We start from the raw sequence: 212,617 nt of genomic DNA on the forward strand, positions 1-212,617 counted from the left end.
ACAAACAAACAATTGATATAGTATAATTCTGGGTAGACACTACATTTTTGATGCTGCAGTTGTTAACTCACCAAGGAAAAAGGTGTTTTACCTTAAAAAAAAGATGGGTTAAATCTTTATAAAAATAACCCCAACCACATATATAATTTAATATTAAAAAGCAAATGGTGAAACAGAGAGTAACGTTACTGGTTTCTTTTGTTTAGTTTTCATTTTTTCGTGAAACCTGTGCCACACCGACCTAAACAGTACAGCTAATATGGTATTATAGCAGGAAATATCATGGAAATCAATGAGTAGATATAGACATATTCATCTTTCGAAAGAATGTAGAATTTAGTGAGACACAAACATGAAGTAAGAGTCCTCAAAAGAAACCAAAGGTGGCACAGAACCAGGATTTTGGGAGGCTGTTTATTCATTCAATTTTGCACTCTGTTGTGTCATTCCCTAGTATGACATCATCGGTGTACTAAGCATAAGCAATAAATTCATTATTAACATGCGTAACCTTAGTCTATATACTGCTTTCATGTAGCTTGCTGTAGAAGTTTGGGGAAAAGTCAAAAAGAAAACCAAGGTTGGCGACACAAGGACCTTCCACCCTGGCCTGAATAACCTTGCTCCCAACAAAAGTCAAATGATTATCAATGTCTGTAAGCTATTCTCTCCTGGAGTTTTGATCTGTTCATTGTGTTGTGCTAGTAATTGGGGGTCCTGCTGCTGCAGTATGATTCTTGAGTATCATCTTTTTTTTTTAAATTCCAAAATCATACTTGATCTTCAGAATCAATTATCTTCTGCTTTGTACCTCAAAGTGATGTGAAACGTGATCATAGCTTTTGCTGTGTTTGATGAAAAGATGTGGACTGTGTCACTTTTGTTGTTGGAAAAAGTGTTAATAAAATACTCTATTTATCATTTTATATATATAGATATAATATATATATCTAAAGAGAAGACAGTGTTTCTTGCTCTATATTGGTTGGCAAACAGGAACCTTTATATTTGCTTCAGGTAAGTCGCAGTTAACTAGGTGGGCCCTGCACCTACTTCCCTGGGTCGTTTTCTTTCGTGCAAAGTATATCTTATGCTGCCTTTCATATTATTATCATCATTCTTTCATGCTACTATTATATCTAGAATTTAGCATTCTTTTGCTTACTTAATATTTTATCAAACTATGTTTTATAAAAAAAAAAAAAGTAAATATGCAGAGGGCCATGCTAGGCCACATTACAACTGCTACAATTTGTGTACAAATACATTGCAGCAGCAGCAGAGATATTTAAATTGAAGCAACAGAAAACCAGCTGTTGCATAACAGGAACTAGCCCGGACAAATGGGCTTTTCCTCTTCCTTCATGCATAGCTTGCATAACCTTTGCTATTGCACCCTGCTTGTGAACAAACGCTGAGAATTTACAAATTCCCATTTTACCAGGCATGACCATATCCCTTAAAAGAACAGAAATAACGGGTCTCCAGGTGGAGCACGTCCTTTCCCTTTTTTTTCGAAATGCTAGATTCATTGGTTAACTACCCCAGAGATATTCTGATGAAGGTAAGATGATATGTTCCTCCATGCATGGTACTGAATTGATAAAACATGACAGGGAGTGTGTTAAAGGTTACAGTATTCCACGTGGGGCTGGAAAAATCCCCAATCACTCCTGCCATGCTGGATCCAGATTTGAAAATATGAATCAGGGTTTTAAACGTACACGCTCTGGGGTTTTCTGTGTATAAAATATACTTATTTATTTTATTTATTTATGAAACTTTTAATATACCGACATTCATAGGGCATATCATGCCGGTTTACAAATAACTGAAGCAGGTAGAAAATACAAAGAACAGGGTGGGGGAGAGGGGAGCAGGCAAGAAAGTGGTGAGAGGTGGGCAGGGGAAGAGCAGCAAGGAAGGATAGGGCAGAAGGAAAGAGAGGAACAATCAACTTGATAAATATAATAATAAGAGGAACATAATTGTAACTGTTTTAAAATTATAAGTTAAGGCGAATACTTGTGAATGATTATAAAATAGGTAGAGAATATGATTATAAAATCGGTAGAGAAAGTGCATGTTTTCAATGCATTGCAAATATTTGCATGGACTGGGCCGGATTTTAAAAGGGTTACGCGCACCGGGCCTATTTTAAAAAGGCCCGGTGACGCGCCTAAAGCCCCGGGACACGTGTAAGTCCCGGGACTTGCAAAAAGGGGCGGGAGGGGGCAGGGAATGGGTGAGGCATGAGCAGGTTGGGGCGGTGCGGGGTGGGGGCGGGGTCAGGCTCCCGGCACAGCGGCCATATTTGCCGCTTGGCCGGCGCGTGCAACTTACTTCGGCTCCAGGGCTGAAGTAAATTTTGAAATAAAAAAAAGCAGGTATGGGGGAAAGGAGGGGGAGGTAGGGGAAGGGAAGGTGGGGTAGGGGGGGAGGGAACAGGGAAGGCAGCGTGGCTCGGCGCACGCAAGGTGCACAATTGTGCATGCGCGCGCAAGTTATAAAACCCGGCGTACATGTGTGCGCACCGGTTAACGCGCGCACATGTACGCCATGTGCGCTCCTTTTAAAATCTACCCCACTGAAACACACAGGTGTATTTTTAGAGCTCACCTATGCTGTATTTTGAAAACTGTGCAGCAACCTGCCAAACAGTTTATAAAATGCCAGGATAAATCTCCACACATCTACTTATGTATAGAAATCTAGTTGCAGAAATAGGGGTACATTTTAAAAGACAGCGCACGCGCGAACAAAAGTACGCTGGATTTTATAAGATACGTGCGTATCTTATAAAATCCGGGGTCGGCGCACGCAAGGGGTGCACATTTGTGCAACTTGCGCGCGCCGAGCCCTGCGCGCGTTGCCCGTTCCCTCCAAGGCCGCTCCGAAATTGGAGCAGCCTCAGAGGGAACTTTTCTTCCACCCCCCCCCCCCCCCCCGCACCTTCCCCTCTCTTCTCCTATCTAATCCACCCCCCCCGGCCCTATCTAGACCCCCCCCCCCCACCTTTATCCAAAAAGTTACTACTGCCTCCGGGCAGTAGTAACTTACGCGCGCCGGCGCGGCAGGCCCGACACAGGCCGCTGTGTCGGGGCACTCGGCCATGCCCCCGGACCACCCACACGCCCCCGAACACGCCCCCGATCCAAAACCATGCCCCCGGACCACCCACACGCCCCCGAACACGCCCCCTATCCGACACCACACCCCCTGGCCACGATCCCGACTACCCCTTTTTGCGCGTCCCGGGGCTTGCGCGCGCCGCCGAGCCTATGCAAAATAGGCTCGGTGCACGCAGGGTTTTTTTTTTAAAAGGGTTACGCGCGTACCTTATGCGCGTAACCCTTTTAAACTCCAGCCCATAGGTTTGAAAGTTTATCCTCATAGATTTGAAAATGCAAAACTACGCAGGTTGTTCTCTCCCACAGTCTAACCCTGCCCTGAGAATGCCTCTACGAAAATGTTGGTGAAATATATATGTGCTTTTTGAACAATGCACACACTTTCATCTGCATACAGAGTGGGCAATTTTCAAAAAAAACCCTTTCACCTGGTTAAATGATATTTGAAAATAACTTTGCCCACATTGTGCATATTTAATTTGCCTCTGTACTGAGCACATTCCCTATGCATCATGGCTGCTGCACACCATAAGCAATATCATGGCTGGCTAAGAGAAATGGATATTTCCTGCCTAGTAATGTCATGGTCGATACGATTACAGAATTCCTGCCCTCACATTCTGTTCCCCCCACCCCCAGTTAAGCATACTGCGGCATATGAAGCTGAGGATGGACCTGCTTGCAACCCTATGAAGTATAAGAAATCATCTCAGGCTTGCTCCACTTATTCAGTCTTGGCAGATAAAAAGAAAAGCTTTTTCTTGGAATAGGATGGAATAACCCCGAAGAGCACCTAGCCCTGGAGGTAAAAAGTCAGCAGAGAGGGTAATGAACCGCCTGCGGAAAGCCAACAAGACTGGCAGCCTGAGAGATGGGTCCACGTGACCTCAGATTAAGTATGCATCTTGGAACACCAGTGGGGGGGGGGGGGGGGGGTGGAATGGTGGAGGCCAGCACCCTTAGGGAGCAATTTTGAAAATTGCACGCAACGGCGCCAAGTCTGCAGGTACTTTTACCTGTGGGCCATTGCACCCAATTTCCCTTTGAAAGCTACCCCCAGGAAAAAGTGCCCACAGACATTTTGTGCCCGTAGGGACCTTTCCCCTGGAAAATAAAACATGCAGTTCTGAAAATGTAACCTAGGAGCGTTGTTTCCTCCTTCTCCCTAAACGCATTGACTTCTGTGTATACTTTTAATCCAGTAAAGGCTCGGCAATTTCCAGGGTGAATGGCTTATGAAAATTGACCTGTGCGGAGTGGCGGCTGCGACCCACACTGAAGGAGGGAGGTTACATCAGGGCACAAAGAAGCATGGGGGTTGCCCATGAGAAGTTGCAGTTACAGCCTAGGACAGCGCTGGGGTGCCGTCCGCGGCCCTAAGGCTCCAGTGATGTGACCTCATTAGGGAGGGCATCAAGAGGCCAGGGGTGTGGTGGCTGGGGATGCGCTTGCCCATGCTTGGGACAGAACGGCTGGGTGGGCTGGGAACCTACAGGAGGAATTGGCGATGGGTTGCCTTCCCGCATTTTGAGTGCGTGTCTTCTGGGGGAGGATGGGTCTCGGCTGGGCAAAGCGGATGAGCCATTTTGGTCTTTATCTGCCATCATCTAATATGTTAGTTTGAAACTTTCCTTTCATCTTACCCCAGGCAGGGGCACCCAGTAACAGCTACAACGCAGAGCCGATCACTCTTTCTTATTCCAATTGTTGCATGTCACTTCATTCAATACATTTTATCTTCCCGTTACCCAGATGAATTGAATGAAGGGAAAAGACTGAAAGCAGATTCAGTGCTTCAGAAGCATTCATGCACCGTAACAGTACAAATTCCAGGAAGTCCCTTTCATCTGTGCAAAAAAAAAAAAAAAGTCAAGGCAAAAAGCTGAATAATAGACAGAAAGGAGAATGCGAATCTAATAGAATATCTCCTTCAGTCTGAAGGGATGGGTGCAAACTATTGTTCCAGAGCAGAAGAGGCCCTGCAGAGCAAGGTCGTGGTATTGTTCTGCATATGCTAGTCCTGTCCAAGGCTTCTATTTCATCTAAAAAATAGAGAGAGAGAGCTATATATATTTATTTTTCATGTATTGATGTTGTACGGCAATTATGGTCTAAGAGGATTCATTTTGTAAGACTTTTTTTTTCCAAAGACACAGAATGGGGGGGGGGGGGGGGAGGGGAAGCTTTTGTAAATCAGACCTTAAATCTGTATCTCTGCTACCAGAAAAACTACTTAAAGAGAACGTGTAATCTCAGAGTTCTGCATCTGTGATTTCTAATTTTTGAAAAGTAGGTTGAGATACTGTGGATTCTCTCTTTCGAAATCCCACGTGGGATCTGCTGTTTAGACATCTGATGAAGGCAGGATTGTTTCAACAAGCTTTACATCATGAATTATAGGTACAAACTCTGGGCCCCATGTACTAAGTATTTTTTCTATAGACAGAAAATGGGAAAGGTCCTTTAGGGGTCGATTTTAAGAGCCGCGCGCACATGGACGCGCCGGGAAAAGCTAAACCTAATTTTCAGGGCAAATGGTTCATGAAAAGTGCCTCCCCATAGAATTTAAACATGCTTTGGACAGATAGAAGGAAGAGTGGTGGGAAGAGGGTTGAAAGATTCTGTAAAAGATAGGAGGTAGTGTTGGGATAAGTATGGGGATTTATCATTTATGTGATCTTCCTACCATTTCAGTGGATGATTTAAAGCTGGTTGTTGCTACCACTTCGACAATGCTAACTAGAGCGCCCTGGGCTACATTAAATTGTGGGCACTTTACTTATTATGCGGTAATGATCAAGATGGCATTGGTTAAATGATGGCTGCCTCCAGTCCACAGTTCATCTCTACTTCTACTCTTGCAGACTAAAGTCTTGAATATAAGCATTGGTCAGTACACACTGTCCAGTGTGAAAATTATGAACGTAGAGGGTAGGGGAGGTTTCAGCAAAGCGCTTGCACATGACGCAACTCTTCCCAGCATGCCCTTTCATGTCTTCGCCTCTCTTTTCCCCGCAGTGAACATCTTACCCTTAACCATAACCCCCTCCCCCCCCTGTTAAAAAAACTAGAACCATGTAAACTGTGGAACTTGATGCTTACCATCCTGCGTGATCAGACGTGTGATGCACAAGCCGAGGAATGTACAAGGACTCTTAATGTTGTGACATGTACTTGGTATGATGGCTGCAATGTTTGCTTAACTGCCCCACTGTTTGCAGGCATCGGGTTTCTGTTTTGCTAATTTTTCTCTTTTTTCTTTTTTTTTATTTGAATTGTAATTCTGTATTATCACGTTAATAGGTAATAGCTTCAGGGCATTGATATCTCGCAGAATAGCATGCTAATAATTTTCAGACTGACTGAGCAGAACTAGGTAAGATGCTGACTGATTTTACAGGTTTTATAACTTTAATTCCTCCTCCTTTCAAACTTTTTATAAGTGTCATTGCTGTGACCAGTTCAGTAGCTCTATTATTCACAAAGGGGAAAACTGCTAACTGTATTTTAGACACAATACAATATACACAGAAAAAAAGTCTTTGATATGCACCACCCACTCTTCATAAAAACATTTTATTACCCAGATAATGATAAAATGTAATACAATTTTTTATTAGCTCCTGTTTTATTTCTTCTGCGGTTGTTCTAATTCATCAAATGCATTGATTTTTTTGTTACTTAGTTTGGAGGACTATGAATTCCTAAGGCAATACAATCTATGGTACATAACGAGAAATTGCTTAGAAAAACTTGATAGGGCATTTTGCTAATTGTAGATAACTCATGACTAACTATATAAAATGCTTATGATTGCTCTTGTCAGTTTGCTTCTATGATTTGCACCTGATGATGGCAAGCATTGAGTGATGTCATGAATCTACCACAAGAAAGCCTACATCATTCCGACAAGTAGTGACACTCACTTTTATCAAATATATACTTTTTTAGTTATTTATTTTTTTAAGTTTTTAAAGCAATTCTTCTCAACTTCATTCAAATTCTGGGAACAGTCACATTAGCACCAGTCACATCCCCCTGCCCCTGACTGCTTCTTATTATCTCTCATGTCAGAGTCCTAGTAGCCGTAGTGGTCCAGGAGAAAGATTATTTACCAGTTTGTGATACCTTTTATTGGCCCAACCTAAGAAATATGCAGAGACTGTGTTGGACATGAGCTTTTCAGCTGACATAGGTTGGTTCACTTAACTTGTAGAGAGGGTGAGGGAGTTTGCAGACCTGTGGGCACTTTGCACTCTCAAGCCTGCAAATCAATTTTTAAAAGGAAGCTCCTCATGGAGTTTCTTTTCAAAAATCCTTGGCAGCCGGTGCCACGTGGCGTCATTACTATGAATACCCTTCAGGCGCAATGCATGAGGTGGGAAGCAGGCATGGGGAGTTCAAAATGAATTCCCCGGGCTAACGTCCTCTAGCCCTGCACTTTTGCCAATGTGGAAACACATGGATGTTGTCGGCAGCAAGCACAGAGGGAGAAGGGTGGCCATTTTGAAAGGGGTCTTCTAATCTTCACAGGTAAATACGTCTTTGCCCTCAAACTCTTTGAACATTTCCCTCTAAGGATCTCACAATCTGCAAAGAATCTATCTTGCCACAATGATCTCACAATCTGCAAGGAATCTAGCTATCATGCCACAATGATCTCACAATCTGCAAGGAATCTAGCTATCATATTACAATAATCACACAATCTGCATGGAATCTAGCTATCATGCCACAATGATCTCACAATCTGCAAGGAATCTAGCTATCATGCCACAATGATCTTACAATCATGCCACAATGGAATCTTGTCATTTACATTTCTATCTCATTCCATCCCAGGTGAGAGAGTTTTGAATTGGAAGAATATGGCTGCTTCCAGGAATTCAGGGGAATTGTAGATGACTTAATGGCTACATTTTTAACAGCTGCTTTTTACCATTTGTACTCTTAAGATATGGCACAGTCTACAACAGGATTAATTGTACTTTTTGAGTAGCAAAGTTAATATAAAAACAAATTCAGACGCTTTCTTTTTTCTACAAAAGTCTAGTTCTGTGTTTGAAATTTAAATCAGGTTATATTCTAGTGCTTCTTCCTTTAAAAATGATGTTAATGCTCACAGATTACTGGATGCACAATGGGAGGACTCAGCAAGTTAATTAAGATCTGAGGGTGCTCTGGGCAAGCAGGGGCAGTAAAGCTAAGGGAAAGGGATGAAAGCTGAGCTACCCAGCAGAGAATATCGATTCCATTAGTAAACAAAGGCCACGTTTTTTAAGAATGTGCAGGTGGAGCTTTTATAATTTGCGCTTATGCTTCTTATAACTCTACTGAAGTGGTCAGCCTTGGGAACATTAGTAGTAAAATCTTTCCCCCTTCCTAGCTTTTTTATGCAGGCTTCCTTTAAATGATTTTGCATTTCACATGCTTCTCGTTAAAATCAAGAAGAGTTTTTATTTTTCCATTTTTTTTGTCTGATGAATAGTCATGTTGATGGCTAATGTCTTAACACCGGGTACTACTTAGCCTTTCCTGCAGAAGAATATAGAATCTCTCCCTCGTACAGAATGCATTTTTGGAAGAGTCTGCTTCAACACCCCACTTTACTCAAGTATCTGCTCTTGTTTCTGCACTACTGGTTAAGTCTCTGCTCTCTGAAGTTCAGGGGTGTCCTCTCTTTGATGTGAAAGCAGAGAGTAAAATTTTAGAGCCATAGAAATGGCAGCCTCAGAGATGGGAAATTTAGCATACCATATGTTTAAATTTTGTGAACACCAAGTACAAGGGCAGCCTCCAGAAGCAGAGTATCAAATGGGCAGGCGTGAATTTGGCCTGTATGTGCACATGCATGTTTGTGATGATAGGAGGAGGGAAAAGCTTATCTATACAAACATGACCTTTTTACATCTTTCTCTGCCCTCCCTGCTCAGAGATGATGGTTTAAATGTTCCCAGTTATTTCTTCAACTTCATTGAATCAGATGGACCGCAGCCTGAGCCAATACATTTTCCAAACAAAAGCATTGCAGAAAACAGTTTGAAAAAATTATGAACTTTGTGAAAAACACCAAAAATCGATGATTTCAGAATTACTAATCATTGGTAGGTTGTGAGAACTTTACTGGAGCAACAAATTCATTGAGTGATGAAACTATATAGAAACTTTAGAGATAATATATTTTGAATTTGTATTTTTAGATTTAATTACTCAACTTTTCCAAATCCAAGTTCAAGGCAAGTTACAATTCTGGCTACTCCCTAACTGCCTTGTGCTGCTCCAACCTTTGTGTTTTGAATTGTATAAGGCTCTGTGGTATCAAGGTTAAGTCACGAGATGGCTGGAGTGACACCAAGTCATTGAGTAGCAGTCAGAGATCCCCTTATAAGTTAGTGCAAAACATTGTCCCGAACCTTGCCACCATCCACTTCCATACTGGTAAGAGGACCTTCTCTTATCTCCCACCGGCTCCAGCAGTGACTGTCACATGAAGCTGGTAGGTGTTATGTTATATTTACGTACCATGACAAGGAACTTACCTATTTTACCAAATAGTTCACCACTTTTCCCAGTCCTTCTCCAGGTCATTGAGACCCTCCTGGTTCTTCAGCCTGAATTCCCCCAAGATCACCAAGACCTTCCACCTAGACAGTACCTCACAAGGAACACATTTAATATCACTTATGCCAGGTAATTAGCTTGTGTAAAAATACACAATTTGCCAAATCTGGATGCGTGCCTTTTAAAATAGCAGCTTATATGTGTCAATGTTTGTCCCAACCTGAAACACCCTAGGTCGGTCTCCCCTTTTTTACACGTGTATATGTGTAAAATGAAAATATGCACGTATTTTGGACTTTTATAAAACTTGAGATATGTGAGTAGGGGCTACTTACGCCCCTTCCTCACATGGCCTGTGAATTGATGCATAGCTCTTATTGGAGTAATGCTCATTCTTATTCTGATGCATAATGTATATTGTTAACACTCACTTTGTAACATAGCCTTCCTGGTGCTACAAATGAGTTTTGCACACTTAATTTCACTTTTTTCTCCATAAGGACTGAAGAGTTAAGATCAATATGTTGCAGAACCCTTCAAACAGGTGCTCACAGCAGCCTGGCTTTGATTACATGGAGTAGCTGGATAGCAAATTCTCATTGAAGGACCTGTATAAGCTTCAGAGAATGAGATTACATTCCATTTCCTGTTGGTGCCTGCCCTGGGGTGAATGGCTAAAATGATATGGTAGCTCGCTAGACACCGAGTCTCCAGTGTTAATATTATCTCATTACAAAACAAGAACTATATTTCAGTTTCTAATCCTCTTGGTGCCAGAGACTAGAAAAAAAAAGTGATGAAAAAGATAAAAACAGTAATCTTGTTTTTGGATTAAAATGCTTCGTTTTAATCAAACTTTGTGAAAGATCACTAATTTGATTGCATCATTTTAAAAAAACGTGTTTTGCATGATAAGACTACTTACATTATGTCACAGGAATACTGACTACCTATGATAAGAACAAGAACATTTAATAGCAACTCCTATTCATGCATTTACCACCTATGATACACGAAACTTTCACGGTAGGGAGACTCGCCTCCTGCGATATGGATATTTGGCACCTATGTGATAGCTGTTTAGCACATAAATAGTTACCATTCACATAATAGATAATTACACTCAACACTATTCATTTATGACATCAGTAGCCGAATTGTAACTGAACTTGAGCTTGAGTTTAAAAAAGACAAATAATTAAATCTAAAATCCAAACTATTTACCACCTAGGAGAAGAAAACCAAACACCTATGATAATGATATAGATGAGCTAGCAATCAGACACTCCATCTATAATCGGGTCCTGTGCGATTTAATGGATCACACTCAAAGCTGAGTCTTTGTTATAAATTTCCCTAAACTTTTTATTTAGCATCTTTTAAACCTAAATTTGCAGCCCATTAAATCCCACCCAACAGCAAATACTTGGATTACGGATGGGATTTACAATCATGCTCATGATCCCTCCCCTCATCTTTTGCAGCTATCGGAATAAAGCTCGATAAGCCATGTGAAAGTCTATCTTAAAATTTCGAGCTGCGCTATTAGGCCCAATAAGGACAAATACCGGCGGTCACAGTATTATATCATTTGCACCTCCTGTAAGGGTGTGCAGCCCAAAATTGTGGTTTTGTTTCATTTTGGGGGATTGTTTTCATTGCATTTTGTTTTAGCGTGTGCAAAATTTTATTTATTTATTTATTTTTTAGAAAGCACCAAATTCCATTTAGGGGCCACTACTTTGATTTAGCATGCACTAATCCAATATTGTACAGTAATCAAAACAAAGAGCAGCACGTGCCCAGTGTCCTTCCATACTCCACGGAGGCCTCTCCGGTCCAGCCAAGATCTCCATCTTCACCCCTCCTTTGCCGGCTTCGGCGACATAAAAAGAAGAGGAAAGAAAGCATTGTCTTGTGGGGGGTCAATTTACAGTAGGTGCACATGAACTGTCCATCCAATACGTGCATGAGACACCAGTTTTCAAGGCGGAAGCATCCATGTGCTTTCCCTGTCAAAAGGATGCCACCAAAATAACCTGCTCGCACTCACATCTGCTGATTTGCGTGTTATCTGAGGGGAGGGGAATTTACAAGCATAGGTTTGAAAATACGAAAGCATGCATGGAAGTACAAACCCGCTTCACCGACCCCCTTCCCCAGGAATGCCTCTGCTCAGTGTGGGTAAATGTATGCACATGCAGGCCACACCTGCATACATGTGCCCGCTGTCGGGCAGGCAGTTTTATAATGGGCTGTTTCGATGGGTGAAGCACTGTTTTACCTGTGGAATTGCCCCTTTGAAACTTATTGTCCCAGATCATGAGCAGTCCGTGGCTGGCTGGAGGACAGATTCACAGTCTGGACTCTTGCACAACTTTATTCTTTATGCACGAAACAGAATTCAAGACTGCTTACCTTGCAGTAGGTCAGCAAAACACATCAGGTCAGTTATGACTAAGGAGCTGCTTTCTCCTTCTCCCCAGGGTCCTCTCCTGCTCTCCTCTGAGCCTACGCTTTATTCCTCCTCAGAGGAGACACCCTGTACCCAGAATGCCCTGTGTTAAGGTGGACCCGGCCCAGATCGCTGGGACCGCTCTATTAAAGTGTTCTGAGGGTTTCTATAGAGTACTCTGTCACACTTAGCCCACACTACAGAATGCGTGCCCAAATGAAAGAAAAGAGTTGAGGACTACCAGACTTTGGGAAATCAGTTAAGACAGCGTTGTTTCTCATCTTGGTTAGGTAAATAACCTTACAGGTAGCACTTTATCCAAGGGCTGTTGAGCTTCAAGGCTGTCATATTTTATGGTTTTGCTTGTTATTGCATTGTCTGGTGCTAATTTTATGGCTCTTTAATATGTGAACCTTGCAATGTTTATTTTGTGTTGATTTATTTTATTTAGTATAATTGCTGTTATTTGATTGTTTTACTGATGTTGGACTTTATTTCATAAATTACTCTCTGACTGTGCTGGCTTACACTGCGTTTATTGTGAGTGTATTACTTCCTTCATGCTATATAATCTTCCTTGGGCATTTTTTAGGTTGGTGAGGAAGGCATTCAACCAATCACACCTTAGTTTACAGTCTTGCATGGTTTTCGAGCATTCAGTCATCCATGTCACTGGGATGTGCCTGCTGCGGGGAAGGTTTTGCTTGCTTGTAAGACAACAGGGAAGGGTGGCAGCTTAATAACATTTCTAAAAACAGTAAAGATTATATAATTTTCCAGCCGATCAGATATGGAATCTTGAATACAGGGCTAGAAATTGCACCAGGTCCTTAGCTATCTTTGCAAAACCTCCTCACCACCTACGGTAACAAAATAAAGCAAACAAGTCTTCACCAAGGAGAAAAATTCTGGTCTGAGACAGCAGGACCTCCTGTCCTCCTAGGAATACAAAGCCAGTAAGTTTTACACTTGGAAGGTAGATCGCTGGGAAAGGCTACATAAAAATTCGAATTTTCTCTTCTTGAGTTTACAGACTGTGCACGATAGAGATTCAATGGAAAGAACAAGTCGTTTCCGTGAAGTACAGCACGTGAGGTGTGTGTGTGTGAGGGGTTTAAAATTCTGTCTTTCTATTCTGCTGTTCAATACAAAAAGCAGGGTTGCCATAGCGACGACTGCATCCCATGGTACCTCGGCTAATGCTGTATTTCAGAGCTTTCTCTCTCTCCCCCAAGGCTCGCACACTAGGGCATGTCACACGATAGCAACCTCTTCCAGCTCTTGACGCATTCTTGGAGGAAATGCATTGTGCGCTGTTCAGGTTAAAACAATGATCATTTTCCACCACATCCCTTTCCCTCTGCAAAAACATCTGCAGAGCAAGTCATCCAAATATGGGTTTTCTGAAAGAGGTGGGGCTTGAGCTGTGATCTGGGGCCTGCAGTGTAGGGTGGGGGTTAGAGCACCGAGGCTGCAAACCCTGGGGGAGGAGGGGGAGAAAGAGTTCTATTATGCACCTTCTGGCCTTGTGCAAGTCCCTTAATCTCCAAGGGCTTGGACTGTAAACCCTTTGCAACTGGAACTTGTTACTCATGTAGATTATCTTGTTCAGAGGTTGGTACATTTTTTGACCACGCTCCACATAAACATGGATTACTATTATTACCGGCGTGTTATCTTGGCAAAGTTGTTCTGTGCTCGAATATGGCTGCGAGGCAAAGTGAGGCAGGAGTTCGATAAAAAGGTGATACGCAGACAGATGCGCATCCATTATTTAAGCCAAAATGTATAAATGCAATGTGCACGTTAAAATCCCTTTCTGTGGTTTCAGTATCTTCAAATCTGTTTTAAGGAAAACACGGTGTTTCAATTTCTCCCACCCCCAGCTCATTCAACCTGAGAGGCCAATGTGTGCTAGCATCGGTCATTAATGCTTGTAATTGGTTTTCATTAATAGTTCATGCTAAATGACATGCACATGTTTTGCATTAATTTGATAGCATTAAAGTTATCGCATTAATGCGGATGTGATAGGAAAAACATAGCTACACTTCCTTGAGGTGCAGTTTGTGTTGCGTTAATGAGCCTGTATTCACCTGTGCGAGTTTCAACATGTGTCGTTTTCTCCTGCACTAATATTTAATGCGCCATTTTGCATCTCATTACCTCACTGGTGCAGATTTTTACGTTAAACCTGCCATTAACCTACATAAAGTAGATTGCATGTGCTATCAGTGCTTTTGACGTGTGTTAATGCTTGCACAAGCACTAACGCACTTTGGTATTTAAACCTCTTAAGGGGCTTCAAGCAATCCATAGAATGTTGTTGATTGTTCGGCGCTGCCTGCTCCAGCTCAGGGCCTGATTCATCAAGGCATTTTCTCATAGACAAAGAATGGGAAAAATGCCTTAGTGAATCGGGCCCTTAGAGACGGAAGGAGGTGGTTAAACCCTTGTTAACTTGCTAAAATACTTTTAGTACCTGCCTGATAATACCAATGGGTGGCTCCTTTATATAAATATCTATATGCAATTATTATTATTTTTTTTTTTTGCTGGAAGCAACTCTGCACTGGCAGTTGAACGTACTGGTGAATGGGGATGGTTTCTACAGCTACACTTTGTTGATTGTGTGGAAAAATGTAAGCTGAGGCAAACCAGAATTTGTCATTGGTGTCCGGCTTCCTGCCGGTCCAATCCTAGCATTCAGAAACCCCTGGCACCTCCATCTGATCACAGGTGCACTACAGAGCACGCAGCATACTTTACAGTCTTTTTTTTTTGCAGTTATTTCCACACAAGGCCAAAATTTAAAAGAAAGAAGACTGTTCAAGTGTGTTCTGATGTATTTTCTCTGCAGCCTTGAAAGAGAAGCATTGGCTCCCGGACCCCACAGGGGACCTGCACAGAGGCATAAGAGGATGTCACCCGCAGACTAAAACTCGTAGTAGAAGGAAAAGCATCTGTTTCCATCTCTGCTACGCCATCACTGGAGCCCCCTGGCATAGCATTGGGTTTTGATAAAATACTGCCCCAATGTCCCCCAGTTTCTGCCTTCAGGTTACTTTTCTGCCAGCCCCCATGCATTCATGCTCATGAATTATTACCAGCAAGTACTTTCAACTAAAAGCCTGAGCTGCAAACCTCCCTCCCCGCCTCAAACAGCAGACCCTCTCCCCCACCACCACACACACACAGGATCTTCATTCCCAGAATAATAGTCGTTTATGTGTAAATATAAATAAGCTAGATAAAATTAACTCTAAATTTTAAATCAATATTTCTTTTTGAGATACAACACCAGCAGGTCTTTCTTCAAAATACAAAAAATACATTTCATGAATCTTTAAAAAAATGTAAAAAAAAAAGAGGTCTAAAAGAGAAAACAGAATAAAATAAAATCAGAGCTTTGCTCAAAGCTGATGTGAACACTAGGTCTAGTTTCCACTCTTAGATATTGTGTCATTCCTAAGGCCAGCATCTAATTAAGGTCCCTAGTCTTTAATCATGAGTTTTTGTATAGCTTGAGAAGATAAAAGATTCCCAGACCCTGCAAAATTGACTGTCTACTAAGTCACAAAAGTCTCGAGGTGTGTAACTGTTCTAAAACACATGTGAATTTTGTTTTATTTTATTGTACACTGTGAATGTGCTTATTTATGGTTGGCTAATTAGCCTTGGAGAGTTGTTTATAAGCGTTTTAAAATAAATTAAATACAACATTCCATACACATTAACAACAATATACACATTAAGAGGGGTTTTTTTTTTGTTTTTTTTAATTGTCCATCCTCTATGCAGGTGAAAGTAAGTACCTTGTTCCACAGTGCACACACACACCCACATTTTCTTGGTGGTGTTCCCAGGACAGGAAACAACAAAGCACACAGTTTGGGATTTTCAAAACTACAAGCACTGATTTGGTCAGGAAGAATATACCTAGAAAAATCAGCCTCAAAATCTCTGCTGGTACTTTTTTTTTCCTTTGAGTGATTTTCAAAGGGATATTACGCATATACTTTTTTTTTTTTTTTTTTAATTGCTGCAAAATCCACAGTTTAAAATACCTGCAGGCTTTTTAATCAGTCGGCCACCTTGAAAAGTTCCCAGCCCATCCCTCCCATCATACCATTCAGGCATGCAATATACAGGAAGACTGCAAATCTGGGTCAAAATGGCTGCGCTGCAGTATTTCTGCATTCTGGGTATCTACAGCTTACTTAAAAGCTGCATGTCTGTGTAACCCAATAGATGGCCACAGAGATGATTATTTCCTGACTCCGTCCATGCATTCTTACTTTAAATGATCTGATGCATTAAAGAAACAAGTATTTTAGTACCCAGAGAAGATGCGGTCTAACGAGATCCTACTGGGCTGAGCGGACCTGACTTGTGGCTTGGACTGTGTTCAGACGTAACACCAAACACCCATCAACATCCAGCATGATGCTCTGCTACCCACTTTACAGATGTCAGAGGCATCCCTTCCAGGCTCTGACAGGCAGGGAGAGGCACCTTAATGCCAGTTTTCCCAAAATGTAGTATTATAGTATATTTTTTTAGGCGCCAAAAATAAATCAGAATGAAACTGCTGAGATTGGAACATTTAAAGTTAAAGAAATGGAAATGATGGCGCATTGAAGGAACAGCCTAGGGCAGGGAGGGTCTTAAAAGAAATCGCTGTGCCCTTGATAGCTACATAAAGCCCTTAACTCTTTGGGGTTTTCCTCCATGCAGCCTAAGCTAAGCACAAAACAAGGAGTGGGAGGGGGGTATTTTCCAAAGCCCGCTGTTCTCCACCCGGCCCGACCCACCTCCAGTTTAATCAGGGTGACGACCATCAGAGCCGCGCTGAGCAGCCCCCACCCAGCCCTAATGTAGCGCTCCCGAGCCGGACGGCCATCTTAGCGTCGCTCCCACCCCTTCTGGGGGACGGGGAGGCTGCAGTGCTGCAGAGGAGGGGCTTGGCAGGAGGGAGAGAGAGAGAAAGAAGCAGAAGGAATAGCAAACGATGCCTTGCAGAATAAGGATGCATCGGCAGGCGTTATAGCAAACGATGCCTTGCACAATAAGGATGCATTGGAAGGCGTTATAGCAAACGATGCCTTGCAGAATAAGGATGCATTGGAAGGCGTTATGTCAATGGAATGGAAACTTCCCAGACTATAAAATGTGTACGATGAAGCAAAAAAAAAAAAAGTGAGAGAAGATATTTTTTTTCTACCAGAGTAATGACTGCCAGCTCTGCAATCATTGCATCCTGCTGGCATTACCTTCATTTAAACCTGAGAAACATACGGTTGTTTTTTTGTTTTTCTTTAAGCTGGCACAAATTAATAAGATTTTCTCATGGCTTTACTAAAATGCATCAGCAGAATTACATCCCAAATCTTGTCATTCTAGGATATACTGAAATATAATAGTGTCAGAGTCACCTGCTCCATGTCCACCGATTAACTGAAGTTAATTGTAGCTTAAACAAAAAACAAGCAGGTAGTGAGAGAAAAACGATCCATGCAGTCCAGAAAGATAGTAAACAAGCTTGCTCATCAAACTGCTTCCATAAACATTGGTTTAAGGAAGGCAAACATTGATATGTTTATATAATAGACAGCCTGGTTCTCCAAAACCAAGCCTGCCTGCTGCAGCTCAGCACCTGCAAGTTAACACTTCAGCAAAGTGAAATGTCAGGGAAGAGCTTCCATTCCGGTGAAAGTGTTGACTAATGAATGGCTTGTTGTGCACGGATCGCATGCGGTTATACATCGCACGCAGCACTACAGCTCTTTCCCCTCCGCCACACAGCGCGCGCCAGACTCTCTGCATTCATGACATTTATAGCTCAGCGACATCAGAAGGCGATTTCTCGCCTGTTCCAGATCCCCATCGGGCTCTTTGCATCCCTCGTGGCTCATTCGGCATTCGCTGGGCTTGCTTTGCTTTGCTCTGCCGCCTCCCTTCTGCCGGGCTCTCATGAATCCTTAATTCCAGCCCAAGTGCCAGCGTCACTTTTCATCAGCTGAATTTTGCAGCCTCTGCTACATAAAGCAGGAATTGGAGACCGGTTTCTTCCTTCCTCCCAACCCTGGATTCTGTGAGCCCGTGACAGACAACAGACCCAAACCTGAAGGTCGGATCAGTAGGGCAGGTCCAGTGATTTGCAGTATTTATATGCATAAAAATCTCTATTTTCTCAACCTCTGAAACTGATTTACAGATCTAAATAATTATTCAGCAGATGCTACACAAAAGAGACATTTAAAAAATGAAATCTCATAATATATATTATATAGAAAGAGAGAGATCTGGTCATGATAATATTTTGTCATTTGGATATATATGAATTAATTTTAACAGATCCCATGGCTCATAAAGTATTACCATTTGTATTATCTTATGCAATACTGTAACAAGTAAGTCATTTACGGGATAAAATATCTGTTTAACAAAAGTCATGAAGGTAGAGCTGGTAAAGAGGGAATTATCTATCTGCTAGTACTTACATAATCCCTATGTTAAGACTTGCAAGCAGTTCAGACTTTATAGTGCATAGCATAGACATCACACATATGTGCAGAAAAGCCAAGCCATTTCTCAATCAATCCAGGCTCCCTTCTACCAGTGGCAGGTCGGAGAGGGTGAGCGATTTCAATCAATATGAGTTGTTAGGATAACAGCCGTGTCTGTTCTGGGTGGCTGAGTGGGTGAAAACATGTTTGTTCTAGTTAATGTGACACAGTCCTGCCAAATTAACAGCCAGGACGGCAGAAGTGGGCTTGCTTAATGGGTGGAAACCAGTCCCACTGGGAATTTATAATCAACACTCAACCAAATAAATCAAAACCTCATCACTAAGGTATATTTGCTGATAATAACTAAAAAGTGCACCTTGTACTACAGAAGGCTTTATCCTCTTTTAAGGACAGAGGATGCTGTTTTTCTTTATTAACCAGATACTCTTTGAACTGGTGTAAATAAACCTGGATTCTGTGAGAGCAGTCAGCAATAGGCAACTCACATTCTTGGGATTCATTTCTGGATAGCAAGTGTGAAGAACTCTTCAGCAAGTGTCAATTTTCTGAAAATAGTACCAGTTCTAAGGCAGCTATACAAATATGTGACACTAAAGACAGATTAACTTGTCATAAAAATGGAATAATGTTATTTTATAAATAATTAAGAATGCAAGTTGCATGGTATCCAGGCACCAAACTAGTGGGAAGGTATAAAAATGTGAAGGTATTAGAGAAAAAAAAATAAAGAGACAACAAACACTGGATGAAGGAACAACTAGGAAGTGGTACATTTCTCTGTAGTACAAAACGCTGAGAAAGAAAAGGTGCACAACAGGTAAAGTACTAAACAGATTATGGAGGTTTGGCTTCAGATTTCTATGGCAATCTGTCCCAGAACTCCTAGACAAAATTTGCATTCTTTCATCCCTTTTTTTCCTTGAGGATATTGGATTTCCATTCTTCGATGGTGATTTGCCATAAAGGCTTTTTTCATCATGCCATGCCCGTAAAGACGTTTCTAGGTCACCCATTTATACACTCAGCAAGTGAATCAGAGGAAATGAGAAATCTGCCATGAACTAGTTCTTACCATTTCAATGGTTTTCAAGAGGTAGCGAAGAGGACGTTAGTTGAGATGGTGTTTACAACAACAAAAATAACAGAAGGGAGTAATTAAGGTATAGTGATTGAGAGGAAAGGTACTTTTTGGTAATTCATACTTTGGTGGAGAGTAAGTAAAGACCTAGGGTGAAGCCAAGGAACTGTAAGCCATAAAGGCATTAACATTGTCAATGTTCCCTTTCTTCTGCATTGAAGTGGCGTCTTCTTGCACTAGAGTTACATGGTTTTCGTTATAAATTCCATTAGTACGGCAGAGAAGGCGTGCCACGTAATCCAGGCCTCTCTGGATAGTGAAGAGGAACTGGGCAAGTGTGATTGGTGCTTGTCTATCCAATGCTAAGAAGTTGTTATAATCCCCCTTTCCAAAATAAGTCAACATAACTTTTATTTTTCTATTGGTCTTAATTTTATCCCAGAGGTTCAGTAACAACTGAAAACCAGGACAGGATGTAAGAAAAATAATATCCTGGTGCTTGGAGAGTCACGTGCTCATCCTTAGGGCTCATAGCTCCAATCCTTTCTCTATATTTTTGTGCAGAAAGCATCATAGGAGGAATGAATAAAGGCAGACCTTTAGAAAGTCAGTTCTGATTATGCAGTGTAAGCCTACTAGCAAAGCATTAACTGTCTGTGAACATTCCAGCTGTGGCCAGAGGCAACCTTCAGCTAATGAACTGCGAGATAATGTTGTGACCACTAGTAATTACTGTGCAGTTATAATGTAAGCGAATATTGAAGCTTTTCTACTAATTCTGATGCTTATCCTGCACACAATGGGAATGTGACTCACAATGATGTGACTCCTGCACACAATGGGAATGTGACTCACAATGATGTGACTCCTGCACACAATGGGAATGTGTTATGAGATGAAGGGAGGCACAGGCCTTAGGATGTTGTCAGAAGTAAGACATCTTTATGGAGAAATTTGTTGCCTCAGACTGGAAATGATGGATGGCTGTACAGAGGATTAATTTCACTGGAGCTGTAAAATTTGTTCTCATCAGGCAGGTGGGCTGTTCCGAGGTCACCTCAGATCATCCCTTCAAAGATTACACAGATGAAATATTTCTTAGTCTTTGGTCATGTAAAAAAAAATAAAAATGCCCGCTTACATGTAAATTTTTGCTATTGCTCCTTTCAGCAACATGCTTCTGTTTGTAAATTTAATCTAACCAATGATATTGATTTCAAAAGGTGAAACTGATGTGTTCTTTGGGAGGGACAGAATGAGGCACTGTAAGATGAAGGAAAGGGAAGGATAAGGGGGAAAGGCTTTTCATTTAAACCCATAAGGCCTCTTTAGAGCTTTCAGTTCAGAAGGACCCTAATTTGTGATTATTGTTAAAATGCAGACTGAATAGATAGCGTTGATACATTTGCACTCATTTGTAAATGCCATGGAGTGATCAAAGAAATATCATCCAAAAGCAAGACTGCAGAAAAAAGACCTAGGAAAATTCACCCAATGTAAGAACATTTACATCCCAGGAGTGGGACAATTGTCACCAGAAGTTATATTGTTATCAAATGTTGACAAATGGGACATATTTAATTCATTGTATTTGCCAATATAGAGATTTGAATCTTGCTCTACATTAAGTGGTTAGTGATTGGGGTGTCAGCACAAGCTTAGCTTCAAACTATATTTATCTGTTTGTATTCATTTGATATTTCCCCTTATCCTATACTAAATCACTAGGCAGATTATAATAAAATGATACAAAATGCACTAACCACAGGATGGGGCAAGATACATTTCAACCAAAAATGAACAAGTCCAAGAGAGGAGTACAACACTGTAAATAAAAATGAATGTAAAACACTCCTAAGCATAATACAACACTTTGAAAGCTGCTGTAATGGTAGACCATCAGAAAAACTATCCCACTAATTCTTAACAATAGAACATAAGGGCTGCTATATTTCAATAATCAATCCAAAATATTCAAAGTCCACTGAATAATTAATCAATCTCAAACACGATTTTTTCAAAAAACTTTGTTTCATATAAAAACACTGATCTTGAAAGCAGAGAAGAAAACCAAGCATGGACCAAGACCAAGACATCTAGACACTGGCCGTATTTCGCTGTTACTGCATCAGGGGAGTCCTCTCCAGCATAGAATTCTAGCAAAAATAGGCAGCCATCTTCACTTTAAAATGCAATTCTTTCTGCAAGATACATTTAGCAATATGAAAGACGTAAAAGATCAAGTAATACAAGCAAATTCAAAGAAGAACTACAAATTACACTTACAGGAAAGAGACAAGATACATTAAGCAATAACAGAGAATGAACAATCAAGAAATTCTTGCAAACAAACTCTAAATTACAACAGTTGGGAACAAGTGTGGCAGTAACAGAGGGGTGAAACCTCTGTTACAGTGACTTAGAGAAAGCCTAGCTGAATTGACTTTCTTGCAGAAGGTAAGGTGAGACGTTTCCATGTGTTGCTCATGTGGAATTTTGTTCCATAATTTGGGTGAAAAGCAGTTGAATACATGTAGCTTCAAGCAAGTTAGTTGCCCTGATGACAATGATGGGAAGGCCAGGAGGGACTGTTGGGAGGACCAAAGTTTTCTTGATAGAGCATGGGTAATTGGGAAAGGTACTTTGGGATCAGTTATTTCAAGTATTTGAACATGAAGCACAATGATTTGAATTTTGGCCCAACGTTTTAGCAAAAGCCATAGTTTTTGGTTTTGCATGGTCAAAAGATTTAGTCTCCACCAGTAGTCTTGCTCCAGTGTTTTGTAGAAGCTGGAGATGCTTAAGACTGTGTTGAGAAATTGTGGAATAAGAGGTTGTAGTAGTCTGTATGACTGATCAATGAATGCATTTTTTGAAGGAATTGTGCAATTGATGAACCTGGTATAAAATGAAGTCCAGTCTACAGCTGAGATTTGGATTTCCACTAAACAATGGTGGTCGTTTCACTCTTTGACTGTACACTGAATCTTTGTGTTGTAGCAGAGTACCAGATAAGAATAATAGAATAGATAGGAATTGCCTTTGTCAGCCTAACTAAAGGAGTTTGGTTTTGATAGAGTTAAGCTTGAGTTTAAATTTGTTGAGCCAATGGATTACTGCTGCAAGACATTTGTACAGATTTGAAATGCTTATACCTTGGTCATATTTTAATGCATAATTAGATGTCATCTGCAAATAGATGGCATTCAATGTTGAAGGACTAGGAGATTTACAGATTGGGCAGATGTAGATATTGAAAAGGATGTGAGAAAGCACTGAGCCTTGATGAACTCCATGAATGATTTATTTGCCCATGAGACAGATTGGGATCTGTCTGTCAAGAATGATTTGAGCCATTTGTGAACAAAGTCCTTGATTCCTATAGTTTCCAAGCAACTGTAATAGGTACAAGTCAACTATCAAATGCAGTTGACAGGTCTAGTAGGATAAGGATGGAGTTGTCACCTTGGTCCACTTTGGTGGGTCCCTAAGGCAGTGAGGATAACTAAAGTCCAAAGGCACACTGGGATCAGGACAGGCAACAGACTAATGGAGTCAGGGACAGGCCAAGGTCAGAGCAGGCAGTTAGCAAGAGTGGTCAGGTCCATGCAGCAGGCAATCATGGTCAGGTCCAAGCAAGAGGGCAGGATCAGAACAGTCAAGCCAAAGGTGGATGAGGATACACTGAAAACACAGGTGAGGCTGGAAGAGATGAGCTGGATGAGGGAAGTTGGAGAAGAAAAGGATGGACAGGGCAAGGCTGGAAGGCAAAGTGGGATGAGGCAAGACTGGAAGACAAGGTACATGAACCAGGAACGCAGACAGGAATCAGGAACCACTGCACAGGAGCAACACACACTACTTCAGGAGCAGGAGATCCATCCCTGAGACATCTGCTGCTCCACAGAAGGAGCCTTTTATTTGGAGGAACTGGTTGTGTCATCAAGGGTCACCCAGGATGCTTTCCTACCCTGGGCCCTTTAAATATCTGTGTGTCAGGCACATGCATGCCTAAGAGAAGCCAGGAATGGGGCAGCATGGTGGCATCCCATACCGTTATGGAGGCAGTCAGCATTGGCAATGACCAGCCGTGAAGAGCTGGCAGTGCAGCTAGTGTCAGCACGGTGGCATTGGGGATAAGTGCTGCAGCTGGTGGGGCCAACCCGCGAGCCATGAATCTTTACATACTAGCTATATGATGCAAGGTAATATTAGATGCAGTCATATCAGAAAGCACTGATGGAAGAGAAAGAGAGGGAATGGTTATAAAGAATGATTGAGGTTCCGATCTTTGACAGTCATCAACCAAAGGACCATTTAAGGTAAATGCAATGGGACAGGGATTCAGATTTGGTAAGTTTCCTTAATATCTGGGTGACTTCTTTGTTAGTTAAAGTTGTTTGTAAAATATTCTTTTTTTTTTTTTGCCAGCTGAATTTGTATTTCTTTGCCTCTTCCATACAGATGAGTAGATTGGCATTGGTATTATGTTTCTGCCATTTTCATTCAAGTTGGCAAGACTGTGGCTTAAGCAGTAGACCTTTGTGGAAACAAGCGAAGGTTTTGAGTAGTCTAATTGGATCAGAATTATTTGGGGTTAGTAACTCTTTATTTTATTGTGGATGAGCTGTTCAGCAGTTTCTTAAGTGACAGCTGACTGGGGAAACTTGATAATCTCCAGTACTGTCACTGGTGATGTTAGCCATAATTTGGCTGAAGTATTTGGAGGATGGTGTCATATTTCTATGGTTAAAAGTGTAGCCTTCATCAAGTAGCAGCCTGACCAGGTGAGAGGGCCGGCTGATAGCTTATTACAAACTGGCTAATTTTAAAAGGAATGCATGTGTGCCCATAAACACACATATTGGCATGCAAATAGAGATATGCTTAATTTTATATTGTGCACAAGCACACACATATTATTTAAAGTATCCCTGCCTTGTGTAGCCTTTACGTGCATATTTTAATAATGTGCTTGCACAAGTGACCATAGGAGAGGGAGAGGAGGAGAAAGAGAGAGAGAAAGATTGAGACTACGCCTCTGTAAGAAAGAAAATCTGACACTCTACAGACCCTTGCGCCCTAGGCAGACCACTGTAACATCACTCTCCCAAAACCCACTCTAAGTTGAAAGTGCCCCTCTTACCGTGGGAGATATATAGCATCATATTGTCTCTCTCTCTCTACCTCTCCCGCCCTCTCTCTCTCTCCATGTACGTCTTGGGAACGCCCATGTTCCACCTCCTTATTCTTGACATACACACAAGTATGAACATGCATACTTCCCAGCTTCTTAAATCTCGCACTTATATGTAACATTTTTGCGCAAGAAATGCTTTTGAAATCTACCTTTAAGATGACACTATTAGAATAATAAGTCTAGGGAATGATCTTGTCTGAGGGTAGGTATCTTGAATAGTTGGGAGACAGCAGATCCTCGTTGTTGGACTGGAATTTGTAGGTTCTACCTTTCACTTGGGCTTCGACATAAAAGTTAAAGTTACCCAATACTGCATGCATTTTGGCTGAAGTAGAAAGTTTGCATAAGAATTTGAAAAGACAAAGGAAGATGTCTGACTGGTTATCAGATGGGCAAGTGGGTAATAATATGGGCATTTCTAAGTGCATCATCTCTTTGAAATTTCAGGAAAAGATAGCATGAGTAGCCAACCATTGTCTTGGACTAGGTCCAGAGCCAGGGATTGGTAGAAGATAGTCGCTACCCCCATCCCTTTAAACATATCAATTCAAATCTTTTTTTTTTCAGAATAAAAATAATAAATTGGTTCTCATTCTTTCAAACATTGCTAAAGGTATTCAAAGAACATGTTATACTTCCAGACTTAATCTAGCTGTTATTACAGATTTCAAAGCTACTACATCAAGGATTCCTCAGAGATTTTGTGTAAAGAAGATCATGAAAGTAAAGGTTATATAGTAGCTTACTGAAATATTCTTCTCACTAAAAGAGCATATGGAACTTTGTTCTCTTTGACTTTCTAATGATTGGGAAATAAATAATAATCTGCTGAGAATGGCTTGGCAACAATTACTGCAGAGATAGCTCCAGACAACACACCTATGGTACATCTTTAAGAACATGATACCCATGTCATTAGAAGTCTTGTAAATTGTGTAGAATGATCAAAATCCTTCAGATGCACTAAAATCGTAGAAACTTTATCTTTCCTACTGGTCAGGCATGTATTGGGATAGAAGAAGGGTTTGTCTTGTTTAGAAAGCTGAACAAGAACTAGTGAACCTGGTCTGTCTTATTTTGGGGCTTCTTGAAGTTCTTGACCAAATTTTAAAATGAGAGGTCATTAGCCAAAAGAGCAGAAAAGAAGGGAAATAAAAATCAAATAACAAGGGAGAATCAAGCTATTTAGAAGATGGTGAAGTGTGGTAAGCACCTAAGAAGAAAAGCAAATGGATGCTTGGGATGTAGACAGTGAAGAAAGAAAAGAAAAGGTGTGAGGAATAGGATAGAACATGTAAGAAACATCAGGGTAAACTTTCAGCTGCTAAGCGCTAGTTAAGTTAGCTGGATACCCATATCTGGCTAACTTAACTGGGATATTCAGCGGCGCAGCCTCCGGGTAAGTCACAGTTAGCCAGATATGTGGTATCCGGCTAACTTTAGACGTGCCCTATGGCAGGTCTAGAGTTAGCCGGTTAAGTTATCAGAGATAGCCAGTTAACATAAACGGCTAACTCAGCTCCTTCCTGGAACACCCCCAACTTATCCAACTAAGGGGGTCATTTTCTATCCCTATCTCACGCGATAGCTAGATGGGGAGGAGTCGGGGCTGACGCGGCAGAAACTTTGCTGGCGGCGATAAGGTAAGACCTGTTATCGCTGCCAGTAGCACGCCCAATAGCGCCACCTTTCACGGTGGCGCTATTGGGTGCGAAAGCTGGCAGCGATAACACCGCGGTGGTGCGATCGCTGCCGGCTTTCGCAGGCCTGCCCCTCGCTTCGCCCCCCCCCTGCCCCCCATTACCAAGGGATTCAATAAGAGGTGCGGCATTAGAAAATCCAGGCCTAAATGGCTTTTGAACATGTACTCCATTGTTACTTGATACAGCATTTGCAAGGGAATTTAAAAAAAATTGAGCTCCCAACTGCAATACCCTGGGATCAGTGCTGATGCAAGAGTCTGTAGCGTCTTAGGCAGATCAATGTAACACCTCCCCCCTCCCCCAAACCCACCTTCTCACAGTGATAAATATATAGAGTTATAGTCATCCTCTCACAGTTCTCTGTCTCTCTCTCACCTAGCGAGTGCTTCGTAACTCTCGCCCCTTCTTTCACATTTTTTTAAAATGGTGTCCTCGCGTAGCCTGGTGGCACCCCGCCCACTCACGCCAGTCTAGGTGGCCCCCCTGTCCCTCCTAATGCTCGCACCAGCCATCCCTGGGATGCATTAAAAGAATTTGTTTATGCCTCCTCTACATCCAAAATGACATAGAGGAGACATAATCAAAATTTTCTTCATTGCTAATCTTGCAATGAAGAAAATTTTCATTCTGATGTCTAAAGAACAGCTTTGATAGCCAATCTCTATCCAGTTCTAGTGCAACAGTCACAATCAATATAGAAGGTTTGGCTAAGGCAGCATCTGATGATTCTAATAGTGCTCTTAAATCCAGACTATCTTCCAATATCATAGTCCCTTCTTTTTTAGAACAGCCTAATTCTTTATTCTTGGATACCGATAGAAAATTCTTGAGATCGACAAAACTGATTGTTCTGATACTTGAAATACCTCATCTAAACACCTCTTAAATATATCTTTATTTTTGGAAAATTGCTAAACTGTAAAGTCCTCCATTTTGCCACATTCTTTAGCATCTCCATCTTTATGGATATATAGGTATTATCTTTGATCAAGGTTTGCTCTAACACAATTATTTGCTCTACTTTAGATCTAAACTCAGTCAAATATTACTCAGCAGAATCTTGAAACTCTTCCAACTCTTGCACCTTTTTCTTCAATACTACATTCCCCTTCAGAGCAGGAATTAGTGGGGCTGTAATCCCCTTACTCAGGTCTTCCATAGCTTCCCAGATAGATTACAAGATGAATATAGAGAGTTTATTTAAATAAAATCTTGAAGCATGAAACCCTGCTGGACTTGGGGGAGAGGGAATTCCTTCTGTTGGGCTGAATGAACAACGCAAACCAAGGAGATATGGGGGACAAGCCTCCAGTACCTGAACCCCCCCCCCCCCCCCCCCACCAGTGGCTGACCTCCAGTAGCCATCAATACAGTCGCCACAAAAGAGTCAATGGGTCCTGAAGCTATCGGTGTAATGAGGGCACCAGGGTAAGCTGTGGGATGATCTTTTCCTTTTCCTCATCATCTCAATATGTAAACATTCAGAGGTAATAAGACTCTGAGAGGTCACTAACTTGGAACACCAGATTCTTGTTTTATTTAACAAATGTATTCAAACATCATGGGAAATTTGGTTAAAGATTTCCTGTTTCATTTCAAGTGAATACATATTCCCAGTACAAAGATAAGAGAATTGGCAGCTTTTACTCAAGGACTGGGTGATGCTTGTGCATGGGACCTTTGTGGCATACAGGCATAGCCAGCTTTGTTTGGTATGGATATAGTACTCTTTGATTAAAAATAAAGATTCAGGCAATGTATCTTTTCATAGCTGCCAAGCAATACTATGATATGTTTGGCCCCTGAGGAAGAGCATAATATATATATATGTGTGTGTGTGTGTGTGTGTCTGTGTCTGTGTCTGTGTGGAGATATATATATATATATATTCATATTGAAAGGTTTTCAATCTTAGCATTTTAGATTGATTACTTTAAATAATTAATCATGTTCCTGGCACAGATGTCATCCTGTACATGCATTTTGATAGAAAACATTTTCTTAAAAGAGTTATGCTTCACTGGGTGTTTAAAGTCCAGAAGTATGCATCATTCTAAAATTGAAATGTCACATTTCCATGCATGTGAAGTTAGGGTATGCTCTTCTCAGAGTCAAAGTACATGTCTTCACCTAGAAACCGACTTTGGTTTTGCTTGTAGACTCTTGGTTTACCATGCTGCATCATAGTCTACATGACCTCCCAGCTCAGATTTCAGGCATTCTGGATGTGTGTTTAATTTCCTGTGGGTCCAATTAGCTCTCGGTGAGTTCTTTCATAGAAGAGCTTAAAGGACTCGTGTGATCCAAGGATTATTCAGTTCATCAGCAAATTTGTGCCGATTTCCTTGTTAGAGTTACAAAGTGTGATTTTTAGAAATGAGTGATACTGCAGAAATAATACAAATCAGTTTTCCATGCCCCAATTTTTCTGACTCTCTAGTCCTGTGATCCCATTGGCATGCCACCATCTAATGAAAATACCTCACTGCTCTCTCCAGAGTCCAGGATGAGAGTCACCCAGGCCAGAGGCTCCCTTCCAAATGGCCTTCAGCTGCACCACCAGTCTGTACCAACTAGGTCTGACCAGTCCAACCAGCAGCAGTGGGGCTTGGAAACCGGACCTAAATTCTTCTGTCACATTAGACTATTGGATGGTCCATTAGTTCTATGGTTGCAAATAAAAAATAACACGATAAGCGATAACCTTCCCTTCCTCTAACATGGTATACAGACAAAGCTACATTCAGATTGGTTTTGGCAGAATGATTTCATGTTTCTAGTGCTAGGTTTTTTTTTTTATAGTATTTATTTCACTTCATAAGGTGTAATATATAACACTGTAAAATTAAAATGCTCTTCCTCTACTTTTCTTTCTTCTTCCTCCCTTTGCATGTCACATAGCAAGCCTCTTTACAAAATCTCATGAGATTCCAGGTCACGGGGATCAGTCGCATGCATTACAATCAGTTCTGGAGCCAGAGCTCACCCTGCCCCATGATCCAGATCAGAAACTGAACCAGGAGCAAAATGGACTTGCCCCCCTTCCTGTGGCTGATGCCCCCTTGAAATGTTCAGCCATGTCTGACACAAGTGTCTTGCATTAAGTAGCAGCATGAGGGCGAGGACCATGAAAAAGGTGGCATTTTGAAAAGCTAATGAAAACATGTTTTTAAAGAAAAAAGGTTTTCATTGGAAACCGGCTTTCTGAATTTTAATTACATCACTGCTTATTTGCTTAGTGCATGATAGGCGGCATTGCATCTGGGTAATCTCTAATTAAGGGCAACTTACTATGGAAATGTAAAATGCTAACAAATGTCCTCACATTAGTAAACACGACACAGCTGCTAATTAATAAAATATGAGGTTTCTGGCAGGCTTTATGGCATCTCTCGTAGAATGAACAAAAGATGAATTCTAATCACGTTTGTGAGCTGAGCCTCATTAAGCAGCCATAAATGCAGAGCTACAGAGAATGTACTTACATGATATTATGAGATAAAATCTATATTGCCGATGCTTCCTTGTGTAGAAAACTTGAAATCCTTTAAACTGCCCTCCCAACACAAGTTTATAAGCTTTTGCATTTGAAACAACTTTCCAAAAATACTGACTTTTGAAAACTAATTGTTATTTTATAGCATCATCAGTTAGAAGCTATTTGCTTCCTTTTGTAACCCGAACATTTGGATTATCCTTGCATCCTGCATCAGATAAATACCGAGTGATACGCTCCTTCCACAGGCAGAAGGACAGCATGGTTTGTTCTTGCACAGTTAGAGTCCTAAAACTCTGAAGATTCATCGTGAGGTCATTAAATCTTGGTAGCGGGAAGAATGGATGATGAAACAGGCCATTTATTCATATGCCACACAGTACTAAAACCCAAACAAATCCCGCAAAAGCGATGCATCTGCTTCCTTTAATGTGAATCATCCTGAGGAAACCAGAGTTTCATGTACCCACACAGTGCTCCACTCTGCCAAAGTCTGGAGGTGCACAAGCAGGTTAATTTCGAGAGAGATTTTCCCTTTGGACGTGTGGTCTGCTACAGCAATGAATTACGTATGTAAAATATTGGAAAGATGTTACAGTACTAAGCTTAAAATAAAATCTAAGCTGACAAAAAAAAAATAGATTTTGACTTCAGCTTGGCAGCAAAAGTTTTGTGTTGCAAAGTTGGAGCAGTAGATGATGGCAGAAAGCAAACTGGCCCATCCACACTTCCAAAGATATACAGTATATCCCAGCTGCCAGTCATAGGGTGTGACTGCCTGTAGGATATCACTCCTTATCCGAGAGTAATTTTGGCAATAATCCAAACAGCTATCAGCACCGGGGTGGCAGTTGGTCCAAGCACCAGGCCTTCGTGGATGATACATTGACACCCATTAACATTGCCAGACTGACACAGCGGGTGCCGGGCACAGACCTGGTTATGTGGGGTCTGCATTTCCCCTAGCACTTCTAGATATTATTGTCCTTGCAGCCAGCCAGATGGACCCAGCTGATAGTTCTATCATTGCAGCTCTTCAGGCAGACCCGGCTGCACAACTGCCTGCCTTTCTGCTAGGACATCCCTACTGGCAGCCCCAACACTCATTATTGAATCATTCAAATAAGGCACTTTTACAGATGTGCTGCCAAGTCATGCTTCCGCCATGTCTTCACTTTTTTGTAATGAAGGATTCTGTGTGCTTACCCCATGCCTTCTTGGCATCCGGTACTATCTTAGCCTGTGTCTTCAGTTTCACGAAGGTGGCTCCATGCATCCACCAACCTTCTCTGTGAAAAGAAATGATTGCCGGCATTGCTCCTGAGTCTAATTCTTTGGAGTCTGCTATCATTGCCCCTTCTTCTAGGACTTCCTTTACATTCAAAAAGGTTTTCTTTTTGTGCATTAATATCTTTCGGATATTTGAATGTCTCTAACATGTCGCCCCTGTCTCTCTTCTTCTCTAGTCTCAGCTCATAGGGCTTCGGGTACAGACTCCCACACTATTTTGGTAGCCCTTCTCTAGCTGTGGGATGGTTTACATTGTAGACCCTTGTTTTCAAAGCTGTAAACCGTTGTAAAAAAATAAAACCTGGATGGTTGGCTTGGGGAAAGAGATGATGATTCCAGCTGTCCTTCCAGCTGTTATAGTTGTTAAAGTGTATTTGGTTGTGCAATGAAAATTACCCTCCCTGTGTCTAATGTGCATAACTCAGCCCATACATAAGTAAAGATACCTAGTTACATCCGTATTTTATTAACTGTGCAGCGGGAACCACGTCATGTATCCCTGCCCCAAAAGTCCACGCGGATGTACATCTACATTTTTTTTTAATGCAGAAAGCTGCACAGTTTATATACCTACCTTATAAAAGTGCATGCATATATTTCACTTGTTAACTAATTGTAAGACGTGCCTATAATAGCCTTCATTTTGAGGATCATTTTCAAAAGGATTTACACATGCAAATGTAACTACTATTGTAGCAATTTTCAAAAGCCATTTACCCACATAAAGTGTATTCAGCATGGGTAAGGCCTATTGACAATTCAATGACAGTTTTTATAGCAGTTTTCAGAAGCCCACTTATACACAGGTAAAATACATTTACACATGTAACACCCAGTTTTAAGCAGGTAAATGCTTTTGAAAATCAGGCCCTTTCTGCGCAGCAGGAGTGTGCATGGCAGCCACAGTGTGCACAAACTCCTGCCCTTCTGAATATCCACTTTCTCTGTCCAGAAGTAGTTACATATGCACAACCCCTGTGTAAGTCTTTGAAAATTAACCCCACAAATCATTTGGGGATTGGTGAAAAAAGGTGATGGACAGAAGAAGCCTTAATTATGGTATCTAGAAAGAGTACCAACAAACCAGCCTCCTGAAATATTTAAAAAAGAATCAGATGTAGTCGACTATGAAAAATAGATCTTCCCTTCTTAAAAACATGAACATATTCAAAATTATTTTACTGCAAAGGGTCTGGCGTAAGGATGATTAAATAATTAACAGCCGGGCCTCCTTCGCATTTGAAACCCCTCAGAAAGCTTTATAATTCTGTCTTAAGCAATCTTCAATTACATCATAACCCCAAATAATAAAGCAGCTCAGTGTAATGGTAATAGACTGGAGGTGCAAACCTAGCCGTGGGCTGAATGAGCTTGTCATATTTCATCCCCTCATTTTAAATCATCGCTAATCCAAGCATGAAGATGTTTACACTTCTGCCTGAGCTTTAATTCCTTAAATTTATGTGGAATCAGGCACAGATGCACTGGAAACCAGCCTGGAAAAGCCTGGCATTTTAATTGTTCCCAGAGCCCCTCTGCCTCACAATTCCTGCCACCAGGCCCCAGAGATGCAAAGCACCGTTGCCTGCAGCCAAGTCAATCACGGGAAAGAAATTCAGGAAAGCAGTTACCAGTCAAGTTTTCCTCTGACTGCCCGTACCAGCATTGGTGAATCAGAAGATTGCAAAGTACCGCGTGTATTTTTTTTTAAATTTAATACAGATTTATGTTATGGCTTTTCACTGCCAGCTGAAGGAGAGTTACATTTGAAGATGTGGGGGGTGGGGTAACCAGCATGGAGTAGCAGTTACCACCCTTAAAAAAAAAAAAAAATTTTAAATAGTTGCTGGGCAGACTGGATGGACCACTTGGATCTTTTTCGGCCCACATTTACTAAGCTTCTAGGTACAGTGGGTCCCTGTCCATGGAGGACTTACAATCTAAGTAGTGAATTTTCAAAACATTATACGCATAAGTAGCACCTACTCTCGTATTCCACGTTTTACAAAAGTAAAAACTACACATGTATTTTCACTTTTGCACACACACATATATGTACTTGCACATATACATTCCTGGCCAGCATCAACACTTATGTGCATAAGATGCTGATTTAAAAGACACTTATGTGCATACATTTGCCATCTTACTTATTTTTTCACCTGCTAATTGTCTGCTTATCATATAGTACTGAGTGGGTGGGAGGTGTGAATGAACTAAGGGAGTTCAGGCCGAAGAACCGGCAGGCCTTGATGACCTGGTGAAGGACTGGGTGAACTGGTGGAGTAATTGGTAAACTGGTTAATTTCATTTCTGTGTGCAAGTTTTAAAATGCACTGACTTAAGCGAGTAAGTCCTACTTTACTTCCAAGTGTAAAATATATGCGTGTATATTTTTAAAATAGGTAGGAAAACTATGCATGTACAAATGTGTATAGAAACATGCATAAGTAGTGCCTACTCGCATATTCTGTCTCAAGACAAATGGATTTCCCCAGCAGATCTTGGGGGAAATCTGAAAATTCCATCAGACCTGAGCCAGGCTGAGTGAGAACCCAACAGATTTGAGTTTGACCTCAAATTGTTCTCATGCCTTTTCTCCTTGGTTCAAGATCGGACTCCTCATGGACTCTTTAACCTTGTGAATGCCACTTCATCTTCTCCTTCCAGAGCTCTGATATTAGAATTCACAATGATATGATTCTTCTCCTGTTTGGAAGCATTCACACAACGTCTAGGAGCATCCACAGAAGAAGTGACTGTGTGCAGGTTTCTGGAAAGCTCTTGAAATGGAATATAAATGCAATATGCTGAACATCTAGATGGCTTTTGTTTGCTATTGGTTGGTACTGATCATTCACAGCACAGGGAGGGTTATTTTATAGTTGCCCATGCAAGGGCAACGTCAACGTGTAGAAAGTGCAGACTTCAGCCGAATATTCAAAGAGGACGTGCAAACATGATAGGGATATGCATGTGTTTAAAATGAATGGCACATCCAAACTGAAAAATCCCATTTTCAGTTCATTCCAATGGAACAAGTTGGAAAAAGCCTTGGCCAAAAATACCCCAAAATATTTTGGTATTTTTGCTTCATTTCAATACATTTTTTAAAGTGACGTCACTGGGCCTCCCAGACTCACACTGCTGCTTCCCAAAGTCTCCCTGGGACTCTCTGATCCCCCGACACCCCCAGTAATAAGCCAAAGTCCAGTCTACCCATCTGGGCTGAGCCAAGCTCAAACTGGGCTCCATTAATTCCACTTACTACTTTTGTGGAAGGTTTGCAAGAAGACAAGGTCAAGAGCAATCATCACTTGCTCCTGCCCTGCCATTTCTCTTAAAAATGGCACCAGCTGGCCCTGAGATAGCTGTACAAACATACAGATGAGAATGGCACCATTTTGACTTCACTTTGGCGCTGCTGCCATTTTTAAAGAGTTGCAGCAGGGCAGGAGCGAGTGGAATTACTCCTGCCCCTTTCTTCTTGCATAATTTCCACTGAAGAGGTAAGTAGGGATCAGGGAAATCCATGGCCCATTTCTGGAGGGTCAAAGGGGAGGTTGGAGTGGCCCATAGGGGGCTCGGTTTGGCTTGGCTGAGTTCAGCCAAGCAGGCCCAGGCCAGGACTTATTGGCAGGAAGTGAGGAGGTCAGGGGGAAATGACTCCCTGTATCTTCCAATAGTTCTATAAGTTCTACTTATTTGCAAGTGAGTGAAGTAAGTTATAAACCTCATATAATACTGACAGGACATACAGCCCCTTTTCTGATTCTTCAGCTTCTCAGTTCAACTTCTCACTACTCTGGTTTTCATATAACTCATCAGTCTTTCATTTTTAATTTGCACTGGTTAGCGAGTAGCATTTTATTTTAATTTTTGCTTTTAAACAATCTGTAGCACAATTCGGCCTTTACCCTTAAGCAGGTACAAATCAGAGCAATATGTAATGTTCAAAAGCAGCTTGGCAGTTCTCTTCTTATCACTGAAAACATCCGGGTACTCAAGTGACTCCGGCTCGTTCTTCATAACCCTAATGGAAACACCACTCTGAACTCATAAACATTCAGAAATCTCTCATCCTTACCTTTTCAAGTTATACAGGCCTTTCTCTCCTGCATTATTCTGTACCGCGCACACATTCTTTCTTCGAGCAAAGCAGCATGGAAACAAGCAGTATGAAATATTTCAAATGGGCACTCTAAAACAAACCCAGAAAAGGCTTTTAGTCTTTGTCCCAGCCTCCTGAAGCAGACAACAGTGCTTCCATGGAGACAGATTGCCCCTTGGAAGAGTGAGGTTTTTCTATGTATGTAACTCATGAAAGTTTGGGGATTTTTCTTTATCTGAGAAGGCAACGTACACACTGCAATGTGGTTGTACCAGTTGCAAGCGAGTATTCTGTACTACATATGGAAAGAGAGAGGATGTCATCAAGCACCAAGGGATGCAATAAGAGACCAAGCAAATGTGCAGAAAAATACAGAAATAGTCACAATTGTCTGGCGCGACACTGCTTTGAATAAAAAGAATTTCCAAGCACACTTTGAATTTATTCCTGTTTATATTACATCCTATGAGCTCCAGAAAAAACCCTCTGTGGTACAATGGAAGTAAACGAGAGATGGAGATCACACTTAACATAGCCTAGCTTATAAGAGTAGTTCATTCCTGTCGTGGTATGGCCAAAGGAAGCAATGTATTCTTGAGAAAATTTGGAAAATACAGGGGGTATCAGGTACCACTTTTTGCTGTTAGTTAAGTAGAGGAGAGAACATAGGTAAAAGAAAGTAAGGCTAACACTCAGTGCTGGGAGTGTTTTGGTTCTGTATTGGAAACAATCCAGCTGCCTTTCAAACTGGAATGAAAAGGGGCAAAATGTGGATTTGTTCTAATGACAGAATAAGAAATTATTAGTAAATCCGCTCTCAAGAAATAGAGAGATAGAGGTTAGTCCTGGCTGCCATACTGCAATGATGAGATCATCAATTCTACCTCCACCTCTCCCCCATAAGGTTAAATTCCCAGGTCATATTATCCAAGAAAAATGTGGCTACTGCCATGACTTAAGTCTACGCCAGGAGTGAATGGTCAGCACTCAGCCTCACTACAATCACAGGAGTGGGGTGGGGTGGGGAATCAGAGGAGGAACCGCAGAGGGGAAACGAAAGCTCAATCACCCTCATCACGTCCCTGTCCAGCACCTTTCTGTTAGGTTTGAACAATGGGAGGAGGAGGACTGTAGTGAGTTGCATGCTCAGAAAAGCAAAATTCCCTGCAAGGTGGAATCCAATTGCATACGAAAGGAATCCAGTTGCTTCATCTGGGAAGTTTTCCATATTCTCTTATCTTTTTTAAGGAATGTGAAATAGCCAGCCAGGTCTGCAGGCTAAGGGATATCTGTGTGTTGTCCCGTCACCCAAATATTGTACAACCATCTGGGTAAGTAAGTGGAATGTATTCATTTTACTACAGCATATAAATCGTGCTCTGTTATAGTGAATTTTCTGATTTAAATGACCATTTCAGAAGATTTCTTTCTTTCCAGTGCAGTTCAATGGTACAAAATCTCTGCAAAGGTAACACAATATCTCTGCAAGTCAAGTTATTCAATAGATTACCTTTAAAGGACACCTCCATGTCTATTCTATGTCTATTATTTACACAGTTACAGTAAGTGATTTCCTCATATGTGAAAGATTACACATAGAGAGCCCCTATTATAGGCCTTCAAGCATATCAACAAATCCAAATACTGAGAAACTCCTGAAGTATGAAAATGAATGTGCAGACCCAGCTTCCATCCTTAGGCTTCAACAATCATTCCGATGAGTAAATGGAAATGCTGAGAATCAACCAGCATGCACATTTGGGGAAAGAGGCAACAGAATTTGCAAATCAACGAATAAACTCTTCTGAGTTGGATCTGCGAACATGGAAAAGCAATTGGCTGAAGCACCAATACAGTGGGGAAATATAGAGAGATATTCCTGCAGCCACAAGTAGATTGAAACCCAACAGAGGGATGGCTTGGAAGGGTGAGTGACAAAGCATCTGCCTTTGTAGTACCAGCATTTATGTTGTGTGATGGGGATAAAATGAACAAATTTAGATATGCCGGCTTTTCACTTTATTGCTTTTTATTCTGTTTGGCATGCTCAAGAGACATATTTATTCCCCTTTATTGATGTTCCTGTATCTCAATAAAAAGGTTATATATAAATATGAAAAAAAAATACCCCTAAAGATAAGCAATTGATAATTAGAGCACAAGGCAGTGAATTAAGGACAAAATGGTTCACAGCCAGCATAGAACCCCACCCCTCCCCCCAGTATAACAGACCATTTGCAGATTCTGTAAAACAGAACTGGAGGTGGTTACACATCGGGTCACTGGATGTGAAGTTCTGATGTCATGAGGCCTGTATATGGGAAGACAAAATAAGGTTGCATGGAATGGATCATCCACAGGAAACTGTACCTGAAAAACACTGCGATGATGGCTCGGAAAGGACTGTAGAGAATGAAGAAGTTTTGATCGCCTGGGACATTCCCATTCCAACTGATAAAATGCTCGATGAAAGCAAACCGGACATCGTGGAAAAGGAAGAAAACACAAGAACGGCATTGCTAAGAGGTCAGTTCCAGGCAACTATTCTGTACCAATTAAGGAGAGAAAGAAAATCATTAAGTACCAAAAGATGCAATCGTAGACCAAGAAAATGTGGCAGAAAGATACAGAAATGGTCCCAATCGTATGGAGAGCCTGATCAAAAAGAACGTCCAAGAGCACCTTGACATGTTGCCTGTACATTTGGCTCAATACATTTCGTGAATGCTAGCAGTAAATTTGAGCAACATACCCTGGCTTCTAAGTGAGATTTGTACCAGTCATGGTGCATGCATTTGAAGACCCTTCTCTGAAAGAATATAAAATGCACTGAGCTACAGAAGATCGGTTCAATAAAATTATTGAGAGGTCAGGTTCTGGTTCCAAAATGAAGCAAAGTATATGTTTCAGCATTGGGCCAACTTGTGTACTTTTTGGCCAAGTGCCCAATGATTATTTTTTTTAAATTGGTTTACAGTTTTATTAGTGCATATGTCTGACTTTTGAAATTAAGCGCACAGGTGGCTACTATGGGGCACACTTCAAAAGCAGTGTGGGCAGGCGCAAAGCCCGCAGGTACTTCCCATCTATAGATTTTGGTCCAGTTCTCAAAGAAAAGCATTCACAGTCTTTCCGTTTTCGAAAACCGCCCCAGGAAAACGTACTGGCAGAGATTTACACCTGATCTTCTGCAGATACTTCTTCCTGTGCACATTGTTGCCTCCCTCGGTGTAACCCCGCCCCATGAAAATGTGGGTACACGCGACGTGACCCAGCGAGCCTCATTTTACCCTCATACAGCGTGGGCAATCTTCAAATAGCCATTTACAAGCTAAATGACTTTTTAAAAATTGCCTTCCATGAGTGCACAACTCAGCCGCATGCTCAAACCTGTTTTACTTCTGAGCCTTTTCCCTACTGATACAGAAAGGGAAAAAAGCCTTAGTGGATCATGGTCATGCTGTTTTCCATGTAGCTTGTCTCATGTTTTATTTTTGTTCTTGTACTTGTGGGCCCGCAAGAACTGTAAGCAGTATAAAAAGTGCCCTATAAGTGATTACTAGAAATTATTTGTCATCCCTGTACCTCAACAAGATTGTAAGGTCCATGAAGCAGGGGCTGACTCTGTTTCGTGTATTTGTACAATGCTGTGTATATCTAGTAGCACTATAGAAATGTTATGTAGTAATGGCAATAAATATATATCTATATATACACACCACACACACACACATACTTTAAAATTGAAACATACTGAAAATGATAAATAACTTTGGGAGAAAAAGCACAGAATCAAGAAAAAGGAAATTCTGTAGAATACGCAATCTTCTGGTAAAACCAGATTTGCACAACGGGAGCCCTCTTTGTGAGGGCAAATTGCCAGGAGTGCTGGACGGCAGTGTGGAGTCAGAAATCTGGGGTTGGGGGTAAATCACAGGGGTGATGAGGTGACAGTCTCTGAGGTTGGAAAGCTGTCATTCTGAGAGGTTTTCACAGGAGGTGCTGGTTGGGTTGTGGGTAAAAAAAACATTTCTGCTCCTTCCTGTGAAGTCTTTCAGTTCCCTCTCCCTGGATGGTCGCATCCTTCTGCTGACTTACTGAAAGGCTAAAATCAGCTGCACTTTTAGTACAATGTTCCTTTTATTTTTTTTTTGTGCTAAACATGCGAAACGCTTCCAAAGATCAATGACCTTAATTAATCCTAGACTCTAAAGCTGTAAAGGCAGAAGAGCTAGCATGGCCTCTTACGAGGATAAGCTCTTCCATTGAAAGGATGCTGCATCCGGACGTTCAAACCATTAGGGCTGAAGTGTTGCAGTTAGAGAAAACAAAACAATTTGGATTATAATTTGTGGCCTATCACTTTAGATTTACTCTCCTTTCCATTACATCCAGAGGCAGGAGACAATCCTCAACCCTCCCCCCCCCCCCCCCTCCTTAGTCCAATCCCATTATTTCCCCCCCCCCCCCCTAAGGAAACCTCCATTCCTCTTTGTCCATGTTAAAATGTCATTCATCTCCTGCCAATCTGCGTGTGCCGGCAGGATGGGGAAATCGCGGAGCGTGCTTCCATCTTTTGTGCATTTGCAGGCTTTTCCCAAGCTGACGGTGTAGTCCCAGAGGCAGGTCACACTTCTTCTACCAGACATTTGCTTTGAAATCCTCAGAGGCACCGGCCATATGCTCAGCTCACAGTTTCACCACCTGTTTAGATTTAACCCCTTAAACTCTCTCAGCATAAATATATATTCCAGGACAACACAATTTCAGAAATAAATTTAGAAATACGATAGATGTGCCATTCTACCAACAATATGTAGAACTGATGTAATAATAGAATAATAATTCCTGTAAAAAAAAAATAAAGGTAATAAAAACACGGTAGAGAAATACTCTATTGCATGCTTCCATCTCATTTATAATATTTATTATACATTCCATGACCACCGTAGGTTTGGGTTTGTGTGTGTATTTGAATAGAAACCTAAAGATGCATTGACGATGTCATTCGTACGGAAGGCGGTTTCTCAGCAATGTCATAGATTGCTATTACAATTTGATTAGAACTGGTGATAACTCAAGTTCCTTTGAAAATATGTTGTTACATATTTCGGAATCACACTACTGCATCAATGATCTTGTTACCAAGATAATCAAAAGAAAATCCAAAACAGTGCCGGATCACAAGACTTTTGAAGTTAAAATGATCAGATACTTTGGAATTGACAAAAAAAAAAAAGACTCAGCAAAGACCTAGGTTTCCTATTTCATTATGAGCCATAAAATGTCACTGCCTGTCACCTTCTGATCATCCATCGACCCCCTTTCCCCCCTATCATTGGAAAGCCTTTTGTGATTCACTTATATTTCCTGGCAATGTCATTTTTTGCTCATTCGATTCTAACCTGAAGAAGAAAGAGCTCTCGAAAGCTAGTCGAGAAATGCCTGTAAATTAGTTGAATGGAAAGGTGTCACCTTATTCATATGTTTTTTTTATTTGTTAACCTATATTTCTTTGCAGATTCAGTGACTCGCCCTCCCCTTCCACTGCAGTTGTAGGCTCAGGAGTTTCCCCTGGCTCCATTTCTTTTTTCCCGTGATGAAACTTGCTTTCCCATTGGCTGATACCCTACTGATTCCTGGCTCTTCCCACATATAATTGGCTGATGGGAGTAGTTACATCATCAGAGGGAAGCAAAATAGGTGGTGTCCTGCAAAAGCACACATTCAGATTCTTTCCCGTTTCCATACATGCTTAGTTACTAGGGAACCAGATAGAAATTTAAAAGTCGCTAAATCTAGCCACAAAATCATTGCCCCTCAAAGGATGCCCATGGCATACTATTTGAAAATAATGTGCGCTATTTTCCAAAAATATTTGGGGGTTTTAGGGCCATTATTGATTCCTTTGAGATTTAACAAAATGAACCAAAAATGGTCTGATTTGGGAAACACATTTGTTTAAAACAAATGCACGTCCATTATAAAGAGCTTTATTTATTTATTTATTTGGACAACATCTACTGTGTGGTTTTTGGGGGATTTTTTTTGCTGTTTTTTGTCTTGCTGGTCTGGTTTGTAGATGAGTTTCCTAAAAGTTTTGAAGGATTAACTCTCTCCTTCCCTGCTCCATGCAGGAAAAACCTCCATGCTTGTCAATGACCTCCCTAGGGAGCCCGTGTGCCCAGCTAGAAGTTGGGCAGGAGTTACGCAAATAGCATCAATATTGTTGTAAGTGTGTGAAAGGTAGGGTAAATGTTGACGTTTTGCATCTCGTTTGAACATTTGTAGTAGTCTGGAAATCAAGAACCAGAAGTTTGTCCGTGTGTAAATGGAACGGCAATAAATGCTTTATTTGTAGGCCAATATTGATGTCTAGTGGTAGAACACTGACTATAGTGAAACAGATTGTCATTCCTGAAACACAGTATTATTAATAAAAATCCTGTGTTTCTGAGCAGCAGCAGCAGTGTGGCATGACATCAAGCACTGAGGCAGACAATGATTCATAGCTTTCACATTGGAAACAGGCCTGGATTTCTCAAAAGACACACAAGGCCTGTGCCTAGTGTAGCAAAATTCTGTGGACAGCAGACTGGACGAAGATCTGATGCCTTCCAGCTGTCCTGAATCTCATTTAGCAGAGCATTGCTTCCTGATCCAGTCCCTCTGCTTCCCTCCCAGGCAACATGCAATGAACAGGGGGGCAGTGGGTCAGCCTGGAGCAGACATAGCAGAGTAAAAAAAAGAGCTACTCTGCTACCTAATTCAGCCCCTCCCCTCCTGACATTCAGGGACAGTAGGGGAAGGGGTGAGCCTGGAGCGGACAGTGATCATTTTGGGAAGTTAGGAGGGACTAAGTGGGAGATCATTGGGGGGTGAGGAAAGAGGCTGGGGGATGAGGGGGAACAGCTGGGGGGCATGTGTCTGTGTTTGAGAGGAAAACAGTGGGAGGAGGCAGTGTTTGTGCGTGTGTGAGAGAAGGGATTGATACCAGTTGTGTGTGTGTGTGTGTGTGTGTATGTGTGTGAGTGTGTGTGTGAGCATGTGTGTGTGTGTGTGTGTGTGCGTGTGCACTAGGGATGCATGCAATAAACATTTTTGTTTTGGTTTGTTAATTCATTTTATTTTTCTCCATAATTTGTTTTGTTCATTTCAAATTAAACCTTATTTTTTTGTTTATTTGTGTCATTCATTCATTTGTTTTTTCATTAAAGTCAATGAGAGAAGCAATGTATCCTTGTTTGGGCTCCAAAATCAGACTTTTCTATTCAAATTTAGTGAAACTTGCAGGTAGACATCATCAGCAGAGGGAAGAGCATGCCAAAATACCAAGACTAGGGCAAAGAAGATACCAAGAGTGACATAAATAGTCCAAGACACCATGACAGGGTTAAGTAGCCTAAACAGAGACATCAACAACCCCCAAGGCACCATGATAGGAGCAATGTATACCAAAAGTGGCAAGAATATCCAAGACTCCAAAAGACAAGCAAGCAGCACCAACAATGGCATGAACAGACCAAGGCACAAAAAGAAGGAGAAAAAAGCAGCAAATATGGCAGGAAATATCTCATGCACCGCCAGAGAGTCAAAGCAGCACGAAGAATGAAGACTCCAAAGCAACATGAGAGGAGCAAAGCAGTCATGTTCAGTGTAAAACAACTCCCCAAGGCTCCAAATGAGGTGCAAAGAGATCCAATACAATTGGTATGAAGATCTCAAGGCAGCCTGAGAGGAATGTTAGGGCATTCTGGCTGTAGCGTCTGTCACCCCATTGATCACTAAGATTGATTCAGCTGATCTGGCTGGGTAGCTGGGAAAGTGGGTGGCCCTTTATTCCTTACCACTCCATACTTGTCCCTCTGGAAGCTGTTCACTTGGTCTAAAAGGAAGGCCTGCTCTGACAGAAGAAATATCTTTCTTCAGTCCGTGTTATATGAGTACCTGTACTCCCCTTTTAGGATTCCAAATCACCACGAGAGGGGAACATCATCATCAAACCATGATCTGAAGCCAAAGAAAGCTCTGGCGAAGGTTTGTAACAGTCATGATGTGCAAATCAGACCTCAGACCTGCCTGCATATAAGGCTAAAGACTAATCAAAACATCTAGAAGCTGGAAGATGGTGAACTTACCATCATCCCTGGGCAGAGAACAGCTAAGGAAAATATCTGGAGGAGGCCTGTGGCAGTCTTGATGTGCAAATCAGCTGCAGACCTGTGGCAAAAAGTTAATCAAACTATCCAGAAGCTAGAAGAGGGGGAGTTTACTATCCTTGGGCAGGGAGAAGCCAGAAGAAATCTTTGAAGGAAGCCTGATATAGTTTCCCTATGTTATAATTTGCAGAAGAGGCTGGGATTTCAGGCTTGGAGATGGCCTTACGCCTTCCTGTGGTATAATCCATCAAAAGCTAAAAATCAGACGCAACCGCTAGTAAGAACCATAAGGGAAAAGAGCTTGGAAAAAAAACAAAAGTACAAGAGAGCATGAAACTGTCAAAGGTTACTGAGTAATGTCCATATAACGCATAGGACTGGCATGGCGAGACCAATAAACAACACACACTGTAAGGGAATATGAACAGCAGGAGCACTGGCGTTCAAAACCACAAAACAACAGGTACACAGCAACGCAGGAAGCGGGAAACGTAGCCGGGACACCCAAACCTGTGGTGGTGATTCTAGATTCCCTGAGGGCATCTCATGGGACTCTCATAGCTGATTGCTCCCCAAAAACCGCTTCTTTGTCTCAAAAACTTGGTGTTAATTTTCAAAATCATGGGGAGCAATCAAATGCACACGACAACAGAATTGTTAAACTGGAAAGTGAGTTGAGGGCCTTCAGAACCTCAGTGGGGCAAGACCAGGAGTCTCTTTCTGGGCACATCAAATACTTGGAAAACTGTGAGAGCAATCTTAACTTGAGTCTGCTTCATTTTTTCTAGGGGGGTTGCTGAGCCTCCTGGTTTGACACTTACAGGTAAGTTGTAAAAGCCAAGTGCGGGCGTCCATATCCCCAGTTCCCTCGCAGCCCGCTCCAATAAGGGACTAGATTTAAAATACGGTCCACAAGTCGGAGAGAGAGACTGCGGGATTTCCTATAACTTGATATCAAGGGGGACCCCTCTGGTGGTTCTACTCCACCGCATGCAGGGAGATGCCGGCCTGTTCCTCTTATAGGAATCAATTGAGAAAACTTGAATGACATCTCCAGGCATGCAATGGGCTAAAACCAGAACTGTCCGTCTCAGCTTTCCCCCCTCCACATGCAGTTATAATAGTCACTCTGCCTCTAAATCCATAATGATACCCAGCTTAGGGGATGTCATCATTTCTTATCCAATTGTCCACTCCTAGAGATTTATATATTCTGTAGGATGAGACACACGACAGCTTGCATCTCTCTTTCTCTCTCCTGTTTTTCACTCGGCCTACCCTGTTTCTTTTCTGGTGCCTGAGTGTGTAGTTTCTATAATATGGCAGCAAACTGGAATTATTAATACTGATGTTGCAAATGGGCTGCCAGAGCTGAAATGTTTGGGTTTTTTTTAATTATCCGAAATCATTAAAGTCGGATCCATCTTAGGCCATTAAAAGCTAACAAAACACTGCCTGTGTGAAGGATCTGTAAACCCAGGCTGCTAGAAAACTGTTGAGATGTTTCTTGGTCTTGCTTTCGTTGTTCCTCTCCTTAATGCTTTGTTTCTGCCGGTGCAATGGTGGACCTCAGAGATACTTCACAGTAATAAGGCTTTGTACATCTAAATCCATCCAAAAATAAGAGCCTGGAAGGAAATGATTTCCAAGGGATTATTAATCCTGCTTTCTCATTTTGTCACCCAAAAACAGGAGCACACAATCCTTCCGAGTTTCAGCACATAGAGCTCTGACTAGCAAAATTATATTACGGCAGGATCTGGCCATTTTCTCTGTGACTTAGTACTGCAACCAATGAGTCGGCTTTTTTTTAACTGACAATGGGCTATGCAGACATAGCTAGAGGGCATTTCTTTTTTTTTTTTTTTACTATCATCATGCACAAGTAGAACATGGTAAAACTCAACAAGACATCAGGAAACCCACAATAAGAAAACGGATCACGGAGGCAGGCCTGAGATAGATAAGCCAAACCTAATGGGATGCTCTCAGTGCTTCAGGGTTTGAACTTAAAATCGCATACAAAATATTTACACTATTCCCATGCCTTTTGTCTTTTACCCTGTTGGATCTTGAGATTTTGCATCAGAAATGTATTTTTAATACATAGCTCATATGAATTTGATCCTGTCGGTGATCTGCTACAGTCAAAGAGAGAGAGAGAGTGTGCACGCTAAGTCCTACGAGGGTTTCTCCTCTGTTTCCACCTAAGAATAGGACAGACCAAGCTCTGTGAACATTGCTTTCAAGAGCCAGACTATGGCTGGCATGAACCATTAGCCTAGAGCAGTCTCCAAGGGGGGGGGGGGGGGGGGGGGGCTCCCAGATCCCTGCGGACCAGCACTGCAGAGGAATAATTGCTTAGCAATCACATGCAGTTCATCACTTCCAAATTAGATTTTAGGTATCAGACGCTTTATTTTCAGGGTAATCTCATTATTGCTGTGGACTAGCTCTTTCTTTTATGTGCTGTAGATTCATTGTGCCACATGATTTCAACACAGACCCAAATATGTGATCTGAGGTTTAACCTAATGGGATTTGAGGCACAAAAGAGCCACCTGCACCTGCCCTCATTAAGCCGGTATTAAAAAAAATCCTCTCCTAGATTTATTTCATAGCGGTTAGTATGTGGTAGATTTTAAGACCGACCACAGAGTAGAACAAGCAGAATCCTCAGGTATTTTTTTTTTTTTTACCAGGATGTTTTCCAAGTACGTATATTTTTATTCCTGCTGGAAAATCTGATTTGCAGATTCCTAGTTGGAAGACTTGCTGAATAATCTGTCTCCAGCAGCAAAGACGTATGTACCTGATGTTATGGATTGCTTAGATACTACACTAATTATTAAGATAGGGGGGAGGGGGTTATCTCCAGGAGTCTGGATGGGATAAGCTAGGGGAAGTGTGGTGGGAAAAACGGAACAGAGAAATTTGTAAGGGTGACAAAACCTTTGGGTTGGAAGGTAAATAAAAGGTAAAAAGCTAGGAGAAGATGTAAATGTAGTCGAGTCAGTGTAGGTGCTAAAGGAAGAAAACATAGCTAATATGGTAAAAGAGTGTAACAAGACTTTTTTTTTTTAATAGTGACAAGGAGAAAGCGGAATTGCTTAACAAGTATTTCTGGGTCAGTGTTCACCCTGGAAGAGCTTGGAATAGAACCACAGATAATTTGCCACAAATGGAAATGGAAGGGAGGCGAACCTCAATCAATTTTCACGAGGAGCTTAGCAAAACTAGAAGCAGAAAAAGCAATAGAGCTGGATGGGATACATTTCAGAGTATTAGGCAAGTTTTGGCAGCTCCGCTCTCCTACCCTTTTCAATGCTTCTTTTGAGTCAGGCGTGGTCCCAATGGACTGGAGACAGGCGGACGTGGTTCCTTTTCACAAAAGTGACTGTAAGGAGGAGGCTGGTTAGTCTGACCTCAATGCTGAGCCACTTCGTGGAATTGCTGCTACAATAGAATACAGTGCAGTTCCTGGAATCCAATGGATACAGGATCTGAAGCAGAATGGGTTGGGTTTTTTTTTTTTTACCAGAGACAGGTCTCGTGAGACAAATCTAATCAATTTCTTTGTCTGGGGGGACCAGAGAGTTGGATCAGGAGTGAGCGCTCTCTGTAATATACTTGGATTTCAGCAAGATCTTTGGCACGGTTCCACACAGGTGACTTCTAAACAAACTAAGGGGGTCATTTTCTATAGCTTTTGCACGAGAAAAGTCCCTTTTCGCGTGTGATAGCTAGATTGGGGCGGAGTCGGGGCGGAGTCGACACCGGAAGGGGAGGAGTCAGGGCGGCACCGGGGCGGACGCGGTGAAGACATCGCTGACGGCAAAAAAGGTAAGGCCCCTTATCGCCGCCAGTAACGCACCCAATAGCACCACCTTTCACGGTGGCGCCATTGGTTTGCGAAAGCTCCCCGCTTCGCTCCCCCGGTACCGCGCGATTCACTAAGGCCTGCGATTTTAGAAAACCCAGGCCTAAGTGCCCTAGGTATGGCCCTAAAGTGACTGTGTTAGAAATGGGTTGAATGAGAGACAACAAAGAATAATGGTAAACATTTCATTCAGGTAATCTTCAACATTTTTGTCAGCAATATTGCAGAAGAGTGGTTTGCCTTTTGCTGGATAACAGATATGTGTGAAACCCAAACCTATCGGTTCGGGCTTCGGTTTCAGCCCACCATGGGAAATTTCGTTTTTCCCGCGGTTCAGGCTTTTTTTTTCGTGGAACCCAAAATTTCGGGTTAGCGTGTGCTAACCCAAAAAACAAATTTTTCCGAAATTTCGGAAAAATTTAGTTCGTTTTTCAGGTTTCCCGAAACAGGACGAATTAGGCAATTTTGTTGAAATTGCCTAATTCGTACAAAACGAACGCACATCCCTACTGGATTATTTATTTATTTATTGCTTTTATATACCGACATTCGTTTTCACATCACATCGGTTTACAGTGTAACAGGCGGAAACTGAAAAGAAATTACATCTGAAAATGTTTTGTTTCTTTTTAAATACCAAAACCTTCAACAGAGTGCATACCCTGGAAAGTGTGGAACGCATGAGAGTGGATCTAGTGAAGCTTGAGGAAAAGTGTAGATTTTTGGCAACTGAAATTTAATGCAATAAAATGCAAACATGCATTTGGGTTGCAAAAACCCCAGGGAGCAGTACAGTACAGAGGTTGAACTAGATCTGTGCAGAAAACAAGAGAGGGATGTGGAGGACTATCATCAGCAGGAATGGCTGAAAGCTGACTGGCGCCCTGTGCAAATTGGCACCCTTCGGCAAGTAGAGGCAAATAAAGTTCTGTTGACTAAGAACTAAATCTCCAGTCCAGAAACAGAGAATTGGGAATCTTCTTCATTATACAGGTATTATGTTTTACTAGTAATTTAATACTACCAGGAGCCAGCACTACATGGCATATATTTTATATATTGCGACAGTACACAGAGAGATTAGACATACAAAGGCTTTACAATAACAACCTTGCTCACAACAATCTTGAACATAAAAAAAATGGCAGCCATATTGCCTATTTTGTTAATCTTTTCCTTCTGCTAAACCCTCTTGATAATAGAATTCCCTGGACCTTCTCCCTCCTATTCCTGTCCGTGAGGTGTCTCAGTCTATTCCCAGGTAATTTTTTTTTCCAGTCTGCTATATTCTTTCTACACTTCTGCTTCCCTAGGTGCTCAATTTGGTCATTTTAAAAAGAGTTTGATACCTAATGTGCTTTTTTACTGTGCAATATTCACAGGTTCCTGTGCCAGTGTGGGGATGTTGGAACAAGATCAAGAGAACTAGACAAAAAGGCGGAACGGTGTCATAGAGGAGAGAAGATGCCAAGCAGAATCCCACTGAAAAACAAAATTCACCACTGGGCAAAAATAATTAAACTTAAAAAAAAAAAAACAAAAAAAAACAACAAATGATGGAGGTAAACCAACTATTAAAAACTGAGCCCATCAAACACTAATAATGAAGTGAGAGAAATAAAGAGACTTCATAAAACGCACAGTTGAGCAAATTCAGAAAAATAATTAAAACCTCCAATGTGCCAGGATGCTGTCATACACAGAAGTTCGAGAATATCAGCAATAAGATTAAATTATGCCAAAAACGAACTTCTGTTTGACAGATTCTCACAAAATAATAGTAGCTTAATTCATTGCGTCAGTGGCATTTCCAATAAGCATCCAGCACAGAATGCTCCATTTTTCTGGCTATGGAAAAAACAAGCCCTGTGTGTCTGTTAGCAATGCACAGAACAAGTCACCAGAAAGAAAGCAATTGAGCAATATCTTCTTCCCAATGCAATAAATGGGCTCTGACCGACGGCCCGCAAATGCGCCAAATGCGGGCGCAAATGCGCGACAGCACGTCTGTCAGAGCGGAGCCGGGAGGAAATGGAGCTTAACGGGACTCTGGGGTGGGCATCTTGCGCACTGCAATCACAGGCGCTGCGACTTCTTTGTTATCCCAGATAAGCCTTCGAGCAATATCGTAGTTTGCAAACTTCCAACCCCCCAGCCCCTCCCCTGAGAACCACACGTGAACGGCAAGTACAGTCACCTATTTCCCGCAGCTTGAGTCCCTCCCTCCACCGCTGGGGAGGGACGTCATCCCATTCCCGCCATTCGGTGCAGCTGGGAAAGCATTGCAGCCCAGGACGTGCCTGTAAAATAAGGAAAATGACCCTGGTCCCTGGCCTGGCATGGCAATGTATTAACTTGCAGCCTGACATAAACATCCACGCCAGGTTCTGGTGAGCTGACATCCTTCGCTGTTTAAAAGGCTTCCGATGAGAACCTGCAAACCCATTCAGCCCGTAAAAAAAAAAAAAAGGCAACCCGACAGCTCTGTTTTTATAGGAAGAGAATAGCTGTGATAACATAGAAAGTAATTCCTGCCTGTACATGAAGCGTGCCCGTCATAACAGACGAAAAAAAAACCACAGAAACCCCTCTATAACAGCAGCAGCAGGGTATTATTTTAATTTTAACTGAAATGGCCCGGATAGCTCTTTCACGTCCAGAACTGAGACAGTTTCTTTTCTACTCGTTGCACGCTCTCAGCTCATCAATCATAACACTCCTGGCACAGCGACTGCAACAAATATAGATGCTTTTTTTTTTTTGGTCCTTTCAAAAGAACGATCTTACTATGATTAGCATTTTTTTTTTTTTACTAATCTCTCTAAAGAAATTCCAGCAGGTGAGCTTTCGAGAAGCATAGGGGACACTTCTTCAGACGTTGTGCCGGTGTGTGGTTTCGGCTGTATGTGTCAGTGCCGGCTGTATTGCGACTAAAACAACTAAAACAAGTGATTGGGCCGGGGCAAAGGTGAGGCTATGTATTCAGGTCAAAGGGCAACGTGCAAAATGCTGCTAAAATGCTTCTTTCGGGGCCAACTTTGGATTATTTGCAATGTGTGTGTGTGTGTGTGGATGCTTTTAATGTGGGCGCGGTGCAGTCAGCTTCAAAAAGGAAGCCATCCCTGTTGTTTCCCTTTTAAAATTTAGCAAGCATCAAGTAATCCTGCTAAAAGTGCCCGAACACTTTATAGCTGATATTTACGGGGATGACCCAGGGGAAAGAGGTGAGCAAAACAGTGCAGGTGCACAGGCCCCCAGCTAAACACCCCTCTTTCCTCCCAACCAAAGGTAAGCGCCAGGTGGCCGCTCTTCTCCAGTCTGAGCAGGGCACCTTTCACAATGGCCAAATTCACCCGGGCAAATCACTGTTTATCCAAGCAAATGGCTTTCAAAAAGGCCCACTTGAAAAAGGAATTTATTTTTTAAAAAGAACCCCAAAAACTTTCAGGACTTTCCATTTTGTTTAAAGTTAATTTGAACCGCAAGTTCTTGCAGGCACATCTGAGGCCGGATGGAGCTGGCTGAACTCAAGAGTTTCTTGGCTGAAAGAGGCGCAGTCCTCTCTCCTTGGACAGCATCGAAGGAAGAAAACCATCTCCTACAAGTTATCAACCACTGTTGTCATGGGATTATAAACCTGCCGCCATCTTCTGAAATTGCTATTTATTTATCTATTTAAAGAGTCTTTTATACCGATATTCGTAGAGACATCCTATCGGTTTACAGTGAAACTATGCACTGTGGGGCAGATTTTCAAAGCCTACACTCGTAAATCCAGGAGGATTGCATAGGCCCAGTGATGCGCGCAAGCCCCGGGACGCGTGTAAGTCCCAGGGCTTGAAAAAATGGGCGGGGCATGGGTGGGGAGGTCTGGGGGTGGGGTGTGGGCGTGGTCAGAGGCCTCTCCACTGCCGCTGGGGCTGGCAGGTGCAACTAACAAAATAAAGGTATGGGGGGGTTTAGGTAGGGCTGGGGGGTGAGTTAGGTGGTGGAAGGGAGGAGACGGTGGGGGGGGTCGAAGGAAAGTTCCCTCCGAGGAATTTCGGATCGGCCTCGGAGGGAACGGGGAAAGCCATCAGGGCTCCCCTAGGGCTCGATGCGCGCAAGGTGCACAAGTGTGCACCCCCTACAGCGCGCCGACCCCGGATTTTATAACAAGAGTGCGGCAGCGCGCGCATGTTATAAAATCGGGCGTAGATTTGTGCACAAATGTACGCCCGCACGTACATCTTAAAATCCAGCCCTGTATGCATTGCACCCAGTCTACTGTATGGAATCCATCCCACTAAGCCAATGCATTTCAAAGTTGTCTGAAAATCACTTCATTGTGGCAAAGCTGATTTTAAATTGTTCACAAAACCTCCAACCCCTTCCAGCCCCTTCACCCACAAAATAAAGGAAGTTGCAGAATTAAATCTGACTTGAAGAAACTGAACAAGTAATGAAGGAGTTGCAACCTGTGCTTTTTGTTTAAATAATTTGGTGCCCTCTAGTGGTAAAGAGAGAAAGCTGAGAAATGAAGCAAGGATCATTTGTATTTTTGGGATTAAGCAAGTTCTGATTCACATATGTGAATGCATGGTGCATTGACTCCAGAAGAAAATGTAAAAACATTCCTTTCTCCTAGTTTTACTTTTGCTTTTTCACTTTTGTCAATACAAAACATAAATGAATTGACACACTACAGTCCACATTTAACTTTCTTGCAATGCATTTAAAACCGGATTCAAAACAGTTTGAAATGCTTTCCAAGTTGCTGTTGAAAATGGATGTGAAGTAATTGCTTGGAAATCACACAGTGCTTTCAGATTAGATTTATTGGGTTCATATTCAGCTGCTGAGCGGCTAGTTAAGTTAGCCGGATACAATGCCACTGAATACACCTGGATATCTTAAAGTTAGCCGCATAGGTGTATCCAGCTAACTTTAGACCAGCCCTATGGCACAGCTAGAGTTAGCCAGTTAGGTTAACCAGATGACTTTGAATATTGGAGTTATCCAGTTAACCTAACCAGCTGACTCCGCTTCTCCCGGGAACACCTATCGCCCACTCCTGGAACGCTCCCAACTTAACCGGTTATATTCTAGCTGGTAAAGCTTTTTAAAATAGCAGCTTAGCCATTTAGCTAGATAACTTTTTAGTTATCCATCTAAATGGCTTTTGAATATCTACCCCTAGGTATCTAGCTAAATTCACCTGGGAAAGCATTAACTGAGCACTTTACTGCAATCAGAATTATATTCATCAGCCTTCATATGATGGCAAAGATCATTTTGACTCATTACAGCCATTATGGCTGAAGGAAAAACATATACTGTCACATTAGATGTTCTTATATCGAGGAATATCCTTTCATCACATAGGGAAATCTAAGATCATGAAGAGATGCTTTCTTTTAACCCCTTTGATAAACCTTAGCATCAATTTGTCCTTTTATAATTGTTAGTGACATGCCTTGAAAATATTTGTATCATATTCAGTACTTAAATATGAAATAAAGAATATAGTTCTCCTTATGGGATAAAATATATAAGATATTACATGGGAAGCATATTTCAGATGAACCTCTGAAATGTTAAGTCTGTGAATTTTCAAAAATGTATATATGGAAAAATGAGCATATATGTGCATTTGTGAAGCATCCAAGCATATTCCATATTTTATAAAGGGGCCATATAAGCATGCATATACAGTGTGCATTTTCACTAGTAAAAATAGGCATGAAAAAGTGGACATGTCATGGCATGGCTTACATCTACTCATGTAAGTTGCTATTTTAAAAGCAATGTATATGTGTAGATTTGGTAACTTGCTAGCAAACTTTTACATCTGCTAATTATCTTGCAGAAGCAATCTCAAACTTATTTATTGCCTACTATCTGCTGGTTTGAAGGTGTGGGTGAACTAGGGGGATTTCAGGCTGAAGAACCAGGAGAGTGTCAATGACCTGGAAAAGGACTGGGTGAACTGGTGGAGGAATCTCAAAATAGTGGATTTCAATTACACGTACATGTTTGAAAATATACTGACATACATGTATAACTGGGGGGGGGGGGGGGGGAATACCACACAGAAGTCGAGTTTTTTTTTGCATATAAAATAAACACACATATATTGTTAAAATCAATAATAAACATATATGCTTATGCTATATCTCATGCATATTGGTTCAATATATGCATGTGTAGCCACTAATGTAGTGGTATACATCTACATTTTCTGCAGAAGTATACTATAAATGGAAGAGCAGCAGGCTCCATGTCTTCAGGGACTTTCTGATCTGGTCCAGTGTTTATCCCTATAGCTTTTAAAATGTGAGTAACACCTGGACCAGACCTGCCTGTTCCTGATGACATGGAGTCTGCAGCTATCCCACATCCAGAAGGGACATCTTGGGTGTGAGAAAAGCAAGGAATGTGTGGATGATAAAGTGAATGTTTTATCTTTCAACCTGCATTTGTGTTGATCACCTAGAGATGGTTGTGGCGCTTGGATGGTGCCACTGGGCTTCTCTTCCCTACTCCTCCCAAACAATGAATGTGGATTCAATCTTCCTTGAGGACACAGATGGCCCTATGGTTCCCCTTGAGTGAAAGACACTACTTGTTTTAGATATTATTCAAAAACTGAGTCCCTGGGTAGTAGAAAAACCAAAATCAAAGGCAGGAAGGGTGGAAAAATGTCTTCCTCAACAACAAAATAATTTCCATAAACTATGGGAAAACCAGTGAAGACCCCCTGTCTTCTATACTTCACCCAGATCTCAATTGCAGAGATCCAAGGGCCCTTCCCTGAAAAAATAACCAAAATGAAACACTCTGTCCTTAGGAAGGTGAATTTAAGACTCTACTTTAAATGGTGGCAGGGGTTTATAAAGGCTGGAGGAAGGTATCATTAAGGCTCAACACCTGCCTAACCCAGAAGAAGCTGGAAGTTATATGACCTGTGTCCTGAAGTTCCCAGGGCAAAAAAAGAGAAAAGGCCCTACAAGGAAGGGGAGAGGGATGCTGTTGCTTCAGCAAAGAGGGGACCAGCTGCTATGTCACCACAGGGTCCACCATGACTGCTGCTAGTGGTGGTGGGTACTGATACCCTGTAGCAGACACAAATCCTGCAGCTGCAGGAGGAGCTTGGGGCTCATCCTTTTCCTCAGATGAGCTGATGATGTCTGTGAAGAGAGCAAACACTGTGTATCAATATATCTCATGTGCTCCATGGTGTGATGTGCATGATCCTACAAGCACTTAGAGGACATTGCATTAGTGAAAGAGGTGGAGACAATGGTAAGTACTCCTAGCGGTGGAACACCCATGTCCTATAGGGGATGGCAAGGCTATATATAGGTTCTTCTCAGAGATATGGAAGTTTCTGTAAAGCTGTCTTTTAATACATGATGGAAAGGTAGTGTTTGTGGGTCAGTGGTAGGCTCAATGTCTGTTTGTTAGGTTGTGCCCTAGATAGCAAGACATCAAGGGTGCATTCTGCCAATAGGCAAGCATGAGGTTGCTTGAAGCAGAAGGCAGAGACAGGGTCATGTAAAGTAGCAAATCAATAGTGGGACCAGTGGTGTAAGCATGAAATAAAAAAAAAAAATTGTAGATATTTCCCTGATGGCAAATGTATGAACTTACTGCTGTGTCCCTCCTGCCAGGCACACACCTAGTATAACTACTCCCTTTCTTCAGGGCTCCCGGGCCTTATTTATTTTATTTATTTATTTATTTATTTATTTATTTAACATGATTTGTATACCGTCATTCGGTTTTGCCATCACAATGGTTTACAGGAAAAATATATGACGACAAAGTAACATTAGGATTTTAACAGAGAGTATCATAGCTGAAAAAGTTAGGTAACATTGGTGGAAGTAATAGTAGGGTTAGTTATTATATATAGGAAAAGGCTTTTATTAATCGCCTAACAAATCACATCTTCCTAAGTGATTTACAACATAAATTCAAACAATTTAAAATGCATTTTCCAGAATAAAAGAAAAATTTTAAAGAGTCGGCTCAGACAACCCTGGTAAACAAGTCTATGATAGTCTCAGGGTGACAGATTTGGAGAAAATTATTGGGTGGTTTTTTTATGTCTGCTGTTTTGAAATATTTTATCGGTTTAGGAAATTTTAAAATTTATATATGGGTTGGGGGTCCCAAAGGAAGTATCTGCCCTAGGCACCAAATACTTTAGGTACGCCACTGCCCTTCTATTCTCCCCCCCCCCCATCTCCATTTTATATCCCCTGCAATCATTGCGGTCAATAGTCTTTGCCCGAGGAACATGCACCAGGATTCCTTCCAGAACCCTGCAATCGTTGACCCCTAAATCCAGCCACTAGGTCCAGTCACATCTGTGTGATGACAAGGACCTCCCTTCCCCACAGAGGCTGTGAATGCTGCCTCCACGACATTTCCACCCCCAGCCGACCCAGGGAGTTGAAGACCCGTGGCGAGGATTTGAACCTAGTCCCTCCGCATTGCAGTTGACCCTGATACTTCTCCTCTAGATGTATGCCAGCCCTTTTCACTTTTAATGAGATATGGAATGATGTATTTTTTCCAGGAATGGACAGGGAACTATTTTCTTAGGCCCTGTTTCTACTTCTCTGGCATTTTTCACAAGGGCACTTTGTTTGAAGGTAGATGCTTTAGAACCGTTGCTGCTCCTTGAGTCAGATGTTCTTAGTCATAACACCTTTCTTTTCCATTTATGTTTTGTCCAATTATTTTTACGATGTTTAAATTTTAAATTTTCTATCCTAATCTACCTAATCCTTCCACACCTGATTCTTTATAGTTTCTGTTTTCCCAAGGCACAGATCCTTACATCTGTGCTTAATCACATTGGCTTCACTTACATTTCTGGAGAACTAATTTTCTTCTGTAATACTTTTAAGATCCCAGGAATCAAGAAAGTGCCCCACAGTTGAAAATTATTGCAATAAATTTCTAACCACAACCAGTGACATGTCTAAATAGAATATTATATTAAACACTAAAAATGACATGAACATATGTTTTATCGTTGACCTGGCCTGGTAACAGCATGGAGCACTATGACACTTGAGACTTAGGTTCTGGAAAAACTTTGGATATCTTTTCTCAAGCAGCAGGAATCCAGACACATCACGCTAATGTTGTGACTGGGGATTCCAGGAGAATTAACACATCCATTCGGAGCTCAAATTAATCAATCCTTTTGCAAATGGCTCCAAGATCCAGACACACACTTTAAAATGTTGTTTATTTGCAAAAGATAATATAAAAGTTGATTAATCATTAAATGCAAAAATGTCATGCAGTATTCAGAGCCATATTCAGATTAAGTGAACCAAACAAAGAGGTAATTTTATAGAGGGTTAAAGATTTCTGGTTGTTTTAAATCATGTTGTCATGTTGACGTACACCCGCAGTTTCCACCTATAAAACATCATTGGAGGAACTGAACGCTGCCATCCCATCATACTAATCTTCTGGTGACTGTTCTTCCCTGTACAACAAAGATACTTTAAAAATTAGTTTACAATCACTACAGTGACCATTGTAAAACTGTTACTGCACGACAGATTGTGAAACACTAAATCTCACAATATCACTGCAATAAAGCGTCAGTTTCTCTTCTTTCTGTCCTGCAAAGTGGTGATGGTTGAGATGGACTCATGAGCAGGACTCTACATGTATTGTACATTTTCAAAAAATCATTCATGCACTGGCAACGTTTTATGAAAACAAGGCACGTTCAATAGTAGCTTTTCAAAGAATAACATAGTAAAGGTTATTGGTTAGCATGTAGTAGCCATCTGGCCCCACCATTCTGCCCAGTTGCTCCAGTCTACACTACTTTAGATCTTGTCATTGCCTTTCCTTGCCTTTACCTCCATCCTCCCATAAGGAGATCTCATGACTGTCAGCCATAGAAGCTTGACCGCCTTCAGGAGGTCCCTGCTTATTCTGTTTACCCATTAGGTAGGGGCTGTAGCCATTAAGCCATCTATGCTAAGTGTCTTGCCACCTCCCTCCAGTTATGCCCAATCATTTTCAAATTCAAAACTGAACTCTATGCTGGTCAACCTCACAATATCTCCTTGAAAACTACCATTCCAGGCACATGGGCATAAAGTGCACTTTTTAATTTGTAGGCAACATCTGTGAAATGCTATTTGTAGTACTGGGCAGGAGGCTACCTACCTGGTGATTTTTAGCAAAGTCCTTAAAACACATCTTTTAACCACTGTATTTAATTCTTGAGGTAGATTGATGATCTAAGAATTTGTATTTTAGGCTTCCTGCACTTTAATATTTCTCTTTGTATATTTATTTATTATGGGGCAGATTTTAAAAGGGTTACGCGCGTAACCCTTTTAAACCCGATCCTGCGCGCGCCGAGCCTATTTTGCATAGGCCCGGCGACACGTGCAAGCTCCGGGACGCGCGTATGTCCCGGGGCTTGAAAAAAGGGGCGGGACTGAGGCTTCTGGCACAGCGGCTGTGCTGGCGCGCGCAGCCTACACCTGCCCAGAGGCAGGCGTAAATAAGAAAACAAAGGTGGGGGGGGGTTTAGGTAGGGCTGGGGGGCGGGTTAGCTAGGGGAAGGAAGGGGACGGTGCAGGGGGGCAGAAGGAAAGTTCCCTCCGAGGCCGCTCCAATTTCGTGTTATAAAATCGGGCGTAGATTTGTGCGCGCCGGGTCGTGCGCACAAATCTACGCCCGCGCGTATCTATTAAAATCCGGCCCTATGGTTGTATTAAGGTGTTTTTATTATGCCCTGTTTTGCTGTTGTCAGTCTACTGTATTTTTTGTATTTGTATATTTCTTCTCTGCTGTTATTCACCTTGTGCGATACTACTGGAAATGCAGAATATAAATGAATTGAAAAGGAAATGAAATATATTTCCATACATAAAACAGAATTCAGTCCTTTCCTCATTTCATTACCCTACCTTTTCTCTTCCAATACTTTCTGTATCTGCCCCAAACAAGCTTCAATTGTGCCATGGTTTCGGAGGCTAGCATCCACCAACCTCTCAGTAAAACATTAGTCTCTCATTCCTCTGGATCAGTCCATCCTGAAAACATGGAGCCAGTTGGCAACCCTAATCATACTATCATTTCTTTTCTTTCCTCCAGAGCATATTTTGAGTTCATTAAGACTATGTAAGACATGTGTTGCACACCTCCATGTGGTAACCTTCCTTTGACTGCTTCCATCTTTTCAATGACCTTGAAATGCTGTGGCCTACAGAAGTAAACATAGTACTTAGTAGAAACAGAACATGATGGTAAAGAAGAACTGCAAGATCCAATGTAATTTATGGTGCAATGTCATAGACCAATTATACTCCATGCAAAGTTTTACCAGTGAACAATGCAAGGACAAAGCTACCTCCCTTTTTCTACTGGTTATGTCTGTCCATATGTATAGCACAGTGTCAGGGCGTAGACCAGTCACTTACCCTTCAGGTTGAGCCCTTAGGTTCTGGTGGCAGGCAGGACTTAACAGGAGGTGCACTCAAGAACAGATACAAAAGGACACTCACTAAGGCACAACATGACTACGGGAACAGAGAGACAAAAGGTTCTCCACAAAACAAACGCAGAGCAGAGTGTGTACCACAAGATGTAGGACAGGCAAGCAAACAGGAAAAAGATGACAAATAACAATCAAGAACACGACCAGATTAAATGCAAGAATACCACAGACTTGGCCAAAACACACCAGGCTAGAGCAAGAACTAGGCCAGAACAAGGATCAGGCCTGACTCCAAGCTGAGGCACAGAGAGGCAGGCTTCTAAGCTGTGGCAGTGCAGGAACATGGCCTCTATCACAACCTTCAAGCCATAGCAATTGGAGTACTGAGCAGAAGGTAACATGGCCCACTGAGGGCCCCTGCTGGTGGGAGGGAAGTACTACACATGTCTCTTCATAGCCTGAATTACTGCTTCATCACTAACTGGCAACTAGGTCCCTTTCTTGTTTGGTAGCTACCAGTTCTTGTCCTCCTAATTAATACATAGCCAGTGAGATTTTGCATCCGAAGTGTATGATTTAACTTTTATTTACACTGGTTTCCAACCATTCACCAGTCTTTCAAGTTTTAATGGATTAAGATAGCTATCAAAAGCTGTATCATTTCATTTTTGCAACAGATTAACTAAATTATCAAGTTGTCACATCACAGTAAACATAAAGCTGCATGCTGGTTTTATACCCTACAAATACTCTAATAAGAAGACTAGCAGACTGGTTACTGGCCTGAGAAGTATTGGTAGACCAGACTAACTGGTTGGCAAACAGTATGCTTTGTGTGAGTTTTTGCACAGCTACAAGATTTTATCTTTCATGGACTTCTAATCACACAGTTCCAAAACTGAACAAGTTCCATTTCTATCAAACCACAAGCGTACAGCTTATGACTGCTGGCAAAATTATTACCTAATGTCCAAAAGTGATAATAAATCAGTCTTTTGCCATTACAGGCCATTAGCCAACAAAGAAAACTAACTGAACAAATGGTAATTGGCGCAACTACATTTTAATGAATCTTGTTTTATGTAGTACACAAACATGTTGCATGTAAACATTTTTCTCTTTGTTTCCATGCATTTGGGAAGTTATATCACAATAATCTGAACATTTCTTAACAAACCACCAGCTGCATGAGTAGTTAGTATACCATGTTTTTAAGACTTCAATCCAAGAGAACAAAGTTTAGAAGTGTTTTCATTCTTTGGTACAATAAAACAGAATCCTGGTTGCTTAGGAAGGTGCTTTGAAGGATTGAATTACTTAATGCCATTTACACACACACACACTCACACTCACACACACTCACACACACACACACACACACACACTCTCTCATACACACACACACACACACACACACAAAAACTGTTTTATTTTAAGAAAATCAACCAGGGACACAATGCGCAAAACCTAGTTTCATGCATACTTTGTGCATGACTGCAAGAGACGTTACGGGAGGTGGAGTTGTGGCTGGGACAGGATTTATAGTCATACGTTTTGTAATTAAAATTATGCACATAAGTCTACACGCAGAAAATACAGTTTCTCAGAAATAGGTGTAACCATGTGCGTTTATGTCCACAAGCGTTCTGGCGAACCCGTGAATTTTCAAAGTGGACTTATTTGCATAATTCCACTTAGAAATATCAGGATAAAGTCTGTGGGTAAATAGTCCTACAATGGTTAGCTATAAAATTACCCTCCCTATGTTTCATTTATTTCAGCTGTCCTCATCTACACTATTCATGGAAATATCTTTCGCTCATGTTGATTTCAAAAAGGAAGCTTGTTGAATTCTGACAAACATTAGTGCATGGTATCAAAGTTTATGCTGACAGGGCTTGTTCTGCTGGATCCTGTGGTATTTTTTCTCTCATTTTAGTGTCCGATGCAGCTGCCACGTATATGGTTGCCCAGCTTCAGAGCAGCATGCACATATGCATAATTCATTATTCTATCTGGATCGTGCTTTTAAGGATGTCTTCTTTACAAGTAATCCTCAAGGGCTCTCTAATATAAATGGCGGTACACAAGCCGTACAGGTGAGGTCATCTGAGTCGGTTTCCGCCCCTCTTGTTTAGGTCGTAGATCAATCCAGTGCTTTCTGTGACATTAAAACTCTCACAGAGTCATCAGCTTGGGTGAATGTGCCTGCAATATTGCACTTAGAATGGAAAGTCTCCGAGAAAGATGGTAAAACCATAACAGAGAAGGGGAGGAAAAAAATTCACAATGTAAAACCATTAGCGAGCGTAAAACAGATGGCAGCTCGTTCTTAGCCACAGGCAAAATGCCAAATGACATGACTAAATAGAGAGGAAAAAAAAAATTCTCCCTCGTATTTCAATTTTTTTTGTTGCTATTAAGCGTTGAGATGGAGTGGCAGGAACATGTTAATAACCTTTCCTTGACAAGCTTAGAGCCTTTGTGATAATGAAACCTGCCTTACGTCTAGTGGCGGGGGACAAGGCCTCCCGGGAAAACTCCATGGCCGCGTTCCCCCTTCCAGCACAATGCGTTACATAGCAGAGCCACATAAATACTCACGTTCCTGTTCAAATAAAGACCTCACAAAAAAAACCAAAACCACGTAGGTCCAGATAGATGGACTAAGACCTTGTCCCATTGTCACAAAATGCAAAACTCCTCCAGCACATCTGTCCCACACTTTGCGTAAATCAAGCAGGAGACCAAAAGTCATTTTCAAGGTGAAAGTCTTCCCCACTTTAAAGCTGGGTATTTCTTGAATCTCATAAGACCTAGGAATCTTTTTTTTTTTTTTTTTTTTTAAAGTATAGTCAAGAAAGTTAAAAAAAAAAAAAAAAAAAGTCAGATTGCATTTCAGTATTCATTTTAACAAAAGGTAAACCAAAGTCTATTTTTTTCATTTATCGGGGATTGCAGCATAAGAAATGCAAATCAAATATAATCAAATGATTTACTGTGCCAATATTTTCTCGCAGTGTAAAATGTATTTCCTGCGGAAAGGCAATGTGACACCAGACAGACTGCGTCTCTCTCTTTTTTTTTTTTTTGCAGGAAGTGGTTACCGGAGGTACAGAAGATGATTTCGCAGTCTTCCTTAATTTCCGTGGAGAACATTAACAACAGAAAAATGTGTCTAATAAATTAAATTTGTTGTGCAAAATATGAAGCTGGTGAGAGCACTTGTAGCCACACACACACACACACACACACACACACACACACACACACATTGTTTTCCCCTGGGTGAAGAGCTTCATCTTGCCTCAGCTGTTTCATTTGCTCCCCATCATCCTGTAGTCTCTGCTATAATAGGTCTCAGCTCTCCAGGTCTCCTCCATCTTCATAAGGACACATGGGCTCCCTTTCCTATGTCGCTTTCAGGCTACAATTTAACCCTTCCTCTGCACATGAAGGAGGAATTATCAGAACGTTCATTGTTTGTTACAAGGGGGTGGTGGGATGGTCCTCATGTGAGTCAGATGAACGAGTTAAGAGAATCAGACTGAGACTTATAAGTGTTTATGTGCACATTTTCTTTTGAATCAAGATTATTTTACAGTTGTTTTCACTAATAACATTTTAAACTACTAGAGTAAATTTAAAACAAAAACATAAAAAAAAAAAACCCCTCCCCTGCAGCACAGTCCCTGGAACAAAGGACATGTAAGCCTTTATCTTCGAAGCAGCTCTCGTAAAACAGGGCATCTGTTAAGGGTACCTTTTTATACACAGACCTTACACACATGCTTTCCCTTCGAAAATTATCCTAGGAAAATTCTCCACACACATTTAAATCTGCTAAGTTGCGCAGGAAATTTTTCTGTGAAAAATTACATGCATACATTTGAAAATTCAAAAGTATGGGGGTTAATTTTCAAAATAGCCACTGCTATTACTGGCATCAGTAGCATTGGATATGCTTAGTTTTCGGGTACTTGCTAGGTAATTGTAGCTTGCATTGGCGACTATTGGAAATAGGATGCTGGGCTTGATGGACCCTTGGTCTCACCCAGTATGGCAACTTCTTATGTTCTTATGTAAAGGAATTGTGTGTGTAAAAGTAGCAATTTTCAAAAGCCCATATTTTTTTTTTTTTTTGCGTATACATTTTAAGCACATAAATCCTTGTCAAAATGACCCCTATCAAGGGAATTTTCCAAGGAATTATGCATGTAAATGTAATATATTATTGTAGCAATTTTCAAAAGCCATTTACCCCCATTAAGGGCACATAATGTGGGAAAAACCTATTGACAATTCAATGGCATACATTGTAGCAATTTTCAAACGCCCACTTACACAGTAATGAACATTCACATGTGTAAAACCCATTTTTAAGTTTAGAAATGCTTTTGAACATGAGTGCTTGCTGTGCCAAAGCAAATAGTCTTTCTCATAACTCAGCTGAGTGATCAGACTGTAGCCAATACTCTTTGCATGCGTAAAATTTGTATTTTTGCACCCCGCACCGGCCATATGCCAGAATACTTTAGCAGAGCATTGGCTGTCAGCACAGGATAACATGGCTGATCTTCGCTTTTTGGTCACTGAATTGTGTAAACCTTTCTCCCATGGAGATGACTTTACTCAACCCTCTTTTCAGCGGAAACAATGCTGGATCTTTGAACTGGACACCTTGTGGCCGTTGGGCTTGACTCAGACAATCAAATGGCCTGCATTCCTTTACATACTATTGCATCACGTGCTCTGTTTACATGTGGGCATTTTGGCACCATTTGGCACACAAATTGCTGTTAGGTTTAGGTCGGACAAGTTTATGTGTAATCTTTGAACCATTGGTAAGTTTCTTTGTTTAAATGTTGTACTTTTGCTCCATGTGTGGAGAATTTGTATTTGTATATTAGTTCATATTTATATGTTAGTTTATAATATGGTGAATTTAATCTTAGTTACATTTTTATTCATCTATGATTTGATGAGTAAATAAGTATTTGGTAATATGTTGGTTGCAACTTATTTCTAATATTTCTCTGATGTTCATCTGTATATGAATTGGTTGCCTTTATTTGATTTCTCCTTTGTTTATATTTTTAGACATTTATCCTGTTAGGATCCAGCCTGCTATGCGGCCTCCCTGCCACCAGAGGACCCCATGGAGCTCTTGCTCCAGCCACAATCTCCATGGGCTCATGTCTTAGCAGGGCTTGGCCTATTTAACCCTGCCTCTTACAATACCTGATGCCTTGTCATTGAGTCTACTTGGCTCCTTGCTTGGCCCTACCTTGGTTCTGAGGCCTCTGGGCCTTCCAGTTCTGTCTTTCCTAATCCTGTGGCTTCTGGGCCTTCCAGCCTTGCCTTGCCTAGTCCAGTGGCCTCTGGACCTTCTAGCTCTGTCTTGCATAGTCCTGTGGCTTCTGATCTTCCAGCTCTGCCTTGCCTAGCCTGCCTCCTCTGGGCCTCCTAGCATCTCCTGTCAAGCCTCTGTCTCCAAGTTTCAGCCTGCACCTTGATTCCTAAGTCTTGCCGGCCGCCAGAACCCAAGGGTTCAACCTGCAGGAGAGGTAGCTGGCATCTTATGCAAAACACGGTCCACATGGTGGGACACAGCACTTGTATTTAAAGCTTCCTATAAGGCCTGCACCATTATTAAACTAAGTTTCTGGACATTATTACAACTTGTAGGTTTTCACTGGACAATCACATTTTTTCTATACCCTCTTGACTTTTGGATTGTATCTGATGGAGTGGTTCACATTCAGGGGTTGCCAGCTTTAGTCCTAAAGAGCCAGAGCAGACCAGGTCTTCAGGACATCCACAATGAATATGCATGAGGTAGATTTGCATGCACCACCTCCACTGTATGCACACCTATCTCATGCATATTCATTGTGGATATCCCAAAAACCTTGTACGGTCCATGGCTGTCAAGAATTGGGTTGGCCACCCCTGACAAAAACCCTAAGCCATTATTAAATTAAGTTTGTGGACTTTATTACAATTTGGAGGTTTTCACTGGCCAGTCAAACATTTTTTCCATAACCTTTTGCCTTTTGAATTCTTTACACATAACGGGTAACGATGACAGCCGCAAAAGGTCATAGCCTCCATACAAGGGTGACACAAGGCCAGTCATTTTAAAAAGTTTTTCCCTAAAAAAAAGAAATGAGCACAGCCTGTACTGATTGCTAGAAAAAGAAAGAGTGGGCATGCTGCTTAGCAACATCCGAGCAGCTGCTTATACCTAGTGAGTACGGCAGGGGAGAAGAGAGGCGAGAATGAGCAAGTTCCACCACTTCACAGCATTATCGGAGAGACAATAAAAGAGACACGCAGAGATAGATAGAAAGGACATAATGCACCAGAGAATGAAACACCTGGGGTACAAAATTCGTCTCCATGGAGGGAGGAAGAGGATATTGTTTCTTAAGGCCTTGATCTTTTTTGTATATTATAAAATGGCTGCATCCTTGCGCGCCGGTATGACGGCTGACCATCCCTGCGTCACACGAAAGTGGAACGTATTTGTGTTAGCTATGCGCATCCGTTTTATTTTAAAGAAAAAGAAAATTAAATGTACCGACGTTGTTTTCTATCATGCCTCTGAAATGCCCTCCAAAACGTATCTTTTTAATGGGGCTAAAAGGACACATGTGCTTTTGGCATGCTAATACAGTCGATGTCGGCAGAAAAAGGCCCAAGAGGTCCATCCAGTTTGCTTAGTAATCTTGTTTTCTTTTTTTTTTTATTCTTAGGGCAACTGTTATTCTGTGCCTTTTATCCCAGTCAACACGGGTTACCCTTTTCTTCATCTCCATTATTTAGTTTCTAGGATTCAGTCCTCTGTGTTTATCCCATGCTCTTTTGAAGTCCCTTTACCATTCTCGTCCTCACTTTACTTTCATCTGACGAGACTTAAAATACACACATAGATATAACTTTAAAACGAACGCATGGGTGCTTATATGCTGGAATTTGAAATCATGCATGCAAGTATGTGCGTATGATGTAAAATACATCTACTGCACATATATGTGCGCCTAAATTTAAGCAGTTACTTGAGCAAACATATTTTGCGTATCTTCTTTAGGACATTGTTGGCTTTAACGCAGACAGGTAAGTGACTTTTAAACATACTCTCAGGGAAAGGACATTCCCAGTTTTGTCAATTTTCAAGTCTGCCCAGTGAGTCTTGAGGTCATTAAGAGCCCCCTCTGGTTCTTCAGCCTGCACTCCACCCAGACCCAGACCCAGACCCATCACCCAGCCAATTTAGGCCTAAATAGAGATTTATGCAGATTTACACCTCATTGAGGTCAGAAGTAAACATGCGCAGCGAACAGCCCGCCACTCACTGCAGCCGCTGGATTTAGAAAACGGATTTGCGTGCGTAACTCTTGGCCTCACCCCAGAATGCCCCTGACACCTCTCAGCTCTGCTCCTTTCTTTTTATCTCATGCATACGCCTGCATAATTTGTGGCTTTAAAAATACGCATTGTTTACTCGCATATATGGGCCTTTTAACGTGAGCAACGCTTTAAAATTGTACCCCTTACTTTTTATCTGCATAGCAAACCAACCCATACCCAAACTGTGTGGGTTCTTTAGGTTTGAATATCAAGTTGGGCTGAAAAGTACATACGTATATTACCACTTAGGCACCTAATCGAAAATGTGTCTCTTTATGTGCATTTAATAAGTATGTTTCATTATGTGCTGCAGTTAACAGATGGCAAAGAACTCGTATGTGGCACGCTACTGAAGTGGATCTGGGGTTCTGCAGAGGTTGGGTAACTTATCATGTTTGATCAAGCTGAAAGGGTAGCATGGTGGCAGAATCATGATGCTACTGGGGAACCTCCCTACCATAGCCACGATTAGCATTCCACCTACTGCAAATTCTTACAAAGAAGAGGACTAAGAACATAGAACATAAACTGCCATACTAGGTCAGACCAAGGGTCCATCAAGCCCAGCATCCTGTTTCCAACAGTGGCCAATCCAGGCTACAAGAACCTGGCAAGCACCCAAACAATAAGCAGATCCCAAGCTACTGATGCCAGTAATAGCAGTGGCTATTCCCTAAATAAACTTTATTAATAGCCGTTAATGGACTTCTCCTCCAAGAACTTATCCAAATCATTTTTAAATCCAGCTACACTTAACTGGACTAACCACATCCTCTGGCAACAAATTCCAGAGTTTAATTGTGCATTGAGTGAAAAAGAATTTTCTCTGAATAGTCTTAAATGTGATACTTGCTAACTTCATGGAGTGCCCCCTAGTCCCTCTATTATCCAAAAGAGTAAATAACTGATTTCACATCTACTCGTTCAAGACCTCTCATGATCTTAAAGACCTCTATCATATCCCCCCTCAGCTGTCTCTTCTCCAAGCTGAACAGCCCTAACCTCTTCAGCCTTTCCTCATAGGGGAGCTATTTCATCCCCTTTATCATTTTGGTCATCCTTCTCTCTAACTTCTCCAGTGCAACTATATCTTTTTTGAGATGCGGTAACCAGAATTGTACACAGTCTCACCATGGAGCAATACAGAGCAATACAGGGATATAGTTATTACTGCTGCCTAGTTTTTCATTATATAGAAATATCATGGGATTTTCTACTGAAAAAGCACCATCTCAGTGCACAGATTACATGCTCTCTCTCTCTCTCTCACACATACCCAAGCAGGCTCCCATTCACACAAACACACAGAGGCAGGCTCCCATTCACTCACACACAAACACGGCAGGCTCCCCATTGGGAGCAGAAGGGAGAGCCTGTTCTGCTGCTGCTCTTCATGTTCTGCCTCTTGGTATCCAAAACTCGTGGGGCTAGCACTTCCTCTATGCTGATCTTGCAAGGCATGAGATCAGCATAGAGTACCTATTGGCTGCACTTGTTTTGAATGCCACAGGGCTGGCACATTTAAAGCAGGTGAGGATAATTTTTTCTTCAACTGCCAGTGAGATGGGGCACACAGACGGCCTTCCAGGCCTGCTCCTCTTCTCGGCCACCGGTGGGATGAGGTCCATTGATGGCTTCTGGGCCTGCTCCTATTCTCAGCTGCCGATGGGATGGGTTCCACCGGCAGCCTCCCGGGCCTGCTCCTCTTCTCAGCGACTGGTGGGATGGGATCTACCAGCCACCTCTTGGACCTTTTCCATTTCTCAGCCGCTGATGAGTGTTGCGGTCTGCACCGCTTTCTCTCCCTTGTGCCTGACCAGTGCCTACCTTCGCGGCTGGAGACGCCACGCTCCGCGACCCCAGGATCCCAAGACGCCGATGGCTCCACGTGGCGTCCGCCATTTCCTGCATGGTAAGTAGAACTGTATGTCATCGGCATATAGGTAGAAGGCGATTCCTAGATCAGATAGTAATTTGCAAACAGGAAGCATGTAGATGTTGAATAGAATTGCAGATAGTGCTGAACCCTGGGGGACACATGCATCAATCGGGAAGATGTCAGACATAGAGTTGCCCAGTTTGACTTTGATTGTCCTTTTTGATAGGAAGGAGGTGAACCACTTGATTGCATCGCCGTCAATTCTGATTTTTCTCAGCTGATGGCAAAGAAGGGTATGGTCAACAGTGTCAAAGGCTGCAGTTAGGTCAATTAGCACTAGGATATAGGATTTATCTTTGTTAAATCCCCGTAATAAGAGTCCATTAAGGATACGAGTAAAGTCTCAGTCGAGCGATTTTTCCTGAATCCAAATTGATATGGATGTAGAATGTGGTGGTCATCTAGATAGTCTTCTAGTTGTGATAATTTGGCTTTTTCAAAAATTTTAGCTAGAAAGGGCAGGTTGGATATAGGTCGATAGTTTTCCCAGTTGTCAGTATTGCTAGTTTTATTTTTTAGAATAGGTTTTATCACTGCTTGTTTCGCCCTTTCTGGGACTAGACCTTCTGAGAGAGATTGATTGATTAGGGATGTGATTGTTGGAGTGATAGTGCTATGCATAAGTTTTAAGGAGCTAGCTGGAATGGGGTCAAGTGGGTGATTTGCGGGTTTTACTTTGCTAACTATTTGCTTGATTTGTAATTTAGATACTCTGTCAAAAGTGGTCCATTTAGCTGGTTCATGATTTGCATCTTGTTCTCTGACTGGTGGTTCATGTTTTTCTTCTTGTTCTCTGGTTGGTGTACAAGCAGAGAATAGAGCTCTTAGTCTAGTTATTTTTTCTAACAAATGATTGGCATAGTTGTTGCAAACATTCTTAGAGAAACAGTTGTTGCTCAAGATAGAGTCAGTTGTCATCCACATTTAGCCCGGAACCCAAAGGAAAATGTTGCTGCTGACCCTGGCCAAGGGGATGTTTGGAGGAGAGGTTGTTTGAAAGGAGGGATCAGATGCAGGAAAGATTTGAGAACTGGATCAGTGGGAGATAGATTGGCTGTGGAAGGTGAGAGGGGGAATGACAAAAGATCCCGGGGGATGCAAGAGAGGATCTGGGGTAAGAGGTGTCAACCTGGGGAGAGAAAGGGGAGGAGGGGAAGCAGAGAGGTGAGAGAGGGGATGAGGGGATGAGGTGATAAGGAAAGGATAACAAAGAATCAGTTGGGGGTTATAAATATGACTTGAAGTTGTGAGAGGTTCAACTGAGCTAGAGGAGGTGAGAGAGAGAGAGAATGGACTGGGAAGGTGAGAGTTGCTGGGGGATGTAAGAAAGGATCAGCTGGAGGGGCAGAGGTTGAGAAAGGAGGTCCTCTGGTGAGGGAGGTTGAAAGAGGATTGATTCAAGAGGATGGGGGTTGAGCAAGGGGATCAGTTGGTGTACAGGAAGGGTGAGAATGAAGTGATTGTTGAAGGAAACCCACACCTTGTCCAGATTGATTTGCTTGTTCTTCTGGGGGTCATATGAATTTTCAAGTGCTAAAATGGGGTCACATTGGCTAAAAGGTTGAGGAGCCCTGGTATAATGTGCAGAGTAGTACATGGAAAGGATGCAATAATATATGCTAGGATTAACACCTGTAGTTGGTCAGGCAACCATTAACATGTCAATCAGCATAGTTAAGTAAATTAATACTTATAGCTGACCTTGAAAATCATTGCCCCTACTCAGGCCCAAGGAGATTGGATAGCTTCTTAATAAAGCTAGAGGAAAATTTTCTTCTAAAAAATCATTTTGTTTATTGAACAGGTTCCTAGCTTGGACAGGGCATGATGTTGATTCCAAGAAATAATTACAGGTAACCCATCTAAAAAAATAATGTGCTCCTTATAATTACATTTTTTACTTTGTTGGGCAGGTTGGTTTTCTTTGAAGAGCTTACACTTGCTACAACCACAGGGCCTATTCTACAGTAAAAACCACTAGAAAAAAAAAACACTCTCTGTTGCACCCTTGTGCTTAGCTATCTCCAGAGGTGCCCTGATGGGCTCGATAGCATTTACTGCAGCCATCATCCATCTACACATTTCTCCCTGCCTGAGGTCTGTGAGTAGCCAAACTGTACGGTTTAATTTTAACAATTAAACCCAGTGTAAATGCAACCTTTAAGGTTCTAGAGAGCTTTTGTGGAAAAGCTTCTGCAAATGCCAAATCTGAAAGCAAAACGCCTTTTACACATTTAAGAAACTCTTAAGGAAATTGAGATCGTGCCACACAGCTGTCAGTTCAAAAATATCTATTATGTGAGAACAAGAGGAAGATGCAGTCAACAACATTACAAAGTACACTTTTAGTGTCTTGCAAGTCAGCAACCAGCATGGCAAAATATGGGGTCAGACGGAGAAAGGTCAACGTGAGAATGATCCATTCTCTAATTTGCACATTCCACAGAAGAGCATATCCAGATGTGGAAGCATCATAATGCAGCTATGAACGCAGAATGAATATTTAGCTTGCATAGATGGCTTAAATATACCTCATGATGGATGGTTTCGGATATAGGCATTTGAAACATTTTCAGGAGCATTTATAAAACTGCCAGAAATGTGCATTTTCTACTGTAGTTTACAGATAACCCACCGAGCAGCCATGTTTTATCTGGGTAGTTTGTTAACAGCTTATTTATGTCAGCAGATTTCCTTTAATGCTGGAAAAAGACAGTGGCAATCCACGGTTTCTTTTCTGCAGCGACCCGTGGCCTGCATGTGTCGGAAAACCGAGCAGAGCTAGTGGGACTATCTCAAGCGGGCTAAGGCATTGAAATATATATTTGCTTATTGTTCCAGCGATGTCACATCCTACCACCTGCCAAACTATTTACCAGGAGGAGGGGGCGACGTATGAGTCATGAGTTGGCATCCAAAACATCAAGAAAATTTCTCCCATTGTGTTTCATGTATCACACTCCCACTGGAATACACAGATTCTGCTGGTGGCAAAAGAAGGCTTCCTGGAAAGGCTTAAAAATATAGCCCTCTTTCACGTCATTGCTACCCTGAGCCCTTCCTGCTCATCCTTTCCCTTAAAAGGAAGACCAAAGCTCGTACACGGGAGAGAGAGAGAAACTGTTTAATAAAAAGCCGTTATTAGCACATGCTAAAGGTATTGCCAGGAGCCACGGATCATATCCTGAACCTGGTGTTTGTAATGCCGTGTCACAGTTACTCTTGGCTCTGGCCTCTATTCAAAGCTGTTTCCTGTTTCGCTTTTTCAAATGGTACAATAGCGGGGAAGACTTCCCCCAGTCATCTAAAATATTAGAATCTTTATTTAGGTTTTTTTGAGCAGCTTTAACAGCTCCCCATTTTGTTATCACCAACTGAATCATTGTGAAATGATGTGTTTTATGCTGTATTTAAATTCTGTAATATTTTATTGCTGTAAACCGATGTGATTGATCCAGAACACCGGTATATAAAACCAAATAAATAAACAAACAATGTAATATTGTTTCATGGAGCTGTTGCAAAACCAAGCCATTATTTTAAGGGTCATGCAGTGAAATGCAGTGTGTGCAAAGACTGCAATATTCATACAAATGATATTGTACATATTGGGACAACAATTAAAACTATGTCAGTGGGTTAAAAAGTATTTTGCCCCTAGAAAAGGGCTGCTTGATTACTGCTCACCCTTTACATGGGTGTAAGTTCCCGCATGTGTCAACAACATGTCTGCGTTTACCCATGTAGGTGTTTCTGGGGGCAGGGCTAGGTCGGACAAGGCAACAGCAAGCATAGTTTCGGATACTGAAAATCGTGTGCATTGTTTCGCTTAATAAGGTAGCCACATAAAAAAAGCTGATGCAAATTTGTGTGGGATAAATTTGAGGGGAGAATAATTAAAGCAAAATTACAAGTGTAGCTTTGAATATTTGTGCAAACCCCCACAGGTCTGAGTTTGCCCCACACCCCGTTACATCTGCTATCACATAGCAATCAGACTCTGGGAGTTACAGTCGTATTGTATGGATCAGGAGCAATGAGGAGACACGTGAACAATGCCTTAATATTTTGAGAAGACAGGCAATCATTAGGCTCTGCTGCACCTTCTTGGCAGATGAGACACGGACATTATTAGTCTGCTCCTGCAGGGCAGGTCACACTTAGGGCTCACCACTGCAAAGATGTGCTGGTTCCCAACACTTTGAGACTCTTGTACATTTAAGCATTTGATTGCGGTTGAAAGGCTAATTTTTTCCTCTCGGTTTATAAGACGTTAATTAATTTTCATCATATTTGTGCAAAAGAACCCGTTCTTACAGCAATTAATGTTTGCCACCTGCATGCATAATTATCAATAATTGTACAGGCTAGGACTTGTCTATTATTTTATTCCTCTTGAATATTAAAGACAGCAAATATATTCACTAGTCTCTGCAATTCTCTGCCCAGAAGAAAGACACATTTAGGGGTGAAAAAGATATGGTAAGGAGTGTTCTTTTTCTAAAGTGCGGCACCGTATGATTGCATGCTCAGATATTTTACATAAAACAGCCCCAGGAGTACAACAGGGCTGGTGCTGAATGGGCCATAAGGGTCATCTCTCCCCCCTACTCCCACCAGGCAAACATCACCTTCACATTCCCATGACTGAGATGAAGATCACTGGTGAGATTTCTTGCATGCCTGCATTTCTGCATAGGTGATCCAAAGCTGACCATGCCAGAATGTGCAAAGATGTTATGCATTTTTTTGAGCAAGACGGCCACATTAAGGCAAAGAACTTCTTTTCAGTTGGATCTCAAGGGAAAGGGCTCGAGTAGTAGAGTACATGGAACATGGTAGAACAGCAAAGCGCCTGCATGATGTCATCAATTACATGAATAGGCAATCAAAACATTTGCAAATATGTTTAGCAGCAATCAATGACTACAGCACAGCATTGCAGATGATATATGTGCACCACATCATGCCAAAAAGAAGTAAAATATCATGAATTTCGATCTTTCTTCTTTAAACCCATGATGCCCACTTACTTTTTGGGTACTTTCTGATTCAGAACAACAAACAAAACGTTGGTCCTGTAAGAACTATCGCTTATAATTCTACAGCAAATGTTTCTCCACTAGGGTGATCTAAATGAGGATCTAGACTATAAAAATGGATTATAAATAGCAAATGCCGTAATCTGTCCAGATATCCTATCTCAGCTAGAGACAGTAATGAGCGCAGTGAAATAACCCTTATACCTCAGGGACCAATTTGCTGGTCCAATGCTCGAGGTCCAGTGTGTTTCTGATGAAATTACAGCATGGCGCATGCTCCCTTACTTTCGGTTGCCATAGTAACCCTAGAGGCAGCCATATGTCTTCCAACTAGCAAAGTGTAGCATGTTCGGCCTGTAAATTGCTCTCGTTAGTCACTTATAATTTATCTTATGTTCCCAACCTTGGTTTCTACACAATGGCATGTTAGGGTTATTTATGGAAAAGCAAAAAAAATCTTATTCTTACTGTAAAATTAAACTGCACTCCAGTAATCTATAAAAAGAATTTAGTTAGTTATTTATTAAAACTGTCTAACCCAGCTTGAAATAGCTTTATTGCAGTATTCTCATTAATTAATGGCATAACTGTTCACTGGTGCTGTTTATTAGCTCAGAGCTAACCACATTTATTATCCAGTGTTGTGACCTAAGTCTAAATGTCACATAATTTTAGTCCGAGATGTTGACTTTTGTTAAAAGTAGCATTATCACAGTACACGTTGGTCTTGATGCATTTGACATTGCTGTCCGTACTAATGTTTCCTGTATGCTGTCTTATTCTATTTTATTTTTTTGCAAAGCCACCGAACTCAGTGGGTAAATAAATAAAACCAAAGAATATAAGATACAAGATAAAAGAGCTTAAGCCTCAAATTCTATTTCCTTTTTTAAATATTTCTCAAATATGTAACAATTTTCAGATTAAAATTAGCATTTATAAGGGGAAGGCAGGATTTGGTTTGATGGAATTACAATGTGGGAAAGGCCCCATGTCCACCACACAAGCACCCAACCTCTCCTAGATAGTGAAGTCGCATGATGTGCCTTACACAGCTCAAATGACTGGGTTCCTCCTTGAGTATTGGATCATATTAAGACAGTGAGATGGTGGACTCAGCTTCAATGGCCGCTATATCCATTTGAGAGTGTCAGAAGAGGTTGGGTTGTACATCTAACTTCTTATAATACAAGATGTTTTCAGTGAGGTAAGATGTTGATATTTGTCAGGTGCTGCTGTGTACTCAAATGGGGATTGGCCAACTTTAAGGACGTTTAGGCCAAATGGTCATTGTCATTGTTTTGTACAAAATTTCCATTCTGTATCTAATGTTTTAGTTAGAAGTGATAATGTATGCTGCATCCATGATTTTCCGCTAAAGAACATCAAAATATCTGTGTGTCGTAGTCTTTTGAGAGGGGGCAGGTGGTAAAAGAGGCTTGGGTGCCAACTATGCACTTGAAATTGCTGTGGAAGGATAGAGAGCCTGAAGTCTATTTAATGACTGATGTTTACTAATTCAGTAGTAGATAAGAAATAGAAATTCCCAAGAACTTCCCAAGATAAGAGCACATGTCCAAGCCAAGTACAGCACACTTTGGGTGCCATCTTGATTTTTATAGCTATTGCATTATTTATGATATTGTTACATTGTAATGTTTTTTACAGAGTCTTTTATTCACAGGTTTTTTTTCAAAATAATATATGAGCAGATGTACACTGTAAAACAGGCAATTGGCAAGATTGATGTCAATGTCAAAACTAAGTGAATTAACCGAACTAGCTGTAAGAAAATTGAATATATCGTGCCAAAGTTAGGCCTTTTGTTCAGTTTCATGGCTTACTGGAGTCAGTCGAAGCAGTTCAGTTTCTTGTCACTCACCTCCTGTAAATAAATGTGGTTCTTTGTATTATTCTGGGTCAACTTTAATGATTTAACATGCACCACACAAAATATGTAGAACTGCCTGAGATGAATACCTTTCTTGTGATGTGTATACTGCTGCACAAAGATCCTTCTTGAAACAACAACGACCACAGTTCGCAAAGAAACTTCAAAGCAGTTTGCTGGTACATTCCCAAAAATCCACTGCCAGCCCAAGACTTAAAATGGCTCGCAGAAAATAGCTGCCAAAAGAAACTATGGCAAGAAGCAGACTTTCAGAATTTCTGCCCAGTCCTTAATCTTGATTCTGAATTGTTCATCTAATGCTTTTCTTGAATAAGCTAAAAGACACCATTCAGTGCATACAGTCCTATCTTATTTGCCACTACCAACTTATTTTGGGGATAATTTTCAAAGGCACCTCTGTATATAAAACAGTTTTATGCACAGATTGCCCGCCTGATATGTGGGTAAACTTACATGCATATGTTGTGTCCGCACTAATTCGTCTGGACTGAGCAGAGATGCTCCTTGGAGGCAGAGCTGGAACAGGATTTGGACTTTCATGCATACTTTGTAAAATTTGACTGTATGAGAGTAAAATTTCAGGAAAAGTTTGCATGCACCAAATAGCAGGTGTATGGGGTAGATTGGGTGGGATAAAACTCAAAGCAGACTCAAATGTGCATAAGTTCGCTTTGAAAATTGCTGTAACTCACAGTTATGCGGGATATTTGAAAATTACTCTTCCTGTACTTGGTATTCCTTGTTCCACTCTACTTATGCAACTTCAGTGCAGTGATGGCTGAAAGTGAAAGTGAGGCACGGCTTCCTTCACGTCGGCAGCTATTCAATCTCCCAAAGATGTTAAGCTTGACGATATTTAACTAGTACAACATCAATGGTGTAAGGTGTGAGATTCTTTTATAGGCCAACTAAGATGAAATTTATCTTTCCAGTAAGTGATTTAAGGGAATATACTGCTGCTGTGCATTGCAATCAGTCACTCTTCTCAGGGGATGTTATTAGCACTCATAACACATGCAAGACATGAGTTGCAAGACTACAGCACGTCACCATCATGGCCTATTGCTAAACCAATACAGAAAATCTTTTTTGGTTTACCACTGGGCTGAAGCCCAAATTAATTTTATTGGTGAGCAGTATATGTCTGCTTCTTCCAGGCAAAGGTCTATACTAATCTTTATGGAAATTTCCTTTATGTAAAATTCTCCTACACAATCAAGTGATACGTCATGCATATCAAATAGGTATGTCACTGGTTTCCTCTCTGTTCATTAATTTAGAATAAGGATGCTGCTGAACAGTGTCTACATTGAAAAAAAAAAAACCCAAGACTTTTAACATTTATACAAAGTCTTAATATAACCGTATATTGTGGCACAGCAAGGTTTTTAAAAGCCCTTTTGACCTCAGTCGCCTTTACCTCAATATTAAGAATAATGAGCCCAGGAGACAAGAGAGCGCGTATTAATTGTCAACAATATAATGATTTAAACCCCTTTCTCCCAGGGTGCTCCATTTTTCACCTGCTGAAAGGACAAGCCTAGCCTGATGTGACATTAAGTATCTGATGAATGACCTTGCTGCCAACCCACTGATACACTGATTGATCATGCCCAATTAATTCCTAGGAGAAATCAATGACTCCTACCGTACCCATTTACATTAATTAATACTAAAAAATCTATGAATGAATTTCTTCTGTATGCATCTTGAGAGGGTGACAGCATCTTTTTTTTTTTAAAACCAGGTTGCAGTAATTGTGCTTTGTTTCACTAGGGCCCAATACAAGTCATTTCAGGCTGTCAGATCGCTATAGAGCCTACAGTTTCTTTCTGCATCAGGCATGTCATTATGAAAATATGAACAGGATTGCTTAATGTTGATAAGAGGTTCTGGAGATTATGGGCTTCCAAATATTTGCCCATAAGAACAGTGTACTTGGTTGTAAAGCCTTTTGAAATGACGATTCTGGGAATTTTTTCAAATAGAAGGAATTAGGAATAGTGTGAACAATTCAAAGGCAATCTAAGACAGGTTCAAGTCTGGCAAATATTTCAGACGTTCCCCAGAACTGCCAGGAGAAAACAGATTGGGTGTGGGGGTGCCTTCCATTATATTTGTGAAAAATCCAAAATATCCATAGTAGATGGGGGGGGGGGGGGGGGGGGGGGGGGGGGGGGGGGAAATGGGCTGGAAATCCATTGATCTGACACAATCTGCTTCAGATCCAACAAAAATCTGAAACAGATTATAACTCCATTTTACTTAAAAAAACAAAAAAAAAATGTTTGGCCAGCCAATTTAAAGAGCCTTCAAAAAATGTTTCCATACATAGGGGTAGATTTTCAAAGGGTTACGCGTGTGACCCTTTAAAACCCCCTCCTGCGTGCGCCGAGCCTTTTTTGCATAGGCTCGGCGGCGCACGTATGTCCCGGAGCTTTGAAAAAGGGGCGGGAAGGGGGCGGGTTGGGGGCGGAACCGAGGCCTCCGGCACAGTGGCTGTGCCGGGGGATGGCGCACCGGCAGCTGGCCGGCGCGCGCAAGATACGCCTGCCACAGGCAGGTGTAAAAAATGAAATAAGGTAGGGGGGATTTAGGTAGGGCTGGGGAGTGGGCCTCCGAGGGAACGGGGAAAGCCATCGGGGCTCCCCTAGGGCTCGGCGCACGCAAGGTGCACAAGTGTGCACCCCCTTGCGCGCGCTGACCATGGATTTTATAACATGCGCGCGGCAGTGCGCGCATGTTATAAAATCGGGTATACATTTGTGTGCGCCGGGTAGAGCGCACAAATGTATCCCGCGCGCACTGCTTTCAAAATCTGCCCCTTACTGTTTTTGTCTTCGCCACCTCCTCCAGAAGGGCATTCCAGGCCTCTACCACTCTCTCTCTCTGTGAAGAAATATTTCCTGATGTTGGTTTTGAGTCACCCCCCCTTGAAGTTTCATTTCGTGACCCCCCTAGTTCTACTGTTTGCTTTCCTCCGGAAATGGTCCGAGGAACATACATCATTAAATCCTTTCAGGTATCTGAAGGGCTGTATCATATCTCCCCTGCACCTCCTCTCTTCCAGGGGATAAATATTCAGATCCTCCAGCCTCTCCTCATAAGTCTTCTGGTACAGACCATCACATTATTTGCTGAACAAAGGGGGCAATTTGTACCAATGACTTTATCTACTTTTAATGACATCCACTGAATAATTAGTTTACCAATATATTTCACTAATCACCTTGTAGATAGTAATGACATTTGTTCGCACTACAAACCTAAACCACACATTCCAGTCCTCACATTCTAGTTTGCAGTTTCTGTCAATGCAATGGCAGGTAAAAGAGTAAACCATAATCTCAATATGTTGTATAAATGTATTGTATCAAATGTATTTGAAAATGTTGCTGTAAGCCACTCTGGGTGAACCATTGATTCAATAAAGAAGGGTATATAAATACAATAGAACATAGACCATATCACATCTATTGTACTAAACTGAGAGTAAAACTGTGAACAAAGATATGAGAGTCACAGGCTTAGGGTGACTATGACAACATAGTTGGCTTTAATGTTTAAGGTTTTTCATATCACAGAAAACCATGATAATCTCAAAACCTTGACATTTATGGATGCCCATCTACTGCTGTGTCACTTTTTATATTTACAGAACTAGTGCACTCATTTGTTTTAGAATATCTCAGACCTTCCCAGTACACAAAGTAAGTGTACTTATTGCTTTTAGATTGCTTGCCAAAAAGTGAACTACAATCTCCCCCCTCCTCCTGCCATTAATACAGCAGCCAGAAAAACTCACTCAACAAGCAAGAATAATAAACTTTTTTCAGTTATCTCTGCAAAGCAACCTTTTTAACATTAACCTGGATTCTTTATACAGTACGTTAAAGCTCATAAAAATCTGTGGTAATCGGAAAGGACAGATTTGTAGAATCCGGTTGTTGACTATCTAATTCTCTCAGTTACCAGCAGACTTCAGGGAAAGGTTTGGCTAGGGGCATTTCCACCCAGGCTGCCATACCCGGAAAATAAGACCTCTTGCAGATAAAAGTCATGACCTTATGACTTTTATCTGGAAGGAAGCCTTAATGGACAGAAGCTAACTGCTGCCTCCAAACTGCTAAAAGCATTGGGGTAGATTTTAAAAGCCTACGCGCGACTGGAGCCAGCGCGTGCCATGTGCCCGGGGTGTGAGCGGAGTCTGCACAGAGTCTGAGTGGGACATGGGCGATTTGGGTCCATAACCAAAAATGTGCGCGTCAGGGTCCCCTACCGCGTAACTTTACTTCTGCTATGGAGGGGGTGTAAGGAGGAAAAAAAACAAAACCCTAGGCTACTCAGCAGGTTTTTAAGGGTCGAGGCAGGTATGGTAAAAGAAAAACTAGTTAGCTAGGGGGTAAGGAAGTCCTACACTTTAACTGGGAGTGGACTGGGCAAATGGGTAATGTATTGTCATGTGTATCTTACAAAATCCCCCCCATTTACGCGGTAGATGCGGCATTTATGTGCACATGCGCACGTCATATAAAATTGTGTGCACATGTACGTGCATCCTGCCGATTTTATAACATGTGCGCATATACGCTTGTATGTTATAAAATGGAAGCATCCATGTGCGTGAGCCAGCAAACAACATGCACACATGTGCGCCGGCGCACCAGAATGAAAGTTACTGTCCCTGCTATTAATCATTGATTTATTATATATTCAATATGTCAAGCAGGGGTATCCTCATTCCTTATTGATGACAAAAGTTCGAAATTGTACATTCTTGACATTCTATTTTATTTTTGTTTATTTAAATTCCGGTTATTACAAAAGCAAAGCAGTAGGTATCTCAGTAGGAAATGTACAGTGAAAGGACAATTTTCAAAACCATTTATGTAGGTAGAAAGGTGCTTTACCCTTATAAGTGGCCTTTTCTAAAATTACCCATCCAGCATGCATGTAAATTTACCTGCATACATGGCTCGTGCGCGTGCATTTATCCACACATCAGGAGAGGCATTCTAGGGGCAGAGTGTGGACAGAGTTGGCACTTATGCACAAACTTTTTATTTTATAATGTATGCATGTAAATCTTGCCGGCAAAACTCCCTACACAAAGTAGCAGGTGTAATTATGAGTGGGGAGTTTCGGTGGGGTAATTTTCATAACAGATTTAAGCACATAAATCCACCTTGAAAACTGGTGTAAGTTATGCATGCAACAGCCCACAAATTTAGGGGGGAAGGGGGGCGTTACAAAATTAGTAAGGGTGCACACTATACATTTTTTCGTTTCATTTTGTTTCTTCGTTTTGGTTTATTTTTTTTGTTTGTTTCATTTCATTTATTTAAAACAAAAGAAAGAAAAGAAAAAGAAAAAAAGAAACATAAAAACAAAGCGAAATATAAAACAGTATCGATTCTAGAGTTTGGGCCCTTTCCCCCACCAATAAAAATATAAATATTACAGCATGTCAGTGCCTACTTTAGGTCACTGGCGCCATTCTGAAAAACAGCAGCGGCCAGCAGAAATGACTGGGGACTGCTCCTGCCCCATATGGAGCCGGCAGACAGGGTAACATACTGAGGAGGGAGGGTCCAAAGGGAGTAAGAGGGGGTGGGAAAGAGGTGGAGAGGAGCCCAGAATTTATTTTTAACAAAATGAAAAGAAAATAAACAAAATTTCATTTGGTTTTCTGTCGTTTCATTTTCAAAACAAAAAGAAACAAAAAAAAAGAGAAATTTAGTTGAAATTTCTAGTTTCATTTCGAGTGGCAGCAAATCCCTTAAAAAGTATCCCCCAAGTGGCATCTCTACGAGTAAAAGCCCTTCTTCTGAGAAGATATAAATCAGGAACAAGAAGCAAACCTTTTACAGAAGAAAGTATGCTCTAGAACAAGAGGGAATGGTGTGAAGTTCCAGGGGATTTAGTCAGGTGCAAAATATTCAGTCAGGAAATATTTCTTCACAGAAAGTGCGGGAGATGCATGGAACAGCCTCCCAATGGAGGTGTTGGACAGAAAAAGAGTATAGGAATGAAAGAAAGCATGGGATAAGCACAGAGCATCCCTGGGGGTAAGGAACTGAGGGAGAGGCAAGGGATTAGGTGGGGTCTGGAGTTGTACCGGGAAGGAGATGGGGGCAGCTTGAACGGCCCTAAGAGACCCTGACCGCTGACATATTCTATAACAGAAGTAGGAACATGGTTGGAAGGTTGAAGTACTGTAAACAGACCTCCCTTCGCTTTCTTACAAGCAGAAGATAAGAATGAAAAAAAAGGCAGTATAAAGGAAGCACAATCAAGTGATATGGCGGGCCGTGGAGTAGCCAGGTTGGTATCAGCAGGCTACAATGCCCCAAAAGTCAACTGAGGTCATAGCTGGGTAATGTTCAGCAAGGTAAGGGGGAACCTAGGAGGCTGTAAGTTTGGGCACTGGGTCCTGGTTTAGGCATGAGACCGTCTATGTGCACCTATCTGGGAAAGGAGGGGATAGAGAACCAAAGAATAATAATAATAATAAAAAAACTGACTGGATATAATGACGGCAAATGGAATATATCCAGGCCTGAATTTATGCACATGCTTGCTACTAGGCAAACGTTTTGGTGTGGCAAAGTTCCTGCCCCCTTACTCCCTACTCCTGCCATGCACCTCGGGCGCTCTTCTCCATCATCAGACTGCAGTGCATGTGGAGACCAAGTCAGCCTGCACTCTCAGGCCCTGCCCCTCCTTGTGGAAGCCTGAAGGGAGTTCGACCACTGTAGGGCCTGTGATCACGGGCTGACCTAACTTTCCACGTTCTCTACAGCCTGACGATATCATCACTAGAGCAGAACCCCTGAGGTTTGGGCTCGGAGGGACTGCACGAGCATGGAGGATTGGGAGGAGGGAAAAGAAGGTTCTGGAGGACTCTCTGGGAGGGGAGAGAATGTGGTGAGGCACTGGCACTGACAGTGCCAAGGTGCAGCATTATCTGAAATCCTTCATTGGATATTTATTTATTTGCCAGGTTTTCTAGACCGTCGCTTAGTAAAAACTTTCACGACGGTTTACATGATTAAGAAAATTAGTACATCTTTGAATATAAAATACATTTAAGAATAAATAAAGTGCAATAAAACAAGTTTCACCATAGAATAATTAATTAAAATCAAAGATAAAATGTAAATAAAAACAGCATAAGAAGATAAGATTAGTAAAATGCATCAATCAGCCATGCTATAAGCTCTCTTAAATAACCAGGTTTTCAGATTTCTTTTAAAAACTCTAAAATTTGATTGCATTCTTAATTCAGGTGGCATTTCATCTCCAATGCTTTGGGCCTGCTAGTGAGATTGCTCTGTCTCGTACTAACGTTAGTCTAGCCGTGTTAACAGAAGGTACCGTCAGAAGGCCTTCTTTATTTGTTGATCTGAGGTTTCTTTGTGGGATGTGTAATCGCATCGTGGCTTTCATCCAGTCATTATGGTCGCCAAAAATTACTTTATGTAGAGTACATAACATTTTAAAAAGGATGTGCGAATCAATTGGTAGCCAATGTAGAGCCATTAGGGTCGGTGTTATATGCTCATTTTTCTTTTTTCCCATTAGTATTCTTGCGGTTGTAATGGCCTAATTGTTGATGTTGGTAGGCCCAAGAAGAGGGTGTTGCAGTAGTCGGTGCTTGCAAAGATTAATGCCTGCATTATTGTTCTGAAATCATTTTGTTTTAGAAGCGGTTTTAATCGCCTTAATGTCATTAATTTTAAATACCCTTCCTTAACTTTTTTTGATATATGTTTTTTGAAACTTAAATCAGATTCAATTATTATTCCAAGATCACGTACCTTGTCAGAAGGTGATATTTTGGAATTGTCATTTAATACTAATGGTAGGAGTATCTCTAGTGTGTGTTTTCTATCTAGTAGGATAATTTCTGTTTTATTTATATTTAAAATCAGCTTCATCTGTATTAATGGTTGATTAACTATTGATAAGTACATGGCAATTAATTTATATGTACTAAAATTATGTTAGGTGAGTTATCAGTGAGATTTTCCTTGTAGTGTAAAAAGGATTAACTGGGCAGACTGCATAGGTCTGATGTTCATTTTCTGCCATTTCCTACTAGCTGCCGGCATTGACTTCCATCTGTTGTTGGTAGGTACAGCAGTGCAGGGGTTTCCAATTAATCTGCACCTAAACAGGAGCAGCAAGTTGGTCCTGCCATTTCTGAAGATGTGTGAACGATATGAGGTCAAACTCGAAGCAGGCAGATTTTACTCTGGTTAGAGCTTGATGCCAAGTTTTGTATTTTCCCCAGATTCACGGGTATTTTCAGAGCAAAACTGGAGATAACATGAAATAATTTTAAATGTATATATATGAAGCCAATTCACAATCCAAGAAATCTGCTTTGAATTTTTGAAAGCAAAATATTTTGCCCTTCAGAATTCTTCTTAAGGGTTTGTCAACCCAATTCAATGGACAATCTCCTGACTCCAGTTTGCAACACATATCCTCATGCCAGCTGGACATGTTAATATTGTTATTGTCATTCATATCACAACAAAAATGCTCCAAAAGAGATTTGGCTGATAAAACCTCCCTCAGTAGTAGCAATGGTCGGTTCTGTTGCACACACAGAGGTATGTGGCACACAAGAGGTTAATGCATTTTCCTCCCTATTACTAGCCAAACAATGAGTGGAAATGCACCTTGTTTACATAAGCTCCAGTAGCCTACCCAAGCACTGAAACCAGGAAGGGAATTACTGCTTGCTTAACTCAATGTGTATTAGCAACTGCTAGCCCAGAAATTCTTTCGGTTTAGTTAAACATTTTTATTTCCTTTCTGAAGTAGGCTAGCCAAGCAAAGGTCATGTATAATATATGCAGGTCTAAATTTTGGATCACGCTGAGTGAGCTTTCATTTCTTTCAGCTAGTCTACCAAGCAATTCTTGCTAGATTTCATTTGGTAGTGGAGAAAGGTGAAACAGAAGAATGGTGAGTTTGATGCTATATTGTCACTGAATTCCTTTCTCCACTAGAAAGTCTTCTGGTTAATTGAAAATGTTTAATTCTTCAGTAATGCAAGGTGGTGATTGGGCTCCTTATAAATGTGCTGTTTAATTAGATTTAATGCAGATATGCTCTTTTCCAATCATCTGAAAGCAATAGTAGAATAACTCATTAAAAACAGTCCAGTACCTGAAGAGCAGAGGGTGGCCAACGTAATGCCAGGGTGATCTAGGAACCAATGAGCCTGACGTTATAGTGCTGGGCAAAATGGTAGAAGCTATTCTTAAAACCAAAAGTGCTGGCCATATAGGTATTAATGATGCACAAACATCAAACTTTTTCTGTTAGAAAGGAAACTGTAGAACTAGGTGACAATATGAAACTCAATAGGGGATAACTCAGAGCCAGCATCAGAGGGTGGTGGATGCCTGGAATGCACCACTCGAAGAGGTGGTGACGATGAGAACAGTAATGGAATTCAAAAGGTGCATGGGATAAACCCTCCAGATCCCTAGAAACTAGGGGCTGGCGATGAAGAAATGGGGCAACCTATGGGTGTACCCTATGGGTGTAACATTTCTGTATGGGGGTAACCTGCAGAATGGATCAGTTACTGACCGCCCTTAACAGAAGGCATGGGGGCAACATTCACGAAGCTGCATTTACTACTGAAAGCAACTTACTGGGAAGACTGGATGGACCATTTATTTGGTCTTTATCTGCCATCATTTACTATGGTATTCGGTTACATGGCTTAGCTGGGGAAAGCCAATATGGTTTTGCAAAGGAAAGTCGTGCCATATCAATCTGTCAGATTTTTTTGAGGGTGTAAATAAGCATGTGGATAAAGATGAGCTGGTTAAAATAGTGTAGCTGGATTTCCAGAGGGCACTTGAGAAGTCCCTCATAAGAGACTCCACAGGAAATTATGAAGTCACGGGCTAGGAGGCAATGCCCTGTTGTGGACTGGTAACTGGTTAAAAGACAGGAAACAGAGGGTAGGACTAAATGATCAGTTTTCCAAATGGAGAAAGGTCCATATTAGAGAGCCCCAGGGATCTGTACTGCTGCTTAACATATTCATTAATGATCTGGAAAAGGGAACAATTAATGCGTTGATTGAATTTGCAGATGTCACAAAATGATTGAAAGTTGTTAAAACAGATTGCAGAAGAGACTGAGTGTCTGAATGGCAGATGAACTTTAATGTGGTAAAGTGCAAAGTGACGCATATAGGGAAATGTAATCCCAACCGCAGGTACAAATGCACGCATTTTAAAATGTAATTATAACATACGACCATATCCGAGACTTAATTATTCCATTTCATTGGATTGCTTCTATTTGATGGCAATTCAGGGCTCGTTGAACCTCAACACGAAATACCCGGATTAAGGGTGCAGTTTTGGATTATAACCCAGAGTCAGGGGGAGCTTGGCCAGCCCCCAATTTGGGGCCTGTGTGTACAGGTCTCCTAATTTCAAGACTACATCCTTGTAAGAGGTGACTCACAATGTCGAATTACACCGGAAAGTTGTGCACTTTAACAAGGGACAGTCGAAAGAGCAGAGACAAAAGTGGCGGAAGCTGCATAGTGAGGTATCCAAGTAAAGTAATACTTTGTTCAGCTAATTGAAGAGAAGGGGTAGCCCTGTTACTCTGACTGCATTACTGACTTGCAGTAATACAGTATATGGTAGTGGAATAGTCACATCTACATTCAGGAAAGGATCGTAGTCAATGAGGAATTCAAAACGAGCACATGGGAAAGCGTTCCTGATGATGTTGGGAGACTAGGTTGGTTCTCAGAGGTAAACTGGAATTTTGGAGGGGGAGGGTGTCAAAAATACTGCACATATGGATGTCATTAGTTACTGTTTCCTGATGCGGCAGAACAGGAGGGGACAAGCAGGGCTGCGGAACAAAAGCTGAGGCTGCAGGTTTGATGGAGGCAATGAGAGCAGTTGGTTTTTTTTTAAGGCAAATTCAGAACAGATAATTCATGCGCACTGCTTGCAGCATAAATACAAACAAAAGCTTCTGGAGATATTTCAGGTATAATAAGCCCCACGGTAGACAGATCCAGTCTCTCCCTCCCCAACCCTTTATGTGAATTCCTGCCAGCTAAGATGAGTCAAAGCAGTCAGAGTAATAGGGCTATCCCTTCTCTTCAATTAGCTGAACAAAAAGTATTACTTGGATACCTCATTAACACAACTCATTCTCTTTTGAAAGGTGTAATACTTTAATTTTTAATTAAAAAAACAAACAAACCTTATAGAATGGAAGCTCCAAGGAGGGGTTAGACTTCAGGAAATATTTCCGCATGGAAAAGGGTGGTGAATGCATGGAATGCCCTCCTGGCACGGATAATAAAGACAAGAATGGTCATGGAATTAAAAAAGATGTGGTAGGCTCAGAGGATTGAAATGAAGGAAAGGGGTAACCTGTGTTAAATGGGGCAGCCTGCACCGAGCAGCAGCTACTGTCCTGCTGGGCAGACTGGATGGACCACTTAGGTCTTTATCTGCCATCCCTTACTATGTTACTTTGTAATATATATTTAAAAAGACTTTTATCTAAACATGTCACAAGTACCCGAAAAAACCACCAAACCCCTAGAATGTCTATAATAAATTGCCCCATACAACAATATTTTCTTCGAATAGAAACTTTCAAAAAATAAATTCAATCTCCCCACAGGGTATCTTGTAGGAATTGTTTTCAATACATCTTTTTTGAAATATATTTTGAAAAAGAAAAAACATTTTCTAGCTGTAGAGGAAGGTTTCATACCAAGCTTTTATCGCCAACCGGGTGATATCTCTTATGTCGTAATCATGAACCAACGGATGTGATTGTGGGCTCCCACGATGAACGTGGTGACGTTTGGATCATAGCTCCTGATGATTGGTTGGAGTATGAGCATGATGGTGATTTAAAAGTGGTGTCAACAATTGGACTTTTGGACCTGATGCGGTGGAAACAGATGGCTGTGCCGCCTTGAAATAAATTCTTGGAATTGAAGCAAGCTGCTGTAGGAGTTGATTTTTGGTTCTGGATAAACAAAATTCCGACTTTGTGTGAAGAGATATCGATACCCCCCTGAGGAAAGATCCTGTTGAGGATCTGAAACACGGCTACATTGGGAATTGGAATGTTGGTGCAGATAAGTCGGCATACGTTTTAAATATATCCACTAGTCAGAAGGATTGGACATCCGTGTTGTTCACAAGTTAATTCTTGAAAGCAAATAATTTGAACATGGCAGTTTTTTAATTCACGTACACATATATATATAAAAAAAAAATTTCACATAAAAAAACCACACATTGGCTGGTGGAGGTTCGTTCATGATTACGACATAACAGATATCACCCGGTTGGTGATAAAAGCTTGGTATGAAACTTTCCTCTACAGCTAAAAAAATCTTTTCTTTTTCAAGATATATTTCAAAAAAGATGTATTGAAAACAATTCCTACAGAGATACTCTGTGGGGAGATTGAATTTATTTTTTGAAAGTTTCTATTCGAAGAAAATATTGCTGTATGAGGTGATTTGCTGGCGTAAATAGTTGGTCTAATTGTGGAATCCCTCTATAATATGTAAGAATTGAAGTGTTTGGAGTGTGGTATAATAAATTGCCAACACAAGTGCATGTTATACCTGGCAGAAATGTACAAACCTTTTTTTTAATAAACTATAGATAACCTTTTTTTTTTTTTACCAGGAGTTTAAAATGCATGCAATGAAGTAGGACATAGCTGCCTTTTATTTGCATCACATGAGCTCTCCTGAAACCTGAGGCACTGCATAGTTTTCATTGTAAATATGCTTAGCTGGGAGGAGGGACAGATGTGTCTTGCAGGCTAGGAAGGCTGCTTGCCTGGGTAGTACACTGCTTTTAGTTCTCACTAACCCAGCAATGGTTTCAGAGAAATATTCAGTGCTGGGTATGGAAGAAAAGGAAGGCAGCCATCTTCCTGCTACTCATTTTAAATGACCATATGGCTAGGTATTTATTTATATTTTTAAACCACCTATCCGACCTTAAGCTTCAAGCAGCATACAATAGAAACAGAGAAGAGAAAACATATTACTAAATGCTGCACAGTTCCTAATTCCAGGCTGGTTATGTTTTTCACTACATTTTTTATTATTTTAAAGGTGTTTGTCCCTCAAACAACAGAAAAATATATATATATACCCTCAAAAATTAGAAAACCTATTATTGATAAACATGTCAAAAAGAATCATTAGGGTAGAAAATATTCTTGGTGTGAGTAGCTTTAGTGTATCACAATTCACTATTGGAGCATTTAATGGTGCTTGCATAGGTCCTGAGCACTGTGGGTTTCTATTGGTTTTACTCAGAGGCATCAAGCAGACTCTGGTCATTGGTTGAAATGTGACTTTGCTGTCAACTAAATCCAATTTGTTGTTCCCCTAATTCTAGTTCAATCATCAAAGAAACCCCCCCAAACTGGAAGAGCTGAAAAAGCTTTCAGGAAAGTCAGCCATGTTACTAAAGCAGGAAGGCCGGGCCAACAGCTTCCAGGGCGACTTAAAGAAGTCTCACTAATTACACCCAAATCAATTTCATGAGCACTAGGTGTGTAAAATCAAGAGACTGGCCTCTCCGCCCCACCCCTTAAAATCGCCTCACTTCTCCTAAATACCCTTCGCCTGTTCATTTTGATCTGATAAAGCGAGCCTAACTTCCAAAAGGTGGTCAAGAAATGCACCGTTAGGCCTTGGAGAAAAAAAAAAAAAGTATTTCCATTAATTCTTCTAAAGAATCTCAGTGCTAGGTTATGAGGTTAGGGGATCACAAGAAGAAAGGGGGGGCGGAGGCCTTTGGAGGGAAGGGAGTAGGATTGCAGGGGGGGTGAGTGCCTGAGCTGAGTTGAGTTTCTGTTGTGAAGCGTCTCTGCACCCAGAATGAATGAGGGAAGGAGGGGGATCCTCTCCCCCCACCCAAACCCCAGACTGCTCAAGCCACTTAGGCCTCCCCATGTGCCATGAGCACTAGTGCTGCTCATCGCTTCTAAACTGAACTGCAAGCTAGCGCCCGAAACCTCTCATTTCAGTGGATTATCCACAGAGAAAATGGTTTTTAAAATGAAATCTGATTAGAGAAGCTGCAACAGTTTGTGTATTTCTAAAAAGACAAATAGCAGACGCTAATGCTCGGGGGGGATACATAGTAACATTAAAAAAAAAAGAAAAAACAAAACTTTTTTTTTTAAGTAATCCATTTAGAAAAAAAGGACTGGCTCAGAGTAATACAAAACCCACACACACACAGAGAAAAAAACGTAGGGGGCCCAGGATCTGTAATACAATCTCTCAACCTTTCAAGGGCAAAGCCACTGTCAGATGCATTTTTACTTTCTGCTTGAGAAGAAAAAAAATAGTAACTGCTTTAACGTCCCTTCCTGCAGGGTGGACGGCTGAGATGTAGGAAATCTGTTCCTCTCACTCTCCCTCCCTAAAAGAAAAAAAAAAAAAAAAGTTTGCAAAAAGACCAAGAATTGGAGCAATCAAAAAGCGATGAGGACTGGCAGAGCAGCTGCGGGCGATCCGAGCAGAGCAGGAGCAGAGGTCCCGGAGGAAAGAGTAAGTGAAGGGGGAGGAAGAAGGAGCTCCCCAGGATGCATCCAGGGAGCGCTTTCTTGCTACTTCATGTAATTTGGAGGGGAGGAAATAGCAACGGCTCCAGGTAAAGCATTTCTTGGCTTTAGGGGGCGTGGGGGTAATTTTGCATTCCTGGTCTCTCCTTCTGCCCCTTGTTGGCAATAAATACTCCACCCAGGCAGATTTAGCAGCTCGGAGATTCATCCTCCACTGCCGCAGTGAAAGCGGCCGGGCGATAATAATAATAATAATAATAATAATCGAAGGTAACTTGCAGACGCCTATCCCCTATGCAGGCTGCAACGTTGGACGGCCAAGTGCAGAGTTTGCAGATGTGGATGGTAAGAAAGCCCTGCCACGATCTCCCGGCATCCCAGCGTGAGTCGTGCAGAAAACGAGGGGGTTTGCATGAATGTTTTCATTGTGTTTTTTTCTCTCTCTCAGAGCATCATGAGCAATGCTTGGAAACTTTAAAGGCAAACTCAGGAACGGAATTTTTGCTTCTGCAGGCCCTCTGGCTGCTTAAAGGGGGAGTCGATACAATGGCGGTTTAATGAGCTACTCTTAAGTATTTTGCATTTTATTCCAAAACAATATCTGCTATTCAGTCACTGTAGCACACTTTTTTTTTTTACACTAATCTATTTAATGCTACCGTTATTTATTTATTTTTTCTTCTCCTCTGTACCTTGAGGCAACTTCTCTGTCCCCCCTAAATTCAGAATTTCCCAGGCTGCTTGGTCTCTTAATCCTAAAGGTTCTGCTCTCTGAGGCTGTTCTGCTCCTCCGGCCATGAATTATATCTGAGCTGGGCAGTGTGCACAGCATCCCAGGCTCTTGCCAAGCTTAGTTCAGAGCTCATGGCCTGTGCACGCTCAGTTGTGGGTTGTGTTTTTTTTTTTTTGCCGCCCTGGTGCCCCATGAGATTAACTGGTGGGTGTTTTGTGTTAAAACTTCCACGCATGCCTTTTTAGACGAATGTTCTGTTTTTCTTTTGCCAATTGTTCAGCTCAGTAGCAGAAGAGAAGCTGAATTATGTGGCCTTTGGGGGTTTTTGAATCAGGAATGTTTGCCGCCTTGTCATGGTGGGATTGCGGATAGTCCCTGAATAGTGTGCGCCACTGTGAAAGGTAGGGGCAATGGCAGCTTCTCGCTGTATTAATGTATTGGCGCCCCCTCCCCCAAGCTTATTGGACATGGGGGCGGGCATGCTAAGCTTCTTCTGTGGATCAAGTAGTCAATGGCATTCCTGCTATGGTAAGCGTACAGACCTGGGATGTGGACTAAATGGGAAATTTACTTGTGATTTCTAATTATTTTGTACAATTTGTCTCATCTGCTTAAAATTGTAGGATGTTTGTTTCATCCCATATTATGAATAAGAACTTTTCACCCTTCTCCTCTGGCACTGATGAGACTCCCAACCCCACTGAGCATTTTATTGAATTATTGAATTTTGGTGGATTAGAGTAAAATTTTACTTGTAAATTAGATCATGCCTCTGGTTTTAGGAGAGGGCAGGCTACAATTAGATCCCTGAATAGGCCTGGGCCTAGGTTGACAAATGTCCTGCCACCCCAAAATACTGCCCTAGTCCCCCCAAAGGTGCACCTCCATCTCTGCTTCTCTCAGCCTCGCTGGCTGCTCTGGCGACAATCCTTCCTTGCATGGGGGTACGAGGCCTGGGAGCTCGAACCTGGTCCCCACGCTCCCTGCGCTGAGAGACTCTCCACTGGAGCCAAGGGCAGGGGGGCAGAGCAAAAGCCATCCTGGACAATGAGTGCTAGATATTTCAGTAAAGTTTAGATACTGTATGTTAGTGCAGTATTTTCCAGTGGAGCTCCGTCGTAACAGGTGGTGAGTTTGGGATATCCAGAATCAATGTTGTGCAGTACTGTGTACACTGGGACTATATATCTCCAGTAGAGTCACTGTGGATACCCTGGAAACTGGACCTGTTAGGTGAGGGTCTGTGATGGGAAATGCTAGTGTATCTCATACTCAAAAGCAGAGGTGCCTAAACTGTCCTAGAGGACCCCCAGCCAGTCAGCTTTTCAGGATGTCCACAATGAATATGCATGAGATAAATTTGCATGTATTGGAAGGCCAATACCTTCAGCTTTATTTCGTCCATGATTCATTGTGCACATCCTGAAAACCCAAGTGGCTGCAGAGTCGCCAGGAAACATTTGGGAAGCCCTATCTTGAGGGCACAAACATGGCTAGTCCTGGATATACCTTATTGCATGCATAGGGATATAGCTCAGATTTTTTTTTTTTTTTTTTTAAATATTTCACATTGATTTCTCTAAGTATCCCAGCTCTCTGCATGCAAGGGGGTAAAATCAGGATGACCCAGCCTACTGCAACCCCATTCCCAACGTTGCTCAGGGTGATCGTAGAAGTCTTAAGTGCTCCAGGAGTCCTGGTAGAATGGGAGATCTTTTTAGAGCGCAGGGGTCTCTGCTGTTGACCTTGAGGATCACAAATGGGCCTGGTTTTCACAACAAAGATGAGTCCTGGACACTCTGTGTATCTATACTGTTGGTCCCTTTCAAAAGACGTCGGCCTCCTAAGAAGTCCAGTTCTCGGCAGGAGCAACAAAGCTAGCAGAATAACAATATAATATTCCAAGACGAAAGATTTGTTTGCATCCTAGAGATGCTGGGCTTGATGGACCCTTGGTCTGACCCAGCATGGCAATTTCTTATGATGTTGATCCTATTCCTAGATGCAGTTTTCTTCTGGTCCTAATAGATTTTATTTCTTATATTTAGGACTGCTTAATAAATAATTTGGACATCTATTGTGGCCACATCCCATTTAAAAAAAAAAAAAAAGAATTCTGTCCACTAGTCCAATGCTAAACTATTCGGTTACTGCTATATTCATATTTGATGCAGTATGTTTCCATGTGATGGTTGTATGGGGGGCTCTGATGATGATCAGCTCAGCAGCACCTCAATTGGTTATATTCCTAATAGTGGTAGTGAGCTAATTGGAGGAGTTTTCACAGCCTTTAGGAAATCTCTCTAGACTGAATGAGAAATAAAGCAAAATGACCTAAAACTTCCATCGTCTTAGTCCAGGAATATATGCTCATGGAGATTCTCTGCAAGGATGTTGCACTGGTCACATGTACCATTTCAAAGCTTGTCTACGTGAATTGGCTTCAGAGGTTGTCTTGTCAGCAACTGCTGGAGGTACGACAAACGTGCAAGGGCATCCTAACGGCTGCTGAGTACGCGCATACAGCGTGGAACTTATGCGTGTACATGCTAACCTTATGCGCATACCTGCTGAGCTAGCTCAGAGTGCGTGCATGTATGTTCCACTCGGAGACTCCGGCCGACAAGGGGGGGAGGGAGGGGCTACTGGATTAGAGCGAGCCAAAGTGTTGGGCGGCCAAGAAAAGGCCATAGGATCGGAGGGGGGAATGTGCAAGATTGCTTGGAGGGGTAGGGGAGTGGCAAATATCAGAAACTGCCCCCTCCCATCAGCTCAGAGAGTGTTGAGGGGGAGGACAGATTTGAGGAGGGGGAGGAAAGAGATCTAGGGACAAGAGTACTAGGGCTTAGGTGGGGAGAGGTGGAAGAGTGCTAGGGTCAGCCTGCAGAGAATGAGTGCTCAGCACCTCTAATCTGACACATCCTCCATTGAAATTTCAACTGCTTTCCGCTAGTGTGTATAGATAGATATCTATAATAGGATATTTCCTCTCAACCAAAATTTTATATTAGCCTTATGTCCTCAATGACATTGTTTTTTGTATACAGATACATATATGTATCTTAGGTTAAATGGACCCTCATACACATGGGCTCACTGATATGCCTGTCCAGCTTACAGTGATACTTTGTGTGCTTTTTACCTGGCCCCAGATATATAATCATCTGTCTTCTATTTCAATATTTTTTTAATTTTGCAATAAAAATGGTATTGAGCTGGAACTTAGCCTTGCTTAGCTTCTCAGTGTCAGTGGGTAGTGCCCTCTCATCCAACCGAAGGCTTTCTTCCATGTAGGACCAGTTCACACTATTTACAGGCACATATCTTGAGTACACTTCTTGGTGATATTTCTCAAAAAGGTTGGAATGGTCAACATGTCTGGGCAGTTCATCATTTCCAGTAAATATCACCCATGTGTGCAGTCAGTATGAGGATAGGCAAACACTGTCTGTCAGCCCTTAAGAATTTTTCTCACAGGTGTGAGATGGAAGCACATTTCTTGTATGCATAAGAGGGGCATAGGTTAGTTTGTTGCTTTAGTGTAGCGTCTCCAATGAATGGAGCCTCTACATGAAGCCATATCTTGAGATATTTCATAGCAGCAGCTTTTGCAAATAACTTGCAGAACCGCTGTAGGCTTTCTGTACAGTTACTGTTCCACCATGTGTGAAATGTTTTGATGTTTTTATATCAAAAGAACTGTTTCACTTTCAATACGGCTCTTCAACATGGGAGGCTGCTTTATAAATCTTTCTCTTTGCAGCTTTTCTTTAAAGAACCTCCCTCTGCTCCATCCTCCGGGCTCCAGAACCCAAGAAATCAATAGAAGTGCAGAGAATTGCGCTGTTTACAATGAAGAGCTCATTTTACAGATATCGGCAACCAGTTTAGGTTACCGTGCTGGCACAGTGCAGAACGTGTTCTCTGTGCTGCACTGCAGAAAGTTGGACGGACCCCTGTAAAGCCAGATAAAGCCCTTACTGTTCAGAGTGGAAGGGAGAACTTCACTCCTTGCACTTAGCTGAAACTGTTTGCTCTGTGCCATTAGGTAAGCTGTAAGCTATCCTGAGCTGGATTCCTTACCGTGGCCAGAAGTCCTAAGATTCCAGACTGCCGACTTCTCCTGTTTTTATAAAGGAAAAGATGATTGCATTGGATGACACTTGAGTTGCTGCTACTTAAGAGTTCTTAGGCAGAGTTGCTCTACAGTCTCCCTTCCAAAAAGCTGCAAACGGTTTTTTTTTTTTGTTTGTTTTTTTGTGGAACGAAAAGGCATTACAAAGGTAATTTTTGATTCCTGGGTATTTACTATTCCAAATCTTTGGTGTTTCTCAGGGAAATGATTGCAATAAGTCGTCCAGGTGTGAAAGTGAAGATAGCCAAGCATTGAGGATTTGGTAATGAGGCTAAATTAGAGCAGCCTATCCACATTGGGTGCTGTTTGCAGAGATGTCTTTGCAAAGACGTAGTAGAGTGAACCTGACTTTGCTAATAGTAATGCTGTCAGCATCACATTTTACTTTCATGAGCTTGGTGTTCTGGACTTGGTGATTTTGACATCTTAACTGGCGACTATTCAGCTAAGGAAAGATTTTTTTTTTTTAATGTCTTTGCAATGTGTGTTCTTATATTTAAGTCATGTTTGAGAGCAAACTGTACTGTTAGATTTTTCTGTACTATTAAGCAACTAAATATTTTATCCTGTTTCTTTCAGAAAAAAAGAGTAAAAATCAGATGCACTTTTGTGGAGATTACTGATTCAATTTTCTTTCTAAATTAAAATGTAGTACAGTGGCTTTTGGTTGTATCTTGTAAATTAAATCACTTTTTTTTTTTTTTTTTTTTTTAAATATTACCTAGTAAAGCCATAGACATGCAACTTTACCATCCTTCTCTGATAGGAGATTTCTATTTTATTGCCCTTGTTGTGTTTTCATTACTGTAAACTGTGAAACAAAAACCACAAACTCCAGCTCTTTCATTGCTCCAGTCTATAAAGTCACGAATGAGGGGGGGAAACTAACTTTTCTTTTTCTCTAGGTCTTAAACGCTTATTTTTGTTTATTTTTATATACCGGTGTTCGATTTTACATATCACATCGGTTTACATTCTTGTATTATAGGTTGTGTTTAGGGAGGGATTGAAGCAGATAGGCCACGCCTTCAGAAGCTGCAACTACTGTTACTCGGAGTCATGATCAGATAACTAGAATTAATTATAATTTCTGTTTTTATGCAGGATGCAGACTCTGCAGGAGTGAGCTTTTGTATTCTTGTTGTCCACATGACTGAAAAGTTTCACTTTATGTAATAAAAATACAGATCAAAGTTTTACACTGTTATTTAACTAATACATACCAGATGTAAACAGTGCTGTACAGAGACGCTTGATAGACAGTGTCTACTCCTTATCTTGGATGATGCACTCTTCTGGTACGTCAAATATTTGAATGGACACCTAAAGAACAAAATCCTTCTTAGGAGAAAGTCCTTAGCATTTCTGGTTAGGCAAAATAAAGATTATCTAATGTTTTGTTTTTTTTTATCATCCTGTCCTTATTAGGAAATCCGGCCTCTTCATTTAGAGCATACAGTTATAGTTAGGGATCTTCCTTTTCAGTTTTTATTTTAGTTTGCCTGGGAATTTAAATGTTAGAACAAACAAGAAATCGGTGAGGAAAAATGGCACTTATACAGATTTTTCTCCTGTGTGCTATATCAGTCATTTTCCCACTGACTTTGTTGTTGTTGAAAACGAAAGGTCCCTAGTTATAGCGTACAGTTATAGAGTATTAGATGTAGGTTTCAAAAACGGCCTGTTCTGTTGTTCAGATTTGTAAGCTTTGATGTCAACACTTCAATGCGAAAAACACACTAGCATGAAACTGGAAAACTCTAGGCCGTGTCTTAAAAAGTCTGTTTTCTTGACTTAGATACTACTGGTGGATTAAGTATGTGCTCGGCGCTGAGCCCCAAGGTTCGTGGACCTGGTCTCTCTGATATGCATCAGTACAGCCAGTGGTTGGCCATCAGGCATGAAGCTAACTTGTTTCCGATGAAAGAAGACTTAGCCTTGTGGCTGACAAATCTTTTGGGTAAGAGTGTGTATTTTCTTTCTAATAATAATGATTGAAAATGTCTCCAGTGGTTAAATAAGGACACTCAAACTGTTTACAATATTATTTAGTATTTTTGAAAAAAACCAATTTGGATTTATGTGGCATTTTTTTAATAGAATGGAAATCCACAGTGGTAAAACTGATACAGAGTGAGTTTCTTGAAGACTATCTGACAAGGTGCTACATCTGCCTTCTCACTGCCTGAGTCTCCAAAAATAGATATGTAATAGACATCAATTATAGTTCCCGTTCCAAAAATATATTTCTTGTGATGCACAATATAATATACTGGTGTATAAATTTCACTGGTAATGACTCATGCTAATTTCTTTATGCTCATGGAATTTCCATTTTCCTATGATCTTAAACTGGGTTTATGACTTCTCTTACTCATTGCTGTAAATCATGCACTCTGGGCTGTATCTTCTCAACATCTGAAGAACACCAGCTTATATATGCAATATGCCTTCCTAAAGTAACGAAACATAATCGGCTAGCTTGCAAGATGTTAGCAAATTGGCAGTTCCTTTTCTTCCTGCTGGACCAGTACTTGTGAGATGTCTCCTTCCTTTAGTCACAAAAAAGTGGTGTGGACTGCTCTCCATCAGCCCATTGCTTTTGAATTCAGGGGCATAAAGACGGTGGTTTTGTGCTGAAGTCTTATGTCCCTCTGCCTGAGTCTTGAAAGTAGAGAAACCTCTTGAAAACCTCAAGACTGTGTGCATGAGTTGGTTTTTACAACACAGAACGAGATTGGTGTCTCCCATTATTAGTTGGATCTTGAAACTGACCCCTCCCTCCACCCCCACCTCTGTTTATAGTTTTGTTTTGGGTTTTTTTTTTAGCCTCTGAGGACTCCCTTACACACATTTAATGGAGAGAAGAAACACATTTTAGCTATGAGAGGCAAGCTCATGGAGAACTATAGCAAAGCATTTCAAAGTGCAGAGCAAGATGGCAATTTCCTCTCTGCCCTGGGCTTATTTTATTTAAAACAGAGAAAATGTCAGTAGGCACCGCTGTTATATATTTTTTTTGAATCTTCCTTTGCTCCCTCTCTCTCTCCAATAACCTTTTGCTTCCATAAGCCCCTCCCTCATCCTGTCAAGGCTCCTTTTCTCCTCTTCCCACATGGGTTATGCTATTCTGCCTGTATGCCCCTCTCCTTACAGAAGTCAATAGGTTGGGATCCTCCCTCCTCTAGCCGTGTAGCTTCTCCTCCCTACAGCAATGCTGTGCACGTTGGTATTCACACCAGCCACCTCCCAACTTGCAGCTCCCTCTTCCCTCCCTTCTCTCTCTCTCTCTCTCTCTCTCTCTCTCACCCCCTCCCTCCTTATTTATGCTTGCAAAATTACATGTAGAGTATATCCAAACTTGACACAAACTAATTGTAGATCTTTTGCAAAACACATTTTTAATTCCGCTTCTACCAATCCAGGTTCAGCTCTGATAGAATTCAGGTCCCAGGGCTCATTTCGCTCACTGCTTGTCATTTGTTCTCATTTGGCTGATTACAGAGACTGAAATTAACATCTGTAATTTCCCGCAGCTCTGCATCTACCAGGGATGCATTGTCCTTTTAAGGATCCTTTGGATGGCAATACCATATTTTGTTACAACTTTGTCGTGGGTGCTATGTTTCTTAGAAATAATGCAACCATCTTAAAATTTGTTGCTTTACTTGAAAATTGCTCTGGAGTCATTCAAAATTTTTGAACAGGGGACTGTATTTTACCTTCCTAACACTGCAGCAGACAGGTTGCTCAAAGGATTTGCTCTGATTAGAATGAAAGAATTTTGTGTTTAAAATCTAGCAATGAAATTTTAATTTTCCAGTGTTGTCATTTGAAGGTTCCAAGTACTTTTGCTGTTTAAGGAAATCAATAATGTATATGTGTAGTTTTTTATTCCTTCCCCCTCAGTGTCATCAGAGAAGACTCTGCTGATTAGATTTTGAAAAGCGCATGTGATTTGTCAATACTGTTTTTCTCTGCAGACAGTATTCTTGCATTCCACTCGTTTTACCCATGGGCCGCTGTGGTTTTAATTGCAGCAGCCCGTAATGAATGCTGAAAACTCAAGACTGTTATATTTTACTTTTAATACATGTAGTGCAGTGCCCAAGTGTTGGTGTCGATCATAACGAACTCTGGAGACTGTAGAATGTGACACTTAAGTCTTGTTGGTTGATGCATTGTTATGCTTGTTCTATTGTGCCCCACCTTGTACTGCAAATTTGGTGAGGATACAAATCCCTTTTAAATACAATATGCATGCAATACGGTAGGACCAGACCAGATCAGCCTGACCTGGGAAAAAAAAAGAATCAGTTGATAACACTACTCTTCAAGTATATGTGCAAGATGGATGCATTGTCTTGGTGAACAGTGATTTCATATTTCTAAAAAAAATTGTTCTTTAGTGATTTGCTGTTTCCAATTGCCCATTTTTGGACTAGATAGTCCAGTGTTTAATTATTCTGTACAGCATCTGGTTGGGTGGGATAGACTGGAGAAGGGGGGTCTGGAATGTGGTAAAGGGAGACTAAGACAGGAGATACCAGGGGTGTGAGGGAAAAGAAAATCATGAGAGAACCAAAATGCGACGTGATGGATGCAAGAGACAGAAAAAAAAGAGATGGAGAGAAGTGGCATGGAAGAGAAACCATGCTAGAGATGGAGAAAGGGAATGGTAAAACGAAAACCCAGATAAATTCTAGCAATGCTAAACACCTGTCGCTAATGTGTCCTGTCATTTGGGTGATACGTATTGCGCGCATGCTAACCTCTTCTTTTCTGTCTCTCCGAAGTCCATAATCTAACCTTGGAGGGAAGATGTGGAAGGTGGAGGAAGAGAAGAGCCTATTTGAGGGAAGGAGAGAGAAACATACTGGATGTGTATGAGAGAGAAGGCGCAATGTGGGAGGAGGTGGTTGTGTGTTTTGGGGTTCTGTATATGTTTGAGGCTTTACTTGTGATAACAAAACTGAGTATGTGAGAGGCTGTGGTTGCTGATTGTGAGGATGGCTGCCCTAATCGACAGCATTTTATAAACAAAGTGTAGGGGAAGGGTTGCTTGGGATCCAAGTAATGAGAGAACTGGATTTATTTATTTATTTCCACGATGTCCATTCTACTGATCCACCAATCTCAGCGGATTACGGTCAACATACACAGTAAAACAAAACAAAACCTTACACAACATAAAACATAAATATGCCAAAGCAACATTGATATTCATCTTTTGGGGGGGGGGGGGGAACCAAAACCAAACACAGCTTAACAAGATTGAGCAATACTTGGTCTAGGAAGGCTAGAGAAGAGAGGTCTGCTGTTTTCTTACTGAACTAAGAAAGATCACTCTCTACTCTAACAGCTGCGGGAAGGCTGTTCCACAGAGCAGGGCCTGCAATACAAAAGATCCACTAACAAGATGTTGCTAATCGGGCACAGGAGAGTATTGGAAGCTCAGCCAAATGCTGTGGTGAGGAGCGGAGGCTGCAGGTGAGGTGGTGTCTGCTTATAGAAGACACGATGGCTGGAGGGGCCCAGATCATGGAGAGATTTAAACATCAAAAAGAGGACTTTAAACTTCACCACCCAGTGAAGGCTAGCTAGAGTGGGAGAAATATGACCACGCATCCTGGTACCTGAAACGAGGCATGGCTGCAAAGTTCTGTATAAGTCGGAGTGCCCATGAAAAGGATTGGAGGCTGATATCCTCAGACTCCAGAGAGTAATGCTCCCGCCAGCCTCCCTGGCTCCTCGTTTGGTGGGAGGGTGTTCGGTTACAGTCCATGGGAAAGCTGGCTCCCCCTGCTTAAAAACCCCCCATGGCTGATGGGAATAGAATGGTGATATTCTCATGAAAATAATTTTGGGCATTACGCAGGTCACTGTTGGGCCCTCATAGCGTTCAGATGACTAGGATGCAATGTTTATTTGATGTACGTCCCTCTTCCATCCATTGTTACCAGAGGGTTTTTCCTTGATTTCTCGCAGGTAAGGAAATCACAGCGGAGACGTTTATGGAGCAGTTAGATAACGGTGCTCTTCTGTGTCAGCTGGCAGAGACCCTGCAAGAGAAATTTAAAGACTGTACCATGGAGAACAACCGATTAGGCAAGGTAAGATCTGGACACAATCTCCAGCACATGGGACTGACTTGGTTTTGGACAAATGCAAGAAATTTGAGTTATAGGAGAGGGGTGTGTAGGTATTTTTGGTTACCTGACTACCTCTACAGCTGTTGGGTAGATGGGCAGTAAATGAGACTTTAAAATGAAAAATATCTGGAGATAGGCAAACATAGGTGAGACCTTTTGTAAAACCTATTCCCTAAAAAACCACATGAAATCTATCCTGGTATGCTCTTGCTAAACACGAAGAGGAACATTTTAAGAGGTTTATGTTGGCAAATGTGCATTTACTGGTGTAGACATGGTGTTTGAAATTAACATCCCCTATCCTCGTTAGTGTTTGATACAAATGTGAATGCTGTGAAACGATGTACCTTTTTTTTTTTTTTTTTTTATCAAACCCCACTCCCATTCCTCCGGGGGTAAAAGTACCTGCAGGGATTTCATTTTGAACTCTCTACCCCTCCCCCCCCCCAGGATTTCAGCGCGCACACGCCCGCGCGCGTGCGCACACACGTCATACCTTCTGCAAAGCAGGTGCAAAGTTAAAACGGATACAAAAGGGCCCACATTCCCCCTCACCGACCTTAATTTTCAAAGGGAAGTTTTGGCTTATGCCATAAGCCTGCCAAACCCGTTTGTACAAAGTAACCAATGACCTGCAACCTCCGTGGTTATTTGGAGAATTTCACCCAAAATTTAATGATTTAGAAACTTTCCTATTTAAAAAAATAAATATAAAATAAATAAAGCTACAAGGTGGTTTTACAAACAAATCATTGAAACAGGTATGCTATAGGAAATCTTCAGGTCTTTATTTAATTTCTTAACAAAACAGTTTGTTGACCTTACCGTATTTTTTATTTTCAGTTTTTATCCACGCTTCTCTCATGGAGGTACCTCCCTCACCCACCCAGAGCTGGTGCAAGGGTTTGTAATGCCCTAGGCAGATCAGTGTACCACTACCTCTTCCTACCACCCTGAGCTGAATGTGCCCTCGGACAGTGGTAGATATGTACAGTTCTCTCTCTCTCACCTAGCGAGTGCTCCGTGACTATCGCCCCCCCCCCCCCACCCTTCTTTCACATTTTGAAAATGGCGCCCTCGTGTGCCCCGCAGCCCTGCCCCCACTTTCAGCTTTCCTGAAGTCCCAGGTTCCTCACCTTTTGAATGAGCCACCACTGGCTGTCTTCTCATCCTGAGCCATTACAATGTGGTGATCGGTGGATCCCGGGTGATTCTCCCCCCTCCCCTCCCCCCCCCTGCCTCACACACTTCCGGTACAAACATTCTCGCCGTTTGTAAGCACCAGGTCCCAGTACCAGGCCCCCATCTCGTGTGTTTTGGTTCGGTTACCGTTTTTTTTGCTGGAACAGCTCTTCCTGTAGACAGCTGAGGATGGATGACTCCTGCATCTGGGATGTCCCGATCAACGTCTGGCAGATTTGAAATCACCTAGCGATTAGCACCTCTCCTTTTTGATAGCAATTTTTGTGACTGTCTCCGTTTTCTTCTGTCTGTATATCACATCGGTGTACATGAATGTTCCAGTCCCTCTTTCCGGACCAACCCCCAGTGTCGCCTGCTTACTGTGTAACCCCTGCAGTTCTGTTGCTTTAATGTTGTTGTTTTATGAAGAGATCTGCCTCTCCTCTTTTCTTCCTACCTTGTCCTCCTGAATAGATTATATTCTGATGCAACTATAATGCCTGCCACGGTTCTCTGTGCACCACATCTCTGACCATACCACAAAATGGTAAAGGTCAGGCAGAGTAGGAATAGCTGGGGGATCATTCCTGCTCCCTTTGGCCTTTAAGGACCAACAACAACGGGTTAAGAGGCATCTGGAGGGGAAGGACCAGGGCCTTCCTCCTTCTTTTTTTTTTTTTTTTTTTTTTAGGTGCTTGGTTTTTATTGGTGGGAAGGAGTCTTGATTTTTTTTTATTTCATTTCAAATAAATGAAATGAAAATAATGGAAGTGTACAACCTTAAAGAATGTAATTTTGAAAGGAACGTCTCCAGATAAAACAGTGTTTTACACACAGAAATTGTCTTCTTACAAAGTTGCCTGCCAGTATGTATGTAAGCTTGCGTGTCATGCCCGCATCGATATTTACCCCATCTGAGTGGAGCTCTTCCCAGGGGGAGAGGCTTTTGCGCTTAACGCACGTACTTAAGAAAATCAGGCAGTATGCATGTAAACCAAATAACAGGCACATCTTGTGCGGGGTAGGTTTGGCGGGATTATTTTAAATTGGACTTCTGCACATCTGTAAACGCTACCGTCCACTTTAATTTTTTTGTTCATTTTCAGTAAATATACAAAGACTAAAAAAAATTAATATAACAAATAAATGTAATAACCTATTATTTGCCTGCTCAGTTTTACAGTTCATTAATGAAAGCCAAGACAAACTCTGTATTTGAATTCTTGTAAAAAAAAAAAGATTTATCACCTTGTTCTCGTTTTGTGCAGCGGGGGAGAGACTCTTTTCTGCTTCATGGCAATCAGGGGTTGGTTTTTTTTGTTTGTTTTTTTTAAGAACTCTCATCCCGCTATACCACATGGAGTTACAGAGACAAATGAGTTGGAAAAGAAGCAGCAGAACTTGGTAAAGAGAGAGAAACTAGTTATTTATAGAGCGGGGCGGCAATGATTCACAGCAGACTTGTGACATTGCTTCACTGTCCCACTTATGAATTACACCTCCATTCTCGCCGGAAACTCTCACTTGCTCATTCCGGGCTCTCTTCTTCCGCATTTCGTGTCCTTATGTGTCAGATCAGCACTGTATTTTTGTAAATAACCTGCAGATCGCATTCATCTTCTCTCTCTCTCTTTTATTTATGCATAATAATATAAAATTGCTGCTATCCTTTAGTGCTTAGGTTTTTATTAAAGAGCCCATCTCAATTAAGACTTCTACTATCTGTGCCTCAAAATTATACTTCTGCCTTGTTCTGCTATCGGGCCTGTGGAGCATGACTTAGATCACAGCAGAACATATTTTGTTGTATTTAAGCGATATTAAATAGTTGTAGAGCTGTCATTAACTCTCTAAGGTTCCTTGTATTACAGCTTCTGAATATCCCACTTAAGATTTCATGTGGCCTTGTGTTACACTGTGTTACTTATTAAGCTATATTTTTTATGCTTGGCAAACTCTGCTCTGGCAGTCCATAGATTATTCCTTCTGCTGTGAAGTAGTTCTGGGTAAGTGGCATGCAGGGAAATGTCTGTTTTAGGGGGGTGCATTTATTTGGGACAAGGCTTGATAAACTCCAGTAATCTTTCCCCATTCCGCACATGCACAAGGATTTGCATGGCAAGCTAGAATCCTCTTCCTCTGTGTACTGTATATTTGAAATATGTCATCTAAAATAATGGGGTTCATTAAATACCAGAAACATATATGACCTAAAGGTAGATTTAATTGATAGTGAATTGTATGAATATGAAACTGAGATGTAGCACAAAATACTGAATGAAACCATGAGAAAATACAAAAAGTCAGGATTAGGTCAAGCATGGCCACCAACAGGCCAGATTTTCAGGATATCCACAATGAATATGCATGAGAGAGATTTGCATGCACTACCTCCATTTTGTATGCAATGTAGAGCTGGCCACCCCTGAATTAGTCTGGGAATGGTATTAGTTGGTTTTCTGTTTCTTATGCTTTTGTATCAAATCCAAGCTCACAGAGGAGCGAACTGGCATCTCATCCTAGCTCTTCATGCAAACCTATGTACAGGTTGCTAAGTCGCTGCATGTTTTCTTCAGTCCTGAGATCCAACCACTAAAATCTCTCTACCAGGGGATACTCATACCAGTGCTCAAGACAAACCCAGCCAGTCAGGTTTTCAGGACATCCACAATGGAGGTGCATGAGGTAGGTTTGCATGCAACTCTACTTCCTGCATTTTCATTCTGGATATCCTGAAAACCTGACTGGCTGGCTGAGTGCTGAGGACTGGGTTGAGAACCCCTGCTGTACCAAGTCTTCCAAGCATAGCTGCTCTACTGGTTACATTACCTCCACATCTAAGTTAACCATCTATCTCTTCAAAACAGCAGTATTAGTTAGCATCTTCAAAATATCCTCCTCCTTCCTTGAGTCCATGCTGTATTTATATTTTCTATACATCTGTATGAACCCTGAATTGGGTTCTGATGAAGGTCCCCATAGATCCTTAATGTAATTGGTAAAGCTAGAATTTATTTCTGCAAGCATTCCTTGATAAGTGAAAGGGAAATGGGGAGTTTGCTTAATGATTTTGTTTATGGCCAGCTGAATTAAAGGATCTCTTAAGTGCTCCTGCAGCTAAGAAAGGTAACTTTCAAAACGGCCTGAATTTTGAAAGCGTACATATGTGCCTAAGTCCCACTTTGAAATTTCTCGGGTGTGTGCAGTGCGCATACCATACCTTCATGAAGTCGGGCCTGCTGCTCAGCAGGTGTAACTTTGGGCTTGTAGAGTTATGCACATAGGGGCAGATTTTAAAACCTACGCACGCGGCCTACATTTGTGTGCGTTACCTGGCGCACACAAAATGTAGCCGCTGTGCCGGAGGCCTCAGTCCCGCCCCTTTCATAAAGCCCCGGGACGTACACGCGTCGCAGGACCTATGTAAAATAGGCTCGGCACACGCAGGAGCGGTTTCGCGCATAAATCCTTTAAAAATCCGCTCCATATTTTGGGGGAAAAATCAAAAGCATTCTTGTAAATCATTTCCCTACGTTGATTGCAAGAGGCATTCCGTGGGGTGGTCAATTGTGCATACAAGTGCATTTGTAACTGAGTTGCGGGCATACTTTTTACACCCGCTGGCCTCTGGGTTTTATGTGCAAAAATCCTTTTAAAAATCGAGCCCTAAACGTGGAGTATTGGGATTCCTTCAGAACAAAGGAAAGAGAGGTTCTGACGTTTTTTCTAGAGATCCTTTTGAATGTCACGCTCTAAATGTCCTTTGAGACTGACCAAAAGTAAATTCCTGGGATTTTTATTTATTTTTTTTAATTTTCAGTTTTATTTAATTATGATCAATTTCTAGATCCTTTTATTTTTGAAGAAGTGAAAAAACCCCAAAACGTTTCTATGTGACTTCACAGCACCAGTGAAACTGGCTGAACCTGGAGCTAAGGAACAAATCTGGCAGAATTTTATTTTTTTTTTTCCAGCATTACATCATGCATTTCACTCAAACTTTCACATCCTGCATGAAACCGCATGCATGTTTTAGTGGAGGCTGTAAAAAGGGTGTCGGGGAACCGTTTCCATGATATCTGAGAGCAGGGGCTGTGAGCACTACACTATGTCAACAAGCATCAGCCCTGCCAGATGGAAATCTAATTATTCCTGCATGATCTGCTACAGTACAAATACTTTGGAGAAACTTAAATCCCATATTTAAAAAAAAATAAATTATTTATATATATATATATATATATATATATATATATATATATATATAATTTTTTTATTTTTTTTTTGCCTAATTGATGCAGTAGGTGCCTAAAGTTTTAGTAGTGTTCAGTGTGAAAATGTCATGCGTTCTGAAGGACTTTTAATACTGGTGTGGCGTACGCAAAAACAATCTTTTGGCCTTTGACAGGAATGCTGATAGGAGAGAATTCTTCTAACCAGACACTAGTGATAGGAAACCACCTTCAGATCACCTGCCATGAATTACCAGGCTGTCTGTGAAACTAACATTTTCCATTTGAGAGTTGTCTCTCTTTGGAATTCTAAAGAGAGAGAACCACATAAGTGGGGGAATTTTGGAAGGGATGCGCGACAATGCTATTTGCTATTTTCCCAGTTCACCCAGTTTAGAGAGAGGACTTGCAGATCCCACTAATTTAACGCCCTTCATCTGTTATGTGGAAGCACCTGAAGCAGTACGGATACCAGTGGCTAAGCCGCTCGTCCACCTTCTCCCTCAGCAATCTGGCCATAAAAGAGCCAGGGTTTATTTCTGTGCTCATAAATATTTCGTTTTAGTTTAACAAAAGGACTTTTCCACTTGCACAATTTGAATGCTATCTAACTTGGCCCTGCGTTTCTGCAACTCTCTCCATATGTGCCTAGAACGGCTTGCCTTATGTTGCCTCTCCAAGCTTGAAATCTTCTTACTAAGGGAGGCTTCTCGCTTCAGCCTCTGCCATTTAAGGTGACTGGCGCACCCCTCAGTTGCCCATCGCAACACAGCTTTGGGCGTTTCCCTTAATAAAACCGGACTGTAATCCTGAAAATAATGTATCTTGAAGAATTCCTGTATAAGTATAATTTCTGAAAATTCCTTGCTACCCAAAAGGGACAAGTTAAGCTTCCATGTGCCACCCCTCCCTCCTGCCACGCTGAGATTCAAGGGGAAGAGGAGAATGGGGCTATGATCTGACAGTGTAGCAGAGAGGATGTTGGGCTCCTCTACTTTAGACCCCAGCTTATCTGAGCACAGAAAAAAGTCAATACGGCTATGTCTGAGAAGCAAGTATAATTCCTGCCAGATGGATGTTGCCAAATGTCCCCAAGTCCCAGTGTTCATTAAAAATTGAAGACCCTCCTGATTGGGGTGATTTCCTATCCTTCCCCCCCCCCCCCCCCCTCCCCAGCATGTCTTCTCTTATGAGTCTGCTTCAAACAAGTATTCCAGTCACCCTGTCCAAATCTCTTTTTTAAACCCAGCTACACTTTTACCACATCCTCTGGCACTGAATTCCAGCCTTTAATTGTGCTGAGTAAAAGAATATTTTCTCCTATTTGTCATAAATGTATCCCCTAGTAGTTAACTTCACTGCATGTCCCCTAGCCTTGGTACGTTTTGAAAGAGTAAACAACTGATTTGCGTTTACCTGTTACACTCCACTCTGTAGTTAATAGACTTCTTTCATATACCCCCCCCTTAGCTGTCTCTTCTCCAAGCTAAAAAGCCCTAACTTCTTTAGTCTTTCCTCCGTAGGTGAATCATTCCATCACCTTTATCATTTTTGTCGCCTTTCTCTGTAACCTTTTCTAATTCTGCTACATCCTTTCTTTTTTTGAGTGGTGAACAAAACTGCACACAATACTCAAGGTGCAGTCTCACCATGGAGTGATATGGAGGCATTATGATGATTTATGTTTTATTGCAAATAATTCCTGGTAACTTATTGATGCAAAGTCTATGGATAAAAGTACCCACTCACATGTAGTTTTTAAAAATTTCCCCCCATGGAAAATATTTCTCTCTTCCAAAAGGAGCGAAGTGCATGCTTACACAACTTGGCCTAGTCGTGTACTTTTCTCTGCTGTTTGGGCACTTAAAAGTTACATACGGGCCGATACAGTAAAGTCCATGGGAGAGTGGGCGAACGGTCCACTCTCCTGTGCGCACGATTCAGTATTCAAATTAGGGCTGATGGTAAAAAGAGGCGCAAGGGACACTAGCGCGTCCCTAGCGCCTCTTTTTGGACAGGAGCGGCGGCTGTCGGCGAGTTTGACAGCCGACGCTCAATTTTGCCAGCATCGGTTCTCAAACCCGCTGACAGCCACGGGTTCGGAAACCGGACGCCGGCAAAATTGAGCGTCCGGTTTTCAATCCGCGGGCCGACTTCAAATTTTTTAAAACTTTTTGTAACTTTCGGGACCTCTGACTTAATATTGCCATGATATTAAGTCGGAGGGTGCACAGAAAAGCAGTCTTTACTGCTTTTCTGTGCACTTTCCCGGTGCCTGGAGAAATTGGGCGCTAATTTCTGAAAGTAAAATGTGCGGCTTGGCTGCACATTTTCCCTTCTGAATCGCACGGGAATACCTAATAGGACGCTATTAGGTTTGGGGGGTTTGGACGCGCGTTTTCGACCCCTTACTGAATAAGGGGTAACGCTAGCGCGTCAAACGCGTGTCCAATCGCGGGTGCGCACTGTACTGTATCGGCCTGATAATTAGCAAAATGTATTAGCCTGAGTGCTGGAGTAAATGCAGGAACTGAACTTGTAAACAAGAAATGACTGAGGTGAGTCTCTTGGCCAATTGCTCAGCACAGTTATTTTTGCTCACATTGGAAACGAGTTGAATTTCGTTACTCCTAGATAGATAAACTTGGAGGTTATTTTATTGTTAACGTGAGAAGGTCTTATCCCTACGTTTTCAAAGTTGTTTTTTTTTGAATTGCTTCTTGATCAATGAGTTGCCTGTGAGCAGTCCATTTTGTGTTGCTAACCTCTAGCGTAGTATCATATGTCAGCTGCTCTGAAACCCTGAAGTTATCCCTATAGCCAGTCTCTGGATCAGGTGAAGCCCTCTTAATCTGTGTGATTTGTGTCTCTGAGTTTTATACAATGCTTCCAAGAACCATTTGGCTCTTGGTAGCATTGATATTTTGTAACTGAAAGCACAGTCCAGGCAGGACACTGCAACTCTGGAGAGAACCATTTTCCAGTTTCTCAGCTTTTGGCTTCTATAAAATATTTTAAAACTAACTAGAAGCTCCAGAACAGAAGCAGATACTCTGTAAATCACATTTTTATAGCAAATGTTGCACAATCAAAAGATTTTGCTCTGAATTCCTAATTCATGACATTGGGCTATGGTAATTACTTTTAACATATTGTCTTGGATTTTTTCAATACTTTTAGAGCACATTTGATTAACAAGGATAATATAAAACAGATCATTACCTAGGTGTTTAAAGAAAGCTTTTTATTGTGCGATCATACTACGCGTTTGCTAACACTTGCGTTCTGTGTTTGAAGGACATTCGTTCACTGTGCAGATTTTGGTATATTCTAGCAAGTACTGATTTTGTAATTGTTAATAAGCTGGACTTTTACACATTAATATTTAGCTTAGTGGGCGTTCAGATTTAGTCGTTAACAGTACTCATGCTGTAGTCCCATTAATTACTTTCATGTAAGGAATAAGATCTAGGTTTCTGTTTCAACAGTCTTGAATGCTAACTGGCAACCAATGCACTAGGTATTAATAGACACTTTTTTAATGTATTTTTTAAAAAATTTTTTAAAGCTAACATCTGGTGCATAAAGCGCAGGATACAAATCGCAAAAGTTTCTTAGAGTGCAAGTGACTACATCAGCCCATACAGTTATCTACAAGTTAGAACAGTTTCAGTATGGAAAACATTCCTATTTGTTTTTATATATCTGTGTTCGATTTTTACATAATCACATCGGTTTACAAATAATTTGAAAAGGTGCAGGAAGGAAGTCCTTTCCTTTTGACAGGCACAGTAAATGATTAGAAAAATGTCATAGGAAGTTATAGCAGCAACATGGGTAAAAAAACAGTGCCAAAAGGGAGAGCATAGATAATAATGGAATAACAGTGCCAAAAGAGAGCATAAATAATGGTATAGCAAAAAGGAATAGATAGCATAAATAGTGCTAAATATTAGAGTAACAGGGTAACAGTAATTATCATTAGGTATATTTTGTATCAGAGACGGTAATAGGGATGGGTAGCATAATTAAATAGCATACATAGTACTTTAATGCTAATTAGTCATATTAACGGGTGACTTTATTGGTGTGGTGGTGGTAGGGAGGGAGGGTTGCTCTGAGTGTAGGGTTAGGGTCTGGTTTCGGGTTGGTTCGTGTGCGATGTTGGAAAGACTTTGCGGAATAACCATGTGTTAAGATTTTTCTTGAAAGATTGGGTGGATGGATCTGTCCTTAGTTCTGTGGGGAGTTTGTTCCATAGCGTGGGGCCGGCAAAGGAAAATGTTCGTTCCCTTGTTGATATCCAATGAGTGGCTTTAGGGGGCGATGTTTGAGGAGTGAAGGTTCCGTGTGGGAGTATGGAGGAGAAAGGGGGTGAGCAGCCAGTTGGTTTGGTTGTTGTGGATGATGGTTAGAGTTTTTTGTACTGTATTTGCTGAGGGATTGGAAGCCAGTGTAGGTCTTTGAGGATGGGTGTGATGTGGTCTGATTTCTTGCTGTTTGTGAATGCTCTGGCCGCAGCTTTCTGGAGTAGTTGAAGGGTTTGAGGGTGGAGGCTGGAAGGCCTAGCAGCAGGGCATTGCAGTAGTCAAGTTTTAGAGAAGAGCCTTGTACAGCTGTTCGGAAGTCTTGAGGGTATAGCAGTGGCTTGAGCTTTCTTAGGATTTGGAGTTTGTAAAATCCGTCTATTAGTAGGTTGTTGATGAAGAATTATTGCCCCTAAGTCACCATGGGAGTATATCTGTACAGCACTACATACACCTACTAGTAGGAGTTTTTGGCTCATTCAGTTATTTATTTACATATCTTGTATACTGCGAACTTTCAACACTACTTCATTGTTTACAAAGAAAACATTCATCATAACATTATTCTACATATGCTGCTCTAGCTAAAGATATCTTCTAGCTATTAAACTTTCATGGCTGAACTGCATGCAGAAAATGTCGTCTCTTATCCTTTTTGGTCTTTGGTTGAAATGTGTAGTCCGGTCTGCCCACAGCCCATGCTAGGCAAACTACCACTCTTCCCCCCCCCCCCCCCCCGCATTATCTGAAAAGCCCTGCCTCTATCTCGTTATCTTGCTACCGCCTTTTGACAGCTTGCTGCTGCTGTCCCACCACTCTGTATAGACTGAGAGTTTCTTTACCCTCCCTCCCTCCCACACCACCACCACCACCACTGCTCTGAATGCTGCCTTCTGTATTGGTCCCAAGAATGCTTAAACGCTGCTCTGGTTTTGTTTACTATTTGTCTCCTCCAGGTATCTATCACTCTCATCATAGAAGTATTTCCTCTAAACCTGTCTCCATCCTTTATCCTTGAATTTGTTTTGTGGAAATGCTGCCACCTTGCAGTTTGTTAAAGCTTGGCGCTTTTCTTTACACTTTCGGAGGAACGTGTCCATAATGGTGACTTGGGCTTACATGGGCACACAGACTGGGACTGAAAAACTGGTGTCGGGGATTGATAGGAGAGGCACATCTGTGACATGACAAGCATGCGCTTGGGAGGAGAGTGAAGGAGAGGGGGTAAGGAGTTGGGAGCATTGAGAGCTGCTTTTGCAGAGTTTTTATGTAGGCCGTTTCTAGCACAAAGCCAGAGTACATTTGCATACTATCCAGCAAACAGTAGGTAAATACTGGAGTCTCTCTCTCTCTCTCTCTCTCTCACTCTCTCTCTACAAAAGAGGAGAAAATTCCATATGGGGAATCTTTCTCTTTCTGTCTCTTACTCATGTGCCCCCTGAATGTGTAAGAATGGAGCAGAATGACTGCTAGGCTGGTGTTGGGACGGTCCAGGACAGAATCAGCAGCTCCACCATTTGCAAAACTGAAATGCACGTTTAAAGTATTGGTGCTAGCATTTGTGGGGGCAGGGCCCTCCTCATTTGCGGAATAAGATGTTTTGGAAATGTCTGAGAGTTACTCGCTCAAGATTATGGTGCAACTTCCCCTGGCTAAGAGTTCCCGTCATGTAAGACTCTAAAATCTCTGTCTGTTCCCAAGCTATGGAATAGTCTTCCATTGGACATCAGAGAAGAAATGGAGGTGATGAGATTTCAGCGTAAAATAAAAACACGGTTGATGGCGGAGCTTCCGAATTAAATCTGGGAACGCTCCATAGGTTTAAGGGATTTAGGGATGAGGGCTGAGTAGGCAGGTATGTTTTTGGTGGCTACAGAAAGATGGTAACGTGTTATGTCCATTATAGAAAATGTTATTTTATTTGTATAATTTTATGTGATAGTTAAACATGTACATTGGTTTGGAAATTTTTGTCATTAAAGTTGGAAAGTGATTATTCTCTATTTATTTATAAAATTTATTAATTGGAGAAAATCATTTTCACAGTGGGGTATGGGATAAGGCTAGATGATCCCTAACTCTCATGAAACTTGTTTCTTAAGATTTATTTAAAGAGATGTTGAAATTATACGGTTTAAACGCATGTGAATCACAGTAAATGTCCTTCAAGGTGTCTCTCTGGTCTCCTTTTTTTCAGCCTGATTTAATATATAGGATGGTGGAAGTCAAATGCTTTTGTTGAATTTACAAAGGCAGAGTTCAATGGCAAATTATCAGAGTGCTTAGGAAAATTAGGAAGTAAAATGTGTGAAAAGTCTTTTTTTCTTTTTTATATGTTAGAGAAGTCTCTTCCAAATGTGGCTGTAAATTTTAAGTTGTGCATCCAATTTTCTCATGGCAGTAAGTTTAAGATTTTAGATTTTTTTTTAAGACTTATTGGCACCCAATGCTTCTCGTCTCTCCTACATCTGGTTTCTCTTTGAGGTTTTCAGTCTCACTACTGCTTCTGCAGTAGATTTTGTAATTTACACTTATACTGAGCCCTAATATTAGGGAGAGAGAGTGAGATAGCTAAACTGGTCTATAGTCGGTCGTTATGGAAGCAGCGTAGATGCCACCATTCAGTGTAGCTAGGGGTGCACGTGTCAAAATAAATGACATGAAAATTGTCGTCATTTTATCTGAACTGAAATAAACCCCAAAGCACAAAAAAAAAAGGAGGGGAAGAATGCAAAAGGAAAGAAAGGTGCCAGATTTTCCTCCTTCCCCCCCACCCAAAAAAAAAATCTCCCAACACCACTGAAAGAAAACAATGAAACAACCACCGTCCTCAACACACCTCATGGGGTTCTGATAGTCCAAACGTGGATGCTCCTGCCACGCCGGGCCCCTGGCTGGCTATGAGTCTGGCACAGTTGGGACCCGGCAGGTTTTGCTCCTGCCCCATTTGGAAACCCACAGCTAGGGTAAGCTGAGTTGGAGGCGGGCAAGGGGGGTTCATTGTTTCAGAAGTGACTGTAGACTGAGCTGGGCACCCAGGGTTGCACAACAAAATGGGGAAAACACATTTTGTGTGTGTGGTGGTTTTGGGTGGTTTGGTTTTTTTTCGATTGACACACCGAAGCAGCATTTCATTCCATTTTTTTTTTTTTATTTCTTTGGAAAACGAATGCACGCCCCTGTGAAGAGGGCAGCCATGGGCCCAGCACGGCAGACTGCAGGAGCTTATTGGCCCTTATGTCGTAGTTAATTGCTGGGCTCAGGGCCGGATTTACACATTTCTACGCCCTAGGCCAAAGCACAATTCTGTGCCCCCTCCCCCTCAAAAGTTGATTATTCATTTTCAATTTAATATGTAATAGTTTATTTTTGAAACGTTTTTAAACTTGCGACGAGTGAACCCAGAAGCAAAACAAAACAGACCACCAAAGCAGTAAAAAAAAAAAAAAAAAAAAATTTTCAGCCCGCGGGACCCACATCGCTCCACGGAAGTTCTTCTGTCCGACCCGACCTGAAATATTTTTGACCCGGCCCATGGGTTCCGGTCGGGCCAGCTCGCAAAATGCAGACATCTGCCTATATAACCCATACGAGGTACGACGATTACCTCTTTGGTTAGTTCAAATTATTCACCCAGATGGCGTATTCGATACAAAAAACAGCGAATAAAATTGACATAAAATGCAGAAGATTTACATCGATTCTCATCTGACATTATAGAATTTTATTGAAATGTTTTGAATTTTGTGTCAAACTTACATTACCCCACATTAAATGATGCTGCATAAACGAGCCATAAGTTGTGTGTGTTTCATGTTTTGTAATAAAAATCGCAGCCCCCTTATCTGGCGAACACCCCCGTCAACTTTTTCTGCTTACAGCTTTCAGCCCTCAGCTAACAAAACAGTATATAAAAGTAGTAACGATATATTTTATGTACTTATATCAGTAGATGTGTAGAAGTCAAGCGATATGAGCATAATGAAATCACTATTGTAACGCCAAATCTGGAATTTCCCTTTCACACGTGGTTTACGCTGAGTGTGTGAGAGAGAAATAGCAAATGCTTTTTGCCTGTGACTGAGCAAGACAGCGCAAACTGTAGAGATGGGCAACGTAAATGTACCGCTCAATTTATTTAAAGTATATGGATGTAAATTTAAAAAACAGCATTTTATATGGCCTTTTCAAAATAATACTGAAAAGCTTTTGTAAATGTTTATTTCTGCTGTATAAACGCCCCCCCCTGACTACTGCGCCCTAGACCATGGCCTAGGTTGGCCTTATGGGAAATCCGACCCTGGCTTAGGCTGTGGAAGCCGATTACTGCCAAGGCCTTAGTCTGGAAGGGGACTGATTGAACGCTATTTCCCCTCCGTGGGACGAACAACTCTACAGTCTGACAGAGGAGGCAGCAGGAGTGTGCGGCCTGGATCCACTGCCACATTTTGCCATCCTCTGAGCTTTGCCTAGTTAGACCTCTGCAGAAATCCAGGCCAGCCTCTTGCTTTTTTAGGACCCAACCAGTCACCTCTTATGAGGGCTCATATTCGGGAAGTTACTTTTTGGGCCATAGATAGAGAATGGTAATCTTAAACTTGTTGCAGTGAGCAAGTACCTCACTAGAAAAGTTTGTTAGGTAGCACCTAACTTACCTGCTGGATGACTCCAGGTCACTGGGAAGCTGCTTCTGGTTTTTGTGTGTTTAATGTCTTTTTGTTCCCCTCTACTGAAAAGGTAAAAAGACAGGTATTTTAAAACCACTACTACTCCTACAGATATAGCGTGGCACAATATCTCTCCAATGCAGTTATACACAGACCTAAATCTACATTTTTTTAAAATTTTCTTTGTAGAGCCTACCAGGAAAGAAGATTCCGTGTAGAACCAATGCTCCCTCGGGGTCTTTCTTTGCACGGGACAACACGGCAAACTTCCTAACCTGGTGCAGAGATGTTGGGGTGGGTGATACTTGCCTATTTGAATCGGAAGGTTTAGGTATGTATCGCTTAGTATTTCTAAATTAATTTCTGTAATACTTTCAGATATGTGCAAATAACTATGAAGGTATATCTATATACCTGAGATACCTCCAATATTAAAAAGTAATGGTATGAAAATTACCCCGCCCCCTCATTAAGCATGTTAACATTATTTACTGCAAAACTGTCTGATCCGCTTGTTAAAAATTGTTTTATTTGCAATGGATCAGTTGTTTTTTATCCTTTCTCGTGATGGATGGCCATACAGCGAGTGGTAACAGTGAGAAGCAGAAGGCACCGTAACGGTCCTGTTAAGTATTGTACAGAACGGTAATGGTTACTGCATGGTTAGAGACAGTATATGGGATGGGGATCAGATCCGGAAATGAAATTGCATCGTTCCTTCTCAGGTTGGCCTTTTCTTTTCAGTACTTCTAAGTAGTGATAGCTATAGAGTTCACTACAGTGTTGGCTAGTTTTTAAATTGTTCCATAAATATCAATAGGTAAAACAACAAATAGTATTCTAGCTGGAGAAAATATCTTTATTAATGGTTTTGAGTTTTTGTTTTTCTTTTTAATGACTTCTCTATCTTGACATGCTCCACCTTCCCCCGCCTTCATTGTCCCAGCCTCCCCGGTAGAGTATATTAGGCAGAAAAGGTTAGTAGTTTCATGTTATACTGAAGATTTAGTGCAATAGTACAAGTAAAATCCCTGGCCCTCTGTTTGCTTTTTTTTTCCTTTCTCTCTTTCTTTCTTTTTTTTTTTAACCTATGGTGGCCTGGAATGACCTCTTGGCCAATCACTAATACATTTTTGGCCCAGTGGTAACTGAGCTCCTTCTCGTGTTACTCATTCTCAGCCACTGTACTGCAAAGCAGGATTAGTGAAATTGATTGAAAAGATGGCGGTAATGGGACTTATACAGTTAAAATTTTATGGCATTTCTTGAATGACCTAAATAAGGTATTTTTGTGGAAAACTACTGATGAAAATACCAACTGTTTCCTTGAGAGATGAACTTCAGATAAGCATGAGAAACTGATGAAAGGCGAACCTGTTTGTATGGGGAATAAATGGACCCAGTGTAGTGCTATCAAGAGGCTTCTATTTTCGGCTACTGAAAAGGTCTTTCACTGCCTGGGTGAGGACCTATCTCTGCTGCAACTGATATGTTACCTTCTGTGCTGGCTCTCCTCATTGTGAGCTCTTATTCATGAGAGAGAGAGTTTCTTTTTGCTTCTCTTATCTTATGATGAACTCCCTATTTATACACTGGTCACTGATAAAGCTGTCAAGAACCTTGGGACAAACTGAATAAACAATTTTTTTTTTTTCACTGGTGCCTGGAAATCATAAACTCATTTCTGTACTATTTAGGTCCCTGTAAATTTGTTCTATGCATGATTATTGGACAAATGTCATTGCTAACATATTTTGCAAAAGTATTATGGATAATTGTGGTTGCTAGAACAGTACACAATCCTGAATTATACAGAATATATATTTTTTTAATAAACATTTGTGTCCTGTTTTTTTTTTTTTCTTTTTGCAAATATACAGTGGAATTGGGTATCCCATCCATTCCGAGTATTTCTTCATTGTTTATATATTAAGGTATATGGGAAAGTCTGTTTTCCAACTCAAAACAGGAGTCAACTGGTTAACCACAATAACCAAATCCAAACACAATAATGTGGAACCCAAAACAATATTGAAATATTAGCCTAAGAAGGTGTCAGCCTGACATTGTGTGACTTCGAAACAAGACACCAACCGGTCTTCTAATCATTCACCTTCATCATTCTTTAATGCTTCAAAAAATTTTTTTTGTAATTTTTTAAATTTTCCTTAAAAATAGTCCTGCATCCTCAAAAGGTGTTAAAGGATAGACTCTTTGGGGCGGATTTTCAGAGCCCTGCTCGCGTAAATCCGCCCAAAACCGGGCGGATTTACGCGAGCAGGGCCCTGCGCGCCGGGAAGCCTATTTTACATAGGCCTCCCGGCGCGCGCAGAGCCCCGGGACTCGCGTAAGTCCCGGGGTTCTCCGAGGGGGGCGTGTCGGGGGGCGGGCCCGGTCGTCGCGGCGTTTTGGGGGCGGGTACGGGGGCGTGGCTACGGCCCGGGGGCGTGGCCGTGCCCTCCGTACCCGCCCCCAGGTCGCGGCCCGGCGCGCAGCAGGCCCGCTGGCGCGCGGGGATTTACGTCTCCCTCCGGGAGGCGTAAATCCCCCGACAAAGGTAAGGAGAGGGTGTAGACAGGGCCGGGTGGGTGGGTTAGGTAGGGGAAGGGAGGGTAAGGTGAGGGGAGGGCAAAGGAAAGTTCCCTCCGAGGCCGCTCCGATTTCGGAGCGGCCTTGGAGGGAACGGGGGGAGTCGGCGCGCGCAGGCTATACAAAATCGATAGCCTTGCGCGCGCCGATCCAGGATTTTAGTGGATACGCGCGGCTCCGCGCGTATCTACTAAAATCCAGCGTACTTTTGCTTGAGTCTGATGCGCAAGCAAAAGTAGGCTGATCGCGCTTCTTTTAAAATCTACCCCTTTACGTATAAGCATAACACAGCCCAACACTGCCAGTGTTTTGCTTAATAGCTTCTTCAGGGGCATACGAAAATTGTGAACACAGTGTCTTTAACCATTTAAAGAGGACAATACGTCTCGACGAGCACATCATGGGGGGAAAGTCTGTTTTCCCCCCAGAGTCCAAACTATGAATGGAAAAGACTGACCTGGGCCATGTTTCAATGTTGTTGTTTTTTGTCCTGTCTCTTAAAAATATGTAAAATGGGAAACGGTAGCCTTTGGAATTGAGTGCACTCTCCACATTGCAGTAGTAGCATGCTCCTTTATAATTTCCGGTGCTAAAGGTGGGATAAAGGTGCTTCTACATTGGGCTTTCTTCTTTATCCTTGTCCACCACAGGTTGGGCGACCCTGTCTGTTGCTCCTTCAGCACAGGCACAGTTGCCTGGCACATTTTTCTTCTGTTCTAGTTTTACTTTATTGCTTCCCATGATCTGTTGCATCAGCATCAAAATAAACCTAGTGGGCTGTAGAAAAGCCGACTTATCCTGAGACCTAATTTAAAAAAAAAATCAAAATAAAGGTAAAACTCAAATGAAGAGGAAATTGCATCTGGAATGCTACATTTAATTTTATTTTTTTTTTTAAATTGCATTTCCAAGACATGCTTTATACATATACAACTTTGGTTTTGCTTGTAATTATAGAGGTCCACACTAACTGAAGTATAACTAATACCATCAGTTTTGTTATCCAAATCCCCCTTTTTGAAATGAGAGCCAATGCCTACTAGCCCTTAAAGTTGAGAAAAAACAAAGCAAATCATGTAATATGTGCATAATGATTATTAAACATCAGAAGAGAGAGAGAGAGAGATATCTATATATCACCCCCAGTTCCCCCAGAAGCAAGTTCAGTCAACAGAACTTTAGATAGGCACGGTCGCTGTGCTATCCTGAAGCTAAATCTATAAATGGTCCAGAGGAGCAGAGAACAGAAAATAGTTAAGTGGCTGGTAGAAAAAGGACTGTATGCCTTTGGGACATCACCTGCTGGATTTGTCCAAGAACTGCTTTTTGCTGAGAGAGAGAGAGAGTGTTAAGAATATCAGACTGTTTCAAGGTAAAGCTGCTCATGATGTCAGAAAAATTGGGCTTATGCAGGTGACTTGCATCTGTTCTCTCCAATCTGGGAGTCTGCTTCACCTGCTTTCTTAACTCAAAGGGCAAATAATAATAATAGCCTTCCAATTGGAGGTACAGCCCAACACTTCAAATAGCAGCTGATTTTAGGAATGTTCAGCCTCTCAATATTGAAATACAGATTACGGTTTTGCCAGTTCTATTTTGCTTTTTAGAATCATATGTAGCACTAACGTTTTGCATTCCAAATTTTTGCAATTCAAGATTTTTTTAAATTGAACAATATGATCCTCCAATTTTGTCGTTGTGTGCTTGCAGTTTTAATTTGTATTACTTTTGAAAACATGACAGCATCATCAAAACCCCATGATTATATATTTATCTAAAGACTCCATCATGAGTCGAATAACCTTTAGTTCTTAGACTGCTGGACTGATCTTCCCTTTAACCTCGGCTGCAGATCGATCTCCTGAGATCGTCTTCTGTCTCTGGCACCTTCACTATTTCCAGTCTCACGGGAGTTGCGTGAAGGTAGATGTCAGCAGAACCCACACTCCCAACGCATTATGATTCACGCCTGACCACATCTGAAGTGGCCCTGGCATGGAAGCACTGCAGGTCTTCCCTTTACTACTTATGCTAATTGGGTACAGGGAACCCAAGCTTGTGATTTGGCGATGTCTGTCGGGCGGGGAAGAAACCAGCCCTGCAAGTGACTCACGTGAGCTAGTGCCGCCTCAGATTTTGAACCGTTCCATATCTCTGAAAGTATGAAAAGATTCCAGAAGGGGGGAATCTCTCAACTTCTAAAGAGCAGGCATGGCACATCCCATTTTGACGTCTATACATCTCTAGTTACAGACAAATCTAATGCTTACTTGTATGGTCTTAGGAAAGTTGACGACAAAATTTAAGTTCAGTGATTTTTATTTTTTTTTAAGTCATATATAACATAATTACAAGTTCTCCATCTTAAGGAGCTGTTAATCATTCTGTCTAGACCATTCCTCCACTTGTCTATGGAAGGAGATCTAGTTGTAGCTTTCAGTTAGGAATTTGAAATGAGTTAATCCCTCAGTAGCAAGGCCACAGCAGCACAGATCCTTGCCAGAGTCTACCATTCTCGCTGCCATCTGCAGTAATGGAATATTCTAGGTACAAATGGGTATCCACTGCAGGTTCACCCAAAAGCACCTGGCCAGTTAAGGTTAGGAGCACTTTAATTTAGAAACATATTGTGAGAGGTTCCATCAGATCTCCAGTGGCACTAACCTTATCCTTCTTATAAGAATTGTTCCGGTGACAAAAAAAAACAAAAACCTACCCTTAGAAAAAAAAAAAATTTTCTTTCTAAACTAGAAAATGGATTCTAAAGAACCTTTTGTTCTATGTCTCCCCTTAAACTTCCCATGCCACATGAATAATCATGCCCTACCCCTTTAAACTACAAAGATCATATCCCTGCCTAAGCCCCTCAATGTTTTGAGCTGAAGCAGTTTGCAAGTTATAGGGGAGAGGGGGACACAGACCTGTATGATCTCATAAGCCTTTCTTTAGACAGAAGTAAAAGCCCCTTGGCATCTGGAATCCAGATGCTGGAATTGTAGCTCATTCTATGGATCCTGAAGGTCTGTGCAGGATTTACCTCCTCAGAAGCTGCAGCTGGTCTCAGAAACACAAACGCTGCTATTATAAATATGTTTAATAATGCCAAAAGATTGAGCGATCTGATTTGAAGGAGCATATTTGGGGGTAAGGCGGGATGCATCGCTACCGACAATGTTGTGACACTTGCTCCTTTTTTGTTTCCAATAATTGAGCCCCATAGTGAATAGGATATACTGTGTTTTATACTCTCATTCTGGGAGTCTCTTCTGTATTAGGTGTTATTACTTTGGCTGACTCTTCTAATTATCATATGTACAGTATCTAGTAGGGATGTGTAGGAACACAATTTTCATTTCAGTTTTTTTTTTTTTTTTTGGGGGGGGGGTGAGTTTTAATGTTTGTTTCGGTTCAGTTCATTTGCTGAACCGAAATAAATTGGAATTTTACTGTACCACGCATTAATATTGCTGATGTAAATGTGCAATCAAATGCTAATAAATACATCCCAAAGGAAAAAACACTCCCTACTCATCTGTGGCCTCACCTTCCTCTCACTGCTCTGTAGAGTGCTGGTGCAAGGGTGATTCCTGGTCACTCCTGCCCCATCGGTTCTGCATAGAAAATGGTGCTAGCTGGCCAGAGCCATGGCTTTTGGCTGCAAAGTAATACAGCAATAAAGAAAGCTTGAAGCATGTGTTATTATTATTATTATTATTATTTCTGAGGAAATTGTGCATGCTCTCTGTTGAAATGGAAAAACTGGAAAATTTTGAGGATTTTTCAAAGCCACTAGGGATTGATTTCTTTTGAAACGAATCAAACTGGAAATGGGAGGTTTTCGATTTGGACCGCACATCCCTGTCAAACGAATGCACCCTTAATATCCCCAAGCATTTCTGCAGTTGGAACATTTTGATTTCTGATTTGTTAAATCCAATTGTGTTGCTGAAACTTTGAACAAAATACCACAACAAATTTGCACTTATCCTGTGGCATTACCCTAGGATCCGATCAACAGTAAAAGTGGGAGGTGCTTATGACATTGTCTGCACACCACCTTGGGACAAACCTAATACAGATTCTAGTGAAGAAAGCAAGATTTTTTTTTTTTTTTTTTTAAATGTGTGACTTATTTTGGTTAACTGACTGTCTATATTATAATGTTCTGGATGGTTATAGGGTCTGGAGCCAGCGACCTGTCTAAGCCTGTTTGTCCAGGAAGGAATCTTCTCCTCCTCAAGAAAATGGTTTGCCTTTCTGTATACCAGCATGCCTCTGTGTGGAGTGTCTATGTCGTGCTGTGACCTTTTTGTCTCTGCTGCTATGGTGGGGTGGGGGCCATTGTCCGTCTCGTGATGCTGCATCATGGTGAATGATGCGAGCCTCTCACATGGTCTTATCCTGTTCGGTTGGATGGTACAAATGGAGCCGAGGCGTAAACGGCTGGGCTGTACCCAGAGCTTGCTATCGGCTCTGCTGCGTAATTGTGCCTTCACGGACGGGAGGAATTGCCAATTCGGTTCTTTTTAATTCTCGCCCATTCCCAAATTGTATTGAAACTGCTAATTTATTTTAAAGGTGACTGTATCCGAATAAGACATTTGCACCTGATTTTGAGAGAGGTTTTGGGCCTTTCTGTGCCCAATAGGGAAACCTTTTTAGAAATTTGGGACCATTAATTTGCATCTTGCTAGCGACTAAGCGATTTTAATTTGTCACCTTGAAGACCATAAAAGCATTCTGAATTTATCTAATTAAGCTAACGAGAGATTCTTTAATCTGTACAATTTGTCTACTCTGTGGGTATAAGAAGGGACAGGGCCAGCGTGACCCAGACAACATAGTGGATAGCAAAAAAAAAAAAATGAATCTTAGGCTCTTGACCGTTGTTTCCCATCCTCGGGCTGCAGCTGCTCCAGCCTATGTTGCCACTTAATTCCTCCAACCACCACCTCCTCTGCAAAGCTATAGGGTGGTCCTGGCCCCTATGACTATCTGTGAAATAGCACTAACAGCACGCCATCCCTACGTGGGGTCTGGAAGCCAGCAGCCCTGCCACCTCCTGTGCGGGTTTCCATTCCAACAGCAATCCTGCAGAGAAGGCTGCAAGGCCACGGCTGGGCCTGTGAAGCATGCACTGGCTCCCAGTCCCACACTCCTGGAGGAAATGCTGGTGCCATGCCCTGATGCTAATGGGGTCCAGGGCCACTTTGTTTTTATGGGGGGGGGGGGGCACACATGGTGGGTGGGGATACATTCTGAAGCTGCAAAATTCCTTGTACAACCCTGGAATGATGATGATGATGATGATTAGTGGACCTGAGCAATCAAAGGGGCGAATGCAATAAATCTGCATGGAAAACGGGTGCTCCTTGTTGAGCACCTGCTTTCCTAGTGCGTGCCCAGCCACTTCCCCTGGGCACGCAATTGAACAGTTAAATGAGGGGTCACGCAAAAAAAGGAGGCGCTAGGGAGAAGTGTGTGCCCCCGGTGCCTCCTTGGAGAGGAGAGGTGGCTGTCAGCGGGTTAGGAAAATGGACGCTCGTTAATTGAGCGACCCATATCCAAACCAGACTGAAGGCACACTTTTTTTTTTTTTTTTTTTTATTCAAACATTCTGGTCCTCTTGGTATTTTTTCTGTACACTTTTTGGTATGCTCAGAATTTTAATGCCTGCTCTTGGCAGGTGTTAATTTCTGAGGGTAAAAAATTGTGCACATCAAGCGCACTTTTTTTTTTTTTTTTTTTGAAACGGGAGAATAGCTAATGGCCACATCAATATGCATGTGATGAGCGCTGTTAGCTTCGCAGGGGTTGGACACTCATTTTGGATGTACGAATCCCCTTATAGAATAAGGTGTTGTGGCCACGTGTCCAAAACCTGCGTCCAACCATGGGTTATATAGTGCACTCGGCTGAGCGCACTGCATTGCATCAGCCCAAATGTTAGTAAATATTTGACTTTACAAAGATTTTGCAGTTTGGTGAAGTCACTTGCATGCATAGGTTGAGAGAATCTGTAACCAGAACAGTACAAAATAAGACATCCTGGTATTAGCATCATTCAAGAATATTGCAGTAAACCTAGAAAAAAAGTAAACCAAGAGGTCCACTTAGCCAGATATACTCGCTAAATAAAGATTTGGGCACAGTAGCTGGCTAGTAAGTTGGCTGTCTAGAATTTAGCCAGCTAAGTTAGGGTGTTCTAGGGATGTAATTGGGAGGAGTTGGTAGCTGGCTACATTATCCAGCTGGATAACGTAGGAGAATAACAGCGGCTGCACTATTGAATATACCTCCAAAGTTAGTCGGATAAGTTTAATCAGCTAACTTTGTTATGCAGACAGTAATGGAATATGGACCTCTAAAAGCTTAAAGCAATGTTTTGCTTTGCTTCACTTTATCAAAAACAAAATATCCTACAAAATATTAAAACTGGAAAGTTGGTAAGTGCAGGCCGTATGGACCTATTTTGGTTGTGAGTCGCAGTTTATTTGAAAGACAAATCTTTTTTTGCCATTTTGCTATGAAAAATAATTTTGGCATCATCTAAGGGGGAGGAAGGGACACATTTTTATTCTGGGAAAACACAAGGGGGTAGATTTTCAAAGGGGTACGCATGGGCGCAGATTTATAAAATCTGCCCCAAGGAGCGTAATCTTCAAAAGCCAGTTACGCTGGTAAATAGGCTGTCTGAGAATTAAGTAAGTGTGTGCCGGGATCAGCAGCACATGGACGTTTACCCATGGGGGAAAGTTAGGTACGATCAGAGCGTGAGGCTGAGCGAGGCAACAACACGCACAGTTTTGAAGGGAGAAAGTGTCTGCAAAAGAATAGATGCTGGTCTCTGGGGGTGATTTTTTTTATTTTATTTTTTTTCCTGGGGCACTTTCCAAAAGAAAAATATATGCGTACTTTCCTTTTTGAGATTTTGGGGGGGGGGGGGGGGGGGGGGAAGTACCCGGTGATTTTGCAGTCATCTTTTGAAAATGGTCTCAGAGTTCTTTAAATTCATTGCTTACGACTACATGAACTATCATGCAGTCAAGAGTTACTCTCCCATATTTGAGTTCTCATTCTCTCATCAAGTCAACTTTGTAGTTAAATTCTGAGTTTTTTTAGAAATGCGAACCATGGCTTTCAGATGCAGAATTTTATGGGACTGTGGCTGGTTCTCTTTTTCCGTTAAACTAGTTTTATCATGCACGCTCTTGCTGATATAGTCTTCAGGAATGCTAACCATTGACTGTGAGAAATAGGACCAGGTCCTCTCTTCAGATCGCCAGATGTTTTGGTTTTCTAACCGTCTCTCTCGCCTGAACAGAGTATCTGGCTTGAACAATGGTTCCCCTGTTCTACGTTTTCATCATCAAATGTATTTTGAATATTCTGGATCTGAGCCATTAAGGCTTAATACACTTTTCCACATCTGGAAGTCATTTGAACCCTGCAATTATTGCTTTTTAGCTTTTATTCCAAAAGGAGTTGGTTCTCCCAACTTTGGGACCTGGAAGAATTTCTGAGAGAAAGATATTCATGGAGCTTGGCAAATATTTCTTATGCTGAAATATTGTAGCTTTGTATATGTTGAGAGAAGCAGAATAAACCATACTCTTACACATGTTAAGGGTTTCTTTTTTTTGCTGGCTTCAGCTTTGAGTCATGAAATACATTATCGGCTTCATTAGAATATTCAGGGCCCTTTGTTATGCATTTTCAGATCTATCCTCACCAACATCTAGAATTGGGGGGGGTGGAAGTGCTCTGAGCATGCTCCAGCTTTCATAGCTTGACCAAAGTGCAGGACCTTGGACCCCGGAGCACACTTCACTCACCACACCATTTCATTTAAGTATGTTCAAAGTACTTGTGCATCCCAGTTCCACTGCAATCAATGGGGAAGGGAATGAAAAAACTTCTTGATTTATAAGGAGTTGAGGAAGAACTTCATGTATGCTGACATCTGAATAAAAACAAGTGTGTCTTCACATTGCTACTACTGCTACTTATCACTTATAGCACTAGTTGAATGCACAGCTCTGTACAAAAACATACAAGAGACTGTCCTACTTAATAGAGCGTACAACTGAAACAAGACTAAAATACAGAGCAATAGAGACTTGAATTGCATTTATTAAGAAAATCTGTGCTATAATTGGGAGTTAAGATTTAAAAGCCACCTTAAAAGAGAGGTTTTTAGATTGGATTTGAATAAGGCCAGAGAGGGAGCTTGGTGCACCAACTCAGAAAGTCTCTTCCAAGCCTGTGGTACAGCCAGCAGGAGTGTGGCCTGGAAGGGAATAGATAGGAGTGACTTGCCTTGGGGAGGGTATAGGGAGAGAGGAGAAGGTAGTGAGGCGCTGCAAAGTGAAGACTCTCTCTTGTAAAGTGAGTATGTGGAAACTGATACGAAAGCCACGCAGTGACTTGAGAAGAGGGGTGTTTTTATGGCTGAGGTGGTTCTGGCACAAGCTGAATTCTGAATTAGATTCTATGGCAAGAGGGATTTCGCTGGTAGATGTGAGGAGAAGGTTGCAGGAATCTAAGCAGCAGGCGATGAACATTCTGGTCATTTGTTTGACAAAGAAGGGGGATGGATTTTGGTGGTGATACAGAGAGAGAAACCGGCACCTTCTAGTGGTGTTTTCGATATATCTAGGGAAGGGAGGGGGAGAGGTGCTTTTGACTTGGCAGAATGGACTGCACTCCTCCTGTTTTGTTTTTATTTATAATGTACATTTTATTGTTCCCTGCCCTGAAACCTGGGAAAGAAATGGGTTTCTAAATCTTTTAAATAAAGAAAGAAATGAGAGCATTAAGCACAGATATAGAGAGAGGGAAAAGAGGCAGAGAGCCTGGTGTGTGGTTCACAGAGTGAAAATAGGTTTTCTGAAGGCTGGATATGCACATTTACTGCCCTGGTGGACTATTGTAATACTTTACTGAGCCAGAAGATGGGTGTAAGAGTGTTGTTAACAGCCAAAATCCAAAGGACAACCATTATCACTTACAAACATAGGATAAGGGAAAAATCTAACTCAGTATTAACACTTCCCCAACAGCTCTACATACAAGGACTCTTTCTCATCTGTGCCCACCCAATAAAAGACCATCCCAAGGATAATAACCACTACATATGTATTCATATTGAAGGCTCTGCTTTAATTCATCTGACTTTAGCCTGGTCACACATTCGCTTATTCTTACCTTACTAGATTACTGTAGTTCTCTCGGTTTTGGTCTTCCACAGTCAACTGTGCCAGCTCTACAAGCTATCCAAAATTCAGCAGCTCGTTTTTATCTCTGGAATGCCCCTATATGATCACATTTCTCCAGCTCGAGCCCAGCTATACTGGCTTTCTATATTCTGGCGCATAGGACTTAAAATTCTCACACTAGTCTTCTAAAGCAATTAACGGCCTTGTTCTTAATAGTCTACCCAAGCCAGTCATCTAGTGTCCCTTATATTCACTATCAAAGGACTGAGTAGTCCCTACTGTGTAAAAAAAAAAAATCTTGACCAGTACCATGATAGAATGATCAGCATTGTGGGTTTTCAGTTGTGAAATGAGCTTCATCCCTCAAGGCAGAGAAGGAACTACTATATTTAAGAAAACTCTCTTGAAAATCCACTTGTTCCTTTCTGCATTTCCAGCCTAGCCATTGCACCATTTGCTGTATGTGATGTATCGGGTTTTAATTATTCTGTTTTATGTTTTTTTGTTTTGTCTGTTCTTATTTAGAACTGTTTTTAATTTAAATTGTTTGGTTTACATTTTTGTCACACACTGAGCATGACGGGGCACAGGAAACCTAGCTCCTATACTTGCCACCTGGTGTTCTGTGTGGTAATGTTAAGGAGTGAGGGAGGTGTATGTTAAATTGTGTGCTTGAATAAAGGCTATAGAAGAAATAGCTCATGGGGTAGGCAGCTGCAGTCCTGGAGTAACACAGAGTGGTGTGGTTTATAGGATATCTGCAATAAACATGGATGTAACACATTTGCATACACTGGAGGGAGTGCATGCAGACATACCCCATGCATATTTGTTATGGATATCCTGAAAACCAGACCCATTTGTGGCACTCCAGTGCCAGAGCTACATAAAATGTATTGTATTATATGAGGGAAATAAGGTGAATTTTAAAATGTATTGTTAAATTCACCTTGCTTATGGGCTCCCCCCAACGGTCATATGAATATTGTTGCTTTATTACAAAACTAGAGAAAGTGACCCTATTTTAGCCATTACTCCAATAATCCTAGTTGGAGTTGGCTTATTTTCCACCTAGAAGAGATGTGCTGGCAATTGCTATGACATAAATATTTTTAGAACACTTTTATATGTTGCTCTTTTCCCAGTAGTTCAAGATGGATTACATCGGATGCACAATTAATTAAAACCCAAAGGGCAAAACAATCCCTACATATAAAAACTATATCGGTTGCTGCAGTGCAGAAATGGAGAGAATAAAGATTGTTAAAAAGTCATAGGGATGCCAGTTGGGAGGCTTGATACTACTGGAATCCAAACACATTATTTTGTTGTAAATGTGGATTCAGTTTGATTGCAAATATTCCAATCTATTCAATTTTGAACCAGATTAGGTATGTTCAACATTAAACGATGGCGCTAGAAATAATTCCGGCCTCGCGGCTTTGGTATTCTTTTCCTGGTAGAGTGCATCATAACGGGACAGAAGTTAAATTAGAGAATTGAGAAATAAAAATTTGATATCTCCTTCTATCGCATTATTTAAAGGAAATGAGGATATATAATATTTGTAGTGATTTCCTTATGCTTCACGCCTGATGCAACACGATGAGAGGATTTTCTTTCAGAAATGATGCTGATAAATATTGTATTGGGATGGATCACAACAGTGGCTTTTAGCAAGGTCCTCTACATACCTTGCCAAAAACATTCTCGAACCAATAAGATGCCCATAGAGCAAATATGAATTTTGAAAGTTATTACTTTAATAATTCTGTAATAGCTCTGTAGCCTAATCAAATATAATATCATGATGATCTTCCTTTGACACTCACCCTGAATAATGGTGTTTCATTCCAGTAGAGAGAGATGGTACATTGAAGGCTTCCCACTTGATAATTCTGTGCTAGTCAGTATAAATTTAATTAGGGCTATACGTAAATGGTTTAAGATTGAAATAAGGCAGACAATAAGAAAGATAGGTTGACTTGGAATATGTAGTGATTTCTTACACAGGTGATTCTGTAGAACAAACGTATCCATTACCTGTTTTTGTGGACTTTAAATAAAGAGAATGCGGTTGGCCTGCTGGGGGTCTTTAGGCATGTGTGGCAGCACGCTTAGTTTGATAAGAGAGGTGAGGTTCTATATATTTTCTTGAATTAAATAATTGCTGTGTCTTTTTGAAATGCAGTTCTAGCATGAATCTCTTCCATTTTTCACTTTTTCCAGTTCTTCATAAGCAGCCTAGGGAAGTGTGCCTTTGCTTGTTGGAGCTTGGAAGAATCGCTGCCAGGTCGGTAAAATATTCTTAAGAAATGTTGTCAGTTTTTTTTGACTCCATTAACTATTGCAAGGCTACCTTGCTCAACATGGACCTCTTTATCTCTCATGTTCTCTATCTGCTTGCCTTGACTGAGATGTGACTTTCCCCCAAGGACTTTGCTTCCGTGGTTGCTTTCTGTCATGAAGTTGCTTTTCTTTCAAACGCTTCACATAGTAGGTTGTGGGGGTGTTGGACTGCTGCTGTCCCCCTCCTGTAGGTTTCAACCCCATCTTCCACCTCAGTCCCACTCTTTCTTTTTCCCTTTGAAGCTGACTTACATCCATTTATTCACCCCAATACCTCTTTGGGTAGCTGTCGTTTGTCGCCCCCCCACCCCCTTTCTCACCAACTTTGCTTCCTGGTTTTCCTTATTTCTTGACCTATCTTCCCCTTCCTTTGGTTTTGGTGACTTTAACTTCTATGCTCTGAATCTTATGCCTCCAATTCTACTCTATTGCCCCTACTCATAGGCATGGCCATTGTCTTGATCTAGTCCTTTTCCTTCAACTGCTGTCTCTGACATCTCAGATTGTAATCCTGATAATTTTCCTAACAAACCACTCACCCCCGCTTATCCAGCCTTGTCCAGTCACCTTTAACACCTTCAGGAATTTCCAAGCTATTGACTATTGTGTCCTCTCCAGTATTGTTTCATCTCTCCTTTCTTCATTGTCTGAGTCAGTTGATAAAGCAGCTTCTTCTTACAACTCTCACCCTTTCCCTCCTCTGTCCTGCAAGGTACACCAAACCCCAGCCTTGGCTCACCCCTAGGATTTGCTTCCTGTGTTCCTGTGCCCTCTCTGCAAAATGTCTCTGGCTAAAATGCCATGCCTATGTGGACTTCATACATTTCAAATGTATGCTGACCTCCTGCCAGTCTGCTATTGCACTTGACAAGCAAGACTATTACGTCCATCTAAAAAACTTTATTGCATCCAACCTTCACCGTCTTTGCCACACTTCCATTCATCCTCAAACTGTTTGCTTCCCTCTCACCACTTCACTCTCTTTCCCAACTATGGCTGATTACTTCCATGACAAGATTCACAAAATTGGTATTATTCTCAACCAAGTCACCTCTGCTTCCCTCTCCCCCACTCTCTCCTCCTTTCCTTAAGTCACAGTGGAGGAAACTGCCCATCTTCTTTCCTCCTCCAGACTCACTACTTGTTCCTACTTAGTTCCTCAGCTTTATCTCATACTGCAGTCATCCCTTCCGTTAGTCACAACCTCAATCTATCACTTTCCATTGCTACTGTTCCTCCTGCCTAACTGGAACTCTACCTGCCCTGCTAACTATCATCTCATCTCCCTCCTCTCTTTTGCTTCTACTACTTGAATGTACTGTTCATGTTGCTGTTTTGACTTTCATCTCAAGCCGTTCTTAATCCACTGTAGTCTGGTTTTCACCCTATACATTCCACAGAAATAGCTCTTGCCAAAATCTTCAATGATCTGTTTATGAGGAAAACCAAAGGCCTTTACTCAGTCCTTTTCTTCCTTGACCTGACTGTTGCTCACCTACTCCTTGATACTCTATCCTGTCTTGGTTCTCCTCTTACCTCTCTCCCATTGTGGCTTTTAGTGCTGCTTCTACTGCCATCCCATTATCAATTGGTGTGCCTCAGAGGTTCTGTATATGAATTCCCTTGGTGCTCTGATTTTCCTATCATCTCTGTCAGTACCATCTTTCTGCTGATTCCCAGATTTACCTCTCTACACCAGAAACTTCATTAAGAATCAGTCTCCGATCTCGGCCTGCTTGCCTGATAATGTTGTCTGAATGTCCCACTGCCACCTTAAGCTCAGCATGGTCAAGACAGCTCCTCATCTCCCCCTAGTCCCTTAGCCTTTAGTCATCTTCAACTCTTCGCTCTCCTTCTCTATACATATCCAAAACACTGCTTAAAATGTGCAGTTTCTTTTTCTGTAACATCACCAAAATCCATCCCTTCCTTTTTGAGAACACTACCAGAACCTGTATCCACACTTTCATCACCTCCTGCTTAGACTATTGCAACCTGCTCCTCAAATCTTTCGACTACAATCCATCCTAAATTCAGCTGCATGACTTACCTTTTGCCAAAGTTGCTAACCCATAAAAACCCCCTTCTCAAATCACATTGGCTCCCTATCCACTCCCGCACAGTGTTCAAGCTCCTCTTACTTGCCTACAGGAGCCTTTATTCTGCAACTCTTCCCTAATTGTCCTGTCTTCTCTCTTTACACCCCTCCTCGTACACTTTGCTCATTAGGCAAGTCACTTCTGTCTATTGCCTTCTCCTCTACCGCTAATTCCCGGCTTTCCACTTGGCTGCACCGTGTGCTTGGCATAGACGTCCTCAGCTGGTGTGTCGTGCTCCCTTTCTCAGTTCAAATCCAGTCTAAAATCCCACCTTTTTGGTGCTGCTTTTAAATCTTAACACCTAATTGTCCCGTTTACAGCCTCATTTAACTTTTAACCCTTGTCTTAATAAATGAAGTTCCCAAAGTGTCTTTTGACTCACTATGGCAGTTCTTATGTTTATGTTGTATGTTCTTAATTATGCCCTGCATGTTTGTCTTAGATTGTAAGCTATACTGAGCAGGGACTTTGTCTTATATAATTTGCTTTTTATTTGGACAGTGCTGTGTATGTCAAAGCGCTATTGAAGCATTATGGGGTAGTAGTCATGGCAGTATGGCTTTAATGTTGACATGGCTTTGTATGAAATCAAATGCTAAAATATGATTTATACCAGAACATTTTGTGGACAGTTGTTCAAACAAAACTTTACAGTGCACCTTAATTCTTTAGTGTCTACAAATCAAATGATGCTGTGCTACCTGTGATCTGACAGGAAAGGAACTATGGTGTTTTAACTTCTGAATTATTTTATTTTAGCTTCTTTATAAATGTGTAATATAAATAATTCCCCATTACCTCCCTGTAGTCCTTTACCTAAATACTGCAGCCAGTGATGTTAGAAGTTGGTAACATGTTCCTGCTCCTGACAAATCAATGGAGCCTCATTTTGCTTCAGTAAATATTGTAAAGCTTCTCTAGTTTACAAAAAGCTCGCTTCAGGATTCACTGCAACTGTACAAACTGGAATTACGGGCAGGCCACAGATTTCCCGCACTCCAGCTTTTCCAAGAGAGGTTGCTTCCCGCTGGACCCTGGATCCCACACCACCTGGTGCTGGGAAGTATAAACGCAATTACCTAACAATGTTTGTTCACCAGCTGTTGATATGAGAAACAGGGAAGAATGAAATACGTAAAATCTGGTAGTTTTGTCATTGGATTTTTATGTTAAAAGTGCCTATGTTATGCATCTTCCATCTGCGAACTGCATCTCGGTCCAGGGACCCTGACCCACGGCACAGCTTGGCATGCTCCTCTTCCATTCCAGTTGTATGTGTGCACTCCAGTCACCGAGCTATCAGATAAGTCGTTGCACTTGTTGACTTAACTGTATAAGGTACAAACAGTTGAGTCTTCAGTAAAGCTTAATTATAAATACAAAATTAATAAAACTATGGAAGAAATATTCAAGCAGCACTCCTGTACTTGCTGTACCCCAAGGAGGCAAAATCTAGTCCATGATATTGGCGTAGGGCGGGACTTTCATCCGATCTTTAACAGCAGGGGGGCCACGTGCTTGGAGTTGAAATTGCTGGTAGCAGATTTCATTTTCTTTTAAACCCCAGTTTTAAACTCCTCCTGCCTTTCTTCCATGAAATAACTACTGCCATGTGATTATGGGGTGGATCCCAGATGTGCCTCTCTTTCTCGTGCCTACAGCTTAACTTAACAAAGGCCCTGCAAAGACTATGAGATTTTAAAACCTTAAATTCAAAATACCATTTGTGAAAATATGGCAGCATGGAACGGCTCATTCTCCAGATTTGGATTCCAGAATAACATTTTGATTATCGCACTGTTATACAATGCTAGCTCTGGCATATTCCTCTATGGCACGCACTGTGGTACACACACATGCTTGGTGTCGACGAGCTCCTGCATCCCCTATCTGGAGCTCTTCCAGAGGGAAGTGATTGAATGAAAAACAATACAAAGTAGAATGGCAGAAAGACCAGTTTGACCCATCTTGTCTGCCCAGCTGTTCCTGTCCCACTCTGCAAGGAATATCCCAGTTTATAACATGACTGCCTTGTAAGAGAGATTGCTCCTTATCCAGGCCAGTTTTACAGTATTACATGAAGATTATCCTACTGCCAACCAAATATCACAGAATATCTTTGGTTCTATTTGTTATCTCAAGATATGACTCATTTTCAAAAAAATGTCTTATTTAAAAACCTTTTGGCAAAGAAGACCATTGGTATTAGTTGCTATATTAAAAAAAAACAGAAAAAACCCCCCATAAAAACCCCCTTTTAATTTGGCACAGGAGCACACAAATACGCTCACTCCTTTTCAGCACTAGTTCCTAGAAATTAATTCAGTAGGTAGCAGAGCGCTGAATTAGAGCAGCCTGTATTCATAACACTTTTTTTTTTTTTTTCTATGCTGGGGATGGAGATGGGAGAGGAGCAAATGAACCCAAGGGATGGTATTCCTGAAGAAGGATTTTTGTTTTATTATAAGCACATCTCTTAAAAAAAAAAAAAAAAAAAAAAAAAAATCCTTTAAAAATTGGATGCTTTACCTCTTCGCTAAGAAGGCTTTCTCTGTATTATCGAGGTGGCTTCTGCTATGTTAAAAGCCTAGCATGTGATGATGACGTGTGCCAATAAAATAAAAGTAGTTTAAAAAAAATAAATAAGACACAGTATGAGGGCTGTCTACTGAGCACAAACTGGAATTTTAATGTGCTCATAAACTTTTTTTTTTTAAATCTGGCTCCAGATGTCTTTTTGTTTGAACATTGTACTGGAAGGGCCAGCTTCTGTAAACTTCTGCTTTTGTACTTATCTTTGCTAAGAAAAAAAAGTTAAAAAAAAAAACCTAAAACCCAGTTAAAGGTCTTTATAGATTCTGGTACCATTCTAGCAATGCCATGTGCATTTTGGGAGCTACTGTGTTAGTAAGCACAATTCCCAAGCTGAAGCATAGAAACGTGGCAGAAAAGGTGTAAATGTGTCTAATAATAATAAGAGAATGTTCTTCTGCATGGTGGTTATTCTAAATAATTACCATATTTTTTATTTTGATGCAATTGAATGGAGTACCCTGACTTATAATTAAAATAACTTGAGGTCTACGAAGTAACAACTAAGTAAGAAAGTAGACTGTCTTAAAAAAAAAAATGCAGGACTGACTAAGAATCTGACAGTTTTGGCTTACGATACTGAGAAACCATGAATGTGGAAAAGTGGGGAGGGGGATTTAATGAATACGGCTGGATGCCTGCAGGTGTAGGCGCAAAGCACGGTGGGAGCTTCATGATTTACAGCCTGTTGGCAGCTCCAGACAAGACAGGAAGTAGATGGATTCTATGGAAGTATTTGTTCAAGTTCTGGCGTGCGCGTGTGTGTGTGTGTGTGTGTGTGTGTGTTAAGCAGTCTGCACCAATGATTAGTTAGTGTAAGCATGGACGTTTGATTCATGTCACATTATTTAACACAGAGCATGTGTTCTAATCATCCCAAAAAGTACTGTAGATCATATAGTTCGCCAAAGATGAAAATATTGCTATCTAGTCCTGCAAAGAGTTTTTGACAGTCTAAATGTCATGTTCAAGCCTCGCAGTACTATTTCGTAAGGGTTGGCTTTGTCATGGTTTTTCTTTTAAAATTAAATATGGAAAAAGCATAGAAGGTATTTACCTATGGTAGTTTTGGGTTTTTTTGCTGGAAAATCTGTCAATCCTTAAAGCCTGGTGTATTTAGTGTCAGGAAGGGCTACCTAACATCTCCACCATCCCCCCCCCCCCTCCTCCCTCCCAGACCAAGTATAGAAAGAGATGTTTGGATTGGAGGAAGCCAAAGGTTGAGGAGTGTAGGTAGAGAAGTTGCCTGTTTAATCATAGCTCCATAGTCATGTTGAAAAGGGAGTCAAGGGCGCCAACCTTCTGATTGCCTAGCAATACTGTCTGCATGGTAAAGGCAGGGAAAGGTGAAAAATAACTCTCCATCAATGGAGCATCAACAGGATACAAAGGGCTGAATGGGATATGAAAAGGGGAAGGACTATGAGGGAAAATACTCTTTTCTTGTATCGCAGAGTTGATTGCACGTAACAGGCTCTAAACGCTAGCCGTTCAGTTTACGCTCCTGTAGGTCACTGAGAGATTTATAGAATGAAATTGTAAAAGTGCGATACTCTTAATGCATTGTGGCAAGTCATGCAAACATTCACTTGGAAACTGAATTTAATTTTTTTTTTTTTTTTTTTTTTTAAAGGTTTGGTGTGGAACCTTCTGGTTTAATAAAGCTGGAGAAGGAGATAGAACAGGAAGAAGAAACTGTTTCAGTACCTCCTCCCTCCCCTTCCCCCTCCCCAACCAAATCACCTGGGAAGAGGAGCACAGGAAAGCTGCTGGACGACGCTGTAAGTTGGCTTTGCCAAGCTATCCATTACGAGCTTCAGACACCGAACTCTCTGTGGATCCCCATAGGTTTCCAGACAAAACATTCCGTTATCCAAGAAAGATTTAAATGATTAACTTGATGTAATGCAGAGAGAGAATTCACTCTACAGCAAACCATTGTACCTTTTTATAATCCACAGGGTAAACGCCTCTATTTCTAGAACTTCATTTCAGTGAAAGTGTGTGTGTGTGTGCATCTGCTGCGGCTGAAGGTGCTATAAATATGCTGCTCTATATTTAGAAACTTGCATAGTCTGTAGAGCTGCAAACGTCTTGCCTGTGTAAAACCTGTATTATTGGGAAAAACCACTAAGGAGTTCACCTATCATCTGTCACAAGGGGTATCCTAAGCACTTGTAAACTTCAATTTGAATGGGGGGTGGGGGGGTGGTTTGGGGGTAGGAAAGAGCAAATAATAGCTGTGTTGTTTGTCCTAGTGCCGTTCCTCGAGCTAACAACTCTGATCCCTGTGCTGGTCGAGCCAGAACTTTTGTCATATTAAAGTTCTGAATAATCTCATTTTTCGTGAATTGGCATATTTCTGCATTCTCCTTTAAAAAAAAAAAAAAAAAAGATAATGGTGCATCCATATTTTCTGGTATGGTCGGCAGACTGAAATGGAAGAACTGGACAGAGATCTAGCTGAAGACATACGACAAGTGGGGAAAGAAGGGAGAAGCGGTTCTCATTGAAGATTTGAATCTGCTGGATGTAGACTGGAGAATCCTTTTTGTGGAGTCTACGAGAAGTAGATGGGATGAGTTAAATAAAAAAAAGGGAGGATGGACATCCCCAGATAACTGGAAATGAGGGCTCATGGTGCTATATATCCCCGAAATCGCTGGTTCAGGAAGTCCAAAGCAGCAGCAGGAAAATAGTGGGCCAAAACAAAATGCACAATTTAAAAAAAAAAAATTACCCACTTCTAAAGGACAGCATCCTCAGGAGAATGTGGTTAAGATAACTATCTCCAGTTTTGAAAATGTCACAGTCAATAATTAAATGCGTAACTGCTCATCATTCCATGCTGAGCATGCCCTGCACCTCCCCACCCCTGGTCAGCATGGCTGCAGACTCCCTACTCGATGTCTCTGCTGTGGAGGAACTTCTCGGGTGGGCTAAGGAAACCTGGTCCCATCCACTGCGCGATGTTGAACAAAATATTCAGATCTGGTTCCTATTCAAGATTCTAGTTGCACGAGGCGACCTCCTTCGGTAAACCGCCATGCTCAGACTTAACGTTCCAAGCTTGTAAGAGAGCAAGGTATTGATCGTTTGTAACTGTTTGTTTTTTATTCCTAATTTCCTTTTTTTAACGGGCTCGCACTTTGCTTACACCTTACACGATGATTATTATTAGCTGCGTACACGCCGTTTGGATTTATCACAAAAGAAAGCGTGCGCTAGGATTTGGATATGTGAGCTTTAGGCTTACGTCGACATCTCATCCATTCCCTCAGCTGTCTTTAAATAATTTCCTCTCGTTTTTTGTTCAGGTGCAGCACATTTCAGAGGATCCTCCTTGTAAGTGCCCCAGTAAATTCTGCGTGGAGCGTCTTTCCCAAGGAAGATACAGAGTTGGAGAGAAAATCCTTTTTATTAGGGTAAGAGATTTTCTTTTTTTTCCTTTTTTTTGGGAGCAGATTGGTCTGCCTTTCTTTGCCCCTCTGTACTTTTTAATCTTTTATTGTTCACTGTGGATTGGAGTTGGGACTTCAGCACTCCGTTATGGAAAAGTTTAATCTCAATTTTAATCCCTAGCACAAATCTGGAATTCAGAAGCAGTGCTAACCCACACAATTATTTTCACGGCGAAAATAAGTGATTTGCTTAAACCAGAAATAGATCTGAAGGAAAAGAAATTTGGGCACTTGCACTTCATTTGCTTCAGAAACCCTCTAGTATTGCTAATGAAATTCCTCCTTTTTCCTTTTTTTTTTGGGGGGGGGGGATGATTTCCAATGGAAAATCATCACATTTATACCAATATGAAATCTTGATGGCAAAACCGGCCAGCATATTTTGCAACCATACAGCAATTCGTTCATATATGTTTGCTTAATTTATTGGAAGGAGGAAAACGTTTCCCACAAGAAATGTTCTTAAACTGTAAACATTTTCAAAACCATGAGTAAAAAAAGAAAAGAGGACTTTTGTTTTTTCCATAATTAATAATTACAAATGGAATGAAAAAAGCACCTCCAATGAAATAATGCAAAGCGACCTATTATAATTTAGATGCTGTTTGTCATTGGGAGGTATGCTTGGGCCTTCCTCTCCTGATTTATCTCGTCTGTAGCACACCCCCTCCCCCCCCTAAGTATTTATTTATTTATTTATTTATTTCTCGTATATTCTACTTCTGGGAGTCTGTCTCCACTCCTCTTTCTAGCTAAGCCAGGTGACTCCAAGTGGAAAGGGAACTGGTTCTCCATGGGTTTTTAGTTTCCAAGGCTCCTTAGACCAAGGGAAAACCAAAAAGAATCCTTGTCAAGATGCAATTGACTCTCTTATTTTATTGGATTGCCATAGGTTATTGCAAAATATTTTCTACACAAACTTTAGAACCTACACAGGTCCTCCTTCTTCTTTTATGTTGGATGGAAACCTCACACCCTGCAAGGAATCTGATTTACTGAAGCTCCCCAAGTCCTTTGCAGTTCCAAGTTGGCCAAATTGAGCTCTCTTCATTGAGCTACTGACTCTCTTTTCTCTTTAGGTGTCTGCTTTGTCATTTTCCTACTACTTCTGATGTTTGACAGGGACCTGGCTCGAGTATTTTGCAGGAAATCTAGAGTGCAGCAATTTTAGGGGTGATATCAGAGGTTTTGTTAGACATGAATACACAGGGCTGTGCCTAGATGACTCTTGGCCAGTGTCCCTAATCTCAGGCAGCAAAGAACAGCCCTTTGCTGCCTTCTCCAATCCCTTCCCTCCCAGACACAGTGCATGGAACAGGAGGGGAAGGGGAGAGCCTGGCATAGAGACTAGAGAACAGAGCAAATCCAGGAAGAGCCACTCTGCTCTCTAAGGGAGGGAGTGTGGCTGGAGTGGACAAGAGTTAATTTTTTGCCTGCATATTTCTATATATAATTTGTGGTGGTTTATTCTTTATTTGGTTAGGGATTTTTTTGTGTCCAGGGGGAAGTCTTGCCTCACAAATCTCCTACATATATTTGAAGGGGCGAATAAATGTGGATAAAGGTGAGCCAATAGATGTGGTGTATTTGGATTTTCAGAAGGCGTTCAACAAAGTCCCGCATGAGAGGTTTCTAAGAAAACTAAAAAGTCATGGGATAGGAGGCGGTCCTTTTGTGGATTGCAAGCTGGTAAAAAGACAGGAAACAGAGTAGGATTAAATGGTCAGTTTTCTCAGTGGAATAGGGTAAACAGTGGAGTGCCTCAGGGATCTGTACTTGGACTGGTGCTTTTTAATATATTTTTAAATCGCCTGGAAAGAGGTACAATTAGTGAGGTGATCAAATCAGCGGATGACACAAACTTATGCAGAGTAGTTAAATCACAAGTGGATTGCGATAAATTACAGGAGGACCTTGCAAGACTGGAAGATTGGGCATCCAAATGGCAGATGAAATTTAATGTGAATAAGTTCATGGTGTTGCATACAGGGAAAAATAACCGTTGCTGTAGTTATACGATGTTAGGTTCCATATTAGGAGCTACCACCCAGGAAAAAGATCTAGGCGTCCTAGTGGATAATACTTTAAAATTGTCTGCTCAGTGTGCTGCAGAGGTCAAAAAAGCAAACAGATTGTTAGGAATTATTAGGAAGGGAATGGTTAATAAAACGGAAAATGTCATAATGCCTCTGTATCGCTCCATGGTGAGACCGCACCTTGAATACTGTGTACAATTCTGGTCGCCACATCTCAAAAAAGATATAATTGCGATGGAGAAGGTACAGAGAAGGGCAACCAAAATGATAAAGGGGATGGAACAGCTCCCCTATGAGGAAAGACTAAAGAGGTTAGGGCTGTTCAGCTTGGAGAAGAGACTGCTGAGGGGGGATATGGTAGAGGTCTACAAAATCATGAAAGGACTCGAACAGGTCAATGTAAATCAGTTATTTACTTCTCTGACAATAGAAGGAGCAGGGGGCACTCCATGAAGATGGCAAGTAGCGCATTTAAAACGAATCAAAGAAAATTCTTTCACTCAGCACCACAGTTAAGCTCTGGAATTCATTGCCAGAGGATGTGGTTACAGCAGTTAGTATAACTGTTTAAAAAAAAAAGGTTTGGATAAGTTCCTAGAGAAAAAATGTATAAACTGCTATTAATAAGCAATAGTAGTTTGAGATTTATTTAATGTTTGGGTACTTTCCAGGTACTTGTGACTTGGATTGGTCACTGTTTAGAAACAGGATACTGGGCTGGATGGACTTTGGTCTGACCCAGTATGGCAATTCTTAAGTTCTATGTTCTTATAAAAAGAAAATCTGCGTCCAAACTGGGCACACGTTTTTGAACGCTCGCACATCCACCTCTCCTGGGCACTGGATGCCATAGGCAAATGAGCTGCCGCGTTAAGAAGGACGCGTAATGGATAACTTGAGCGTCCCTAGCGCTCTGCATCGGGCGCCCAAGAGAGAGGTGGCGCTGCTCCCACAAAGGCCTGGCCAGAGCTGTTCCTGATTGCTCCTTTTCACTGACTCTTGTCCGTGAAAGGACCCAATTCCTTTTCAGGACAGGCACTGTAATGAAGTGAATAAATGCATTTTTAAGTGTCTGCACCTTGCCTCCGCAGAGGAGCTGCCTGGGCTAGCGCAGTTGGAGCCTGCTACCCGGGCTGGCCGGAGGGTAGTGCGCTCCTCTGTTTGAGCAGCGGGTGAGCTCTCCACCCCGCAGACACTGTGCCTAGTTTTGTTTTTGAGACTCGCATGATGCTGCTTTCTATGGTCCTCCTACTTAGTATCGCAACCATACTAATAGGAGGAACCTCAGAAAGCAGGATTTTGGGGATTTTTTGTGCTTGAGCCCTTGAGCGCGGCATGCCTGGGAGCTGGCGTTAAATTTGCTGCATTAGAAAGGGTGCATTGGCTGCGCGGGAAATTTTTGAATCATGGGGTAATAGCTTATAGCCTCATCTACGTGGAATTTACGTGTGGTGAGCGCTGTTAGCTATGTGCTAGTTTGGACACTCGTCTTGGACGCGCTAATCCTTGCATTGCATCGAGAGCCATTTTAGCAGGTCCAAAATGCACGTCCAGTCGCGTGTTCAGCATTGCGCTAGCCCGAGCGCTCAGTATTGCATCAGCTTGTAAGGGAATGCTTAAGGCAACAGGAGATAAGGCAAGTCACGCAAGGTCACAAGGAGCATCCGTGGGGAAGGTGTTTTCCCTGGTTCTCAGCCCATGGTGAAATCACTAGGCCACTCCTTATCCCTGCTGGGAAGAACAATAGCGCTGGTCTGGGGTTTCTGTAATATTTGCGTTGGCACCTTTTCATAGGTAGAGTTATTGCTGTTTGAGTTCTGGCAGTTAGTGTTTTGGTATGGCTGGTTTGCTGTGTGAGTTTTATTTATTTGATTCATATTCCGCTGTTAGGCACTTCAGAGTGGATTACATTCAGATACTGTGGGTATTTCCCTGTCCCCAGAGGGCTCACAGTCTTAAGCTTGTACCTATAGTGCAATGGCGGGTGAAGTGACGTGCCCAAGGTTACAAGCAGCAGCAGCGGGATTTCAACCCTGGGTTTCTGCCCACTGCTTTAACCACTAGGCTACTCCTACTTGGAGTGACCTTTTGGTTTTTTGGGGTTTTTTTTTTTTGCAGGGTTCTAAGTCACGGGTACCAGTTTTCAATGAAAAGTATGCGTACGTTTCCTTTGAACCGTGCGTGCTTTCAGATGCTTATAAAATTGTGCAATTTTGGAAAGCCCTTTTACCTGGGTAAATCAGTCACATAATAACTTTTGAAAATTGTTCTGCTATGTCTGGGGTTGCCAGCTGGCTCCATATTTTCAGGACAGGTTGATCCAGTCCTTGTTTCACTCCCCTGCATACAAGTACTTAAAATCTTTTTATTTTCTTGGGGAATGCAATAGGGACATCAGAATAAGTCCCAGCATTCAATGGGATAAAACCAGGACTGGATCAACCTGTCCTGAAAATCTGGATCCAGTTGGCACCCCTAGCTATGTCGAGTTATGGGTGTTTTTTACAGGATTGTTCTGGGCAGGGTGGTAGTGTCATGATTGTTGAATGCAATTATCAAAATCGTGGGAAGGAAGGAATTGGCCTGTGTTCTTGAAACTTAATGGAAATGGGATTTGCAAGACTGAAGGTTCTGTTTGTATTGGCACTGGTTTGACCCCATGGCATCACCCTTCCCTTTGTATGGCCCACAACAAGATTCCAAGTGTTGAAATGACCAAAAAGCAGTTGAACCTGATGCACACATGGCAGTTTGCATTACAGAGGTTTTAAGGTCACACTGGCTTATGAGTTGATCCGTCTGAGATGCTGGCAGTGGTATTGTAAGGCTATGAGGTGGCGTAGCGCCATAGAGTAGCATTCAAATAAGAGAAGAGGTAGAGAAAGGAAACAGGAAGATATACAGGGCAGTTTATACAGCAGTTGCATGGGGACAAAACTGGAGGGGGCATTGCAAATTATACAGAACTGAAGAATCTAGCTAGAGAAAATGGACCACCGTGCAATAGGCAGGAGGGAAGCAGCAAGCAACTGTTTTGAAAACATGGACTACACACTAATTGTCAAGTAGTCCTTGCATTTCTCTTGTGAAAGGGCTGCATAATTTACAGATATTGCATTTGTATGTTAATTATAGATGTGTCATGGTTTTTGATGATGGGGTTGACATGCATAATAGGAATTAATGGCTGGAAGTCATATTTTGGGTCTTGCAAATGCCAAGATATGATGTGTCGCAGTGTAGGTGAAATTGCCACTTTGTGTAATGCAGTCTGGCAGGTAAGTGGCAGGACCCAAAATAAAAATAACACAAATTGACCATATTTTAGGATTTTAACAATGCTTGAGTTATATAAATGACATCATGAATATTTTCAATATCCTGTAGGCAGGTATATAACATACAGAAACACCTCCATGCACAGGTCTTTTGTATTAATTTTTTAGTTCCATGTTTTCCTTCCTGATCTAAATTTCCCCTCCTCCAATGACACGCCCAGGCATTACGGGAGCTTTACTGACCCTGAGGGCCAGAGGGGGGGAGACTTGTCCTTCAGCGACAATCTGTGGCCAGTAAGGTAGAGGGAGCCATCATCCATCTGTCGCCAGAGGTCAAGGGTGCCACATCCAGGGCCACGCCCAAGCTCTGTCATCCCTGCCGGACAGCAGATTCAGATACAACCCAAATGCACCGAGATTTTAGTAATTCAGAGGGTTCAAAATGTTTAGCTATTAATGTACTCTATACATTTGTAGGATGAGGGGCAGATTACACTTTGCATAAAAATATAGAATACTCTGTGGCATATTTAAATTGATAAAAGCACACAGGAAATCGCACAATTAACAATATTGACGGCTGTATTTTTAAATTGTGGCTCCTGTGTGTTCTACCATTTCCGTTCTTTTACCACCACCACCTCCGATTTAGTTTTATTATAGCACTGAACACGACCTCAACATCTAAACGTGAGCGAAGACTTTCTAATCTTGTTGCTATGGAAACGGAGCTAGGACATTTCTTTTGGGACTTACTGTGAATAAGGAGTATCAGCAATGAGCACGGTTTCTTTCTGTGCTTCTCCTAGAAAAATATATTGATCTCTTGTTTAGAACAAAAAGCACAGCACAATAAAACCATCTTATGTGGTACCCAGGGTGAAGAAGTCAGAGTAGGACACTGCTACTATGCCAAATACACACGCCTTTACCATAGTGGTTTATTCAGGGATCAACATTTGACTGGCTCATGAGTCTTACCCACCCTAAAATGTGTGTCCATGGTCTCCATATTTACAGACAATATTGACTTTATGTAGCTCATGTTTAAAGCATCTAACACCTTTCTTGCTGAGTGCATGAAGTTGTCTTTACACTTGTGGTTAACTTATATCCACAAGTAATGGGGAAAAATAGTGTTTTGTGTAATATTGGCGGCCATTTTGATGACACCAAGCCCAAGATGTGATAATGCATGCTGTCAGGCCCTAACATATTGGCACTGAATTTCAGTCCTGGTTCTTAACTTTTGCCCTGGAAACATAGCTATCTGTTCCGAATTTCAGGATAGCACAAAGACTGGCAATTTCGTGTATTCAAATCTGTTCCAAGCACAGTATATGCAAATCTCTCTCATGCATATTTGTTGTGGTTATCCTGAGACAAAAACACTCATTTAATTGTACCTGTAAGAGAGGATTGAGAACAACTGTCTAGACAGTTTGTGTTTTCAAATATCTCCTGTATAGTTTTTGTGATTTCCCTAAAAAAAAAAAAAAAAAAAAAAAGAAATTCAGGTCTGTTTTGGGGCTAGGAGCACTGGTATTGAGAACTGCTGCTGTGACACTGAGGTCCTACCAGCAGATTCCTCTGAATCTTGGAATCCAGTTGTTCACACCACTTCAACTGCAACAGTGTTGAATTTGATCTTATATAAAGGAGCATTTTTATAGAAGAAAAAGCTGAGTGGGGGGGGGGGGGGGGAGGTCATGAAGTGAAGTATTAGGGAGACTTAAAGGAAATATTACTTGGCTAGAACGGTGGTGGATGCTGGCCTATCAGTAGAAGTAATGCAAATAGTGGGGACAGAATTCACCAAGTGGGACAGACACTGAAGGCAGTGATAAGAGCAAAGTAATGAGATGACCAGACACTGGATGAGGCAAAAATTCCCTGTTGCTGACACTAAATCTGTATGGTGGAATTGAATTTCCAGTGCATCGCTCTTGACATAATGGGGGAAATTTTCATAGAGATTACTGCAGGTAACCATCTGTTGAGAACTGCACTCTCCACTCTGTGGAGAAGAGGGCTGCGGCCAGGGTGGACTGGCTGAGCTAGGCACCAGGGGTTTTCATTTTGAAATCTCGATGCGTTCTTTGCCCTGCATGCCTTCTGCCCGCGTGGTACACGGGGCAGGAAAATCCCCGCGGCGCTGACAGCCATGCGATTTTCAACAGAGGAACGCCAGGGGGCACTTTTCCTTCTAAAAATCGGCTCGCATGCCCATGAGTACAAACTAACCACAGCCGCTGAAAACTAATTTCGGTGTGCATCAGCCACTCTAGAACTGGCAGTGCTTTGGATAGAATAGAAGGCCTACTGAAACGCAGGCGCTTGGGCCTGTCTGGCAGACCGCATGGTTTGTCAGTTCCAAGGATGCCACTGTGAATTGCTCCTGCCCTGTGATGAGGGGGTGGAGCTCTGGAAGGGTTTTTGGTTTTTTTTTCTTTTAGTTGGTGGAAATTGAAAACCAACAAAATTGTTTCTTTTTATGTTCTAAAAGTGAATTTCTCATTGTACTTGTTTTAGATGAATGCACATCCCTGCTGAGCAGGCTGACTCTCGGGGCAATGGCTACACTAGTAATGGTGACTATTTAAAATCCATTATAAATTTTTGTGGTTAGTCATGGGAAGGGAGAGGGATTCTGAATAAAGTGGGGGATTTTGTTCGCTCATCTGCCCGAGGTGGTGACTTACAAATGAGAGAGATGACAAAAATTATCCTGGATAAGGACAGAGGTCCTACCAGTAGTCCTGCTGGGATACATCCTTGCAGTGTGGACCAGAAGAACTGGGCAGGCTGGATGAGCTGGATGGTCTTTCTGCTGTCCTCTACTTTGTTACTAAGCATCAGATCACAATCAGATTTTTACTGTATACTTGAAGGCTTCTAAGTCATCTAGATATCTATGTAGATATTTAGTTTTAAGATATAAATAATGAGTTGCTTACTGTCAATGACCCAAGGCAGTTTACAAGGGAACATCATAATTTTGAAGACAAATAGCAAACAAACTTATTCAAAACATGAAATACAGTAAAAAGTAAAAATTAGTCAAGCACAAATACTGAGGCCTGAGAAGCAAGTTACATATAGGCCTGCCTGAACAAAATGTTTTCATAGCTGACTTGAAAGTCTTTGAAGATGGCATGAACTGTAAGCTCTCTCGTAGAGAGTTCCCTAAAATCGGAGCGGCAACCGAGCACGCTCTTTCTCTCATTTCTGTGCAACGTGTCCTCTTAGACGATGGATCATTGAGCAAAGAGCATTGAGTAGGAAGGTGTAGCTGCAAAAGGGCATTTGCCCAAGGAAAACAATCAAGTTTTGGTAAATTATGCACCATAGCTGTGATCTTGTAATGAATCTGGCATCTCCACATGCAGGAGGAGGAATATCTTCTTTGTTCAAGGCCATTAGGGTTTTTGGTTTTTTACCCCCTATCATCTCTGGGGCTGTTCCACATACCAGTCCAAACACAGCCAAAAAACCCCCAATTCGCCACACTATACCTAAAAGCTGTTCAAAAAATGTCCTTACTACTCTGACAGTAAAGAACAAAATGCACAATGTACACTATGGAATTGATGTACTAAATAGTTCAGGAAAATAAGCCCAATAGCAAGAAAAAATAATCTCTTGTCTCTCACAGTAACAAAATAGTGCATACCCTGGCAGGTAAGCTCTCTATGGCAGGAACACTTGGTACCTGTTCTAGATGCAGCTATCCCTCCCTACCTTTGCCTGATTCCTCTTTTTCAGTCAGCGACTCATCTGGACCTTCCCCAGTTGGGCAGTTTGCTCTCTCTGATATCCCACCAAGGTCCATTCCTTTTCCTGAAAGCAAGCACTGTATCTGGACAGTTGAGGAATAGGGAGCTGCACCTCTCTTCCTTAAGACTGCAACTTTTCTAACAGAATGAAGCTTCCCACTCACCTTCCTAGAACAGGCATTGCTTTTTTTTCACATCTCTCCGCTGAGAGGGGGCGCTCCCTTAGTCCTTTCCCTGTGGAGGGAAAGACCACGTGCCAGCATCATTCTGTGGTGGTACCTACAGAGCCCAGATTGACCCTCAAGCCTGGGCACTCTTGTGGGCATGGGAGCTTTATCAAACCTAAGATACCTCCCTCTAGGGAGCATCAAACCTCTTCTAATATTCGAGAGGAGTGTCCGTAAGATCACTCACAGGATCCTACACTAGTAAGGGGCGAAACTGGGATTCCCTTACAAAAGTATTAGGACTGGATTCTGCTGCAATGCGTGTCCTAAGGCAGAAGTTTTTGTAAGGATCTACATCTGGTATGATTTTGGCATGTGACGCACACACAGTGGTAATGTTTCTATGATTAATGCACAGTTAGGATTTTTTTTATTTTATTTTGACAAATCCTCCTTGGGTTCTAACCTTAGAACTGTGAGCCAGCAATTAACACGTTTGACAAACTTTTGCAGGAAAGAAAAGTCGGCATGTTATAAGTCACCGCTGCAAGCGTGGTCTTGACACTTTGAAAGGCAATTTGGTATTATCTTTTTGTCCATTGTTTTAGACAACACTGGAACCTGCCAGGATGCTGTCATCTCTTGCTCCATGTGTAGTGAGGGTTGTATGTTCCCTTTTCTAACTCTGGATCCACCTGTGGATTGGCTTTTGCCTCCAGTGCCTGAAAGGCCATACTTTAGCACAGAGTGGAATAAAATGCATCCTAGTATTTACTTCAAACACTAGCTGTGCATTCAGATTTCTCAGGGCACAAAATAGTTCAATTAATACAATAAGTGTTTATTTTCCAGCCACTGATAGGAAGGAGGAGAAATCTGATGTCCCCTCTCCTTCTGACTTGAAGCTCCCATGAAATTATGCAGTAAATCAGTTATTAAATGTTGTCCTGTCTGTGCAGTGAGGATACTTCTATTTTAACAGTAGGCTGTATAAGTTAATTACAAGTTACTTTGTTTGCAGTGTTGCTAAGCAAAGTTCAAAGAGCTCCTTCAAAGAGAAATCTGATCCTCTTGGAGGTAGAATATGCCACAGACTTTATTATCTCATTCTGTTCTTTGGAACTCTTGACACTCAGGCCAATGCAATAAAAGTGCCTCTAGCCTAGCATGCAGGTTTACGTGTGGTTGGACACGCATTTTGGATGCTCTAAACTAGCATCTGATGCAATAAGGAGACTAGCGCCTCCAGAACACACGCACAAACAAATGCACAGTCGATAGTGCTCATCACGTGTAAATTCCATTACATGTGACTATTAGCTATTACCCCCCCGATGCAGAAAATTGCTGGGCACCCAAAGCACATGTTTTAACCCAGAAAATTTAACTCCATCCCCAGAGGTGTGGTGTTAAGTCAATCCTGAGTCAAGCGCTCGGGAGAAATTTTAAAAAATACTGTCTTGTGAGGTTCTTCCTACTAAGTATCATTGCGAAATTTAAATCTACTGCTTGTGGTGTTTAAGAATAATGATGTAATGCAATGGTTTGATGGGAAAAAAAAACCCCATTCTGGACGCACAGTAGATGCGCTCCAGGCCGATTTCACCCCTTGCTATTATGCATTTATATTGGATGAAACTGACCTGAAATGGGATAAAACAGATGCTCGTATTGAGCGTCCACTGCAGTTGTGAGCGTGCGATGCATTTGGGTGCTGGGGTCGCACAATTCTTCCCTACCGCGTCCTTTGTACCTCAGCAGCTCATTTAACTTATTACATCAGGCGCCCAGGAGGCATGGCTGTGCGCGTGTTAAGAAAACGAGCGATCAATATGAGCCCCCGTTTTAACATGCATAGTAATGCATTGGCCCCACTGTGTTTAAATGGAAGTTCATTATTCAGAATCCATTTGGAATACTTCGTATGTAGATAAGGCGGAACTTGCCCTACAACCTGAATAGCAATGACCTCGAAAGTAGGTATTTGTGAGAGCTCTCGTGGCCTGCAAAAAAAAAAATGCCTCTGAACGTGAAGGATGGGGAGACTCCTACAGATGCTCCATCCTGCCCACAAACTCCTATATTCTGAAAATGCACATGCACCAATTTTTGTTTTCATTTGTAGCAAAACATTTTGAGATCAGTTATCGACATGTGCAGAACGAATGACTTATCCAGCTAAAGCTTTCCAGATAACTTATCCTGGATGTTCAGTAGAATAAACATCCCACTGAATATCCCCAAACTGATCTGGTGACCTTTTTAACCAGCCAGTTCTGAATATTGCCGGTTCGGTTTAGCGTTATCATGCAAATGGAAGCTGGATAACGTTTAGGCTTAACTGGCTATGTTCAGAAATGCTGGAGTGGCAATAGACCCACATGCCACCTTTTTTTTTTTTTTTTAAACTACTATTGCTCCCACCACCCAGCCCCTCCACTGAATGAATCCAAAATCGGGTTGAGCTCCCCCTCAAAGTACTATTTAAAAATAGCACGGGTTGCTCACCAGTCTCGCTCCCACCCAGTAGATATGCAAAGCCCTATCTGCGTCAGGATGATGGGACGCTTGTACCACGATCCTGGCAGCTTGCAGCATTGCTGTCAGTTCTTATGGGTTATCCGACTAAATGTCTTTAAATATCAGACTCTCCACATACAGCTTTTTTTTTTCTACACGGAGAGGTACATGAATGTACTCTTCTGCCGGTAATACGCATGTACTTTAAACTGCATGTTTTAGTTAAAATTTAGCCACAAAAAACATGTTTCCAGAGGTGGTGGTGAATTTAGACGGTATAATTTCACCATGAGTAGGTGGACAACTTCAACAGATGTAATGGAAGAGTCACACAGATCTCTTTGATTAAAGATGTCCCATTTATAGTAGGAATGTATATGAGGAAATATTTTGTTTCTATCCTGTTCGGTTTAAATGAATAATTTCCCACGTAAGTTCCAAAATAAACCATTTGGGTGTTTTTTTTCTTTTCAGAAGTTGCACATATGTATATGCTGGTTTATATGACTAAAACTGAATTGTATGCGTGGAAGCAGAACTTGCCTGCATAAAATCACACTGTGGCCTGGATATCAAAATGCACTAAATATTGCATGCGATAGAAAAAGAGGCGTGTGTTATGGTAATAGGCAGTTTATCGCAATTTGCGCTAATACCTATGCCAGAATTGTGGTATTTCCTACATACAACCACTGGAGGGACCATGTTTACTGTCAGGGCCACTGAGGAGGGAGAGAGAGAAGCCATAATGCCCTCACACTAGATAGGTATTTATATCTGTATGGGAGGCCCACCTAGTAACTCGAGGTGAGGTTTAGGTATTAGTGTAGGGCAGGGGTCAGGAACCTTTTTGGCTGAGAGAGCCATAAACGCCACATATTTTAAAATGTAATTCCATGAGAGCCATACAATATGTTTAAACTAAATACAAGTAAATGTGTGCATTTTATGTAAGATCACACTTTTAAAGTACAATAAGTCTCTGAAAATATTACACCAGGCCTTAAGACACCAATACATCTCCTATTAGGAAAACGGACCAAGTCAGGCTGCTATAGAGTCCTACACAGAAACTACACGCCAGCAGAAAACCTCACCTGAATCACGTGCTGTCCCTCACCTAACATAGAATAAAGAGACCAAAACGCATAACAAGAAGCATGCAGACAAAAACTGAATTGGAAACTGCAACAAGCCAGAGTCTCTGTATGCAGTGTAACAAAGGAAAAAAGAAACATCACACATCCTTATAAAACAAATCAAGAAATATAAAATCATCAGCAGTAAAACTGTACTAACAAAAAGAACATATTTCGAAACAGCTGATGAGTGGAATATCCAATAATTAAAAACTCATATAAAACATTTCCAGATACCAACAAAATATTTCAAAATAGCAGACACAAAGATCCAGTAATGAAAAATAATAAGGATACAAAATTTTTTTGCTCTGCATACCTGGGAACGTTTGATATCCAGGTGTCCTGAGATTGTTCTGAATTAGCAGGAGGTGGGGTGGTTTGCTTGGAACTTTCTCCTCTCTCAGTCACATACCAGCGCTCTCTCTCACACTGGCTCTCAATGACACACCTATACACACATGCTCTCAGTCACTCACATATACAAATGTTTTTTCTCTCTCACTTATATAGGCTCTTAATTACACATTTACACACATGCTGTCTATCTTTTCACGCTTACACACACACAGGCTTTCAATCACATAAATACATGCTGTCTTTTTCTCTCACACACAGACTCTCATTCACATGCTTACAAACATGTCCTCTCTTTCTCTCATTTACACACAGGCTCTCAATCACATACTCACATGCTCCCTCACCTAAATCAGCTCTCAATCACACAGACACACATGGTCTCTCTCTCTCATTGAAACACAGGCTCTCAATCACATACTCACATGCTCCATCACCTAAACCAGCTGTCAATCAGACAGACACACATGATCTCTCTCTTACTTATACACACAGGCTCTTAATCATACATACACATGATCTCTCTCACACACAAAGGATCTCAATCATACACACATACTCTTTCAAACAAACAGGTTTTCAATTACAAACTTACACATACAGGTTCCCAATGGTAAACTTACATTCATGCTCTCTCTTTCACAGGCAGGATCTCAATCACAGACATACTCTCTTTCACATATACAGGCTCTCAATCATTCACATACATGCAATCTCTCTCACACACACAGGATCTCAAACACACATGCTTGCTCGCTCATTCATTCACTCTCTCTCTCCCCCTTCCCCCCCTCCCCCCCCCCGGGAACTCGCGGCAGCAGCAGCCACCTCCCAACGCTAACCTCCTTCATTTTCAGCCCTGGCGAAGGCGGAGTCCCATCGGCCGCGGTTGAAGATTTTCATTTTCCTCCGAGCCGCGCTGCAGTCTTCTTCCCGTCGGACACTAGCGTGCCTGCGCGGGAAGACCCGCGCAGGCACCCGATGACTCTAGCGCTGGCACCCGGCTGACACCCGATGACTCCCGCGCAGGCACCCAGATGACTCCAGTCGGCGTGCTCTCTTCTCCTCCCCCCCGCGGCCCGGAAGAGGAAGTGGTGAGCATCGGGTGCCTGCGCGGAAGAAGAGACCACGCTAGTGTGGTCTCTTCTTCCCGCGCAGGCACCCGATGCTCTCCACTTCCTCTTCCGGGCCGCGGGGGGGGGGGGGAGAAGAGAGCACGCCGGTGCCGCTGACTCCAGCTGTCCTGCCGCGTTCCGCCCGGGCTGACAGCATTTTAAGCCCGGGCGGCGGAGGACCGGGGAGCAGCTGGGTCAGCGGGGAACCGCGAAGTATGGCGACACTTGTCTGCGAGCCAGATGCAGCCCTCAAAAGAGCCATATCTGGCTCGCGAGCCATGGGTTCCCGACCCCTGGTGTAGGGGTTAGGGGCCACTTTGACATTCACAGTGAGACGTACGAACAGAACAGTGCACTCCTCTAATGATTTGATGTCCTTCGGAGTGAGAAAAATCACCCAAAAATGAGATTTGTACAATGTTCTCTCCACCTAGCTTGATGTTACCCAGGTAGAGAGTCCATCAAGCTAGGTGGAGAGAACATTGCACAAATCTCATCTTTGGGTGAGTTTCCTCACTCCAAAGGTCATCAAATCTTCACAAGAAACCACTGTTCTGTTTGTACGTCTCGCTTTGAATGTTACAGTGGCCCCTAACCCCTACACTAATACCTAAACCTTACCTCAAGTTACTAGGTGGGCCTCCCATACAGATATAAATAACCAAGCTCTCGCTCTCTCTCCTGGGTGTAGCTAAAGCTGTGCGATAGGGCTTCGCAAAACGCTAAACCCAGCCCATTCCCGCCGCCATAACTCTATTTGATAAATGAACCCACCCAAAGCGCTGAAAACAAACTAGAACAGAAGCACATCCCTAACTTGTAAAGCAAGTGGAGTAATTAACTGGGAGGAAAGAAAGCAGTGGGGTTGGGTCTTGCACCTCCCTTCTAGTTCCAATTTCCTCGTCATCCATTGGGTTCAGAATTAACGCCACGAGAACCCGTAGATCTCTCCACTCATTCCCGTAACGGCCATTCTGCAATTAAACTTGATGCTTCAGTAGAGAAACCGCGTGACTCAAAGTATAGATCTGCTCATTCGTGGATCAAATCCAGTGAAGGAAGTTGGTCAGCCAAAATGAGAATTGGCATCTGCTAGATTTATAAGCATTGAATTCCTTTTATACAGACCACACATTGCTTGGGAACTGTAAAATGGTTCTCGTTTAGAGAGAGGGAGAGCCAATAGTTTCAGTGCCATCTATATTATTCACTGGGTGGGTGTTTGTTTTATATATATTTAAGCATGAGGACTTTGTATAAGGTAATAAATACATCTTGCTTCATTGCTGCTTCAGGGAAGCTTTGCAAGCAGCTTGAAGTCTTTTATTTTCATTATTATGTCAAAGTAATTTCCTTTCAGATTTTACAGTATATCGCTGACAATGGAGCAGTGCAAGTATTTAAAAAAAACACATTTTAGGTACTTGAAGGCCTACCTTGAGAATATGTTTGAAATGTTTAGGGGACGGGTGGCAGAGCAAAGGATTGTCCTTTTTGATTAAATGCTGGTTTTGATGTACCATTTGCACATTTTATTGATTATGGTTGTGCTAGTAATTCTATCTTTAAAGCTCTTGGACCTTCTCCAGCCTGTCAAAAGTGAGCCAGTAGTTACAGGGTCTTAGCAACAGTTTGCTGTCCGTAAGCAAAGCGTTTTGAAGAAGGGGAAACGGAGGGAAGAAAAGCGGGGCCGAGGATATTCATGCACATGGCAGTGTGCGACTGTGGAAGATATCCCTCGCCAGTGTTTAGCACCACTAGCAAGACGCATCACTGAGAAATCATTAGAACAGCTGGTTCTGCAATGCTCTGGGTCTGTGGGGAAGCTTTCGCCTTGCTGCTGGCAACAGAAGGACCTGATCCTATATTTGTACTCTTGGTGTGTGTGGCTGTATAACAGTTGTTTTTTTTTTGTATGGCTGTAATAAGCTTTGACAATACAATTATAAATAAGAATTTGGCAGAAATTGTGTGTTTAACGTGGGGGAAGACTTGTACAAATGAGTTTGTGTCGAATAGGAATGATATGATTGGCTTATTTAATACAAATTAAAGGCGTTTTAAATGCAGAATGCTGATGAGATTTGGTTCAGTTTCAAGTTATAGGGTTTTACTTAAGATCCGAGCCACCACAAGGTAATTTAAAAAAAAAAAAAAAGAACTTGATTATTGGTATTTTGCAAAGAAGCCTTTTACATTATAGAGAGATACAAAACCTGTCTGGAGTGGCCTGGCTGGAAGGAGGCGCTGGTGGATAATGAATCCTGCCTCTGAATTATTGATGTACCTGCCAAAGGGCAAAAGAGAGAAATGCTAAGAAATATTATTGAATTGCATACAAATTCTGCAGCCACCTCCCAGGGAAAACGAGAGACACTTCTAGCCATACGTTGTTGTCCTATTATTTTACAGATATTAGAAACCATTTCCCTTCTTCTCCTCCTCCATCCCAAAATGGAGTATATTTCATGAGTTAAAGTCAGAGAGAGAGATGACACAGAGCTTGTTGGGAGCAGGAATACTCCCTGCCTAAAATGTATAAAATACTGTTTCAGCCTAAGACTTGCCACGCTGGGTCAGACCCAGGGTCCATCGAGCCCAGAATCCTGTTTCCAAGAGTGGCCAAGCCAGGTCACGAGTACCTGGCAGGATCCCAGAGGGGTCGATAGATCCCAGGCTGCTTATCCTAGAAATAAGCAGTGGATTTCTCTGCAATTCCACCTTAATAATGGTTTATGGACTTTTCCTTCAGGAGCTTGTCCAAACCTTTTATAAATGCAGTTGCATTAACAGCTGGTGCAAGGGTATTTGTGACCCTAGACAAACCTTCAGCCTCCCTCCCCACCCACACTTCACCTGTACATTTTTAGTTCCGTAGGTCGTCCCTCCTACCCCCCAAGACTTTGATAATTAGATGCCCCCCCCTTATAAAATCCTGTAAAATACATATTTGGACATGAGGAGGACAATTATTAAAAGCCGGTTATGTGGGTAAATATTGATTTAGCCAGGTAAAAGGGCTTTTGAAAATTGCTCACCCTAAAAACACCTAAAAGTGCACACAGTTCAAAGAGGAAGTGTAGCGATGCCGTCCTTTTGAGAAGTGGCACCCGTAACCTTGTACCAAAGCACACACATTTTAAACGTTGCCCCTGTGCTTTTAGGGAGCCATATTGAAAGGGTTTGTCTTGTGCTATTCACTCAGGAATTAGGTGGAAAAATGGTTTTGAAAATCCCGCCCGTTTCACTGCCCCCCCCCCCCCCCCCATCCAGCTAAAAACCTTACCGGCTAAGTTAGGGGGTGAGGCGGCAGCATTACGGGCCGGAGCTCTGTTAATCTGCTTGACCTAGCGGCCGATATTCAGCGGAATAACTGGAGGACTCGGATAACACCAGAGTTACCCAGCTACACAACCAGTTAAGAATATTTTAAAAATAACCTTCCGGGCCCTTCAGGCGCGATTTGCCCCCCCCCCCCCCCCCCCCCCGGCAAGAAAATGTGCGACCTAGCACCCCATCCCCCTCTCAAACCCCACTAACCTCCAAAATTAAAAAGAAAAATAAAAGGTAGCTGTACCGTAATGTTCGTAACTCCCCAGGGCCACTTCCAGCGTTGGTCTAATTGCAACGCTTTTTAAAACGAAGCAGGAGACTTCAGCGCCATTTCCTGTTTTTTTTTTGTTTTTCATTTTGGTTTGAAACAGAAGGGAAAAAAAAAACAAAACTTGGTTCATTTTTCTCTTCTTTCGTTTCCTTTCTCCCTCGCCCTCCCACAAGCTGGGAAAAAAAAGCCAGTGCTGTCACAGCAAAACGCTTAAAAAAAAATAAAATTTAAATATAGAATATTTATATAAAAGCCCACTCGCCTAGGCTCATCGTACTGCATCTGTGCGTTTTAAGAAATCCAAATGTGGCAGCCATGATCCCCAGGCTCGCCTGCCTGCTGCTTCGGGCCCAGAGAGTGGTGGCACCGTTTTATTTTAGGGAGGTATCTATTGGTGCTGATGTAGCATTTTATGATGAGGGTAACACGTATGACTTCTGTGTCCGTTGCGCCGCCATCATTAATTCTGATGACACTGCCTGACTCCTAGGAGCCACTTGTCAGGTGCATCGCGCTCCTGTGTAATAATATAGCGCACTCTGGTTTGGCTTTTGAGTTTAGCACTGAAAGGAGCCCTCTCGTATCAGAGCATCTGAATAAAACGACCGTCATACAATCCCTCCATTGCTGCCTGCTATGACCTGCACCGTCAGTGCATGTGTGGTAATGTAATCATTGGTCAGTGGTACAGTTCTCTCTGCCCCTCTTGTTGTAATCTCTCGCGATATGAAAGCAAGACTAGACCTTGACTTGGGCTGCACGGAAAAATGTCCTGAAGTGCACTGCACACGTTGCATTGATGCTGCAAGTTATAGCAGACATGCATTTAGTGATTGTAGGATGAACGTATATGTTCTGATAGGAGAGGAATTTTTAGTGATATATTTTATTTTCCTACCTTTTGAGTTCACCACACAGCAAGTGCAATATAGCTGGAAGATTTGCCAGACATAGCAGTTACCCCATGTAAATAAAACAGGATGCACAGGAAGTGGCTTTAATAGACATTAAAAAAAAAAACCCTCAAAACCTTGGTACAGACTTGTTGGCATAAGAGAATTAGTTGTTTTTCTAAAATTTATAATGGAAAATATATCTTCAAAAGGATGCCAAAGTTTCAGGAAACCTGCATCTCTAAGCCATGCAGATTTACAGCCGGATAAGAGACTGACATAACTTCAAAACAACTATTGATTTAAGGGAGTGATTACCATTAAAAATGATATCCTCCTCTTGATTTATTTTCTGCATTTCCATGTGAAATAGGCTATAAATAAGTAGAATTAAAACTTTGTCTCCCAACATCATCCATTTAAAAAAAAAAAAAATTGCCATGAATAAATGAAAATGAAAATTTTGTAGATCTGATGCATCCTACCCAGGGGTCCTATTCAGTGGAGGCTGACAATGACTGATTGTCTACGGAGCAACCCATGAACATAGAATAGGGATTCATGTTTATGAACGTATTTTGTGCAAAGACTGCACAATTAATGAACTCTGAAGGTCCATATATCAAGGTTTATCCAGGTAAAAATCAGCTTTTCGCTGCATAAATCTGACCCTGTAAGTATACCCCCTCTCCTCTTGTGTCCAGGCAAACTTTGTCTATGGAAGCTTGGTCAGAGCAGGCTAGCGCATTTTAACCGGATAGCGCTATAGCGAACGCTATCTGGCCAGGTTTGCGTGTTGAAGCCGGTCCTCGCGGAATAGCAAGCCTGCGTCACCCGGATGTTGAGTGGGATGCTTATTTGGTTAAGTTCTGCTGAATATCTGTTTAAAGTTATCTGGAGAACATTATCTGCTCGGCTGTTTTTTCAATATGGACTTTTTTTTTTTAGGGTGTATGCTAAGTGGGGTTAAGCTTGTAAAACCCATTGGTGTTTGTCCAGGACATGCACAGTTTGATGCTAAGGACATTAATAATGTTTAGAAAACTGCACACCTGGCTGCAGAATTCTCAGGTACCTTTAGCCGCTGGCTTTGCATCAGTTTTCAGAGAGCGCAAGAATATGTTCTCCTTGAAAATTGCCTTGGGGGGGGGGGGGGGGGCGGAGAAAGTACCTCTGAGATGTCTACCTGGTTTGTGTGTGGGTGGTACTTTTTTTCCATCTAAGATAGTGCGCATTGCCTTGAAAAAATAATCTGCTACGTCCCACCTTTTGACCTAAACACCCTCCCTCCCCCCTGGGAATGCCCCCTCCTTACCCAGCGCGTGTATGCACAGGAAGTCAGCTGCTAACATGCCGAATTTACGCCATCATTTTGAAATGTGTTTAAGCAGGTACTTTACCCTGTGTGTGTTTGGGGCGGGGGAAAGCCCAGTATCCAGATGCAATGCATGTGAGTGTGCTGTCTGAAAATCAGCTTCTTTTGTGCAGGCTTAAAAGGGCGAGGGTGCCTTTTGCAGTTGGGCTGCCTTACTGGAAATAGGACCCTCTAAAGCTGAACGCTAAGAGAAAGTAAAATAAGCATTTGAAGGCGAGAACAAGCATCAAGGAGCAGTAACTAGGACTTTAATACGCTAGCATGCTTTAGCACCCAAAGTCACGTCCTCCTGCTTGACGGGGATGAGTGTTTCCTTCAAGGCTCAGAATTGTTTGCTACAAGAAGACACTGAATCCAAGGTGTATTGAGTCCATTCTCCAATAATTCCTGTTTTTCTGCTATTTCAGCAGGTCACAGTGAGATCACAGCTGTGGTTCAGCTGCACGCCGGCTTCTCTCTTACAGGTTTAATTAAAATTTCCTGCCAGCTCAATCTGTCATTTCTCTATTCAAAATAACTCTCCCTCGGGGGGGAATGCATACGGGCTTCGTGCTCTGCTCGGCTGTATTTGGACACAATTGACCCGGCATGGTTTAAATGTGTACATCTGTGCATGGCTTAAGTTCTCCTGTTATTTCCTGGAGCCTTCTCCCTCACCCTCCCCTCTCTCAGATTAAAATCAGGGGAGGGAATGACCTCACATGGGGGTGGAGGTCCTGCCATTTTTGAGGCGAGAGAGGGGGAAATTGGAGGTCCTCCCCCCCCCCTCCTCCCAAGCCCACAAAATCAATCACCACCACGCTACGTCCACCACCACCCACCCCTCCCTCCCGCCTGCGCAATGCTGATAAATTTGAAAGTGTCCTCTGACAGCCTTGTGTACAGTGCTGTGTGACGGGGGCTTTGCCCGTTGTCACTAATTCAGTCCCCAATAGTTTTCCATCAATAAGCAGTGGGAGAGTGTTTGCAGATTTTTGGCATCCTCCCGTAGCAGTGACCCACACCTTTTTTGGGGGGATAGGCTTCAAGGGAGTATAAAAATGCCTTGGAGCATGCTCGGAGGGTTAGGTGTGGCTGTAGGAGGAAGGAGGTGGGACAGAGTGGGTAAGAGCTGGAGATCACCCCTTGACCTCTGAGCAGGGACGAGATGGAGGAGGATTGTTATTTTGGAGAGATTCATCCAGAGTCTCAACTGAGAAGTATTTGACGCTTGGACATTTGTTGACGTCTTGGATTTGAAGGGAAGGGTTGCCCTCCCCCTCCCCCTCCCCCCATCTCCCTGAAGATCGGGATTTAATATCTTTTTGCCCAACCGACCAGACATGCGAGGGTGAAAAGAGAATCAAGAGCCTCAATGTTAGGACAGTTGGATTACAGTTTAAGGTTTGGGGAATTCTGGAACCCATTTTTAATATTTTTGGATTGGGAACATTTTTCCAAAAGATTGGCTGATGCTGGAAGCCCCACCCCACTGGTGAGGAGGAGGTTCACCAAGGACAAGGAAACCCTGTGTCTTGTTTAATCTGCTGTATACTGATTCTCAATGTGTGGGTTTTGCCTGGACCCTGTTCTTTAATTTGCAGTAAAGGATTTATGTTGAACCCCCACTTCTGGACTCCTTTTGAATTTTTTCCTGCTGATTCCAGTGAAAGGGCTGAATGCATGGACCCTGGGTTGAGCCTCATTTTCTGCCTGTTCTACTCCATTTGTTTCCTAGCTGCTTTTCTGGACCATATTGCACCTTGGTGAGACTTTCTACCTTAGAGTGATTTGCACCCAGGGACCTGGAAGTTACTTCTTCCTCCCTGTCTGGGCTGAAACCCAGATCCGTGGCCAAAGCACCAGATGGGGGGACCTGCTCCACTAGTGCTTCTCCTCTCCTGGTTTCCCTCCTCCTCCTTGTCAGATAATGCTCATTGCTGAAATTACTTATCTTCATCTTGTTCGCTGCTGTATTGCTTCCCACCCTTGCTCATCACTCAGTTTGGCCCAGCCCTCGTTCTCCTTTTCCATGCACTATCCCAGGCTCTCACTGAAATGCAAGAGTTCCATATCCTGGCCCTGCTCTGCTCTCAGCTAATATCCTTCCTGTTCTGATGTGCATTTCCAGATGCCTAACCAGAGCAGACTCTTCCATTCGGCAGCTAGAGCGCAGCAGTTTTTGGGAGTGGCACCAGGAGCTTTGTTGTGCATGAGTGGATAGGGCTCTGCCCAGACAGCTCTACCGGTCAGTGCCCCTAATCTCAGGCAGCAGAGAACAGCCCTCCTGTTTCCCTCTCCAGCTCCTACTCTCCCCTCCTAGATGGGAATGCGTGAGACTGGAGCAGACAGATCACAGAGCAGAGCAAAGAAGAGCCCCTCTGCTCCTTAATCCAGCTCTTTCCCTGCTGCTGCTCCACCCACTTTCACGCAGGGGAACAGGAAGGGAATATGGCTGGCGTGGCATGCACGCACATGTACGCCTCGTGCGCTCCTTTTAAAATCTACCCCTAAGTCTCATATTTAAAAGTATGGAGGGCAATTAACAAACCTAGGCAATTTTCAAATGCTCACCCTGTGTTTCTAGTTTTTACCCAGGTTAATAGTTATTTACACCCATAAAAGGCTTTTGAAGATTGTTCTGTTTATATCCAATTATGTGTTTTTTATGGAGTTATTCATGGTGATGGAGCGGTCATGATTGAGTTAATATTATCAAAACCTCAACTGGGGGAGGGGATTGGCTTATGGATCTGAAAGATAATGGGAGGAAAGGGGGCCCACATACAAAGTTGGTTTGCCCAGGATGCCTCATATCCTTGCACCAGCCCCAAACTCTCCTATCCACTCAGTCTACCTTGTCTCATTAAACTCTGTTCTGCCAATTGACTTTGCTAACTTTTTTTTTTTTTTTTTTTAAGGCACCTTGGGCAGGGCACCATATAAAATCTGAAAGTAGTAATCCAAATAAAGAGGACTTCCTTGCGGCAGAAACAAAAGAACATTTACATTGTGGAGTTCCTAAAAACCTGGCCTGTTTGTGGCGCTCGAGGACTGGAGTTTGCCATCCCTGCTCTAGACCATTCCTTGAGCTTCACTAGATCCCTCCTCGTGTTCTCCAAACCTTTCCTGGCTGGCTGTCTTGTTGCAAATGTTGGTATCGTTTGCAAAGAAGGGAAACCTTTCCAAACAATCCTTCCACAATGTCACTCGTGTCACTATTCCTTGCAGCACATCACTAGTAAGGCCCCTCTCCTTGGAGTGAACTTCAGTTACTGCTCCCCCTCATCTAGTTACTAACCCAGTCAGTATCTTTAAGGCTCATACCAAGGGAGGTCAGTTTATTGAAGTCGCTTATGTAGAAACATGTCAAAGGTTTGACTGAAATCCAAGTACCCAACGTCTAGCATCCTCTGGTCACCCAGTCAAAGAAATTAATTGACAAGACCTTTCTCTGGTAAAACCACGCTGCCTCGGATCATGCAATCCATTGCATTCCAGAAAAATGCACTATTCTCTGGTTTTTAGCAGCAATTTTATTAATTTTCCCATCACAGAGCTCAGACTAACCAGCCTATAATTCCCAGCCTTCTTATTTCCACTTTTTTTGTGAATAGGAAACACATCTGCCTGTCTCCAGTTCTCGAACTACTCCCAACACTAAAGAAGCATTGAAAAAGGTCAGTCAGAGGAGCTGCCAGAAGCTTTTCTAAGTTAGAACATGATATGCCATACTGGATCAGACCAAGGGTCAATCAAGCCCAGCATCCTGTTTCCAACAGTGGCCAATCCAAGTCACAAGTACCTGGCAAGTACCCAAACATTAGACCGATCACAAGCTACTGCTTACTATTCACCACCATAGCAGTTTATGAATTTATCCTCTAGGAACTTACCCAAACCTTTTTTAAACCCAGTTACACTAACTGCTGCAACCACATAAGAACATAAGAAAATGCCATACTGGGTCAGACCAAGGGTCCATCAAGCCCAGCATCCTGTTTCCAACAGTGGCCAATCCAGGCCATAAGAACCTGGCAAGTACCCAAAAACTAAGTCTATTCCATGTAACCATTGCTAATGGCAGTGGCTATTCTCTAAGTGAACTTAATAGCAGGTAATGGACTTCTCCTCCAAGAACTTATCCAATCCTTTTTTAAACACAGCTATACTAACTGCACTAACCACATTCTCTGGCAACAAATTCCAGAGTTTAATTGTGCATTGAGTAAAAAAGAACTTTCTCCGATTAGTTTTAAATGTGCCCCATGCTAACTTCATGGAGTGTCCCCTAGTCTTTCTACTATCCGAAAGAGCAAATAACCGATTCACATCTACCTGTTCTAGACCTCTCATGATTTTAAACACCTCTATCATATCCCCCCTCAGTCGTCTCTTCTCCAAGCTGAAAAGTCCTAACCTCTTTAGTCTTTCCTCATAGGGGAGCTGTTCCATTCCCCTTATCATTTTGGTAGCCCTTCTCTGTACCTTCTCCATCGCAATTATATCTTTTTTGAGATATGGCGACCAGAATTGTACACAGTATTCAAGGTGCGGTCTCACCATGGAGCGATACAGAGGCATTATGACATTTTCCGTTTTATTCACCATTCCCTTCCTAATAATTCCCAACATTCTGTTTGCTTTTTTGACTGCCGCAGCACAGTGAACCGATGATTTCAATGTGTTATCCACTATGACACCTAGATCTCTTTCTTGGGTTGTAGCACCTAATATGGAACCCAACATTGTGAAACTATAGCATGGGTTATTTTTCCCTATATGCATCACCTTGCACTTATCCACATTAAATTTCATCTGCCATTTGGATGCCCAATTTTCCAGTCTCACAAGGTCTTCCTGCAATTTATCACAATCTGCTTGTGATTTAACTACTCTGAACAATTTCTGGCAATGAATTCCAGAGCTTAACTATGCGATGAGTGAAAAAGAATTTAATAACTCTTGGATGTACCACATCTGGCCTCATCACTTTATCAACATCGTGTTTAGCTAGTTCCTCAAGAACGTACTTTTCTGAAAATCGATGTAAGTTTTACCTCACTTCCAATCTTGTTTGTGTTCGTTGTATGTTGTCCTGCTCCAGACCCTTCCACTGAACAGAAATATTTATTAATCAATTTTTATTTTCCCTCTTCAGCCTCTACATATTTTTCCCTTTCACTTCTGAGTCTCACAATGCCAATTTGCACTTCCTTCTACCACAAAAATCTTTTAAAAAAAAATTAATAATTTCCCTGTTTTTACCATATTTGCTATTTTCTCTTTCATTTTCATTTTGCATTCCTGACTACTTTCCCAGCTTCTCTTAGCTTTTCCAGATATTGTTACCTGTCTTCCTCTGTGATCTCTTGTGGTTTATAATCCCTAACCTTTTTTCAGCTATTTCTTTAAAAAACAGCAGCCTATTTACTTTCCTAACAAAAAAAGTAAGTTGCTTTTACAGCATATCTCCTCTTAGTTTTTTTCCACTGCTCTTCTTTTCTTTGATTTTTCCCATCGAGTTAATGATTCCTTGAAGTGCTCTTCCAAAGTTAGTTTCCTGAAATCTAGGGCCTTCACCTTTTGAATGAGGCATCATCATCTGCGCTCTGAATACTGAACCTCACCATCTGGTGATCATGGATCTTAAAAAAAAAATCTGGGTATTTGGATTGACTCATTTCTTTCATTTCGCCAACACACAAGATCAGTAATCAGAACCGGTTTCTTGAAGTTAAGGATCCTTTTTGGTTTATGCAATTTACTTGATGAGTGTGATTTTCGTACTCCAATCACTGTCCTTGGGTCATTGTGCTGGTGCAGCTTTATCAGTCATCTCAGATGTTAAGATCTCAGCAGAGTGGTCTCCTCTATGAACCATCAACTGAGCAACCTAGACCTGTAGAAACACAAGATTGCTCTTTTTCCGTGGTAGCTCAAACCTTCTGGAATTTGCTGCCAGAAAGTTTGCGCCAATCAAACTGTTTGTAGTTGTTTAAGGTGCGGCTTAAAACATTCCTATTTCAGCAAGCTTACTTGTCCACTTAAAGATTGCCCATGTACAGATTTCTAGTTGATTGGTGTCACTTATATTTTTGCCTATGAAGTGTGTGTTTATGTTGGTTTATTTTATATTATGACTGTGGACAGTGGTATAATACTAATGTTTGTTTTCCTGGCAATACACTGCTCCCATTTCATTGTAGCAGTTACTAAACTGGAGGATTTGTTAAAACTGTTTAACTTTATATTCAGAAAAATAAAACCGATCCATGTATAATTTTAGTAAATACATGGTATGATGCCTCCAAGGCACTGTTTCTATCAGCAATAACAGAAGTCGTTTGTCTTTTTTCAAACAGAATAATATTAAAAGAAAAAACGTCAATAGACAGACTAGAGAAAACCTTTCAAAAATGTGCCCTACTGAATTTCATTTCATGACTAGATTTTTTTTTTTTTTTTTTAAATTTTAAGAACAGAGTTAAAGTTTCTGCACTGTTCTTCTAGACTAACCCTGAAATAGAAATCAGTTGAAAAGACATATATCTCCTACTTTTTATTTAAGGTTCAAATTTCCTGTTACCAACATGAGTTCTGTCCTTGATGCAAACCTGCCACCTGCAGGTCACTTGTGTAGTTACAGCTGTGATAGCAATTAACTTCTTTCGTTCCCAACCAGGCTTCAAAGATCAGAGGTTTAGTTAGCCATCTTCCTGTAACTTTTGGCAGAGTTGTTAAATAATGACGTGATGTCTTTCCCCCCACCCAAGTACATTTTTTCCCATCAAGAATATATGGAAGTGAAGAGAAAAAAATTTGACAACTCCTTAGAGGAGTCTTCTTAATGAGCCAGCAAGTACATTGTAGCACTTTGTCATATTCTTGAGATTTCTTTAAAGGGAGCCATTGCAGAGCAAAATGAATGTCCCCTCTCACCCCTCTCCCTCTTCCCTCCCCTCCCTGATTCATAATGTTTTTAAAATAAAGGTAAAATGTGTTGATTTCAAAACATTTCTCTATTTCAATTGTGGCAACCTCTGGCAGTGTTTGTGTTTTTTTAAATATCCTTTTATGAACCAAACAATATATAGAGAAAGTGTTAAATAAAATCATCTTTGTAGATTGTAATATATTTTTAGCCATTAGTTTCCGAAGTAAAGAAAAGTTCACCTGATGGTAGAGTGTTCGTCTACCTGTGACAAAGCAGCAAATGAACTGAGTTGAACCTTAAGACTGGAGACCTGAGGAGTTAAAGAGGTTTAACTATCTGATTCAACTATTTTTTCTCTAGGGATGTGGGACTTGCTTGCGTTTGCTTCCATTCTCCCCCCCTTAGGGTCTGGCGGTATTACTGCATGGTAACTGCCTGCTATGGGTACTAAACAGGTTTTACGCGCTCTTGCTTTTGTCCACATAAAATCTGTTTTTGTAAAGGAAAGTGAGTGAGTTATTCTTACCACACTAAATGTCACTACCACACACACATGTGGACCTGTGGGAGTGTGCAATCCTTACTTGCTGAAAGAACCAACAGAGAAGGATGTTGTAGCACACACGTTTATGAGACCTTGCAGGTCACATCCTTCACAAGGGAGGGGGAGACGCCCAACGCTCTCCGGCTAAATAATGGTTAATAGACCTGCCTTCCTCCCATTTCCTCTGGCTTCTGCTCACTGTTCATGATCTTTTGCCTCTCACAAAGCCTTTGGCTGTTCTTTCCTCTGTGGTACTTTGGGGAAATGATTGCTCTGCTTTACCAGTCCTTGCTGGTGCTGCTGCCTTGCCCCACTGTACGTTGGGTTTTTCATTCTTCCATTTGGGCTACATAAGAACATGCCATACTGGGTCAGACCAAAGATCCATCAAGCCCAGCATCCTGTTTTCCATCAGTGGCCAATCCAGGCCATAAGAACCTGGCAAGTACCCAAAAAATAAGTCTATTCCATGTTATCCACTGCTATTACTAGCAATGGGATTTTTAAAAGTCAACTTAATAGCAGGTAATGGACTTCTCCTCCAAGAACTTATCCAATCCTCTTTTAAACACAGCTACACTAACTGCACTAACCACATCCTCTGGCAACAAATTCCAGAATTTAATTGTGCGTTGAGTAAAAAAGAACTTTCTCCGATTAGTTTTAAACGTGCCACATGCTAACTTCATGGAGTGTCCCCTAGTCTTTCTACTATCCGAAAGAGTAAATAACTGATTCACATTTACCCGTTCTAGACCTCTCATGATCTTAAAGACCTCTATCATATCCCCCCTCAGCCATCTCTTCTCCAAGCTGAAAAGTCCTAACCTCTTTAGTCTTTCCTCATAGGGGAGCTGTTCCATTCCCCTTATCATTTTGGTAGCCCTTCTCTGTACCTTCTCCATCGCAATTATCTTTTTTGAGATGCGATGACCAGAATTGTACACAGTATTCAAGGTGCGGTCTCACCATGGAGCAATACAGAGGCATTATGACACTTTCCATTTTATTAACCATTCCCTTTCTAATAATTCCCAACATTCTGTTTGCTTTTTTGACTGCCGCAGCACACTGAACCGACGATTTCAATGTGTTATCCACTATGATGCCTAGATCTTTTTCTTGGGTAGTAGCACCTAATATGGAACCTAACATTGTGTAACTATTGCATGGGTTATTTTTCCCTAAATGTATCACCTTGCACTTATTCACATTAAATTTCATCTGCCATTTTGATGCCCAATTTTTCAGTTTCACAAGGTCTTCCTGCAATTTATCACAATCTGCTTGTGATTTAACTACTCCGAACAATTTTGTATCATCTGCAAATTTGATTATCTCACTCGTCGTATTTCTTTCCAGATCATTTATAAATATATTGAAAAGTAAGGGTCTCAATACAGATCCCTGAGGCACTCCACTGCCCACTCCCTTCCACTGAGAAAATTGCCCATTTAATCCTACTCTCTGTTTCCTGTCTTTTAGCCAGTTTGTAATCCACGAAAGGATTGTAATCCACTTACTTATTTGAAACACTTATATCCCGCGCTGATTTGCAAAACCTCAGCTGGTCACAACATAACATGCACAAGAAGAAAGCAGAATTAGTAAATCCAATTTAACGGTGACCTATGTCTGCTATCGTAACCATGAGGCTGCAAAACTCCTCCTGGTGCCTCGGGATGCATGAGCAGAAGTTTCATCATTGGATGCGGCCGAAAACAAAAATAAATACCCTTCAGAATTTTCTGGAAGCATAAAATAATCTTGTTCTTGTTCTACAAATTCAATAGTAGAATATTCCAGAGTGCAGGCCCAGTAATCTGAAACATCCTGTCCCGAGATTGTCAGCTAAACAGATTTTATGGGAGAGAATGTTCAATAAAATTTTAGATGCAGAGCGTAAAAGGCAGGCTGGCATGCGGTGAATAGGTAATAAGCCATTGATGGGCTTGCTACTTCATTCCCTTTTAGCATGACTTTGGGTTTCATGACACTGCTGTTGCTGCTTTGCTCCTCTTGCCGTTGGTGCTGGTGCCCTTTGCCCCTCTTTCGGAGTCTCGGGGTGTTCCCCTCATGGTGCCTTGGGCTATTCATGCCTCTCTTGGTGCCACTTTTGGTGTCTTGGTGCTCTCTTCTGCCAATGCCTGACTTTATTTTACTAAACTTGAAAGGAAAACCCCATTTTCTAAGCCTACAATACTGTGCATTGCTTACCCTATTTATTTTAATGAATGACAGAAAAATGCAAATAATTTTTGACCCCTGAAACGATTCACTGAGCCGCAAAAACAACTGAATTTGTTTCCACTCACATTCCTACTCTTTCTTGAATCAATTGTATTTTTTGACTTTCCAGTATGCCCCTAAGTTCTGGCCAGTCATTAATGTTTTTCATTGTTAGCCCACTTATTCTTTCTATGGTGATTTCCTTCTCACTACTTGACTAGCAGAGAGATGTAGTCAGTAGCGAGGACAATTTAACATTTCGGTTCATTATTTATTTTTTTGTTTACAGGGTTTGTGGATTTTGGTTTGTTTAAATATTTTGCTTTGGTTGGGTTCACTTTGTCAAATCACTGTGTAAAAAAACAAAACAAAACCTAAAAGCGAAACAAAAAAAAAAAAATCAAAATGAGCCTCTCCCATCCCACCAGGCCAATAAGCCAAAGCTGGGGCATTTCTAAACACCCCCACGTACCTCTCTTCCTACAGATAAGTAATAGTCAGGATCTCCCTGGCCACCATTTACCTCTTTCATCCCCAGTCGCCCCCGCCTCACCGGCCAGCTCTTGAGTGTCAGTATTTGACATGAGCACAGCACGCTGAAGAGGTGAATGCTAAATTAATCGGCATTTCCCGTGCCTTATGTTTCAGCCGTGCCAGTTTAATGGATGCACAAAAAAATCCCCCACTTTTTTCCTTGTTTAGTTTCCTGAGTTTCAACAGTGATATCCTGTGAAGTGAGATTATCAGTTCATCATGGTCTCCTTTCTTTCATAACCAGCATTGCTGTTAATTGCCTTATTTTCCAGATTTAATAATGAGGATATTGTGCCTTTTGCTGAGCATCGCATAAAACACTCCTTTTAGAACTCTCTGCTCTTTCGGATCTCAGGCAGTGGTCTTGTAATTAGATTTCTGCTAGGCTCACCTAATTTCTTCTGCCAGAGCTGGAAATATTTCATAATTAATTGAACATAAACTGACAGTCTTTACAGCTCTTGAGCAGACTCATTCCCTCTTGATTGGTACATCATTAAGGATTCAGAAACTCGAAAACATGATGGCAGAAAAAGACCATACTGCCCGTAAACACCAACTAAGTTGTACAATCCCTACCACTCCCTCAGAGATCCCCTATTTTTATCCCAGATACTGTCCTTGTCTCCATCACCTTCACTGCATCTACCACCCTCTCTGTGAAGAAAGTCCGACTACCTTGTTCTAGGGCTTCCTTTCCTTTTAAAGTGGCTCCCCTCCTGTGCTTGGAAACCTTAGAGGTATTTAAATGTCTCTATCATATCTCCCATATCCCACCTTTCTTCATGTTTAGATCTTTAAGTCTGGCCCCATAAGCTTTAGAATGAAGACCACTGACCATTTTAGTAGCCTCCCTCTATGCTGACTCCATCCTGTTTATATCCTTTTGAAGGTGCGGTCTCCAGAATTGTACAGAGTATTCCCAGTGAGGTCTCACCAGGGACCTATACAGGGGCAATATCACCTCCCTCTTTCTGCTGACCATTCCTCTCCCTTTCCAATCAAGCATCTTTCTGGCTCCTGCTGTCACCTTAGCCACTTGTTTGCCCATCCTGAGATTATCAGAGATGATTACCCTCAGATCCCCTAGCATATGAATGTACTGACATCTTCTAGATATAAGACCAGAATTACTGACAGTGTAGACTTAAAGCTTGTACCCTCCCCAACTGCTGCTGGGTCATGCTGTGGACCTGAGCTCTGAAGCCCAGCAGCACTACTCAGAGGCTGCTTGAGGTCAAAGCAGCCAGAAGACAATGCAAATAATCTCTAGCATTATTTTCATGATGTGATCATTTCTGTAAGATGAGAGAGTCTAGATGCTTCAGTAGAATTCTGCAAAACGTTTTTGGTTTTTTTTACATATTTTTACCAATAAAGTTGGAAAAATCAGCTTGCTGGTGGATACAGATACCGTGCTTCCTGATACGTAACTTGCAGGAGGAGGAGAAATATTAGACAAGTTCCAGCTTGTCTTGGAAGAGGAGGTTCATTGAATTTTTGCTAACATAAATATGAATGGATTAACATTGTATCCTTGTCCTCCTTTGTTCCTAAAGGAGATGAAACAGAGTTTGGTGAACTGAATTATCCTCATTATAATGCATCCCCCTCAGAAGGTAAACTCGGGGATTTGCTGAAAGTGGCAGTTATCCACCCATTACTGAAAAAGCCCTTGTTGAATTCTTGAGATTTGAATAACTATAGAGTGATGGCCAATTTTCCTTTTCTAATGTCGAGCAAGCAATAACACAATAACTTTGCCAAATATTAGATTGGGTGAAGTTTTTAGACGGACTGGTTTCCATGCTTTTAGCATAGAAACCTTTGTTGGCCCTTAATAGATGATTTTGTTATAAACCTGTGATAAGGAAACTAGATCAAGACTTTATCTTTGATAAAGTATATCTTGATATCCGTTTGGGTCAGCTCGGGGCCATAAGGCAGGGTACTGGCTCGGCTGACTTCTGTTTCAAAAGGAAGGAAGCATGAAGTAGTAACTGAAACATCTTTCCTCATTTTACTTTCAGTAGAGCTGTGGAAATTTTGTGTGTGTGTGGGGGGGGTCATTATCTCCTATTTTTGTAACCACTAGCATATTTATCAAATAACTAACTGAATTTGCACAATTATATTTATGCAGATGATGTGTATTTATATGCTGCACTGGGGGGGAAGATACAGGAAACCACCAGAGAGATCATAAATTCAGGGATGGATGATTTAACAACAGATTGGCCTTAAATCCAGCCAAAAGTGAAATGTTTGTGTACAAATCATCTCAGTCAGAACAGAATCTACCTGTCTCAGTGCAGGCTAGAGTGATCCCAAGAGACCAATAGAGTAAAAATCTAGGAGTAATGTTGGATACGGATGTAAGTATCAAATTCATCTCTAAAGAAATGTTTTTTCATTAAGCGGGCTGCACATCGGATGTGCTTTTTGTCAATCATGTTTACATACATTGATTTTATCATTTAGAGATTGTTGTTGTAGTTTTGTACTACATTGAAACCCTTATTTAAAACAAAAAAAAATCTTCAGCAGAACGCTGCAGCCAGGGCAGTGATGGGATGTAAGCAGAAGGGAACATTAGCCCCATTAAAAACCCTCCATTGGTTGCCGGTGAGTTGTTGAATTCAGTTTAACTTGCACTATCCGGACAAGGGCCCCCATAGTATTTACAAGAGCACCTGAATAGATAAGTTCCTGGGAAGGCATTGAGGTGATCTACCGAGCCGCCTTCTCCTGTAGCACGCTATGGCATTCTCTACCTGTGTATAAGGTGGAATTTAACACGTTTTAAACAGGGCTTCAACACAGGCTTATTTGCTCAAGCACATTTGGAATAAGGAGATGAGATGAAAGGCTGATAGCAAAGTTTTAGGCTTCTCACTGGTGGGGGTGGGGAAGAGGGTGTAGAAAAACCAAAGTGATGATGGGAATATCTGACTGAGAAAGGTGTATTGAGAATTCTGTGTTGGATAATTTGGAAAATGTGCCCATAGCAGACAAAGGGATGTGTTTTTTAATTTTGATTTTACATGGATAGTGATGATTTGTACTGTATTGTGGATGGTGTATGTTTGTCTTTTATTTTTAATTTGTATTTTTAATGTTATGCCCGTACCACGCTGTGGACACTCACAGTGGTAAAGCACGTAGCAAATAAATGTAAAAATGAATTGAAACACACAAAGGAATCCTCCGCCCCTTCCCCCCCCCAAAAAAAACCCCTCAAACAAACAAACAGTGTTTTCATATGCAAACCCCTGACTTTCAGTATGTTCCCGGTGCATGAGAGAGCTTTGCATACGCTGGTTTTTCCAGTATATGCAAATGCATCTCATGCATATTTATTGTGGATATCCTGGAACCCAGAAGCCCCGGGCTGTTGGGGGAATGCAGTGTGAATCGTCCCCCCCCGAAGTGGCTGTTTTAGGCATAGAAAAGACTTGAACTCGAGTTAATGGAGGAGGGAAGACATATCAAATGATTGCTGCTTTTTGAGGATATTCCTGATGGAAACACAACCAACAAAAAATAAGAAGCCTTAACCTTGGAGAGGTCAACACTTTTTTATAGCCAAGGTTTTGCTGATCATGTGTTTAAAAAAAAAAAAAAAAAAAGTGAGGGAAGACTCGGTGAGCAGTATTTAACATAAAAATTGCTTTTCTTCCCCTCTCCAATGCAAAAATTGCTTTTGATTTTGAAAAAAAAATGTTTTAGCCTGGGGTGGAGAATTCTCATATCTTAACTGCAGCCGCATACACTTACGAAGTGCAGTAGTGCCTTAATGGCATTCAGCTTCTGCCCACCTCTGGTTCTGCGGGTGACCTGATCGGGGGGTGGGGGGTGGGAAATCACCTCAGCCAAACCTGATTATGTTATAACTCGAGAATCGGGGCATCAGTCTCCCTGCGAAGGCTGAAGCTGTCTGAGCTCCCCTCTGGGCTTATGAATCTTTCACTCGGCAGGAGAAGAATAGCTTTTCTCTGGGGGGGACAGAGCTCTCTCTGAGTTCAGGGCTTTATTTAAATCTTTTTTTTAAATATTGTTGAACTAATAATTACAGGCTGCCCGACATAATATTAAGCATGCACTTTTTATAAAGGATGCACATGAAATGTACCATTCCTGATCAAAAGGCTTATGATTAGGAATCTGAACATATAAATACTGTTGTACGATACCGATCCCAGTATGTGGGGGAAAAATAACTTGAAGCCTTTTATTCTGCTTGTCTCATTCTCCAGTTAGGAGAAAGTTTTGCTGCCTCGTTAGCAAATTCAGAGTGTTGCCATGTTGAGGCTGCGTGGTGAACTTGAGCCCGACAATTATATAGAAACATAGAAATGACTGCAGAAGACGACCAAACGGTCCATCCAGTCTGCCCAGCAAGCTTTCACACTTTTTTTTTTCATACTTTTCTGTTACTCTTGTCCCTCTAAATAACTTTTTTGGTTCTATTTCCCTTCCACTCCGGCCATCATAGATAGCAGTGCTGGAGCTACATCTAAGTGAAGTATCCAGCTAATTGATTTGGGGTAGTAACCGCTGCAATAAGCAAGCTACTCCCACACTTGTTTACCTAGCCTGTGCAATTCAGTCCTTGTTGGTTGTTTGAATACAAATCCTCTTTTCTTCATTCCCCCTGCCGTTGAAGCAGTGAGCTGTGCTGCTTTGTGTAAAATTGAACGCCTGCTTTGCGTAAAAAGCAGTAAATGGCAGTGGAGCTGCTGAATGCAGTCTGAAAGGAGTACTTTCGTTTTCAGCCCGTCTGACATGAATGAAACTCAGACTATAGTGCTACGGTTAGCAAGTTATTGCAGTCGCTTGTGTAACCACGAGTGCACACTATTATTCCGCTACGTAATGTGCAATTTATTACAATAAAAAATGCGTTATAAAAGATCTGGCAGATTTATTTGGGAGAAAATAGCTTGACAGCAAGGATTCTTTGTGGCAAAACTCTTAGCGGATGAGTAAGAATAAAATTGCACATTGGCTGGCACTCTGAGTCAGCCTTCTGGCAGCTTCCTGCTGATTGTACCTTTATGGTTTCCTAGGCTTCCTCCTGTTCCTGCCATGACTTGTTCTAGCCCCTGCAATCTAGAACTGTGCCTAGGCCATGCTCTGCCATGCTAGCCCCATCCCTAACACCTCAGTATTGCAGGGTCCTCACTGCTATTGATTTTCCCTGCACCCTCCTAAGGTCAGCCCTGACTGTAATCCCCAGGAATCCACTCTTGCTTGTGTGGATTCCTAGGTGGGACCTATTTAGTTTATTTTATTTAGAACAAATGACTGTTTCTAACTTACTAGGGATCTTCTTACTAAAGAGCATTAATGTGTTAAAACGCCTGTGTTACCTAAGGCAGGTGCTTAGCGTGCTATTGTCAACATTAACACAAACTAGTATGCACAAAAAATTATGCTGATAAAATGTAAAAATAATGCAATCAGCTCATGTAAATGTACCGTACTTTGCTGTAACTCATCCACGTTAATGCAAAACCCACTACCCCCTCCAGCGGCATAAAGCATTTGGGTTGGTGACTGCCTTGGTTTACGCAAAATCCCTAAAAGCCTTTATGCTGTTGAGTAAATTTTGTGTTAGAAACCTCTTTAGTGCTACAGAATCAGTAACAAGATCTTCTCCAGAAGGCTGCTTTCTATTGACATTAGCACGATACAAATCAGCAGACTATTGAATTATATAGTAACTCTGGTCACCAATATTGATACTTTGAAGGGAAGACATCACTGGAAATTGGTTTATTTCATTACATCTGATACCAAGTGAGCATAATGTCATCTTGTTCCCAATTTATCAATCTTCCACCAGTATTGACTGACTGGGGAGGGTTACAGGGCAAAATTATTGCCTTAAGGGCTGACAGTTTGATTGATGGGATTATAATACCCAAGATCAAAGACCGTGAGGGAGGCATTATGTCCTGGCGGTCACATCATTGCCCCCCCGTGAATGAGAGTTTTCACCATTCTCTGACAGTCAATATCTGTTTTATTAAAAACCATGAATGATTTGGAGATGACAAAATATATTCAGCTGCACGTGCCGCAGAGCTGTTTATGCTGGCAGTGTGATCCATAGCTGGGGGAGAGGAGGGGTAAAGACGCTGCCTGATAACCAACCTGTTTGCGGCAGCAACAAGATTATCTTAAATCAGCAAGAAATGGTGGTGGTCCATTCTCAAATATATATATATATTTTTTAAAGATTTCTTGGGTTAGTTACAAATGATTGATTTGAGTTAGAAGTATCCAGGTATGACTAATAAGCCTGACTAATATTACTACACACCCCACTGTTAGTTTGGAAAGCAATGAGCAGGCATGCTTATGTAACTTGTACTGTTGAGGTCTAACTTCTCTTGACCTACAACACAGTGGGCTTTGCATACCCTGTGAAGTTCTTGTGTACCGTTTAGTGAGATTTATTTTCCTCATTTGGTTCAAATAACAAGTAACCTTCATTTTGAACTAATAAAAATAAAGCAATTTTCATGTTTGATCTACATTATGCATTGAGAGAGTTTGTGAAAGGTGCAAAAACTCACAGCACTGGGAAGTGGGGAACTACTGTCCTCTGGTTTATCAACAGGACAGCGAGGCTGTTGGTCAGCTCTAGTGTAAGCCGTCCTTCACTTCCTTGCGCCTGTTCCTGACCCTCTCTGCTGGATGAACTGACTCTGAGGGAGTGGGAGAGGAAAAGTAAGCTCGGTATTCATGATTAGTCTTGGCCTTCTCTATTTATAGGAGAGATGCATTATGGTGTGCATAATGTTTCACACGCCTCCCCAAAGGATTGTGGTTACCCTGTTGATCCCAGGGCCAGTTCTTCCATTTTGTGAACTAGGCAATCCCCTATAGTGCTACAGTTTTTGGGGGCAGGAGAAAGGGTGACTCTTATCTTGGGCAGCAGAAATAGACTATTCAGGCCATCACCATTCAAGCTCTTCCCCCTACCAGGCAGAGAAGAAAACAGAAAGGGAGGGGCTGAGGCTGAAATGCACCAAGTATGGGAAAGAAGAGTCATTCTGCTCCCTAATTAGCCCCTCCCCTCCTGTTGTCCCTCCTCCCTGCTTTCCTTTCTGCAGGAAACAGGAGGGGAGATGGTGAAGGAATGGACAATAGAGTGAAGAATAGTTAATGTTTTGTCGCTGCATCTCAAAAAAGATATAGTTGCGATGGAGAAAGTACAGAGAAGGGCAACCAAAATGATAAAGGGGATGGAATAGCTCCCCTATGAGGAAAGGCTGAAGTTGGGGCTGTTCAGCTTGGAGAAGAGACGGTTGAGGGGGGAATATGATAGAAGTTTTAAGATCATGAGAGGTCTTGAATGAGTAGATGTGAATTGGTTATTTATACTTTCAGATAATAGAAGGACCAGGGGCATTCCATGAAGTTAGCAAGTAGCACATTTAAGACTAATCGGAGAAAAAGTTTTTTCACTCAACGCACAATTAAGCTCTGGAATTTGTTGCCAGAGGACATGGTTAGTGTAGTTAGTGTAGCTGGGTTTAAAAAATGATTGGATAAGTTCATGGAGAAGTCCATTAACTGCTATTAATCAAGTTTAATTAGGGAATAGCCACTGCTATTAATTGCATCAGTAACCTGGGATCTTCTTAATGTTTGGGTAATTGCCAGGTTCTTGTGGCCTGGTTTGGCCTCTGTTGGAAACAGGATGCTGGGCTATCAATGATGGACCCTTGGTCGGACCCAGCATGGCAATTTCTTATGTTCTTATCTTTAACTTGTGGTCACTTATTCTGTATTTGGTAAGGGTGTGTGTTCTGCCTGAGTGACTGCGGTGAGCTATTAAGTGTGGTTTCTGCCTGGATCTGTACAACTCCAGCTTCTTCTGTATTGCCAGTAGGTAGTATATTGGTGTACAGGGCTGCCTTTTTCACAGAGTTGTTGCTGTTTGAGTTCTGGAGTTAGCAAATCTGTAATATCAAAACAGTACTATGTGGCTTCTGAGCATGTTTATTTATTTTTAAGGGTTTTCCGTTAACTCATAAGTGCCTAGTAACAGAGGAGATTGATATAATGGTTACTGAGGTGACAATAGAATTTGAAATGTTTTATATGTAGTAAGGGGAAACATCCTAATTTAGTCCAGCAAGCCATTTCAGAGATTACCTTCAAGTGATGTAGTATGGATTTCTATTAACTTATAAAATGTTTTTATTCACCCCCCCCCTCCGAAATCACAGATGACACATTCTTCAGGTCCTGTGACAACTAGTCACAGATGTATTCAGTAGTCCAATTAAAAAAAAAAAAAAAAAAAAAGTAGCACCTACAGCTTGTTTGACCCTTATTTCTATACTTTGCGTCAGAAGCTAAACTTGGGCAACCAAATCATTTCAGATTGACAAGTGAATGACCATTTATGTGGTAGCAGTAACAACTTCCAATCCATTAGTGATCCGAGATGGTAAGTGGAAACTGTAACTCAGGTTTGTTTGTTTTTAAACTCAATCACTTGTTTCTGTAGCGCTGTGATAAGTAGGCAGAGCTGGACAGGTACACAGAGGAGGAGCAAGGAGACAAATGGGAGGTTTCAGGAAATGTATTTCTTACAGAAAAGCTGTGTAGCAGACTCGGAATTCAGTCTTGCAATCCACCAGCCCAGCCCAGGTTCCTTCCTCATTATCAGTCAAATTGCACTGCTTACCACTAGAATCTAGAATGGTATTTTAAAGCATTTGGTCTTGACTTATAAAACGTAAAATGGATTATGGGTCCCCAATGTTGTGATCCGAGGCAATGAAGTATGAATCATGCCTGTCCTTGACTCTCAAAATAACTTTCTGCATCTATCTGTTTTGGGGAAAAAAAAAGTGAGCTCAGTTAAGATGACAAAGCAATTCTTCTGAAAGTCCACCCCTCTCTGGGAGCTCTTACTTTCACATGTAGGTTAAAAGCAATTTCAGAGTTTTTTTTTTATTTACTAATATATATCTATATTAAGATATGATAAAGGATTTAAATTTTGGTGAGGGGGGTTAGAAATTTCAGTTGGTGAGAGGTAAGGAGAGGATGTTTGATTTATAGTTATCTTAAGTCTATGATATTTATTTCCAGGCCTTGAGGAATGCAACTGGTCAGCTCTTCAGGAGATCCCAATTGAATGTGTCAGACAGATTTGCATGCACACTGCCTCAATTGTATGCAAATCTATTCCATGCATATACATTAGGGCTTATCCTAAAAACATGACCCTTTTGATGCTCTCATGGACTGAAAGTGAATACCACAATTTTAACCTACATTGTGTTGTGATACTGTTTAATTGCTTGCGCTGTTACTGTATAGCATTTTGCAAGCCACCTTGCTTGCCCTACAGAAAGATGGGGTATAAATAATGAAAATGTATTTAATCCATTGTTGGCATGCTATACAGTTAAGAAGACATTTTACAGAGCAAAGAGATACTGTATAATCTGGGTTGATGTAAATTTTTAAAAACACGATTGACTAGTGTCCTTATGGATTTAAATTATAAACTGTTAGCGTAAGAAGGATGTGCAGATGAAATTGCCAAATCCTTGCTAATAAGATTTTTAAAAATCTATAACGCACAGCTCACAGTTCCATCCCGATTCTATTAAAAATGCCCAGCAGCAGCAGTTGTTCTCCTGGATACACGGGGGAGACTGAAAACCAATCATAGCAACAGACAAAAGAGAGACCTTGCAAATTGCTGTTCTACGGATGAACCCGAGAAATCTTTTAGGTTTTGATCAGGTCATGCTTCTCACGTATGATTCAGTGACAATCAAACTATTTGGTAATTTGTTTTCTCCCCTTGTGTTCCTGGGGAAAATGACCAGATTTCCCTATTTCATTATATATATATAATAAAAAAGTGTTATCCACACTGACCTATTGTATAGGAAGAAAAGGGCTGTAAGACTTTTTTAAATAAATAAAAGCATTCTGTGCAGGAAAAAGTCCGCTGCATGTTTTAGGGAAAAGGTTTTCATTGCAGGGCCTGCTGATTAAGAAGCATTAGGTCTTGACTAAGGCTGTGATTTTTGTCAAGGACTCTTAAAACGGGCATTTTATGTCAGAGAGGACAAATTCTGGCTTTGAACAGTTCCTATGTAGATCGTGTCCCTTGCGTTGTTGGGTGTCAGTTTGTAATGACATTCCAGCTCTGCATGAAGACGCCCAAACCTAGGAGGATTTTCCCTCCCTCAATCAGTGTGAGATGCCACCATGCGCATACTTTGTTGGATTGAAGGGAGCTATGATTTAGGGAGAGTTCAGTACATCATGTAGATTGGATTTTGCTGTTTACCTGCAAAACCCTGCCCATAGAAAAATCAGGTGCAAAGTTCATGAGTCCTTTATGCCAATGGGTATTTTCAAAGGGAAAATATTGTATCCATTAGAAATTAGCTAGAAGACTTTGCATCTGGGCGGGCTGTTTCACAATTGCCCCCATGCTGCATTATTTAAATAGCGAATAATGCTATCTAAATGATTCAGCTTCCCTAAACCAACACTAGCTAAAGTAGTCAACACTCATGTTATGCTAGAAACTTGACCTCTGCTAAACTGTCAGCCATGTTGTGTTTTCTGAGGCACGAGCTGCTGCCCTCTAGTGGTTATTATTTGCATTGATCTTGAAATTATAGTAAATATCCAAGTCAGGTTTTCTATTCCTGTTGGGAAAACAGTGGTAACGGGCTCACTATTTATTACTTTATGTAATACTTGTCTGTTTTTGTTTGCTGGTTTCTTTATGCATTTGAATCCTAAACAAAGATTTATTGGTTTTCCATCCTTTAGGAGAATGTTGTTGGACCTTGCTAGATATTGCTTGTGGTTTTTGGAAATTTAAACAAACTGAACAGGAAAATGAGTGAAACTTACTGAATAAACTTATAGCAAATTGCATTTAAAACTGATTTCAAATCTAGTGCTTCAGAGCCCTAACTGGTTTGGTTTTCAGGAGATCCAGAATGAATATTTAATGGACTATGTTTGTTTGCTTGCTTGTAGATCCAGATTCCTTTGCATGTTTTGCTTACACAAAGTCAGACCCATTGGGTGGTCTTATGGACTGGTTTGGAAAACACCACCTATACTGAACCACACTTCTGATCTAAGCTTGCCCTGGTGTTTTCTTTTTCAGATGCTGCACAATAAACATGTAATGGTGCGGGTAGGAGGAGGTTGGGAGACCTTTGCTGGGTATCTGCTGAAACACGACCCATGTCGAATGCTGCAGATCTCTCGGGTGGATGGCAAGACATCTCCCATCCAGATCAAGTCTCCTACACTCAAGGACATGAACTCGGACAACTACTTGGTTGTCTCTGCCCATTACAAGTGTAAGCGGGAGATAAAGTGAGCAGAGCTTGTTGTTTCTTGCAGACTTGTATTCACAGGGCTCCAAAAACGGCTTTACTGTCGTACATTTTGTTCACGGTGAGTTTAAAAAAAAACCCAAAAAGCATAATTAGACCTAACCTGATTAAAGAGCTATGATCTTGGACTGTAGTACTATTTATTTTTTGTAACTTTATAGCAAGACAACCATTATTGGTTAAGTACTAAAGGCAGACATTAAAAATAAATGTACTTATTATTCAATTTTCTATTCTTTAAATAGTTGCAACTGTTATTGATATGTTCTGCCCATAAAATGGACCTTATAAGCAGTATAATAAAGCTTTTTATATGGAAAAAACCCCCCCAGAGCTTTCCACACTTGCATGTATAAGAATCTCTAGTCAATGTACAGTATCTGTATACTGTAAGGTAATGGGTTCACGCTGGTGTGCTTATGTACATTATAGCTATTCATGTGTGTATACACAATGTCACTTCACACACAAAAATACACTTTTGGTTAAAACATTTTTAAGAGTGCACATTTAGTTTAAGCAGTATCTGCAGTAAAATTCTATTTAAGTTAACAAAAAAACCCAGCCCAACTCCTAATTAGATTTTTTTTGTGTGTGTACAGGGCATTAGTATATTTACTGTATGAATAATTAGTCGAGCCTGATTTCCTCCTGCCCCCCCCCACCCCAATGGGGGGAGGGGAGGGGAAAACAACCTCATAGTAGAGACACATTTTAGTACTCTGTGCCCAACACCCCACCTGAAGCTGTCATTGCCTCCCTGTGGATAGGATATGAAGGATCCTATGGGAGTGATACACACATTGTGCATAGACTGTTTTGGGGTATGTGGACAGGAGCAAAAGATGAGTTTGTGTAAATCCTGCCTTCCCTGGTACCTTTTCATTCATTGCCTCTCCTCAATCTACTAATGCTTGGTTGTCCTAATTTTAGGCTCTTGATTGTCCTGTGCAAGTAAACTATTCACTGCACACTTCGATATTTGGGTTTGTGGCATTATGCAATATTTCAAGGCACTCTTCTGGCTTGCCTGTGTCCCTCCAACTCTCGGAAAACCTTTCAGGGCCCACTCGCTCGCTGAGGACCTTGCAAGAGCTCCATCGTCCTGAGCAAGGTAGCAATCCGGGTTGATGTGTTGGCGGAGGTACCGTGGCTCTGCGTGATCATTCAGTGCCCTTCTACGCTAAATGTTTTTGAAAATGCAGTTCTTAAAACTAAAGGAGGGTGCAAGGAGGAATTTGTGAATCCCAGATCAGTTCTAATGGGGGTGGAGTGGGAGGAGAGAAGGGTGAGAGGAAACGCATGCAAAATGAAGATTATTTTCAAGACTGGCTTCTGCAAATGTAAAGCTGCCTGTTAATGGGTTGATATGGTCATGCAGAACTGTGAATATACTTTTCCTAAAAAACTGCACATAGTACTGGGGCTCTCTTACTGCAGGAAAGGGCAAGTCAAATGCAGAGTTACGTCCGTGCCTGTGCAGGCTCCATGTTTGGTGAACACACAATGGTTGGTGCTACAACAATCACCCAGCCTTGACCTCAAACCCAGGAATGTGTTTTAGCACAGAGCCGGTGTCGTTCTGAAATATAAGCAACGGGGGCTCGCGCCTTCCCCTTGAAGATCCATGGATGGGGTAAAGTGTTTGCGCAGACATGTGGCCAAAGTTATGAAAATACAAACCCATGTGGAGGAGTAAGAAATTGCATCAGGCTTAAAAAAAAAAAAAAAGTCTGGGGAAACAACGGCATGGTCATGGTTTATAAATGTAAATTAAGCCAGGTCTGCTCTGTTTGACGACACGGTCTTGTCCCTCCCTACATTGCTATCCCTGAACCACAGCCCATGTTGGGGCACTTGTAGACTACAAACTGAAGTGGTTGAGCTGCTTGTTATATGTTGACATGTGTGCTGCCTTTGCACCAGATTATGGACTGTCTAAAAATCTTCATTAAAATAAGCCGACAGTCGCTCAGCAGCGCATGGTTCGGAGGGAGGTATCTACAAAGGATACTAATGATGCATTCGAGTTAGGGCTTCCCAATACTGAGGTTCCAATAATAAGAAAAGTAGTTTCTAGAATTAAAGCTCACCTGAGCTAAAAGTTTCCAATTTATTCCTGTCAACTGAAAAGCAGAATGTTGTTACAACCAGTTTGAAAGTTTGGATGCTAATGCCAGAAGTCTAAGAAGTAAGATGGGAGAACTAGAATGTATAGCAGTGAATGATGAGATAATTGGTACCGTAGAGACATGGTAGAAAGAGGATAACCACTGTGGTAGTGCTATACTGGGTATAAATTATATTGCAATGATAGAGAGGAGCAACTTGTAGGTGGGGTGGTGCTTTATGTCCAGGATGGCATAGAATCCAACAGGATAAAGATCCTGCATGAGACTAAATGCACAATTGAATCTTTTTGGGTAGAAATCCCTTGTGTGTTGGGGAAAGAGTATATCAGTCTGAGTATAGTACCGTCCACCTGGCCAAAATGATGAGCCGGACAGTGAAAAGGGTAAGAGAAATTAAGGAAGGTAGCCAAAGTGGTAGTGCAGTGATAGATTTCAATTACCCCAATATTGACTGGGTAAGTGAAACAGCAGGACATGCTAGACAGAATAAGTGACAGTGCTACGGAGCAATTGGTTCAGGAACTGATGAGAGGGAGCAATTTTAGATCTAACTCTCAGTGGAGGACAGGATTTGGTGAGAGAGGTAATGGTGGTGGGGCTGCTTGGCACTAGTGATCATAATATGATCAAATTTGAATTAATGACTGGAAGGGGGACATTAAGTAAAGCCACAGCTCTACTACTAAGCTTTCAAAAGGGAAACTTTGAGAAAAAAAAAATTGAAAGGTGCAGCTACAAATATATATGTATTTGTATATAATTCTACAGTTCAATGTATATAATCCACCCAGTTCTCCTTGTATATAGTTCTCCCAGTTGCAGTTTATGATATCTACTTACCCTTGCCTGTTCTATGTCAAATGCATTACAAGTGTAAGTTAGTTATACTGTAAACAGATATGATATCATTGATGAATGTCGGTATATAAAAACCAATAAATAAATAAATGTTAAGTGTTAAAAAAAAACAAAAAACTAAAACATTTTAGAGGCACAGTCCAGGTGTATTCCCCACATGAAGGAAGGTCAAACAATTACCAGCATGGCTAAAACGTGAGGTGAACGAGGCTATTTTAGCCAAAAAGATCTTCATTCAAAAATTGGAAGAAGAATCCATCTGAAGAAAATAGGATAAAGCATAAGCACTGGCAAGTTAAATGTAAGACATTGAGAAGAGAGGGTAAGAGAATTTGAAAAGAAGTTGTGCATAGAAACAAAAACTCATGAAAATTTTAAAAAATATATCTGAAGCAGAAAGCCTGTGAGGGAGTCATTTGGGACCGTTAGATGATTGATGGGTTAAAGGGGCTCTTAGGGAAAATAAGGCCATCGTGGAAAGACTAAACAAATTCTTTGCTTCGGTGTTTACTGAAGAGGATGTTGGGGAGATACCTGTTCTGGAGAAGGTGTTTAAGGGTGACTATTCAGATGAACTGAACCAAATCAGGGTGAACCTGGAAGATGTGGTAGGCCTGATTGACAAATTGAAGAGTAGTAAATCACCTGGACCGGATGGTATACACCCCAGAGTTCTGAAAGAACTAAAAAATGAAATTTCAGACCTATTACAATTAATTTGTAACCAATCATTAAAATCATCCGTTGTACCTGAAGACTGGAATGTGGCCAATGTAACCCAGATATTTAAAAAGGGCTTCATGGGTGATCCGGGAAACTATAGACAGGCGAGCCTGATGTTGGTACTGGAAAAATTGTGGAAACTGTTATAAAGAATAAAACTCCATGGGGAGTTTGTTTGAAAATTAGCTTGGCGTTTCAAAGCTGCACTCTACCCGCCCTGCTTAGTTTTCTCCCTAGGAGATGAATTGTTGCCTTTTTGCTTTCTCTTTCAAACCGGTTCACTCAACTTCTATGAATACAAATCAAACTCTGGTTTATTCCTATATGTAAAAATATAGTTCTGCAACAGAAGTGAGACACAGGCTATTCATGTAAACTCTTTAATATATCATAAAGCAGCAGTGCTAGTTGAAAAATTATAAAAGTAAAGTGGAAGCTTAAAGTTTTCAATGAAAGAAACACTGCCCTCTTGTGGTATAAAAAAATCATGCATTGTATCGTTCTTAATTTTACTAGATTGAGAAACACGAGACAAGCAATGGAGCATTGTAATCTAAACAAATAGCAATTTGTGAAGTACAATCTGCTGCCCTCTGATAATGCAACGGCTGCAGAAATGCACGGAAAGTGGTGAAACTCAGTATTGAAGGCACTGGGTTGTCAACAAGTCCAACATAGATGCTTTAACCTAGAAAACAGTATTCCCTAGAAACATTTAAACACTACTTATAAAGGGCAGTAAAATATCTGCTGCACCATCTGTAAATAAAAGCTGCAGCTCTGCAATGCAAAGGCGCCTTGTGGGCACATTCATTTGGGAACGTGCATCTTCCTTTCACAATCGCACTTGCTGCTGTAAAACCTTGCTTTTCCCCTCTTATCCTTCTGCTGTTTCCTGTTTGCTACAGCTGCGCAAGACAAAGATATTTCAAGTTACATGGACACTGGCCACCAAGTGCAAGGGTTTATTTTTTTTTCTCCTTCCTCCTTTTTGGAGGCAGCTTTAATGAAACGGGGCCCACATATACTTCCACGAAATTATAAACCAAAGCATTTTATGGAAAACTATTTTTATTTTTTTTTTGGCAAAACTAGCTACATTTACCAGTTTTTTTTTTTTCTGTCTACACAATCTCTCCCCTCCACCTTTTGTTTTTTTTCTCTTTCAACTGGTGAAATCTCAGAATTGTGGCAAGCTGCACCGTGCTCTGAATTTACACAAAAATTCTTCCCTTAAAATGTATGGAGAAGAGTTTTCCAAATTTTGGTGAACGTCAACACAATAAAATATTGGACTCTCTCCTGTACATCTTTAACCTTCTTGGAGCCCCGTTTGTACAACACAAAAGCCACACCAGTCCATAATTTAAAATAAGGGACACACTCTGCTCATTATTATTTTACAAGCTTAGGTTTGTTGTATTAACATATTTAAGGACACCCACGCACTCCATGTCTGTCTTGAGCATCCGTCCTGCTAAGGGGGGGCCAAGATCTGGATCGCTGGATGCAAACTTCAAAAGCTACACATCACGCTGAAGAACCGCGGAGCAGCTGCAAGTTCGGTCACCTTAGCCATTTGTCGTCTTCCCTTCAAAACGTTTTTCTCCTCTGTGCCTGTCTTTATCCAACCTGCCACTAGAAAGACAGAAACAAAGTGAACCCAGATCCAGCCTTTCAAAGGAATGAGTTAAGCCCTGCTAGAGTTGTCGGACCATGTAGGGACCAGTCTTTTGTGGCTAGGGTTAGTTGTAGGTCATTCCAGTGAGAGCTGTATGTTTCCTCACCTCTGGCGTCTCCCTCCTCTGCCGTATGTGTGCACTTACTGCAGAGCAAAATCCTTCCCGCGGTAGCGTCTGCCGAGCGCTGTAAGGTAGATCCACTTGGAAGGTTTTGCTCTGTGACCACGTTAACTGGCACTTCATCTGGTAGGGGGGAGGTTGTTTTGGGTGCCACGTTTCTAATCTTGGACTCTAGCAGATGTTGGGTTTTTTTTTTTTTTTTGCTAAACACACAGCATGTGTCTGAGTGACTCGGACCACGGAGGAAACGTGCGGCTACCACAGTGACTGACCTTTATGAGGATTTATGGAGCTTTAAAACGTTTAGTACTGATCTCCTTATATGTTGAAAAATAATTCATGACCGTGGTCCCGTCCTCTATGACAGGAAGGGTGGAGTGGCTCGAGCAGGTTTCTCCGTTGCTGGTGAGAGGCCTCTTTCTGTAGCAGGAGCAGCACAGTGCGGCCGATTTCACTGCCCAGGACGGGAGCTCCAAGCTGCAGACGGCCATCTTTAAAGCAAGGTAGCTTGCCGGCCCTCCCTTTCCCAGAAGTGACCTTGACCTCTGCTGCCTATTCTTTAAGTCCATTAATTTTATATTCACTCTGTCCTGTCTTTGCCTCTTTTTTTCTGGCTTGCGTCCCCTTTGATTTTGCTTTGCTGCTACAGATCTTTTATTTTTTTTTTTTTAATAAGGCAGCCTAGGAGGCATCGGAAGAGCAATGCAGTGAATGGTTTGAGGAAAAGTCTGCTCCAGGACAGTGCCTGCTGCATGGCGAGGGGCCTAGGACATAAAGGTGCACCTTTTGAAGGCCAAATTTATGAAGGGTTGAGTCAACCAAATTTAGGGACTAGAAACATTTCAGGCAGAAACGTTTTGCTAACTTCAATTACACACACAAAAATCAGATTTTGTGTTTAAACCTCCCACCATCGTATTTTTCTCTGGAAGAAAAAATCTGTTTGCATCTTTTAGTCTATCCTCGTTCTGAATCGGCTAGCTCACAATCTCACTGAAGAGAAAAGGGAAATAAGAGAAACCCTGAAGCTTTCATTCTTGGTGGGATAAACTGTTATAGTTAGAAGTTAGAGAATGGTAGCTAGGGCCCAGGGCAGTTTCAAATTTCCTTTTGTTAAGATTAAAAAAAAAAAAAAAAAAAAAAAGACTTGTTTCTGCTTATTTCTTATTTTTGGCCAGGTGAAAAATATTTCAAATTGTTAAATATCACGGCCGTCGGAAGCCATTGGATTGGACTGGTGTGACTGCGGCATCACTGAGCTGCAGGTCTGTGCCAGCTGCATCAAAGTGTGATCTGGGATTCAGCCCGGGACATGAAGCCTACCTTCGTGTTGTCAGCAAACTGCAGCCCTGCCAGGGATCCATCCGGGAAGGCTTATGATGCCCCAGCAGGAATCCCAATTGTACAGTGGGAGCAAAAAATGACAGCTGTGTTGCATGGAGGCTTCTGGCTCATTGGCAAATGGATCCAGACTGAGCCAGTTTACTGTGCAGCTGGATGCCTGAGGGCTGATTTTTCGAGGAACTGCCTGTATTGGTCATTATCGGGATTTGTCCCAGGAAATAATCCCCCAAAAGTGCATGGCTGCATGAAAAAGGCAAATCGCCCTGTCTGTGAAATGAACCCTACCAAAGCCTTTGATTGAAAAGAGAAGAATTATGGGCTGCAAACCACAGGTACTTGTGCTGTTTCAGTATGAACCGCAGTTTGCTGTAACATCTTCCCCCTCCTGCAGTTTATGGGCATCATGGGATGGTTTAGAAAAGATGCAAACAATTGCATAGCCACCCTAATTCTTAGGGAGAATTTTTCACCCTTGGGGCTCTATTTTGAGGAATCGTTAGACGAGATGCAGCCCTTATCCAGTCAGACCTGGTTATACTGTCCTTGGTTTGTCTAGAATTCTTGGTCTGACTAGCAAATTTCCTAAGGCATCTGTAACCCTGATGGATTCGGGCATCTGAAACCAATGGCACTTGAATAGCACAGGGACTTGCTAATTTGCTCGTGTTGCTGCTGTAAATGTAATTTTTAAGCCTACCCGAAGCCCTACTCCTCCACCCACTGATCCTGTATTAGACGGCAACTTCTTTACGTCTTCCTGCTTCTTTTTCATCTGCTCCACGGACCGAGGGTTCTTAATGCCTCGAGAAGATGCCTTCAGAGAAACAAAGCAGACACAGCAAGAAGTAAAAATCAAAACTGTTTTCCATTTCCCCCAAGAAAACGTGAGTGCATCCTCCTTCCCCAAACGTTCTAATCTGTCTGGTCTGTCCCTCTCGACTAGACAGTAAGCGCCATAGGTCTGTACAGTGCTATGTCCACCTGGTAACAATAGATAGAGGACCCTTAGTAGTAAGACGTTTTCTGCACATGAACACACAGCATCCAGTTTAGACAATTAAATAACGAACACTGCAACCAGGTGAGCAGAAATGACATTGGAGAGTGCCAGGGCATTCTGGTATTCTATGCTGGCATTTCATGTGTGCGCGGCCTTACCTCCAATTGTCTCTTTTCGGCTGCTTCTGCAAGCTGTTGCCTTCTCATTTCCTGAAGAAAAGGTAAAACAACCAGAAAGACACATTCAAAAGGCTGCATTGCACTCTTCTGCCAATATAATTGTACTCTAACAAATTTCATGAAATTGTGAAGAGAGGATGTGGGCCACGCAGATTTTAAAAGCTGCTAGTTATGTGTATATGTGCGTGTGCAAGCTTAAAAAAAGAAAAAAGGGGTGGAGCCAAGTTATACACACAAATCCATATTTTAAAAACCAGAGGCCGCAGCTGCTCCTGAGGAGGTGCAAGTCTGCAAAAACTACTTTTTAGGACTAAGACGACACGGTGAGGGGTCCGGGAGGGCAGGATGAAGAACCAGAGGGTCTAGATGACCTTGGGATAGACTGGGCAAACTGGTGGACTACTTCATAAAACTGGGAATGTACTTCGCGCATGTGTTAAAATCTACTTAACCTGCGCACGTTAAAGCCGACAAAGTCCTAAGGAAGATATGCAAAGTGTGATTGCTTGAGTAATGGCTTAAAATTAGGAGCACACGTGCATGGTAGATGCAGTTTAAATCATACGCAGGCAACTGTGTGCATGCTTTCAAATTCCAGCAGGATGTCTGCTTGTGCGCCTATGAATCTGTGTGCCCATGTGCTTGTTCTAAAGTTACCATCCCCATAAGCTCTTCCCATCCCCTCCCTTCCTGTTTTTGTAAGCCATAGGGCCTAACTCATGTAACACACATCTTATGCCCGTGCGTAACATTTATAGAGCAGTTAAACCTCACAGGTTTGTAGTGTGCAGGATGTCATGCCAGTGTTGCAGCCTACTCTGGCACGGCATTTTACTGAAGAATCACTGGGCTCGGATTTAAATGGTCATATGTCCGTTAGGTTTTTTTTTATTTTGCAAGTAAAAACTTTAAAAATTATTAAATGGCCAAAAGTGTAGGTACTTAATACAAGCAGCAGCAATGAAAAGCAACCCGACCACGAACTTAATTTTTTTTTTAGCAAACGAAAGAACTTAGCTTGACCATGAATAGAATGTGAAATTACAATTTTTTTTCATGCACACCCCAGGAATATAGCATCATGGAGAAGAGATAAAAGATGAGTTCCCAAGTACGGAGAGGTGAGGGGATATGCAAGGGCAATGAAAGTGGTAGAAAAGTGGCGCAAATTATTTGGGAGCAATATGAGCATAGGTATTATGTAATTTTATCTTGTTAAATAGAAACGTTTTCCTAACAGTTTGTTCATGTTCCGTGCAACTTCCAGTCTGAGCTACAGAAACCTCCTTGCCCCTACCATGGATGGCATCTGCTTGGCCAAGTTCCTAATCAAACCATAAAATGCTGTCCCTGCCATGTTAACTCCTGGGCTCTCTCCCATGCCTAGCGTTTCCTCCTGGAGCTGATGGAGCCATTTCACTAATGCCCTAGCTACCTGGGCCCCCAGACATGGCTGCGGGCAAGGACAAACTGGCTGGCTCAGAAAAGCTTCCGCCTTTCTATCCTGTGCATCTCCTAAAGAGGTGGCCCCCGTCTGCAGGTATAGCCATCTTTTGTGACACTGCTGCCACTGGGGTGTCTCCCGGTGCTATCTTCAGATGCCTATCTAGCTCCCCCTGCTGGAGCAGGTGGAGTGCGAGAAGGAATTTGATTTCAGGGCTGAATCTGGCGCGACCCATTCTCCCTCCATCGTTTCTTTTATAGCGGGGTGGCAGGGAAAGGCTTTTGATGATCTCCTTATGCCGCTGAGGACGAGATTCCCCCTTGTGGGTCGTTTCCCCCTCCTCCTTTTCCTTGCCTGCTTCCTGCAGGTTTAATGCCTGCGTTACCTTTACAATTAAGAGGCTCAATTCTTCCTTCCTAAACAGCATTCACTGCTGCATCTCCCCCCTTCATCCCCCTCCTCCTCAACAGGCGATTCCTGCGGGAGATCCAAATCCCGCGTCGCTCTCCAAACCTCTGGGAAAGGGCAGCGGGGCGAGGGGAGCTTCCTCCGTCCTGGCACAGGTTGAGAGCCTCTTGGGGGCATCACTTCCCGAGGTACATTCTAGTGCAGCCCATTTGGCTTTTACAGTGGAGCTAGACACTGGTGCCAAGCAGTAGCAGCAGACAGTATCAGTGAGTGGGTGTCCTAGAAGATTTAAAGGTGATGAACCTTAAACAAGAAATCCCCTGTTCATTCTCATGGTTCATACTGCACTTTGTATACAAACGCTGAAGCCTTTTTACACTGATTTTCTTCAAGCAGGATCTGGCAACATGGCCACTGCTCCCTTAAGCGAATTTAGCAATTGGCCCAGACAGGCTGCTACAGCCCAGCCAAGCACCGAGAATTTAACACATTCCTGTCTACAGGGCTGCTGTCGAGCCACATAGCTGAATAGCAAACATTTTTATCTTCATAAAACAAACAAACAAACAAAAAAAAAACACAACAACATTATATCCAACAAGTTAAACACGTAGCTCATCTAAAAAATCCCTAAAATCGGTGCCAGTTCTCCCCGAGCTGCATTAAGGACAAAGCTGCATTTATTTCGAGGTGATGTTTTTGTGCTAATTAGCCTGAGCAGGGTCAGCAGTGCTGGGCTCGGGTGCACCTGCTGCTGGGATGGGGTGTAGGGGGTTAATAAACCATCACTGTACTTACAGGATCTGGAGTCTCCACCACATCATCCTCTGCTCCCCCCAGACAGGGCAGGCACATCCCCATGGCCAGGGGCCCGAGCCGCTCCTCCCTGCTCTGGTCGCAACAGCACGAAGGGCAAGCTCCAGCTGGACCGTACACTGTCTGGGAAAAGAAGAGGGCAAGCAGAAACAGAGCTACAACTGCACCCCCTCCCTGTCAGCAGAGTTTGTTGCTGCTAAAAGCGGACTCCCTTGTTCTGAACGGCTAATCCTGCCGCTCCCTGCTCTCTCCTAATGCCACCTCCTCCCAGCCCTGTGCTGCTAATCCTGCCTCTCCCTGTTCTCTCCTAATGCCACCTCCTCAGCCCTATACTGCCCGTGTTGTCCCTCCCTGCTCTCTCCTAATGCCACCTCCTCCCAGCCCTGTGCTGCTAATCCTGCCTCTCCCTGCTCTCTCCTAATGCCACCTCCTCCCAGCCCTGTGCTGCTAATCCTGCCCCTCCCTGCTCTCTCCTAATGCCACCTCCTCCCTGCCCTCTCCTAATGCCACCTCCTCAGCCCTATACTGCCAGTGTTGTCCCTCCCCACTCTCTCCTAATGCCACCTCCTCCCAGCCCTGTGCTGCTAATCCTGCCCCTCCCTACTCTCTCCTAATGCCACCTCCTCCCAGCCCTGTGCTGCTAATCCTGCCCCTCCCTGCTCTCTCCTAATGCCACCTCCTCAGCCCTATACTGCCCGTGTTGTCCCTCCCTACTCTCTCCTAATGCCACCTCCTCAGCCCTATACTGCCCGTGTTGTCCCTCCCTGCTCTCTCCTAATGCCACCTCCTCAGCCCTATACTGCCCGTGTTGTCCCTCCCTGCTCTCTCCTAATGCCACCTCCTCCCAGCCCTGTGCTGCTAATCCTGCCTCTCCCTGCTCTCTCCTAATGCCACCTCCTCCCAGCCCTGTGCTGCTAATCCTGCCTCTCCCTGCTCTCTCCTAATGCCACCTCCTCCCAGCCCTGTGCTGCTAATCCTGCCCCTCCCTGCTCTCTCCTAATGCCACCTCCTCCCAACCCTGTGCTGCTAATCCTGCCCCTCCCTGCTCTCTCCTAATGCCACCTCCTCCCAGCCCTGTGCTACTAATCCTGCCCCTCCCTGCTCTCTCCTAATGCCACCTCCTCCCAGCCCTGTGCTACTAATCCTGCCCCTCCCTGCTCTCTCCTAATGCCACCTCCTCCCAGCCCTGTGCTACTAATCCTGCCCCTCCCTTCTACCTCCTCCTCCCAGCAACCTGCAGCTCGTGGGTGCCCGCAGTAAGGCTTCTCCTGATTGGAGACCACAGAGAGGGCTGCGATTGGCCGTCAGTCACCGCTGAGGGTCCCTGATTGGTGGCTGTTATTCCACGACTGGGGACCGAGACCTCCTCTGGCTAGAGTGCCAGAGGCGAAGGCAAGCGACGGAGACCTCCTCTGGCTAGAGTGCCGAGCTGGTTGGGCTTCTTTCTTTCCTCCCCACGCCTCCTTCTCCTCCTCTGCTGCTGCAGTCTCTCCCCCCATCTCCCGGAGAATCTGATGATATGAAGGCCGAGCTGCCTCTGCTGGCAGGAGAAAGAACAAAGCCAGCAAAAAAAAAAAAAAAAAAAGCTGGTCTGCAACTTTATTAGCACTTGTATGACAGACTGACAACAGCAGCAGCAGCAGAAGACAAGATGAGAGCTGCTTTATCTTTAGTGCTTGTTTGTTTGTTTTCTAATTTTGGCTTTTTAACTGGGAGTCAGGGGAAGTTCTGTGCCCTGCTAGTGGGGCCCTTGTGTGAGCTGTGAACAGAGCACATGGAGCCAGTGAATGTCATGAAGAGGAGGAGCAGGTGTAAAGGTGGCTCCTGCAGGCTGGGTAAGGGCTGGCCGCAAGTGATGATGCTGTAGTACCGTTTGTTAGCCAGTCCTGGAGAGGAGGGACACTCATGAGCAGCAGAAGTGTGCGTGTCAGAAAGTGAGAGAAAGTTTGCGTGTCAGCGTCTGAGCATGTTTGAGAAAGTATGTGTGTGTGTGTGTGTGTGTGTGTGTGTGTGTGTGAGTTTTTGAGAGAGCAAGAGAGTGTATTGGAATGTGAGCCGCCCCCCCCCCAGTCTACACCAGTCTTAAGATGACCAGCTATGCTGGCACCAACCCAGCAATAACATGGATATGACTCCTTTTTATCCAATCCAGAGCCTTTCACAGTGAATCTAGTGACTTCATTTAAGTAGGAGTTGGCAACACTGCTGGCTGCTATTTTCAGCTGTGCTAACCACAGCTGCAGGTTGTACTGTACCTCTCTGGCAGCTGTGCTCCTGCAGCTATTTATTGCAGTTCTACGCATCCATCCAGAATGCGCCCATGCTGCATTCTGACTGCTCATGCAGCAGCTGGAGCCCACACAGTGCATGGTTTACCTAAACTTTCGCAGAACTTTTGCTTATTATTGCCAAACTAATTACTGATTTGGAAGTATGCATTTACTTTAAATGGCCCCTTAAAATGTATTTTTTTTAAACTCAGCCAGTTTTACTCTGATTGTTTGTTTTTATTTCCTGATGTATGTAATCATGAAAAGAAAAAAGACTGTACCTTTCCTTCTCCTAACCTCTCAAAAAAAAATTATCAGCATCAGATGACAATACATAATAGGAACCTAAATATTTGTATCCTACAGAAAAGGAGAGACTGTGGGATTATGATAGAGACATTCAAATACCTGAGGGATATAAGTAATGCATAACAAACATTTTTCAAGGACTAAGGAATAAAATCAGATAACATTTTTTCACAGATAGCGTGGCAGTTACATGGAATGGACTCCCAGTGGAGGTGGTGGAAGCAAAAGAATTCACAGAATTTAAGAAAGCCTGAGTGAAGCACAGACGATCTGCCAACGAAAAATGTAAGAGAAATCAACTGGGGGTATATTATACCGGGGAATAAATGGCACAAACCAGATGGACCTTACAATCCTAATTTAATGTCCTATTATATGTAGGGATGTGCATTTGTTTTGTTTTATTATGTGACATGCATAATTTTGTTTCTGCATGGAAATTTGCATTTACACGCACAAAATCAATTGTTTGCACGTGTGGCAATTTCTATACACGTACAAACACATTTTGCATGTGTAAATTCTGAGCAGACTTGACATACTTACAGAGCAGAAGGGGCAAAGTAATATTGACTCTTCAATGAAACACTTCTGAACTGGTTTGATAACACTTGGCAGATGGCATTTAGCCCTAGTAATTATCTTTATTGCCACTGCTGAGTTTATCTACTGCTCATTGACGAGCTGAAGGGCCCAAGATATAGCCTTTGAGACCTTCCTGATGGAGAATCCAATCCAGGTTGGTTCTTTACCTGCCTGGAATTTGACCTGGATCCTCTGGGCTGGTATCATGAGAATCCAGTCAGGCCTAAGAACATAAAAACATAAGAAATGCCATGCTGAATGAGACAAAGTTCATTGAGCTCAGCATTTTGTCTCTGACAATGGCCAGTCACAAATACCCAGCAAGTCCCACAGACCTATTTCCTGTTACTCACTCCCAGGGATAGCGATAGCTTTCTTTTGTCTACCTGGCTAATGCATTATGGACTTTCCAGGAACTTGTCCAAACCACTTTTAAACCCTGCTAATCCAGTCACCTTGACCACATCCTCTGCCAACATTTCCACTGTTTGATTATGCATTGAGTGAAAAGTGCTTTCTACAGTGTTTTAAATCTGCTGGTTGTTAGCTTCATGGAGTGTCCCCTTGTTTTAGTATTATTTGTAAAGGTGAATTAAGAATGTTAATACACACTGGGTGGGAGAGGCACTTCATTTATACACATGGCAACAGAACTTAAGATCTGCCAATAAAGGGTTACTGACAGTGTCTACAACACATCAAGCTCACCTAGATCGAGCAGTTTCAGTAGGCAGTCCCATAATGTGGACCTCCATGCCAGAATGACTGAGAAATATGACTGCCATGAAAGCATTCAAGAAAGATCTAAAAAACCTTGATTGTTCAAGCAAGCTTTCAAAGCTTCAGTGGCTTGCTTGACCCAGAGACAGTACATAGATTCTCTAGGAGAGTGACTTTATTTGGGTTTTTTCGGTTATCTGTTAGAATTTTCTGTATGCTTTTTACTCCGTAAACCGCCATCGTGCTGCTCAGAATGTGTGGTAAACAAATGATTTTAAATAAACAAATAAATGCATGTTTGTTTACATCCTCAAAATAATCTAATAGATTTGCAAGGCAAGATTTTCTTTTGCTAAAACCATGTTTACTCTTTCACCTTAAGCCATGTTTTATCTATATAGACAGTAAGTTTGTTTTGTAAGAATAGCTTCTATCGTTTGGCTCTGGGCTATGGTTTCTTGGACCTCCTTTTAAAACTCCGTGTTACACTGGCCACTCTCTAGTCTTTTTTGGGGATTGTGGCTGTTTTAAATGATAGTTTATAGTAACAGGTTTATGTTTGAGTTCTTGTAGAGATTTGGGGTGGATTCCATCCGGTCTTGGTTTTGTGTTATTCTTTCATTTGTCAATTAGATTTATTACATCTTCCATTATCATAGAGATTTGCTTTAGCTGCTCAGAATCATCACATTAAAGAATGTTTCTGGTGCGGGCAACTTCCCAGTATCTTCCTCCGTAAAGACTGAGGCAAAGAAACCGATTAAAACCTTTTTATTCCTTGATCATCTATTGACCCATCGGACTCTCCTACAGGCTTTTAGCTTCAAATGTTTTGTTGTTCGTTTTTGCTTCTTCCCAAATTCTCTTTTGGGTTTATAGTTGTGCAGGCTGCGTGACTGCCTGGGGCTCCTTGCCCAGTGGGCACCCTGCTTGCACTCTGCCTCTTTTATATAGCCTCTTTGTTCTGTGTCTTTCCTTCTCCCACTCTCTCATGGGCATGCGCTTTCTAACCACTGCCATGCCCTTTCCCTTGAGCAAGGCAGCTTGGGCGGCTAAGACAGGAGAGCAGCACAGATTTGGCAGCTGAGCCAGTTGGGAAGCCAAACAAAGGTATTCGTATGGCTTGTTGGGCGATGTACCCCATCCATCTCTTCTGCCATCTTTTCATGCTACTGCTGTGCTATTTGATTGGGCCCTCGTGCTGCCTCCCCCGGGATATAAGAGGGAACAATGTTCCTTGGGGAAATGGGTTGTGCCGTTTTTTTGTCTGTCCTACAGAGTGCTATGTTCCCTAACGCTGGCCCTGATTACTGCTGCTAAGCATTTATATAGCGTGTACCTTTCCTCATTCCAAATCACATCAAATATGTATTGATGTGTACTGTGCTGTTCGTACATCTTACTCTGAATGTAAAACTGGCCCCCAAACCGTAGACCACCACCAAAACCTCACCTTGAACTACTAGTTGATCCTCCTACAGCGATACAAATAGTTGACTTATATGAGCGCCTTATAGTCTCTCTCTCTCTCATGCGAAAATTATAGCAAAATGGTGAATCTAGGCCTAAAACAGTTAATAGAAACAAAAGGTTCAGTCGAAAATGCAAAAAAGCTCAATTTACACAAATTGAATATTTTCCACAAAAGAATTAAATATAATCATATCCTGTGTCATGAGGTCCTACTTATCATGAATCCCCTTGAAGTGGGATTTAGCTGGTCTTACTCATCTGTATAGGCGAGCATACTTATGCTGGGATGCAGCCTGTCTGTTCTGTGTTGTGGCTGAAAATCCTGCATACTTCGGGCATTATAACAAAAATGTCGTACACATGGAGGTAACTTTCAAAGGATTTAGGCACGTAAACGAGACATCCTGTCATAGCATTTTTCAAAAGCCACTTCCTCAAGTAAAGTGCACATAATGTGGGTAAATCCTAGGGATAATTCGAAGGCACATACTGTAGCAATTTTCAAAAGCCTGCTTACATGAGTAAAGTGCAAAACCCAATTTTAAGCGTGTAAATGCTTTTTAAGATCAGGCCCTATGTTTGTTTCTATTTAGGTTTGTCTTAATATTATTCTTGATTTTGTGTTTTATGCAGTTTTTTGTTTTTTTTGCATGTTCATTCTATACATCGCTTAGTTTAAGTGATTATCTTTACTTTTATTAAACGAGAATTCATTGTCAGCTTACTCAGAACATGCATGACCCTCATTGTCCCTTTCCAATATGCAGAATCATGCACTTGACCTGGATTTAGCCCTGGAGAGCAGCTGAGGCACCCTAAAGCCAGGACGCAGGGCTTTATAATTACCTCCCTCACCAGTCTCATTAGACTTCCTTCCTTCATGCCCTCCCCTGGCTTCCCATTAAATACTCGATTTACAAGTCATTCTTCTGAATACTTTTTCTCTTTCTTTCTCCCCTATTACATCTCTTGCTCTCTCTATCCTAGTCATGTACCCTTCTCCCCCTTCCCTGTAGAAAGCAAGCTGCATCTCCTTAATGAGCACGAAGAGTGTGAATGAAAAAATGTTCTGTAATATTTGTGTTTTCATTTCATCTTCACAAATATTTTGTTTCATTTTAAAGTGCATCAAAATGTTTAGCATGCAGTAAATCACGATGGTGGGCATTACACATGTTGTAGTGCAGTGTAAGGAGATCAAGGAAGCCCCATCTCCTCAGGCTAACTCCAGCCCTCACAATATGTCAACCTCCTGTTCCTCCATGCAAGTCCCCCAACCCCACTTACCCTGGCCCCTAATGGGGTAGGTAGGAGCGATCCTCCCCTGCCAGTGGCATAATTCCAAATGGCCTTAGCATGATCTGTTCTCTCACCAACCGCATCCTCTTTCTCTGCTCGTTCCAGATCCTTACTGACATGGAAGACTGATGGACAGAAACACCTCCTCCCTCCCTCACCCTGCCACTGCAGACAAGTAACAAGGCACAGTGTAAAGGTATTACACAAAAGACACGCCACAAGCCACACAGCTGTCTATATTTTAACTCTCCTTGACATCTCTGATCTCCTTCATCCTCCTCTCCTGCGCTTCCCATCAGCATCGACATCCAGTCCTGTTTTCCAGGCTTTTGTACAGTTTTTGAAGAAGAAGGAGAAGCGATGAAGACTAAGCATGCTCAATGTGGTATCCACATGCCATTTAGTGGAGCAGGCAGTTTCTCAGCATTCAGACAGATTAATCCACAACCAGTGGATTAACCACCTCTACCAGCAGATGGAGACAGCAAAGCTGAGGTCACAGTATACTTACCCCTGCACTGACATCAGCTCACCAGTATTCTCCGTCTCCAGCAGATGGTGGACATGCATTTCCCTACTGTGGATCGCTTGTGTAAAAAAAAGAAAAGAATGAGAAAGAGAAGGATTAATCAGGCACCGCTTCTGCTAAGATGATACCTTATGGTCCCTCCTTTCCTTGATTGATGTGCACGGTGGCCGTATGGGGGGGTATATTTTTATGTCATAGAACACTCTACACACAATCTGGTAAAGCAAAATTTAGTTTACCAAATGTAGCCCTGCCTGACCTCGGCCTCTAGCCCTGCAGCCTACATCTCCAGTCCTGCACAGCCTCAGCTTCCAGTCCTGCAGCATGCACGTCCAGTCCTGCTCAGCTTCATCAGCGCCCATTCCAGTCCAGTCTGGGTTCCAGTCCAGCACTACCTTCAACACCAGCCCCTGTCTTAAGTGCTGCTGGCTGCCAGAACCCAAGGGCTTAACCTGTGGGTGAGGCGGCTGGTAAAGGCCGAAGATTCCCTAGCTCCGTTCTGTCTTGCCCTGTACCCCCTGGACTGTTCCCGTGAGGGTTCCCCAGCTTGGCTGGGTCCTCAACCTTGACACCCATGCATGTTTTTAGCTGCATTTGAAAGGGGAAATTTTGATTTAGTCTATTTTGTACATGTAAATTCCTTCTTGCTTGGGTAGTGCCTTTGAAAATTGACTTCCCAAAACTCAACACTGTGAAATGCAGTAATTTGTCTGGCGACAGTCTTTGGATGCCAACATATTGTAGACCTAATCCTACTTAAACCATATTTTTAAAAATCTGCATAAACTGGAGCATGTATTCCTCAACATTAATTAGCCAAGCCAGTGATGGACCCCTTTTATCGCTCCGTTCATATAGTCTGGCCTTAAATCCTAATCACTTTTCAGCTGCTTTAGAGTCAGACTGATTGCATTCTGCCTGTGCCTCTTTACTTTCTTCTGCTAATTGGACTGTGGGATTACTTGTATAATCCGCTTCTGCTAGCCTCATTTCACAGTCCTTCAATTTATTTATGCGCTCTTGTTTGCAAGAGACCTGCTGGGATTTAATTTTGTCTCATGCAGTCACCCTTTTCTGCCTCCCGCAGCGTCGCTGGGCACGCGCGCTCTGCATCGGTGAATGCTGGGTATTCCTTTCCGCTTTTGCTCCTGTGCACTTCTGTATTTTGGGGTGTGTGTGTGTGTGTAACCTCCATAAACTGTGGCCAGAAATGCTGAATGATCTGCACAACCTTTACTGAAATAAAATGTTGTGAGATGTTCACAATGACCATCGGTATATAAAAACAGCTAAATAAATAAAATAAACTTTGAACTCAGTAAAATATAGAGCACTGTACAACATATAATGAAATCTACTAAATTGCAAAGTCCATGGATACTTTCATTCGACGAACTTTGTAGCTACCCCTGGGCAGTTTCTCTTTCAGCGTTTGGGTACAAAGGGGGTGCCTGCTACTTGTGCGGGTGGCTGATTGGGGTAAAATAGCACTCGCGCACTTCTCCATCGAATTGACTGCTTTGCTTTCCTCCTCCTCCTCCACCTGACCGGGAATGCCTCGTTTAAGCCTGTTAAAGGCACGCGCTGTGCGGAAGCCCACGGGGTCCGTTAGTGGGACAGAGAAGGGCAGCTCTCAGACAGGTTTGGAAATGGGTCTCCCTATGGACGGAAGAATAATACCAATAAATCCAGCCGTCTGGTTAGCGCTCCCTTTAGCTTCCCAGAATTCTCAGGTTTTATCCTGCACCTCCCACCACTATGAAATCCCCACCAATGAACGCACGCGCAGTTATAAACTGTTCACTTCACAAGCAAAGATTCAAATAAAAAGTTTCATTCTGAACATTTGGATCATAAATATCGCACTCAGTTTTACACTCAAATGTGCCCGCTAGCATAAGCCTTCTGCCTGCCCTATTACACGTCTGTGCGTATTTATTACCGCTACTTCTCTTCCTCGTCTGTCATAAAACACCTTCCCTACAAAGTAATGTTTAAATTTGTGCCTGCCTTGTTTGCACAGATGAGCTCTTTCTCTGTCAGTGTTTGTGCATTTTACAGCTCTGTTTAAGACTTTAATGTTGACATGAGGTTATACATTTCTCCTTTTTTCCTTTGTATTGTGTTTGTCTCTTGATGTGCCAGTCCCTTTAGGTCCTTGCTGGAAGTGAGCTTCGGCACCCTTTTGTGTGCTTTCTGAATTTGGCTACCATCTTGCATTCACTCTGATCCAATCTGCACCCCTGAGCCTCCTCCTGCATGATTTCTGGTTTCCTTCTACTCAAGAAGTTCAACAGACCAACTTGGCAACAGTGGTTGAGTTGTTTTGATAGAAAATGTTGACTCCAGAACCAGTGGCTTAACAAACTTTACAAGCACTGGGGCACGAAATTATTGCCTGTTTTTCAGGGTCCCCTCTTCTGCAGGTTTCCCCTCTGCCTCTTGTAGTTGCAGTGCAATCATGGCCAAATTGCTCAAACACCTAATTTATTTTTGGCTATATAGTACTCAACGGAGTCCAGCGGGGCTGCTGTATCACAATCACTTCAAGTTTACCATTAGTCTCTACGTTTGGTTGTCTGGCGTACAACATTCCTGACACCTGAAGCTTTTACTTCATCGGTATCAAATCCAGATTGGAATGAATCAGGTCCTCAGTGCTCTACCTTTTTGCTTTCTCATCTGTTTTATTTTGTAGAGATGTGCAAAGCCAAAATGTCATTTGTCTTTGCTTTTTGTTGATCATGTTGTTATTTTTTTCATGTTTTCCGTTTTTGGATGTTTAATTTTTTTTGTGTAATGTGCAGTGCTCATTCTGCGATCGGTGTTCTCTTGTCGCCACAGCCAGGACCTTTGATGGCGTGGTCAACAGCAGCCTTAGGCCGCGTGCGCATGCAGTGCCATCATAGTTAAATGCCCAGTGGTGGGAACAAGGCGCGCTGCGGTGATGTCACGGAGCTTGCCTTGCTCCATGTCTTCACCTCCACACCAGGTCTCCTGACGTCTCTTGGTGCTGCCTCGTTCAGCCTTGGGTTCCAGCCCCTCCTTGTTTGTTCCACTGCTCCCGCCCTGCCTGTCTGCCTCCTTGTGTTCTGCCTGCAGTCAAACCATGCAGTGACAGAACGTGCAATTCTGGGCACCAGATCTAAAAAAAGAGAAGATATAGCGGCACTAGAAAATGTATAGAAAAGGGCGACAAATGAGAAAGGGGCTGGGCTAGTCTTTCTTTCATGACAGCGTCTTCCTCTAGCAAGTCACTGTTTGTGAGCTGGGCCTCCTCTGGCTCTGTGCTACAGTAGCTACTTCCCGGCACAGTTGGATCAGAGCTGGTATCTGCTGTTGGCTTTTGATCTTCAGTTTTCCCAGGATGTGCAAACCTGTAAAGGTTCATTGTGGATCTCCTGCTGCACTTGGGCTTGCTTTAAAATCGCATCTCCCTTTCAAGATGGTTTGATTGAGATAATTGTGTTTAAGCAGGGGCTCTTTTCAGTATTTTTTTGTGGCAGAGCCCAGTTTGCTTCTGCACAACGTGACCTTCTTCACCTGGAGCGTGTGTAAGTAGAACATCATATAGATATTACATAAAGACCTCTACATTCAGGTCACGATTTCAGGTCCGTTGTAATATATTTTGCACACATTATTTATTGCAGTACCCAATGGAAAATATCCTTCTGCCCTCAACACTCAACGTTCCATGGATTTACAGCATAATCGTGGAGGAGAAAATACATTTTATTTGTAGAGTTAATTGCTCCATTTTAGGGTGTGTAGCAAGCAGTACATCTTAACACTAGATATCTTCAGCATTTCACACTGCAATTGCCAGGCTTCTTTATAATAATGTCAGGGATTTTACAGTTTTTTATTTCCCCAGCTCACAGTCTGAAACCTGAGTCACTCAGCTTTGGGCCTCATAAGCTTACTTAAGGCCCAATATAATGTTAATTTGGGCACATAGGTTTGACTGCACTGTACCAATATTAATCAAAATTTAGGAAGCTTGAAAATGCTTTTCTTTTTCTTTTCTGTTAAATGTTACCTTTTAGGATCTATATTTACCAGTACAAGTTTGTACTTACTAATTTCTAATATTAGTAGCTAGATGCTAATACTGCTGCCTCCTGAGCAGAGCTCACTTTCCTTAGCATAAGTATTCTAAAATCCTCCGGAGACTCGGCAAACACTGTTTCCCCTGACAGTCTGAATCTGCATGCAGACAAGCAGAGAAAGCTCTCTGAGGAGGTCATGCTATTATTTGCAGTGAAATAAAGCTTGTAGTTAAGACTTTCAGCAAGGAGCACCTGGTTTGTCAAATTGCATATTTTCATGATAATTAGATAAGAACACTTTTTTTTTTGTTTGATAATGCACACATCCTTTATTTTTTCTTTTCATAAAAATTCCAGCAGGTGGCGCTGTTTGCATAAGGCATTGAAATGGCCCTGCTAAAAGTTTGGGTCATTTTGCTTTATTCTACAAATTCAAGCTGATGTTGTAGTGTCTTTGTAATGAACTTTTCCCAGCCAGAGCTCTAAACTCTAAGAAGATAGCAGACTCTTGTACACTCTCTTCAGACACTACAAATTATTCAGAATTATGCTGGCTACCTATTTTCTAGAATTGTTTAAATTTTATTTCTGGAACAAAATGAAAACGATTGATGACTGAGCTAAAAATGACTCACGTGAAAGCAAGAAAACCTATGTTGCTTGCATATGTGCATAGCGTCTCTCTCTCTAAGAGAAAAAAAAAAAACCCAGAAGAGAGACACCTGACCTTTGTTGGCATTTTGATGATTTAAAATCATGTTCCTATACTAGATAAGGGAGAGTTCTTATGGGATCCCGTACTACCATAATGTCATTGTCCATGGTGGAGGTCAGATGTCCAAAGTCAAAGGTGGCCATAGATAATTATTGAATTATTGAAAATAATTCCCAAAGTCCGTGCTTAAAAACAGCCCGCTTAGTACCTGATTTACTAAGGGTTTTCCCATAGACGCAAAATGGCAGAAAAGCCTTAATGAATCTGGTCCTTAGTTTGCTTTTTGAAAAATGGCCCCCCTTTTATGTCTGTTACCATGAACCATACATGCACATATTTTTCTGTGTCATTACAACATTTATCAAGCTGATACTCTCTTTACAGATCCAAGGAAATGTCTCATTTCTTAGGTTAACAATTGTCACTTGGCTGATAGAGCACCAGGAAATGTATTTTAAACTAAATTGAACAATCCAAAAGGCTAAACAGAAAACCATGTTTCAAAGTACTGATAGGAACAGCATGGGAGATTGTTACAGGATTCATAGCAATGTATAAGTCGTCTTATGTTTTGGTAATTTTAGCTTCATTCCCTGCAAGTCAGTTTCTCTGCCTCCCCCCTTCCATTTCTTCCTCCTCTCCTTGGTTAGTCACATTCTCCTCTCTTCTCTATTGATATTTAAAGCTCTAATTTCCTATCGTGTAGACAGATGGATTCAGGACCAGTGGGTTATATAGTTCAGCCACAGACTGCAGGGTCAAGTGGTCCGAGTGTTGGCAGATAACGCAACGACGGTGGCCTGCATCAATTGACAGGAAGGAACCAAGAGTCATATGAAATAGACCAACTTATGGCAGAAGGACATCTATAGATGATCTTGGCCTCTCCCATTGCAGGAAAAGTCAATGTCGAGCAGACTTTCTCAACAGGGAGAGTCTAGATCCAGGAGAATGGGTGTTGTCGGGCAAGGCGTTTCAGCTGATAGTGACTTGCTGGGGCCTTCCATTCTTAGACCTGCTGACGACTTCTCGCAATGTGAAGGTTCCTCAATTCTTCAGTTGCAGGAGAGATCCATGGTCCCTGGGCATAGATGCTCTCGTACAGGTCTGGCCGGAAGCCAAATTGCTTTATGCCTTTGTGACCCTTGTTGGGCAGGAAAATTTGCAGGATTGAAGGCCACAGGGGGCTGATACTCCTGGTGGCACCGGATTGGCCCAGACAACCGTGGTATGCGGATTTGCGAGAACTCCTGGTGGAGACCCCCATTTGTCTTCTGCCACACAAAAATCTGTTGAGGCAGGGACCTGTCCTTCATGGAGACTTATGGTTTGGCCCTTCAGTTGGCTCACTTGTTGGATATTCTGAGAATTGTATTGGTCTCTGCCTTATTTATTTATTATTATTATTTGCCTTATTTATATGTTTAAAGTTGAGCTCAGTTTGTTTTCTTCTTTATTATAGACCATTTGTTTGATTTGTTCCAAGATATGTTCCATGTAAACTGCCAGCCGGCGGTAGTTATTACTGTTACCTGTGAACCGCAGTGATATGTATTGTATACAGGAACTCCCGGTATATAAAAACCATAAATAAATAAATAAATATTCTGTGGTGATTGCAACCTTGCTCCGCAGTCAGAAATTCTCCACTTGCTTGGCCTATGTGCAGGTTTGAAGAGTGTTTGAGGCCTGGTGTGAGGATTGAGAGGTTCTTCCATGTTTGGTTAAGATCCCACTCATTCTGGAATTTTTGCAGGGGTTAAATAAAGGATTGACCCTTGGTACAGGTTGTGGCTCTTGCCTGTTTTAGAGGCTCAGTGAATGATGATTTCTTATCGTCTCATCCTGATGTGGCCCGTTTTTTGCAGGGAGTGAAGCATCTTCAGCCCCCCTTGAGGTTACCGGTTCCATTGTGGAGCCTTAATTTGGTGCAGGAATTCTTGGTGGGCCCTATATTCCGACCGCTGCATAGCCTTTCCTTGCGGTTATTGATTTTGAAGACAGTGTTCCTGGTGGCTATATGTTCTGCACATCAAATTTCCAAGCTGTAGGCCTTGTCTTGCTGGGAGCCGTTCCTTCAGGTGACTCCAGGGGTATTACAGCTGCGTACTGTTCCATTCTTCTTGCCTAAGGTGGTCTTGGAATTTCATTTAAATCAGTCCATTTCCTTGCCGTCCCTGGAGATAAGGTCAAGGACACAGAGGAGTATTTCTTCCTGCATTCCTTGGATATCAAGAGACTTGTCAAAGTATTGAGAGGTTTCTGAACCTTACCAAAAGACAGATCACATGTTTGTTCTTCATGGTGGAAGGAAGGTGGGGGAACCAGCTTAGCAGTCTACATTAGCTCGCTGGATTAAGGAGGTGGTCACGGCCGCATAGGTGGATGCTGAAAAGCTATTGCCTTCTCAGGTTAAGACTCATTCCACTATAGGGCTCAGGCAGTATCATGGGCGGAAGTTAAGATTATTGTCTCCCGTCAACATTTGCCAAGCTGACTTATTTGCTGGCTAGAATTTAGCCAGAAAAGTTCCCAAATATTCATTTAGCTGGCTAACGTTTGTGTTAGCTGGTTAAATGCTTCTGAATATGGACCTTATTTTATTTATTTATTTTAACATTTATGAATTGCTTTATCAACATTATTAAGCAATTTACAATAATTAATAATCATAAAATAGACATACATTCATTTCATAGCATTTAAAAGAAAATAGTTAATAAAATAATTAAAAAAATGAATTATGAATGTTTATGAAAGATGTGTAAATAAACAGTAGTTAAGTCTGAAACCATGGGGGAAATTTTCAGAAGGATTTACATGCCTAAAACTGGGTTTTACATGTGTAAATGCACTTTACCCATGTAAGTGGGTTTTTGAAAATTGCTACAATATATGCCATTGCATTGTCAATAGGTTTTACACACAAAATGCACTTAGTGTTTGGGTAATTGCCAGGTTCTTGTGGCCTGGTTTTGGCCTCTGTTGGAAACAGGATGCTGGGCTTGATGGACCCTTGGTCTGACCCAGCATGGCAATTTCTTATGTTCTTAAGCACATAAATGGGCTTTTGAAAATTGTTACAATAATATGTTACATTTACGTGCGTAACTCCTTTCAAACTTAATGATTGATGCTGCTGCTCGCAGGTTTCAAATTAGTGCTAATTAAATCGCTTCCTTTGTGCTACAATAGAGTAAGAATATAAACCATAAGAACCTAATCCAGCATGATTAGATCTGAGGGTTGCCAGTTACTTTTTCTGAGCTCAGAATTAAAGTAACCCTTGTCTTAGAAGGAAATGTGTTTACTTTTATGTCATGCATTCTGCTAACCTCATGCCTTGACGGCTCTTCCTCCAAAGTGGATCACAGTTTGCCTCATGCCTTATCAGCACCATTACCTCCTTCGCTGTTCTCGGCACAGCGAATGCCAAGGGAAGTTCAGTTTCTGGAAGCAGGAAAGTTGTTTTGTCAGTGGGGAGGAAATGCTGTCCACAGTAATGAAAAATATTGAACAGCAAGTTCGTTATGGGACAGCAGTTTATGTTAGACAAGGTCGCATCAGCTCTCTGGAAAGCCAATAAACCGAGGCACCGTTTTATAAAGTGTGTTAGTCCAAAAGACCTCGGTCATGGGCAATGAATGCTGGTGACATTGAGGAAAGGATTTGAGAGAGGAGGATACAATGTTTGTTTCTGTTATATATTTTTTTTTTTATAATCTGTTACCTACCTTGGTGCAAGTGTTTTTCAGATGATTGTGAACAGTTTGCAATCAAAGCAATTTACTCTGCTGGATCAGATTTTCTTTTTCAGGCTGATAACAGAAAAGCTATTATAGAGGTCGCAGTCTGTATATAGAAACATAGAATATGACTGCAGGAAAGACCTGCAGATCCGTCTAATCTGCTCCGTTTTAGCCTTGCTATAGATCCTAGCCGAGTGCTGACTTCCTCCTTCACGACGAACGATCAACTGTGCTTACCCATGCTTTATTGAATTCTGTTAACGTTTCAGTCTTGCCGCCTTGACTTGGGAGACCATTGCCTGCATCAACCACCTTTCGTGTTTTCCAGAGCTGCGTACTGTGACCTCTTTTTGTAAAGCATTGTTTCCCAACCCAGTCCTCTGGACAACACCCATCCAGATATCTTGAAAACCCAACTGGCTGGATGTGTCCCAAGGATGGGGGTTGAGAAACACTGTTCTAAAGCATTCTTCTCTCTGAAAAAGATTTACTTCTTGTGCCTTTATAACATGCAGCCGCGCGCATGTTATAAAATCCGGGGTTGGCGCGCGCAAGGGGGTGCACCTTGCGCGCCGAGCCCAAGGGGAGCCCCGATGGCTCTCCCCATTCCCTCCAAGGCCGCTCCGAAATTGGAGCGGCCTTGGAAGAAACCTTTTTTGCGATTTTTTTTTTTTTTTTTTTTTTTTTTTTTTTTTCCCCCCACCCCCCCATCCCCTACCTCAATCCCCCCCTATCTTGTTTCGGTGAGTTACGCCTGCCCGAACTGGCGGGCTGCTGGCGTGCCATCCCCAAATACGCGTCATCCCCTGATACGCACGTCCCGGGGCTTGCTCGCGCGCACAGGAGCAGCTTGGGGCCGCTTTTCGGGGGTTACGCCCCTTTTTGTATTTGGATGACTTTTTTGTATCCCCTGTGTCTCCTTTTCTCTAGATTATTTAAATCCTTAATTCTTATTGTATGGGGGTAAAGGGTTTTATGTACACAAATGGCTTTTTGAAAATTGCCCAGGGGGTTGGGCTCATAAAAGTATCTGCAAAAGCCATTTCAAGTAGTATTACGCAAACATCAAAAAGGCAGTTCCGAGGGAGTGGGGACAGAACTTCCGTGCTTCCGTTTGATTTTTGAATGTACGCGTGCAAAAATACATGCATGGAGTTGCGACGGCTCCTAAGCAGGTGTAACCTTTTGTGTTTGTATGTCGGCATCAATTATGCGTGCACTCACACATTTGGAAAACAGATTTGCGCACGTAAATCCGCTTTGAAAATGTTTGCTAAGGTTTGCCTGTAAAAAGTGCCTGCAGACTTTAGCCTTTGTGGGCTGTTTGAGTAAAATTCTCATTCTGGTTTTTGGTGCACCATTTTGGTAGGTTTTCTCTGGTTCACCTCCACCCTGTTTATTCACTTTCGGAGGTATGGCCTCCAGAATGTGACACAATAATCTAGGTGAGTTTGTAGAGCGAGGCATTATCACTGTCATTTTTCAGCTGGTTATGCCTCTCCCAATGCACCCTAGCATTTACTGTATGTGCATTTTTTGGTTAGGCTGCTCTTTAATGCCTTAAAAATAAAATCTCAGCATTATTGGATTAATTCAATATTATATTATGGTATCAGATCCATAATGCTTAGGTATGTTATAATGACATAAAGCAGGGGTCCCCAAACTTGCTTGTCGAGGGCCACAACCCAGTCGGGTTCTCAGGATTTCCCCAATGAATATGCATGAGATCTATCTGCATCCAGTGCAGGCAGTGCACTCGAGTACATCTCATGCATATTCATTGTGAAAATTCTGGAAACCCGACTGGGTTGCAGTCCTTAGGGATTGACTTTGGGGACCCCTGACATAAAAGGATGACTTTTTTGAGACACTTAAAGCAAAATCCCAGGAAAGCTATCTTATTTCATCACAAATTGCACCCGTTTGTTCCATTCCAGTGTCTGATTGTGTTTCTTTGAAGCTGGACTGGCCCTCCTGTAGTCCGAGTCATTTCTTGTACTCAAACAACACTGGCATTTGCAATCGCGCTGATGTTCATTGCACCAATTTTACATTATCTGTGCTTTTAACGTGTTATTTAGCTATCACGCAAAATAGGTAGCTAAGCTGCATAATTATGTAAATCAGTTCATTACCTCTGGACACATAATAGTGCATGTTAAAATGTGCACGCATTAATGGGGAAAATCTGTACTAGGAGTATCTTTTTTGGGATAATGTCAGCATTAATGAACTAAAGAAATTTACCTACAAACTAATTTGCATGTCATTAACATGGGCGGTTAATGCAAGACAATTAATGCACATTAATGGCCCATGTTAGAGCAGTTTCGTTCTTTGGCCTCATGGAAAGATTTGGCAGTAATGAAGGTGACATTTCCCTATGGAGTTTGCAATCGTTTTGCTATGTATTGTTAAGTAGAGCCGCTATATTTCATAACAAATGTCTATTTTTAAACATTAAAATGGAAATTATTTCAATGAGCAGCTGCTTGTCCTTGCATGGCTTTTTCAGCACAGCCTCGATACCAGGGTAAAGATGTACGGGTGACGTGGGGTGCCGTGTCAATAATTTGCCATCTTTTCCCTTAAAAATGTTCTCTCTGGGACTTAATTTGTGAAAAGTGGTATGTTGTCATAATAAATCATTCAAACTGTTTGGGAAAATGAGCAGGATTGGTTATCGTAGCTCCCTCTCAATGCATTTCAGCTGCTCCAGAATGTGCCAGTCCCCTTGATTTCCGGATGCGGCATCAGAGATCCTATCTCTCCCGTACCTGCTGCCTTCCATTGGTTCCCCATATAATCCAGGATTTAAGTTCAAAATTGCCCTGGTAGTCCATACATGATCAACATTGGACCCTTTTTCCATGGGCCAACACGATGCTTTGGGTTTATAGCACAGCCAGGTCACTGCAGGCCTCACAACTAGGCCTGCTTGACGTCCCGTCGCTTTGTCAAGTGCATCTGGTTAATACTGGAAAATGTGCCTTTTTCGGTGGTGACCCTGGCACTCTGGAACGCTCTGCCAGCAGAGCTACGGCCGACTGAGTGCACAAAGCCATTTAGGAGTATGTTAAAACATTCGGCATGCCTTTTTTTTTTTAATTGATTGAGAGATCAGCTCAGTACTTTTGCTTTTGTTGTGTATAATAGAAACTTTTTCTTTTATGTTGTATGGTTAAAATTATATGGACATTCAGTTTATACGTCGCTTAGGGCTTCTTACGCAGGTGGGTTATAAATAAATAAGGAGTTGAATGAAGCATTACAATATGCTTTTTTTCTGGATGAAAAATTAAGATAAGTGGTATTTTTAGTGCATAATTTGCAAGGGCAAAACCACCTATTTTTTTGGCCTTTGCTGTGAACGTTTTTGTATTGCTATACAGGTGAGACCGTTAAAAAAGAAAAAAAGTTGCCATTATAACATTATAATGCCAACAATATAAAAGTGTTGCTGCTGGCAGTGGAAACCCTACAAGATATTGCTTTTAATTAGATGTGTTGCTGCTTTTTTTTTTTTTTTTAAAAGTCTTTGACCTCCCCCAGCCGACCTGCGGCGTTTTCTGTATTTGAGGGAAGTTTCCGCCCAGTAGTCAGCATCCCTATCTGATGGAAATGAGGATAAGAACGTTCTGGGTTATATATTTCCCTTCTCCCTGAGCCATTTTGTTTCTTTGAGGACACTTCATCTGCAGGTGCGTATCCTCCACATTTCATATTGAACGTCAAGGACTCACACTGGAGCATGATTAATGGCAAGAAATTCCCAGGACTCCAAGTCAATCTGGAAGGGGCAGAACAGGGTGAGTAAATTGGGTAGCAATTTCCAAAGAGTGGAGCGCGGTGCTTCAGGATACATGCTAAGCAGAAATTCATTGAATTTGCTGTGTCCAGACTTTCTCGCTATATATATAGATAATAGCATATTCTGCCATGGTATTTTTCTCCTCATGATTCATCAGTCTTTCTTTCTCATTAAAGATGGTGAGCAAAAAAAAAAAAAAATAAGATTTCTGATTTAAAAAAAGATCAGATTTACATAGGCCTTTCTTCCATCTTGTGCCACTAAAACAACAGGCTTAGCAAATTAGTCTAATAATATTATCCTGATAGTAGCTGCAGAGTTTATCGCTGCTCTGAAAGTACACGCACACATTTTGGTACAACATTTAATGCAGGGATCCCCATAGTTTAGTCGCCTACTTTTATAAAATTATGTATATGGGGATGGTAACTTTCAGACTGGTGCGTGGGTGCACATACACGCGTGTGCATTGGCACGAGCCCAGGGACACGGCAGTTACATAACATATACACGCTGAAACCAGTGTATGTTATAAAATAGCCTGGGTGTGCATACGTGTGCACACAGCTGCGTAAAGTCGGGTATGAGACTTGCACGTGGGAGGAATTTTAGAACAGACCCGCGTCCACACTATGACCAGTTTCCCCAGTTTGTCCACTGGTTCTTGCAATCTAGAGTTAGGTCCTCTGAACCCCCCCCCCCTGGTTCTTTAATCTGCACTCCCCCCTGTTACTCCAGACCCCTTAAACAACGTAGGGATGCCTGATATTGATGTTGGTTTTTACATTTATTTTTTTTTTAACTTCTACCTCCTCCACAATATAAATAAACTTACGCAGCACTGGACATTGGTGCGTGCCCAGGCACGTAAATACTTCTCTTGGCCCCGTTCCAGAACGCCAAAGCCCCACCCCCACCATGCCCCTTTTTCATTCCAAGTGAGAGATTCACGTACTGGGAGCTGTGTGTGCACGTAGGTGGCTTTTAAAAATGGGTGGGCGCACACCCATCTTTTAAAATTCACCTCCTCATTGAATGTATGTAAAATAATCCTCATTGTATGTATGTATGTATGTATTTATTTAGACATTTTGTATACCGTTGTTCCAAACGAGGATCACAACGGTTTACAAAATTACCATTCATATTAAAGGTCAACACGTCAAGATTGATAAAAATCTATATCCGTTTAGATTTCCTCGTACATAATAACTAACAGACTAGGACAGCAGAATGCAATAGTTAAGTTCTCTTTCAGTGGTCTTCATATAGCAAGCTTTATTTCTTTCATTGTTTGTTAATTATGTGTGGAGGCAGGTACTTTATAAAGCTGGCTGATGTGCGCCCGCATTGTGCTTATGAAAATACATACTTGGGTGCATACTTCCAGCATCAGCTCATTGAAACCTGCACCAATCACACCCACGTCCTCCACCCAAAAACTGCAGACAAAAGGATTACATTTCTGAGACTTGATTAACGGCTGTAGAAGCATGCGTGCATGTTCGATGGCATAAACACATAATACGTTGATAAAACATGTAATTGTGCACCTGCTTCCAAACCCTGCCCTGAAATGCGCGTACATTTTTCACGAGCACCAGTTCTCCCACCGTTCAAAAAATATGCTTACTATGCACAGAGGCTGCTTTATTACACATGTTTATACGAAATTTATTCACACAGCCCCCTGTGGAAGTCTCTGAAAATTTACCCCGTATGCCCATGGCAGGCCTACAGTGTTGAATATTGACTCAACACACGCACGCTAGTCCACATACAATGTGTCCCTCTGACAGTTTTGCGATGATGTGGTCAAAGGACAAAGATATAGGATGTATGAATGTTCAGTAAAAAGTGCTCATTCATGAAAATATTTCCCATTCATTTCAATGAGAGAAATTTGGCAGATCTTGCCGATATTTGCTGCTTAAAAAAGGTACCATCAAAAATTGAGAGAGAGATTTGCAGAAGTCGGAGAAAAGCAGTCATTTTTTATGGGCTTTCTCTGTTCCATTCAAAAACCTTTCTCTTAATACTTGGCAAATTAATTCTTTGAAGAAGAGATTGTCCATATTTTTTTTTGGAAGGAAAAAAGTCTATTGTTTCTACTTTAAGAAGAAAACTGCACAGATTAACATGAATGGTGAATATTTAAAAAAAATATATACGGATGTTTCTAAATGTTCATTTTCACACATCCTTCATCTTTGACTTGAGCATGTTGATGCTCCGTCTCCAAGGAAGACCCTGTAAGATGGTATGGGTGGACTGTTGTCTCTTTCAAGACTCAATTTATACTTGCCTCATCTGCTTCCTCATTACCATCCTTGTCCGTGCAAGACGCTGCCAGAATGTTAATAATGCCTAATATATTTAGTGAAATACTGTCCTGTGCGCTTTCAGTCTTTTCAATATTTTAATTGTCTGGCTAGTTCACCTCTCTTCCACACAGCTTGGCTCAAAAAAAAAATGTTGCGTGGGTGGTCAATACAGCAACACTTTCTAGAGGTCTAATTATGACGCATGGCCAATTAATACAGTTCAGTTCACAGATTTTAATCAGGCCATATGGTTCTTATGACACTCTTTTGGCACAGTTTTGATGGCTGATAATTATACAAACATGAAATGTGCTTACTTCAAATTGAAATTTTGCCTCCTGGTTTGCCGTTGGAGCTGATTCAAGGCTTAAGATGGGGGGATAAGATTTACATCAGAAGAGCAACAAAGATTAATGTTTGTTTATGAAAATAAAGCAGCCATATTACCACAATTA

At 41.9% G+C, this 212,617-nt stretch overlaps 2 protein-coding genes and 1 long non-coding RNA gene across 10 annotated transcripts; 2 read left to right on the plus strand and 1 right to left on the minus strand.

Moving 5' to 3' along the window:
* Nucleotides 1-84,195: 84,195 nt before the first annotated feature.
* GAS2 (growth arrest specific 2) lies at nucleotides 84,196-179,944 on the plus strand. Of its 6 annotated transcripts, XM_029583004.1 has the most exons (10): nucleotides 84,196-84,355; nucleotides 89,816-89,990; nucleotides 90,305-90,386; nucleotides 96,671-96,832; nucleotides 100,861-100,985; nucleotides 115,602-115,743; nucleotides 129,449-129,512; nucleotides 135,893-136,040; nucleotides 137,577-137,684; nucleotides 179,383-179,944. In XM_029583004.1, the coding sequence occupies exons 2-10, from the start codon at nucleotides 89,925-89,927 to the stop codon at nucleotides 179,599-179,601; spliced, it is 1,116 nt and encodes a 371-aa protein (XP_029438864.1). In that variant the 5' UTR covers nucleotides 84,196-84,355; nucleotides 89,816-89,924; the 3' UTR covers nucleotides 179,602-179,944. The 6 variants fall into 6 exon arrangements, with proteins under 6 accessions (XP_029438864.1, XP_029438868.1, XP_029438866.1 ...); XM_029583006.1 differs by lacking the exon at nucleotides 84,196-84,355 and having other exon boundaries at nucleotides 89,688-89,990; nucleotides 90,305-90,349; XM_029583008.1 differs by lacking the exons at nucleotides 89,816-89,990; nucleotides 90,305-90,386.
* A 4,507-nt stretch (nucleotides 179,945-184,451) lies between these two features.
* On the minus strand, nucleotides 184,452-191,625 carry SVIP (small VCP interacting protein). 3 transcript variants are annotated; one of them, XM_029582405.1, is made up of 5 exons: nucleotides 191,558-191,625; nucleotides 190,306-190,446; nucleotides 187,635-187,685; nucleotides 187,174-187,290; nucleotides 184,452-184,968 (listed from the first exon to the last, which is right to left on the minus strand). In XM_029582405.1, exons 2-5 carry the CDS (start codon nucleotides 190,366-190,368, stop codon nucleotides 184,954-184,956), a joined length of 246 nt encoding a protein of 81 aa, XP_029438265.1. In that variant the 5' UTR covers nucleotides 190,369-190,446; nucleotides 191,558-191,625; the 3' UTR covers nucleotides 184,452-184,953. The 3 variants fall into 3 exon arrangements, with proteins under 3 accessions (XP_029438265.1, XP_029438264.1, XP_029438263.1); XM_029582404.1 differs by having other exon boundaries at nucleotides 191,541-191,625; XM_029582403.1 differs by lacking the exon at nucleotides 191,558-191,625 and adding an exon at nucleotides 191,274-191,320 and having other exon boundaries at nucleotides 190,306-190,806.
* A 94-nt stretch (nucleotides 191,626-191,719) lies between these two features.
* LOC115079181 lies at nucleotides 191,720-203,880 on the plus strand. Its single transcript, XR_003853212.1, has 3 exons — nucleotides 191,720-192,158; nucleotides 193,077-193,187; nucleotides 197,085-203,880. It is a non-coding gene; the product is annotated as an uncharacterized LOC115079181 (long non-coding RNA).
* The last annotated feature ends 8,737 nt before the right edge of the window (nucleotides 203,881-212,617 follow it).

Source organism: Rhinatrema bivittatum, chromosome 17, assembly GCF_901001135.1.
Source record: "Rhinatrema bivittatum chromosome 17, aRhiBiv1.1, whole genome shotgun sequence".
Taxonomy (NCBI): Eukaryota; Metazoa; Chordata; class Amphibia; order Gymnophiona; family Rhinatrematidae; genus Rhinatrema; species Rhinatrema bivittatum.

Coding starts and splice junctions, on each gene's coding strand:
- GAS2 (XM_029583004.1), top strand. CDS start 89,925: ATGAGGACTGGCAGAGCAGCTGCGGGCGATCCGAGCAGAGCAGGAGCA. Junction 89,991..90,304: donor CAGAGGTCCCGGAGGAAAGA/GTAAGTGAAGGG, acceptor TCCCCTATGCAG/GCTGCAACGTTGGACGGCCA. Junction 100,986..115,601: donor AGAACAACCGATTAGGCAAG/GTAAGATCTGGA, acceptor TTTTCTTTGTAG/AGCCTACCAGGAAAGAAGAT.
- SVIP (XM_029582405.1), bottom strand. CDS start 190,368: ATGGGGATGTGCCTGCCCTGTCTGGGGGGAGCAGAGGATGATGTGGTG. Junction 187,686..190,305: donor TGGTGGAGACTCCAGATCCT/GTAAGTACAGTG, acceptor CCTTTTCTTCAG/GAAATGAGAAGGCAACAGCT. Junction 187,291..187,634: donor CCGAAAAGAGACAATTGGAG/GTAAGGCCGCGC, acceptor GTTTCTCTGAAG/GCATCTTCTCGAGGCATTAA.